This window comes from Ochlerotatus camptorhynchus, unplaced genomic scaffold, assembly GCF_037179485.1.
Source record: "Ochlerotatus camptorhynchus isolate MF236.1 unplaced genomic scaffold, CSIRO-AGI_Acam_v1.1 ptg000192l, whole genome shotgun sequence".
Lineage (NCBI taxonomy): Eukaryota > Metazoa > Arthropoda > Insecta > Diptera > Culicidae > Ochlerotatus > Ochlerotatus camptorhynchus.
In genome coordinates this window covers 1491777-1716617 of record NW_027040682.1, presented here as the reverse complement: position 1 = coordinate 1716617, position 224841 = coordinate 1491777, and the positions used below count along the sequence as shown (strand labels likewise).

The window sequence follows — 224841 nt, the reverse complement described above, 5'->3', positions numbered from 1 at the left end:
AATAATAAAAATTTATCTTATCAATGAAATAGAGGAATAATAGGAATAGTTTATCAAAAATAATTAAAATTTTGATGCAGAGGGGTTGACAAAATTGAAACATTACTGTAAATCATATATTTTAAAACATTTTATTATATACTGGGTTGGGGGGCAGCCTAAGGGAATCAAAGGATTTGTTGGCTGGACGAGGGTTCGTGGATTTGCCAGTCCCTTGTCACGTGATTACAGATGGCCATCTGGTCGTATTGTCTTCCAAAGGCCTTCAATGAAGCTGATTCACCCTGCTGCAACAAACCATCAGGTAGAACTTCACAACCGGTAAAGTATCTGCAGACATTGGTAATCCTTGCACTGATGGTGGGTTCCATTCACATAACATCACATCACATCACATCCCAACTAAAATTCATATCAAAAGGTTCTTTTCAGGGCAATCATAGTCATACTAAAGAGTGATCGAAGTGGGCCGCGCTCAAATTCCTATTCCTAAACAAAACACAAGCTTCTGCTGCTATTAACAATAACATTTATGCCACGGATACACTTGGATGACAAACTATGAGCATGAACATTATTTGTATAATAGTTATGAGCACTATACAAAAACTATGCAAGTGTGATCATGGATGTGCTCATAATTTATTATACAAATAATGGTCATGTTCATAGTTTGTCATACAAGTGAATTCGCGGCATTACTATATAAGACCACGTAGTCCTACGTCACCAATGCGTACAACCCCATAGGGCTGTCTCTTGTAGTTTTTAATGCTTAATTATCATGTTCTTGAATAGCTCATTCCATCAACATTGTTCAATTTTCGGTCAACCGGGGCATTATCGATCCAAGTCTACTGAAATATTCTGCCGCAATTATTACACCTCCATATAGCTAGAAACGCCCATTCAATTTGCAAGCTGAGCGAGCATTTCCTAATAGGTTTCAATGGAAAGAAGCTGCTACCCCCCCTCCCCCACGGCCCCACTGAGAATTGACACCATCTCGCAAGCGGGCATACGAATGGAAGGTAATTGAATTCGCCTAAGCGTGCAAAATGATTTATTTGCAATAGCATTAGCAAATCCATTGAAATTTCCTCAATTGACCGGTGGTCATCCGTTCATTCCATTAGACAGTAAGACCGACAACGCGCCGCTGTCGGTCGATCGATCGTCATCGCTGTTTCAATTTTCAATGGGTGTTTGACCTCCAAAAAACAAGAGCTGAGGTGTTTACCGGTTGTTCCTTCCATGAATGAATGGGGTAATTTCACTACTCGTCCGTCCCCCATGCCGGATGATGGTGAGATGCGGCGATGATGAATATCTTGACACTTTGTGTGCGATTGTGACCGTTCTATGTGCGGAGATGGGCTGATGATTAATGGGCTAGTCCAGCGTATAGAGTGAGCTGGACCGAAGCTGGAGCTGAGCGATGTGACCTGCGTGTCAAAGTGAAGTGGCCAGTGAGATGGAGTGAACATCCGGTATCGTATCCTATTGAAGTGTTTTAGTTGAAGGCTGGAGGATCTCCATTGAAACCTTCGAACATGTAATTCGAAATGACGGACGGAGCGTGTTCCTCTCTGTTCCTTATTGGCGTAAGGGTAACGATGTTAGGCTAGCTGTAATATTTTTCTCGTTTATTGCAACTGGTTGGTATATTGATATGAACAGTGTGGATCCAGCAAGGAGATGACCTTTTACACGCTAACTGACGGTTATTGGCGAGGATTAATACCTTTGCATGTTAGCATATTCAGAGCTTCAGAAATGTGCTTAGAAAGGAATGTACAAGTTACTTACTGTTTTGACCCTTATGTTTATTATTTAAATGAACAACTTTTATGAGTTTAATCCAGAGACGTATTGAGGCATGGGTGGCAAAGCACTTTGCGGTGAATGAGGAGTTGTTTTTTTATTTTTTTTATTTTTACAAGCCCGTCAGTTTCCCAAGTCAGTTTCCCGTTTTTGTCAGCATATAATTTGAGAAGGTTCTGACAAAATCGGGAAAGCACTGTAGCAGAGCCGAGCCAACGAAGCTGCATTACTGTTGCTGCATTTATTTGTACACGCAAAACAAATTTCGCGAAACTTTGTAAATTCTGCATACCTTTCATGCAAATCTGTAACAGACTCTTACTTCAATTTAGTTCATATTTGACCACTCACAAAATATATTTTTTTTACAAACCTGTTGCCAAACCGTCGTCGTCTGATAGACCTGTTCAAAACATCTCTCTGTGCCCTGTGCCATATGTAGATGTAGATGTTCAATTCTGTGTGCCAACAAGATCTACCATCACCATCATCTCTAAGAGGCTTTGCCCCGGTGCTGTTGATGCTGCTGCTGTTGCTGCTTAACCCTGTAGCGATGATTATTTCGGCATAAATTAGCATATTTTTCGGAATTTTTCGTATAACGAGATGATGAAAATGTCGCTGCAAACCAGATGGTCTCGATCGCTCCAGAAGTCCAGTCCGGGGAGCTGGTTTTTCCGGTCCTTTGGTCAGGTTCTTCGCTCCCAAACATACAACAGGTTTATGGAGTGTCTGTGTGCGTGTGTGAGTGTGACTTTTTTTTATCGATGCTTTATTCCCTGTGGATACTTCAAGAGCACACGGGTTTAAGATCATACTGCACTTGTTCTTTAGAGAAAATTATCCATTCGGTGGAATTTTGATTTCAATTCCGTGGTCGGTCGACCAAATGAACGTTTTTGCGTGCAAATCAAAGGAAAAGTACCGATCAATGTGCGAACTGTAATCCATTGTAAACAAATGGTCCCCAGTTCCAGGAATGTGTGCGAGGAGTTAATTGCTTTATTGGCCATATTGTCATGTCGGATGCTGGCAATAAAGCGCACACGGGGTGCGAAAGCGTTTGCGTCATTTCATTACCGTAGCTTACCTTTTCCGGGCAAATTTAATGCATGTGTCGTTTGTTTAGCGGAATTATGAATGGAAGTTGTGAATGGATTAAAATTCTTGGTAATTGTTTGGGTTATTGACAACTTTGCGCCATGCGTAATACATTAGATAGGAGGATTTGAAGGTGTCAAAAGCACGCACAGAGGAGTAGTTAGAGCAATAACCTGACCAAAATTCTAAATCATGTCATACTGATTACCTTGTACATCGTGGCAGATAACTTGACAGTTAATTCGATCTCGTTCGAACTCCAGCGGTAGACAGATTTAATATTTTCCACTCTGTGAGCTTGAATATAAACAGTTTATAATAACTTTTCGAAGACTAAAGAATTCATCTGGGTTGGCATTTCCGAGCCATTTGGAAACTGTATGTTTTTCATCATTTTTAAGCTAATTTAGCAAATTTATCTTAAACAACATTTGGTTTCTACTTGGCTCAGAATCAATCAATAATATCTTTTATCTCACATTAATGCAAAATATCACTCACACCAACAGTAAATAATTTTGTCAAGGTTTTTGACCTACTTACTCCACTGTGGCGCGATTCCAATTGAATATCACAACAGGTCAATAAACCAGCAGCAGTTGATTTGTTTTTAGATAGAAACACAGCAATATATCATTGAATACGGGAGCGCAACATGAGTCACGGGGTACTATGGGTCAAAATACAGGTTTTCAAAACTGTAGGGGGAATAACGGGGGTCTCCGATGGCCCAGTCAGTTCAGGCATGGTATTGCCAAGGTGTGGGATCATTTTCCAGTCCGATCTAGAAAACCGTTCGGAAACTTTTTCTACTTTCTTGGGCATAGGGTATCATTCCCAAATATCAATTTTGGTTTTTTTGACGTAGGACTACGTCTGTGATTTCTATATGAGAGTAAAGGGTGATACGGTCAAAATTTGGTCAATATCAACTTGACGTATTTCTTTCAATTTTGCATTTAAAAAACCTGAACACCCCTCATTTTGAAGGTGTGTGTGTGTAGAATGTTGCTCCTATTTTGATTTTGGAATTCACTCTTCAGTTGTCAAAATGCCGTCCAAGCAAGAAGAGCAGCGTATCAAAATTTTGCTCGCGCATCGCGAAAATCCGAGCTACTCGCACGCAAAGTTGGCAAAATCGCTAAAAGTTGCCAAATCAACCGTTACAAATGTAATTAAAGTGTTTGGGGAACGTTTTTCGACAGCCAGGAAGTCTGGATCGGGGGGAAATCGAAAACCGGAAGCCGCTGAGACGACAAAGAGAGTTGCCGGTAGTTTCAAGCGAAACCCTAACCTCTCTCTCCGAGATGCCGCAAATAAGCTGGGTGTATCGTCTACAACCGTGCATCGAGCCAAAAAACGAGCCGGACTATCGACTTACAAGAAGGTAGTGACTCCAAATCGCGATGATAAACAAAATACGACGGCCAAAGCGCGATCCTGGAGGCTGTACACAACGATGCTGACGAAGTTTGACTGCGTGGTAATGGACGACGAAACCTACGTCAAAGCCGACTACAAGCAGCTTCCGGGACAGGAGTTTTATACGGCAAAAGGAAGGGGAAAGGTAGCAGATGTTTTCAAGCACATGAAACTGTCAAAGTTCGCAAAGAAATATCTGGTTTGGCAAGCCATCTGTAGCTGTGGCTTGAAAAGCAGCATTTTCATAGCTTCCGGGACTGTCAACCAAGAAATTTACGTGAAAGAGTATTTGAATAAACGTCTGCTGCCTTTCCTGAAGAAACACGGTTGTTCCGTACTGTTTTGGCCGGATTTGGCATCTTGCCATTACGGTAAAAAGGCCATGAAGTGGTACGCCGCCAACAACGTGCAGGTGGTTCCCAAGGACAAGAACCCTCCCAACACGCCAGAGCTCCGCCCAATTGAGAAATACTGGGCTATTGTCAAGCGGAACCTAAAGAAGACCAAAAAAACTGCTAAGGGCGAGCAGCAGTTCAAGGCAAACTGGCTTTCTGCGGCGAAGAAGGGGGACAAGGTGGCTGTACAACATCTGATGGCAGGGGTCAAGCGAAAGGCCCGGCAATTCGGATTTGAAAAAGCGGAAGCCTAACTGAATATTTTTCCTGAATTTTATACTAATTGAACTTGAAAAAGAAATTTAATTTGATTTTTTAAATAAACGATTTCACCGATTTACACGCGTTTTCCCTTGACCAAATTTTGACCGTATCACCCTTTACACTGTACACCAACCCTGTGTGAAAGTAGAACCATTGCGACGATCAGCAAAAGGAACAAGCAAAATGGTGGCGACCAAGCTTCTTATCATGGAGCAACCGGGCCGAGACTGTTCTGAGTGCCCATTTCTCGTAGCGAAGTTGAGATATCCTTCGCTGCGCCTTTCCAACGGCCAACCCGTGTTCAGCAGTAGCCGGGCCGAGACTCTTCCAAGTGCCCATTCGTCGTTGAAGTTTCCCTCGCTGCGGCCTTCCAACCTATCGCAGACACCAGTTCAACCCCTGCCGAGCAGCAGACGGGTCGAGACTCTTGCGAGTGCCCAATCATTGAACCGAAGAATATGGGATTGTCCGGTCTGATTTGCTGATCCAGCTGTCTACACGTCATCATCATCTTCCAAAGGCTTTAAGCCTGTACTACCATCGGCCCTTATCAGGGCCACCAATAATTTCCAAAAGAGTTAAATTTCTGAACATATCCCAACTAAAATTCATATCTAAAGGTTCTTTTCAGGGCAATCATAGTCATACTAAAGAGGATTAACAGGGAGAACTTCGCTCAAATTCCTTTTCCTACACAAAACACAAGCTCCTGCTGCAGTTAACAAATAACATTTATGATATAAGACCACGTAGTCCTACGTCACCATTGCGTACAACCCCATAGGGCTGTCCCTTGTAGTTTTTTTTTTATGGTTCTGTAGACCATGATATAGACTTGTAGAATCCTTCAATAACTCTGATCTAATGTTGTGTTAGGTGGTAGAGACACTATGTTTCTAGATCATAATTCTAGCGTTTAGGATTTTTGTCAAGACTACTTTAAAACCAGTTTTGTTTAGCTAATCGATTTGACATGTTGTACAAAGTTTTTAAAATCACCAAAATGCATAACTTTTCCCAAAACAGCAAAATTGTAAATTGCTTCATTTGCTTTGTAAAACGATTTTAAGGCAAAATTCACCAATGAAACCAAAATGATTTTTTTTTCAACGATTGCTATTATTAATGAACACTTGAAATTTAAGCTGCTGAAAACACAAAAGTAACTACTGACATCACCGAATACACATTGTAAAATATTTGAGTAATTTTCGGTAATAGGGTGTGCTTCCGTCTATTAACGTCTCTTTAAATTGTTCCCTGGTAGAGGAGAATTAAGTTCATTCGAGACGAGGTAATAGGATGTGTGCTTGTGCTAGTGCACAGAAAAAAATCTGAATTTTAACTATCGTGTAAAATCTCTCCTCGTTAAATTTTGAGCTACAGTTGGCATAAACAACGAAATCGTTTACAAGCTTGCATACAATATTGCTAATTTATGCGATATTGAGCTAAATTTACACGAAATATCGTGTAAATTTATGCCAAATCAAGCGTTAACTTTATTTGCGCTATGTATCGCAGAAATTTACATGATTTTTTCAAACAGTGTGGAAGGAAAAATCGATGTTGCTGCTTTAAGGATGTATTGGTAAAATACTGGCAAATGTTGTGAATGGTTTTAATAACTGGTCACAGCTAACATTAAACAAAACTAAATTGAATTACTAATAAAAATGCAAAACTTAATAAAACTATTACCTAAACGACCGAAAAGACTATTAAAAACCTATGTACCCGAGCAGACCCAACAGTGATTTTTGCAACATTAGTACTTCACATCATGATTGATCAAAAAACGTTAATTTTAGTTGCCAGAAACTGCCATTTTAAGAGAAATTTTAACTGCAAAATTGGTGAAATTTTGCGTCAACATCGCCTTTCTCCAACATTGTTGTCTCGAGAAAAGTTGTGTATTTTAATGATATTGAAAATAAAGCAGAGCATGTCCAATCGATTGGTTAAGATTTATTATGCAAAAAACAAAAAACAAATTGTTCCAAGGTAGTCCTGACCAAAATCCATTTATATCTCACTAGAATTATGACGCAGAAACTTAGAGTGTTTTGCAAAGTTTCATGAAATGCATGGTTCTACAACTTTGCCGAAAGCATGAACATATTATCTTACGATTTAAAAAAGTTTGTTTTTCTAAGTGTAATACCACCTTAAATAAAACAGTTTATGGATATTTTACAAGATGCAGAATTACATTTAAACAATTTATTCGAAGACACCAAAACGCTAAAACACCTAAAAGCGAGAAAAGGGTTTTAACCATCTTTTTGACGTAGGACTACGTTTTTCGGGAAGGATGCCAATTCAGGGAAATGCAACGAAAATTGGTCAGACTTTAAATGCTAATAACTTGATCAATAATCAATGGATTTGAATGATTTGTATGTCGATCGATCCACCATTATTATAAGATTTGTGTGGTGTGTCACATATTATAATTGTTAAAAATTTATACAATCAAATTTCCCATACATTTTCTTCGACCGCAAGGTGCTCACCTCTAACACAGCCATCAAAAAGTGCAGAATCCCTAACGACACAAGCCGAAGCCGCACAATCATTCAACGTATCACGTTGGACGGTTCGACCTTGGACTTGTTCGCTGCAGCGTGGACATCGTAGAATTCCTAGCAGCTTAAGACATACACCTCACACCAATGAAAAACAACCAGACGCAGACGCTAATCGGTCCAGGGCAATGGAAAAGCTGAACTTACCGTCGTGAAATCCGCCACCATCGTTCATGAGTTATCTTTGCCAAACACGTACCTAAAATTCCGTCGAATATCCAGCTCATCGGAGTAACTGTGATCCGTCGATATCAGAAGAATTTAAACATTGTAATCAGTAGGATATGTTCAATTTATCAGTAGTAGTAGTAGTGAAAACAAACGGCCTTTTTCAAGCCCAGCAATAAATCTTTACATACGAGCTCTCAAAATGGCAAAACTTGTGTAATAGTGCGCGATTAGCTATTATCGTTTTGATGCGTTCGGCAAGCTTCGTGCGCCAAAGATACCGATAAACGATTTTGACAGAATTTACTACTACCAGAACGTGCTCCGGTAGGAATCCAATTTGTATTCGTGTGAGCGCACGTCCGGTCTTGAGTAAGTACTCCTCAAAAGCGCAGTTTTACAGCTCACCTCGCTGTGAGTTACCATGTCATCACACCCAACGGTTCTTCGGGGGACTTTTTTTTGCCGTAGGACTACGTCTGTGGTTTCTTTATGAGGATAAACTTTGTTAAAACCGAAAACTAAACATGTAACGAAATTATGAAAGATTTTGAACTTTAATAATTCAGCATCCCCTGAACCATAATAATTTTATCACCAATCGATCATAAATATTTCTACGATATTTCTACATTGCTTCCGACTGTTGATTTTCAACAAAAAGCTATTGAAAAAGTGGTAAATATCAAGCATTGTTCAAAAGCGTAAAAAAACAAATCCACAAATTACGTGCATGCATATTCTGCTTCCCCAACACTGTCATCAGAGAGTCGTTAGTGGACGAAACAAGTTGACGTGGCATTTTCCTCCGATGTTCTGGCGTGTGTGAATAGGGAGGATGCAATTGCGTAACATGCTCTCCAGAGTTGTAATCTTGTAACCAAACTTGGAAGCAGGGGTGCAAGTGATTTTGATCGATTCTGTTCATTGACTTCCTGTTTCGTTAATAACTCGACGATAAACATATTCATTGATACGTTTGTTGTTCTGGATGGTAGAAGAGCATAGCAGAATTAGTGCGAAATAAGTTAGTGAAGCCATGGTCATCAAAAGAGCAAATCGATGAAGAGAATTGACTTTAACCCATCTGCTTCTAAGCCCCCTTAATTCAGTCGTCGTCATAGCAATGAAAACTAGCATCGCACCGCTTTTGGTTCTTGGGTTACACTTGGTGGTCGCAATTCTGCTGTTCGACATTTTCGAAGGACCACCAAAAAACATGCAATTACACTATTTTCTAGGGATGCCTAAAAGTCCAATTATTTGATTCACGATTAATCGTAAAGATTTTTCCAGCTATTCGATTAAATAGTTATCGAATTTTCAATTATTCTAGCGCGTAACTGACATCCCTTCTTTTTTGTATTCGTTTTATTTAGCGCAGTTGTACTAATACTAATACAGTACTAATTTATCTGAACAGGCATAGAGAAGAATCATAATGTGAATCAGAATCATAAATTCGCATAAAAAAGTGTTAAGCATCTTTCTGCTATAGGTTAAGATTTACGTTGGTTGTTGAGAGAAGGATTTTAACGAAAAAAAAAACTAAAAAGGGAAGGAGGTTTAGCTGGGTCGACCCTGATATTCTGCGATCTTCCAACCTGTCGCAGACACCAGTGCAACCCCTGTCCAGCAGCCGACGGTCCGAGACTCTTGCGAGTGCTCAATCATTGAACTGAAGAATATGGGATTGTCCGGTCCGATTTGCTGATCCAGCTGTCTACACTTCATTATCTTCCAAAGGCTTTAAGCCTCTACTACCATCGGCCCTTTTCAGGGTCACCAAGATTTTCCAAAAGAGTTAAATTTCTGAACATGTCCCAACTAAAATTCATATCAAAAAGAACCAATCATAGTCATACTATAGAGGATAAACAGAGAGAACTTCGCTCAAATTCCTTTTCCTGCACAAAACACAAGCTCCTGCTGCAGTTAACAAATAACATTTATGATATAAGACCACGTAGTCCTACGTCACCATTGCTTACAATCCCATAGGGCTGTCCCTTGTAGATTTTTGTCTGCTTTTTTTTCTATTCTTCATCTACATCAGCAAAATACAGAAAAAAGGAGGTGTTGATGTTGAGAAGTGTACTACGGCGATCGCGCATTGATGTTCCCCCCGATGTTGCTGCAAGGGCTTGTGGATCAAAACCAACAATCTACCGTATGTCAACGAAGCTTACCAATACAAGCATGAAGGAAAATCAACAACTGACCGAAGATGCAATCGTTGCAACTGCATATGAGGGTCATGACCGGCAAATCACCAGCAGTAATCGGCACCATCCCGAAATGAGGCCATAGCAATTTAAGGAATCGGCAATAGCGGTCACACTTTGTGTTCTTTTAATGAAGAATAAGTATAATAAATGTTTAGTTAGAAGGCTCGAAGGTAAGGACCAGATTACCAAACAGGACGAGCATAGAATGCTAATCTTAATAACTGAGTTAGTTTCGTTTTCAGTGTACAACGCAACGAAGACCCCTGTTTATCACTCGACAGTCAAACGATTACTGCAGTCAAACTTGCTACGTTTCCCATGCTCCCTACATCATGTAGGTGAATAAATAGAAAAGTTAAATTGTTTGTCGAAATAGTGTCAAGTTTTGAACGCTTATAAATGGTCATTTATGAATGAAATTCTATTTTAATTACATCATTTTATTCAGGTTATAAGATTTGTCTGGTATAAATGAGATAGTTGTTTATGGGGCAACTTCACTGCTGCAGTCATCGTTTGACCAACAATCAATACGAAACTAACGATTTTAAATTGGCTCACTACTTGACTAGCCTATTGGTCCCAAGCAAATCGACTAACGTACCCCATTCTAGTATAAATTCCAGTACTACACTAAGTTTGTTTTGATTCACTATGAAAGTTTGACAGATAAAATGAGGGGTTAGTGGATTTTCCTATGTTTCGAGGGGTGAATTGATTAGCTTGGGACCGACGATAGTACCAGAGCTGAGCCAAAAAGTTAAGTTCGTTTCTTCGGGACCTTCTGGTCTTAGAGTTACCTCTATGGTTTGACTGCCGAGTGATAAACAGGGGTGTTCGTTCCATTGTACATTGAAAACGAATCTAACTCAGAGTGATTAACTTTTACTCAGTGATAGAAAAGTTCGTGAAAACTCACTATGACTCGCGAACTTTTCCAACATTGTTTATGCGTAACTTTTTACATACGTATGTAAAATTTTCTTAAAGCTTAGGTTACTCAGCGCATGAGTGACCTACGTTTTTAAAAATGTCTTCATTCGAATGAGTAAAAGTGACTCACTCTCTGAGTTAAATTCGGCAGTCAAACGATGACTGCAGTCAAACTTTCTACGTTTCCCTTACTTAAACAATTAGATTAGCATTCTATGCTTCTCCTTTTTTCTGTATTTTGCTGATGTAGGTGAATGAATAGAAAAAAACAAAGACAAAAAAAAAATTTATTGAGTGGTACCGTTTGGTTGATTGCGGCTTAACACTATGACCATTTTTCAATAGTTAATAATTGATGAACAACTATCTGATTTATACCAAACAAATTTCATAATCAATCTGAATAAAATGGTGTAATTAAAATAGAACTTCATTCATAAATGACCATGATATAAGTGTTCAAAACTTGACACTATTTCGTCAAACTTTTTTTTTCTATTCATTCACCTACATCAGCAAAATACAGAAAAAAAGAGGGGCATTGCTTCAGTAGGGGAAACTGTTTGACTGCAGTCATCGTTTGACTGCCTCGACATCTTCATCAGCAACATGGGAGACAAAAACTCGGAACCTATGACCCACCAGGAGCTGAATTCGGACCACTATCCGGTGGTGGCCGATGTGGGCTCATGCGTCAACCGATTTCAAGCTTCCCGACGCAACTACCATCGCGTCAGCTGGGATCAGTTCCAACACTGTGTCGACTCCACTGTCGACTACGGTGTCCTTTCGGAAACGCCCGAAGACGTTGACCGGTGTCTGCGTTCCATCGAGGATGCGATATCCCGGGCCAGGCAACAACACGTGCCAGTATCCAGACAGGTGAGCAATACTCTGAACCTTGATAGAATTACCAAAAATCTCATTAGACTCCGTAACTCCATTCGAAGGCAATACTAGCGTTCTGGCTTGCCTGTCTTGAAGACCCACTGTAATCGCCCAACAAAAACCATCCAAGCTAGGATGGTGGACCTCAGAAATCAGAACTTTGCTAACAGGATCCGCTCTCTTCCAGATTGTGCAAAACCCTTTTGACCAAGACCCACTGACTCCACTGGATAATCCCGGCGACCCAGTGCTTCATCTGATAACTCCTGAAGAGAAGGCTGCCGCGATAGGTAAACACTTCGTCAGCTCCCATAATCTCGGACAAAACATCGTCAGCCCTCACGAAGCTGAGGTTGCTGTAAACGCAACCAACCTTCATTAGATTCTCAAAAATTTTCTCGAGGATTCCGAGATTACGGCCGACGAACTGTTGGCCTATATCAAATAATCTAAAAACAAGAAGGCCCCATGTTTCAACAACATCCTGAATCTGGATCTCAAACACTTGAGCTCCAGATTCTACAACCATCTAACACTGATTTTCAATCTGTGCCTACCGACTTGGCTACTTCCCCCTCGTGCTGGAAGTCAGCTAAAGTCATACCCATCTTGAAACCTGGGAAGGATCCGTCCTCTCCTTCAAGTTATCGAGCAATCAGCCTTCTCTCAGGGTTATCAAAACTGTTCAAAAGAGCAGTCTACCACCGGCTCCTAACATCTGCCGAAGAAAACAACTGGTTACTCAAGGAACAGTTTGGTTTTCGGAAAGGTCGTTCGACCGTCCACCAGCTGACTCGAGTAACAAACATTTTCGGACGGAACAAGTCTGTTTCGAAAACATCTGCCATGGCGTTGTTGGACGTTGAAAAAGCGATCGACAATGTCTGGCATTTGATAACCTGGTGTTCAAATTGCAGCAGTACGATCTTCCAATCTTCCTAGTGAAGATAATTAACAACTATCTATCGAACAGGACGTTCCGAGTCTCTCTGAATGGCAGCACATCGGATGCTTTCAACACCGGTGCTGGGGTTCCACAAGGAAGCATCCTTGGCCCCATTCTATTCAACCTGTTCAACTCCGATATGCCGGCTCTCCCTGATGGAGGATCGTTGTCTCTGTTCGCAGATGACACATCCATCGTCTACAAGGGTAGGGTCATCGGAGGCCTGGACGTTCTGTCTGAATATTTCAACAGCTGGAAGATCCGTATCAACGCGGCAAAGACCCAGGTCATCATATTTCCACACTCAAAATCTCCCAGACTTGTTCCGTCGGTGAATAATAAGATCTGCCTGAACGGCACAGTGGTGAAATGGTCAAAAAAGGTAGTCTACCTCGGCTTAACACTAGACAGCAAGCTGATTTCCAGGGAGCACGTTCAAAGCATCAAAACCAAGTGTAACATCTTGATTAGATCACTGTATCCACTGATCAACAGGAGGTCTACTCTATCCCTGAAAAATAAACTTGCTGTTTACAAACAAATCATCCTTCCCGTAATAGAATACGGTATGCCAATCTGGGAGAGTTGCGCTAAATGCCATCACCTCAAACTCCAAAGGATCCAGAACAAGATCTTTAAGATGGTCCTAAACAGTCCCCCACGGACTAGAAATTCTGAGATCCACCTCCTGGCTGGAATTCAGACATTAGAAGAACGGAGAGTATTCATCCTGGAAAGGTTCAGAGACACCTGTCTGAGATCAAATCATCAGATCATACGTGAACCTAACGTGCTAGGTTAAGTTATACTCGTAGTTAGGTAGGTTTTCATTTGTTTCAATTCAAACAATACACAACCGAAAAGGTGTATTCTGTAAACTAGTTGAAAAACGCAAATATTAAATTAGAAAGTTCAACAAAGATGAAGAGCCAGGTAGGCCAATCAATTAATATGTTAAATCAATTTACTATCATAATCAACAGAAGTAATTCACGTGTGTTGGTGAATTTTGTAGTCCTACGTCAACAATGCGGTCGTGTCTTGTAAACCACCCTACAACTTTTTCCGAATGGCTCCACTGTGCGACGGGCCAGTGAATAGAGGACGGGACCGGGTGAAATATGACCGATATTTATAGTGCAATTTTCAATCTTGTTGGAAATCATAGTTGAGCATTCCGAGAACAATATTCTATATCTTAGTTTCCACGAATTTTTGACGTAGGACTACGTCTTTGATTTCTATATGGGGGTACACTTTGTGAAAACCGAAAATGGAACATGTAACAAATTAAGAAAGATTTTGAACGTTAATAACTCAGCTGCCCCTGGTCCAATTTCAATAATTTTATAACCAATCGATAACAATGCTTCCGAATGTTGATTTTCAACAAGAAACTATTGAAAAACTGGTAAATGTCCAGCATTGTCCAAAAGCGTCAAATTAACTAACAAATCCACCAATTACCTACATGCATAGCCTGCTTCCCCAGCACAGTCGACAGAGAGTAGTAAGTAGACGAAACTAGTCGAAGTGGCATTCGCCTTCGATCCTCGGGCGCGTGCGAATAGGTAGGATGGAATTGCGTAATATTTTGCTCATCGTCATATTCAGAACCAAAATTCTTCAAGATAACCACCATCCGTCGTCTGGCTGGCCGTGGCGGTGTCTGACGTATCTCCGGTCTGATTTACGAAGTGTGCTGAAGGTGTTCCTGAAAAATGAGATCCACGATGCTGTCACCTACACTAAACACGCTAAGCGTAAGCGGGCATGGATGTCATCTACGTTTTGAAGTGACAGAGACGAACTTTGTTTGGTTTCGGAGGTTAAATCATCACCAACTTTGGCAACAAAACGGCTCTTTTCAGGGCCACCAAGCTTATTACAGTAAAGAGTAGGAATAGAATTCATCTGCCTGTTTGTCCATATTCAGAACCAACGACCACACAAAATGATCATGTAATCAAACTGGAAGCAGGGGTACAAATTATTTTGATCAACCTTGATCAACTTTGAATCGCCACGGCCGGATATTTTCGATGGAAGAAGCAACAATCTAGCATCTAATTCGACGAAGACGGCAGGAAACATTTGTGAAGCCAAGTTATTTACGAAAGAGAGTGTCGTGTGCACTAGAGTGAAGAGAATCGATCAATGTAGATAGAATCTATTGAAAAATGGCGCGAGATTTGTTTTCCGTACTGAGCTCCAATACCGACGCCAGGGAGGCAGCTCCCACACCTGGACCCTACCAATCGACCCATCTACTCAACCGGGGGCCGATATATTTTAAGATGATATTACGGCGAATGAGAACGACCCACATTTGACTTTAGTTATCTTAGAAATAAGAAATAAAGTCAGGAGCTCAGCGATGAGTAAATTTGCCTCATGTTTTCCCAGGTTTTCCAAGATTTTCCAGGGAAAAACTCCCGAATTTGAGAAAAGTAAAGATTGGATTCACTCAGTCTATTGGTACTACTCCGAGACTGAATAAAATTTTCGTCAATTTCCTCATTTTCTGGCAGACTTTTTAGGGTTTCCACAGGAAACTATGAGACAAATTTACTCATCGCTGAGTTCCTGCACTTTTGGCGATTATGAGTGAACTGAACTCAAATTTGGGTCGTTCTCGTTCGCCGTTTACGCAAAAGGAAAAGAGCCAGTGTCGCTACTTGATAGCAAACTACTCATAATGGGAGGAGTCTTTGTAGCTTTTATACCACTTGGTTGTACATCATTCTGCTTTAACCTGAAAAGATATAAAAGAGCGCTGCTGTATGGCATTAGCTCATTTTCGCTTCGGACGGCGTGGTGAACAGTAATAGCAGCAGTAGGAAGGTGGTGGCTAGTCCACTCCTTCACACCTAACAAGCAACTGGTCGTGGCAAAGGAGAAAAAGGTCTGGTAAAGGAGGCGCCAAGCGTCATCGCAAAGTTCTACAAGATAACCGCCATTGGTCGTCTGGCTCGCCGTGGTGGTGTCAAACGTATCTCCGGTCTGATCTACGAGGTGTGCTGAAGGTGTTCCTGGAAAATGAGGTCCGTGATGCTGTCACCTACACTAAACACGCCAAGCGTAAGTGGCCATGGATGTCCTCTTCAATAAAACGGCCCTTTTCAGGGCCATCAAGCTAACATCAGTAAAGAGTTGGAATAGAATTTATCTGTGCTTGTTTGTCCATATTCAGAACCACAAGCCCCCAACGATCACACAAAATGCTCTCCAGAGTTGTAATCTTGTAACCAAACTTGGAAGCAGAGGTGCAAGGGATTTTGATTGATTCTCTTAATCAACTTGCTCTTTGAAAAAGATTACTACAAATTTGGTACGCCTACAATTCAAAAACGGAACGAGTTGAGATAATAAACAATTGATCAATTAAAAGAACTAAATGCTCTTCACATTTATTCCGTCCACTAGTGGTCCTACGTCAAGCTTCCGTTCGTGCCCCTAGGCACAGACCCTTCTACTTTTCATTTTGTATGTCGTCGACATCACTGGTGCGGTTGAAGTAGTTTGTAGTCATATGAGGGGCGCGATGGCTTAGTGGTGACTGTTTTTGCTTACTGATCAGATGACCATGGATTCATTACCAATATTGGTAATTACAGAGTTGTTAGTGTCCCGATGCAAACAAACGATCGCATCACTTACCATGGTTAATCCTGAAATCATTGTCCTTCCTGTGGGGATGCAGAGGTGTTCTAAATCTCTAGTAGTGACGTCGCGTCAATTGCGGAGTACGAATTATACGGTCCCCTAATTTCACATATCGATAGATAATAAAATAAAAAATATTCTTATGAAGATAGTCTTCTTATTCACATCTCAAGCTTATTTCTTATCGGATTTAAACTTAATTCGTGCTCTCATCTTAGAGTGCACTTCTACAGTTATTAATTGAGAGCTTTCGATGCCTGTACCATTTTTGCATTAGTATAATTGTGTGGCAAGTTTAATCATACTTTATTCCCAGAGAAGTCGAGAAATTTTTCAGCCCGAAAAATTCCTAGAGCGGACCAGGAATCGAACCCAGCCACCTCCAACATGGTCTTGCTTTGTAGCTACGCCTTCACCGCCTGAGCTTAGAAATGCCCCAACATAGTTTGTATGATCAAAACTTAACATGATTTTTGAACAAGGATTAACTGTTTAACCCATTAACGCCCAATAGACTGGCCCACATATGGGGGAAATTCTTTCTCATTTTTTCAACAGGTCAATCCCTAGGTTTCTGAAAATTTCAGCTCCTTTGGATGTAACACAAGCTGACGATTTTGATTTTTAAGTTTATATGGGGATTTTGGACGAACCGCATATTGAAATATCATTAGGCAACCAAATAGTAGAAAAAAGCAAAATTGTAAGAGATCTAGGTGTAATCCTAGACTCCAAACTAACTTTTATAGAACATTATAATACTATCATTAGTAAAGCAAACAGAATGCTAGGCTTCATCAAAAGGTTCAGTCATAATTTCGAAGACCCATACACTATTAAGCTATTATATACCACATATGTAAGGCCAATTCTGGAATACTGCCACCTAGTATGGAATCCATACATTTCCATACACGAAGAACGCATAGAATCTGTCCAAAAACAATTCCTTTTATATGCTTTACGTAAATTGAATTGGACTGCATTTCCATTACCATCTTATGAAGCGCGCTGCATGCTCATCAATATACAAACACTTAAGGAGCGCCGCCAATTTGCAATGCTTTTCTTCATCAACGACATTATTTCAATGCGCATAGATTCGGCAGAAATTCTCGCACAATTAAATTTTTACACACCTTGTCGATATCTTAGAACACGGAATTTATTTTCAGAAACATCGTACAGAACAAACTATGCAAAAAATAGCCCAATCAATCGAATGATGCGCCTATATAATTTGCATTGCGGAACTATTGACATCACTATGTCCAAGCAGCAAATACAAACTAAGCTAAAACAGAATAGAATTAATGCATAGTATGTAAGTAAACATTGTAATAATCATTGTATGTAGTCTACACTGGCTTGACGAAATGGAAAGAAATTACCGAAATGTATGAAGAAATAATATTCCGTCACTCTTCTGTGCATAGAACTGGTTCAGCAAACTCGATTAAGCTCAGAACACACACGTATTTTAAACGATAAGGAACAACTTTGCTGAAAGCAGCATCACGATTCAAGATAGTATTATGGGGATATTAATTAATTATATGCATTCTGCTCGTATTTTGCAACAAAATACAGGCAGCTTATGCAACGTATCAACTAGATTACCACTAAAAATAAAAGTTCACATTTTCCACAGACCAACATCCAAACTCGTATCTTTTGGTGCGATAATCACTATCTGAATGTTTCAGCTCATTTTGACGTTGCACACGCTGGCGCTTGTGGTCTTAGTTAGGATATTTGGTTGATATTTTCATATACAAAATGCTCATAGAGCATTTCTAGCTCAAATCGTTAAAAAAAATGTCAATTTTGTCTCGACCCCTTCTGATTTGAATGAAACATTGCTCACGTGTTCGCTGCTACTAATGGTTGCATTTTTCATTTAAATATGATTTTTTCCTCCAGAGTAACTTTTGAAAAGGGCGTATAAAAAAATTGATTATTTTTTTTTCAAAAAATCATAACTTGAAAACTATTGATCTGATCAAGACGGCATATGAAAAGAAGTTTTAGTCCAGCCGTTCTCAAGTTAATGCAAATTTTTAAAATATAATTTTAACAATTTTCATCACTTTAGGCCATTTTCAAATGTTCGTCGAGATGTCCAGCAACGAGATTTTATTTCATGATTGTATATTAAAAAACAAACAATTCATTCTCAGATATGGTAGCTGTTAGACTTACCCGTTTCTATCTAGAGGCAGCGGAAGAGAAGCACGTTGATGTGGTCAAATGAAAGATTTGTTGAGATAAGAAACAGTATATATTTATTATTTTATTTTACAACAATATTATTTGAATACATTGAATAATTTGGGTGTATCGTTTGAATTAGAGAATATTTTTACTGCAATTTGGTTGTTTGAAACTGGAATATAGCAATGATATTTTCGAGTTCCAGGAATTGGTTTCACTTTCTTAAAAATTGGATCAAATTCCGTGTCAGCCTTTTTGTATTCTTCCGTAGAAACATAACAAAATGACATTTTTGTTTGAAGATCTTCTTTACGACTGTTTGCCCAGTCATACAGTTGTTTAGGGTTCGTTATAGGGTGCTCGTGTTGCTTAGCTAAACTTGCTCTGGTTGCCATTCTCTTAAGGGTACCGCCAATCGCATCACAATGACCTTTGCCGTGTGAAGTTGCAAAAAAATGCCATTCAATTTCTACATTATGCTTATCTTTAAATCCACAAATGCTAGCAAATTTTTTTATGTTTTTGTATTGTGATGCTTCTCCATCTGACATAAAAATACACTTTTGGACTGTTATTTGCAACTTTAAAAATTCTAATAGTTTTGAGATAAGCAACTGAACTGCTATTGTGTCATGCTTTGAAATTGATTTAGGTAGAGGTTTACAACACTTGAAATTGTTATCCATCGTAAAAAACTACTTGCTTTTTAACTTGAAACGCTAAGAGAAATGAACTGAATGGAACAGGTGAAGATCGTCCCAATATATATATATATATATATATATGTATATATATATATATGTAGCAGAATAATTACAATGTTGACATTATACCTATCTTCATTAGGTACAATTGATAATAGCAAACTTTTTTAAGTGTGAGTGTAAGAAGCCTCCACGGGGTGCCTTTTTATGTAGTTGTGATATCGCGGGATGAGCTCTTAAGGCACAATATGGTATACGTCAGAGAAGTACCTAGAGAATTTATCTCAATTACAGGTTTAATAACATATTTGTTTACATGTTAATGTTTTGAGCCTCTGTTATGACATACACAATTCTATCCAGGTATACAACTAATAGAGGACAGAAAAAAGGCACATGAGTGGGTTTGTTGATTATTTGGGTATATTTGAGAGTATTTACTTATAAACTTGTTTCTTTTCCGCTGCGTCTAAATAGAAACGGGTAAGTCTGACAGCTACCATATTTGAGAATGAATTGTCTGTTTTTTAATATATATTCATGGAAAAACATCTCGTTGCTGGACATCACGACTAACATTTGAAAATGGCCCAAAATGTAGAAAATTATTATAATTATTTTTTTTTAAATTGCATTAACTTGAGAACGGCTGGACTTAGGAAAAAAGTTTTGTATGCAATGTTTTTGAAAATTATGCGTAAAATCCAAATAAATTACTATTTTACTAAAAAATATGCAATTTCACCAACTTGTAAAAACCTACAAAAATTTCAAAAATTATTAAAAAAAATTTAAGAAAGTTACCAGCATACACTTTTTACCAAATATTAGGGCATTTTTTCAGTTTTCTTGAAAAAAAAAAACTATAAAGATCGAAGGGGGGGTGTTTTGAGATAATCATCGTTTTACGTTTTTTAAATACTAATTTACTAAGTTTTTCTTTCAGTGTATTTTTTTCCGCAAAGATAATTTAACTACCTAAAACTTCTTCTCTATGCCATTTTGATCAGATCAATAGTTTTCAAGTTATGATTTTTTGAAAAAAAAATAATCAATTTTTTTTATACGCCCTTTTCAAAAGTTACTCTGGAGGAAAAAATCATATTTAAATGAAAAATGCAACCATTAGTAGCAGCGAACACGTGAGAAATGTTTCATTCAAATCGGAAACACTCATGACCAACCGGTTTGCGTTTTGGGCTGGAAATGCTCCATATACATTCAGAAGATAGCAGGCTGTGCTTGTTAACGAACGCCACGTTTATTTTTGCTGTTCTTAGCTCGAGTGATGTGTTTTTTTTTTTTTTTTTTTTTTTTTTGAGGATGTCAAGACTTTGGCTCTACGACTAGAAGTCAAGCAAATAGAGACCTGAAGTTTGTGAAGTGTAAATCTGAACCATGAAGTTTGAGCAGTGATACTCAAATTTGATGGATCTGTTGTGATTTTTCTCCAGGAATTTTGAACCGGAATGATATATTTTGGTTCCTGTCAAAAAGTGGATCATCTACAATTGGGATTGCTACGATGAAAAGTGGCATAGCGTCTTGTTGCAGACTTGGCGAGATTGTTCTTTTTTTTATCGTTTTTTGTCAGTTTGTACTTTGTTTCCGTGAATCCATGTTTGAGGTTGATCATGTGCCCACGGAGATGGACTAGACTGTGTGTGTGATCGAACGTGACGTTTGTTTTTTTTTTCGTGGAGTTTTTTTTTATCTATAATCGGTTGCTGATCTGGCCAAAACCAGTCCCAGGAGACAATTTCTAGTTTGTCAGCGAGTTCATTAAGACAGAAGAAGTCCTGCGAGAGCTGCATCTTATTGTATCTAGTGCTACCTCCCTGCTATTTCCCGCTGAGAATCTGTTCCGAAGACAAGTAGAACCTCCATGAGGCGTCCCATCATTAGTTCCATCATTCGCCTCAGCGTTGAGTCGCAGCGCTGAACCTGACACTTGGCCTCAAAAAGGCTTGCCAATGCACATACACTTTTAAAATTAATGTAAATCCGAGCGACATATAGAGATCTCCAAGCGCAATCTCACGAACACTAAAATCCAACATCCATATATAAAAATTAATAAGAAGAAGAACCAAAAAGGTATCGCGATATCACAACTACTTAAAAAGGTAGCGCGCGGTCTCACGCACACTTGTGTGCATCTGGAGAACTCTATACGAGCGTCAATTTTGACATAAATTTGAGTCATAACAGACGCGAAATATAGCTCAATCAAACGTACTTTTCGTCGAGCATCGAAGTTTTCAGTCTCAGGGTACGTTTTACATAACATGTTTGTTTACGTCTCATCTTTTATGTCAAAGATGGATTCCATTGCGTGTAAAATTAGTTATTTGAGAGTGTGAATCAATAATCGACTACATACATCCGATCATTCTTTATCTCAAATCGAAGGAAGACATTCCGCGCAACTATCATAAACCGGACTAGTTCATGTTGATATTCGTCAAGCTTCGTCTACAATTTGGACTTCTACATCAACACATGTCAAGCTGCCTTCAGGTTCAATTGGCTAAACTTGGTGAGTTCGTTCCATTTTGTAAATTTTTATCTTTTCAAACCAGTAACGTTGGGAGATCACCTTTTTGTGGTGCGTTACTGGTATAAGATCTACCACCGAACCCTAGTCGTGACAACTTCAAACTGGAGAATCAGGATTTTCTAGTTCTTGTTACTTTCCATGACTTGATAATAGTGACAAGACTCGGGTAGTGACCACCGCCGTTATGCATTTCTATATTGTATATTTCAATTCAAAAATATTGATTATGTTCGTAGAGTTTACATAATCCTTTTCCCTTTGTCCTCCTCCTTTTCCTTTCCTCTTCTCTTTTCAGAAAGCGAGTAATGGCGCTATAGCCATAAGCCATAAAAGGCTAGGACAAGAGTTAGCGCTCATGTCCCAACCGTCAGAAGAAAATGAAGCATCACTTAACCTTTCAAGCTTTGTTGCTTCCAACGACCAACCAATCATAAAATTACTAAAATCGGAACGTACTGTACGAGATGTCGAAGCATCGTGTTCAAATCTTTTATTTAAACAGGCCCGATGTTTGCTCAATCATCTTGCCCCTTAAATGCTGCACAGTAGGCCTGGCCGTTTTGATATGTGTGACGCATCTTCGATGTGAAACATATGTCAAATAGACAAGAAAAATGATGAAGGTATATCCATCATTTTCCAGGATGCTTTCAAGAACTGGCTGTGTTGGTGTTAGATTAGATTAGAAAATGCTCATATACATTCAAAAGCGAATATCTCTGAGGGCGACCCCGGCATAGCGGTTAACATCCATGCCTCTCACGCCAAAGTCACGAGTTCTCAAATCTCACCCCGGACAAGTCACAACTGACCCAAGAATGTTAAAGTGACTATAATAAAAAAATAATATCTCAATAATACCAATTGGATTCATGATGCAATCTTCAGCAAAGTTGTTACTCATTAAATGAACTACAAGTTTTGAAAATCTGAATCAAATCGAGAATAAGGAAACTTTTTTATGATCGAAAGAGTGTATGAGTATAATTTTTTCATTTATTTTATCCAAATTTTCCATAAAAAAATTCAAACTAAAAGCGCTTAATCCTCCCAAAAATGAGCTAAAACTTTCAGAGAATTGTTTTTACACCTTAAGGCACAAGTCTATAGGTTGGCCCGTGGGAGATTATAACTTTTTTGTTCTAACGCCCAGTGATCTAGTTTATAGATTAGATTTTTTTCTTCTATCGTGTCTTAACATAAATTGGGAACGTTAATTGTGTTTTAAATATCACTATAATGACTCTTGGAATATCCTTAACATTAACATCAAATAATGTGAGAATAATTCTCGGGCTACTCCTGGAAAAATCGCTCATTGCCGCTGCTTTCCGTTTACTGCCATATTAGCTAGTTGCTGGGGATTGTGTTGATGCTTTTATATATTTTTTCTTGTCGTCAACGACATTGACAATGACATCTAAGGTTAATCTCCTTAAAAATAACCTTTATGTTCCACCTTAGAAACATCTCACCCATCTACAACCAATCATCCCGGTACGAGTTGTCTTCCTGTTCCGCCGAAGGAGATAAATCATTCAAATTTAATGGCTGTAATCAGTTGTCCAACCCCACCGCCACCGGCCGAGACAGGACTCTTTGTTTTACGTTTTCCAGTGCAATCAATATGCAAATCGATTGCATCTTCCCCCATTGCTGCTAGTATACTTACCTAGGTATCATGCGACACGCGAAGGTGAGTGAAATTCAAGTTCAAAAGTGTGCCCCTGACGGTTGCTGCGGCATCGCAATTGATGGCACTGTCGATTAGCCCCAGGGTTTACAGGATTTTCGATCCGCGCTGCCCGGCCGTAATGGGCGATAATTCTACACCGCTCTGCCCCGTGATGATGATTTACCGACCGTTGACGTGCTGACGATGGCTGGCGTGAACTATTGTGTAAAATTGTCATTTTACAAATGGAGCTTCGGGTGCTGCCATTTTCCAAGAAATACCAGCGTAACTGAATGAATTCTGATTCAACTTGAATCCTACGCCATCGGCGTCGAGCAGCATCCGATAGCATCCGATTCCAGTTTTGTATTTTACGATTATTATTTTTTTTTCGTCTAATTTAAATTCGTGAAGGCTTGGCTGGCTGCCAAATTTGGAACTCCTTTCACTTTGCGGCAAGAACCAGGCCACCTCTTTGATTGGGTTGACAAATGGCTTCCTATATTTCGGGAGTTTTGCGTGTGCTGGTGTTAAATCCGTCCACTTTTTTTGATTTTCTAGAGCCCGACATTTTTACACTTGTGCGACATAGTTTTGTCGGTCACTAGAAAAGATCAACGAACTTAGATTGGGAATCTGCATAATAAAAGGAGGTAACGATGTCTTTTCTTTTCTTTTTCTCTAGACGACGAGAAGTTTGGTTTTGGTGGATGGATTTTTCTTGGAATTAAAGAGTCGTTCAATAATAATAAAAATAAACATGAAAATATGACCTTCCAATGATAATCCTAAAGCAACTGTTCCTTGCTTCCTTATATTAGATTGCTTATTTCAAGGAACAACCGTTTGACCCACACCGTTTAAAACGCCATTATCATCCAGCACCAACAATAGGGAAGAGAAGCATCATGGCTCACCCGAAAGTTCATTCCGATCACGAATTCTCCTCTACTTAAAGGTTCATGTGCAGCGCTCGCACACACGATCAACGGAAAAGTCAACCCGCTGCCAAGGCAGAACCAAAAGATGCCATCCTCGATCATCTTTATTACTATTATTATGAGAAGGAAATGACAGCCACTCCGAGACATTCTTTCATTATTGCTGCTCACGATATGGGCACGCGAAGTATGTGTGGCGGAATTTTAAATCGACGATAAAGATGTCGTATAGTGTGCAAACCTTGCGGCACTCATCGATCACCGTCGTCGTCTTCTTTTTGCGTACTTCAACACCCGACCCTTTCGAGAGACGATCGACGTTGACGTTGGGAGGATTGCACAGCATAAGCGTTCAGTCTTAAATTGCGATGCAAAGGATTCCCCTTTTTCGTGACCAAGAAGGTGGTGTTGATGGAGGTGCGGAGTGTTGGGTGTGAAACATTGTCAGATCGATTACGCGGTTCGCGTTTCCGATCGTAGTGGGTCGACCCGACGACGACGAGGCTCTCCAAAAAGGTATGATGGCAAGATCAAAAGCATTTCAATGAAAGTCGTGAATGAGACGACAAATTTCCTTGATCCTTGTCAGACTGAGGTCTCAATGGGTCGTGAAGCGTTCTCGGATGTGTCTATAAGCTTGACATTGCAGGATTTATGATGGATTACGTAATTTTTACCACTCGAACGATTCAGGGCTCACGTGGGATTGCGAAATTATGCTCGAATATTGCCTGCAATAACAATTAATACCAATCAAGACTTCGTCACTAGTAAAACAAATCTGATGAGCCATCATGCGGAAATCCATCCAATGGCAATAAATCTCCCACGTTATCAGTATTGATTAATCTGGCTAAACTCCACCAAGAAATGATGCAATCAATCAGAGTTCTGGCGTCAATGATGAATCGGTAGTGTGTAACCGAAGATTTTGCTGGATGTCACCTACAGCCACATGAATAAAAAATTTGGCAATCGATGCTGCGCAGTGCACACGCGTTCCGAAAGTGTTAATTAATCAAACGTGATCTTGCATGGAAACGACATCGTTTGTGCAAGAAACAACTCTCTTGGAATAACAGAAGCTTCATTAACAAAATAGGCAACACGTTGGAGAACAACACTCGCAGCACCAGGCATCCGGAAAATGGATAACGATCATTTTGATAATAATAGAGGATTTTAATCCGTTGAAACAATATCCTTCACAGGTAGAAAGCAAATCTGCTGCAGCTAGAGACGAGTTCCCCATCCAGTCCAATCGAATAACTGTTATTATTATTATTATTATCTTTATTTAGGAGATTTTCAGCCGCAGGCTGGTTCATCTCCGGCGATCGAATAACTGATCATTTTCTCGGAGTTAAAGGCCTTCTTCTTTTTCTTATTCATTCTTTTATTTAACGTCGGTCTCTGTTCCGCAATCTAGTGCCAATCACCGACGGACATTGATTGCCATCCTTTGACGGCAATCGAATGTGCAGGAAGGCAGCTTCCATACCTGCGCAGGATATCGTACCCATTCAACACACATGGGCCGGAACCAACGGCTTTACCTCCCTTCTGAAGGAAGACGTGACCAGAGATTTTTATGCCTCAAAAAAATCCCTCCGACCTCGGCTGGAATTGAACCCAGACCCATTGGGGTGAGAAAACAAGGCTCTGAGATTGCTTCCTTAAAGCGATCTGAGGGAAACTCAATGGATTTAGTACCAAATCTGAATTCCTTGACAGCGTATTTTACTTTATTTTGTTTGGTTATGAGGGTCTGTGGAATAACTGAGAGGGTCTTGTATCGAAAGTACGATTTGTTTTAAATTTTAGTCACAATTTAGATCAATCGTAACTTGTTCGGATGCAATTTGAACTCGTTACCTTTAACGTGAAAGACATTAATGCTTACAGAGAATCAATAAATAATACATGAGACTAGTTATCATCCTCAATGTGTAGAAAATAGTGATCTCAAACTTTATGATAGGCAATACCAGTGCAGGCCACGTTCGAATACAGGTCAATTAAGGAATGGGTAGAAATGTGTTGACGTGATACTTGTCGTATTGGAAGCCGAGAAATCCTCTACCCTTCCACGATAAATCACTGGGATGTTGGATAATGAATGGAATATGCCAGAGATTAAACCCACGATGTTCTGCTCAGTAAGCAGAAACGGTCGCTCTAAGGCCACCGAGCCCCGCATAACACATAAAACATCTTTTTGAAAAAGAATTAGAACGGCTTGTTGTATAAATGTATAATAAGTGATGCAGAAAACATCCCACGTTATAAATGAGGTTTAAAGATGTTTTCTTCATACTTCCTAGATTCAACATTTTCCAAAACAAAAATTATTTTGCTTTTATCTTTAAATGTTATTTACACGTGCATTTTACTGATTTAATACCACTATAAAACTTGTCTTATAAGGAGTTGAAAATACTTTTAAACAACACGGATCGAAGGTGTGTTGAACGAGAATATAATTTTCATGCTATTGACAAGAATATGATAAATACTTATAACAAACCTCTCATCAAGCGGAGTTGGTCTAGTTATGAAACTAATAAGTCTACCACGCCAAGGACCAGTGATCGAATCTCATGCTCTAGTTTTTTTTTTGTCACTGGTTTTTATGATGTTTCCAAAACATGTTATTAGACCAGTATTTAGTTGTATAAGCTCCGCGTCTTGCGCTTTTAAAGTTATATAAATGCATTAAATAATGTATTTTAAAGCATTATTGAGTCTTAACATAAGTCATTAAAAAGTATTTTCGATTTCTTTATGACAAGCCGTGTGCTTGGGATATCACACACCACTTATGATTGAGTTGTTTCTGCAGCCATTTAGAACGGGCACCGACGATGAGTTTCATACATGATAAGCATGTGACGATGGAACACTAAAACTCCTTAATATGAAGGAGCCTGGGATCGATTTCACGATTTTCGACTCAGTAAGCAAAAACGGCTGTCTAAGCAGGGTGGCCAGCGAACCGAAAATACCGGGAAATATCCGGAAATTTGAAAAGTAACCGGGAAAACCGGGAAAAACCCGGGAATTCGACAAGAGAACCGGGAAAAATAAATTCTCCATACCATAGGAACAAATTTTAATACCAGAATTTTAGAATAAACCATTAAAACAGAGTGATTCTTTACCAAATGAATGTCTAACTCTATTTCCTGCATAATTTTTTTTAGTTTCCAGTCTTATTTTTTTAAGAATTTAATCACTCAGCAATAATTCAAATTGATTTTTGTCGTTTCAAATTCAGATTTAAAGTGCATATGCATTAAAAGAAAATATTGAAGATGCTAGACTTTGGAATAAATATTTGTAAAAACTGAATATGTACTATTCTTTTTTAATTTATCGTTTTTAATTCGAAATCAACCATGCAATTTTATTTTAAAAATCTCATGATATGAATTCCAGAATTAACTTGGAATTCTGTTCTGAAATATCATTAAAAAAAATTGAAATCAACCAGAAAACACTCCGCTTAATAAGTACCGTTAAATTCATGGGCCTCCCTTAGCTCAGTTGGTGAAGGCGCAGCTACAAAGCAAGACCATGCTGAAGGTGGCTGGGTTCGATTCCCGGTCCGGTTTAGGAATTTTTCGGGTTGGAAAATTTCTCGACTTCCCTGGGCATAGAGTATGATTGTACTTGCCACACAATTATACTAATACAAAAATGGTACAGGCATCGGAAGCGCTCAATTAATAACTGTGGAAGAGCATATAGAACACTACTTGGGAAAAAAAGAGTTCCCATATTCGTGAACCACAGCCGTCTGGATAGCTGGCCGTGATTTTTAGTTCACGGTCCGTTTACCGTTTTCGGGAACGGATTTTTTTCCAAGTAAGATGAGAGCACGCAATAAGCTAATATGCGATATGAAGCTTGAAATGCAAAGAAGAAGAAGAAGTGAATTCATTTTTAAATTTTCTTGAAACCCCTTGCAAGAATTTGATTAGAATTCTTCATAGAATTCCCTTGAGCCTATTCGGAGACTTTGATTGCTTTGAAATTATTTTCAAAATTTAACTCTTTTCATAACAGCAGCAATCTTTCGAAATTTTATTCAGAAACCCCTTGGAGTATTTTAAAGAATTTCTTTCAAATTATCAGCATTTTTTGCAATCAATTTTGTAAGAGCTCTGTGATGAATCTTTCGCACTAGGGTTGAAATTATCACCAGAACACCCTTAGAGCTCTGTTTCTTGTTGAATTCTCATCATAATTCTATTGAATTTTTTCTTAAAATTCATCTGTCATTTTCCTCGCAATCCCCATAAAAATCAATTCAGAATAACGTAGGAATTTTCCTTAAAGTTTTCTGATCACAACTTCTTTTGAAATCTTCCAAAATTATCTAAGAATTCAATTTAGAATTTTTTAGAGTATCCTTCTCCACAGAAATCTCTCCAAATTCATCTAACAATTTCTAAGGACTTCATGTTCATTGTCAAAATCGTTAAATATTTTTTGACGTAGGACTACGTCTTTGATTTCTATATGGGGGTACACTTTGTGAAAACTGAAAATGGAACGTGTAACAAATTAAAAAAGATTTTGAACGTTAATAACTCAGCTGCCCCTCGTCCAATTTCAATAATTTTATCACCAATCGATCAGAAATATGGCTACGCATCGATAGCAATGCTTCCGAATGTTGATTTTTAACAAAAAACTATTGAAAACTGGTAAATGTCCAGCATTGTCCAAAAGCGTCGAATTAACTAACAAATCCACCAATTACCTACATGCATATGCTGCTTCCCCAGCACAGTCGTCAGAGAGTAGTAAGTAGACGAAACAAGTCGAAGTGGCATTCGCCTCCGATCCTCGGGCGCGTGCGAATAGGGAGGATGGAATTGCGTAATATTTGGCACACTCATCGCCATACTCAGAACCACACGCTCCCAACGAACACACCACTGTGTGGTGGTGTTCGGTCGTCGAAATTAGTAGCAGCAGTAGCAGTGCTTTCGGCGTGTGGCGTTGAAAATTGTTCTCCAGTAACAACGAAAGGCTGCCTGCAAGCAGCGAGCTGCAGAGCCCACATAAGCAACCATCAAAGGAGGAAGAAGCTGCACTGCTATGCTATGGATCGGAATCAGTAGCTCTTCGTGAGTCGCTGCGGGTCAGTCATCTATGCCAAGCGTGTCACCCTCGCTGCAAACGACATACAGCTCGACAGCCTCATCCGTGTTGAACAAACAGGGCAGAATTACTCAACCATCACTACAAAACGGTCCTTTTCAGGGCCACCAAAAATTTGTTACAGAGTATTATTTGGACATTGGTCAGTTCCCGCAAGCAGCTAGCTATCAAGGCGCAACCTGTCTATAGAAGGTGTGGAATTGTAGGCCTGAATATATTGGTGCAACTAGTTTCTCATCGGCTTTCATTCCGCACGATTCGTTTCTTACGTTTAATCAATCACCTTTGTAGTGACGCCAAAAAGATTGTTTCAATCGGCGCTTACATATGAAATTTAATGTGGATTATAGAATTTTTTGTATGTTACAAAAAATTATGAATGGTTTGCCACTAAATGTTGAGATAATTTATTGATTATTGAATTATCACACTGTATACCATGAAAAATCAGCATGTTTTCAAGTAAGGAGTTATCATAAAAAATAAATCGCCAGCTGGGATTTCCAGGTGACTTTACAAAAAAATAAAATCAAACAAAATCATCATGCAGAACTAGCTAGGATTTGTTTTACTTCATATTTCACAAAATTGCTTTCGAGTGTTAAGACATCGTCTCCCGCAAAGTTTAAATTTTTCCCTCTACCAACACATACATCAGGGCTAGATAGATCTCCACAGGATCTATAGAATCGACGCAATTTCAAAAAACCAAAATGCACAGCATTACGAACAGAGGTCAGGTTTCGACCAATAGCAGATAGATTTTAATTCTAAACAAGCCAAACGATTGGAAATGTATCGATCAATCTGCTAAAATGAACACCTAGTTAATTTCAATAGGTCACTATTAAAAAATATCAAATGTCCAACTGTTGCAATTGTGATCAAAATTATCACCGAATGTCTGAAAACAGCGCATTCCCTAACACAGACTTAAAAATCAAATTCGATGCGGTCCCACTGAACTGTGCTTATCCAATCACCGTAAGTGGTGGAGTCCAGTCCAGCAGCAGCAGCAGGAGTGCTTTCAACAACAACAACAACAACGAAAGGCTACCTGCAAGCAGCGAGAAGGAGGAAGAAGTCCCACCGCTAGGCTAGGATCGGAATCAGTAGCTCGTCGTGCTCAGCTCAGCATTACTCAACCATCACTACAAAACGATCCTTTTCAGGACCACCATCAATTGGTTAAGAGTATTATTTGGACATTTGTCAAGTTCATCAGATCCCGCAAGCAGCTAGCTATCAAGGCTCAACCTGGTCTCTATAGAATGTGTGGAATTGTAGGCCCGAATGTATTGGTGAGATTAATCATCGTTCGACCATTTTCCAGAACAAAAAAGAGTTAAAAATCCAATAGAATTTGAGAGAAGTGGGAATAATTTGCTCAGAAAGCAAATAAAATCATATATGTGAGAAAATTAGCTCTCACGAGTTCAATCTCTCGGAGTCCCTCCTTTTTTACATATTCTGCACAAAAGATACATTCATATAATTCGGAAGGAAATCCTGTGAGGGGTGAATTGAATACACTTTAATACCAAAATGCACAAAACTTAAAAATTCATAAATGACAAAAAAAATCAAAATACACCTTTTAAAGTCGAGTAGATGGATCGAAAATACTCACGTTGACAGTCCCTACGATTCTCTTCATCAACTTTCTCTTTGAAATAAATATTACAAATTTGATACGCTTACAAATAAAAAACGGAAAGCGTTAAGATAATTGAAGATTGATCAGTTAAAAGAACTAAATGTTCACATTTGTTCCATCCACTAGCGGTCCTACGTCAAGCTTCCGTTCGTGCCCCTAGGCACAGACCCTTCTACTTTTTTTAATCTCTTACAAGATTTGCGGGATTCTACGTATATCCGAATGACATCTTCTTCAAATAGGGGAAATGACGGCTTCGGCATGATAGACTATTTCAGCAACCCAAATTGAAACGCTAATTGCACAGGATTTTCTTACGATTCTTTAGGCTTTCAGCTTCAATTAAATTATATTTTACCACTGAGAAAAAGCAATCTAGCAGGATTTTCTTGAAATGAAACACACCCACTTCAAAATGCTGCTGATTTCGAGTTGCCGATGTAAGCACAGCTGTTTAACACGCAGCTCAAATAGAAAGGTTTCCGAATAAAAAGATATTGCCCACAATAGTCAACGACCTGAGTTCGGACCACCAACCGGTGCTGACCGAGCTGGGCTGCAACGTGGCCCCTGCACCGTGCCTGCGGAAGGACTACCATCGAGTCAACTGGGTCCAGTTTCGGCGCGTGGTCGACCGCCACATCGTCGACAACCCACCGGTCGACACAGTGGAGGACATCGACCGGGCCCTGGAGGATCTCCATCAAGCCAATATCCGTGGCTGACGAAGAGTGCGTTCGACGAGTTCCTGTGAGGGGTAAGTTTCGAGCAATTGATTCCCAAACCAAACTCTTGATTCGGCTCAGAAATGTTCGTAGACGACAGTTCCAGCGGACTGGGGATCTGCAGCGTAAATACGAAATGGTCGATCTGAATCGGCAGATCGCTTCCAGAATGGTCTCAATCCGGAACGAGAGTTTCGGGCGGCTCGTTCAGAACCTGGACGACCGTTCCAGACCATTCTGGAAGGTTGCCAAGGTGCTGAAGTCTCACCCCAAACCCATTCCACCACTTAGAGTCAATGACGAACGGCTTATCACCAACGAAGAGAAAGCCAATGCGATTGGGGGGCACATTGCCCAGTCGCATTTGCTTGGCTCCAAAATCCCAAGTCCACTCGAGAACCAGGTTGCGCAGTGCGTCCAGACGTTAGATGCCTCCCCTTGTGCCGTCCCTCCAGAAGAACGGATTACAGAGGAACAAATTTGCTCAGCGCTGAAATATAGTAAAAACATGAAGGCTCCCGGGTTTGACAGAATATTCAACCTAGAGTTGAAAAATCTCAGCGCGAGGGTGCACTCGCTGCTGGCTGCCATCCTCAACAGATGCTTGGAGCTGCACTACTTTCCAAGCATCTGGAAGGTGGCAAAAATCATCCCGATCCGCAAACCTGGGAAAGACCCTTCACTACCGTCAAGCTACAGACCGATTAGCCTGCTCTCAGCGCTGAGCAAGCTGTTCGAAAAATTGATCCTCAGCCGACTAAACAAGTTTGTGGAGGAACATGACATTCTTCTTCCGGAACAGTTCGGGTTCCGCAAGGGGCATTCCACCAATCATCAGCTAGTGCGGGTGATGAATAACATCCGAAGTAACAAAGCTGTATCCAAGTCCACAGCCATGGCTTTGTTAGACGTCGAAAAGGCGTTTGACAATGTCTGGCACGACGGACTTATATACAAGCTTTGTAACTCTAACTTTCCACCATACCTTGTGAAAATCACCCGTAACTACCTCCAGCAAAGGTCGTTCAGGGTGTCGTTGAATAGTTCGCTTTCGGGACAATTTTCGATCCCAGCAGGTGTTCCGCAAGGGAGTCTGCTGGGACCACTGCTTTACAGCATCTATACGTCGGACATCCCTGCTCTAGGAGACGGTTGCGTGTTATTCCTGTTCGCAGATGACACCGCGATAGCCGTCAAGGGTAGGATGCCTCGTGAAATTACGAACAAGCTCCAACGATGCCTTGACACCTTTACTGATTATGCCACCACGTGGAAAATCAAAATCAACGCCTCGAAAACCCAAGTGATCATGTTCCTTCACAGACAATCGCCAAAACTTAAACCGTCTCCCTCCTGTACCGTAATAATGGATGGTACAAGGGTCGAGTGGTCCACTGATGTTACTTATCTCGGGATGTTGTTCGATGAGAAACTCCTGTTCCGCTCGCACATAGAGAAAACCCTAGTTAAGTGCTCCGCCTTGGTTAGGTGTTTGTATCCGCCCATTTGCCGCAGATCCCGCCTCTCAAGGCAAAACAAACTGGCTGTCTACAAACAGATCATAGCCCCCGCGATCTTCTATGCCGCCCCGGTGTGGGAATCGTGCGCTCAGACCCACAGGAACAAAATCCAGGTTGCACAGAACAGAGTGTTGAGGATGATCCTAAATCGTCCATTCGACACAAGAATAGCAGACCTCCATAAAGAGGCAGAAATTCCCAAAGTAGATTCCAAAATTGATGATATGACAACCAAATTTATCCAAAAATGCAATCTTTCTGAACATGCTTTAATAAGCAATTTGTACATAGTAGGTTAAGTGTATATAGTAGAGTAGGTTAGTTTTAAGCTGTAAATAGTAGTATTAAGTAGTTTCTCTTCAAATTCTAAAAACAAAACAAACCAATCCCACCAAGGTGGTCGACCGTGTACTAAGTCTAGGACTAATTCTGTAAAACAAATTTTGAATTTTGCCCATACCTAAAGATGAAGAAAGCAATTAAATCACCTAGTAAAATGTATATGGTAATCATCCAAGTTAAACTGAAATAAAGATCATTTAAACATTTAAACTAATAGTCGCTCTAACTAGAGAAGATTGGAGCTTTGTAAAAGCGTTTCAAAACAGTTTATAACCATTCTTTCGACTGAAATTGTTAGAGCAGCTGACAGCAAAAGATTGTAAACAAACCAATACTGCATATGTGTGCGTTCCTTAGAGTAAAAGGCTATTGAAAGATGGTCGCTGCTTGGGTTGCCGAGAATACGTAAATTCCCCCACATAAACAAAAAGTTATATGACTACAATGCGTGTAGATTCAAATATGTATCAGAGTAAGAAAAGCATATAATTAATCGCTATCAACACATTAATAACAATAATGCAACATATTGCTTTTAAATACTATCCACCCCTACATAACTTATACTTAATAAAAGGGTTGTAACACTTAGCTATACGACTCCACCCCCTGTAATTTTAACAAGCACTTTTAAAATACTTGTACAAACAAATGCCGCATGCACGGCCAATGAAATCGACTCAAAATAGAGAAAGAGTTACTCATATTTGAGTTCAGGTTACTCAAATTCGCGAAATCGTAGGTCACTCATATAATGAGTACATTTTCCGACGCTTTCCTAGTATCGTAAAACAGAGGGAGATATTGCAACAAATTCTTAATATTCTACCTGTTATCTCTGACATGAAGTGGAAGTTATTCAGCGTCTGCTTGCTAATTGCATTTCATCTCTTGTCAATGAAAAATTAAAAAGTTACAGACAATTTTGTTGTTCGTTTTATAACTTTTATTTTTTTTTTTTTTGTTTATTTTTTTAATCCTTAGAAGTGCAGTGAACATTATAAAAATTCCGAGGACTTAACAAAAATCAAGTGAATTGCGATATTGTTTTAAAGTTCATGGATCATCGTAGAAAGTCAGAAAAACAATTGAAGCTCAGCGAACTTCGTTGAAATTCAAGGAATTCTGTAGAAGCTCAGAGAGTATTGTAAAAGTTCACCATACTTTTTTGAAAAATCAGGGTTTGATTTGGGAACTTTCTGGATGTTATGAGAACTTTGTTTCACTCAGATGTTTTCAAAAAATCATGTAAAAAAAAATGAAATGAGAAAATATTAAAGCAGTTTATGCAACTTCGTAAAAGTTTAGAATTTTGTGAGTAATGCGCCTCTGCTGCGTATGGTTCTGACGGCATTATTGAAAAACTTCAATTGCGCCATTTAGATTTTTTGTGGGATTCAAAATGGTTGAATATCAGCACAAGTGTGAATGATTGCCCCTCACATAAAATTATGGAAGGTTTCTCATACATCGGGGAAGGTCACTTCTGATTGATTGGTCAATTGGCGTGGCACTGCTGAATAACAAAAATTGATAATTAAAAGCTAAGCTAAAATATTACCGACGACTTCCTAACAATGAACCAAATATTCATCAATTCAAAAATGCAGGGAATTAAAAAAAAACCCGAAGCACGTCACACTGCTATAATGATTCGTGCCAACCCTGTACGCTTACCCTGTACCTCGTAGGGACTGACCCAATCAATAAACATTTCCTTTCCGTATTTCGTCTACCACGGCCAGGGTCAACCGACCAGCAGGGGGCGTTTCCGAAATTCCATTCATCGATCTACCGCCTGCCGTGCCGTTGAATCGTGGCCAAAATCAATCAACCAAGTTTTAAACTCGCCACTTTTGACAACCAAAACAATTGATTTTCATCGAGCGTAAACAAAGCCTCCAAACAGAAGGATTGCCACACGCACTTGGTCAGTCACAACCCGCATCGTCATAGGCAAAATACCATGTGTGTAATTGTATCGTTTTACACTTCGGAGCGCCGGTTCGGTTTGCCCGATGGCATTGCACCAGAGGCCCACCGAAAACAATTATCCTCTTACGCTTCGATCCCCAGCTCGGGCAGCACACTTTGAGTGTTCATGAAATGAGACATTTTGGCCTTGTAGCACAGACCTACTGACCAGCAGTGCTCTGCCACCAATAACCTAGTACAACAATCCGCCCATGAAGCGTTTGCGGTTTGCGATCCACCGTTCATATAAGCCCATCATAATGGGTTTCAGGCGTTTGTTAGCGATTACCCACTTAACTCAAGCCACATGCTCCGATCTGGACTGGTTGCATGGTGGCTCAACCACAATTCTTATACCTTATATGACGCCGTACCGTGGGTGACGAAGACTGCGAAAAGGGGTGCTCCAATTGAACCTTGACCATTGACTACGTTGTGATCGAGCTGCGAAAAGTCACCGGCAGGTCGTCTATTTTCACGCTCATCACGGAATGACGTCTAGGTCATGTCTTTATGGTGTCCACAAAGTCGATGTGAATCTTCCCGAGAAAGCCCCCAGGGGATAACTATTCAATGCAATTTTCGGAACATGAGATCACAGCCATATCAGCTCAACCGAACATGCGAAGATCTACCAATCTGATCGGACGTGTTTAAGTTTAAGGATGAAGACGTGAAAAGGTTGATCAAATTATAAACACTTCAACATGGTCAAGTGGAATCGCACGCGGCATAAAATAGATGATTTAGCGCAGGATGACTATCTCAAAAAGGTGCCGAACAGTTGGTCGGAGCGTGCGGGCGCTCATCAGTCGTGTTAGCACAAATTGCGAGATAATTTGATATATGAGGTCACACACGTCAGCGATTAATCTTTGAGCCTATTGTCTCGTTCCACATACCTATTTACAAATGAGAAGAGGATCCGATCAAGGTTCGGACGACCCAAGCCCTAGGGGCATCTCCTTCCCGATCGGAACAACTTCCGTATCGCAGGTGTGGATCGTGTGAACGTTTCTCGACTATGCTGAAGATGTTTCTGCCCCCAATATAATTGCAGACCAGTTCCGATGGCATGATAATACGTAATTTGCCGAAGGTTCCGAACGGAAGGTGATCTCACAGAGAGATGATTATAGTGATTCTAACGGCCGTCTCTCCAGGATATTTCGACTAATTATGATTGATAGGATGTTGATTTGATTGATTCACTGTCCAAAATTGGAAGTCCGAATGGGGTGGTAAATTAGTGTACAAACATGTCAGCACGACGGGTCACAAATAACAGAGCAATCAATATCGTAAAAGGAATAAACACAATTCAATTATCTATGATTTGGTCAACAGCAGGCGCTGTGACGACTTATTATGTTAATATTGTTGGTACCCGTTGATCATAAACAACATTTTAGTCATTAAACCATTGTTTCAATCTATTGAATTCCTGAAACAAATGTCGCATTAGAAATATTATTTAAAATCACTGTATTCCAAAGCGTCATTCGCACCGTCTATGATTCTAGCATAACAGTTTCTTTCGTCATGAAGGAGTGATGTCAGTTTGTGGCTGATTTGCTTTCCTTTACGTTCAATGGACCACAATCTATAAGTGATGAAAAACCCATCAGACAGAAGGTATCAAGGACGTTAGGTTTAGGCACATTATGCCAATGCTGAAGAATGACAGGCCAAAATAAAAAAAAAATTATCATACGCAATTCAATTTATGTCACAACAAGGATTCGTCAACCGCTTTCCGCCAGAAAGTTCCGTTGTTCAAAGTCACACATATGCAAGACTCTAAGTAAGGAGGGAATAGTGTGTAGAAAGAAACCCAGATCCCCAGAGTACACTGACGAGCAAATTCAAACCGTGAGATCTCAATGTCGCTGGATTACCCGGAAGTACGGCGGAAAGCCAAAATATAACATATGGAAAAGACCGTAATCTGGCAAATCTGCCGCAGTGCTGTCCGAGGATATTTTCGGTCTATTGAGTTCCACGGTATACAAGGATAATTGGAAAGCCAAGGACACCAAGCAACTCACCAACAGGATCAAAAGCTGTATCCTGTTCCAATATCATGACAGAGATGCGCCGCACGACGGACTACGGACCGTATTCCCATATTCACTAAGCTCAGTTTAAAGACTTAAGTTAACCCTTTGTATGAAACAAATCACTTTGAACTAGCTTTTCATTCTAATTTTTTGGTGAACACCCGTTATATTAATCCTGAATTCGATGATAAACAATGTGGGGCATATTACCCGTGGGTGAACCGAAGCAAGAAATCAATCATTTTTCAGCAAATTTTACATTTCATGTAACACTTTTTGTTGTGATGGCCCATACTGTTGGAGACGGTGTGCGTGCTGGCGGAAGTGTGCGATCATTTGGCAATTCCATGAATGTTCCGGCCATTGATAAGCTGAAGGGACGGCAGAATTACACATCGTGGGCGTTTCTCATGAAGATGACGCTGATTAGAGAAGGCACCTGGAAAGTAGTCAAACCTGTGGAGGGACAGGAACCTGATCGTGCGCTGGCTACAATTTGCCTGAGTGTCGAGAGGAACATTTTAAGTATCGTACAAAAGGCTACACTACAGCATCGGATGCGTGGTGCAAGCTGCAGAAATCGTTTCAAGACAACGGGCTGATCCGAAGATTCGGTTTGCTGGACAAGCTGACCGGAGTGAAATTGGAAAATTGTAGCTGTGTTGAGGACTACGTTGACGAGCTTGTGTCCATCACGAATGATTTGAGCGAGATCGGATTCGAGGAGAACGACCAATGGTTGGCGTCACTGTTGCTAAAAGGACTGCCGAAATACTACAACCCAATGATCATGGCTTTGCAATCATCGGGAATCGAGTTGACGGCGGATCTCGTTATGGCAGAGGTACTTCAAGATGTCGCTGAACTGTTCAGGCGAAGGAGCATTCTATTCGAAGCAGAAGTCGCAGCGTCCGAAGAGTGGAGCAGATAAGAAGGAAGGTACGTGCTTCAATTGTAACAAACCTGGGCATTAAGCGGCCAAGTGTCCCCAGAAACAAAGTTCATCAAAGTCAAGAGGGAAAGCTCTGTGCGCTACGCTGGCGGTTGGTCGTGGAGAAGAAGAAGACTGGTACTCCAGAGCCACTTCGCATATGACGAGGACGATGAAGAATTTAGTGAAGCAGGAATCTTTTGTACACTCTATCGAAACGGCAAACAACCAAAGCGTAAAATCAACATCGAAAGGTCTGGTGAAGCTAGAGTTGCAAGAAGGTTCAATCGAAGTTCAGGATGTATTCCAAGTTCCGGATTTGGCAACCAACCTTTTATCGGTGAGCCGAATATGTAAGAAAGGGCTGAGTGTAATTTTCACGGCTGAAACTTGCGAGATTCGTGACGAGGATGGTGATGTTATCGCTTCTGGAATGGAGACCGGAGGCTTATACCGACTGAACACAAAGAGACCGGAATCCTCTTACTTGATAACTGAGTCCAATATCTGGCACAAAGAGGCTTGGGCATTTGAATCAAGGCAGTTTGCGGAAACTTGTCACGATGGTTGATGGCATGGATTTGAAGAATGAACTGAAAGTGGACTGCGTGGCATGCGCAAATGGTAAGCATGCTCGAGACTCTTTTCATTCTAGTTCATCCCGTTCAGAAGGTCTGCTAGACCTTGTATACTCCGATATGTGTGGTCCAATGGAAGAAGCCTCGTTTGGAGGGAACCGTTTCTTCGTTACTTTCGTCGATGATGCGAGTCAAAAGGTTTTCGTTTACTTCCTGGAATCAAAGAGCCAAGTAAAAGATGTTTTCAAAAGGTTCACGGCCATGACGGAACGGAAAACTGGAAGAAAGTTAAAAACATTGCGTTCTGAAAACGGTATGGAATACATGGTGATGAAGAAAACATTGGAGCGAGACGGTATTATTCATCAGATGTCCTGCCCCTATACCCCGGAGCAGAATGGTATCGCTGAGCGCATGAACCGTACGCTCGTGGAGAAGGCGCGGAGTATGATCAATGATGCGGGACTGCCGAAGAAGTTCTGGGTGGAAGCAATCTCAACCGCCACGTATTTGGTCAACAAAAGTCCATCACAAACGCTGCAGATGATAACACCAGAAGAAGCGTGGTCCAGAAGGAAGTCGAATCTAAACCATCTGAAGATATTCGGTTCCAAGGCGATGGTCCATGTGCCGAATCGAAGAGAAAGAAGTTTGATTCAAAATCCGTGTAAGGCAAAAATGTCGGGTACGCGGAGAATTCGAAAGGATACCGGATTTATCTTTCGGAGAACGATGACGTAGTAACCAGTCGAGATGTGATCATTATCAACGAAGGTCGAGCAGTGATGTCAACCGAGAAGCAGAAACCGGTGGAGTTCATGGAAATTGTCACCTGGATTGATGAAGTTTTCGATGAACCGGAGCAAGCAAACGTCGAGAATACTATCTCAGAGGAGAAAGATACGGAAGGACCGACTGAGCCTGATGATCTGATGGAAGGTCCGTCTAACGCTTGTACGGTTTCTGAGATTGAGCATACTGATTCATTGAATGGTCCGTCCAACGCCGACTGGAGAGATGTGCCTGCATCAGCGCTCCCAGCGCAACAAGATATATAGACCAGCTCTGGTAATGAGCAGCGTGTGTTAAGGCGCAGCGGTCGGGAGCGCCAAACCCCAGGCAAGTATTTGGATTTTGTATGTTTTAGTCTTGTTGGCGAACCTGGATGCAGCGGCGGTGGACACGGCGAACAGGGCAGCAGCAAAGCAGGAACGACACCAGTGGTCAGCGCAGTGATGGAAAAGTTCATCAAAATTCCCTATGACTCGCGAACTTTTCCCTTGGTGAACTTCGTGAAATATCGCGAACTTTTCCAACACTGGGTCAGCGAAGCAGGAACAAACGGGGCAACTAGTGGCACAATTCGTGGAGTACTTTTCTTCCATGCAGTGAGGAACACGAGAAAGGTGGTTTTTGTGTGTGTTTTTGATAAAGACCAATTTTATACTGATTTAAAGAGGGCCAACCGATCATTATATTCCCTAGCTGATTGAGTTCGGGGCTTATAAGGCAAGATCGTGAAGCGATCGGATCGAAAGGCGATAATGATATAGAGTGATAAGCTAGTCTACCTACTCTCGTATCTTATCGTTTGGCTCATTATGGATTGGAGGTATAACAATTCACTTTTTAATGGGGTTCTAATTACGGGATACAAATTTCAACAGTGTTCACCTACTTATTAAGTTTTTCAACATGCCGGGCCACGTTGAAAGGCCACTTTCAACTAATCACAAAGCATGTCCAGGCTCAGTGGGTGGTGGGTGGTGACGGTGAGGCTGATGGATGTGCATCACGGTTATCTCGCTCGATGGGAAGTGGGCAAACCTCGGTTATTGCCCGTCGATAGGTACCATGTGCGGTTCGAACCTGAACCACACGGACGTGTCCATCCTTACCGGGGAATACCTGCGCGATCCGGCCAAGATTCCAGCGCATCGGTGGAGCGTTGTCTTCTTTGAGAACCACCAGCGTCTCAGTCTCGATGTCCGGATGGACAACCGGCCATTTCTTGCGATCCTATAGTTGGGCGACATAATCACGTAACCAGGCTCTCCAGAAATGCTGAAGACGTTGTTGCATCTTCTGGAAGGAATAATCGGTTAATGGGAATGTTGCAAATATTCGGCTCGGGAAGAGAGTGAACGGGTTCTCCCATGATCAAATGGCCAGGAGTTAAGGCGATAACGTCCGCTGGGTCCGATGAAAGAGGAGTGAGCGGACAGGAGTTCATTACCCCCTTGATCTGAATGATCAGCGTGTTGAAGTCGTCTATGTTGAGCAGTGTATCGTTCATCACACGGTATAGATGGTACTTCAAGGTCTTCACGGAGGCCTCCCAAAGGCCACCGAAGTGAGGCGAGCGAGCAGGGTTGAAATGGAATGTGATTCCATTGTCTGCACAGAACACGAGCAGTCCACTCGAATTGTGCATGTCGTTGAATTTTTGGCGATTCTCCTCCAGAAGACGATTTGCTCCGACAAACGTCCGTGCGTTATCGCAGTAGATGTCGGCTACGCGTCCGCGACGCCCGCGAGGGGCTTGAGTACGTTCACGAACGCGTCGTACGTCAGACTATACACCATGTCGATGTGTACTGCTTTAGACGCCCATGCACACGAAAATTGCGACGAATACCTATACCGACGGACCGCGACTATTCGGAATTTTCACGAAGAACGGGCCACAATAATCAACACCGCAGTTGATAAACGCACGCAACGCCGTTACTCGGGACAGTGGTAGTGGTCCCATGATCGGCAAATGCTCCGTCGTTTGCAGCGGAAGCAGATGATGCACTCCCTGACTATCTTTTTTGCGAGGTCTTGTCCCCGGATTGGGCAATAACGCTGACGCAAAGTCGCAAGAAGTAGTTGTGACCCTGCATGAAGGATTCGGAGATGAGTCTGCCTGAAGATGAGGTAGGTCAGGTGAGCCTTTTGAGGCAGAACCAGAGGATGCATGGTGTCATACGGGATGTCGAGATTCTGCAGTCGTCCGGTGATTCGAAGCAAGCCTTCAGCGTCAACGAATGGATTGAGGGTTTTCAGCTGAGACTTGAAGGTGAACTCTTTACGAGTCGGTCCATTGTGTTTTTTTAGAAACTCGATTTCCGCCGAAAAGTATACGAGCTGGGTTTGCTTGATTAAATGCTTTAATGCTTTCTCTAGCTCTGATTGCAAGAGTGGACCGAATTTACAATTTCCAGGGTCCATTTGGCGACAGTTTCGAGCAAATCTTAGCAGCCAGGCAACTTTGCGTCCAAGGGGACAGAGAGTGGAGTGTTGTTCGATGAATTCGGTCAAAGCGTGAGAGCCGAGATGTCAACTCCCTGTTGACAACATTTCGTGGATAAAGGGTGGGCTGTTCTCCCTATTCATTGGAGCATCTTCCTGTTGGGTGGCTTGTTTTCTGACCAATTGACTGATCACATTACTGGAAGGAGATTTTTAACTGTCCTAAGGAAAATAATAGGCGATTTGCCTATCAATCCATCCATTCGTTTTTGGCCCTTTATACAGCGATTTGCTGATGACAATCAGAGGTTAATAAGCTTGATCAAGTTCAACAGTGAGGAGAGCCCATAGCTATCGGACTAGTTTCCGTGCTACAATGAATGGTAGACCACTATAATCATCATCATCACTGAGCAGAAGACTGTAAGTTGGAACCCAAGATCGCAAGTCTTATTTGCATTAATTTCAGAAATCAATACATCAAAGGGCGAACACGAAATTATTGCAAAACATTTAATTTGCACTCAAATTTCACATATTTATCAGATAAAACCACATTTGTGGGGTGGTTCTATACATGTATTTAGCTCAGTATACATATATTGGATCAATTTTTGGGGGTTGTTTGGTAAAATGCCCGACACTTTTGCTTCAAGCCATCCATAAGAGCTTGTACAGTCGTATCCGGTACCATTTTCTCATTTTTTATCCATTTTCTCCGCATGTCACTTGCATTTTGATGCAAATTTCAACATTTTCTTTTTCTTGAAACGATCATCCTCTTAGAACTTACCTTTTCTGGTGTAAAACTCCTGTCTTGGTATTTGTTGGATGTCAGCTTTGACGTATGTTTCGTCATCTATCACACAGCAACTGGTCAACATTCCCTTGTAGAGCTTCCTTGAGCGGGTCTTGGCAACAGTTTGCTAGCGTTTATCGCAGTTTGGGAAGTGTTGAACCTTGAATGCATGTAATCCAGCTCTTGTCTTGACCTTCTGCACGAAACTTTGCAAAATACCGACCATTTTGGCATTTTGTTGAAATGTTGGGATTTCGGGTGAAATTACCCTTCACCTTTCCCTCCGTCTACATGCTGCTCCCGGTTTCCTTCCTGCTCCGTGATTGTGATCCAATGTCAACTGGCCCTCGAATTTGTTTATAACTCTTGATACGTTTGAATTATATATATTCAGTATTTTTCCTAAAGCACGATAGGCGAGCTCCGAATTTTTCATGTGAGCGTACAATATTTTTTCACTTGACTCACTTCCATCTTAGCCGCATCGAAACAGACAATAACGCAATTTACAGGATGTAAACAATACACTTCAAAGAGAAACTATGAAAGTTTTGTTTAATTTCCGCCTAGTAGGAATAAAGATACAGCCAGTTGTAAGTATTGCAATAATGTTGTGTTCGCCCTTTATATCAAAACTACGATCGCATCACTTATCAAGGTGAATCCTGATTCAACGAACCCAACCTATTAAAAAAAATGTCCTTCCTGTGACCTTTGTGAGACGCAGAGTTAAACAGGGTCGGCAAAACAACAAAGGTTGCTCAAATATTCCTTCACTACTCCCACCTGATGCAAGGGCGTGGCTGGCACCGTTATTGATCTTTAAAATTTTGAGTCACTGATAATTTTACAACGAGAATGGAAGGTCACTCCCAACACCATTCAGTTGATTAATAGTGCAATTTCACTGGTTCGGATCAATCACAAAGTAGAAACCATTTGATATGTGCTAAGCTAAGCTAAGCACCAGGTTCATGATTCAAGCTTAGACGTTTATTATAAGTTTTAATCATATTTTAAACAGCATATGCGATCATTAAGTTATCTTCCGAAGACACGGTCTGATAAATTGGGATTTTCACTGAAAGTTTGAAGTTTGTTGTGTGGCCAGCATCTTGATGAGACACCTTGACAAATATTCTTCAGAATAACCCTAAAAACTCAATTCCTGCAATTTTTAACTATCTATAAAGAGAGGTTCCAAAGTTATATCGATTTGTGTGTGTACAAATAGACGCATTTCGCGCCAAATCGAATCGAAGCTGGCAGCACCCTCTCAGATTTCAATAAAATTTTCTGGATGTGTAGACCTTGACAAAATAAGCACTTTTGCATACTCAGTTTTTCCAAAATTTATCTAGACTAACATTTGAGAAGGGCCAAACTTTTTCTGCCGATTTTTTTCAAAAAAATATTAAGGAAAAATGACAACTCCAACAAAAATATGTTGTATGGATGACTTTTAGGAAATTGACCAAATTATCAAAAAAAACAATACTGGAAAAAATTCCATTTGAGACCTACACTGAAAAAAATTGATTTTTAAAATTTAAAGTCGATTTAAAAAAAATGGCCAAGTTTGATTTGGATAAAACTTTGCCTCAAGATAGGTAATTATGTTTACTACCATCCGTCTATACATTGCGAGATGGGCACTTTTAAGGAAAAAAAGTTTTTCTTACAAAAACTTTTTCATGTCTGAACTGATTTTTTAACGTACCATTTTTGCACAAAACTAAACCGGTGAAGCTCAAAATCATCTCAGAACCCAATGAAGCTCCATTTGTGATTCAATTTTGTCTAATCAGCAACTAATCACTTGGATTAATCGAGAATTCCATATGAAAAGGGCTTATATCATTAGAAAATAATATAATTGATTATATTGTCTACTACTGAGGCAAAATCCGATACTCCTATAGCAACTTAGAATTCTTAGCTCAAATTATCCATTAAGAATTAGGTATGAATAAAATTTAAATTGAGATCTTCTTTCGAATCAACAACGATTCGGGAAGTCAACGTATCGCATCATAATTCTATATGCCCTTCTGTTATTTATACCTATGTAAACCCTTAACATTATATACCTACCACTTCATTCTACCTATGAGCACTATAAAACTAAGGTTGATTTCATACAAGCAACAGTCAATCTGATAACGAAAGTTGTGAAGACAAGTTGTAGTAAAATTATTATCATGGACCAAAGTAGTAAATTAAGGCTCAAAGGATTGAAATGTTGTGCAAATATAAATAATCCGAGATGCAACCGAAATAAGTTACGGGCCATATCGTCAACGATGGTAGAAAAAATACATTCTATGGGATATAACCACGAAATTGATGAAACGATGAGCATTAGAGAGTCATGCCGTAGCGTGATATCTCATAATAGAAGTCCAGTTATGAAAAAACGCCGATCGGTTGGAAATGAAGTAAATATCCAACCGTCAACTAGTGGGCAGCAGCATAGTGATGATCCAGGTCCATCAATGAGTGGCCATCAATCCGTAGATGAGCTAGGTAAGAACAGTCTTCCTGATGTTTCTATCATCTTTTAACTGCAACCTCCTAATTGCACTAAATATTTATTTTTGCTTCTTCTTTCCTTCAGATACGGTACCATCGGTTCCATCATTGGAGTCAGTTCCATCAGCAGATGATCTGCAACGCCCATACAATGTTGAGAAGTTTAATGGCTTTGTGGAATCGTTGAATTTATCTCCAATTTCATCGAGGAACATGATGAGCATGGATTATCGTTCAAGAAAATCTCTAGAAATTACACAAGCAGTGCGAAAAAATATATTTGGCCTAGATACAGCAGACATTAGCAAAGTAGAGGCATACCTAGAAATGATTGTGCAGCTAAAAGAGAAGTTCAATTCCCCTACAGCTGACAGAAAAGATCAGATAACAGTATTATCAGTATTGCCAAAGTCTTGGTCCGTGAATAAAGTTGTAGCAGAATTCAACGCACCATGATGAGGCAGGTGAAGAGCCTTGTTAATGAGCAGGGTATTCCAAGCACACCCAACAAAATAAGTGGGAATGGGATCAACGATGATACAAAAAACTAATTTTTTGATGACAACGATATTAGTAGACCTATGCCCGGAACAAATGATTTTGTTTCCGAGTTTAGAAATGGACGAAAATAACACGTTCAAAAACACCTGTTAATGGTGTCCCTCAAAGAAGCGTACATGATTTTTGTTGATAAATATAAAGATTTTAATATTGGTTTCACTGTATTTACACAATTGCGACCAAAACATTGCATTTTGCTTGATTCTACTGGTATACATAATGTATGTAACGGCGCCGTTGGTGTAGTGGTAAGCGTGATTACCTCTCACCCCAGCAGGCCTGGGTTCAATCCCAGTCGGCGCCGCCGGGATGTTCTGAGGCATAACATCTCTGATCACGCCTTCCTTCGGATGGGAAGTAAAGCCGTTGGTCCCCGGTTCATGAGTTGATGGGTCGATGGAGGTAGGGTCCAGGAGTGGGAACTGTCTTCGTGGCACGTCGCACTATGGGCAAAAATGGGTCCAAAATTACCCAAAATTCAATATCTCAACAGCACGCTGAATTCCGGCCATGAAAAACAACTTTTCCGAAGGGAAATCGTCCGCGGAATCGATTGCACGTAATCTCATGGACCGGAGAGCCTTGTAGGTATGTGTTTTGGACCATTTTACCCCATTTCCCCCTACTTTTTCGAGGAAATGTTTTTTTACAGCTCTATTTTTCGTAAAACATAAGCACTTTATGCATGGTTTTAGAATACTATGTCTTCAAACAACAGTTCATGAGATATTAGGGGAATACGGGGTACACTTTATAGGGGAGTAAGGTATAAAAGTGAAAATACAATCAATGTTTTTTAATGCAAAATCCATTTTTTTAATATCATAATATTTTTTTCTGAAAAATTCTTTTAATTAACTTTCATTTGGTATTTTGAGTTTCGTCATCGACCAAACAGTTCAAAAGTTATAATTTTTTGAAAAAAAATCGAATTTTTTTTTTTTTTACCGCCTTAATATGTAAATAGTCACCCTAATAACAAAATAAAAAAATACGGGTCTAACATGTTGCGATAAGGAACAAAACTACCAATTTTTACAAAATTGTGAAAACCACTATATCGTTTTGCTGTATACAGACAAAAAAAGTAAAAACTCTTTTAGAACAGATAGCAGTAAATTAAAACTTATTTAACCCCAATTAACCTTAAAATTTCGAAAAAAAAATCTTATTATTGCAGGCAACCTTTGAGGTCATTCAAACAATCCCATCGTTCAACATTTTTATGAATTAAAATAAATTTAGCGAGGATTCACTTTTACCCCTTACTCCCCTATAAAGTGTACCCCGTATTCCTCTAATATCTCATGAACTGTGGTTTGAAGACATAGTATTCTAAAACCATGCATAAAGTGCTTATGTTTTACGAAAAATAGAGCTGTGAAAAAACATTTCCTCCAAAAAGTAGGGGAAAATGGGGTTAAATCGCCCAAAACACATACCTGCAAGGCTCTCCGGTCTATGGGACTACGTGCAATCGATTCCCCGGACGATTTCTCTTCGGAAAAGTCGTTTTTCATGGCCGCAATTCAGCGTGCTGTTGAGATATTGAATTTTGGGTAATTTTGGACCCATTTTTGCCCATAGTGCGTCGGTAGCATTGGTGCTCAGCACGGAAAACAAGATCGACGGAAAAACAAACCAAAGGAAAAAAAAACATAATGTATGTATTTGTACAATTCATGAAAATGTAAAATTAATGATCAATAATGTTTAAGAATTATGTCACAAGATGCAATAATAGAAAAAAATGCTTTGTAATATTTCTACTAGAACAACTGATTACTTTTTCCGTGCTTGCGAAAAGTGTGCTTCCAATGAACATATTGAAGAGGAACTTACTTTGCTATTAGAATCAACTTTTTTTTATTATTGTTGTCACTTTAACGCTCTAGGGTCATTCGTGTTTTGTCCGGGGGTGAGATTTGAACTCGTGACTTTGGCGTGAGAGAATCAAATGACAAACAAGATGTTGTGTTTCAACAGTGGCTGAATACTGATCGTTGTAATTTGGAAACGATTATCAAGCCTGTTGATGAATTTGTTCCGTATCTCATTGATAACATTAACAAACTTATAACTCATGACTTTATTTACAAACAACAGTCATCTTTTCTAAGAAATAAAAAAGAATCATGGAAAGAATGCAAAATTCTAGCAATTTGTGATTTTTCAGAAAATTATTCATTCATTATCCAAAATGCTGCTCAAGGATATCGCTGGAATAATTCTCAAGCAACAATACATCCATTTGAAGTTTATTATAAGAAAGACAATAAACTTGAAAATGTTAGCTTCATTATCATATCAGAAGTAATGACTCACGATACAGTTGCAGTTCAGTTGTTCATCTCAAAAATGATAGATTTTCTTAAACAAGCGATAGATTTTTTCTAAAATTACTTTTATGTCAGATGGGGCAGCATCACAATACAATAATAAAAAAAAAACTTTGCTAGTCTGTGTAGATTTCAGTCAAAGCATGGATTAGAAGCAGAATGGCATTTTTCTCACGGAAAAGGTCCCTGTGATGCCATTGGTGGCACTCTCGAGCGAATGGCAAAGAGAGCTAGTCTTGCTCGAGATTATGGAAACACCATAACAACTCCACGAGAATTATATAACTGGGCAGTTGAACAAACAGATTAAAATATCACAAAACTACATTTTCGAGTACATATCAACTGAACAGTACATCGAAATGTCAGAAGCCCTCGAAGAACTATATAACAGCACAAACACAATATCTGGCACACAGAAATTCCACAGTTTTGTGCCTATAACTGATGACAAAGTAGGGTCAAAAAGGTATTCTAATTCAGAAGATGAACCAAAAATATTTAACTTGATTGGAAAAAGGAAAAAATAGCATGTATGAAAATAGGTTTAAAACATTGAAAATATATTAATAAATGATATATGAAAAATCTTAACTTTAAGGGAATGATATTTTTTTTTTGACAAGGTCTACATGTCCAAATAGTTTTATTGAACTCTGAGAGGGTGCTGCCAATTCCAAATACGATTTGGCGAGAAATGCATCATGAGCCCTTTTGATATGAAATTCTCGATTAATCAAAGTGAACTCAAGTGCTGATTAGACAAAATTGAATTGCAAATTGAGCTTCATTGCATTCTGAGATGATTTTGAGCTTCACTGGTTTAGTTTTGTATGAAAATGGCAAATCAAAAAAAAAAATCAATTCAGACATGAAAAAGTTTTTGTAAGAAATTTTTTTTTCCTTAAAAGTGTCTATCTCGCAATGTATGGACGGTTGGTAGTAAACAAAATTACCTATCTTGAAGCAAAGTTTCATCCAAATCAAACATAGCCATTTCATTTAAATCGACTTTAAATTTTAAAGAACGATTTTTTTCAGTGTAGGTCTCAAATGAAATTTGGACATTTTTGTAGAAGTTGTCAATTTTCCATAATATTTTTTGAAAAAAATCGGCAGAAAAAGTTTGGCCCTTCTCAACTGTTAGTCTAGATCAATTTAGGAAAAACTAAGTATGCAAAGTGCCATATTTAGTCAAGGTCCACACATCCAGAAAGTTTCATTGAAATCTGAGAGGGTGCTGCCAGCTCCGAATACGATTTGGCGCGAAATGCGTCAATAATATCATGCACAACCTTTAAGAGGACCTTTGGACTTGCTTTTGATCTATTTTCATAATTTGACTAACCCCCATCACCCTTCCATCATCATTATATAGCTCGGTCACCCCATTCCCTGTACAGAGAGGAACCGTTTGTTGTGAATGGAGTTTTAGCCTGAATTATTTTTCTGAAATGCTTGATACCTGATCTCAGGTAATAAAGATACCATTTGTGGTCAGTAATCTTACAAGTAAACACCAAGCAGCTAGGAATTGGGAAAAAGCAATGCCAGCTAAAACTCAATCCGCAAACAACGGTACCTCTCTGTAAGTTTGTTTAACTAAAGACTTACCCAATCAACGTTTACATGCACCCGGCCCTGCACGCAACCACCCCTGCGCGGTGCAAGCTCCCATAGTATCGACCGTACGCATTCACCACTCCCAGCTCAATTAAGACACACATAATCGATTAAACAAATAAATTGGGAAATACCTCTTGTGTTTCAAGCAAATTGCTATACTATGAGCTTTTTTTTTGCCACCCGCCCTCCAACAATCTCCCAATCTCTGCTGTGAAAATAAGACTGAAAGAAAGCCAACCGCACAAGGAGCACCTGCTGATGCTGTCATGAGTCGTTTTGTGTAGAGTGACTGTTGACCAGCCAGCGAAAGGAGTCTCTTTAGGATCATTTTTCTTGTTTTAGGATTTTTTTTTGTGTGTCACTTGACTGATCGACATAACCGGAGGGTGCGTATTTTGCAGCCCGTCACGGATTTGATTGGGTTTCGACATACACACACAAAGTTTAGCAATCGTTTCTTCGAGTCCATGGGAATTTTCAAGAGACACCAGAAACGCGTGGTGTCACTACACGGTGAAGTGTCATAAGCGTAGGTCGTTAGCTAACCGGGAGGTGTGATCGTGGGTTGTAACACTTCTGTCAGGAAAGTGATTGGGTTATTTATGGGATGTGCATGTCGGAAAAAAATGTTGTTACCATTTTCAGGGGGATATTCGGGTATACGGTTCTCGGATCTATTACAAGATGAACTGAATCGATTGGTGTCAGTGTGTGCGTTACAAAGCGCAGTACCTTTTTGATTAATGTCAGCGATTGGAAGAAAGCCCATTCAAGTCAATTCCTCGTCAGGGCAAAGGCGACGAATAAATCGTGCTGGCCTAATAATGGGAGAAGAATGGGTCTTGGAAATTGCTTTTGGTGTGTGTATGGCCCCCAAATGTAAAAATTGCCCTATAAACCCGGAAAAATAAATATCACACGAACGTTACGTTGGACTGAAACCTAAGTAACTGCCAGAGAATGGTTAAGTAACGAATTTAAATAATGCACGCGCGCAGTAGCCGTTTTCAGTTGACGGTGTATAGTAACAATGGTCGCGTTCCTTTTGGTTTACGGTCAGATCGCGTTTGGAGGTGGATACGAGTAAGTCACATGGAAGAAAGTCTTGAGGTTTTGCTCGCGAAGCTCGATGCCACTGCTGAAGGAACAAACTGCGCATGTCTATTCTTTGGTTCGACTGGGGACCATACAGCGGGCAATGTTAACTGGCGTTGAAATAAACGCGCTTTAATGTTTAGGTTATGTGATTTGTAGAAGTGCCAGCTTTGTATGCATTGGAAAATTGTTGGTATCCATTAAGTTTGTTTTCATTTTAGGGTAACTTTAGCTATCTTGTAATGAACACCTCACGTCAAGCCCATTTGGTGTGACCCCCTGATTGCTTTCAATCATCCAACTGACAGCCACTAATTGTTGCATTGTTCAACCACGTCACATTTTCTCGCTATGCTAACTCTGATTCATTATTATCATTAAATCAATCAGGCAAATCCAGGAAAGAAACTAAGGGAGCGAGTGTCCGATTGAATAGTGGGTTGCTAGAGGAAAGCATTGATGTGTGTTTTTACAACGTAACGTGTCAGAGAAGGTAATTCAGAAAAGTGAAGAAAAATCTCTTGGAACCGACAGCGGGGTGGATGGTGGAGACCGTCCGCAAATCCAGCCTGTCAAGTTCCAGTAAATCACGAGCCTATTTATACGACCACGGCGAAGCTTAAGGAACCAAATTCCATGGGTTGTGCTTGCCGGTTGTGCTTATGTAGGATTTTGGATTGAACCGGACCTAAGAAATGATTCTGTTTTCGTATGGAATTCGTTACTTTCACTGGTCGTACTCCCTAGGGCAGTCTCGGTGCTTAACATGTACGGATACTTTTCACATTTGGTACCAGCGCTTGGCAATAACATTAGCCAAATTATTGATTCGATTAAGATAGCAGCTTCAGAGATCTGTAAGCGACTGGTCTTACAAGCGTAATACTTAGTTGCAAATACGAAAAGTGCATGTGGCTTCAGAAGAATTAAGTAGCAAGTATTATCTGCCACTTAAGCTGATAACAATCCGGCGGATGCATAGTGCCGACGCAAAACACTTTCAATGACGACGATTCTCATCTTGCGAGGAGGGCAAATTTCTGTCGACTAGCTTAATTTCTTTGTTGAGGTTCCGATACCATGAGCTACTTGGTTTGCCTCTTTGGATCACCTGACGAATTTCTATCCAGCGCATGATTGCAGATTTAATTTCCATGTCATCGACGGTGATGATAAGCACAAAATATCTGACATAGACGCAAGGGTGTAGCCAGGTTTCTATAATTCGATTTTAAGGGTAAGCTTAACGCATGAAAAAATATTAGGAAAAGATATCGAAAATCTAAAACAATCAGTTTATTCTATTCTAAGGAAAATTTACGTGTGAAAACCACTGTTCTATGCAGGGCTGTCATCTGATCACTCAATGCGCGCAATGTACTAATTTTCTAAAATAAAAAGGAGAAGGGTCTGTACCTAGGGGCACGAACGGAAGCTTGACGTAGGACCGCTAGTGGACGGAACAAATGTGAAAATTAAGTTTTTTTAATTGATCAATCATCAATTATCTTAACTATTTCCCTTTTTTATTTGTAAGCGTATCAAATTTCTAGTATATATTTCAAAGAGAAAGTTGATGAAGAGAATCCAAGGGACTGTCAACTTGAGTATTTTCGATTCATCTACCCCTGGGTACTGCAGACTCACTCAATGTGCTTGTCACTTGGGAGCCAGTCAGAACTGTCAAACGGGAGCTAAACATTCAAAAGCAACATACTCAGTTATTGTTCTTACCTCTCGTCAAGCATTGCAATCTCATAAAAATGATTCATACTTTTTCATAACACATTCTTAATTGTAAGCTCAAAGACAAAAACCAACAGGCTCAATGTTGAAAGTATAAAGACCAGCATAGTTTTTATGACTCAGCTGAGTTTTCAATAGCAGTAAACCATACTTTGGCGAAACATGTATGTAAACAAACTTTGATAGAGTCATGGGGGCCCGAGCACTCCTGGTTCAGAGCTTTTGGCGGGAATCAACTGAGAATGAACAAAACAATTTTAAACTTGAACAAATTTTCAAGCAGTTTTCCATTGGCTTGTAAAATGAAATCGATTTACTCCGCAGTACTCAGATCTACCTGAGATGTATATTGATTGTTTTGTTATTTATGAATTTTTAAGTTTTGTGCATTTTGGTATTAAAGTGTATTCAATTCACCCCTCACAGGATTTCCTTCCGAATTATAGGAATGGGGCGGGGCTGAAAGTATCGTTTGTGCAGAATATGTAAAAAAGGAGGGACTACAAGAGATTGAACTCGTGAGAGCTAATTTACTCACAAATTTGATTTTATTGGCTTTCTGGGGACTGAATATACACCCAAAGTGAATTATTCCCACTTCTCTCATATTCTAAATGGATTTTTAACACTTCCTACCAGCGTGTTCTGTCAAAATGGTCGGACGATTTTTTTTTTTTTTTTTTTTTTTTTACTTTATTATAGAGATTTTTAGCCATAGGCTAGTTCATCTCTTAAGGTCGGACGATGATTAATCTCACCAATACATTCGGGCCTACAATTCCACACCTTCTCTAGAGACCAGGTTGAGCCTTGATAGCTAGCTGCTTGCGGGAACTGATGACCTTGACAAATGTCCAAATAATACTCTTAACAAATTTATGGTGGTCCTGAAAAGGACCATTTTGTAGTGATGGTTGAGTAATGCTGAGCTGAGCACGACGAGCTACTGATTCCGATCCTAGCCTAGCGGTGGGACTTCTTCCTCCTTCTCTATGGTTGCTCATATGAGCTCTGTTGTTGTTGTTGTTGTTGTTGTTGTTGTTGTTGTTGTTGTTGTTGTTGTTGTTGTTGTTGTTGTTGTTGTTGTTGTTGTTGTTGTTGTTGTTGTTGTTGTTGTTGTTGTTGTTGTTGTTGTTGTTGTTGTTGTTGTTGTTGTTGTTGTTGTTGTTGTTGTTGTTGTTGTTGTTGTTGTTGTTGTTGTTGTTGTTGTTGTTGTTGTTGTTGTTGTTGTTGTTGTTGTTGTTGTTGTTGTTGTTGTTGTTGTTGTTGTTGTTGTTGTTGTTGTTGTTGTTGTTGTTGTTGTTGTTGTTGTTGTTGTTGTTGTTGTTGTTGTTGTTGTTGTTGTTGTTGTTGTTGTTGTTGTTGTTGTTGTTGTTGTTGTTGTTGTTGTTGTTGTTGTTGTTGTTGTTGTTGTTGTTGTTGTTGTTGTTGTTGTTGTTGTTGTTGTTGTTGTTGTTGTTGTTGTTGTTGTTGTTGTTGTTGTTGTTGTTGTTGTTGTTGTTGTTGTTGTTGTTGTTGTTGTTGTTGTTGTTGTTGTTGTTGTTGTTGTTGTTGTTGTTGTTGTTGTTGTTGTTGTTGTTGTTGTTGTTGTTGTTGTTGTTGTTGTTGTTGTTGTTGTTGTTGTTGTTGTTGTTGTTGTTGTTGTTGTTGTTGTTGTTGTTGTTGTTGTTGTTGTTGTTGTTGTTGTTGTTGTTGTTGTTGTTGTTGTTGTTGTTGTTGTTGTTGTTGTTGTTGTTGTTGTTGTTGTTGTTGTTGTTGTTGTTGTTGTTGTTGTTGTTGTTGTTGTTGTTGTTGTTGTTGTTGTTGTTGTTGTTGTTGTTGTTGTTGTTGTTGTTGTTGTTGTTGTTGTTGTTGTTGTTGTTGTTGTTGTTGTTGTTGTTGTTGTTGTTGTTGTTGTTGTTGTTGTTGTTGTTGTTGTTGTTGTTGTTGTTGTTGTTGTTGTTGTTGTTGTTGTTGTTGTTGTTGTTGTTGTTGTTGTTGTTGTTGTTGTTGTTGTTGTTGTTGTTGTTGTTGTTGTTGTTGTTGTTGTTGTTGTTGTTGTTGTTGTTGTTGTTGTTGTTGTTGTTGTTGTTGTTGTTGTTGTTGTTGTTGTTGTTGTTGTTGTTGTTGTTGTTGTTGTTGTTGTTGTTGTTGTTGTTGTTGTTGTTGTTGTTGTTGTTGTTGTTGTTGTTGTTGTTGTTGTTTTTGTTGTTTGGTATTTTTCAATAGTGACCTATTGAAAATTAACTAAGTGTTCATTTTAGCAGATTGGTAGATAAATTTCCAATCATTTGGCTTGTTTAGAATAAAAATCTTTCTGCTATGGGTCGAAACCTGGCCTCTTTTCGTAATGCTGTGCATTTTGGTTTTTTGAAATTGCGTGGATTCTATAGATCCTGTGGAGATCTCTCTAGCCCTGATGTATGTGTTGGTAGAGGGAAAAATGTAAACTTTGCGGGAAACGATGTCTTAACACTCGAAAGCAATTTTGTGAAATATGAAGTAAAACAAATGCTAGCTAGTTCTGCATGATGATTTTGTTTGATTTTATTTATTTGTTAAGTCTTTGGGAAATACCAGCTGGCGATTTGTTTTTATGATAACTCCTTACTTGAAAACAGGCAAAAACTCACAAACAGGCTGCTTTTTCATGGTATACAGATAATTCAATAATCAATAAATTATCTCAACATTTAGTGGCAAACCATTCATATTTTTTTGTAACATACAAAAAATTCTATAATCCACATTAAATTTCATATGTAAGCGCCGATTGAAACAATCTTTTCAACGTCACTACAAGGGTGATTGATTAAACGAAAGAAACGAATCGTGCGAAATGAAAGCCGAGGAAAAACTAATTGCACCAATATATTCAGACCTACAATTCCACACCTTCTATAGACAGGTTGAGCCTTGATAGCTAGCTGCTTGCGGGAACTGATGACCTTGACCAATGTCCAAATAATACTCTTTAACAAATTTTTGGTGGCCCTGAAAAGGACCGTTTTGTTGTGATGGTTGAGTAATTCTGAGCTGGGTGTTCAACACGGATGAGGCTGTCGAGCTGTATGTCGTGACACGCTTGGCATAGATGACCGACCCGCAGCTCTTCGTGAGTCTACTGATTTCGATCCATAGCATAGTGGTGCAGCTTCTTCCTTCTTTGATGGTTGCTTATGTGGGCTCTGCAGCTCGCTGCTTGCAGGCAGCCTTTCGTTGTTACTGGAGAAGAATTTTCAACGCCACACGCCAAAAGCACTGCTACTGCTGCTACTAATTTCGACGGCTGAATACCGCCACACAGTGGTGTGTTCGTTGGTAGCGTGTGGTTCTGAGTATGGCGATGAGTGTGCAAAATATTACGCAATTCCACCCTCCCTATTCGCACGCGCCCGAGGATCGGAGGCGAATGCCACTTCGACTTGTTTCGTCTACTTACTACTCTCTGACGACTGTGCTGGGGAAGCAGCATATGCATGTAGGTAATTGGCGGATTTGTTAGTTAATTCGACGCTTTTGAGCAATGTTTGCTATTCCAGTTTTTCAAAAGTTTCTTGTTGAAAATCAACATTCGGAAGCATTGCTATCGATGCGTAGCCATATTTCTGATCGATTGGTGATAAAATTATTGAAATTGGACCAGGGGCAACTGAGTTATTAACGTTCAAAATCTTTCTTAATTTGTTACATGTTCCATTTTCGGTTTTCACAAAGTGTACCCCCATATAGAAATGCTACGTCAAAAGAATAATGAGCAGTTCATTTGGTTAGACTGTTAGACTGGCTAAATAACTTTTTCCTCAAGCGTTGGATCGTTTTGCGGTCTTCGGAGAAAAGTTTGCTTGTAAAATTTCCTAGGGAGCAGTTGGGTTGATTTATTTTTAGAGGATAATGGGTGACCTCAACAGATTTTTATTTGAAAAAGTAAGTTTTCCCATAGAAAAACCTATGTAAAATTAAAACCGCTGGCGCTAAAATAAAGTTCCACCGAATGACCTGAAATTTTACACTGTTATTCTAGGAATTCAATATTTTCCAGTTTTTCTTAGTTGTGTGGGAATCAACAGTTTTTCCCGGTTCAGTGGTCACCTTGCTATACCTTTCTCCCACTTCTGCTCAAGTGCGTCGGTTTGTATCAAATATTTCGTTTTTTTTTTCTGTATTAACAATAAAAGCAATGCATCAAAAATTCCGCAAAATATTTGTAAAAAAATCGTTTGATTTCGTAGAGTTCTGCAAGTTACGTTCCGTTTTCGTTTTGCATATTTTTGGAAATTTCAAGTCGTGCATTTCAGGGAATATTTGCTGAAAAAATTCCTTTTCGTTTCATATCTACCTTAAAAAAATCTCATATCGCATACCCTTAATGAGATTTGACGCAAGTTAGAAACTTGACACTTCCCGGGGGCATGCTTGCCATACACAGTTTTGTTCACGAACTGCTCATTTGCTAATAACTTTGCACACAGTTGACGAAACATAGTTCGTTTTTAAGCAGTAGATAGAATAGAGCTTAAGCTTGTTATAGATACCTAAAAAATAGTAGATTTTAATTCTAGTAATATACTGAATTTTTTTTTTGCGTTGTAAAAATGATGTGAGAAATGTTCGCTGCACATCTCGGACTTCGAGTGTAAACATTCATTGGTGTTGATTCAAATGTTAAAATGTACTTACTCTTTGCAAATCTATAGTAAACGATGATCCTAATCTATAAATTACTTTAAAGAAACACAATTTTCACCAACTGAGTGAAAAGTTATTAACAAATGAGCAGTTGGTGTGTACAACTGTGCATGCCAAGCATGTCCGGGGGTACTCGGAACGTGTCCGGAAGTGACTAATTTGATCCTGGAATCTTTATCACGACCTGTACTCTCGGGAACCTATCTCTGGAACCAGGTTTACCTATTCAAATAATATTCAAATGCGTTCTATGGGCCCACAATACCTTTCATTATGTGGTTGTTACGTCCAATTTAGTTTATGTATTTTTGTATCAAAATTTATTTACCGTGCATCAGTGATCAATTTCTATTAAAACTGGCTGACAAATTATCGAAATACTATTAAAAATTATCATAAATTAAAGCAGTGCCAAAACGTATCCTATTTTGTTTCGATTCCCACCCTACTACCAAGCTACCTTACCTAAAGAGTGCAGCGAGCTTTGTTAATTAGCACCCGTTTTCTGCAGCGCCATCGGAACAGGTTTTCAATTTTACGATCAATAATAGGGAAATTGTCAATATCCTAGCTCCAACCATAAAAATAAAATCTGCTCAGATTTATGACTATTGACCAATTGTGTGCGGTTGAATACCGAGTATCAGCTCATCATCTCTAGCTCTTCCTCCTTCTGCTGACCGGAGAATGGGTTCTTTGTAAAGCGATCTTCCATCTCCAACCGACACGAATGTGATTATCGCGATTCGGCGAAGGGCACTGGCAAATGACGCTCAACCCCACGTCGAGAGGGTGATCATATCTCACAAGACGCGCTATACGATTGAATGCTACGAGCTGCAATAACACCATTGTCCGGCAACAGCGGGCGATATAAGGTATGAAGTAGGCAGCACCTCTGCTGGTTTCTATACGTGATCGCATGAATGGAACTGACCAGTGAATTGAGATTTAATGAATGAAAGATAATTTCTTATAAAGGAGGAGATAAGCATCGAACTCTACCAATCGTAGTAATAGTATTCGGCCGGCGTCTGTTGGCGTGGAACGCAGAGGGTTTTAATTAAGGAAGCATTACGGCCAAGTCAAGCGAGATCGTGTCGAGTTGATCGTCGAATGGGCGCAATGGTTCTCTATAGCAGTTACTGTAGTGATCAATGCTACGAGATTGATGGTATTCGATAAGAAATCTTGCGAAAGACTAGATGAAATTCAATCAAGAATTTATTGATTCCAGAAAAATGAATTATCATTTGTTCCAACAGGTATAGCTTGCTCTGAATATGTAATAAGATAATTATCAAAACTAATAGCTTTAGAGATCTTAGGCAAACAGCAGTAAGTAATAAACATGCAATTTCCGCCATTAGGATCAATTACTGCGAGCTGAGATAATTTTTCAAAATTCTACTAATCCAGTTCTTCATGCGGTGGTGGCGCACGCGTCCACTATCGACAGCAATTGCACGCCCCTGCCATAGCCGCGGTTCAATAGTTATCTACCGCCGGTGAATGAAAGCGTTTTCATCCTCGAGCATGATTTGATAGGTCGGGCGACGTGGACGCGTATGTGTCGGCGGAGATTTTCCCTACTTACCCATATGTACCCGCAACGCGTGTGAGAGCACGAACTGTAATGATTAGAATCAGAGTGTCGGTCTATTAGGCACTTAATACTGATTGATTTGAGCCGAGGCAAATTATGTTTGCGAAATATTATAACAGGCGTACCCTTTGCTTTACATAACGCTCCTCGCTAGCTCTAGACCACCACTGCAGGTTTCGACGGGTACCAATAACGCAGGTCGACGGTGGTAGGTAGGTTCCTAATGCATACAACTTCTATCTTTCTATGGGACACGCCAATTGGCAATGATCGATCAATCGGTGAAAATTAAAGCGAAAAAAGTATTAATGCTCGTTCAATCATTAAACCACGCGAGATGTGAAAGCACGCACTTCGTACCTTCATAAGGGATAATTGCCGGGGCTTGGGTTTAATCATGTCTAAGGGCAATATGCAGCTGGTGATGGTTAGAGGAGGCTAGTGTTTGAATTGGAATTAGTTCAACAGTGATTAAACGTGAAAAGACAGTTAAATGGCTTGACTTCCATCCACGCACCTTCTTGGTATCTTATGATTTCGATTCATTGTGTAATTTGACTCGTTGCATTTAGTAATTGTGTACCATTAAACCTTAATGGAACTGGTTTACCCTACGAAAAAAAAAACTACATATGAATATATTTAACGGAGACCCTGCTGTTCTCGTACACGGTAGATAGGAAATATCAGAGAAATTTCACTCTTTGCGTTAGATCTCTGGAATCAAAATATCATTCTTTTTATAAACACTAAAGGCTTTTAATAAGATTGTGTTGTTCATGGTCGGAATCAACATGGTTTTCAAACATCACCTGGTTTAGGAATTGGTGCAGTTTTTAACACGATTATATTGTGTATATATCGGTGTATATTAAACATAGTAAAGTGATCGTTTGATATTTAGAGGACTTAAATTTAATGTACATTTTGATGACATTTTGCGATCAATTGCACAAAATTTAATCGGAAAATCATGCACCACCCATTAAAGCATGGAAGCTAAGTACAACAGCTGCGGGCTCTCCGCAGTGTTCGACTTGATCAAGCTTAATAACCTCACAGATAACCGATAATATTTAAGTCAACTTTTGATACTAGGGAGAAAATTCAAAAAAAAGTTTGGATTTTCCTTTAGACCGGTGTGAAGGGTGTGATCTTTTGAATATTATTTTTTATTAAAATGAGGAGCGGTGGTTGAACAACCGTTAGTGCTGATTGGTAAACGCGGTAAGAGGAAAACAAAAGAGAACGAAGATCCGTGCACGGCGTTCGTTGCGAGCTGTGTGATGAAGACGAGGCATCTGGCGGAGAACAATGGACAGCAGCCAAAGGGCTACTGAAGAAAATCAAATAGTCAAGCAGACCAGTATTGATGAAATCATTCCATTTTTATCTTTAAATTAGGAATTTTGGGGACATAGGGAGGCATTTGGTTAGATTCTTCAAATATACAAGCGGGATATATTAGATTATACTTGTTCTGTGATGCCATCTTTCGAACATGTCATCTATCGTACACGTCATGTATCATCTTGAATATGTTAACTTTATTGATTCCATTTGAATAATGATTTAGTGTTGAAATTTGTAATTTATTATGATTTAAGTTGAAAAGACATAGAGGTTTTGTGCCTACGGGAGAAGAGGTAGTAAAATTATTTTCACTCCCGCGGGTTTTCCCCTCAATCAATTAAAAAAAAAATTAAATACAACATAATTCCTTCCTTTTAATTAGCTACGGGTATGACAACGATGGTGAGTTCACCATGCTATATTTTCATTTTATTTCAGCAACCTTATCTTCCAACAGACGCTCTGGACAGGAATTTCAACATTTATAAAAAAAAAATCTACATTTGCCAGCAACACTGACTGGGTGTATCCTATGGCACACACTTCTGGCAACCCTGGTATACCTTGCAAGTGGTTTTTAGATTTTCGCTACGTATATTCGCGAGTGGTTGCTTAACGGTGACTGTTTTATTCCCTTTGATTACGTATTGCGATGGAGACTAATAGAGAATTGATGGAAGTTGAGGATCAGCTGCGAGATAATTCGTTGGAGGAAGTAAATTCATGTTCCTCTTCGATCCTTAACTCCTCCGGACATGGAGAGGACGATGACATCTACGATGATGACGACGATTATGAGGACGGCATAAATGTGACTCTGTTGTCGACAGCTGCTACTACTGAATCCAACGAGGAAAATGTTGGAATCAAGAAGACGGAAAAGGAGGTAAATGCTCCTCTTATGCTTGCTGCTAGCGGTAACTCTGCTGAAGTTGATACCGAATCACCGATTGAGGCTACAGTCCCAAAAAAGGCCAAGCGTCTGAATGGAGCTGCTAAAAAGAGGCTCAAATACTTGGTAGCTCATGGTCATTTCTATGATGCTCGTGTATTGGCTGAGAAGCCTTTCAAAGTACCGTATTCGGATCCAAACAATTGTCGCAGAAATGCAGAGCTAAGCGAATCCAATTGTAGCGATACCAATCCACCTAAAAGGATTGCTCTAAACGCTGATAGAGGAAATGCAAAGTCCTCGGTTCAGTTTCGGCTGGAGAAAGCCAGACAACAAGGCAATGGAGCATCGTCAAACATAAAGGAGCCAACAAGTAGCAATGGCTCCCCAAAACCGTCTTACAGTGAGGCATTAAACTTTGTTAGGATTGGAATTCTGCCCGATGGCTATCCAAGCATTGAGTTAACCACGCAACAATTAGTTGCCAACCAAAAGGCAATCTTAACAAAAGTAGCTGGACAAAGGAAGGAAAGAATAAAACCAAAGTTCGGAAGCTGCCTGTTCCGGTCGGGTCACATGATTATCATCTGTAAGAATCACGACACCGCCAAGTGGTTAAAGGCTACAATTCACAGTATTAAGCCATGGGAAGAAGCTCGTCTCATTGCAGTCGATGAAAAAGATATTCCTCGGCCTGAAATACTACTTGGCTTCTTTCCAGGCAGTGTTGAGGACACAAATGAGGACATCCTTGCATATGTAGTCCTGTTCAAGTTCTACAATCTGTGTAAATACTGAGGACGCTGAGATGCGTGATACTAACCAACAAAGAACAGAAGCTAGCGGTGAAAGCTGCAATGCTTCTGCAGATGTTGAGTTTAGTTTGCACAACGCTGATCAGTGCCCTCCGGGAACTAGTGGAGCAACAAATAATGGAAATTCTGTGTTGCCCACCTCTTCCTTCAAGTTCACGGATCCTCTGGGTAATCGACCTGATTTTGTAATAAAGGCAGACAATAATGCCAGTTTTGGTAAAAATAGTAACTCACAGAAATAGAAATGACTGGAACAAGTATCAAATTTATACAAGAAAACCTTCATCATGCAAAGGCAGCTTCCGCAATTCTACGTAAGACATTCATCAAAGGCAAACTGGACGTAGCGCTTCTTCAAGAGCCTTGGACATATAACAGTAGGATTTTAGGAATGCCTACACAATCGTGTAAGTTAATCTATGACAATACTCAGCTTGTACCAAGAGCTGCAATTCTTGTGAACAGTAATGCTAAAATTACACCTATCACAGAATTTATCAACAGAGATATTGCTGCAATTTCGTTAGAGGTGCCAACTACGAAAGGAAAAACGGAGATTTTCATTGCATCCGCTTATTTTCCTGGCGACGTTGATGATGTACCTCCTCTTGATATTGCAGCCTTTGTCTCATACTGCATAAAGCCTTTATCATCGGATGTGATGCCAACGCCCATCATACGATATGGAGTAGTTCGGGGATCAACAAAAGGGGTGAGTCACTTTTTGATTTCATTTCTCAGCGAAATATTGATATATGTAATAAGGGTAATTCGCCAACATTCATTAATTCAATAAGGGAAGAGGTGTTGGATCTAACACTTTGCAGTCCAACAATCTCAGATCGTATAGTAAATTGGTATGTATCGGATGAAATATCTTTATCTGATCATATGCAAATTATGTTTGAATTCACGGTTAATGATGTATTAAAGGAAACTTACAGAGATCCTCGTAAAACAAATTGGAAGCTATACAGCTTCAGTCTTCAGAGTCAAAATGAGCCTATTTTACAGGATTTTGATTCAATTTCTTAGCTAGAAAAAGCTGCTAATTGCTTAATAAGCAATATAAATCAGGCTTATTATTAATTTTAATGCATGACTGGATGTTCAAACCAAGCCCAACGCTTTGCACACACAAAAACTGCTGACCTTATCGAAACACGATTTGAGTACATATACTGGTTTGATTACAGGACACTGTCCTAGTAAATATCACCTTAAATTTATCGGAAAAGTTTATGAAGACAGATGCCGTTTTTGTAAACTAGAGAGTGAGAGCTCTAAACATCTGCTGTGTGACTGCGTTGCACTATTTCACAAACGACGTATATATCTAGATAAGGGGCTTATGGAACTCTGGGAAATCTGGGCTGCTTCTCCCAATCAAGTTATACATTTCATAAGGAATGCATTACCTGTTTGGGATAAGTGCCAACAACAGTAGTGGTGGTTGCTCATATAAATAGCATCTTTCCATTGCGTTACAGCAAAATCAAAAGAGGATACACCACAATAGATCAAAGTTATGGTCGCGGTGGTATTATGTCCCCAACACAGGAAAAAAAATGGCTAACCTTCCCTACTAACATAATTCCTAAATTCCCGAGACATATATGAGGGGTCGTAGAGTTCTCTGCATCTCTCTTAAGTAAATGTTGGACTAAAATACCTTTCCTATCCCTACCAGTTGTAAGGACGTGGCCAGGATAATTCTTAACTGGGAGATAGTAATTATTTCGTACTTACTATATGTTCAGTAATAGATATCCGTCTTGCTCTTAATAGTTTTGAATTCGTACCACCTACGATATGGTGCAACTTGTTCGATGCTAATGCATGAACAGATTCTGTAATGTGGTCGCCGGCAAGCATGGGAAAATTTATTCACTCGCGCGAGCACCACAGAAACAAAATAGCCATCCTCACCTACAGGGAATACTCAAAATAACTAGCATAGGCAAATTTTTGGTCAACTTTGGAGTGTGTAACTTCGACAAATATGGTCCGATTTAGATTTTTCCAGAAACTAATATAATTTTTGGTAGAAGCACGAAAATAACCATAGTCACCGGATGCCGGAGATATTCCGGGTTTTGGAGAGCTTGTCTAAATTGTTAAATTTGTGGTGTGATTTTCTATAGGATGCTGGCTAAAATATACGATAAAACGATATTTTTAGTAAATATACAAAAACCATTTCCAAAGCGAATGATATGTGAAAAACTAAAAGCGGCTTATAATCAATCGAGATAAGGCCATTTCCCTGGAATCGGTTCTGATGGAGGATTTTGAATACGGTTAGATCTTTTAATGACTCAAAACATGCCCTGCGACCATGCTTGGCATACACAGTTGTACACACCAACTGCTCATTTGTTAATAACTTTTCACTCACTTGTTGAAATTTGATTTTTCTTTTAAAGAAATTGATAGATTAAGATCTTAGTTTACTATAGATATGCAAAGAGTAGGTGAATCTTAACATTTGAATCAACACCAATGAATTTTTGCACTTAAAGTCCGAGATGTGCAGCGAGCATTTCTCACTTCATTTTTACAACGCAAAATCAAATACAGTTAATTACAGGAATAAAAATATACTTTTTTTACGTATCTATAGCGAGTTTAAACTCTATTCTATATGCCTGTGACAGCTCTTTCTTCATATTTTTTAATCAAAATGCTTTCGATAGACTTAAAATGCATCATTGACCACATTATCCGCTCTTGAAACTTCCGGGATGCACCCTAGGGAACCTGTGCTGAAGCAGGGTATAATTGCTTTTTTACTCCAAAACATGCTAAGTGACAGCTCAAGTGCATTCGGAGGTCTGAGAGTGTTCTTATCGCTCGTTTTTTTTTTACGTAGGATTACGTCTTTGATTTCTGTATGGGGGTACACTTTGTGAAAACCGAAAATGGAACATGTAACAAATTAAGAAAGATTTTGAACGTTAATAACTCAGCTGCCCCTGGTCCAATTTCAATAATTTTATCACCAACCGATCAGAAATATGACTGCGCATCGATAACAATGCTTCCGAATGTTGATTTTCAACAAGAAACTATTGAAAAACTGGTAAATGTCCAGTATTGTCCAAAAGCGTCGAATTAACTAACAAATCCACCAATTACCTACATGCATATGCTGCTTCCCCAGCACAGTCGACAGAGAGTAGTAAGTAGACGAAATAAGTCGAAGTGGCATTCGCCTTCGATCCTCAGGCGCGTGCGAATAGGGAGGATGGAATTGCGTAATATTTTGCACACTCATCGTCATATTCAGAACCAAACGCAAATTCTTCAAGATAACCACCATCCGTCGTCTGGCTCGCCGTGGCGGTGTCGGACGTATCTCCGGTCTGATTTACGAAGTGTGCTGAAGGTGTTCCTGAAAAATGAGATCCACGATGCTGTCACCTACACTAAACATGCCAAGCGTAAGCGGCCATGGATGTCATCTACGTTTTGAAGTGACAGAGACGAACTTTGTTTGGTTTCGGAGGTTAAATCATCACCAACTTTGGCAACAAAACGGCTCTTTTCAGGGCCACAAAGCTTATTACAGTAAAGAGTAGGAATAGAATTCATCTGCCTGTTTGTCCATATTCAGAACCAACGACCACTCAAAATGATCATGTACTCAAACTGGAAACAGGGGTACAAATTATTTTGATCAACCTTGATCAACTTTGAATCGCCACGGCCGAATATTTTCGATGGAAGAAGCAACAATCTAGCATCTAATTCGACGAAGACGGCAGGAAACATTTGTGAAGCCAAGTTATTTACGAAAGAGAGTGTCGATGAAGAGAATCAATAAATGTAGATAGAATCTATTGAAAAGTGACGCGAGATTTGTTTTCCGTACTGAGCTCCAATGCTACCGACGCCAGGGAGGCAGCTCCCACGCCTGGACCCTACCAATCGACCCATCTACTCAACCGGGGGCCAACGGCTTTACTTCCCGAAGGAAGGTGAGATCAGAGATGTTATGCCTTAGAACATGCCGGTGGCGCCGACTGAGATTGGACCCAGGCCTGCTGGGATGAGAGGTAATCACGCTAACCACCGGTGCCGATATATTTTAAGATGATATCACGGCGAATGAGAACGACCCACATTTGAGTTTAGCTATCTCAGAAATAAGAAATAAAGTCAGGAACTCAGCGATGAGTAAATTTGCCTCATGTTTTCCCAGGTTTTTCCAAGATTTTCCAGGGAAAAATTCCCGAATTTGAGAAAAGTAAAGATTGGATTCACTCAGTCTATTGGTACTACTCCGAGACTGTATAAAATTTTCGTCAATTTCCTCATTTTCTGGCAGACTTTTTAGGTTTTCCACAGGAAACTATGAGACAAGTTTACTCATCGCTGAGTTCCTGCACTTTTGGCGATTATGAGTGAACTGAACTCAAATTTGGGTCGTTCTCATTCGCCGTTTACGCAAAAGGAAAAGAGCCAGTGTCGCTACTTGATAGCAAACTACTCATAATAGGAGGAGTCTTTATAGCTTTTATACCACTTGGTTGTACATTCTGCTTTAACCTAAAAAGATATAAAAGAGCGCTGCTGTATGGCATTAGCTTTTTTTTTTTTTTTTAACTCTTTATTTGTTCCAAATTCAAAATAAATTACATTTCCTTTTTAACCTAGGTGCTCCAGTTACTACAGTAACTTACCAGCCTTAATTGTTATGATATATATCTAAGTGTTTTTACATTGTTCCTGTCTTGGCAATTCAGTATTTTAAACAGGTTTTTTTTTAAACCTGCATGTCAGTATAACAATTGATATCTTAAAACTAAAAACTAAAACTAAATATTATCTAAGTATAAAGAGAATTAATCGTTGCAATTGAGGATTGCAACGATTTTTGCCTGAAATTATTAATTATTTTGTTGGACATTTGTTCTAAAGTCTCAACATTCGAAATTCTATGTATTTCGGTAGTACTGTACCAGGGAGGTAACTTTAAAATCATTTTCAGAACTTTGTTCTGAATCCTTTGAAGTGCTTTTTTCCTGGTAGTGCAACAACAAGACCATATTGGCACAGCGTAAAGCATGGCCGGTCTAAAAACTTGTTTAAATATTAGAAGTTTATTCGACAGGTAAAGTTTGGATTTCCTGTTTATAAGAGGATACAAACATTTAATATCTTTGTTACATTTGGCTTGAATGCCCTCAATGTGATCTTTAAAAGTTAATTTTTGGTCAAGTACTAATCCAAGATATTTCACTTGGTTTGACCAGGAAATTGGAACTCCGTTCATACCCAAGCAACACGGCTTGTCATAAAGAAGTCATAAAGAAGTGGCAACCCTGAGGCAAATCAGGGAGGTCCTCAGTGAAAATGTTATACAATATAGGCCCAAGAATGCTACCCTGAGGAACTCCTGCTCTAACAGGTAGTAGATTAGATTTGGAATTTTGATAATTTACCTGCAGAGTTCTGTCAGTTAAATAATTTTGAACTAATTTCATAATGTAAAGTGGAAAATTAAACTTTTTCAATTTAGCAATCAAACCTTCATGCCAAACACTGTCGAATGCTTTTTCTATGTCTTGAAGAGCAACTCCAGTTGAGTGGCCTTCAGATTTGTTGGAACGAATTAAATTGGTAACTCTTAAGAGTTGATGAGTAGTTGAATGCCCATGGCGAAATCCAAACTGCTCATCTGCAAAAATTGAGTTCGTATTGATGTGAAGCATCATTCTATTTAAAATTATCTTTTCAAAAAGTTTACTTATTGAAGAAAGCAAACTTATTGGACGGTAGCTAGAAGCTTCAGCTGGATTTTTATCCGGCTTCAAAATTGGAACAACTTTTGCATTTTTCCATTTATCAGGAAAGTATGCCAAATGGAAACATCTGTTAAATAATTTTACCAAGAAAGACAAGGTACTCTCTGGGAGTTTTTTGATGAGGATATAGAAAATTCCATCATCACCTGGAGCTTTCATATTTTGAAACTTTTTAGTTATAGACCTTACTTCGTCCAAATCAGTCCCCCAGGAATCATCAAAAATATTTTCCCGAGAGAAAATATTCAGAAAATCCCGAGCAACCTGATTCTCAACTAGACTAGGACTAGTAAGACCCAAACTGAAATTATGGGAACTCTCGAATTGCTTAGCAAGTTTCTGAGCTTTTTCCAAATTTGTGATCAAAATTTTACCACCTTCTTTAAGCGCTGGAATAGGCTTTTGAGGTTTTTTCAAAAATTTTGTGAGTTTCCAAAAGGGTTTGGAACTCGGGTCTAATTAAGAAATATTATTTTTAAAAGTTTTGTTCCTCAGGGCAGAGAATCGCTTTTTAATTTGTTTTTGCAAATCCCGCCAGATAACTTTCATGGCAGGATCGCGTGTTCTTTGATATTGTCTCCTACGGACATTTTTAAGACGGATCAAGAGCTGAAGATCATCGTCTATTATAATTGAATCGAATTTAACCTCGCATTTTTGTACTGAGGCAGCTCTTGCTTCAACTATAGAAGTAGTCAGGGATTCAAGAGCATAATTAATTTCATCTTTGGTTTGCAAAGGAATGTTTGAATCGAAGTTATATTCCATAAATGTTCGATACTGCTCCCAATCAGCTCTATGGTAATTGAAAGTAGAGCTGTTGGGATTAGAAATTATTTCTTGGGATATTTCAAAAGTTACTGGAAGGTGATCAGAACCGAAGTCAGCATGGGTAACCAATTGGCTACAAAGTTGACATGAATCAGTTAAGACCAAATCAATAGTTGAGGGATTTCTTGCAGAAGAAAAGCATGTTGGGCTGTTTGGATATTGAATAGTGTAATAACCTGCAGAACAATCATCAAACAGAATATTACCATTGGAATTGCTTTGAGCATTATTCCATGAGCGGTGTTTTGCATTAAAATCACCAATAATGAAAAATTTAGACCTATGACGGGTAAGTTTCTGGAGGTCACCCTTGAGAAAATTCTTTTGCTGGCCTACGCATTGGAATGGCAAATAGGCAGCTATAAACGTAAGTTGTCCAAATTTTGTTTCAACAGAAACTCCCAAAGTTTCAAAAACTTTGGTTTCAAATGAAGAAAGAATTTTATGTTTGATTCGTCTATGAAGAATGATGGCAACGCCACCACAGGGTCCATCAAGACGATCATTTCTATAAATCAAATAATTTGCGTGCTTTTTAACCTTATGGTCAGGTTTAAGGAACGTTTCAGTTATAACGGCAATATGCACGTTATGAACTCTCAAAAAGTTAAATAGCTCGTCTTCATTATCTTTAAGAGATCGAGCATTCCAATTTAAAATGTTTAATGCTTTAAAATCAATTACTGAATTTTAAAGCCATGACAATATTATTTGCAAATTTTACTCCAGTTTGAATAGCATCAAACATGGAGTTAGATTTAAGCATATCAGAAATCATGTCAATTAATGATTTCTATAAAAATTCCATTTTAGGGGCAGTAATGCTTCCTAAGTCAAAATTGTCAAAATTTCCGTTAGAATTACTTTGGTTAGTATTTTGATTTCTACCCGCTGCAATAGCAGCATAGGTAGCTCCATTAACTTGCTGAACATTGTTAGCAGCGAGGGGAGTAGGTACAGATGAAAAATTTGAAGCAGGGTTGATATTTGTACCTACGGGTACGGATGTAGAATTTGTTCCTCGCTGACCGTTGTTAACAGCAGAGGAATTTGTACCTGGTCGGAAACGTGGAGCATTTCCTACCTGTCGGTTAGAACGAGATTGTAGGATCGCTTTGCGAGTCTTACATTCCCAAAAATTGGATTTGTGGTTTTCACCACAATTTGAACATTTAAATTTCTTAGGATCTTCCTTCACAGGACAGTCGTCCTTTGCGTAAGAGGAATCACCACAATTCATGCATTTAGCTGGCATGTAGCAATTTTTAGTTCCGTGATCCCATCCCTGGCACTTACGGCACTGAGTGAGGTTTTGGAAATTTCCTCCAGTCTTCCTGAAGTGTTCCCACTTCACTCGGACATGGAGCATAAGGCTAGCTTTTTCTAAGGCCTTAAGGTTGTTTAATTCACTAGACTTGAAGTGAACTAAATAAAAATCAATCAAAATCCCGTTGCGCGAATCGCCAGGACGGGATTTCATTTTCATTTTGATTACTTGGAGTGGCACAACTCCAAGTAATTTTGCCAGTTCATCTTTGATCTGATCCAGGGATTCACCACTGGGCAGTCCTTTCATGACAACCTTGAACACACGTTCAGTTTTGGTGTCGTAAGTAAAAAATTTGTGCTTCTTCTCAGTAAGATACTTGAGAAGGCAATTGAATCCGTCCAAGGTTTCAGTCAATACACGGCATTCACCCCGATGTCCAATTTATAGTGAAAACTTAACTTTCACGAAATTCAAAAGTTCCATGCGAAGAGCATGGAAATCGGAAGTGGTTATCACAATAGGGGGAATCTTTTCCTTCTTGGCATTAAGCCGGAAAAGTTTACTAGAATTTTTCTTGGATGATGGATCATTCTCATCATCCGTGAGCAAATCAAATTGATTACTCAAATTAATTTCATCAGAAGGGGAGTCAAGAGTTTGCCCCTTTCTTTTGCGTTTAGGCGCCATGGCGGCAGTAAATTTTTATCCAAATCGACTTCCAAGCAGATTACTAAAGGGTGATACGGTCAAAATTTGGTCAAGGGAAAACGCGTGTAAATCGGTGAAATCGTTTATTTAAAAAATCAAATTAAATTTCTTTTTCAAGTTCAATTAGTATAAAATTCAGGAAAAATATTCGGTTAGGCTTCCGCTTTTCCAAATCCGAATTGCCGGGCCTTACGCTTGACCCCTGCCATCAGATGTTGTACAGCCACCTTGTCCACCTTCTTCGCCGCAGAAAGCCAGTTTGCCTTGAACTGCTGCTCGCCCTTAGCAGTTTTTTGGTCTTCTTTAGGTTCCGCTTGACAATAGCCCAGTATTTCTCAATTGGGCGGAGCTCTGGCGTGTTGGGAGGGTTCTTGTCCTTGGGAACCACCTGCACGTTGTTGGCGGCGTACCACTCCATGGCCTTTTTACCGTAATGGCAAGATGCCAAATCCGGCCAAAACAGTACGGAACAACCGTGTTTCTTCAGGAAAGGCAGCAGACGCTTATTCAAACATTCTTTCGCGTAAATTTCTTGGTTGACAGTCCCGGAAGCTATGAAAATGCTGCTTTTCAAGCCACAGGTACAGATGGCTTGCCAAACCAGATATTTCTTTGCGAACTTTGACAGTTTTATGTGCTTGAAAACATCTGCTACCTTTCCCCTTCCTTTTGCCGTATAAAACTCCTGTCCCGGAAGCTGCTTGTAGTCGGCTTTGACGTAGGTTTCGTCGTCCATTACCACGCAGTCAAACTTCGTCAGCATCATCGTGTACAGCCTCCGGGATCGCGATTTGGCCGTCGTATTTTGTTTATCATCGCGATTTGGAGTCACTACCTTCTTGTAAGTCGATAGTCCGGCTCGTTTTTTGGCTCGATGCACGGTTGTAGACGATACACCCAGCTTATTTGCGGCATCTCGGAGAGAGAGGTTAGGGTTTCGCTTGAAACTACCGGCAACTCTCTTTGTCGTCTCAGTGGCTTCCGGTTTTCGATTTCCCCCCGATCCAGACTTCCTGGCTGTCGACAAACGTTCCCCAAACACTTTAATTACATTTGTAACGGTTGATTTGGCAACTTTTAGCGATTTTGCCAACTTTGCGTGCGAGTAGCTCGGATTTTCGCGATGCGCGAGCAAAATTTTGATACGCTGCTCTTCTTGCTTGGACGGCATTTTGACAACTGAAGAGTGAATTCCAAAATCAAAATAGGAGCAACATTCTACACACACACACCTTCAAAATGAGGGGTGTTCAGGTTTTTTAAATGCAAAATTGAAAGAAATACGTCAAGTTGATATTGACCAAATTTTGACCGTATCACCCTTTATAAGAATCTGAAGGATCGAAGAGGAATTTTCCAAATCGATATCCAAGAAGGATTACCTCGGGTAGGGTCCAAACAAGGATCGAAGAGGAATAAGAGTTGAACAAGGTAGAAATTTTTTTACAGGTTGTTTAAATTTGTTGTAGCTTTAGGTAGTAGTAACACTTCCTTCAGCAAAAAGCAAATAGATCCGCACGGCAAGAGAGCACGATGCGGACTTTTATCATGCATCATCATTATGTAGCTTACAGCGTGTTCGTAGAATGATGCAAAATAGAGTATTGTGACTTTTCTCAAATCAAACGTTTGGTTTAATAAGTAGGTGCATAGTACAACATTAATTGAAAATTAGGGGGATTCAGTTATTAAATTTCAAAGTCAGAGCAAAACTCGAAAACAGTTTCTCTACCTGCTCAATGTTTTGATAGTAAGCATCATAGTTAAGGTACTCCGGGGTAAGTTGAAATGGTACGTGTATCATGCGGAAGTGAATATTCACTGTAATTATTTTTGAGATGCATTGTGCAGTACCGCAAACTACTATATTAGAAATAATCTCAAGAGATACATCTACTGTTTCAACTTTCCCACGCGTTTCAACTTGCCCCGGTGTAGGGTAATGGATTTTGTTGGACCTATTGATGTCATTTTCACACTGCGTCTAAATGTGGCATACTATGAATATAACATATGGACATGAAAAATGTGTGTTTGGTGAAGAAGTCTACCTTTCTAGTTTCTAATAATACTAAAGACTGAATGCCAATAATCGTTTATTTTACTTCCAACGAGTCGTTATAGGGTGGGACCGCCGATTTATCCCAGGAATATAATTCTTTCTGTATAAATGTGTGGTACTGAGAAGGACCGATTGTTTGATCTCCACTACGTTGTACGATGTAAAAATGAGCTTCGGTACGACATCCTTAATCCCAAACCTGCCCGATTTCATCCGGTCACGACGGTAGAGAGAGAGGGAGAAAATTCACCTCTTATTCTTGTTTGCTGCTCTCCACGCCGTCCAACGCAGCTTTCTGCCTTTTCAGGTTTAAGCTGAACGATGTGTGGTACTCGATTATGATGACTGGGTTTGGGGAAAACGTTTATTTCATAAAAACAGTAATAAATTTATCATTTGTGCATTTTTCGAAAGATTTTTAATGAAATTGACAAAGTTTTTATTCCAACAGATCCGTAAAGTGATATCCTATCGATAGGCGTATTTGGATTTTATTTTCATCTATAAATGACAAAGTTACAAGCGTTCAAAACCTAACAATATTTCACCACACATATTTTTTGATTTGCACCCCAGTATAGTCGACAAGTTACGTTAAAAATTTAAATACCTTTTAACATGGATAAAAGTATTATACTATTATATTAGACAAAAACGTCACGCAAATACTGTTAAATACATAGGGTCTCCCGTAGCTCAGTCTGGTTTAGAAATTTTTCAGGTTGGAAAATTTATCAACTTCTCTGGGCATAGAGTTTAGAAGAAGAAGAAGAAAAAAGGGCAAGCAGGTATTTAAATGGGTACATTTATGTTGTAGGGTCAATGGCTCTAATGTTGGCCTAAATGCCTCTAATTTGGGCCCATACATAAATTCAGTAATCGACTAAATTTTCAATAGCGACTAAAAATATTTATTTGTACCGTCCCAATGACGCGTTCCTCTTGATAAAAAGCCGATTTTTAGCGATGGGCCCAATCTTAGATCCATAGACCAACATTAGAGCCATTTCCCCTATTTATGAAAATAAAAAGTAATTCTTTCTGGAAAATTCTCACTCATCTCACTCAGCAGAATGCAATTGTAAAAGACCTGCATACCGAGCGAGTAAGTGAAGAATCATGCACACTACTACACTCAAAATCATTCATGTTACGCTCAGCTGTCTGTTTTTTCTTTATTCTGCGTTCATCGAAAAAAATAGATGCAATAAGAATGCGAACGAAATCATGCCTTTTACGATTGCATTTAGTAAAAGCTACTGCTCGTTTCTGATGTTGAATGCGTGTGAGTGAGTAATAAATGCAAAATGAAACGATTCTGTAATTTATATGTTAGCTATATTTTCGTACAAAAGTTGTTTTCCCACATGCATTGCGTCTAGAAAATCATGTCGTGAAGGTTTTATACGAAAATATTTATTCTAGAAAAACAAGCTTGTACGCTGCAGTGCATTGCCAGAACTGCCATTACATTTGTTGTATGAAACATATGCAGAGGATGTCATAAATCCAACCTAGCTTTGGATGTAAGAGAATTTTGTTGTGTGTGTAACATTATGGGTCTAGCATACATTATTATCTGGTCACTTCACGCCACAGTGCATAGTGTGCACATTGGGACTATTTTACAAAAAAAGACATGAAGTAATGAAATTAGGTTGTTAGCTGACTGCTTAAATAAATCAGCAAAGACGGTTTTCTTCAATTTAATTCCACTTAATTAATTTTGGTATCCGTATTACGAGTACAATGGGCAGTCTTCGTCAGTGTCCACCAAAATGAACTAAGTGGAATTAAATGGATGATAACCTTTTTTGCTAATTTATTAAAGTATTCCGCCAACAACCCAATTTCATTACTTCATTATGATGGGTACCAAGCCTTTGGGGATTTTCCTTTTTAAAGAGTTGTAAAGATTTTTCTCCTTTACTTTACTTACTGCACGTTGCAGTTTCATTTTCATACCTGTGATCTTGACACTTTTACTTAAGGGGGTTAGATTTTTATTTTAGCGGGAATGACACTAATGAAGACTGCACATTGTAGTCAAAATACGTACCTATCATGGATATCAAAATTAACTATGTAAATGGAATTAAATTGAAGAAAACCTTTTTAGCTGTTTTACAAAATAAGTAATTTAATTCACTATCTCTAAATGCCGCTGGATATTGTGGGATATTTACACATAAAAATAACTTTTTTTGCCAGGAATATTTAAAATGCATTGGTAGTTATTTACCACACGGATCATCTCTGGAGAGTTTGGGAAGAAAATAAGGATTTTTGGTGCCTATAAATGTGCAAAGATCAAATTTACATGTTATATGTCAATAATTTTTAACAATACCAACATAATTTGTTCAAATCTTAAAATTTCAGGAAAAATTAGATTTCATTTTATCTCATCATTTACTAATACAAAACTCCTCCCAAGACATAAATCTTGGCTGCGTCACTGATTCGGAATAAAAAAAAAACTGAACAATCGTGATTGATGAAGCCACGCCAAAACAAATGTCGTCATCAGGTCTGTGGGGCTAGATAAAAACTTTCATTCTCTGACAAAAGTTGACCAACAGTCAGTCAGCTGTGTGTCCTACTCTTGCCTCGAAGCGACACCTTTCGAACCAGGCCATTGGATTCATCACTCGTAAAGTTTGCACAAACACAAAAGGATCCGCGCGGTGTCAGAGGTCTCTGCGCTCGAGGGCGGTCGTGTCCCAAATCCATAAATATATTCCAGTTTGGGCACCCACCAAGACCCGCTGGACCACTTTTCCAGTCCCCAATAAACCAAAAACCAGATCGAGCCGAGCAAGTTCACGAGTTGTGGGGGAGAGCTTGTTCCATTGATGAACATCGATGATGATGATGTTATTGTTGGTGGTGTTTCCTTTTCTCCCACTCTCGTTGAGTAGTTTCGATTAACTAATTTGCTTTGAACGTCTCGTTGCGGTGGCGGAGGCGGTGTACTCGCGGGTGCATTATGTAAGATGAATTGTAGTTTCATTCAAACTTTATTGATTGACTGATTGAGGCTATTTGCTCGCTGCAGTTCACCTTCCTTGTTTGAGCTGTGTGTGTCTGATTGAACCATAATGCACCCGGGTCATTGAGATCCGGTAATTACAGGATTGTTGGAGAACGAGAAGCGGGATCGTGATTTATTGGTCGATGTCTATTGATTGCGATTCGCCTTCGTTGGAGCAAAAGTTACAATGTATGAGTCGTGGACCACACAAATGGAAAGCAATGGTAATTGCATAATTTTTCTCCACATGTCAAAATTAAATCAGTTCAGTTGACCTGTTTCTGCTGGCACAACAGCAATGCACCTTGTACGTAATGTATGCAAAATGTATGTTCAAAACGTAACAGTTGAAGGGAAACATTGATCTTAGATCGCTAACATTCGTCCCACCAGGTATCCAACGTCAGGGCTCCTAGAGACGCTAGAGAGGTCAACATCGAAAGGATACCAAAGATCAGATAAAGTCAACACGAAACATTTTCATTACACTAGTAAGCTGAAATTACTTTCTCGATAGACCGACTAAACCAACCGACAGCCAACGAGGGGGACAAAAACGAAAGTAAACGCCAACGCTTAGCCACCCGACGAACGAATCACACAGGACTTTGGATCTAATTGATCAATTCGCTCAGCATCTACGGTGCCTCCGGTGTTGAGGCCTGCGCATATACCAGGATGACGTATCCGTGTGGTATCGAATAAGTACATGTTTGCGGGCAGAATTAAGATCGAATCAAGCTCTTGGTGCTGCTGAGCTCACATGTGATACCGAGTTTTCATAAAATTTAATATTCCCCTACACTACATATCCCGCAAGTCTTCGATGCGCGATCCGATAGAAGTCTATCATGGAACTGACTTTTACATAACTTACACTCGGCCTCTCAATTGCGCTGTTTCTTTTGCGGCCGTGTCTGGTTTGGTGTTTTGATTTTGGACTTACATTAATCGCCCGGTAGAGAACCATGACGAAGGAGACGCTGCTGCACAGCCACCATATGTGCTTTGGCAAGAAGATTAGGAGAGGGGGTGTTTTGGCGTAACGCAGGCGGTTCACCAGACAGTCGGTTATTGGATCACCGGGGCGCTTTGGCGATGCATAATAATCAAACCGGGCAGGCGAAACTATCAATTTCTCACGTTTTGTAAACAGATTTCAATTTACGCTCCCCGATCGAATATGTGTTAGCTGACACGGTGGTAAAAGGGGTCCATTCGGGGTACCTACCTAAACATTGGGGATCGCTTGACTGGTGCTTGCACGCGCGCTCGACATGCGAAGGCACGTTTTTCCCCTCACATCAACCTCTCGCGCAGTGTGGGTCGGATCGGCGGATTATACAAGGAACAGTCGCTTTTATTAATGGTAATTATAGTAATTCAATCAAAAGCGCTACATCGTCGTCGATCGTATCGCAAATGGTGGATGGGTAATCATGCCACTTGGCTGGACAAATCGAGACGAAAGTTGTGACTTGTGAAATGAAAACATTTATTAGTAATATAGGAAAAAAAATAGGATAAGATTCAAATTCATCTATGCGGGAGCGGGAGACCTGAGTGAGATAAAGATTTCAACAATAACTAGCACATTGATGCTGTTTACTTGCTATTATGTGTATTACATACAATGCAAAAATTATACTTTTTATGTCGCAATTATTCTTTGCTCGCCTTCTACTTTGTGTATGCAATTTTCACACTACCCTACTATAACGGATCTATCAACTGTATACTTTCATCTCATCATCTATTGTAAAAAATGTTCATTTTAAGTCTGATATTTGACGTTAAGCATATTCAGCTATATATATATATTAGTTAAAATTCATAGTGATCAAGAAAATCCAATGATAGGGTAGGGAACTGCTTTGGCCTAAGCGCCCATTTTGGGCCTATCAAGCAGAAAACATCAAATAAATCGATTAAAAGGTAGAGAACTCCTTCGACCTAATCACCCATTTTGGGCCTATCGTGCAGAAAACACAAAATAATTCCATGATTTCAGAGTTAACAAGCCAATTATGAGTTTGGTACGATACTTTAGCTAATAAGCTACCGAACGAAATCAATGAGAACGCATGATATTATTGCACCCATAATTCACAAAAACAAAAGAAGCGCTCCGACCGAATCAATTTTTATCTTCATCCGATAGGCCGAAGTGAATTCATTTGCGTTTCAATGGCGTTTCAATGCGTTAGACCGAGTTTAGAATCTGTAGGCCGAGTTTGGCGTCAAGAAGCAGTGTTAGACTTTTAACAATATCTCAACAATTTGTTTCTCTTTATCAAATCTTACGATACGTACGGAAAGGTAGATAAATTTCGAAGCCAAAACATGCAAAACTACGCTAGATTGAGAAAAACTAAGTGCCGGTTGCGCTTAATATGACGGAAATGGGGTAGGTAACCCTAACATTCACTACAGAATACGCTGAAAAAAAGTAAATGCAATCAAATTACTGTTTAACTCTACCAATATTCCAGTTTACCATAGCGACAAAGAAGATTCAAGTTTAAATTGCGTTGTTAAATTGCGTGCAATAGTTATTGCAAAAAAGGCAATCTTCCATTTAATTCCACTTAATTAATGTTGGTATCCATGACAGATACGTATTTCAACTACAATGTGCAGTCTTCATCAGTGTCATTCCCACTAAAGGCTTATCAAAATCTAACCTACTTAAATACTCTTCAACACTCACGTATTACTTCTGTGTCGTTTAAGTAACCGTAAGTTCAGTAGCGCACACAGCAAAAAATTTTGAATTTTAATTGTGATGTAAATATTCATACACGTAAACTTGTGTTTCATTAAACGCAAACGAGCAATTTGTATGCAATGTTGTTTACAAAGATGGGCTCAAACCATGTGGCTTACTTGAGCGAGTTTTCATTCTCAAGAAATTCGTGGAAAAGTCAGTGTTTACGTTTGTGACATTGACACTTATGAAAGAAAATCGGATATTTGGTTGCATGCTCAGTACACGCTATTTGAAAACTACCCATATTTGAGTAAAATCCACCTTGTTCGGTCAAAACTGAATCTAGAAACATAGAGAGGGTTAAATCCTTGGGTATTACAGGTATCGATGAGCGCTCGATTTCATTTGTCTTCCTTCTTGCAAAATTCTTGTGAAATGGAGAGATGCAAGGTCAGCTAAAAAAAACTGCATATTTTCCACAAAATCAAGGGATTTTTACGAATTAATTCCAAGAAGTAGAAGTTCCGCTACAGCTATCAAATGAACAAAGCTTCAAATAATCGCCAGCAAATATACTTCAGTTTCTCAATGCACACAATGTTTTTTTTTCAGTATTCAGCTCTATTTTATACTGGCGGTAGAACTTTTACAGCTTTGCAATACTTATATATAAACAAGGATACTTGTTGCAAAATATTGCTGCTTTGAACTGTATGCATCTAACTCCAATTTTGTGTGGTCGTATTTTTACAACTTCCTGGCACGGGTTTTGGCGGACTTGTTCTGCTTCTCGTCGCGATTAGGGGCCTTTTGTACCTTGAACGTTCGAAGCCCAGCCTTAGTTTTAGCCTTCTGGACAAAACTTTGGCTTAGGTGCAGCTTCTTAGCCACATCCCTAACGGAGGCGTTCGGATTTCGGTTGAAGGCCCCAACTACGCGGTTGTGATTTTTGGTGTTGTACGGAATACTTTTTCCTTCACTTCTGGGCTTTCGATCGGTGGTCAACCGTTCCTCGAACCGCTTAATCACTCGCGACACCGTGAAATTCGCGATTCCCAACGTTTTAGCGATGGAACGATGCGAGAGATCCTTGTTCTCGTGATGAATGCGCAAGATTTTATCACGCACGAGCTGTTCTTTCGACTCCATTTCCGCGAGTTTTGATCACAGGACTTTAAAACTTGCAGGATGTAAATAATGCACTATGAACTAAATCCACCCAAATTTTCATTAAATTCTACCCAACGGTTAAAAAGTTAGAGCAATTTCATAGTGTGGCAATTTCATCGTGGACACCCTTTACGTTATGAAATGAAATCAAAGTTTGATGCAATTGGTTCCAAACAAAAATATGAATGGAAAAAAATGGTGCATATATTTGTTATCTAAGTTTATAATAGAGAAAGAAAATTTAAAAAAATTACCCTCGCCAATTTAAAGAAATAAACAAGTATTCGCTAGGAGTTTCTCCAATTTTTGGTCATAATTGGGTTGTTTAGAGATATTGAGGTAAATACATATTCGTTATCTGCATTAAAAATGGAACCGAAATCCAAAATTTCATCAATTTTGGTACACTGGAACTATTTTAAATAAGTACGATTACATTAGCAAAAATCACCATCTTAGCGCCCCTTGGTGGGACTTTGTATCGAAGCAAGCTGTCAACAAATAGATTTTGTGTCAACGATCAAAAAATTAAATTTTGATTTAAAAATCGAGATGAATGTTAACGGGATCGATAAAAATATCGTTGTGCTCAGAAAACAAAGCTCTATCAGATGGTGTATAAAAATTGGTATATTTTTCAAAGATAAACAACACAATTACAAAAAAGCAATAAGTATTGTTTTCATAATTTATTTGCAAACAGTCAACCCATGGCAGCTTAAAATTATGTTTTTTAGGTGGCAGGTTATCGATTAAAACGCCTTCAAAAATTGTCTCCTTTTTTATGCAAACGATAATTTATAATATAAACAGCGGCGCCGGTGGTGTAGTGGTAAGCGTGTTTATCTCTCACCCCAGCAGGCCTGGGTTCAATCCCAGTCGGCGCCGCCAGGATGTTCTGAGGCATAACATCTCTGATCACGCCTTCCTTCGGGAAGTAAAGCCGTTGGACCCCGGTTCATGAGTTGATGGGTCGATAGGTAGGGTCCAGGTGTGGGAGCTGCCTTGCTGGCGTCGGTAGCATTGGTGCTCAGCACGGAAAACAAACCAAAGAAAACAAAAAAGATAATTTATTGTCGCGCTTATGTTAAATTCTCATTTGGTGACGGTCGAAGCACGCCGCTTGTAAGTGCGATGCTACTGCGCCCATAAGGATTCTACATAGGTGTGTACCTTAGATAGTATTTTATAGCAGCGGCTTGAGGAGCGAATTCTGGATAATGAGCCGCCGTGTGTTAAATCAATGGGTGCAGTCGTATGGCTATAAACAAAGAACAGATGGTATAATCAACAATCAATACGAAACTAACGATTTTAAACTGGCTCACTACTTGACTAGCCTATTGGTCCCAAGCAAACGATTAACGTACCCCATTCTAGTCGAAATTCTAGTACTACGCAATGTTTGTTTTGATTCGCTATGAAAGTTTGACAGATAAAATGAGGGGTTATTGGTTTTTCTTATGTTTCGAGGGGTGAATCGATTGGCTTGGGACCGAATAGAGTACCAGAGCTGAGCCAAAAAGTTGAGCACGTTATTTCGGGACCTTCTGGTCTTACAGTTATCTCTATGGTATAATCGCATTTTGAGAAATTATCCTGCCACACACAGTATATAATTATAAATAAAGAACGATATCTTTATAATTAAAAATAATGACAATACAAAGACATGAGTTCAAGAGCGCTAAGAAGACATAGAATTATAAACCACGTTAGAAATATTTTAATAGAATTCACTACCCCCTTGATCTCCTTTCTCATTTACGGCTGGTATAATCAGTTTGACAGATCAATGTCCTACTATACCACTTGAAATCACTGAAATGGGGTTGATTTTTTATGACCGAGTTCCACATATGTTATGTGGTATTAGATACATGTTCCTCTAGTTTGAAGAAGTCAGAACTAGGATTCGGTCGTTGATCTCTCGCCGTAATGGATCACGAAAAAGTAATCTACCCCGTTACTGTGTGGGTACAAAGAGCGCCCAATGCTTCTCAGTGCAGTGTGCTGAACATTCAGTACTATCGTAGGGACTCGCAGTCAGCCATGATAAGCGTTGTGAGGACAACGAACTGGACACTGCATTCTCGCCCTTCTCAATCACCAACCACCTTGGAGGTAAGACGCAATGAGCTGGATTACCGAGGTGAAGCAATCACTCACACAACCACTGTACGATACACGCAAGTACACGCAAGTAGTGACGTCACGATCTGCGCCACCTCTCTCTATACCTCATTGGGTAAGACGTGCGGCGATATCGGGCAGATTCTTTTCCGGCTGATGGTCAGTTATTCACAGTTACCATCTTCGACACCAGAGAGTGTCATCCTGAGATCCCTACTAGGATCACTGTGGATATCAGCATCGTGAGGGAGACAAAAGTCATTAACCAAATTTAATCGACGACCGACAACCTTACATGAACATAAACGAGCCACGACAGCTACGACACAGAAACACACTCTCAAACCTTGAATTGATTCTATTTAAAAATATCATGCCATCGTAAATGAATGGTTTAATTTTAATGTTGATGCCTCAAAATAATCTATCAATGTTTGTTAAAACACAAACACTCTCTTAGAATTTTGTTCCTTCATTCGAATTGACAAACAAACGAAAATTTGACTGAGATCTCCGCAAAGATGACTTCCGAGCTAATAGGCTGCAAGTGTTTTTGAGTGTGCTTGCTAATTACTCTGCCGCGCCATAGCCACGATCATGAAACTTATCGATTGTATTTTATCATATAAGTTAGGAATGTGTACATAGAGTTCAGCTCTCTCGCATCAATTTGAATAGCACAAAAAAGAAAGTAGGGGAAATGGCCCTAATGTTGGCCTATGGATCTAAGATTGGGCCCATTGCTAAAAATCTGCTATTTATCAATTTTATCTAGATGAACGCGTCATTGGGACGGTACTAATGGATATTTATGGTCACTATTGAAAATTTAGTCGATTGCTGAATTTATGTATGGGCCCAAATTTGGGGCATTTAGGCCGATATTACATTCATTTCCCCTATAATCCAAAATAGTGAAAATAATGTATGTTTGCTCCTTGTGATCACAATTTTCAATAAAAAGTTAATTACTAACAAAGTCTATATCATAAAGATGACTCACGGTGGTCAAAATTCAACGAATTCATAAATTAAATATAAAAATAAAACCGTTGATTTTGGCACGGTTCGATTTTGGCAACACTAAATTTTCGGGCTTGTAACCATAAACGAACGGGTACTGTACACACTTTAATCACAGATCATCAATGGAATTTCGGATCCAAAACTGGCTCCATTTATTGTTGTGAACACTAGCGCACCTAGCGGTAGAAGGCAAGTTTTACCTGCAGTTTACATGGGCAGCATGCTTTGATGATGTGTGTGTCCATAGAAAACCCGTGTGTAGCGCATCCACAAGCATCGCTTGGTGATCAAAAATGTTGTCCCACTTTTTGATATACTCATTCCAGCACACTTCTGTTCTGTGCTTTAATGTTAATATGGAATATCAAGACATACGGCGATAGGGTATTTCCAACCGGGAAATGTAAGATTCTATTACAGATGTCCACTGAAAGTACTGCAATTACATTTGTTGTATGAAACATATGCAGAGGATGTAAGAAATCCAAACTTACATCGGGTGTAGGAGAAATTTGTTCCCCGTGTTTATGCACTTCAATGGGTGGCCACATGACACATTTAAGCAAACTGTCATAAAGATCAAACGTATATCACTGAACGACCAAAGTTTTTGTTTTAGTAAATTCAGACTTCCCACAATGCGACCAAATGAGAAACCCGATACGCTGCAAAATTGAAAGTAACATTTGTATGCTGATGGTCTCTGGTTCCCACCATCGCATCGCACCGGATGATCTGGATCTGCTCCGTCACCCATGGTGCAAAACCGGAACATTCGCAGCAGGTAAATTATAAGGGACGAAGAATTACAGAATTATTCCTGTTTCAACTGACCGCCACCACGGTTGTCCGAACATCGATGAAGCTGCTTTATTCAGTTTTCTCTAGAAAATTTATCTTCCCCAGGTGATGTCATAGTTTGGTCAAGAGGCATCAACAGGTTCTTCGCTTTCACTCCAGCTGGCATTCGCCGTCTCGTTCTACATACATGGATGTTTGTGGAGTGTCGATTCGTTTCCCCCCTCAGCGAAGACCAGGTCGCCTGTGACCTGTTGTTGTGCTAACGATATGGGAATATTAAACTATAAAGGAGTTTATCAGCATAATTTGCATAAGTCTTCTATATTTTCTCGGGTTCGTTTGGAGCAGTCTTTTTTGGAGGTTTGCCAAACACAGACAATACGATCAGACGGACACATTGAAACACGGTGATAAATGTGTATTGTATCGATACGGGTTGTTCGCCTGTCCAAAATATTGATGAGACTGAAACCTGCTTCGGTGGTATTTACATGTGTCGCAAATCAGCTGAAAAAAACGATGATATTAAATGTTCTGCAGGTTGCAGGTTCTTTCGATTTTATTTATATTTAGAAATTGGCAAATGGAGATTATGAAACTTTTAGATAGCAGAAATAACCTTCACAGTCCACTGAGAATAGAATAAGTTCAATATAAATCAACCATGTCTTACAGTTAATAAAAAGAACAAACACTTTTAGTTAAAACAAAATTTGATGTCTACTTAACTTGATACTTTCTTCAGCAAGCATGAAACTCTACTTATAATCAACATATAAATAATAATAACCAATATATTTTTGAAGCAACATAACTAGAACACCTCAATAATTGTTGCAATGGTGCAAAGCAGTTTTTTTTATTTATTTTGGCGCTTCTAAATGATGTTACATATGCCAACTAAAAAAAAAATTCAGCTTCTAATTCTGATACTTGGTAATCCTGAAATTTTCAGCTATTCAATGGCAGTTTTTTTTTAATTTCAATTGAAAATAGACATTTGTAACATGTAAAACATATTTCGTATATTAACTCGGTTAACACACAACTTAACACATTTTGTTCCAATAAATTTATAATTAATTTTTAGGAATTTTCCGGGAAATTTCTTATGATCTTCCATCACAGGGCAGGCCTGCGTTGGGTGAGAGGAATCACCACATTTCATGCATTTAGCTGGAATGTAGCAATTGTTTGTTCCTTGACCCCATCCCTGGCACCTACGGCACTGGGTGAGGTTTTGGAAATATCCTCCAGTCTTCTTTAAGTGTTCCCACTTCACTCAGACATGGAGCATAAGGCTAGGTTTTAATTAGATCTTAAGGTTGTTTAGTTCACTAGACTTGAAGCGAACTAAAAAATCATTATACATCCCGTTGCGCGAATCGCCAGGACGGGATTTCATTTACATTTTGATTGCTTGAACTGGTTCAACTTCAAGTAATATCCAGGGATCCATAGATTCACCACTGGGCAGGCCTTTCAAGACGGTCAGTTTTGGTGTCGTAAGTGAAAAATTGGTGTTGCTTCACAGTAAGATACTTCAGATGACGTTTGAATCCGTCCAAGGTTTCAGCAATACACGGAATTCACCCCGACGGCCAATTTTAAGTGAAAACTTGAATTTAACGAAGCTCAAAAGTTTCGTGCGAATAGCATGGAAATCGGAAGTGGTTATCACAATAAGGGGGACCTTTTCCTTCTTGGAACTAAGCCGGGAATGTTTAATGGCCCAGTAACGCTAGTAGTTCATCTTTTCGTGGTGCGTACTGATATAAGCCTAGCTACTCCAAACTAGGGGAACAAGATTTTTTTTTTGTAATCAAAGGAACACATCTTAGTCCTTGTAACTTGTTATGCCTTCTTAATTAGTGACAAGACTCGGGTTTTTCCACCGGCGATGAAATAAATAGTTAATTATTTTTCATCCATGTGATTCATAATATTTTATTTCTTATTCTTTAGTTTGAAGTTGATAAGACTAGTATTCTGATCCGAGGTCAACATCGCTGTCAATGCTAGATTTTGTTGTTAAGGAATCCGATTTAAACTGACAAAGTGGCGTGCCTTTGGAGGGTGTTTAAATTCTTCGAAGGGTAAAAATAGCAGGACCTATCAATTAGAATGTTCCTTGCCATTCTGAAATCCAAGATGACGACTTCCAGTTCTCTAAAATTCAAGATGACGATTCAAGATGGTGCCTTCCAGTTTTTTTAACTGTAATAATATGGATATTTTTGGAACTGAGTCGACGCGTAGAGGCCAGAAATTGATTTGTTGTTTACTAATTTATTTGATAAGGCTCAAACGAATTAACTTTACAGAGCCGAGAATTCTTGGTCACTATACAATACATCTTAAAACTATAGTCAAAAGGTACAACACAATAAACATTTTATGTTCCGCTATCCACTAAGCTTCCCCCACCAGAGCGGGAGCCGCTTCCAGTGGTTTCATTGTATGGCAGATTCGCCAACGCGAAGCAGAGAGCTTCCATTGCAGCAATGGACGCAAAACGTGATCAGCACTCACACACTCATCACTAAACGGTTGCTTTTCAAAGTCGACGACGCATCGACCGAAAGAACTGCTGACGAATAACAATGAGGAGGACCACACAATTGTTGCTGCCGAGAAAACAGACGATCGCGTGGAACACATCGAGAGAGGCCTGCTTTTGTCGACAGCCGAGTGAAACAGCGGCCAGAAATTGATGTTTCACTCCATTTTGGAAACCAAAATGGCAACTTCCGGCTCCACAAAACTGTTAAGTACTTTACAATATGGGTATTTTGGAACTGGGAGGACGTATAGAGTTCAGAAATCATTGTATGACTTCATTTTTAAATCCAATATGGCGGTTGTAGTAAAACTGGATTTGATTGAAGCTTTGGAATTGATCAGATAATATTTTTTTCATTCATTAAAACTTGTGGACTAAGAAGACTAAGAAGTCAAAATGAATGTTTTGATAAAAACGGAACCATACATACATAGTTATTGTGCATATCAGCTATCTTTCTTAGGATGAGATAAAACGTAATGGTATTAGGATGAAACAAGTACGTAAAATAATAAATATTCAAGTTATAATAAAAGTGTTTTGATCGGAAATACAAATCAAACCCTTTTTTCAAGGGCAATAATTGTTGTCACCGTCGGGATTGAAAAATAGTAACAGCGAGATCGCGAGGCGATGGAAAATCTACGCATGTTCTACGAGAAGCTAAATAGTTCGTGCAAAGGCTACGTGCCTCAAGCCGATATGTGCAAGGACTTGGCCGGTAACCTTCTCACGAACTAGTGTGAGGTGATTGAGAGGTGGAAGCAGTACTATCAACAATCAATACGAAACTAACGATTTTAAATTGGCTCACTGCTTGACTAGCCTATTGGTCCCAAGCAAACGATTAACGTATCCCATTCAAGTCGAAACTCTAGTACTACGCAATGTTTGTTTTGATTCGCTATGAAAGTTTAACAGATAAAATGAGGGGTTATTGGTTTTTCCTATGTTTCGAGGGGTGAATCGATTAGCTTGGGACCGAAGAGATTAGCAGAGCTGAGCCAAAAAGTTGAGCACGTTATTTCGGGACCTTCTAGTCTTAGAGTTACCTCTATGGTACTATGGCGAGCACCTCAACGGTGATGCAGCAGAAAACGAAGGTGTTCAAGAAGTTGAGGAGGAGATCGGTCGGCTGAAGAACAACAAAGAAAGTGGTGTAGATCAACTACCAAGAGAGCTTTTAAAATACGGTGGTGAAGCACCATCTAGAGCGCTGCACTGGGTAATTGCCAAGATTTGGGAGGAGGTGTCGTATGCCCAATCTACAAAAAAAGGCGACAAGTTGGATTACTGCAACTACCGCGCGATCACACTGCTGAGCGCCACCTACAAGGTACTCTCCCAAATTCTATGCCGCCGCCTGTTATCATTTGCAAGAGAGTTCGTGGGGCAATACCAGGTGGGATTCATGGGTGCCCGCGCTGCAACGGACCAAATTTCCGCGATTCGGCAGTTCTGCAGAAATGCCGCGAATACAACGTGCCCACACATCATTTGTTCATCGATTTCAAATCCGCATACAACACAATCGATCGAGATCAGCTATGGCAGATTATGCACGAGTACGGATTTCCAGATAAACTGACGCGATTGGTCAAGGCGACGATGGATCGAGTGATGTGCGTTGTTCGAGTATCGGGGACACTCTCGAGTCCCTTTGAATCTCGAAGGGGGCTACGGCAAGGTGATGGACTTTCATGTCTGCTATTCAACATCGCATTAAAAGGAGTGATCAGAAGAGTAGGGATAGACACAAATGGCACGATCTTCAGGAAGTCCATCCAACTTCTTGGCTTCGCCGATGACATCGACATCATGGCACGGAACTTTGAGATGATGGCGGAAACGTACATCAAACTGAAGGCTGAAGCTAGACGGATTGGACTTGCCATCAACGCATCAAAGACAAAATACATTAAAGGAAGAGTTTCTAGGGAAGACAATGTTAGCCTCCCACCCCGAGTTCAGATCGGTGACGAAATCGAGGTGGTCGATGAATTCGTGTATTTGGGCTCACTGGTGACCGCCAAAAATGATACCAGCAGAGAAATTCAAAGACGCATTATGGCAGAGAATCGTGCCTACTTTGGACTCCGGAGGAAGCTCCGGTTGAATAAAATACGCCGCCGCACAAAGTTGACTATCTACAAGACGCTGATTATACCGGTGGTCCTCTACGGCCACGAGACCTGGACTATGCTCGTGAAGGACCAACGCGCCCTTGGTGTTTTCGAACGGAAGGTGTTGCGTACCATCTACGGTGGAGTGCAGATGGATGACGGAACGTGGAGGAGGCGAATGAATCACGAATTGCACCAGCTGCTGCGAGAACCATCCATCGTCCACATTGCAAAAATTGGGCGACTACGGTGGGCTGGACACGTTGTTAAAATGCCGCACGACGACCCAGTGAAAATGGTTCTCGAAAGCGACCCAACAGGAACAAGAAGAAGAGGCACGTAGCGAGCAAGGTGGATCGACTAAGTAGAAGGTGACCTGCGGACCCTTCGCAGGCTACGAGGCTGGCGAAGTGTGGCCATGGATCAAGTAGAGTAGAGACGACTTCTTCAGACAGCAGAGATCAACAAGGCCTTAACCTGATTGGTATGGTAAGTAAGGTTTCGCGGGAGCTTGATCGTAATTATTACTTTCGGAAATCGGATTTTATCTTAATATGAGATAAAGCGTATTGAAATTCGGTTGGAGGAACGTGCGTACTCGAACAATATTCGAGTTTTTCGAAAAGCGTGGTAATCGGAAATCCTTCTCAAGAGCAGTAGTTGTTGTTTTCGTCGGTGAGGTCACCGTCAAGATCGCAATCTAATAACAGAATGCTGAACGGGAGCCTTGTGGCGACCGATTTTGCATACTGAGCAGAAAATCATGGGTTCACTCTCAAGTTTCTTCACATTATAGAGTTATAGAGTAAATCGGTTTTTTCATTAATATGAGATAAAGCGTATTGAAATCAAGCTTGGAAATGCTCATTACTGCTAAAATGCTATTTTTCGGATTTATGAGGTAATGAGATATTTTGATGATAATTGTTGTTTACAAGATGCAAGAAAAGAAGGTAAAGTGTTTGTATTACACATAAAACCTGTCAATTTAGCTTTTAGAGGGTCACTATAGCGATTAGCTGTAACGATAAGCAACGCGATGAGCGACCTTCTGAAAGCAAAATTGACAAATTTTATATGTCATACACAAACTTTTCCACTTCTTCTTGCTTCTTGCAAATTAAAATTATCATCATAGTATCTCAAAGGTTCATAATTACGAAAAATAGCATTTTAGCTGTAATGAGTTATTACAAGCCTGATTGAAATTCGGTTGGATGGACGAGTACGTAAAATAAATAATAATCGAATTTTAGGAAAAACATGTAGATCGAAAATCTATAACAAATCCTTGTCATGAGTAGTTGTTATCGTGGTTGGTGAGGTTGCCGCAACCAGTTGATAGGAAACTTGATCGTAATTGTTTTGTAATATAAGGAGCTTGGTGGCCTAGTGGTAGCCGTTTTTGCTTACAGAGCAGAAGACCGTGGGTCCAAACCCAAGCTCCTTCGTGCTGTTGAATCTTTAGGACATCCCAATCCTTTTATCCAACGTCCCAGTGATTTAACGTGAAAGTGCAGAGATGTTATCGGCTTTCATTCAAGCGAGTATTACGTCAACATATTCCTACCCATTCCTTCGTTTACCAGCATTCTGACGTAGCTGGCGCTGGCATTGCCTAGTTTTAGATCAGTATTTACACATTGAGCATGATTGCTAATTCCAAGCAACGTCTTTTGGTTCTCTGTGCAATTACAGCTGATCTGCCAATAACGAAGTTGCATCCTCGGGTGGTCAATCATGTTCATGCTCATTAGGCCGGGAATGTTTAATGGATTTGGATCATGGATCATTCTCATCATCCGTGAGCATATCAAATTTATTGCTCAAATAAATTTCATTAGAAGGGGGATCAAGAGATTGCCATTTTCTTTTACACTTAGGCGTCATGGCGGCAGACGAAAGTTTCTCCAAATCGACTTCCAAACAGATTACTATAATAATCGGAAGGATCGAAGAGGAATTTTCCAAATAGATATCCAGACAGGATTAACTCGGTAGGATCGAAACGAGGATCGACGAGGAATAAAAATCGATCAAGTTAGAAAACGTGCAGGTAATATTTAGCTCTGAGAGGTGCTGTTGAAATTTGTTGTAGCTTCAGGTAGCAGTAACACTTTCTTCAGCAATAAGCAAATAGATCCGCATGGTAAGAGAGTACGATGCGGATTAAAGGCTAGAACATTGATTTTGCCATATATCTACGCAAATAAAACTAGACAAATTATTTCAAATTGGAACTTATGGCTAGGGCCAAAAACTGGAGCACTAGCGCCATATCTGACACACTTTCCCTAATGATAATTTCCCGGAAATATTGCGCTTGGGCTCAGTTAGTTCTTAGAACTTACCCTCTGAATCCGATCACTAACTTAACATTCACAGTCATATTACCGAACCTGCAAAATGCGTGACGATCCTGTGAACAAGCTTGCTTATTGGCAACGAGACAGTCGTGCTGTGTCCTAGAATCTACACGCATTTTGTAAAACAAAGTGGGAAATGAAAAAGAATATATGTAAATGAAAACGAGTGCAGGGGTCAAGTATCGCTTGGAGAGCGACTTCCAACGTTACACGATTCAGCCTTCGGAAACACCGAAGGCAACCTACTATGCAAATCAACTGCAACATGGCAACAACGGATCCTTTGGAGGAACTACTATCCCGATCTTGGTTCATAGAGGATGCTGAGTCAATCAACAACTTTTCTCCTGAAGAATCCCGCTGTGAAGCAATGTTGGAGAGTACGGTGCAGCGTGGAGTAGACGGCCGCTATTCTGTTTTCCCTCCCAAGGACGAAAACGTAATTTCTCGGTTGGACGAATCTATGGAGATCGCATTCCGACGTTTTCAAGGTACCGAGCATAGACTATCCAACGACGCTAACATGCGTGAACAGTTTGTTACATTGGTGGAGGAGTACGTGCAATTAGGTTCTATGCGAATGGTCGAAGAAAAATAAGGATTTTTATATTTCGTTACGGTTAAAAATAAAATCAACAAAGTTTGTTTCGTAAATTCCGCGGAATTTGTTTTCTATCGGAATGAAAAAAAAAATTATATCGCATACTATTATACTTATTATAATCAAAGCTTTGACTAGACATTGCTGACTAAACAATAAAACGGCGATCATTCAACAAGTAGAATCATTCTTCTTATCATAATCTTGTAATTTCCCTCAGTAAAGGATCATAAGAAAAAAAATCATCTGAGTCTGGGATCCAAAAAAAGTCCCCCTGTATGCCAATTCAATTGAAGCTCATAACTTCCAAATCAATGTTGAAGCTCAACGATGTCTCACTTTCCAACAATCGGCCCAAAATCATTCAGTGTCAGTCAGATTGAGAGTCCAATTATTTAGCGATTTTCCAAATATTCCCGATTTAAATTTTCTTAAAAAAGCATCAGAAAAAGTTTGATTCAACAAAGTATGGTTTATAGTAATATTCCAAACGGTAAAAATGATATTATCTGTACTTCCATTCATATTTTGCAACTCAGGCCATTGAGAAATGAGGTACCAAAGGGCGCTGGATGACTTATGTGATGCCAGAGTCATCAGTATTGAACAAGAATCGAAACGCGAAAAAAAAACACTTCTGCCACCAGGAATCGTGACCAATGAACTGATGTTTTCGCTGCTCTCTTTTGTTTATGACCATTATTGGCCTGTTTCAGTCATCATCTCGTAGCGCCAGGATCAGGTTACCCTCTCGCTTCGCGGCTAAATGGTGCACGGCTGAAACATGAACCCATCTAACCATTAACCTCACGTGGCCAAGTCAGAAGAAATGATCCACTTACGTAATCCTTAGCCTGCGATGGGCTTCTAAAGGTAATGCAATACCGGCTGAATGGTGAAGCATCATCATCGGGGTCGTCGCGAAGCGTTGACGACCGACATGATTTGTTCGTTACCTATAATGGAAACCCAAGCATCTCGCCGATTGGAAATGTTAAAAGCATTACTAGCAGGGCATCTCAGTGGGTCCCGCCTTGTCTGGCGGGTGGCAAATTAGCTACGGAAAATCTCCAAAAGCCAATATTGCTCGGGATTGGAGCCGTAAATCCGATCGCAAATCTTGCTTCCCCAAGCGCACAGAGATTACCGGCAGATTAATGATTATTTATTTAGCTGCTCTTTTTTGCTGTTGTGCCGCCGCGCTGCTGCCATTGCTACTTCTGTCATTATATTGGATACGCCCGTCGTCGCCATCGTCTTCGTCGTCGCCGCCGCCGCCGTGGAAGACCAAATGTTGTAGCGCACTAAAGTCTGAGGTACAACTCGTTGGCAGCTGTTCTGGCACACTACTGGAGCTAATTGAATTCGCAGATCTAACGGTCCTAAAAGGTCTTATCAACGATGGCGATCTCGATTTATGTGCGCTATTAGTTTGATTCATTCTAAGTTTGTGGCGCTAAATAACGGTGGCAGTAATCAGAGAGCAGACAAAGCCGATTTTTTTTTGTAGGTTCGTTTCGACAGTTTGCCTCTTTTGTTGGTTTGTTTGGAGTTCTTCATCTAAATTTCGTCATTTGCATTTCTTTAGGAATCCTGTTTCAGGTGTTTTCCCGATGCAGTGCTAATTTTAAAAGATTTTAGGTGTACTGATTAGTCAAACACAAAGTTCACATTTGTCACCTCCTTATACAGAGATCAAATCTGTTATCACTCGCGATCTCCAACTTCACCAAGCCATAGCAAACTCTTTCGGTCGGACTAGGTCAAATCCAAATGAAATTCCATATCGCTAGTCACGATCGTACACCCAAATGATAACGAGAACGAGACACTCTGTCAATTTCTCGCCGAAACCACGGGCTGCTAGCGGCCCGATTGGTCACGTGCCACCACTGACTATTTCCACACGTTCCTTGTCCTACGCGGTTCGATGCTCATATAGATAGGCATACGAGTCCTATCCACTTCAGATCAGGCCGATACCGTGTCCAATTGATTTGTAATACATTTTGACAGGAGTTTTGTTGCCGGTCACACTTTCAATTATGGACTTAGCCTAATTTGCACCGCATTAGGAACGTCATTGTCCCCTCGGACGTGCGAGTGGCGAAGGTGGGGTACGACTAACTGAGTAGTTACGTAACTCACGTGACATGGACATGGATTTTAGGACACAATTGTCATTTGTGGCTAAATACTACTGTTGGGTAGCTACCATTTCTGATGTGGGCAAGTGGAATGAACATTCTCTCCATAGGACAGATATGTGGGCCAAACTAGCGTTCCACCAGACTTGCCAAATCGAAACGCTATCGCATTAATCGTGTCTTCTTAAGGGGATGCGTGGGCAATATGTAAGCTAATAGAGCATAGCCACGTTTTTCGTCACTGAAGCGATCTCATTGTCAGTATATGGTTATAATACCAGATTGTTGGAGTTTTCCATTGCTGTCCCATATGACAAACTTGAGTTCAAAGAAGATAAGCGAGCATTCCGAATCCGGCACACGTCGTACGGGAGACGGATCTCGTTTCGAAAATGGATTACTTTGATAACCTTGACATCCACAACAGTTATTCGATGGTCTTGAATAGTTAGAACGGCAATGTCAAGTAAATCTACGGTTGACGAGCAAAGTAGCGACAGCAAAGTAGCGTATAAGCCACTATGGCAAATTTTGACTTTTCTGCATTTTCATATTCATTGCATCAAACAACACCTATTGACGTCAAAAAACTAGAATTTAAATCATGTTTAATCATAGGGAAGTTTGTTCTACGAACGTCACTATGTTGCAAAATATCGATTTGAAATCTCGTTTTTGCTGTAAAGAGACGTTCTTAGAACAGAATTAAAAAAAAATCGTTATATTTGTGCTGACATCTTCTTGCATGAGGCTTATATTTTTCACGTTGTCAAAAGGCGTTTCAAGATTGTTTTCAAGCTTATTGCATTAGTTTCTGAATGATTGCATTAGCTTCTGAAATTAGCCAGAGAAAGAAGACAGTAGCTCTTCTGGAGGAAGTTAGAAGAAATTTAAGTTTTATAATAACTTTTTAGCTGTCTTCTTGGAAAACATCATAAAACCTTATTTAAAACTAGTTGTATTATCAGTGCTTCCTGCCAGCACTCATAAAACTTCATTGCATTCAGGAGGGCCCACACTATAGAAAGCTACCAGAACCTGAGATTAAACCCATTATAAGAGCAATTGATTTTTAATATTTGCTTTCTTCAATGTCATCCAAACCCTTTTAAACAGTATTAAAACAATGTTTTTCCTATTTAAAGTTTGCAAAAGTGCTTTATGATTTAATTCAATAAAATGAATCAAAATGGCTTTTTTAAACGTTCTATACGCCTAAATTTAACTGCGAATCTCTGAGTTTGGGTAAAAAAAATATAAGTGGATAGATCTACAAAATGATGAACTTTGGAACATTTGTAGATAAGAAAAATCAAAAATAATTTTGATTTCACCAACCATTGCGAGGGTTAATTGCCCGTATATAAGTCTAAAAGAGCGTTGATTGTCGTATTTATTACTTTTATATAGGGAAGAGTGCTACTTTGTTGTAATTGCTCATTTCCGTTCTATCGAGCAGAAATCATCAATAATATTAATGATTTCCCGTGCACAAATCAATAATACGAATGTTCCTATCCGTTAGTTTATAAACCACAATATGAAGCCTATTACAACGCATTGTATGAATATTTACACTCATTGTTCTCAAAACAAAAGAATCACTCCTAGCGAATCCACTTTTTCTACCATCGTCCGTAGGACGACGAAAATCTAATGGCGTTTCAATGCGCTACGACGGAATTGAAACTCGTAGGAAGAATTTACAATCAAGAAGCAGTGTTAGATTTTTCATAATATCTCAACCAGCGTTGCTTAATTAAAGCTTATCAGTATCAAATGTTAAAAAAAAATCGGTATTTATCGGTATTTACTATTTTAATTAATATATTTTTTGCCGTTTTTGAAAGCGAAAATTTTAACTTTTTTAAATTCCGGAAGAAAACTCCGGGGAATGTTTGAATTAGCTTCTAGAGGAAGCTGAAAACAACATCCAGAGAAAGAAGAAAGAAGGAGGAAATTTTAAGAAAGTTCTGAGAGAAGTCGGAAAAACATCCGCGGAACTTCCAAGACATTAATTGAGAAACTTCTGGCGAAAATTAAAAAAAAAACCTTTCACATTCAACGGAAGCCAGAAAGTTTCGAAAATCGGAAGTAAATTCCAGAATTATCCATTTCCAGGGGAAGCCAGTAGAAGTTCGGAAAAACCTCCCAATTTAAGTAAAAAAAAAACAGCTAGACAAAATTCCAGAACTAGACGAAAGAAATTTTTGGGAGAAGTTTAATTGAACTTCCTGTAGTTGAGTTCAATCATACCATGCAATTAAAATATTCATATATAGCTTGAGTGTAAAGAATTTGAGTGACTAAAATCGAGGTTTTCTGTATTTTCCAGTGGCGTTTCCTTAACCTCGATCTACCTGTGCACCAACTCTCAAAACGTAAATAATAATCAATATATTGCTTGCAATAGATAGATATCGAGTAAACTAGAAGATTGAGTGTATTTTCAACAGATTCGAATATGAATATGGCATTAAATCTGGTTTTGAAAGTTGGTGCACAGGTAAATAGTGAGGTTACGGGACGCCACTGGTATTTTGTTATATTTTCTGTGTTTTAAGGAAATACCTGCATACATACATACATTTTGCATTTCACTACATATATTATATAAATTATACATTGCATGATATACTATTACCTTTAGCTTACTATTTCAGTTTACCCAAGCAAGTCATCGAAATTAATATGAAGCTGATGAAGCAGAAACATTAAATAATATTATATGTTTATAATTATTAAGCAGGTTATTTCTCGTCATGTTAGTTATTCATGACAATTTTTAGCATTATTGTTAGTATCATTCGAGCAAAATATATTTATCCTATACATTTCAGTGTTGCATCCACCTGTTGTGAGCTGAGGAGGTGTAGAGCTGCATCTTATTATATGTAAAATACTTCTTCATTGCAGTAGCAACTATATTATCCATATAAATGTATTTCATTATGTCATATTTTAATGTTCTGATATATTTCATTTCTCCATTGCATATATTTTCATTATATAAATAAATACTGGGTTGAGAGGGAGCATCAGGGTATTATTCAAACTGAAGCTGGACGATGGTATGATTGACAGCCGAAGTCTAGGAGGGAATAAACACTATCATTTTCTTTATCCTACCGATTCGATTATGGTGGTGTGAATTCTACTCCATCAGTTTCAGGGCGATTGACGCGCCCTTCCTAACAAACCATCCAGTAGGAAGCTTAATAAGTATTGCGAATTGTGTTATTCGATTTGTTGGAGCGTATCGTTGGAAGGAGATTCTTAAATTCCCGTGGATTTCGCGTAAGTGTCTCTGCTTACGGGTCCACCCCTCCGTTTTTGGCCCTTCATACAGCGATATAGTGAATTCAGATCGGTAGCTCAAATTGATCTTGCTATTAAGTGGAGCTGCATACAAGACAAGTCTTGAAAGGATGGTGGCTACCTTACATACATACATACAAGTTTAATTGAACTTCCTGGAGAAGACGAAAGAAACTTTCTGGAGACACTGGCAGAAACCTCCTAAGGTAGATTGAAAAAAAAATATGGAGGAAGTCGGAGGCCAGAGCACTAACGGAACAGTCAAAAGAAGCAAGGACATAATTCCGGAAGAAAGAGCTCTTGGGGGATGTTCCAATGATCCAGAAAATTTTCCAAGTGGTCATAAAACATCCCTAAAGACCCCGCAATGCCCCTGAAGTATTTCGAACATTCCTGAAATGTGCTTAGGAATATTCCATATTTCCTCGGAATTCTGTTTTGGAGAACTCTGATCATTTTTGAAATACTTGGAACTTCCTTGATTATAATGAGACTACCGGAATATCTCTAATCAACTTAGAAGGTCTAGAGACTTTCTTGAAGATTGCAAAATTTCTTAAGCGCTCTCACAATTTTGTTGAATTTATTGTAACATCAGCATTGAAGTTCTCTGATCTTCCCGATTTTTCTGATCTTCCCGATAAGCACGGAACTTCCCATAAAATGTTCTCACAATGTGCTAATGTTCATGTAACTTCCCTTACGTTTCTTAAATTTGCATGAGCCCCTCGGAATATTGCTGAAGTTTTCGAAAATTACCTGAGTTTCTCGGAACTCCTTTAAAATTGCAGCAATTTCTTTGAAATTTATTGATCTGTCCTGATGTTCTTGGAGCTTCCTAAAGTTCTCTCAATTCTCCTGAAACTAAACTGTACTGAAAACCATTAAATTTTCCGGAAGTTCTTTGGACTTGTGAAGTATCCAAAATATTTATGATGTTCCTTATGTTCAATGGAGTTCGTTGGACTTTTCTGAAATTTCCGGGTTTTAGAATTTTAACAGAAGTTATTCTTTTTTTCTTTATTTAACGTCGGTCTCTGTTCCGCAATCTAGAGCCAATCACCGACGGACATCGATTGCCAATGTGCAGCAAGGCAGCTTCCACACCTGCGTAGGATATCGCACCCATTCAACACACATGGGCCGGGACCAACGGCTTTACTTCCCTTCCGAAGGAAGACGTGACCAGAGATTTTTATGCCTCAGAAAAATCCCACCGACCTCGGCTGGAATTGAACTCAGACCCATTGGGGTGAGAAAGCAGTCACGCTTACCACTACACCACCGGCGCCGGCCTCACAGAAGTTATTGAAACATTCTTTAATTTATCGAAACTTACTCACAAGTCTGAACTTTTCTGAAGTTTCAGAACTTCTTAAAAGTTCCTGCAGCTAATGTGGATCCACAAACAAAATCTGAAAGCATCCCTGAAGTTCCGGGAAAGTTGAAAAAACTGGCGGGAGAAGATGAAAGAATCATTCGAGCGAAGGCTGAAGAAGCTTCCAAGGGAAGTCGAAATAAGTTTCTGAGAGGAATCGAAAAATAATTTACGATGTGAGGTGAAAGAAAATTCAGGAAGTTAAATAATGTTTAAAAAGATTTCCCGATTCTCCCGGAATTACCAGAAAGAGCCATCGACTGTTTATCGATTCATGGGTAACCAAAAACCGGTGAGGAAATTGAAACATTAATCGAAAGAGTATCCATAAGATATTTTTAACGATTTTTTTTTTTAGATATTTAAACGCTCCAAAAATTTGATGTATTCAAAAAATTACAAGTCTTTCACAATAGCTTTCTCCGAAATTCGAGCGCGGGCAGGCAATTATCATTTTTATTATTTAAAAAAAATCGGTATAAATCGGTATGAACCCTCAAAAATCGGTATTCTGAGGAACCTTATCTGTATATCGGTATTTAGTTCGGAAATCGGTATAAATCGGACCGCTGATCTTAACATTGTTTGACTCTTTATCAAATCCAACGGTACGTACGGAAAGATGAATACATTTAGAAGTTATCTTTGATGAAAACATTCCAGGTTTTTTTTTTAAACCCTTTCAAAAAAGAGAGGTAAAGTGCGGGATGTGCTTAGTAGGACGGAAATAAGATTAAAGACCCTAATCTGATATGCAAATCAGGCAAATAAATTTCACCAAAAAATAACCATTCAACATGGCTGCAGAAATTGCGGCATCATTTCATGGAGAATCGTATCGTAAAGTTGTTTACGCTTCATCGAATCCTTCAATAAGACCGTATGCTCCTACCGCACCAATACAGTATTCAATTCTAGGCTAAAAGCCTTATGCTTTATGTAGCCATTTTGTTTTATAGATGATCTACTGGTTTTACAATAGCTCGTTTAAAAGCAAAATGGTTTTATCAATTTTAAAACAGTTCCGAACGGTTTCAAAACAACAGTTCTGAACAGATTTAATGGGCTGTGAGAGTCTCTCAGTGGAAATTTATAATTTTCGTTAGATTAGTGGACATTTTGACTATTTAAAGGATGCCGTAAGTACAGTGAGTAAGCAGCGCCGGTCATGTAGTGGTAAGCGTGATTGCCTTTCACCCACAAGGGTCTGGGATCAATCCCAGTCGGCACCTTCTGGATTTTCTAAGGCATAGAACCTCTGATCACGCCTTCCTTCGGAAGGAAAGGAAATACGGTGGTCCCCGGTTCATGAGTTGATGGGTCGATAGGTAGTGTCCAGTTGAAAACAAGATCGACGGAAAACAAATCAAGGATTAATAAATAAGTACAAACTATTTCAAACAGTCAAATCTTGCCTTAAAATTGTACCTGAGCAATGGGAGCAAAATAAGTTTTTATTGTGGCCAAAACAAGTTTCGTGACGAAAATTGGCTCAGGAAATGAAATCGGCTCCAAGCTAGCTACGGGAAGCAAATTGATTGCACTAAGGAATTCCCTTATCCGTGTATAACCGGAACAAGAACTTAAAAGAATGTAAGCATTAGCAGAAACAGAAGCGGACGAGTAGCTCTTCCTCCTCCTCCTCCTCCTCCTCCTCAACCTCCTACTTATGTTAATAAACTTATTTAAACCATCTATTTTGACAAAACATAGAGTAGCTTTTTAATGGTTTTGTCATTGTTTTATTAGACACATTAGGTCACTAAATGAAACAATTTAGTTTTAATTCAAACGTCACTGTTTTAAAATAAACCTAATGAAAATTATTTAGTTTATTTGGGGCTCTCTCAAAACCACATAAAAACATTATTGATTGTTTTATAATGGTTTTATCAAACAGCCGTTCAAAAGGTAATACAATAATAATAAAACATTAGCTTAGAGAGTGATGTATTCTTTAAACCATAAAGTGACGAATGACCAATCGGCTTTTGTTGACTATTTGGTTAAACTAAATGGAATAATGCTTGCTCAAGTAAAACTTTAATAAAACTTTAAAAAAAAGCAGTAAGGCATTGAAAATGTTACTCGGGAAAGTTCAAGGAAAATTTGGTAAAACATCCGGAGAAGTTAAAAATAAATATTGAGAAACTTCTGGAAAAATTTCGACACATCCAGAGGAAGCCAAAAAGGTTTAAAAATCGGAAGAAAGTTCCAGGAGTATCAATTTTTATTTGAAGCCAGGAAAATCCTTCCAGTCGGAAAAAAAACCACTGAAGGAAGATTATGGAGAAATTTCCAGAGGAAGATGAAAGGAGTTTCTGAGAAAATTTAATACATGCTTCCTGTAGAAGATTAACGAAACTTCTTGGAGACTCTAGAAGAAACATCCTTTGGAAGTTTGGAATCTTGGAACAAGATATTCCTGGAGGATGTCAAAAGAAATTTCCGGAGAAAATTTGAAGAATCTTCTAAGGAAAGTTAGCAAAATATTGCAGAATCCTGATGAATGTGGGCGTCTTAGTGGAATACCTGTATAATGAGAGAGAGAGAAGAATTAGTATTTTCCATTTAATTCCACTACTTTATTTGCTTATCCTTGACAGATACGCGTATTTCGTCTACAATGTGCAGACTTCTTCAGTGTCTTGTACTAATACTCGACTATTCGAGTATCGAGTATCGAGTCGAGTATTAGTACAAGACACTGAAGAAGTCTGCACATTGTAGACGAAATACGCGTATCTGTCAAGGATAAGCAAATAAAGTAGTGGAATTAAATGGAAAATACTAATCCTTCTCTCTCTCTCATTATACAATATTGCAGGCGAATTTGAAAAAAAAAACAGGCAGAAGAAGATGGAAGAACCTTTCGAGCAAAGCCAGAATAAGTTTCCCAGGAAAGTCAAAATAACCTTACGGAGTAAAATATCTTACGAAGTAAGCTGGAAGAAGAAAATTTCAGGAAACAATTCGAAAAAACTTCCATGGGAATATAACAGGGTTTGTAGTGTAAGTTAAGTAAAGTTCCATTAACTTAACGACAATTGTAGGAAATTTACATAAGTTCTGAGGAATGAACCTCCTCAAATAAACTGCGGGAACATAAGGAAAGTTAACATCTTAAAAAATATGGGGTACTTACTGGAAGATTTTAGAACCTCAAAGCGGTTCTATTACCTTCAAAAAAAACTGCAGGAACTGTTAGGAAGTTCCTAGAGTTTCAGAAAACATCAACGGTGTCAAGAGAACTTCAGAAATATAGAGACCTCGAGGAAAATTGCGGAAACTTTTAAGAAGTTCTAAGCACGTCTAGAGATCTTTGGGGAATTTCAGAGATCTTAAGGGCAGTTCCGTAACTTTAGTCCAGACTTTTGGAGCAGTTCCGTCCCGTGGGTTTTGAGCATCTACAACCCAATTTCATTACTTCATAAATTTTTAATACTTTAGAGAAGATCCATGTTCGTTAGTAAAATTAAGGAAACTTTAGGAAGTGCAAAAAAGTTCAGGGATATTAAAAAATTGATGAGAAGTATTGTGAGCATCAGGCTAATTCCTCAAAATACAAAAGAACTTCAAGGCAGTTTCATTAGCATCAGGAAAATTTTAGGAACTTTCAAGTAATTATGAAGACCCTAAAATAGTCAACGATGAAAATTCACTTGAAGTTCTCCTCATCATTTGCTTTGTTATCCCCCGAAAATCTCGTGGAATTAATCTAGAAATTCACTTGGAACATTCCTCTAATTTTCTTTAAAAACAGCAGAGTAAACTAAAAATACAATTGAAATATTCATCAAAATTTTGTTGGAACTATCCTACGAATTAAATTTTCTTTGAATTTTCCTTAGAATTGTCTTGAAATTCTCCTCAGTAAGAAACCCTTTGGAAAGATTCTCAGAATGTTAATAGAACTCAATTTAGATTTCCTTTTAAATCTCACTCCTTTTCTTTGGAATTCTACTAACAACAAAAGTCTCATAAGAATTCATTTGCATGTCTCCTCACAATTTTCTTACGATTCTCCTCATAATTTGTCTTGTGGAATAATTTTCCAAATTTCTTTGAAGATCTCCTGGAGTTATACTCAGATTTAATTGTTATCCTTTTTAAAATTTTACTCATTTTGAGCACCTACCACTCAATTTCATTACTTCATAAATTTTTAATACTTTAGAGAAGATCCATGTTCGTAAGTAAAATTAAAGAATCTTTAGTAAGTGCAAAGAAAGTTCAGGGAAATTAAAAAAATATATGAGAAGTATTGTAAGCATCAGACTAATTTCTCAAAATACAAATGAACTTCACGGCAGCTTCATTACTTTCAAGAAATTATAAAGACCTCAAAATAGTAAATTTCATATTCAACGATGAAAAATAACTTGAAGTTCTCCTTATCATTTGCTTTGTTATCTCCCGAAAATCTCGTGAAATTATTGTAAAAATTCGCTTGGAACATTCCTCTAATATTTTTTTTAATAACAGCGGAGTTAACTAAAATACTCCTCGCAATTCTATTGAAATATTCCTCAAATTTTTGTTGGAACTATCCTTCGAATTTAATTTTCTTTGAATTTGGAAAGATTCTCAGAATTTTAATAGAATTCAATTCAGATTTCCTTTTGCATCTCACTCCTTCCCTTGGAATTCTACTCACAACAAAAGTCTCATAAGAATTCATTTGCATGTCTCCTCAAAATTTTCTTAAATTTCTCCTCATAATTTGTCTTGTGGAATAAATTTCCGAAATCCTTTGAAGATCTCCTGGAGTTATTCCCAGATTTAATTGTTATCCTCTTTAAAATTTTATTCATCCCCACTAATCTAACTTTTTGAAATTTTGAGTCAAATTCGATTCTATTCTAAATTACTCTCCGTATGGTGTGAATTCAACCGGGGAACAGTCCTGGCCAGACGCCGCCTACGAGCAGTTCGAAACAGATCGAATAAGCTGCTGGTTAACAACCGCTAAGATATCGTTCTGGAAAACGGCGATGAACCGATGGTAGTAAAGACAAAGAAAGTGCTGCAGTGAAAGGATTCCCAACCGAATTGTGGGGAAAATCTATTTTCACATCGGTAAAGGTCGCCAATGCACCATGCACTTGTGGGCAGAATTAGGCAGGATTAGACAGGCTATTAGCTGATAGTCCCATCGATGCCCCATTACAAAGGCGGTCCAAAAACTACTGAACCAAATGGAGGTGGAAGACTTCTCCCAAGACATCGAGGCTGCTAGCCGATCTAAAGATGGTCTTACGCAGGGATGCCAGCTGCATTTAGAAAAAGTCTTCGACGAGACCGACATTTTTTTCCTTGATTTGTTTTCCATAGATCTTGTTTCCCGTACTGAGTGCCAATGCTATCAGGAAGGCAGTTCCGACACCTGGACCTTACCTATCGACCCATCAACTCATGAATCGGGTACCAACGGCCTTATTCCTCTTCCAAAGGAAGGCGTGAAAAGAGATTTTAGGCCTCAGAAAATCCCGACGGCACCGACTGGGATTGAACAAAGTCCCTTTGGAGTGAGAGACAGTCACGCTTACCACTACACCGCTGACGCTACAAGAACGACGAAATTTCTTCATGTGTCTGCAACGCTACTTTTTAAATTTGCTGACTGGGAAAGATGTTCAATATTTCAAATTTAGCGAACTTCTTAGAAGTCAAGTCAATTCGTAAAAGTTCAGAGTACACAGCAAAAAAAATATTACATCTAAGGGGATGCACTTCAATAGCATAGCATAGCATAGCATATGCGATTGTACAAATCGTGGGTGGCTATATAATGGTCAACTAATACGTTTTGCAGAAAATATCGAGTGTTGACGCAGAAAATATCACTTGGGATTAGTGATTTTCCCCACACGAAAATAAAATCTACCATAGAAGCATCGCATTGCACTTCAATCATGCCGAAAATCTCATTTAATTGTTATGGCCAAACAAATAACCAAAAAAGCAGTAAAAGCAGCGTAATGTCAGTTCATGCACTGTATTAATAATAATTGTGTCGTTTTTTGGCAAGTTTAAGTGCATCCACTTTGATGCGAACTCAAAATTTCGGAGAACTTCAAAGTAGTTCGAGTACCTTCTTTCAGGGAACGTTATAGAGCTCCAAAGAAGTTCATATAGGGTTAACTACCCCATTTCTGGCCTATTAAGCACAATTCGCACTTAGTCTTCCTTAATCTAACACAGTTTAGCACCAAACGGAATGTTATTATAACTGATGGCTTCCAAATTTATTTACCTTTCCGTACGTACCATAAAATTTGATAAAGAGAAACCAATCGTTGAGATATTGTCAAAAGTCTAACACTGCTTCTTGACTCCAAACTCGGCCTACGGATTCAAAACTCGGCCTAACGCATTGAAACGCCATTGAAACGCCAATGAATTCACTTCGGCCTATCGGATGAAGATAAAAATTGATTCGGTCGGAGCGCTTCTTCTGTTTTTGAGAATAATTGGCTCAAACCTTCATATCACGCGTTCTCATTGACTTCGTTCGGAAGCTTATTAACTAAAGTATCGTACCAAACGCATAATTAACTTGTTTACTCTGAAATCATGGATTTATTTGAAGTTTTCTGCTCGATAGGCCCAAAATGGGCGATTAGGCCGAAGTAGTTTTCTACCCTATCTTAAGGATATGTTCTTCGTAATACTTTTGAAATAATTATAGAAGTTCATGAACCTGCGTAGGAGTTCAGGGAAGTGCGTAGAAGTGCATCAAATGGGAGCTTTGTAAAATCTCAGAAGTTTAGAGAACTTTGTAGAATTCCATCAAACTTTGCTCGGGGAACGTCGTCGAAGTTCAGGAATTTTTCAGGACATCGTAGAAATTCTGGAAATTCAATAGAAAACCGGGGAACTGCGCGTTCGCAGAGCTTCAGAGAATTCCGTAGAAATTCAGAGAACTTTGTAAAAATTTGGGATGTTGGACCTTCAGATCAGCGTTGAGAACTTCGTTGAAGTTTAGAGAACCTTGACTAATTCAAGGACTCTTCATAAAAGTTCCGGGACCCTCTTTTAATTACAGGGCAGGTTAGCGGAATGCTTAAATACGTATCTGTCATGGATACCAAAATTTATTAAATGGAATTAAATGGAAGATAACCCTTTTTTGCGGTTTTATTTAAGCATTCCGCTAACAACCCAATTTCATTAATTCATTATGATGGCTACCAAGCAGTGCTGAGATTTGTCAATGAACAGACTTTTGCAATATTGACAAAATTGTTTTCACATAGTCAATGATAGACTTGATCCTCAAAAAAAATCTTTGTCAAAATCTCATTCATTTTTTCGTGAATGACAAAGATTCACCTGGTAACAGAAAGTGTAATTTCTTGCATTCTGAGACACATTATTGTTATCCAAGCGGTTCAGGACGTAGATGCTTATTCACTTTAATGGCTCCATGTAATTGTTTTGCTCAAGCCATTTAATTTCATTTCAAATTTAGCTAATAAACAAATCAGCACATGTTAGTCACTGACAAAAATGGTACTGACAATTGACATGGTTTGCCTTGACGATGACTGTTAGCTCAAACGAGTGACCAAAGCAGAATTTTGAGTATCACCGTGTATTGTCGAAATTTTGCAGCACTGCTACCAAGCCTTTGGGATTTTCCTTATTAGAGAGTTGTACAGATTTTTCTCCTTTAATTTAATTTAATCTTTGGTTTTTATTAGTTAGGTAGGTTCCGATTCAACACATTGTAGTTTCATTTTTATACCTGTGATCTTGGCTTTTTTACCTAGGAGATGAGTACTTAAGGGGGTTTGATTTTGATAAGTTCTTTAGTGGGAATGACACTGATAAAGACTGCACATTGTAGTGGAAGATAACCATTTTTTGCTGTTTTATATAGCAGAATTAATGCCAGAAATTGAAAATTTCGTTTCGTTTCGTATCGCTTGTTAAAAAATGGCCAGAGCTAAATTTATTAAGTGACTTACAGAACCACCCTTTTCTGGGTCGATGTCAAGGTATGTTGTAATATCGATACAAATTATTAGCGCAAGACAAAATCGATTCCTATGGTGGCTTCTAAAAATAACCGAAAATTCTAACATCAAGAAAATAATAAATTTGAACACAGAAGCATAAACTTGAACAAATAATTCGAATGCTCTTGAAAACCTCTTTCTGACAGTATAAACAATATTGACGCCATTGGGCGCTCTTTAGTTATAGATGTCTTAACATGAATTTCAATGTAAAATAATGATTAATAATATAAAAAATTGCTAAACAACGGATATTAGGAAATTTTATTGTATGAAGCTTTAGTTTTCATCAATAGAGATGGAAAACTATAGTTCCATTGAAATTACCTATTCATATTTATTTAATTTCTTAGAAGGTCCATGTGTCATGTCTTGGTAATTCATAGATGACGATTTTGAACAAACTGGTGGAACTGGTCGATAGTTTAACACAAGAACTGGGAGTCAAAAGGTCAAAAGGTCTGAATGACCGTTATGTTTGAAATGGACGGGTGGTACCAATAGTGTCCTTCAATCAGAGTTACATTTTCCTCGTGTGTGCAAAAATGTGCTGCCGAGACTCTCAACAAACCGTCTCCCGTCGCAACGAAAACAACATGTGACGAGTGAGAAAGAGACACGCGAGAATAAGATACGAGCGAGAAACAAATGCGACACCCAAAAATCCTGGCGTGCGCGAGGCTCGCGCTGATCTCATGTGCTATGATTAATACTAGAACTACAGAGCTCGAAGTTCTGGAAGGTGTAGGTAAGCGAAATACAGGCTGTTGAAACATGGTTGCTTTGACCGACATTTCATTTGCGTTTGCACAAACCATTCCTATTTTAGAGGAAAGGTAGCATATATTTGCAGTGCTTGAAATCCTCTAATAGCAAAAGCCATTAATTTGCCGGTCAATTAGAATATTCTTTGTTTATTTTTTCCGGTTCAACACCTAACTGCACTTGCATGACTAACATCTTTTGACACGTTATTTTCAAAATATATAATGGACAAAAATTCTACAAAAAAGTGTATCGGTATTGTTTAGTACGGGGATTTGACCGTTGCAAGACGTTCACACATTTTCAACGTAATTTAACCATTCATTGGCAATACAACTGGTATACATTGTTAGATTTGATGTTACGTATTTTGAATAGATTATATTGGAATGCTACGAATGCATCAATGTTATGATAATTCAATGGGTGGAAGAATTTATTGCAGAACATTTTTTTCTTGGCGTATTACGTTTACGCTTTCACTTGTACTTTGTTATCATTACTTTAAAAATGTTCAGATTTGTTTTAATGTGCCTCATGTGATCGAGCATTCAGATAAATTCTATAACAGAAGCGGTGACCCACTGGGTGATGGCGCGGTCTATGCTAAATAGCTGCAGCAAAATAGTGATATGAGCGGGCATCGTTGGCTTTAACTCAGATGAGCGTGTAGATCAGTGCAGTGATATATTTACCATTCCAATTATTAATATCACCAAGTCTACCGACCTTCTGTTCCGTTCCTTCAAATCGCTTTCTGGTTGGCACGGTACGATCTAGGTGTCTTCTGCTGACCATTGCTCTGCGGGTTTCGATGGCCTCGTTTTCGCGTCGATGTCCGTAATTGCTAAGAAGAAATAACCTTTTCGGTTAGATAATGGGCGACCTTGCCTTTGTATACCAACAGTGTCAGAAGGAAGCGCCTGAGTATCGGCACCAATTCCACAAAGTGACCACCAAGCACCACCATCTCGCTACAACAAACCAGAAAGTGTTACAGCCATTGCTACAACCTGCAACAGATCAACCAATCAAATCACCATGTTGCCACCATGTTGCCAGAGTGTGTGGTTTAAATTTGGAAAATACCGTGTTGAAAGTTGGTCTATCAATTTGAAAAATTATGATATTCAAAAACTTAAGCACATTCTTAAATCATCCTTTTTTAAGCAACTCGCTAATTCAGATCAGAAGAACATCAGCAAATGCTGATCTTTTAAAACTTCCTGGCTGTCTAGGAAGCATATCTGAAAGAATATCCTGTTACTTATGCAACGTTTCCAGAACATGTACAAAATTTCCTTACGTTTTAGAAAATTTACTCAAATTTCAAAGTACCTTGAAACTAAACGATGGTCCAAAATCTTCATCTTCAGGAAGTTCATTGAGATTTTTAAAATCTCTGACAAACTTCTATGAAGTTCCCTTAATGAAACGAAGATCCCTGAAGTCTTCTATCATTACGAAATTCCGTGAACTTTTTCAAAATGCCCTGTACTTCTATGAAGTTATACGCAGTTCCTCGAATTTTTACGCAGTCCACAAAACTCCATCAAAGCTTGCTTCAAGTCTACGTTTCTCGTTGATTTTCCGCAAAGTTCGACGCACGAAATTTCCTGAATTTGTGCGGAATTCTCTGAACTATTTCAAGAACTAAAGAGGTTCCCTGCCATTAAACAATAAACTTCTACGAAGATACCTAAACTTGTATAAAGTTCCCACTTCTACGAAGTTTTCTGAACTTTTCCATGATCTCAGAACTACAAATAATTTCACTAAATTTTGCTCATGATTCATCTGACATATGTTGGTCTTAATGCATAAAACAAAATATAATAATAATACCAAAGAAACTTTCAAAATCAGGATAGTGTTCTAGTGAATACAGTTAACGGAACATTAGAGTCAAACGAAACATAAGTGTTACTAATCACATTAGCGACAGTATGAATAGCCTCATTCAGCGCTTACTGTCAATTACGAGCTGCGAGGTGTATGAAGTGTCGTTGTCTTATAACTTTTTCAGGTACGTAGAAGAAGAGTTACCGAAGCAGTTCGATGAAACTCTACGAAGATCACTAAAGTTCGGTAAGCTTCAACAAAGTTAGCTGAACTTTAAAAAAAAATCTGCACTTCAAGAAAGTTTCCTGAAATTTTAAAAAGTTCCCTGAATTACCACGAAGTTTCTTGAAGAACTACAAAATTCCTTGCAACTCGGATAGCACTTCGTACCTTGGTGTAGTGGCTGTAGGTGCATTGTCAGACAGCACGAGCAAATCAACAGAGGAAGTGGTAGAGGTGCTGCATGAAGAGGTGGTGATAATGGACGTGCCCTCAGGAGGCCGATGAAGCATGCAAAAACGAACATCAGCATCCTCGGCAGAAAGGGTTTGCGGATCTGTCGAGATTCGATGCGTTGCAAGCACACAAAAAATATAGGAAATCGATTTAGATCTCCATTGTAATATTTGTTAAGTCCTTCGGCTCCGCAGAGCTTTCAAAGATATTGAGCCTACTAAATAAACATTTTGGAAAACATGGTTATCGATTCAGATATTGACCGTTGAGTTTGACAAATATGTACACTACTACTTGGGACGAACACACCATGCTTTTTGTCTAAATATATTTGAACAGTTCTCAAATTTAAGTACCGTAAAACGGGGTATCTTTGATAATGCGGGTAACTATGATAGTATAATATAAAAATTAAATTTACTCGCTACGCTTTTTCTTAATTAGAAATATTGGTTCCATATTGTAGCTTAGGGTATTTCCTTTGATATCGTATATATTTTTTATATAGTATGTGTAACATATTTTACAAACATATTAAAAAACCATTTTCGTATTTTTCGCCTGTTTGAAAAAGCATTGAAACCATCACTGATGAAATGTATTTCCGATATAGCCATCACAAATTCAATGTTGTATTCTTATTGCCTATGATGTTTTCTGATTATATACTCATTGAAAGTTTCATATTTAAAGATCTAAAATGTTTGAGTTTCACGCATTTTTTTCTACATTCATCGAGCATTATCAAAGTAACCCCAAATCAAAATACTGATGTTCGGTAACAAAACAAACAAAAAATGTGCAAATGCTTTAATTTCCGTAAAACAAATTACTAACGAATTAACTCTTGGATCCTCAGTACTTGTTTTAAAAATATGAAATTTGAAAAATATTCATTGCTGCAAAAAATATTTAGAATATACTTTCAAATATGATCAATGTTACCCCGTTTTACGGTACATGTTTGAATTAACTAGTGATGTCAGCTACAGCTAGAAAAGCTGAAAATACTGATGGATGAAGTCACACGAATCAATTTCAGCATCGAAGTTTTTAAAGGGTCCTCCGAACTATTGGTTCTCTGCCAGCTGCAAAATACCTATCAATTTGATCCACCAAGATCAATCGGATCCAAATCAGGCTGATCAATATCCCAAAATTTCTGCACTGGCTCTTTGAAGTTTATATGGGAATTACTATAAGAAAAGTGTATTTTTTGTCCTCATCGTTCTAGCCCTGCACCATAATGATTTACGAAAAAAGTTGTCCGTCAGTGACACCCCCACTTCCCTCTTACGTGAAAATTTCCCAGCTACAACTTTGTTGAAAACCACTTTTTAATTGAATGTCAAGAAAATTTGTTATTAATTAATTTCCAAGTTGATAACTTGCTGGTAGGATTAATCGGCTGTTTTCAGGGCAACACTGCATCTTGCCCTTATGACATAATAGCCTCGATTTTTTGTCCTATTATTGAAATGTTGTCTGCTGAGTAGTAAATGAACCATGTCAGAAGAACATCATCTTCCTAATCAATTGATAACTAATTATCCTAACTTTCAATTTTACAATTCCCACAAATTCACTTCAAAGGGCCAAGTGCAGTATGAGTTCGCATCCTAATAAGAAAAAAAATAATTGTGAGAATGATCAGGAGTTGATTTGAAATCGTTTGAGCTTGGTGGAGCTAAATTAATATTTTGAACCATGAAAATTCCATGCGCATGGATCGGTAACAAATAACCCCGCCGGTAATTGGTTCGTAATCGTTTAACTCATCTTCCGCTTGAAATACTCCTATAAAACTACAATCTCTCAAGCCTCAAAAGCTGAATAACAACTGATTGAAATCAATCAGTTGTACCAGCAACACGAGAATGTGACAGGACAACAACAGTTCCCTGTTGTTTTTTTTATCACCAACTAGCCACTTTTAGCATGCACGCAGGACGTAGGTACGCTGCCGATCTCCCTGGAGCTCGCCGAGCTTAGTTCATGAGACACAGCACATGTGACACGAATGAGGCACGTAGGAACAAAAAAGAAACGCGAAATAATTCGTCTCGAAATGTACCAGGCACCTACGATCTTATAGAAAGCGTGTCTCTATCACGCGGGATGGATGCACGTGTACATTAACTCTGCCTTCAATAAACTGCTAAAAAAAACAACGCTTACTTTGGCTTATTCATCCAAGCGGAGATAGACTACCCGAGCAGAGAATGAAAACCAAATGAAAACAACATTTGATATTTTGATAGGGGAAATGGCTCTAATGTTGGCCTATGGATCTAAGATTGGGCTCATCGCTAAAAATCTGTTATTTATCAATTTTATCCAGATGAACGCGTCATTGGAACGGTACTAATGGATATTTTTGGTCGCCATTGAAAATTTAGTCGATTGCTGAATTTATGTATGAACCCAAATTAGGGGCATTTAGGCCGACATTACATCCATTTTCCCTATAAACGATCATGATAACATATGTTGCCAACCGTGGGATCGAGTTAACAGTTATTAAAAAGATAACAAATATAGCTTTCATGATACTCACTCTAAAGGACCTGGGTTCAATCCCAGGCGGCGCCGTCGGGATTTTCTGAGGAATAAAATCTCTGATCACGCCAGGAAGTAACGCCGTTAGTCCCCGGTCCATGATCTGATGAGTCTTTAGGTAGGGTCCAGGTGTAGGACCTGCCTCCCTGGCGTCAGTAGCATTGCCCGGAAAAAAATAACCATACAATTACCATAAAATAAAATACAATTACGAGCAAATCTATTGCCAACAATCGATCTTATTGTGCGTATATAGTACACGATATTTTAACATATTATAACAATAGATGTACAATACGTCCAATTTAGTAAGAGTTTTCAACAATAGAACAACAGTACAATTAATGGAAAATGGTTCAAGTTTGTTCGGGAAAAAGTGATTTTTCGTATGGTTAAGATACATAACGACCCCCTTGTTCTATGGTATATTCCCCCATTTACTATAGATTATATTGTGGAAACAATACATTCTATTGTAATTTTATCATTGTGGAAAATACGATTTATTGTAAATACAATAAACTCTATTGTATGGTTACAATACATTTAATTGTACCTTTACGGTTATTTTTTTACGGGTGACACTCAGTACGAAAAGCATGATCGACGGGATAAAATTAAGAACAATAATACAAATCATTATATGGGTTTTGATATTGTTACAATCGTTAATTTAAACAAAATAAGTAATGAATTGATATGTTATTATTACTAAGGCTGAAAATAAGAATAAAATTATACACAACAAAATTAATTACTATTTTAAAATTTGTAGTAAACCACCATATTAATTTTTTTTATGTCAAATTTAGCAATCGGAGGTATTCAATTAGCAAGTAGTTTAATATTAACAATAAAAATTGTTGCAATCCTGCTTCATATCCTCATAAATATTCTATTAAAATTTACTGCATTACCTCTAAAATATTGGAATTCATTAGATAACTAGTTTATATTGGGCCTCCCTTAGCTCATTCGGTAAAGGCGCAGCTACAAAGCAAGACCATGCTGGAGGTGGCTGGGTTCAATTCCCGGTTCAGTCTAGGAATTTTTCGGGTTGGAAAATTTCTCGACTTCCCTGGGCATAGAAGTATGATTGGACTTGCCACACAATTATACCAATGCAAAAAAATGGTACAGGCATCGAAAGCTCTCAATTAATAACTGTGGAAATGCATCTAGAACACTAAGTTGAGAGCACGCAATAAGCTAATATGCGATATGCAATAAGCTTGAAATGCGAAGAAGAAGAAGAAGTTATTTTGACTTTAATTAAAATAAAGATTGAAAAAGTAGCTTTCCGTGATAAATGTGCATGTTTTTTTCAATTTGTATTCATTCCAAAAGAATATCAAAATATGTTATCATTATGAATTCAACAATATAATTTGATATTGTTTTGATAATATTTGTATATGCGGCTTTGCTAGGATTATTTTTTTTAATCCCCGCAATAATTCACTATTGACCTAATTTCCCCGCATTCTCATTTCCAGTTGCAGTTAGCACTGTTGGAGTCAGCATAGATATTCCACTATTGGACGGAGCTAAGGCGCCAACTATCCAACAAAGCTATTGAAGCCATCCTAATTATATTAAACCACCTTCAGCAGTAGTAAGGTACAGCACCAAAGTTCAACGTTCTGCATTAGGTCATCCATTTACATTAACTTCCTGATCACGATACGATCTGATCAGTAAAATGAGATATTTCAAATCGAGATGATATCGCCCCTTGACAGCCAGAGGCTACAACTATGCTGTATTCTTTACGTCACGCAAAAGGTTAATCTCTCGCACCTTCACACCTACTTATCGAATTATATTCGTTGACCCTGATTGCTGTACTATGACGGTTGCTGTGGTGGCGGATAGCAGCAGCACGTGATAATCGAGTACTCTTACCGATGATGCTCTGACTGTACAACCTCCGCCGATGTTGACTTGATTGTGCTGGTCAGGTGTAATGCGCAAATGCTTCCTTATTCGTGACCTAGACCAAATACCGAACCAAACCTGCCACCGCCGCTGGCGATAGACACATTCTTTGAAGCCGCCGTCGTCGTCTATTTTTACATCCAAACTTGACCCTTTTAATTGGGGTGTCTGCGTGAGTAGGGCTTTAAGCTACGAGCGTGAGCCGATCGCATGGAGCTCATGAGAAAAATCGGCGTTACTAAAATAAGTTCGAGTTTGTAGCTATCATTGTTTGTTGTAAAGCGGTACAGCATACCGGACACAAACGTGATTACTACAAAGATAACAATCAATCCATAAAAAGGCATCCACCGTATCCGTACTAGCGATCCCCCCTTAATCAATTCCTTTCACCCACTGATTGCCCTTTTATCTCCTTATTGCTCCTTCATAATTGACCGCACGAGTTGGCACCATCTATCCCAGTAGTCAATGCGCTAACATTGGCTAGGCAAGTCACCCACCATAAATAAAATCAAACAGCTCGCAATCACAACTGAATCTCAGTGCTCTGATTCTGACGCCTACTACAGCCACGATCCAGCGCGACCAATGAATGGGCAAAAATGAACTGCAATTTATTGAATTTTCCCGTCGACCGTTTCGTTCCGGAAGTGATCATCTGGTTTATGGCTCGGAGCGATAAACCTAGTGCAATATACGCGCGTTCCGTGTTAAAGCCGTGTTTTCCGAACCACTTTCTTCTATTGCTGGTTCATTTTTTTTTCTCCCCCTCTCTCTTTTCTAATGGTCAACAATGGAGTGTGCCCATAATGAGAAGCCATCGATCGTAGGGAGCGGAACTATTGCAGTTCAAATCTGATGGAATTTGCTACCCAGCTGCTTGAATCGGTAGTGGCTTATCCAGTTCAAATCGGGAGCAAGCTGTTGCGTAATTTGCGCAAATTGCACATTGTAAGGTTTTTATTGTGTTAAATGATAGAAGTGATTCAAGCGTCTGTAATGGAAAATTCTACTAATGCTTCCAAATAAGACAAGACACATAAATTAGAGGTTAGGGTGCCTATGAAAATGGTCATTTTGTATTTTCAAAGCAATGCGTGTTATCGCTTCGAAAAAAAATTCCTTTGAGATGGTGTCTGAAAATTGCACCACAAAGGTGCGTGAATGGACAAACTTCAATGAAATTTTTTGGTCAAAAAATTGCATCACAGTGGTGCATACAAAAAAATTCTGGTGTAATTTATTTTTTCAAAGTGGTTCATCGAGGGTTAAAAGAAGAGCGTATATTTAAGGTTGAAAAAATTCACCTTCGTGGTGGTAAATTGTAGAAAAAGCTTTTTATTGAATAATTCTAGTGTAAAAATATCATCAATGAATAATTCTGGTGGAAAAATTGAATCATGCAAAAAATTTGAATGTGCATATTTAACTGAAAATTTCTGGTGGAACGTTCGCAACACTTGTAGAAGCAAGGTTTATTCATGTGCATAATTTGCATCGTTCTGATGAATGCAAGCTTCATTGAAAATTTAGGGTGGAAAATTTGCACCATTCTGGTGCATGAAGAGGCAAAGCCTGAAAATTGCACCACAAAGGTGCATGGTGAAACAAACTTCACTGACAATTTTTGGTGCACCGTTCTGGTGAATGGAGGAACATTCTTTATTGAAAATTTCTGGTGTAAAATTTGTATCGCTCTGATAAATGAAATGAACAGTAAATTTCTGGTGGAAAACTTGCACTGGTCTGGTAAATGAAGGCACAAGCTTAATTTAAATTCGCTATATTGAAAACAACTGGAGGAAAATCTGCAACGTTCTGGTGAACGGATGGGCAAGCTTTTCGGAAAAATTTTGGTATCAAATTTGCATCCTTTTGCTCAATAGAGGAACTAACTTTAATAATAATTTCTGGTGTAAAATTTGCACTATTCGGATGATTGGAGGGAAGCTGCTTTACTGAAAATTTATGCTGAAAAATCTGAAAACAGGGGCAAGCTTTATTTGGTGGAAAACCTGCAACATTCTGATCATAGGAGAAGCAAGCTATATTGAAAATGTCTGGTGGAAAATGGAAAAAGGATATCTGCACCAATCAGAAGATTGAAGAACAATTTTTATTGAACATTAACGGAGGAAAATTTGCATCGTTCTGGTCAATTGAAATTTTCTGGTGTAAAATTTTCTGGGGCAAGTTGTATTGAAAATTTCTGGTGCAAGATTTGCAACAATCTGCTGCATGGAGGCGATAGCTGAATTGAAAATTCCTGATGTAAACATTGCACAGTTCTGGTGAATGGAGGGGCAAGCTTTATTGAACATTTCTGGTAGAAAAAAATATAACGTTTTGGTGAATGGACGGACAACTTAAACTTGACTTACGAGAAAAATTCTGAAGACAAGTTCCAAAAGAAATGATTTTTGGAGATGATTCCATGAAAATTCTGCGAATAATTTCTAGTGAATCCTGCAGATAGTTCAAAGATAATTTAGAAAAAAATATAGAGAGAATCAAATTTTGAATGAAATTCCAAAGTGATGTTGTGGAAAATTTCAAGGAAATTCCGAGAATAATTTCATTTTGGGAAGAATTTCTGGCGAATACAGAGGAAATTCTTCTAAAAATTTAGGGGAATTTCAATTCCTAGGTGTTCTGAAAAAAAAACTTCTAAAATATTCCTAGGACAGTTCCAAAATATTTCTGGAGAGAATTCAAAGAAAATTCTGTGGATAATTTCTAGTACATCCTGCAGATAGTTCCAAGATAATTTCGAAAAGAATACAAATAAAATCAAATTTTGAGTGAAATTCCAAAGGGATTTTAAACAAAATTTCAAGCGAATTCCGAGGAAAATTTCTAGCGCATTCAGTTCCAAGGTGTTCTGAGAAAAAATTATGAAGAGTTCTAAATATAATTCCAGTGGACTTCTGAGAAGAATTTCAAAAGAGCTCTTAGGAGAGCTCTAAAAAAATCCGAGAAGATCCTCAAGGATATTGAATTCTGAGGACAGTCCCAAAGAATTTCTGGGGAGTATTTCAAGAAAATTCTGCGAATAATTTCTAGTGAATCCTGTTATAGTTCCAAGATAATTCCGAAAAGAATACCGAGAAAATTAAATTTTGAGTGAAATTTCAAAGGGATTTTGAGGAAAATTTCAAGGGAGTACCGATAATTTGTAGCTTCTTCTGGGAATAATTTCTGGATAATACTGGAGAAATTCTTCTGAAATCTAAGGGAATTTCAGTTCTAAGGTGTTCTGAGCCCAAGGAGAGTTCTAAAAATAATTCCAGAGGACTTCTGAGAAGAATGTCAAAATAGCTCATAGAGTTCTAAAAAAAATCTTTTGGATTCCCTAATTGAAAAGTGGGTATTAGTTTGCCATTGATGGTCGATTGTTGTCTTACTAAAAAATCCTCGAAGAATCTAAAAATGTCAATGAACAGCTTTGAGTATGTTGGTTTGTTTCCTTTTAATTCCGTTATAATTCCTCATTTTTTAACAGATACGCATATTTCGTCTGCTACTTGCAGACTTCATCAGTGCCAAGCACTCAATATCACTGATCAATATTGGATTGATCAAGAGCAATATACTGTTTGTTCACTGCTATATGCACTGTTTGAGCCTTGTACTTGTCGACGCAGTGTGCATGCGAAAGGAAAATGCGATTCTTATTGGTCATTCATCTCCGTTTGTCGATGCTATCACCACCAACTGACGTGACTTCAGCTGAATTCAACCACCAAGGCAACAACATTGCAGCAAATGTATTATTTCGGATAAAGCCCTACTATCGCAACCATATGACGAACCGATCATCATCGACATCGTCGATGGGATAAAATTGCCAATTTCTATTGGCTGTCTGAAAGCAGTTTGCATTGAAGAAGATAAACCACCACCGGAGCAAAAAATAAGTAAAATGAGCAAAATTGAACAGTAGGGAAAAAGTGGGAAGAGAACAGCACCATCTGCGACGTACTTTGGAGTACTCCCCATCCCCAGATTAAATGCATCAAAGAAAAAAAATTGCCCCTCCTTAACAAGATTCCTGTGCACGCTAGTGTTTCCAATATTCTTTCTCCATAAGAGTAATATGGATACGTTCTGTTCATTCAGATCTAGAAAACGTTTTGAAATGTTTCCATAGGGTGAATCATTTATTTTTAAATGGGTAATTAGCCAAGGTTGCAAATACTCAATTCAGCTAAAACAATGGTTTTCTGAATTATGAAATAACTAGATGATATGATCATATTTTGTATTCGTAAGATACAAGAAGAGATAGCAAAGAATGTGTTTGACAGATTAAAGCTGTTTATTTCACTTCATGAGAGTCACAATCAGCAATTTTTCACTCACTCACGCACTCAGCAAATCGCTGATTGTGACTCATAGAAAGCAAAATTGACAGTTCAGTAGAACTCACCACTCTAACACCTATAACACCTTGATGCCGATCACTCAGCGTTGGAAACATCCATCAGCCTTCATGCTCCCATCAGCTTTGAACCCACCGAAGATGTGCTAGGTCTTGATTTCCGCAAAGCAGACTTTCTTGCACTGACTCATGCGCTTGAACAAGTCGATTGGCAAATGCTTGAGCAATCACCCAGCGTCGACGAGGCTGTCGAAAATTTCATTGAGATTGTCAACCGCTAAATCACTACTTGTGTACCATTACGAAGACCTTCTTTACAACCCGCTTGGTCAAACGCTCGACTCCGTCACCTCAAGCGACTGCGATCAGCAGCCCTTCGAAAATACTGTCAAACACGCACCGCTCTCACAAAACGATGGTTTTCTCGAGCTAGCAACAACTATCGGAAGTATAATCGGTTTCTCTACAAACGGTATACTAGGCGAATGCAGCACAACCTTCGCACCAACCCTAAATTGTTTTGGTCGTTTGTCAACACTAAGAGAAATGAAGTTGGCCTTCCTACGGAAATCTCTCTTGGAGATAGACATGCGCGCACTCCATTCGAGAAATGTAACCTTCTGGCAGAACACTTCAGACACGCCTTCCAACCAGAGATACGCCAAATGATGTGTTTCGTTTCGACATCTTTGAGATATCCGAGGAGCTAGTGGAGTCTGCCATTAACAAGATGAAACATTCGATTGCTGCTGGTCCTGATGGGATCCCCGCATGTATCCTGAAGAAATGTTCCTCCGCACTTACTAAGCCATTAACGAAGTTGTTCAACCTTTCACTGCAGCAAGGTGAATTCCCTAGGAGTTGGAAATCCTCTTTTATGTTCCCAGTATTCAAGAAAGGAGAAAAGCGCAAAATTGAAAACTATGACGGAATCACTTCAATCTGTGCCTGCTCTAAAGTGTTTGAAATAATCATTAATGACGCTCTATTTGCAAGCTGCTGTAGCTATATTTCTCTGGACCAGTATGGGTTCTACTCTAAGAGATCTGTCTCTACAAATCTAGCACCATTCGTATCCTCCTGCCTTCGGAACATGGAAGCAGGAGCACAAACAGATGTCGTCTATACGGATTTGAAGGCTGCTTTTGATCGAGTTGATCATGCTATCCTGCTAGCTAAACTGGATAAGCTTGGTGTGTCACATGGCTTCATTCGTTGGTTCAAGTCTTACTTGACAAATCGAGAGCTCTGCGTGAAAATCGGAGCAGCACAATCAAACTCTTTCACCAATACATCCGGTGTCTCTCAAGGCGGCACTTGGAAAAAAATCCGTTCCCGAAAACGGGAACGGACCGTGAACTAAAAATCACGGCCACCTATCCAGAACAAAATTTTCTCAAATATACACCGTGAACTATGGTTCACGGCTGTGGTTCACGAATATGGGAACTCTTTTTTTCCCGTGCAACTTAGGACCGTTGCTATTTTCAATCTTCATTAACGGGTTGGGTTGATTATTCCGGCTGACTGTCTCTCTTTCTATGCAGATGATGTTAAGATTTATGTTGTAGTTCGAAGCCTTACTGACTGTTTACAGTTACAGCATAAGATCAAAGACTTTGAGGATTGGTGTTCCAGGAACTTCGTCACGCTGAGTATTCAAAAATGCAGCATCATCTCTTTTCATCGCAAGCAGAAGTTCAACTATACAATGAACCTTTGCAACGTACTAGAATTACATTCAAGCTGCATAATTCTGAGATCATCGCTAAAGCTAATAGACAACTCGGGTTTATCTTCAAGATTGCTGATGAATTCCGTGATCCAACATGCCTGAAAGCATTGTACTGTTCTCTCGTGCGTTCAATATTGGAATTTGGAGATGTCATCTGGTGCCCATACCAAGCGATTTGGATAGCGAGAATCGAATCCGTTCAGAAAAAAAATTCGTACGTTATGCATTACGCCACCTCCCATGGAACGATCCTGTCAATCTCCCACCATACGAACATCGCTGCCAACTTTTGGGCCTTGATACATTAGAACGTAGACGCACTTTCGCTCAGGCAGTGTTCGTTGCTAAGGTATTTTTGGGCGGTATCGACTCTCCAAGTATGCTAGGAGAATTAGAAATTTATGCTCCTGAACGACCATTGTGGACAAGGAATTTCTTACATCTTAGGGCGCGCGCAACAAATTATGGCCTGCATGATCCAATAAGATTCATGTCTGCTAGTTTTAACAGCTTCTACGAATACTTCAATTTCAACATTTCTGCGGTTGCGTTTCGTAACCGAATTCAACGAAGTCTGCACGAGGGATGAAATCTACTGAAAAATGGAATAACTCGACGTGCAATGATGGTTGAAAGTCGACAAAGAGAATCGTTCAATGTTACTTAGGGGTCGTCCATTAATTATGTCACACATTTAGGGGGGAGGGGGGTTTTGAAAACTATGACGAGCATACAAAAAAAAATTAAGGTTCCTACAAAAAATGTGACAAAGGAGGGAGGGGGGGTGAAAATGGGCCAAATTTGCGTGACATAATTAATGGACCATCCCTTAGGACCTAATGCAATGTTCAGCTGGATATGATATACAGGGTGCGTGACGAATTTTTGCAGTAAATTTCAAATAGTAATTTCTCATGCTTGTGCATCATGATTTAGATATATTTGGCAGCACTGGATAGCTTATACTGTTAGGTGTAAGATTTAAACAAACAATGTTGAGTAAACGTAAAGATGTCGAAACAAGAGAGCAATCTGTCAGCCATTGTCACTTTGTTGCGCGCCGGAGTATGCATGAAAGAAGTAATTCGGTCGGTAAATGTGTCTGAAAGAACAGTGTATAATATTAAAAAAGGCTTGGGAAAGTGATAAGACGGAGCACCTGCTCATACTGCTAATAAAGCACAGAATTGGCTTACGGAAAATATTTCGTAAATTTGGGAGGAAGAAATTTGGCCCCCAAGCAGTCCCGATATCAATCCGTTGGATTATTTTGTATAGGGCTTCGTCCAACGGGATACCAATAGAACCCCTCACACCACACTTAAGTCGCTAAAAGCTAAAATCAAGGCAGTGATGACATCTATGGATCGAAAAATTTTAAAACGTGCATACTGCAGTTTCCGGAAGCGTCTAACTACAGTCGTCGAAAGGGAAGGCAATTTTTTTGAATAAATTTACTTACAACTTCCATATGTTGCGAAAGAAAATAAATCGCACAAAATTCATTGCTAGAATAACTAACTGGTGTATTTTTTCTCAAATATGCCATTTACTGCAAAAAATCGTCACGCACCCTGTATCACAATCTGTGCTACAAAATCTCGACAAAACACGGTGATATTCACAATTCTGCTTTGGTCACTCATTTGAGCTAACAATCAAGGCCAACCATGTCAATTGTCAGTGGAAATATTGTCAGTGACGAACATGTTTAGATTTTTTTTATTAACTAAATTTGTAACGACATTAAATTACTTGAGCAAAACAATTACATGAAGCCATTAAAGTGAACAAGCATCTACTACGGCTAACAATAATGTGACACATAATGCACGAAATAACATTTTGACGAAGGATTTTTTGAGGATCAAGTGTGTCAGTGACTATGTGAAAAAAAATTTAGTCAATATCGCGCGAAAGTCTGTTAATGACAATGACAAATCTCAGCACTGATCACAATTGGGGTCTTTAATTTTGAAAAATATGTCTGGTTTTATACATCATCTGAAAGAGCTTTGTTTTCTGAGCACAACGATATTTGTTCGATCCCATTTTCTTCCACCTCGATTTTTAAATCAAGATTTAAAGCATAATAACCATTTCACTGTTTGTGGGATACACCCTAAGCACAGTGAAATGCTCACACACAGCAACACACCCCTCGGTTAGCTGTCAATTGACGCTGGCAGGGTCAAGAGAAATGCCACATCTGGTAGCACTGCTCTCGTCGCCTCACCGTCATTCCTGGATCAACAATAGAAAATGGCCCATCAGCATTTGTAAAAAAAACCGTTCTAAAGCCCTTTCCTCACAAAACAAAGGCCGCCCACGCAAACCAACACCATCATCGGGTAGGGGAAACTTTTCCCTATCCGATGATAGAGTTGATTTGTGTGGGCGGCCTTCGTTTTGTGAGGAAAGGCCTTTAGAACGGATTGTTTACAGATGCTGATGGGCCCTTTTCTATTGTGCATCAGAACCCTAGTCTTAACCACTTCAAACTAGGGAACTAGGGAGACTAACTAACTCATTTTTTCCTTGTTTCAAGATCATCCTCGGTCCAGGCAACCCGAGGACTTATCACTATCAACAAGATGTGTTCCTTTGATTACTGAAAAATCCTGTACCCCTGGTTTGAAGTAGTCAAGACTAGGAATCGGTGGTAGCCCAATAAACAATTGCCTTTTGAAGAAACGACTTCTTGACGATTTTATTCAACTGCATGCTTAATAATACTTGTACTATTTTTAATAATAACTTCTTGTTCAGGCATTGTTCACACCAATCTGGAGAATTTATTCAACCACAACATCGAAATATTTGGTGTTGAATAAGGTATGTCGAGGAGCTTTTATTCGACTTACAAGAGTTGTAATAGAGCTTATTCGATCAAATTTTTGATTATTCAGCGATTATTAGACGTCATTACTTCCTTAAATAGCGATGTTATAAAGGTGTATATAGACGCTTGGATACTCATGTGAAATAATGTTTAATTAGACACCATTATACAGTTATTAAACGATTATTCAACAATAGCATACAGGATAATTAAACCGAAAATAAGAACGGCACAGAGCAGGATTGTTCTCGCTAGTGATGATTGTTCTGTCATTATTTCTGTTGAAGCACACACCACCCACCACACACAAATACTAGAAAATTTATTACATACAAACGTACAACATGTCGTTAGATGGGACTCGAACCATTACCTTCCGATCACCAGCCGCTTGCCTTGCCATTTGAGCTATCCTAAAATACATCATAGTAGTAGGGTAGCTAAATAATCAATAAAAGCTTGAATCTGAATACCTATCAGCACTCCCAGCCATAACTCTAGCTAATTCAAGGAGATGTGAGAATGTTTAATTCATTCATAGTTGTTTTACATGAGACCAATGTAACCTCTCCATCTCTCTAATTTCGATGGAAAGGATGCTGGGCTATTCTTTTCGATGGATTGATGTATTGGTTGTTGTGAGTGATAGATCTATGTTTACGATTTAAATTAATTAGGCGTAGAAAATAAATAAAAAAAAGGGTTGAGGCTGGGATTGAACACGCGACCTTCTACTTGGGGCAAGCGGAAACGGCAATCACTATGCTACCAATTTCGTTTTTTGGTTAGCCTGAAACAGGGTGTGGAATAATTAATAAATACGCCGTTTGTAAAGCATTTACAAAGCATGCAATTGAAACATGGACGCATAGTGGTATAAGAGCTATTATACTGACTGTATTCACCTTTATTCAACAATATTGTTAAGCAATGCAATGGAATCTAATAATGGAGCTAGAAAACAATTATTAGACGTAAAATAAAGCATGTTATTAAAACAATTAAATACAGTCGAATTAAAGCGTAAATGTATGTGCAAATTACACATATTCAGTATGTTATTAGATCAAACTTCTGGTGTTTAATCAGGAAGGCAATCATCGTTTGTATAGTTTTTAATAAGTATATTAATCAAATCAGAGCAAACAGCGGAATAAAGGCGCATCTATAGATCTCAATGAGTTTTTTTTTTCAGTACATAATTTGACAACCCGTTTTATTCAGCATTGTACCCTATTATAACGTATTTATTCACTATAGGGTAAATGGCTCTAATGTTGGCCTATGGATCTAACATTGGGCCCATCGCTAAAAATCTGCTATTGATCAATTTTATCTAGATGAACGCGTCATTGGACGGTACTAATGGATATTTTTGGTCACTATTGAAAATTTTGTTCGATTACTGAATTTATGTATGGGCCCAAATTAGGGACACTTAGGCCGACATTACACTGAAAATGTATTTTCGTTATTTCTCTGAAAACCGTTTCGTAAAAATGAATATCGTACAGACAACACATCTTTCATAAATGGTACGAAACATTCGTTTTTCCTGTCATCTGGCGCAATGTCAATATTACGCCTTATTCGTATAATATTCAAATACATCTTCGTACAATTAAACCAACAACTGCGCTTATTGTCTCCTAAAGTGCTGATTGTGTGTTGAAGATGGGACATTTTTTTAGAAATATTTGCCATATTTATTCCTTCCAATGATGAAGTTATTTTTACCCATCCTCACTAACACACTCCACATTTTTTGGTTTCCACAACTAACACTTGTGGCCCGCTGGTTGGGTGTAGCGATAGCGAGTGTGGCAGTTCTAACGAAACTAGGTTCATACAATGTACAAATCCATTTCGTTGCAGAAAACAACGCATAAATTCGTAGAACAAACGAGCGGTTTCGTTGTATTAATGAAATTTTATTTTCAGTGTACATACATTTCCCCTATATGCTTATTTGTGACTCTGAATTGTTTGTTGGGAGATCTTACATTCCGTAACGTACCACGAAAAGGTGATCTACCCACGTTGCGGGGCAAGTTCAAAACCTTCAAAACATTTCTATTTCAGTTCTTTTGCTTTCTTATAGACAAATAGGGTGAAGCACTACTTCGTCATACGGGACCCATTTCCGCCATTCGGCTTAATAGCAATGAAGACAATCAGCTACATCCAACATGTATGCATCAAATTCTTTGCTCACTGTAGTAGGTATAAGTCTCATGTTAAATAAATAACTTAACAATATCAAAACATCTAAAATTCTCAGTGTATAACTTTCAGCTACAGTCTTTATTTCACTGGTAGCGAAATGCCGGATGATTGCTTTTCGGTTCCGTCGAAAAAGAGCGTAAAAGAAAAGAAAGATCGGGTGCATGATTGGAAAAGAATTGAGAAGCGGGACTCGTCGTTGCAACCATAGGGTAAACTCAGCGAAATCAAATACGAGAGAGGGAGAGAATTGGTTCGGATTACTGGTGTACCAAAGATGAAGGATGACACTTGCCTCTACTCAGCTGGCTATCCGATCGTGCCAGGTATAGGTATAAGTCTCATGTTAAATTAAGACTAATGTAAAATAAATTCTCCGGGGGAGTCAAATAACCTATTTAAAGGGGGTGTTCCGAAGCGAAGTGTAGAATGACGAAGTAGTGCCACACCCTATTTACACCCATTTTTCTCAATAACAAAAGCAGCGCTCCAAGCGAATCCATTTTCCATTCCATTTTTGCCTTCATCTGTTTGAAGAAGTAAATCCAATTTTCAATACGTTTGTACAAAATTGAAATAACTGTACGAAATTTAAGCTGCATTGTAATCAATAAATTTTTAACAAAACATCAACAACTTTTGACTCTTTATATAATCCAACGGTACATACGGAAAGTTTGATAAATTTGGAAGCCATCTTTAGTAGAAATATTCAACTTTTATGTTTAAATAGTAGACTGGAAATAAGATCTTAATCCTAAGGATAAGGTCAAAATAACCTAATTGTAAAGTGCATTAGATTGGCTAAACCGTTCAAAGCAATCGCCTACCTCAAGGATACGGCACCATTGCTCCTAACTGTACAAGCTGCATCTGTTAGCCTTGCCGCCAAATTTTCACGCAAATACTCACACAAAGCAAATTGCGTCCCAAATTGAGTCCATTCACCAATAAATCTTGCTTGTGACCACCATTACCAGCTGTTGCTCCACAAACAATCACTTTTAATTGCTCCCATAATAAACAAATTGTTCCATCAAAACTGACATTAGCGACACACTTCACCGATGATGATGGCCAAGATCACGCGTTTCACAGCTCTCAAAACATAACAAGCAAAAAAAGGCCCCGTCCAGTTTATTTGGAAAGGAACTGGCTCAATGTCACACGTCTTCGTCGTCATCTCATTGCCTGATGGCTAAGAAGCAAATTCTACACGGCCAATCAGGTGGTAACATTTTTCAATTTTCTCCCCAAGTAGCGCATGTACTCAAAACGAACAACAAACGCTTGATTTGATAATGATCTTTCAGTTTCTTTATAGGTAAGCGATGTCTGATGATAAATGAGTTCCGGTCATTAAGCGATTGGGAAACCTACAAGCATTATGCCTATTTCCAATCACTTTCCACACAGCACGGTTTGTTTGCACGTGAGGGTAAAAGTTGAAATCACTCCAAGTAATGAACTTTTTTTGTTATTGGCTTGTTGATGATGGTAACAATGCGGATTTGACATCCGTGCACGTTCGAAAGCCATCTGGGGTGGGGGGGTATGTTGGTGAAAATTATTAATTACGGGGTCGGTTGCATGGGACACCCAGAGCTCCAATTTCGTTGCCTCTGAAAGTCGAGCACAGTCAACGAGCTGTGAAGTGTCTGTTTTAGGAAGGGAATTTCGATCTCATTAGCTCGGAAAATAAATTTCCCATAGTTCCTTATGCGCACTGCACTGTGCGGTAAATACCTGGCGCAGAAACACTGCGAGAAGGAAAGCTTTTCACGACGGTTGTGATTTGGACGTAGCACGGCGATGTTCGTCTCGTACGACACCGTCTCGTAGGACACCGCAGGCTTTCGTTTTCGTTACCTACGGATTGCATAAGTTCGACGCGCAAAGGGAACAAGACGGCAAAAGCTATGCATAAATTTCTTAATGATCTTAAGGCTGAAAAGTAATTTCAATAAAGGTTTTCCCATGATCGCTTCGGAGATCGGAGGCGTGCGGGTGGTGGACGAAGAAATGTGTTGCTGTTGTTTTTTTATTTAAGTAAAGCATATTACTACCAATAATGTGCCGACAGTACAGGAATCAGCGCAATGTGGCAAATATGCATGACGAAGGCGCATGAGGACTTGTGAAGTAAATTGACGCTGACAAATAGCAATAGGAATGTGTGGCGCATGCTTTTTATGGAATTGTCTGTGCATAAAGAAATTATGCTTGGGAAAGCAATATGGAAAATGTAACAGGAAATATGAAACTGTCTGCATGACTTTAAAAAGACAGAAGGATAGTCCACACATTTTAAATCTTTAATTAGTTTCGAAAATAATGCGTCATTTTCTTCAAAAGTTATAAGAAGATTAAAATGATTTTGTTAACTAGAAAATATTCTCAATAATTGTGCTATGCGGCAACTTGGACTTTGCACCTGTCCTCAATTTAGTGTTCTTTGAGCCTACTTCCATAATTGTTAATTGAAAACTACCTAAGAATTTTCCATTCTTATATTCGTAATTGGCAAGGGCAGAGATTTACTATCCTCTAAGAAGTCGAGGAAATTTTTATTTCAAGATTTCCAAGACTGAACTGAGAGTAAAATGAACCGCGCCAAGATCGCTCAGAGCCGTACCTACCCAAAAAAGCAGGCCTTCCGAACAGTGATAATGCTTTTAAAGACAGAACTATGTATTCTTAGATTTATAGCCAGCGCCGGTGATGTAGTGGTAAGCGTGACACCTTTTTCACCTCAATGAGCCTGGGTTCAATCCCAGCCGAGGTCGGTGGGATTTTTCTGAGGCATGAAAATCTCTGGTCACGTCTTCCTTCGGAAGGGAAATAAAGCCGTTGGTCCCGGTCCATGTGTGTTTGAATGGGTGCGATATCTACGCAGGTGCGGAAGAAGCTGCCTTCCTGCACATTCGATTGCCGTCAATGGATGGCAATCGATGTCTGTCGGTGATTGGCACTAGATTGCAGAGCAGGGACCGACGTTAAATAAAGGACTGAAGTATTGTTAGTTTTCGGAAGACACGGAAGTAAGCAGCGTCCTGTAATTTTGGCTCCAGTTTTGAAATTTTCCGAAGCTCACAATATCAACATCTTGGGTACCTTCGGAATGAAACGGGTAAGGCAATTGAATATCAATATGACTCATATCAGAAGAAGGTGTAGACTTCGCAAAACCTAGCCGAAATAAATCGTACAGGATCATGAAGGCCGAACAGGGAGTTCGAGTCGAGGGCTCAAGCAGCAAAAGATCGTTCTGGAGCATAAATATTGAGTTGGACCAGTAGTTCCGATGAGTCAGTTTCTCCAGCTATTGCTACAAACACAGCTTGGGTAATATGCCTTCTCTGTTCCAGCGTCTGTATTCCCAACAATCTGCATCGATCTCCGTATTGTGGTAGGTTCAACGAATCACACCACAGGAGTCACCGTACGGCAGGTCTCACGAATTTTCTCTGAATTGCTTCGATCCTAGCTAACCAAGTTGACTGGTATGTAACTGTTCGTTTTTTTCCGGCAAGTTCAGTAGCAAGAGACCCCTCGAGCTGGGTCTCAGGATCGGTTTACCACTTGGTAATCACGAGGAACTTCGCGGACAAAATGTGCAGCGTACGGTCATCCGACTAGAGATACTGTGTAGTGTGAATTTATTGATTTAAAGATTTACTTTGACTTTAAGGGTTTTTATTTAACAAATTGGTGTGTTGGTGGGATTGGGTTAGATTTCTGTAGTCTATTTTTCTGTTTGTGGGTGTGGGTAAAATTAACTGTGTTCTTCGGTACGTACCACTGCTTATGCTGACGATATGGCGACATCCTGCGAGCGCTCGCTGCTGCTGTTACTGCTGCTGACGACGAGCTGGCAAGCTTATTCCAAAAACCGTGGGTAAAGGGTGATACGGTCAAAATTTGGTCAAGGGAAAACGCGTGTAAATCGGTGAAATCGTTTATTTAAAAAATCAAATTAAATTTCTTTTTCAAGTTCAAATAGTATAAAATTCAGGAAAAATATTCAGTTAGGCTTCCGCTTTTCCAAATCCGAATTGCCGGGCCTTACGCTTGACCCCTGCCATCAGATTTTGTACAGCCACCTTGTCCACCTTCTTCGCCGCAGAAAGCCAGTTTGCCTTGAACTGCTGCTCGCCCTTAGCAGTTTTTTGGTCTTCTTTAGGTTCCGCTTGACAATAGCCCAGTATTTCTCAATTGGGCGGAGCTCTGGCGTGTTGGGAGGGTTCTTGTCCTTGGGAACCACCTGCACGTTGTTGGCGGCGTACCACTCCATGGCCTTTTTACCGTAATGGCAAGATGCCAAATCCGGCCAAAACAGTACGGAACAACCGTGTTTCTTCAGGAAAGGCAGCAGACGTTTATTCAAACACTCTTTCACGTAAATTTCTTGGTTGACAGTCCCGGAAGCTATGAAAATGCTGCTTTTCAAGCCACAGGTACAGATGGCTTGCCAAACCAGATATTTCTTTGCGAACTTTGACAGTTTCATGTGCTTGAAAACATCTGCTACCTTTCCCCTTCCTTTTGCCGTATAAAACTCCTGTCTCGGAAGCTGCTTGTAGTCGGCTTTGACGTAGGTTTCGTCGTCCATTACCACGCAGTCAAACTTCGTCAGCATCGTCGTGTACAGCCTCCGGGATCGCGCTTTGGCCGTCGTATTTTGTTTATCATCGCGATTTGGAGTCACTACCTTCTTGTAAGTCGATAGTCCGGCTCGTTTTTTGGCTCGATGCACGGTTGTAGACGATACACCCAGCTTATTTGCGGCATCTCGGAGAGAGAGGTTAGGGTTTCGCTTGAAACTACCGGCAACTCTCTTTGTCGTCTCAGCGGCTTCCGGTTTTCGATTTCCCCCCGATCCAGACTTCCTGGCTGTCGACAAACGTTCCCCAAACACTTTAATTACATTTGTAACGGTTGATTTGGCAACTTTTAGCGATTTTGCCAACTTTGCGTGCGAGTAGCTCGGATTTTCGCGATGCGCGAGCAAAATTTTGATACGCTGCTCTTCTTGCTTGGACGGCATTTTGACAACTGAAGAGTGAATTCTAAAATCTACACACACACACCTTCAAAATGAGGGGTGTTCAGGTTTTTTAAATGCAAAATTGAAAGAAATACGTCAAGTTGATATTGACCAAATTTTGACCGTATCACCCTTTAATTACCGTTTAACCGCACGATGGTTTGGCGGAGTTTTTCGATGGTTTGTGGCTGTGTAAGCCTTTCAGGCGTCCTCCCTCGTTGACGGAGATTGACACGGCCCAGGACGATACCAGAGTGACCGTGTCAAGAGCGGGAATGCTCCTTTACATTTAGGGGTTTCGCCCCCGAGCTTGAAAAGCTTCCTTACGGGCGGCTGACCCAGAGGTTGGAATTGGTCCTTTGCGGTTAGACGTAGCAAACCAAGGTATACTACGCCGAATCGTGTGCACCTGGTCGAGTTTCTGACCAGACAAAATGGCGACTTTCAGTCGAACTAACAGAATACAAAAGATCCTGACGAATCCGCCGTCCTCTCCCTTTTCACTGGATACCACTCACTTAGAAATGTGAAGGACACTTAATAATATGGCTCTTGTGCACACGAACGCCTGTAGCTTTATGAGCGCCCTCCTTATTCTCTTCAACCCCGTTGTAGCTTCTTTGTTGCTGCCTGTGAGGTTGTAGATTTTGGCCGACTTCGTCTTCTGGTCTACTCTTCTATCATTTAGTTGTTGTACCCACTGGCTTGCATGCGATTCACCCCACTTATTTTGTACAAAATTCAAATTCTACTAACCTATAATATTTTTAATAGATACTAGGTACATTTTTACTAACATTTACTAACCCTACTATTAATTCTAAATTTTATCCAAAACCACTTAACTCTAGAGACGTGACTGTACACAAAATAAAAGCACAAATTAAAAAACACTAACAATTTGTAACAGTCGGTTACAGGTATGGGCACCAAACTACACAGTTGGATTACAAAATCGATCGTAACAGAGCGCAGCACAGAGACCGGAGGTATAGATGATCGTTAAATTCGCTGGATATTTTGAACATTAATCATTGAACTGGATGACGCCAAGATCACGAACTTAATGAACGTGCTCAAGAGGCATATTAGCAATTAGATAATCGTGCGTAATCGGCTTGAGCTTACGATGAAACGATATGATGCTGCATTTGTGAATTCTCAACGTAAGCATGTACCGGATACACCATTCAGAAAACCGATTTAACAACAGTTGTAGAGCATAGCAGTCCTGGATACTTTTAATGACCATGAACACACGGCAGTCAAATGGTAGTACAGTAACGAGGTCATCGTTGAAGATGGAAAATAATAAAGGGCCCAGGTTACATATATGCATACCAAAATGGCCTAACCAAAATTACATAGGAAGGGTGACTTGTGAAATTTGCACAGCAGGGTTGTCTCATTAAATATTTGGATTGCTCATCAGTATTGCGAGAAGAGATGAACTAGCCTATGGCTAAAAATCTCTATAATAAAGTACAAAAAAAAAAAAAAAAAAAATCAGTATTGCGTTTATGTTAAGCCTGAATTCCTAGAAATGCAAATGGGGCGTATTGCCGAGGGTGGGCGGGGGGCTTTGTATACCATCCAACCCTACGACATGGACTAAAATAAGGACACGGGATATAGCACAATACATCAATAGATCACTAGTCGCAGTGGATTTACTGTTGCAGGGGATTACTGTTTACACCAATGTTTGAAGTCAAAATAAATACTTAGGCTGTTCGCAATGCTGTTGTATTTAATATGGACTGTAACAATTTGAAACTAGAACAGAAACACACCCCCGCAATGTTGAATTGACCAGTTTGGCGTGACTTTCTACCAGCGATTCCACAAAACTGGACCAACTAATTTCTTTGATGGCTACTTTTCTCGTGGTTCTAGAAGAAAAACTCTCAAAATAATGTTTTATTTCAAAGTTCGAATGATAGTAAACGTCATTTTAACTGCTCGAATGAAGTGGTTAATTGCAGTTTCATTATTCGAGCACTGTTTTGCACTAGATTTGCAACTGCTCGACTATCCTGTTTTATTTCTGAACGGTTTTGGAACACGAATGGTACTATGTTTTAAATTTATTTTGATGTATTTGTGGAGCTTCTAATATGACAGATGGCAGATGGCCAGGGGAAAACGAGCTGACGAAATGAAATCTCATTCTGTTATTGTTTTATAGAACTCATGTAAATGCATGGATCCTCAGAATTTCATGATAGCGCTTGTGTCTTTTACAACAAACAGATAGTATTTCATATGAAACCAGGCAGCTAAGAATTTATTCCAAGACTTTTTCAAGACTGAGATGCTCTTATATGATATTAGGTCTCAGAAATTATTGCAAGGACCCTCTGGTGCTCATAGGTGTGTGTGTGTGTGTCATCCTCTATCCCTCACCCAGCCGGGGGTGTTGGATAAGTAGATCTGCGAATAATTTGATCAAATCTCATGCTCCGTAGTGGTTCCCTTTATGTTGTGAAGACTAGTACTTCAAAAAGGGTAACTTTTGAGGCAAGACAGGGTGTCCTCAACAAGTTAAGGGAACAGGTTGCACTAGATGTCCATAACAGGTACAGCAAAACATCACATAGACGGCCTTATTCACACTAACTACTCAGGGGGTAGATGGTCAAGAAGAGCCACCGCCGCCAACTAAAGCTTTAACCGGGTACCTGGGACTCCCACAATTTAGCCGCGGCAATAGTCAGCAGACGATGCCCTGTGCGTATTTAGTATGTAATATGTTTTATTTGGATACTCAAAATGATTGAAGCCATGCGTCATCTAAACCATAATTTGCATCACCACAAATACACTTTTCAACAATCTTCAACTGGAACGTACTCACCAAATCACTACACCCGGGAGTGCATTCCCGATGCTTCCACGCATATTTTTCTCTAGTCATCCCTAAACATTTCCTCCTCCAGCGACTCCAACCACACAACAACCAAATATCACTTTTCTTCGCTTTTCTTTTTCATGTCACTCCGTGCACAAAAGCAATGCACATCGCAAAACCCTAACAATAGATCAGCGCCGTTCTCATCACCACGTACATAAACTGAAATTAAAATTTTCACTCGCGATGTCGCGATGCCACAACTTTCTGGTCCGGGAGAAAAAATCAAACCACGCAGATAGCACCAAATCTTCTGATGCTTGCAATTTTGCAAACATGATGAATCATGTTTTCTTTCTCGATTCTAAAACTTCTCGGAAAGCGAGAAAACCACCAATCACACACGTATAACCGTCCGGGAGGCAGAGTGCCAGCGCTAATCCGGCAAATGCAGCCGAAAACTATGAATGCGAACGCACGCACAAAACAGAGAACAAACTTAAAACACAACCGTATACAAAGGAATTCGAAACTGCACTCAGGACACTCTGGTGCTCATAGGTCCCCAAAACTGGATTTTTTTTTTTTGAGACTTCTGGTAGATTAGGTATGATACCTGAAGATCTTTATCTACACACTAATCGAGTCAGCACGGTTTTACCGAGTTTTTGAATTGCGGAACTGTTCGGTAAAAGTTTAAAAATCTGTGGAAAATTTATTAATGAGAATATTTGTTCTGAACTTGTACATACTTAGTTCTGTTAACCCCATTTAATGATAGAAAATAAAATTGGTCGATTTCATTGATTCCTTACGGATAACGGTCATTTGAATTTTTACCGACTTTTTCAGCAATTCAAAAACCCAGTAAAAAAATACTGACTCCTGTAAAAAAATCTTAGTGTGTATCTAACAATTCAAATAACATCTCTCAGATCAGATAGAAATTATTCCAAAATCTTCATGTGTTTGAAAATTTCCATAAAGTTCTTTGGCTATTTTTTCTAGGCATCAGGTTGATCAGCTACTTAATATTCTAAAGATCTTCAGGTGATCAGAGGTCTCCAAAAACTTCTCATGATATTTTTTTCAAGTCTTCAGGTTGATCAAGTATTACTCAGAAGATCTTAAACTGTCTAACAATTTAAATCACGTTGCTCAGAAATTTTGCCCAAGATACCAGGTTGCTCCGAAATTTTTACAAATCTATTAGGTGATCAGAAATAATCAACGATCCAAATCATTTCCCAAGTGATATTCCGCAATCGTCGAATCAAAGATCTCCCTCTGATACAACCTTTTTGGTTGTATAGAGAATTGAATTTGTTGCCAATATGTGGATGAAACGTTTGTAGGAGAAGCTTGTAGGTTGTCGGTATAGATCATCCAAATCAAAAGTTCTTCACCAAACCGAAAGCTTCAAGTTCAAGAGTATTCAGACACAGCATTTTCCCATAGTCATGGCTGCACCGAACCCTCCACGTCTTCTTAAACGGTGAGTTCACCCTGGAACTGGAACGCTGGGATGTAGGTTGCTTACAACTGCGAAGACAATTTACATAAGCGATTCACGAGTTGCTTACCGCCTGCAAATCTTTCGCCTAGGCAGCCGTTATCTTAAACTTGGTGCCGTCGTAAGCCGCATCACAAGCAGCTTCAATGGCTCATTCTCCAGAACCCGCAGAATCGTCCGGAACCTCTTCTCGTGGTTCGAACTCATTACCTGACACTGGATTACTCTATTGTAACCATCTTGTTCCAGGAGACATGTTCTTGAATCAGAATCACCTTCTCCGTTCAACCAGCAAACAAACTTTGCACACGCACGCATTTCTAGAGATAAATTCCGAACACTTTTTTTTTAAATTGAGCGATAATCAGGGTAGTTGATCGATAGCTCGATGACGTCATTTCGTTGGCGTCTGCAATGGGAAATTCTCATAGCAAATGACGATGGGACGTTGTCGAGTTGTTGAATAGCAACTATCGTGGTAACTCACCGATTACCTGTCGATCTGCCAAATTTGGAAAGACATCTGCATTGAATTGTCTCATATAATAATATTCCGCCCACTATATCACAAGAAATTGCAAGTAGTTGAGTGGAATGGAGATAAGTTAAGCATTGGGTACAGGACCAAGTCTCCCCTGGGTGGTGCCAAAAGATGAGCGCAATAGAATCATCAAGTTGCCATAAGGCACGGAATGAGACTATTGCATGGCTGGGTAGTCAAAGTCTTCCATTCGTTAGTCATTTCAGGTGGATTAGAACAGGTTTAGGTTTAGGGTGGGCGTTGGCCAGATTTGGATTTTTCAGATGTAATCCTGGATAGGACCCTGTCATTGAACGTCGCGTGAAAGTGGAACTTAATGAAGGCCTAAGTACTTTTTCGTAGTTTTTAGTTTTCGGATTTGAAAGATCGTCGGTTACAGTGGCCTGCTTACTGAGCAAAAAAAACGTGGTCCCAGGTCCTTACACATCAAAGAGATGGTAAAATCGCTTGTGTATCGTGTATTTTGCGAAACTCGTTGTTGTCGTTGGTTCCGGGTTTGAATGGATACACAAATTTGAGCAACGGTATTATGTGATATGAGGGGCTCGGTGGCCTTAGAGCAACCGTTTTTGCTTACTGAGCAGAACATCATGAGTCTAATCTCAGGCCCATCCACATTCAAGATTCGTCAATCGTTTTATTTGTTAATATGACTACATGTTTGCTTAATAACAGCAACTCGGTGAATAAAAAGGTGCTCGTCTGCCTAGTGGCAAACGTTTTTGCTTACTGAGCAGAAGACCGTGGGTTTAGTCTCAAGCTCCTTCGCGTTATATGATCGTTAGGACATCAATTCAGCTTATCGTTTACCAAAACGAACCCTGCTGCAAACCCAACCCTCTTATCCAACATCCCAGTGATTCCTCGTGGAAGTGCAGAGGTGTTCTCGGCTTCCATCAAAGCGAGTGTCATGTCAACACAATCCTTCCCATTCCTTTCTTGACCTGTGTTCGGGCGCGGCCGGCGCTGGTATTGCCTAATTTAAGATCACCAGTTTTTACACATTGAGGATGATTGCTAGTCCCAAGCATCGTCTATTGGTTCTCTGTGTAATTACAGCTGGTCTGGCAATAACAGAGTAGCAACCGTGGGCGGTCAATCAAGCTCAAGCTCATTTCGTCAGCACATCCTTCTGTATTCATGTTTACGAAAAACGACAGCGAGGCACAAACATAATGCCGGGTTCTTTTCCGTTCAACAACGGAAACAACAAATATTCGCGTTTGAAATATTTAAAATACACCAAACGTCATAATAACAAAATTGGAAACAAGGTGCACTACATTGCGCATGATGGTTAATCAAGACATCAATCGAAAGGTGAGCTCTGTGTTGCTTGAAATATTAAATACATTTACCGAGACATTTACATGTACATATTGCGAAGTTTTTCTTCATTTAGACTCGAGTGATTTTCTCATATTTTGCTATCGATTTTGCTCTCACCAATTCCATCTTGGAACATATATGACACTTGGTTTCCATGACATTTCTTCTGATGTTTACTTTTGACTCCTTTGTTCCAAACCAGTTTCCGTGCGACAAGGACAAAGCCACAGAAGATTTTGGCAGCTTCCACATTTCGCCGAGAAAGTCTAAACATTCATAGAAACCACAATTGGAAGATTGCCGCAAAAGAACAACGCAGATGTCGCCACTGCATGATGATGATAATGTTGACAAACTGCATATAAAATTCGTGAAAAATAGCATTAAATCATAATTTTCATCAAGCCTGTGGGGGGCAACTTAGCTCCCTTAGCTCAGTCGGTAAAGGCGCAGCTACAAAGCAAGACCATGCTGGAGGTGGCTGGGTTCGATTCCCGGTCTGGTCTAGGAATTTTTCGGGTTGGAAAATTTCTCGACTTCCCTGGGCATAGAAGTATGATTGGACTTGCCACACAATTATACCAATACAAAAATGGTACAGGCATCGAAAGCTCTCAATTAATAACTGTAAAAGTGCATCTAGAACACTAAGTTGAGAGCACGCAATAAGCTAATATGCGATATGCAATAAGCTTGAAATGCGAAGAAGAAGAAGAAGAAGAAGGGGGGCAACCCCGGCATAGTGGTTAACAACCAAACCTCTCACGCCAAAGTCACGAGTTCAAATCTCACTCCCGGACAAGTCAGGAATGACCCAAGAGTGTTAAAATGACTATAATAAAAAAAACAAACCTTCCAATATAACATTCGAATTGAAGAAGAAAACATTTTTACGATGTGCATCTTTGATTTTTCCAGATGAACTTTCATAAGATATATTAATTTCATTTCACTGCTCCATCAATGCTGCATCGTAAATATGATGTAAACAGAAGTAAATTGCTCAATTACTCAAAACAAAGATGATTTGTCATCTTGTTATCACTTTGAAGACCATCTAGCACCATTTTATAGTATGGTGCGTGTTGAGTAAATTAAGTTCCGGTGCGTTTTCCGTCGAAAATTGTGAGTAAAGGGTGTCCACGATTAAATTGCCACACTATGAAATTGCTCTATTTTTTTAACCGTTGGGTAGAATTTAATGAAAATTTGGGTGGATTTAGTTCATAGTGCATTATTTACATCCTGCAAGTTTTAAAGTCCTGTGATCAAAACTCGCGGAAATGGAGTCGAAAGAACAGCTCGTGCGTGATAAAATCTTGCGCATTCATCACGAGAACAAGGATCTCTCGCATCGTTCCATCGCTAAAACGTTGGGAATCGTGAATTCCACGGTGTCGCGAGTGATTAAGCGGTTCGAGGAACGGTTGACCACCGATCGGAAGCCCAGAAGTGAAGGAAAAAGTATTCCGTACAACACCAAAAATCACAACCGCGTAGTTGGGGCCTTCAACCGAAATCCGAACGCCTCCGTTAGGGATGTGGCTAAGAAGCTGCACCTAAGCCGAAGTTTTGTCCAGAAGGCCAAAACTAAGGCTGGGCTTCGAACGTTCAAGGTACAAAAGGCCCCTAATCGCGACGAGAAGCAGAACAAGTCCGCCAAAACCTGTGCCAGGAAGTTGTACCTCAACATGCTGACGAAAGTTGAATGCTGCATCATGGACGACGAAACATATGTGAAGGCCGACTTCAAACAGATCCCCGGCAACCTGTTTTTCACGGCCAAGGATAAGTTCAGCGTTCCGGAGCATGTCCGCACTCAGAAGATGTCCAAATTTGCGAAGAAATTCCTGGTTTGGCAAGCCATCAGCACGTGCGGGAAGCGGAGTGCACCTTTCGTGACCCAGGACACGATGAACGGACAGGTGTACATAAAAGAGTGCCTCCAGAAGCGGCTGCTTCCTCTCCTGAAGGCCCACAACGTCCCAACAATCTTCTGGCCGGATTTGGCCTCATGCCACTACTCCAAGGACGTGCTGAAGTGGTATGCGGACAATAAGGTCAATTTCGTGCCGAAAATGTTCAACCCTCCCAACACTCCGGAGCTCCGCCCCATCGAGAAGTACTGGGCGATTATGAAGCAGCACCTTCTTAAACGACCTAAGGTAGTGAAGACAGTCGAGGAACTGAAGAAAGTATGGGTTTACATGCAAAAAACGGTTGATTCACAGGTTGTGCAGAATCTTATGGCCGGGGTTAAGGCCAAGGTGCGGGCATTTGCGTATGGACTGTAAATAAAATACAAGTAAAATGGTAAAATGAAGTTTAATAGTTATTTCTCAATCCCTGAAAATTTGATGGCAATCGGATGAAAACTCGAATTTTGCGAATCAATTTTGTGTGTGGCAATTTCATCGTGGACACCCTTTACCAATATGTTTACTTGAACAAGGCCAAAATGAACATTTATTGAATATTGGCGTCCTATACAACCAATTCTCTATTACCACCAACATGATACAACCTTTCCTAAGTAAATTCACTTAATTTCCACTTTCATCTTAGTGGAAATCGCACATATTCACCATTTTCCGAAAAATGCAGCTGCGCCGGAGGTAACCTCTCCCTGTGGGTGCAAACCATGGGGTAAGTCACACAGCACATTTGCCGGAATTATATTCTACACAGCTTGGGCACATCCATCGGCACATTTTCGACATACCTTCGACACAATCTCGTAGGCATTAGATTGGTGTAAATAAAATGGGAGCACTGCTGGATAACTGTCATTGAAGTTGTTAAGAACATTACGTGCTGTTTGACTGTATGTTCAGGGTCATCTTCTAATTGAATATACCAGAGAAACTCAGACCAGCAGTTCACTTATAGATCTAAATACGAAATGTAGGTTCTAGAGTAGACTCAAGAGAAAGAGGCAGTTAATCAGACCTCATCAGTACCCTTAATTCAAATACTGCTGCAACTCACACAAAACAAACTAAAGAAGTCTATTACCCTCTATAGTCGGTCTTCAACAATACTCCCCAGCGGTTCCAACTCTTTCCGGCCGAAAGGCTAGGTTTCTGGTTTGCCTTTGAGGGCATTATAAAACACTAAAACACAGAACTTTTATTACCCTATGGATCACAAAACACCGAAATTTCGCACACCCGCCACATCCCGCGTCATCCTCAATCCGATTTATTCTTGCTATTTCAAACCAAAACATTCAAGGTGTCAGAAATACCGGGTTGCCGGGATGGGTATTTTACAAACAATCGCAGCTTGCTCTATGACCGGCACAATCAGCATACTTGCGGCACACTGACAAAAAAGATGACCCAAAATTGGTGTGCGGAGTGACCTACCTCTTGGTGCAAACTTGTTATGCATAATTTGCCATGAAAACATCTCCGATCCATACCGAAATAATAACAAATAGTTTTCAAACACGTTTTCTTACACAATTCAAGCAAAAGTTTCCACGGGAAATTATTAGTTTTTCTTTATGACCGATTTGCCCCAAAAAGCATCTGTTTTACTTGGAAAATTAGGAAACTATCCTCCTTCTAGTAGTTCTCACTTCGAAATGTAGCTGGTGAAAGCTTGGAAAAGTTTCACTGCAAGACGCCAATATGAAGTCTCGTATTAAATGAGTTTATAGTTTGTTCTGTTCGTTCTGTCATACCTCCCGTCAGTTGTACCGTTGTACCGCTGATAGTTTGCCCAAAAATGTCAAAGCTACGAGCTACGGTACACCCATAGAGACATCTATATGTGGTTGACAGGGATAGAGTTCCTCTGTTGACTTCAAACATGAAGTATTGGGATATTTTCCCAGAATGTCACGCTTCCTTTGCTCTATCAAACGATGCGTTGCACTTACTCGCAGTTTATACCCCGTTCACATTACAGCCTATATCACGTAATATAGGCTGTCTTGCAATGAGCACTCATACATAGGATTTCCAGTGAAAACTACACAGCAAAAAAATAATTTTGATATCACGTCAAAGTGGATGCACTACAATCATGTCGAAAATATGGTGTAATATTACTTGCTAAAAAGGACAAAATTATCATTAATACAATGCATGAACTGACATTGCGTTGCTTTTACTGCATTTCTTTATTTATGTGGTCATAAAAATTACATGAAATTTTCGACATGATTGTAGTGCATCCACTTTGATGTGATATCAAAATTATTTTTTTGCTGTGTAGATGTATGAGTGCTCATTGCAAGACAGCGTATATCACGTGATATACGCTGTAATGTGAACGGAGTATTACTCGATCCTTATTGGGAATAACATTGTGGCCTTTCATTAGGTGCGGTTTTTCATTTCGAAAAGCAAAGGCCGCGTGAAACATTGTGCAAAGGCTCTTTTGAGAAAATCCAAAAAGCCGTGCGGTGTATCAAATACGCTGAATTTTACAATACACACGTAGAAATACCTAATCTTACACGTGACTGAATCCATCTTTGGCATAAAGGATAAGACGTAAACAAACATGTCATGTAAAATTAAGTGCTCCGAGACTGAAAAATTCGAAAGCACGTTTGATTGAACTGAATTTCACATCTATTATGACTAAATTTTATGTCAAAATTGACGCTCGTATATGTCAGTCTCAGAGCACCTTAATTTACATTAATTTTTCTAAGTGTGCATCACACAGATCTAAGGAACCTGCTTCCAGTGAACAACACATGTAAAGCACACAAAAAAAAACAAACCAACAATGAGCACCTCCAGCCTGGTGCGTCCCGGCCTCACAACCGCCATCGTAGGACACCTACCGGCCATCAAGCTTCGCCTTCGGCGCAAAGTGCCCCAGCTGACCTTTCAAGACGTCCGACGGGTGCGGGCACGCTTCTATGAAGCTCTGGCCAGTGAACTCTACGAATCCGGTTGCCCCAATGCAGCCTTTCTCCTGTTGCAATTGATCGAGTTCGAACACGATCACGTCCCGCAAACATCGGACTCGACAATCGAAGAGAAACGTTTGAAAAATTCTAAAAATTTGCTCAACTTCCTGACTGAATCACTGCGAGTGGCCGAGGGTCATAAAAACGAACAGCGCTACGCAGACGAGGTAGAACACCTGCTGATGATTGGACGATCCCTGCAAGATGACCGGCACAAGCGGTGGATCGCTCGGCAATTTTTCCTCATCAGCTTGGATCGGTGCACCGATTGTCAGCTGGAGGGGAGCTGGATTGGGACGAAGACAAAATATTATTATGGGATGTTTTTGAATACGGATAAGAATCTGGATGAGGCTGTAGAAATGCTTGAAACAGCTGAGAATTGGGCACGCGGTCAGAATTGGGCTGTGGAAAAAGAAAAGGGAGCTTTGGGGTCTCAATTGTTGACCACTGAAATTTATCACCAACTGTATTTGGCATATTCGGGAATGTGCGATCGATTTAAGAGAACGGATGCGGAAAAGTTTGATTTGTATATGCAATTGAGCCACGAAGCAGCGATAAAATGTAAGTTTCGCAATCATTTTACTTTCTCATGTTGATGGCTCATTTTTTGTTGTTAACAGGCAATTTGAAACACGTTCTTTGTGACTCATATCTAAATTATGGTGATTTTCAACTCGATCAAGGAAGCTATCATCAAGCTCTCGACAGCTATAGACAAGCTTTAAGAATGGCGAAAAGCATTAAAGCTACCGATAAGGATTGTAAGATCCATATACGAATGGCTGCAGTTTATCGAAGCCTGCATGATCCGAAGGAATGTGAATATTGGATGAATATCGTAGACAAGATGACGGCCGACGATCGCACTTCAGAATGCTACGCTGAGCTGCGGATGTTCAATGGCGAGATCCATTTCGCAAACGGCAAGCAAGCTGAAGCTTTGGACGCCTTCAACGACGCTCGAGACGTCTACAAGAATCTGAAGAAGGAGATCAAAATGATTCAAGCAAGCTGCTTCGGAGCTCTTATCGCTGGGGATACGCATTTCGGTCAGTATGCAAAGTTAGTCAGGAAAGCGGAATCTCGAGGACCAATATCAGAGAACGATAGTCTCTTCAAGCTGCTCCGCTGGAACGTGGATAATGAACCGTTCTGGTAAACTGGTTCCGTTGATGGTGAGAATGGCGATAGAGATCTGTTTCGGTAATAAAACTGTGTTTGGTTCATAAAATCCCATTGGCATGCATTAGAATCAAATCAATTTGATTTTTTTTTAAGAATGTATTCAGTCGTCGCGCTTTAACAAACTTAATCACTAACGATATCACAATCAAGTAATCTGACGGAGACTCTACAAAAATGGGTAATCTGTGTGAAATTGTGGCATTTGACATTCAAAAATTTAAATCGATTCATTAGGTTCAACGTTCGGTGCTGCTTGTCTGCGATCGTTGCCTTGTTATTATCGGTAGTGTTCAACCCACGGAAGAATACTTGCTTTACGATCCACTCTTCCTGACCTGGCCACCGAGCATCATTGAGTGACAAGATCACATTCACCTATAAATTCATGAAGTGATAAGCTGAAACCGATCAATACGAGAGAGCAAATTTTTACGACACCTCTGTGGTCCGAAAGAGAATATTTGGAGAACCATAAAATTCTGTGATCTACAGTGTAGTGTTTCAAGGCTAGTCACCGCCACCGCTGAAAGTGGCAGTTAAACAATCGTAAAATTGGTCCATTTTTAACCGACTGTCCGTCCTATCGCGGACGAGTAAAACGCCTATAAATTGTGATTTGCATTCCAAACTGCTTCCTTTTCCAATTCATATCAATCCATAACGACCGACCGTTGTTCACTGCTATCAATAATACGGTGACCGAGGATTGCTGAAAATTTTGACAGATGAAATTGTTTCACCTTTTGGTTGCCGCCCATCATGGTGAGGATAGGTCGTAAAAGCTGCTATCTTTATAACTTAATATGGGAGCAGCAGAAGTAACATGAACCATTGATAATCTAATAAATATGCACTGTGGCTGACGACTGAGTAGGAGAAAATATCCCCGGGTTAGGAAATATGACTGACCATATGTGTGGGAAATTAATATGCAGTCGATACGTTTCTGTCATCCAGTTTGAATTCGGACCTGCTCGGATCTCTGAAAGGATCTGACGTGACTATTTGATGGAACTGAGTGCATCAATATCCGTTTCCACTTCCAGAGGATATTCTCGCCAAGTTGACACATTGTTTGGCTAAATAGTTCTCTCCGATGAGTTCCTGTAAGTGGAAATTGATGAAGCACGTCGTCGTGGTCTGTAGTCGGTAGCGAAAACCACCAGTAGCATGATCGCAATCAGAAAGCGCATCGAGGATTTCGAATTCACGCACCTGGGGAATATTATCGATCAACAAGGGTTACAGCCAGACCCACCGAAAACCGAGGCAATCACAAAGCAATTCAATTATTGGGTTGTTTAATTTCGAAAAACATATCGGTTGATGTACATCATCTGAAAGAGCTTCGTTTTCTGAACACAACGATATTTTTATCGATCCTATAGACATTCATCTCGATTTTAAGTCAAGATTTAAAGCTTTAATTTTTGAAACTAAATCTATTAAATCTATTATTATTAACAGTTCGCTCCCATACAAAGTCCCAGCAAGGGGCGCTAAGTTGATGATTTTTGCTAATATAACCGTACTTATTTAAAATAGTTCTAGTCTAATCTATTCTAATCTAATACAATCGCAGCCAGTACGAGCAAGCATCCTGGAAAATAATTAGGTTAGATTATGAAATTTTTTTTTCTTGTCAATATTGAGGTCTGCAGCATATCAGAGATATGATACAAACGTCAAATCGGCCAGGCCTACTGCGTTATCTTTGTCGCAAAGATTTTTCTTTGAAATGCTTCGAGTTCGAATTAGTATATTCCAACAGCGATGCAATTCATTAATCTACAGGGGTGCAAGGATGCGTGGACATACCGTACCAAACGCTCGAGTTACTATGTGTTATTATGTGTAATGTGTAAATATATGTAAAAAATTGAGAAAAAAATAAAATGGAAGCATCTTACAAAATTGATCATCATGGGGTTTTGGGATGCAATTCTTCGTCACTGCTCGTTTTTATGTTTAGTTATGTGATGAAGTTCACCTTTTTTCACTATAAGATACAACAACGTAGCGGCGCCGGTGGTGTGATTGCCTCTCACTTCAAAAGGCCTGTGTTCAATCCTAGTCGGCACCGCCGAGATTTTCTGAGGCATTAAATCTCTGATCACGCCAAGGGGTAAGTCACTCATCACATTGTGCCGAAATTATATTCGGCACAGCTTGGGCACATCCACCGGCACACCTTCGGTACAATCTCGTAGGCATTGGATTGTTGTAAATAAAATGGGAACACTGCTGGACAACTGTAATTAAAGTTGTTTACAGCTTTACGTGCCTTTTGATTGTATATTCAGGAACATCCTCTAATTGAGTATACCAGAGCAGCTCAGACCAGCAGTTCATTTCTCGGTTCACTTAGAGATCTAAATACGAAATGTAGGTTTTAGAGTGGGCTCAAGAAAAAGAGGCAGTTAATCAGATCCCATATTCATCACCATCTATAGCCGGTCTCCAACAATGTTCCCCACGGGTTCCAACTTTTTCCGGCCGCTGATAGACCGTTGTTTTTTTCCATAAAAAAAGGCTAGGTTTCTGGTCTGCCTTTGAGGGTGTCGATATCAAAGTAGAGAGCAGTAGAGGTTTCAATTTACTTCGGGCACTTTCTTCACAGATCACTCAATCTTCTGTTTAGTTCAGTTCATTTATTAAATTTTACTTCGTTTCACTTCATTCACTTTATTTGCAGTTCAATTCATTTTACTTTTAGTTCAAACTAAGACAATCCACTTTTATTTTACTTAATTTCACTTAATTTCAATATTTTACAAACTATGGACTTGGTTCACTTTGGTTCTTCACAATCGGTTTCGTCCTCGTTGTCGTAGTCGAGAAAAAGAGAGTTTTTCCCATGCGGGATGGTCCTTTTATACAACGGGGCTATTCATCGGCGGCGGAAAAAGGAAGTAAACAAACGACAACACTATGCTGCATGAGTTACTCTGCTCCGTTGGGACGACAGCGGGGATGACATCTTGTTGGGACGACAAGTCGTAGAAACTCGACGAACGAGGGATCTTTATTAAGGGTGATGATCATTTTCGACAACTAGGCGGCTCTAGTATATTCGTACGCGAACATCCTGGCCCCTTCAGAAATCACTATTTCTGATGGCATGTTGTTGTTGTTGCTCCCGTGCTGGTGATGATTGACGTTGGCGGATGACGTTTACTCTTCCTCGATGTTTACTCTCGTCAGGCGATAGAAGATGATCCAGTCCGGCAGCGAATTGATATTATGGAAAATAGAAGACCCGGTAGAGGGGTTTTACGGATATAATTTGTTGGACAGGGGCTTACCTTGTCCCTAATTAATTAGGGCCTTGTATTTTTATAATTTCAGGTGACTCCGGATGGAAACCAGTGCAACATCGGTGACGGAATTGGTTGAAACGATGACTTATTGTTGGTGTTTTGATTCTGCTTCTGGACGAATGGTTTGTTTTGTTGATTTCTCGTTGGATGATGGAATCGGTAGTAAGCAAATCTTGCTAACGGGGCGAGTGTAGGTGCCGTGGGCGGTGCGGAGAGTGACCACCCGTGTGTTTCCGTCTGCTCCAGGATGTATTTCTACGATTCTCGCTGTTGGCCAGGCCATAGGCGGAGTTTTTTCGGCCATAAGAAGGACTAGTTGACCCTTCTCCAATACGATTGGCGGATTGCACCACTTCGTTCTCGGTTGCAAGGTGGCTAAGTACTCCAAGTGCCACCTCTTCCAGATGATTTGGAAGTTCTTCTGGATTTGCTGCCACTTGGCTAATCGGTTGCTTGGGATTTCGGAGACATCAACGTCTGGAACAGATTTGAGCGCAGACCCGATCAAAAAGTGTCCAGGAGTAAGCACGTCGAAATCTGTCGGATCGTCGCTCAGAGGGATAATCGGGCGTGAGTTTAAGCAGCATTCTATCTGCGACAACAGCGTCTCCATGTCGTCGTGAGCGAGTGTGCTAGTGCCAAGAACCCGCACAAAATGCTTCTGCGCGGATTGGATTGCTGCCTCCCACAGACCACCAAAGTGTGATGCCTTGGGAGGGTTGAAGCGCCATCGGATGCCGTGGGATGCACATTCGTCTGCGATAGCTCTATGGTGTTCCTTGCTTTGGATTATTTTGCGTAGCTCGTTAGCTGCACCGATGAAATTCCGCCCGTTGTCGGAATAGATTTCGTTGCAAAGTCCTCGTCGTGCTACGAAACGTCTGAGAGCCTGCAAGAACTTGGCGGTAGTCAAATCGGCAACCAGTTCCAAATGTACCGCCCGAGTCGAGAAACAAACAAACACCGCGACGTAAGCCTTTCTGGGAGCGGCGCGACGGTGTGGGGGTTGGAGTGAAATTGGACCCCAGTAATCGATGCCGGTGATGGAAAATGGTCTGCTTGCTGTAACTCGTGAGGCAGGTAGCTCTGACATAAACTGCTGCAGCAGTTTTGGACGGGCTCTTACACAGGTGACGCAATTGTGGACGATAGTTTTTGCCAGGTTTCTGGCCCCTGTGATCCAGTATCGCAGGCGGAGGATATTGACCAGAAGCTGAGGGGCGGCGTGCAGATGCTTTTCATGCAGCGAACGAAGTAGAAGAGTGGACAAGCCGTGCTTTGCTGGCAGGATAATTTGGTGCTTACTATCGAAAGGTTGAGGGGCTTGATTTAGGCGGCCGCCGATTCTCATTAGTTGATCGCTGGCGATAAAGGGTTGAAACCAACGGAGCTTGGATTTGAGCGAAACTGGTTGTAATATTTGTAGAGTTTTCCATTCTTCGTTGTAGGACTGTTGCTGGACCAATCGGATGATGGTAGCTTCAGCTTCTCCAAGTTCTTCTGAGCTGAGGAAGGATTGTGTTGTTTGTGCAGATGGCTTGCAGTTCCGTATGAACCGGCGACAATATGCGACGACGCGTAGAAGACGGAAGTAGTTCGAAAACTTGCTCACTAGTACATCGACGAACGAAGGCTCGGTGGTTATTGCAGTCGCTGCCAGTGGTAGTTTGCGTGCTTCGGGAAGCGCAATTTCGTTTGTAATGTTGCTCGTCAGCTGGTTGGGCCATGAAGAGGGTTCGAGATGCAGCCATGGTGGTCCGCGCCACCACAGGTCGTTGTGCAGGATGGTTTCCGCCTCTGTTCCTCGAGAAATGCAGTCCGCTGGGTTGAGTTGACCAACGACATGATTCCAAGCACAGTGCTGAGTAGCTTGTTGTATTTTTGAGACGCGGTTGGCGACGAATGTGACCCAAGTTGTGGGTGGTGCTTTCAGCCAGCTGAGTACAATTGTTGAGTCCACCCAAAAGTAGACTTCGCCGGTGTGGTTTAGTGATGCCCTGACCTTCTGGAACAGTTCCGTTGCGAGGAGGGCTCCGCACAACTCCAAGCGGGGGATGCTTTGCTGCTTAAGAGGTGCAACTCTAGATCGTGCTGTTAGTAGTGCGACCTTTATGGTGCCGGAAGAGTTTGCTGAACGAATATAACAGCATGCACCATATGCATTCTTTGAAGAGTCTGAAAAGAAATGCAGTTGGATCGACGTCGGTGTAGAACAGATGACCCATCGCTCGATTCGCAGGTCATTAAGCCGAGGTAGTTGTTCACAGTAGGCCAGCCAACGCTCCTTGATCGCTGCTGGTAATTCCTCGTCCCAGCCCCAGGCTTCACCGTTGTTGTTTTTCAGCGTCCACAGCTCTTGCATAAAGAGTTTTGCCGATGTTACCACAGGTCCGACTAATCCAATCGGATCGAAAAGTCGTGCAATTTTAGAGAGAACTGTTCGTTTGGTGATGGTAGCTTCTACAGGGTCGGGGGAGAGACAAATACGATAGCGGAGGCAATCGGTAGAGGGTTCCCAATGCAGTCCCAGCGTCTTTATGCATTGGTCACGATCGAAATCTACAGATGGTTGTAGTGCTCGATTATCGGGAGAGACATCATGGAGAACTGCAGGAATGTTGGAGGCCCATTTGCGTAGAGTAAATCCTCCCTTGGAAAGAAGAGTGTCGAGCTGTTCACGAAGTTCGATGGCTTCTTCTTCGCTGTCTGCTCCGGAGAAAAGGTCGTCTACATAGAAATCCTTTCGCAGTACTTCGGCAGCTCGGGGAAAGTTGTCTTGCTCGTCGTCAGCCAACTGTTGTAGAACTCTTGTGGCTAGAAAAGGTGCGCATGCTGTCCCATAGGTTACCGTTTTCAATTCGTACGTGTCCAAGGGTAAGTCGGGAGAAATTTGCCATACAATGCGCAGCAACGGGGTGTCGCGTTCATCAACCAGAATCTGACGAAACATCTGTTTTGCATCAGCAACCAACATGATGCGGCGGGTTCTCGATCGCATAATGATGGACCTCATTTCCTCCTGGACGATGGGTCCCACCATGAGTGCATCGTTTAGCGAACGTCCTTGGCTAGTTTTACACGACGCATCAAAAACGACGCGTACTTTGGTGGTCGTACTTTCCTCTCGGACAACGGCGTGGTGCGGAAGATGGTAGCAAGGTTTGGGAGGTGTTTCGTAGTCGTCGACCTTTTGCATGTGTCCCAAGGCGTGGTATTCATTCATGAAGTCGACGTACTGTATACGAAGTTGTGGATCGGTTCCCATTCGCTGTTGTATCATGCGAAATCTTCGTACGGCAGTGCGACGGTTGTCGCCTAGTGAAGTTAAGACGTCAGGTTTCACCGGTAGGCGAACGATGTATCGACCTTGCTGATTTCGAGAAACGGTTTGCTGGAAGTGTGCTTCACATGCGGCTTCCTCGACGGAATAGGATGGTGACGAAGTTTCTTCTTCGATTGTCCAAAAACGTTCCATTATCTGAGACAGATCGGCGATGGAGGCAACGTTTGCGACGAGTGGTCTTTTCGGTTGTGGACTGGAGGCTTTTCCAGAAACCACCCAACCGAGCGTGGAATTGATGAGAGGTGGAAGTGCATCGCCAATTCGAATTCGACCCGAGACATGGAAGATGTCGTAGAAGACCTCTCCGCCTAGTACAAGATCGATTGATTTGCGGCTGTGGAAGGTTGGGTCAGCAAGCTGGATTCCGGGTGGAATGCTCCAAGTAGAAGCATCGACGGAGGTGGATGGTAAGTCCATAGTCAAACGTGGAAGAACCAAGCATTCAACGGTGGTAGAGTAGTTACAGACTCTTGATCGGATGTGGGAGAGAACTGTGAACTTAGCGTTGACCGTCGATTCGCCGATACCAGAGATCGGAACGGAAACCCTTTTTCGTTGGACTGTGACGGTTTGGAGGAATCGCTCTGAAACAAAACAACATTCGCTTCCCGAGTCTAGAAGAGCTCTCACTGCATGCTCCCTTCCATTATCATCGACGAAGAGGACGACAGCGGTAGCGAGGAGGACAGTGGTTTGTTTACATTCGGTTGCGGCGTAGTTAGGTAGCTCGGTGACGGTCACAGAGGCTGATGTTCGTGGCTGTTCCTCCGTAGTGTGAGTTGTTGTTGTTTTCGATGTTGTAGGATGATGGTTCGCGCCTGTTGACGTTTCTCCATGGCAAAGTTGAGTGTGATGACGGTTTTTGCATTTTCGACAGGAACTGGACGACGGGCATTCTCGTACCAAGTGACCCTTGCGTAGACAGTTTCTACAGAGCTGCAGTCGACGGATTTCTTTTTCCTTGTCCTCGATGGCCAAATTCGAGAACGTGGGGCACATATAGAGTGGGTGATGTTCAGAGCAAATAGAGCATTTTCGATCGGTGCTGACGTGGCTGACGGTGTGACATGCCGCCGGGCGTTGGGTGAACTTCTTCGGCTGACTGTACGACGATGACGACGGCGGAGTTTCTACGCCTTTTCCGTGAAGCGTTTGGAGGACGGATACTCTCCTCTGAATGAAGCTGGTGAGGTCCTTGAACGAGACATCGTCCTTTGCTGATGAAAATTCCTCCCAATCACGACGAGTTGTGGCATCGAGACGAACGCTGAGCATACGAATGAGAATAAGATCCCAGAATTCCGTTTTCTCTCCTAACTGCTGAAGCACCTTCACGTTGGACTCGAATCTCTCTACGAGTGCATGTAAGTCTGCCGCTGACTCACGTTTGAGGGTGGAAAACTCGAACAAAGCGTTGAGATACGACTGCTTCAATCGGGGTTTGTTCTGGAAATGCTCCTCAAGCAAATTCCAGGCTACGGAGTAGTTCGCTGCAGTAATAGGGATCGTCTGTACAAGTTTGAGGGCGTCGCCAGAGAGGGAAGAACGCAGGTAATAAAATTTTTGAATGTTCGAGAGTTCCGCTGAAGAGTGAACCAAGGACATGTACAGGTCGTGAAAGTTCATCCAATAATCCAAATTCCCACTGAAGACAGGCAGTTTGATATCCGGTAGGCGCACATGGGATGACGTAGGACCTTGGAAGTTCGAATGAGAAGTCGAAGCGTTAGGTGTCGGGGAAGGAGGTGTCAGTTTATTGACGGACAGGAGGAAACCCTTAACCTTATAGTACGACGATTCGTAGCTGGCTCGATCCTTCAGAAGTTGTTCGATGCCGGCCTCGTCGATAGTTTCCAGCTCAGACTGGACGGCGCAGAAATCAGTCCACAGCTTCGTAAGGCTCTCCAAGCGTACTGGGACTTCTAAGGAATGTTGTTCGTCGACATATTTATCCACAAAAGTTTTAGTAAGCATGAAGGACGTCTGCAGGCTCTTCATGCGAAGCTTGAGCGTTTTCAAGCGGCGATCCGTGGACATGGCGACGGGGAATAGTACGGGGTTTGGTCTGTGGAATCGAAAGCACCGCGGAGCACAAACGGGACAGGGTGTAGAGAAGTGGAAATATAATTACCTCCTCGAGGCAGTCTATGTGCCTTGTATTAAATGTTTCAGCAGCAACTCGAAGGTTCTCGGGACTTCCAGGCGTGGCCAGGCAGTAGCTCCAAAGATGGTGGTTTCACGGGCGTGAAAGATTCCAGATGACCGGAGTTCGTCGGCCGATCCGGCTCGAAGGACCAGATGTCGATATCAAAGTAGAGAGCAGTAGAGGTTTCAATTTACTTCGGGCACTTTCTTCACAGATCACTCAATCTTCTGTTTAGTTCAGTTCATTTATTAAATTTTACTTCGTTTCACTTCATTCACTTTATTTGCAGTTCAATTCATTTTACTTTTAGTTCAAACTAAGACAATCCACTTTTATTTTACTTAATTTCACTTAATTTCAATATTTTACAAACTATGGACTTGGTTCACTTTGGTTCTTCACAATCGGTTTCGGCCTCGTTGTCGTAGTCGAGAAAAAGAGAGTTTTTCCCATGCGGGATGGTCCTTTTATACAACGGGGCTATTCATCGGCGGCGGAAAAAGGAAGTAAACAAACGACAACACTATGCTGCATGAGTTACTCTGCTCCGTTGGGACGACAGCGGGGATGACATCTTGTTGGGACGACAAGTCGTAGAAACTCGACGAACGAGGGATCTTTATTAAGGGTGATGATCATTTTCGACAACTAGGCGGCTCTAGTATATTCGTACGCGAACAGAGGGCATTATAAAACCCTAAAACACAGGACTTTTATTATCCTATGAACACAACACACCAAAATTTTGAACACTCGTCAATTCCCGCGTCATCATAAATACGATTTATCATTGCAATTTCAAACTAAAACATTCAAGGTGTCAGAAATACCGGGTTGCCGGGATGGGTATTTTACAAACAATCGCAGCTTGCTCTATGACTGGCACAATCGGCACACCTGCGGCAAACTTGTGACATACTGGCAAAAAATATGACCCAAGATTGGTGTGCGGAGTGACCTACCCCTTGGATCACGTCTTCTTTCGAGGGAAGTACGGAAATCAAGTACTACGGAAAAACAAATCAAGGAAAAAAAGACAACCACGCAAATAAAGAGAAGCAAAAATAAAAACAAAACAATCGCAACCACTAACACAAAAAAGTAGTCGCCAGAAAAATAAATCAGTTAGCATGTGTGGATGAGAAGATGATACTTTATAAAGAACCAATTCTATGTTGAGTAGACGGACTCTTCGCTATCTAATCAATCTTCAACTGCGTAGAGTAGGTAGGGTCCAGGCGTGGGAGCGCCTCCCTGGCGTCGGTAGCATTGGTGCTGAGCACGGAAAACAAGATCGACGGAAAACAAATCAAGGGAAAAAAAGGTTTGATTCCATATGTCGCATGGACGGCATTTCCTTTCCGGGCCTTCTAGGTTGAAATTGTATGCAGCTTGTAGCTAATGTTTTGTAATAGCCTACGTGTTACACCCCTCTCGCTTTGTACCATTCTTGGACAGTCTTCCTTTTGAAGAGACGCAATGATCTTCGATTTCGGGCCGTCAACGACATTGCGTTTAGACCAAATGTTACCATGAGATATATCAACCGGTGGAAACAAACGATTTTAAATTGGCTCACTATTTGACTAGCCTATTGGTCCCAAGTACATCTATAAGCGTACCCCATTCTAGTCGAAATTCTAGTACTAAACTATGTTTGTTTTGATTTGCTATGAAAGTTTGAAAGATACAATGAGGGGTTCGTGGATTTTCCTATGTTTTAAGGGGTACATCGATTAGCTTGCAAAGTACCAACAAAGTAGATAATTAATTTGAACGTCGTAAACGATCGACCATGTTGAAAAAGACATCAGGATTATTGGAAATGACGATTGTAGCGTTAATAGGAACAAGGATAATTTCCAGAACCTAGCTATAATGTATATTACTATATACAAAACCTTCCTAACTTGATGAAAAAAGGATTGTCGATATGTATTCGTGATACTTTACGTTGAAATCAGATCACATTTTAAATACAGTCAACTCTCCTTCTCACCAATAAGATTCTATACATGGAGTTATACATAGAGGTACACTCCCGATCATAAGTTTAAGGACACCCAAAAAAAAATGTTTTTTTTTTCCTTTGGTTTGTTTTTTCCGTCGATCTTGTTTTCCGTGCTGAGCACCAATGCTACCGACGTGCCAGGAAGGCAGCTCTCACACCTGAACCCTACCTATCGACCCATCAACTCATGAACCGGGGACCAACGGCTTTACTTCCCATCCGAAGGAAGGCGTGATCAGAGATGTTATGCCTCAGAACATCCCGGCGGTGCCGACTGGGATTGAACCCAGGCCTGCTGGGGTGAGAGGTAATCACGCTTACCACTACACCACCGGCGCCGTTAAAAAAAATGTTGTCATGACAAATTTGTTATGTTCATATCTCTGTCATGTTACATCCAATTTTCGTTCTCTTTAGACCATTTGAAAGGTTTTGAATGGAACTTTCCTCGTAGTCAATATAATTTTCAAATTTTGAGTGCTAAAAGTTCACCTAACGTTACAATATTTTTCAAAATTTACTCTGAAAAATCGTCACTGATTTTCTCAGAATTGGGTAGGCCAAATTTTGAAATAAAAGTAGTAGTAGAACACTTATGCTTTACCATTCATGCCATTCAAATAACCTTTGGAGATCGAAAATTGAACGTAAAATGAGAGATCATTGAACAAAACATATTTGCATGGTTTTTTGGGGGTGTCCTTAAACTTATGATCGGTAGTGGAACTCTAAGACCAGAAGATTCCAAAGAAACATGCTCAACTTTTTGACTCAGCTCTGGTACTCTCTTGGATTCCAAGCTAATCGATGCACCCCTCGAAGCATAGGAAAATTCACGAACCCCTCATTTTAACTGTAAAACTTTCAAAGCGAATTAAACAAACATAGTGTAGTACTAGAATTTTGACTAGAATGGGGTACGCTTATAGATGTACTTGGGACCAATAGGCTAGTCAAGTAGTGAGCCAATTTAAAATCTTTAGTGTCCACCGGTTGATAAGTCGGCGGAAATCCAGGCTATTTTGACCACATTTCCATTTTTTCTATAGCTGCAATTTCCAAACCGACGACTGGATGCCTTCGTTCATATAACAACTGGAGTGCGGTAAAAATCGGTAGAACTGTTTCAAACACATCGTCGGTATTTGAGCGTGTCGGTGATCATCTCTTTTTGCCAGTGGTGGTCTCTATATGCAATTTTCACACTGCCGTACTCTAAACGGAACTATCAATTCTATACTTTCATCTACTCATCTATCGTATAAAAATTACCACTTTAGTCTGTTATTTGAAATAAGCATCTTCAACTATCTACACATTTCCATACAAATTACCACTCGATATTCTCCCTAACTTGATGATCCGCTTAATGCATATTGAGAAAGAGTTTACTGTAATAAGATTTATCTTTTCCCCTCTTTCCTTATCTCTGATTCTCTTTCTTTCTTCTTTATCTATTATTCTCTCTAATTTTCATACACACACTGCATCTAGCATCCACAAGGATGCTGATTGTGATAGAAAACTAGATCAATATGTAAGAATAAAGACTGGAACGCGCAAAAATTGGTCGACAAAAAAATCTTTTCTTTCAGTCAAAATTCAGATCAGAAAAATCTTCTTATTTTTCTTTTGGTAGTTCAATTCATATATTTAAAGGAAAAAAATGTTCTTCTATTCTTTTGGTTTGCCAAATCCGAACTGCCATGCCTTCCGCTTAATCCCTTCCATTAAATTTGGTAAAAAGGTAAATGAATCATTAAACAATGACGATGTTCCTTAATAAGTAAAAAAATCTCCTTAAAATAGATCAGGTTGCTCCTTAAATGATTGATCAAAATACGTTAAAAATCTTAAAATGCTCAGTAAATATTTAAAGTACGCTCCCTAAAATAGAGAAATCTGTACATTAAGCATTTGAAAAAGCTCCTTAGTATGCACCGCTTTGCACAATTTTGAAGTGTAATTGTACCATATATCATCGGAAAAGCTGCTGTAGAAAGGTTAATAACCCAGACAACCAGAATGCACGTATATTCAAAGTTGTTTTCGTGATATACAAACATATATACAAGCCGACAAATCGTATAGAATGCAAAGAAATGGCTTATACGTACAAAAGTGGAGGCCATATACGTGCAAATTTAAATTTAATTTTAAACGAGTTGATTTAACATCATATACGATTTAATCTGTAATAACAAATTTACTTTGAAAAGTCTTACGATGTAACCCGATTTGATTTATGATACAGTACGAGGGAAAAATGAATCATCGCATATAGGTCGGAAATTTGCATTCTATACGATTTAACTTAAACATAATGCGATGTATGCCATTCTTATATGCGATTTTGACTTAAACTGTAGCAATTTACGATACTGTCTGTACATTGTTATACGACTACTGGTTGTCTGGGAAGTACCATGAAATTAGCTGAAATGTTCAGTAAATCATTGTGTGCATTTGTGCATTTTTACTGAACATTTTGCACAGTGGTCTCATCGACCTTATTCGCCGCCGAACGCCAGTTTGATTTAAATTGCTGCTCGTTTCCATTGATTTATTAGTTTTTTTTTTAGATTCCGTTTGACCAAGGCCCAATACCGTTCGATAGGGTGGAGTTCTGGGCTGTTGGGAGAGTTGTGGTCTTTGGGTACCACAACCACGTTGTTCGCATCGTACCATTCGATTGCCTTTTTCCCATAGGGGCAGCTCGTCAAGTCCGGCCAGAACACCACAGGTCTATTATTTTGCTTTAGAAATGGTAGCAGCCGCTTTTCCAGGCACTCCTGGACGTAGATCTCTCGATTGATGGTTCCCGTAGTAATGAAAATGCCACTTTTTAGACCACACGTGCATATGGCCTGCTAGACGAGATATTTTTTCGGGAACTTCGATAGTGTGATGCTTTTGAAAATTTCAGCCGCTTTCCCTTTTCCTGATGCGGTATAAAACTCCAGTCCCGGAAGCTGCTTGAAATCCGCCTTCACATAAGTTTTGTCGTCCATGACTACACATGCGAACTTTGTTAGCAGATTTGTATACAGCTTTCGGGACCACTGCTTTGCCGACGTGTTTTGTTTGTAATCTCGGTTCGCTACCTTCACCTTCTTAAACGTCGACAACCCTTCGACAGCTCATTTCTTGGCTCGCTGCACAGTAGTATGGGAGACATTGAGCTTGCCAGTGACGTTCCGGATGAAGAGGTTAGGATTCCTCTTATATTTCACCGCCACCATCTTCGTCGTCGCTGCCACGTCCGGATTACGATTGCCGCCACTTCCAGGCTTCCTGGTGGCCGACAGACGCTCCCCGAACACTTTTAAAAGGTTTGTCACGGTCTATTTGGCCACATCCAGCAATTTTGCCAACATGGCGTGTGAGAACGTCGGATTCTCTTGCTGCGCGAGCAAAATTTTGACACGCTGCTCCTCTTGCTTGGACGTCATGTTGAAAACTGGAGAGCAAACGGTGAAAGCTCATCATAGCAACCATTGTATATACACTCAACTTCCAAATGCAGCATTTCAGATTTTTTTTATGCATTTTTTAACAGAAATACGCCAGTTTGAAGTTGACCAATTTTTGCGCGTTCCAGACTTTAAATCCATATGTGCGTTTATCGTTATGCCTTATATCTAAAAAAACGCTCAAAAATGTCACCACAAAATCACGTGTTTACTAATAGCCCAGACAACCAGAAGTCGTATAACAATGTACAGACAGTATCGTAAATTGCTACAGTTTAAGTCAAAATCGCATATTAGAATGGCATACCTCGCATTATGTTTAAGTTAAATCGTATAGAATGCAAATTTCCGACTTATATGCGATGACTCATTTTTCCGTCGTACTGTATCGCAAATTTAATCGGATTACATCGTAAGACTTTTCAAAATGGATTTGTTATTACAGATCAAATTGCATATGATGTTAAATCAACTTGTTTAAAATTAAACGAAAATATGCACGTATATGGCCTGCACTTTTGTACGTATAAGCCATTTCTTTGCATTCTATACGACTTGTTTGTATATCACGAAAACAACTTTGAATATACGTGCATTCTGGTTGTCTGGGAGATGCACATGGTTCATTTGAAAAAGTTCATCGTTTGATATTCTGGTCCCAGTGATCATTTTCTACATGGGAAAACATGTCCCCGAACGATTTTGAAAAATTGGCCGCACCCTAGTATACCGTGCATGAGACCGGATTGTTAAGCGATCCCATCTATTCATCATTATAGCTAGATGAACAGATGAGATCGCTGGACATTTTGAACAAGCCCTGGAAGCCCTCGTAGCATGCAAACTGTATCAAATTGCAGCAATGTTACAATTCCAATCCAACCCATTCTCATGTAACCCGATCCTCAAAATCCGCAATCCGATTAAGTGCTACCGCTCTCCAGCAAACATCCCACATAGACCGCGACGTCTTTTGTATGTTTATGGGATTAATTACCGAGTCAGGAAAAGCTGTTTACCGATGGAATTTATCTCATTTCTACTTGGCAGTAGAGCAGCGCCACAAAGCCAGCATATTCGTTCCAGTGTGAACCATATGTTCCATATGAACCGAGTGCGGTTATTATGCTTGTGTACACTACTTGAAGTCGGTTCGTTTAAAACGATCCAAGCTGCACACCGTACAAACGACCACAACAACGGACGGAGAAATGGCTCGTGGGCGTCTTTCGTTAAATAACTGTTTTAATCGGGCTTATTTATTGCCACGAAATTTCGTTACACATATAATTTTCTTATTTCAGTTTGCACCTCCCGCCAAGCCATGAGTTAAGCGGCTGGAGTGCGGCTTCAGGTATGTAAACCTGACCGAGCATTTTATGCGAGGGGCAAGTGCACCTCTAGATCTGAGATGGAATTCTGCAGAGCCGACCGGCAGATTAAGTGTAACCGTTTTTACGAGTCTATTTGTGATGTTGATAGTTCACGATTTTCTGCAGGTTTATCGCACCTCGTCGTGCTTTACGGATATGTAGGTATACCTAACTGCTGTCATGGCTTTGAATATGAATAAAGGACTTAGCAGTAATAAATAAGTAGCCGCAGGTTTGGCACTCAGAGTGTAATTTCTCTCGGTATCCGGTTGCGGAATGACGATTAGCCGTATTGCATCACACTAATCACAGTTTTTCGGGGATATGAGATTGACACTGCTGGCGAAAGTAAAGGGTGAAGTTGAAGCTGTTACGTCGAAATGTCGTATTAACCTGGATTGGTAAGTGTTTGTACGAATACATATTTTGCTGTACGTACACATAAGGTCAACTCGATGTGGTCTTAAATGCTCAACAATTTGCTTGAAATGAACTTGTGTAACGAAACTAGTCTGATTGTGACCATGTAGGGTGGTGATTGTCTTAACCCGTATAATAGCGGGTAACGCTTTGTACACTTACATCAGATATACAGATATAGTCAAGTTTTTTTTTTTTTTCTGGCTACTATGCTAAACTTACGCCGGTCGTTACCTACGTCAAACAGGGTACAAATAGGTCAACTGTGATTTACAACTTTTATATACTTGCAAATAATTAAGTTAGCATATTGTTATAAGAATAAGATTTCCACATAACGGATTCGTTCTTACAGGATTCCTACGATCATCCGGGAAACCCGTAACATCCGTTAAAGTGAACAATTCATGATTTTTTTATTATCAGAATGAATTCTTAGTTGCAGCCGAACTAAAAATCCTGGAGGCCACGAAGTGATCCTTACAGAAAAAGATTCTGAATTTAAACCATCGTGTAAAATCTCGAGAGCAGCGTCATCTGTCGTTCAGGCGTATTATAAGTGCCACGAAGTCATGGTTCGATGTCCGCTCCAGCCGGTTGAAATTTCCCTACTGGGTTCAGTGTTTAGTCTGTGCAACCTCTGGTTGAAGACAGTGTAAATTGCAGGCTTTCTATTGCTCATTACAGCTAAAATGTTATTGTTCGAAATTATGAAACTATGAGACATTATAACGATATTTTGTATTTATAAAATGCAGGAAGAGGAGGTAAAGTTTGTGACGGACACATAAAACCTGTCAATTTCGCTTCCAGAGTGGCACAATTAGCGATTAGCTGTAACGATAAGCGCTCACTCATCCCGATTGCTCATAACAGCTAAAATCGTTACCCTCTGAAAGTAAAATTAACTGGTTTTATGTTCCATACACAAACTTTACCTATTCTTCTTGCGTCTTCCATACACAAATTATTATCAAGCTTGGTCTTTGAAAAAAGGTACATGAAATTTCGCGTAGATTTATGCCAAATCTAGCGTTAAAAAACGGGTGCGCTAAATTTCGCATAAATTTACATAAATTTTTCAAACAGTGCCTAACAACCGTAAAAGTGGAGCAAATCCACGCCAAATAGTGAATCGAGCTAATCGTATTTTACCTCCATAAATTCTATGAAACTTCGCTTAATTGTTCACTAGGGTCAATCTGGGAGGGAGAAGCAGATAGCACACAGGGAATTCATTGTATACTTGTTCTTCTTGTCATGAAATTTGTGCCATTCAAATCAAATCAAAACAGGCGTAGCAAAATAGCGTGTTTTGTTTTGAGCGTGAAGTGATTATTTGAGATTACTCAGTGTGCAGTGAGAAACTGTACTTTTCTGTTTGGTATTTTACTATGCCACTAGATGTTTTGACAAATCATAGTTTTGACCTTGATTAATAATATCTTTAAATATTGATTTGTGTGTATTTCGAATGAATTAAAAAAAAACGGTGTTCCATTGAATAAAAAATCTGAAAACGACAGTTTGTCATAAATTAATTTGCGCAAGAATTCAATACCGCCTTGTGTATTCCTCTTCAACTGTAAGAAAAGCATCATAAAATTCCTTGGCTTCCAATGACAGTTCGTGACAGCAGCCGTCTGGCTGCATTTGACGTTCCATTTTTCTCTCTTCGCGACTCTCCCTCAGGGGTAGGGTTACTATATGGTATCCTAAAGGAGGACATGTCTTCCTTTTTCAATATTTTTTCTACATCCTCCAGTTGTCCGAAAATGTCCTCCTTTTAGATCCTTGCATTTTTCCAGTAACAATTAAAATTGTTTTCAAAGAGCGTTGTTTGCGGAGCTTATTTGTTTAATCATCTCGCAACCTCATTTTATCTAGCAAATGCTATTTGATGGTGAGACTAGGAGTATACTACAGCTGTCAATCCCCCTACATTTAGGCTGTGTTTCATTTGGTAAATTTTCACTAAAATTTGACAGATGGAAAATTTTCAAATAAACCTGACAGCGGACAAAAAACCCTCTGTTGTTGATCGGCCAACTTTCGAGAAGTTTTCTGTCAAAATTGATTCATTGTCGGTCATAAATTAGTCTGCTGGAATAGCAGGTTTATTTGAAAATTTTCCATATGTCAAATTTAAGTGAAAATTCACCAAATGGAACACAGTCTTAGAGTCCTATGCTGAATCAATGGTAAAATTAACAGGTTGCTTTGATATTGGTTTCAATCAGCGATGACATGTATCCTGATTTTTGTAAATGATAAAAGTTGGGATGGTAACGAGAAGATGAATTGAACTGGTAACGACTACAAGATACGAATAATTTCAAATGAACCTTTGCAAATTATGAGTTTTGTGATAGCTCACATTTTATTAAAACGTTTGATAAAAACTCATTGTCCTCCTTTAATGATAAGAAAAGGAATCATTGTCCTCCTTAATCTCCAAACCCCAAATGAAATGTCCGCCTTTTCAAGTTTCTGATATGGTAACCCTACTCAGGGGTTAATGCCCTAATTTTGTGCTGGATTTCAGCCATTCACGCTATTTTGAGGCTACTCAGTGACTGGGTGGATCGCACTCATTTTTGCATGCTGTATGGAGTTGTCAAAAAATGAGTAAACTGGTTTTGCTCTGATGAGTGAGATCTACCCAGATTCTGGGTAAATGGTTCTGATATAAATCATTTCGGTTAGTAGTGCCGGCAAGAAACGAAGACGAGGCAAGGTATCGGGACGTATTACTCCCAAGGATTTGAACAAAGGACAGGTGCCTGGTTTCGATAAGGCCAACATTGTATGGTCAGGATTGTCAGCACCGATTATTCGAGGTTGTCCAACAGCAGCAGCTTCCGGAAGATAAGGAGCGGGAAGCCAAGCTCAAGAAGATTCGCGATGAGATGGTGAACTTCAAACGGATGAAGCTCAGTCCCCTTGAGCGAGGTTGGCCTGGATCAAGGAATCAAAAATATCTCCAAATGACAAAATAACAAGCGATCAACGAACCGAATAATAACGCTATGTCAGAAGTGGAAAACAATAATGATATAATCTTCACCGTTCTTTTTCATGACAAGCAGCTCGTGCGACCCAACTCATTCGGGGCGGTAGAAGGAAACGAGCAAATTGTTGGCAAGCTGCTTCACGAAGTAAAGCCGAAGATGATACACGTGTGTTAATGGGAATTTTTTTGTTATGTCTTTTCCCGATTCATATCAAGCTATGTCCTCATCCGTGTATATTGCAACAAAGCAGGCAAGCAATATATCATTATCCTTCTACCACTCGGATCGAGCTTTGTTACAGAGCGAGTTTGTCATGGTAGTCGTAGCAACCGTTTTGTTTGTATCGTTGGTTGCTTTATATATTTGGATTCGCTGGCCTGGATATAAAATGCATAGCCGTAGTATAAGACCGCCGAAGGATTCGACACCAAATTTAATTTTCTTCCCGGACGAAAAAATGTGTATGCAAAGCATTCATTAGGGCGTTTATTCGTTTATATCGAAATGGGTAAGGTTTACTGAGTTGACAAATGTCATAATCTGAGTAACCGTTACCCAGTTTCATCCATTAGCACGTTTACTCAAATTTGAGTAAAAGCATGTTTACTCATTTTTGAGTAACTTCCCTTTTGGCTGAACTGAGTGATTTTCGACACAAAAATAAGTAGCATCGAAATAGCGTGTTGACATTGATATTTTTCAATAAATTATAGCACGAAAATTGTTCATCTAATCGAACTGGCATCTGAGACAAAGCTGTATGAAACTGGATTGCCTTCTCATAGCACAAATACACATGAAAGAGAATCAAAAATGACAACAAGAAAACTATTGAAAACTTCAATAACAAAAACAATGAATATTTTTATGATTTTTTAACTCATGCTTATTTGAAAGCTTATCATGAAGTTCGCTTTGAGAATTTGTTGAGAACGGTTGTGTTTTTGCTCCACTGCATGCTTTTACTTAATTTATTTTTTTTTAATTCAGGCTGTTGTTGTGCAGAAGTGGAGTTTTCCGGTGCTCGCATTTTATTTGTTTTGTGTCCCATGCGAGATAACCACGTTGATCTATTGTTCTGTTTTTATGATGAGGATTGCTTCTGTGCGCAGAGTGATTCGAAAATAAAAAAAAAATAGAATGCCCTTGTTTGAGCTTGACCTTTAGCGAACCCCACACGTACTATTGACAATAGTATTGATGATTTGAATACAGAAATATTGTCAATATCAATGCATTGACGTCAATATAGAATGTATTGACAATACGATTATTGTCATAAAATCAATCGTGTAGGGTCCACTTTTCGCTGATCGAAGTAAATTATGGTGATAAGCGCCCATTACACATGTCAATGTATTGACAAACATCGCATTTTCAATTTTCCTTACAATATTATCAATTCATAAATATTGACAACATGAATTACAACACGCTTGGGCGCTCGTTACACGGATCAATATATATACAATAAATTGACATACTGACAATATTATTGAAAAGGCAATATTGATGACGATGGATTGATGACGAGTATTCTTGAAAAACTGATTTTCATTTCACTTCGTCAATATTCTTCCCCTATCCATTTAGACCGACTGACTCACAAAACACCTTCGCTCATGCAGTGTTGCCATTTTGTTTGTATTTTCGTATGTGATATAAAATAGATTTCAAACTGAATAAAAATGTATCTTTATACAGTCACCAATTCGTTTATATGGATGTACATTTTCTACGAAATCAAAAGCATAATCATGTAGTTTTTTTACTTTAAAATAAAATAAATACTGTCAGCGTTTCACATACCTACACGTATCGTAAATTTATAATTATATGCACGATTTTCATTTATAAATGTTTTCCGAAACATCAGCATAATAGTTTATATTTGGGAAACTGCATACCGTGAACTTCGGTTATTCTACACGGGTGGTAAGTCCGCACAATTGACAATCGATTTGATTAAATTCGATCATTTTGTAAGCATATGTATCTGCATGTGTTATCATGTTGTCCTGTGTATTTTCTATATCTTGTCAAAAAGTAACAACATTCGGTATACCAATTTGGTATTTGAATGACAAGTTCACGGAATTACAGCTCACGCGGAATAACCCACGTTCACGGTACATCCTATGCTAATTAATAAAATATATGCGTGACCATTAATACAGTCTATATGGCGTGACCATAAATCCAGTTTATATAGAGGAATTTACGTATTCTCGTCAATCTAAGCAGTGTCCGCACTTCTATTAACATTTTCTCAGCATCACGCACATATATGACGTGTCTGTTGGTTTACATTCATCTGCTGCTTGCTTCTCTATCTATTCCAATCGACAGAATTCTTCAAAACTATTTGAAAGCGTTTTTACAACGCTCCAAACTTCTCAGGTGAGTGTGACTATTATCGGCAGCCTCTTTTTCTTGGGCAACCTTCCCATTAGAACTGCGTGTTAACCAGCTGTTCTATTATCGGCAACTTGAAATCAACCCCATTTTAGAGTACGTATGCTTCATTTGAATAAAAATCTGGCATAACAGGACTGCTCAGACGTACAAATACAATCAGATTGAAGCTGAAAGACTAAAAAATCGTTTGGATGCATTCAGGGAAGTGTGTTGATGGGAAAACATAGTGAAATTAACGTTTAAATTTTGGTTGCCGAAAACAGTTAATGGGTGCCGAAGCCGACATTTACCCTATCTTACATCATTCCTAAACAACATTTTTTACATTTATATGAGAACTTAAGAATAGACCTGAAATATGTGGATCATTATTGAACACGATTTATTCTAAAAATCATGAAAATTAATTTAAAATGTGCAAGGACTCCGCTATTTGGTATTTTTTAAGCTACAGTTCGGTAAAAGTTTAAAAATTAATGAAAATTTTAGAACTTTATTCCGAAAATGCTGAATGAAGCTAACACCATTTAATGATAAAAATAAAGGTGATTTTATTGATTTGTTACGAGTAACGGCCTCATAGCTTAATCAGTAAAGGCATGGTATTACAAAGCTGGAGGCGGCGGGTTCGAATCCCGGTCCGGTCGAACGAATCTTTCGGGCTGGAAATTTTCTCGACTACCCTGCACATAGAGTATCGTATTGGCATCGAAAGCTCTCAATTACTAACTGTGGAAGTGCATTTAGAACACTAGGTTGAGAGCACGCAATAAGCTAATATGCGATCAGCAATAAGGTCCAGCAACGACGTTTCTGTTTGGACCAGAGTGCAAACATTGATGCTAAACACATTTTCTTTCACTGATCCATGCTTTTTGTGTGGGGAAAGTAATATTGACTTTAATAAATTGAGTTAAAAAGGTTTCTAAAGTATTACCATGCTTGCTGTCAATATTCGGATATTGATGATATTGATGGAGAATATATTCTGAGTATTGACAAAGTGCAGTTAAAATCAGCTTTTCATCAATACTTGCCATCAATCATCATTCAATTTCTCCTTTTCAATAATATTGTCAGTATGTCAATTTATTGTCAATATATTCATAAGTGTAATCGGCGTTATAAAAGGATCAGCCAAGATAAATGAAATGATATGCAAGGGAAATTTATCATATACAATTGTGCGACTATAATAGAGCGGAAGAAAATATGCGCAGAGTGGTGGTTTTCATCTGGGAGGGAGAAGCAGACTCGAAAAATATGAACGTCAAAAGGAACCAAGCATTTTAGTGATGCTTTTCTTACAGTTGAACAAGAATAGACAAGGCGGTATTGAAATCTTGCGTAAAGTAATTTATGAAAAACTGTCGTATCCAGCAATATTATTCAATGAGACATCGTTTTTTTTTAATTCATTCATTGAATATACTCGAATCCGTATTGAAAAACAAAGTTTTTTGTCAAAATATTCAGCGGTATAATAAAATACAAAACAGTACAGTACATTTTCTCACTGCATACTGGACAATTTCAAACACTCACAACACGCTGAAAGCAAAACAGGGTATTTCCCAAGTAGCACACATCGGTCATAAATAGTTGCAGCAACTTGATTGTGACTAAAATTAGTCACATAGAAGTTTCTTCATCCGATTTGAGACAAGTGTGCTGCTAGGGTTTTGCTACGCCTATTTTGATTTGATTTCAATGGCACAAATTTCCATGACAAGAAAAACAAGCTCTAAAATAAATTACGTGTGTGCTATCTGCTTCTACCTCCCAGGTTTTCATGTTGGTTTGCCGGTGATTTACATTAAGGGTAAACACGAAATTATTGCAACACTTACAACTGGCTGTATCTTTATTCCTACTAGGCGGAATTCAACCAAAACTGGCATAGTTTCTCTTTGAAGTGTATTGTTTACACCCTTTAAATTGCGTTATTGTCTATTTCGATGCGGCTAAGATGGAAGTGAGCCAAGTGAAAAAAATTTGTACGCTCACATGACAAATTCGGAGCTGGCCTATCGTGCTTTAGAAAAAATACTGAATATATATAGTTCAACCGTATCAAGAGTTATAAACAAATTCGAGGGCCAGTTCACATTGGATCACAAGCACGGAGCATGAAGGAAACCGGGAGCAGCATGTAGGAAGGTGTAGTGAAAGGTGAAGGGTAATTTCACCCGAAATCCTAACATTTCAACACGTGATGTTGCCAAAAAGGTCGGCGTTTCGCAAAGTTACGTGCAGAAGGTCAAGGCAAGAGCTAGGTTACATGCGTTCAAGGTTCAAAGCTTCCCAAACTGCGATAAACGCCAACAAACTGTTGCCAAAACCCACGCAAGGAAGCTGCGTGATTGATGATGAAACATACGTCAAAGCTGACTTCCAACAAATACCAGGACAGGAGTTTTACACACACAAAAAGATAAGTTCCAAGTGGATGATCGTTTCAAGAAAAAGAAAATGTCGAAATTTGCATCAAAATACCTTATTTGGCAGCCTTTCTGCACCTGTGGAAAAGAAGTAAAATATTCGTCACAAAGGGCACCATCAATGGTGGAATTTACAAAAATTAAAGGCTTCAAAAACGTCTGCTGCCATTTTTGAGGCAGCACAGTGAAAACCCATTGTTTTGACCGGACTTAGCTTCATTTTGTCCTCAAGGTCATGAATCCACCGGACTGTTCAGAACTACGCCCAATCGAAACCTATTGGACCATGATGAAGTGGAAACTCAGTAATACCAACAATCAATACGAAACTAACGATTTTAAATTGGCTCACTTCTTGACTAGCCATTGGTTCCAAGCAAATCGATTAACGTACCCCATTCTTGTCGAAATTATAGTACTACACTATATTTGTTTTGATTCGCTATGAAAGTTTGACAGATAAAATGAGGGGTTCGTGGATTTTCCTATGTTTCGAGGGGTGTATAGATTAGCTGGGGACCGAAGATAGTACCAGAGCTGAGCCAAAAAGTTGAGCACGTTTCTTCGGGACCTTCTTGTCTTAGAGTTACCTCTATGGTAATACTCAGGAGAAAGTAAAGGATGTAAATGACATGCGGAGGAAATGGATAAAAAATGAGAAAAAGGTACCGGATACGACTGTACACGCTCTCATGGATGGTTTGAAGCAAAAGTGTCGGGCATTTTACCAAACAACCTCCAAAAATTGTTCCAGTATATGTATACTGAGCTAAATACATGTATAGAACCACCCCACAAATATGGTTTTTACCTGATAAATACGTAAAATTTCCATTGTAATTAGGCAGTACCCTCCGAGGAATGGACATCGAAGACCTCTTTTATCTTCCTCCAAAGATAAAAGCCATGAACCAGAAGCTCAAGGAACTCTTTAATGTTACGCATCTTCTATTCGATTTTAAGCAGAATAGAAAGGGGTCTCCTCCAAAAGTCATGATGAAACCAGACATATATTGTAACGTCGTGAAGGGTCTAATCGAGTATGTTCAACATGAAAGATTCGTATCTAAGACTGATGTATTGTAAAAGATAGGAGCAGATGGGGGGAGGCTCTTTTAAGATTACGTTATCTATCGTAGAAAAGGAACGATAAACTGGTTTCAAAGGTAAACTGGGAAAGGAGCAAAAGATACAGGAGTGAAGCAGTTGTTTCTTCTTGCAGTAGTACCCAGCATCCCGGAAAAGAACACCAATATTGTACAAGTTTGGTCAACACTTCTCGCGTGGGACAAATTGGAAGCGGTTGTAGCAGGTGACCTAAAGATCATCAATCTTTTGCTCGGTATCATAGTCCACAGCTCCAGTTACCCTTGTCCATATTGCTGCACAAGTACGTCAATGCTCTCTGAAGAGTGCTAGGTACCAAAAACGTAGGGCTTAATAAACACAAGTTATGTTAAATGGAAAGCTGGTGGTGCTGACGATAGACGAGCTAAGGATTTTTATAATTGCATTCAAAAACCATAGTTGTGTTGAGCTCCTAATCAAAGAACTATGCTGCTTTGTCCACCACCCGTATCCATATCGTACTTGGGATCATAAATGCCATCCCAACTAACATTTTCAGCTTTATAAGCTAACTTTTCCAGCATTGTGCTGTTAAGTAGCTGAAGAAAAGCTGCAGAAACAGCTACAAGCAGAATGGTTTTGGAAAGCATTTACTCACCTTTTTTTAACAACCATTATTGAATTTGTCAGTCACACTGAATAACACCAGCCAATAAACGCTAATGTCACTTCTATGCAAATATTAATCAACTTTCAACTTGTAACTGCAAAACAAAGCCAATAAAGTGAATATATTACTCATTCGATGGCTTCTACACAACCTGTATTCAGCTAATAAACTGTATTAGCGCTACTTAGGAAGCATTTTTACAGTCAACTAGGTTTATTTTTAGACGTGTGCAGTTTGACAGCTTTTACACTATTATAAAGCCGCTACTCAGCTATCTTGTTGTAGAAGGTCATGCAGATTTGTTTACGTCAATTCAAAGTGTTGGCGTAGCGAAGTTGGTAGTGTCAAGGTTTGCCAATGCGGTCGTCTTAAGTTCAAGTCCAGGTTCCGGTGCAGGGTAAGAATTTGGTGGTGTTCTTATAACTAATTTTGATTCATTTGGTTCACAGTAAAATAAACTTAATAAAATCCTCCTACAAAAAAAGTATTAAACAATATTAAACCCGGCTTCCAGAGAAATCTGTGTAGTGATTAATTGTATAACCGGGAAAAGGTTGAATAAGCACCTTTTCAAGTTCACACACAACTTAACAGCAGGAATAACAGATGTATAGAATAAGAGCTTGTCCCAACAGCCATAAGTAGCTGACTATGTTCGCCGGATTTGCTTGTAAAGAGGTTGAGTAGAGGTTTCCTTCCTCATATCGTATAACTTTGAATACAGCTTGAGGCTGTATAAATGAAATGAGTAAAGCGTTTACATTGCAAAAATTGTTAGTTGGGATCTACAAAGGTGTTGAAGCTGTTGATCCAAAATCTGCAGAGCAGTGGGTGTATATTGCTTTACTACCAGTAGAAACTGCCATAAGTTACTGGACAAAAGAAAGCCATGTTGAAATATGATGATCCGCTCAGTATATTCAGAAAGGTAATAATTTAATTTAGAGCTTCTCTTATGACTGATTTCTTGACCTCCGCTTAAATCTTAAACCAGGTTTACCCATATAGATAAACCAGGTTTAAGGCTTACGCGCAGGTGAAAAAATCGACCCTTTTTGTCATTAAATTAATTAAGTGGTTTTCTATAGGTACTTGGCAGTTTTGTTGAGGTGTTCAAAGCATGCCTTCAAGAAAAATTGGTTTCTGAATATCTTCAGAGAATTGAAGAATTTACAGAAAGCTGGATTCAAGCAGGACTAACAAACAGCTTCAAGTTCCATATCTTACGCTACCATGTTCCAGAATTCTACAAATCCGTAGGCAGGCCAGTAAAACCGTCCATTTTGATTTTGTACTAACAGTGAATACACACACAAACACAAGAGATAATGGCTATACCACGATTGTTAAGTATGTCACACTTAAAAATAGGCACTAGAAATGAGCTGGGAAGTCTCTGGATGCCAATGACATATTAAAACCAAAATAATGGAGCAGTAAGCTCAGTGCAAAAGTTTTCATAAACACCGGAGGAACTCAATCGGGTCCAAAGCCTTTGGATACATCTAAACGATTTAATGTGCTGAAGGGCTAAGCTAAGCTAAGGTGTGCTTATTTAAAGACTTTCTGATATTGGACACAATGGACACTTAAAAATTGATCAACATCGTAGAACATCAACTTTAACTTTTAACTAATCATGTTTGTATTGCTTCATACGTGAAGTTAACGATTTACATAGTTGGAGATATTCAAGGTCAAATATCAGCCTTAAAGTGGTAATTTTATACGATAGATGAGGAGATGAAAGTATCGAGTTGATAGTTCCGTTAGAGTGCGGCAGTGTGAAAAATGTATATAGAGAGTAGAAAGCGAGCAAAGGTCAATTTTGAGGAAGGTTGATCATCTCCTTTACCAAACTCCCCTGTTGGCGAGGGATGGTGAGGAAGTGGACCTGGATCCTGGTTAAGGCAAAAACGAACAACCGCCCAAGATGGAAATCTTTTACGTTGGCCCTATGTACCACTAGGGGTGTGCAGGATACATGGTTGACTGACTGATTCACGTCATATTAGCACTTTTGTAGGAATTTATATTAGTGCTCATGATTATAATTTGTCAAACAAGTGTATCCGTGGCATAAAAACGGTCAGATAGGTGGATTAGTTAATTTCTTTAATGTTACATTGCCAAACTTAAATCTGCATCTCTTTTGCACAATATACCAGAGCGAACAGAACCCACCATTGTATTTCAGTGAATGTCACTGAAAAACAATAACAAGTTATGTCCGCTCTAGTTTTTCATGCATAAGAGATACAGATTAATGTTACTGCCAAACTTGTAGTTTATATTAAAACCTAAAAATGCATCATCCATCTTTTTACGGAATTCTGTTGATGAAAAAAGTTAGAGGCAAATGAAGTAAATTAATGCACGAAATGATTTCTATGCCTGATGCCATGTAAAAAAACGTTAGAAAACTCCTTACACCCCCTACCCTCCTAAGTGCTTACGTAATTATTGAATGACCCCTTGACACTTTTTGAAGATTTTTTAGCTGTCAAACCGGTCAATCTATAGCTTGTCTATTTTTAAAACTAATCCATTCAAAGGACATCGTGTTCACATCACGTGCTAAACTTCACGCTTGTCTAAGCCCGAGACTTCTACACTCGATCAAGCGACGAACTCCCTCTTGCCATTTTCCATTAATTATACTCTCGAGGTCCAGTGCGTAGCCAGATAAAACCATCCCACAACAGCAACAGCAGTGTTCAAATATTGCTAAAATCATAAACTTACCACACACGTCCCCACTGCCGGACCAAGTGAGAGCCACACAGCTGTCAAGTTCAATGCCATTCTTCTCCTCCACTCGTGCAAAAAAAAGCTAAAACTAAATAATAGCACATTTGAGCAATCGATTGAATTGTCATGACGCAAAAATTGAATTAGCCGCTACATTATTATGTAAGGTCCACGTCAACTCTCGTGAGCTGAATGAAACGTGGAAAAAAACGAGATGGAGATCGCCCGCAGCTGTAGACAAGTCATGCGTGTCCTAGGCCTTCCGATCGTTTGACCTCTTCGTGGAATTGATTCTAGGTTCTTAGCGCTAATAAGGCAGTGGACCAAATTTGGAGGCTAGAACAAATATTTGGCCCGTCAGGTGCTAATACGGTTCGTGAAGGATAATCCAATCAACTTCATGAGAACATTTTCCATCGTGAAGAAGTACAAGTTGAATATACATTTGGTCCTTGCTTAATCATGCAGGGGTAGGGAAAGTGAGCTAGTTGTTGGCCTTAGTGGTGCTTTAATTGGCCCTTTGTTAATTTTCAATTTTATTCATTCTTTACCAAATTTATCCCAATGCGAGGTTAACACATAGATTATAGATTTTACCATAAACTGAAGCACTAGTGCCATAACTGGCAAACTTACCCTACTGTGGTTGGTTGATTAATGATGTAATTTTCTTAACATGACATGGATTGAAATTAAATAGATTCTGATCACAATTGTGCATCATCTGAAACCGGGAAGGGCTAAAGCGCCTTGTCCTCCTTTCACCAAGATCGTTCTGAACTTTTCCAGAGGTAAATGGAACTGCATTCAGATGTGTAATAGAGCAACCTTTGACCGACGGAATCGTGTAGATCAAGCAAATCGATAGCTCATTTATTTGAATACTCTCCATTAGCAGTGATCGCGTGGTGGACCCGCTTGGCAAAGACAATCTGTCTCCACGAACCCGTCACGGCCAGGGTCAAGTGCCACTTCGGCGATGATGAATGGTTACGCAACTGGAGAGTACCCGGCACGGCTGTCCATTCATCGAGTGCGGATCCTTTCATGCATAGTTGATCGAGTTTCACATGCGTTATTGGTGACGGTGTCTGGCGCATTCCTGAACTTGATCTTAGACACCACTCTGCGTGTCATTTTGATTGGATGGAGAGGTGTTTATTACCCCGAGGAAAGAAACGAAACATGCCGCCTTCTTGCTTGTTCGCTCCCCTTCCGTCATTCGCCGGACATGCATGCAAGATCACTTCATCTAATCAAACAGTTACCGTATCTGGGTGCTCGCTTGTACCTGTGTTTAAGGCTACACCTACATTAAGTTCCACTGCCTAACACAGTGCCTAGTTTGCCCGGTAAACAAATTCGATCGATCAGCTGTTCGTGTCTCATTTTGAAACGCCTTCCAATTTTTCAGCACTTGTATTTCTCTGTCAAGGGCATCGCTGGTGCGCCGTGGCGGTCCAGAAGTGTATGACTACCAGCATCCAACCTGCCAGAGGGAACAAATCACCGACAGCAACGATTTTGAAGTTCAAGTTGAAAGGTCTCTCCCTCCAAATAGGTAGTAAAAGTGGATGCAAACCAAATACAGGAAAGATCACGCTAAGGTGATACTGGAGACTGACCAAGGTCTAGGTCTTGGTGTGCGCGAACCTAAGCATTGATCATTTTTATTGAACGAACATTTCTTGTGCGGATCTTTCAGTTCACTTATGGATAGGTACCTACACGCAGCTTTCGAGTGTGTGTGGTCATAAATCAGTCGGTCGGTCTGTTGCTGAGGGTTCGACCTGATGTGACGTCTATTGTATTCACGATCCGACATGATACTTGGAGCTTTTAGTTAAGTGAGCCTTACGGATGACCATATTTAAACGATTCATTGGATTGTGAGTCACATTATTGGATTATCCGAATTAAGTACACGGTCTTGGGCCATGAGGTTTGGGTATGATCGATCTTGAGGATATTTGGAGTCGTCTATGGGGTTTGTTTCTTTCAGCATGTGAAATGGAGACATTTCATGGATATTGGATATTCTTTGTACGATTCTTCACTTAGTGCTAAAATGAGCTATTGAATATTTGGTTTATAAACGTAATCCATAAATTTGATAAACATCTTAGAAGTAATTGAATACATTCAAGCCATGTTTTAGCAATATAATAATTCAACTGATGGAAATTTTGGGTCTTGATCATCCTGTCAAAATTTAAACTTAGCAAAAGCACAGCTCATAAGATTCCAACAAGTTCCTACCTGCAGCCGTAAGCCTAGTCAGTAAAGACACTGTAGAAAATCATGCGGGTTGGAAATTTTTTCGACTTCTCTGAACATAAGGCATAATTCTCTAGGTAGAGCCGAAATTACGGCGTAACAGCTTTTGTAAACAATGACTTCTCTCGATGATTTCTCAGAAGTCATGGCTCTCCCTGGCAAATCGACATCACCATCGAGTAGAGGAAGACTTCTCCTACCCGATGGATATGTTGGTTTGTGTGGGCATGCCTTGAATTCCGAGAAATCAACTAGAGAAGTCATTGTTTAAATGGATGTTCCGCCCTAATTCTAGCTCTATCCAGAATTGTGCTTATCACACAATATTCAATTTCATGCATTAGTTGAATTGATAATATTTTTGATCGTGGGAAAAGCGCTTTATTTATTTTTTCGCTTTTCAAGTTTCACTGAAACTCGTGTAGTTTTCGAAGTCAATTTTGAGCGTTGTGCAGTTTATAACCGGGACGGGACTTGACAATCGAACTTCTCCCTTTTCTTAATCTTTTTGATGAATGCCCTTTCAAAATGTGTGCGTGGTGTTTTATTCGATTCGCATCATTTTTGCTCAACACAATAAAAACATTCAGCGGCGCCGGTGATGTAGTGGTAAGCGTGATTACCTCTCACCCCAGCAGGCCTGGGTTCAATCCCAGTCGGCGCCACCGGGATGTTCTGAGGCATAACATCTCTGATCACGCCTTCCTTCGGAAGGGAAGTAAAGCCGTTGGTCCCTGGTTCATGAGCTGATGGGTCAATAGGTAGGGTCCAGGTGTGGGAGCTGCCTCCCTGGCGTCGATAGCATTGGTGCTCAGCAGGGAAAACAAGATCGACGGAAAACAAATCAAGGAAAAAACAACCAACAATATATAAAAATTAAAATACATAGTGCACCAAGGTGTAATCAACTCCGCATACTGTGCCGAAACACATCACGGTAAACTGATCGCCACGTTAGGGCACACATTGACAAGTATAACACAGAATATTATATAAAACGGCAACACTGTTTTTTGCTGATGATTTTCCAATAGATGCTAAGGTTTCGCTCTTTGTTGATAGTCACTGATCTTTGCTTCAGGATGAAATTGATAAATCCATCGGACTAGACGATCAGATTCTGGATTAGAAGTCAAACCTATAGGACTTTGCTCGGATCTCTCCTGCAGCCAGTCCACCGTCCAATTCCCTGCAAGAGTTGTTAAGGTGTGGTGATAAATATCAGCACCGAGATCATAACCAGCAACAGCAATAACTAGGTCATCCACTTTTGCAACCAACGTGATTACAACAGTTGCTTGGCGTGTCCGGTAACGACAATATCGGTAATCACAGTTTAAATTGATCAATTCCATAGGCACGGCGGCCAGATACATAGAGTCATACAAATCAGGCACCCCGGATGTGCATTCTTCATAGTCACCGGTGGCTCACCCTGTTTAAGTAATCTGGATTCTTTTAATAAATATTATTATACCCTATTGTGCATTCTTCAACATATCAGATAGGCTTTCTTCAAACATTTTTTTATGTTTTATTCATCTAGCAATACGGGTATTCCACCGACGAAGGATTTTTTTAATTATAGTCACTTCAACGCTCTTGGGTCATTCGTGACTTGTCCAGGGGTGAGATTTGAACTCGTGACTTTGGCGTGAGAGGTATGGATGCTAAACACTACGCCGGGGTCACCCCCTCCGACGAAGGTATACTTTGATATAACCAAATATCTTATATTAACAATATGATCCACTTTGTCGCCTAGCTGACGAACCGAATTTTTCGCAATGAAAGCGCCTCTGTGGCCAAAAAGGCTACCAAGGTATTTGTTTATCTTCACAAGGGGTAAACCAAATGAAAATTTGTATAATTTTTGAAATGTATGTATTTCAGCATATTATTTTATTTGATGACAACAGTGACACACCAGACAAATTTTCATGTAATATACACAATGTAATTAATGATTGACGTTTATTTTTTTAATAAGTGCTATATCCGCGTCGCAGTCTCGGTTCGGAGTGTGTAATCATCTTTGCATTGTTTCTGTTCACTGTAACACCAAGTGCATCAGATATTGGGTCCATGAGTTGTTTCATCCCTCTACGAAGTAAAGAGGGAGTTGATGGTAGGTCACTAATTTGACAATACAGTCCATGTACAGCGGCGTATCAATGGCTATGGATCGTTTGGACACCAGTCTTGGCTTCTTGGCGCTAGCATCAGTTTCTTCAGCAAGCCCCATTTATTCGCAGCATCTGTATCCTTTGTACGGAAATGACGGATAAAATTACCGACATCCATAGTCATTTGGACGTAGGTACATCAGGTACGCTGCTCTCTTCAATACGGCAGATACCTTTGTTCCCTTCCCGATGAATAAACGATAATGCAATTTCCTGGAGAGGGCGCTTGTTGTCATCCCGTCGTTGTTGTCCTTTTTTAGATGATGGACCTGCTTCCCAACAAACAATTTGAGTTGATCAACAGCTGAATAAGCCATTTTTTAGCTGAAGAAGCTTATTTTTGCCTGAATAAGCTCTTATTAAACATTCAATGTTGTCGTGAACTGGTCGAGGTTTCAAGCCTCTTCCATTGTTCACTGTCAAAGGCGACGCCAGCCAAACTTTTCCGCGATCCACACTAGCGACTGTCCGCTTTAAAAATCGTTAACAGAATGGCGAGCTAGTCTGAACGGGCTCGATTGACTAGTTCACACATCGTGTCGCACTCTTCCAACCCAAAGGCTTATTCTAATTCTTTATTTCATCTCCCTCACTTCGCATCTTATGCATTCGTCGTTTCGAAGCCGATCTTCGATGGCCACTTCATAGGCACGGATCATATTCGTGTATTCAGAGCTTTCCGAAGCTCAAGTTCAATCCAATCTCGGTGCGTATCTGCCAATGAGCTATTCGTGTACGTCGACGCTCAGTGCTGCCAAATTCAATTAGCTGACTTCACACCAAATGAAGGTTAATTGATTTTTCTTTAATTACTACCATGTCACATATACTACAAATGTTTGTTGGGTTCTTCCTTTATTTCGGATGCAGAATTCTCAATTATAAAATTTCACCACCAGAGATGAATATCAACTTTGCTTGTCTGATTATCACTTCAAACCATTGACAGTAAGAAATATCAATAATTGTAGGCTTTTGAAATTCATTAAATGAATTATTCATTCAATAAGGTAAACAAAATTCATGTATCATTGACATGACAGAAATCATGTTGTGTTTCAGCAGAAGAAGAGTCATCCCACACTGAGAAAAGAATAATTTCTCCTTTCGTGAATAAATAACGATAATCTAAGGCACGCCCCTCAATTGAAATTGGATGATTGTTGAGAACCTTTTTTAACACTAGATGGTGCGTGAAGCAATATTTTTCGGGTCGCCATTGCAATGTATGGAAAAACCATGAATGGATCATATTGTTAATATGATATATTTGATATAGCGTAACTGTCACTTTTGACTTCCATCGCCGATATCTCACAAATAACAATTCAATCATACAAATTGGCATGACTAATAGATGGGGGATTGTCTCATATCACCGATAGTGTTATTACTTTGCTTGATTTAATGATTGCTAGCTACACAATACGAAGAAGTCATGTAAATTTCGGTTCCCTGACACCAACACATGTAAGCGGCCCTCTTGACATAATAATCAGTTGAAAGAAATGAGAAAAACAATTAAATCAAACGTTCTTTTCGTCGACTTGCTGCATATGTTTTGGTTTGAAAACCCTTAATTTTACAAGAAATGTTTGTTGACGTTCCATGATTTACGTACAATATGGATTACGTCTAGTGTAAAATTAGTTATTTCTAGGTGTGTATAAATCAGCGATGGAAGCCAAAAGTAACGAATGCGTTTATTTTTCAAGGCTCATTTGTCCAAAAGTAACAGTTACGTTATATCGAGGCATACCTGTTTACATTTCACCAACCTAAACCCGATTCTTAAGGCCGGCACACAATAGATACGTTTTCGGGTTTTTTGACAGATAATGCATGGGCTAACTGTCAAAAAACCTGAAAACGTATCTATTGTGCGCCGGCCTTTAAACCCTTAAACCCTTCCTCTTAAAACATCTCCCCTTGGCATACAACATAACCGTATTGAGCACCTCAAAGTTGTTCACCTCGAGTAAATCTATACAACTCTCTAATAAGGAAAAACTGTGGAAAAATGGAAGATAACCTTTTTTGCTGTTGTATTTAGCATTCCGCTAACAACCCAATTTCATTACTTCATTATGATGGCTACCAAGCCTTTGGGGATTTTCCTTATTAGAGAGTTGTATAGATTTCTCACCTTAATCTCACTTAAATCTTTGGTTTTTATTAGTTAGGTAGGTTCCGATTCAACATTGTAGTTTCATTTTTATACCTATGATCTTGACTTTTTTATCTAGAGGATGAGTACTTAAGGGGGTTAGATTTTGATAAGTTCTTTAGTGGGAATGACACTGATGAAGACTGCACATTGTAGTCGAAATACGTATCTGTCATGGATACCAAAATTAATTAAGTGGAATTAAATGGAAGATAACCTTTTTTTGCTGTTGTGGATACATCAATTTATATTTATCACGCTTCGTTTTCTTGCACAATCACAAAAAAAAGCCATTAAAATTTCAGGGTTGCCAAACTCAGGGTATACTTGATTGTCGAGTATTAGTACAAGACACTGAAGAAGTCTGCACATTGTAGACGAAATACGCGTATCTGTGAAGGATAAGCAAATAAAGTAGTGGAATTAAATGGAAAATACTAATCCTTCTCTCTCTCTCATAATATTGATTGGCACGCTTCCACACAGCGTTTGGCACAGCTTTCGGCACAGATTGAGGTGTGCAGCGTTGATTACCCCTTGTAGTGCACTCAATTTTTCAACTTTCGTTTCGCAAATATAAACATTTAACAAAGACATTGACGTCAACATTGTATCCGACAATACTAACAGTCAGATTGGTGTAATCAGGGCTGGCAAGTATGATTTTCAATGAAACGTCTCACGCAATATTTACACAGATTCGCTATCACTATCGGATGAGAAAACTATGATGGAGATTTTCTTCAAAATCTCATAGATTGTGTTGTCGCTGAAAAAGAGACAATGTTGTGAACATCGATATTACTACCTCATATATTGATATTATTGTTACTTGTACCACGAAAATCCTACAAATATATTCAGTCCACCGATTACATACTGTTACTTGCCTTAATTCATCTAAATTAGTAAAAAAATGTGGATGTCAATAACGTGTGAGATTTTTTTTTTCATGCGTGCTTGATCATGGGAAAATGACAAGAAAACTCATTAAAGGTAGTTTCGGCTTGTGGTAACTAGTGGGAGGGCCTGTTTTCTCATTGTCACATCCCTGATCCCTAATCCCTCTGTCCTTTTTATTCCACGATTGCTACTATCAAATCGACTAATCAGCAATATAGTCGCTATATTTTGCGACTATAATAAGCAACTAAATTTAACTGCAAATTGACTCAAAACCACTACCCGATTGTCAGGTCCCATCCCAGCAAAAACGACTTCGAATAGAAGGAACTCCCTCTACCCAGGCATCCCAGGTGTATTTTGAAAAAAAAATCTGCGACATGATTGACGAAATGTCTTCACATATCTTCACCCCTTTCACTAGATCTTCAGGAAACATCGTAGAATTTAAAAAAAACGTCGTAGAAATTCGGGGAACAGCGAAGAAGTTCAGGAAACTGTCGAAAAGTGCAGATCAGTTCCAGGGCAAGAAGCGAAAACATAAACAAAATTATAGATTTTACCTCTCAGAGTTCCATGAAACTTCGCATAATTTTTAGCTAGGAGCAATGAACCAATTTTGTGCTGGAATTCAACCATTTTGACTCTCTCGTAATCTTTCAAAATGGCGCATTCGATATTTTTCAATAAATCATAGCACAAACACGACTCTTCTAAACAAAATTACGTCTGAGACCAAATTGTACAAAACTGAACTGCCTTTCCAGAAAAAAATACACGCTTAAAAAAACACAAATTTTCGTCAAAAAATAGAAAACAAATGGCTAGAAACTTCAATGAAAAAAAATTGCATTTTTCAGATGTTTAGACTTATTTGTAGTTGTAAGCGTATCAAAATTGTTAACTTTTATGAAATGTGGACACCAAAATCGCTCTACATAAAGATGTAGTAAAAATCATGAACTTTTTTTTAAGCAATATTTATGTGAATTGAGCATAGGAAACGATTGTTTGATTAAATGGTATGCTTTCTGCATAAAACTCAATAGCAATTATTTTTGGAAAAAATTCGAATTTGTTGTTACCTTTACGTTTATTTCATAAAAGTAACCATTTTTGATAATGAAGTAATGCAATTAGTTTGTTAGGGGAATGCTCAAAAACAGCAAAACAAAAGGTTATCTTCCATTTAATTCCACTTAAGGAATTTTTTGTTTTGTACGAAATAATAAAAGGAAAACAAGGCCTAAATCGCTAATTAAGGGGTATTATGGTGTTCAAAATCATTAATCACGATTATCTCCGTAAATTAGGCCTAAATCACGATTACTGTAATGCTTAGGGAAGTTTGAGTTAATCAAATGCGTTTATCTCCTTAAATAAGGCCTTAATCGCGATTTAAGGGGTGTTCAAAATATGTAATTTCGTAAATAAGACCTAAATCACAATTTAATTAATATGTTGGGGTTTAAGTTCTTTAGATACGTTTATCACCATAAATAAAGCATGGTCCAGTTAGAATCTAGACGCACTATATCAGCTCTATCTTGGGATTGGTTTGACGTAAGAAACAATTGAAGCTTTGCACATCATAAAAAAAGCTTGACCAAATTAGGCCCCCTACACAACATTACAAAATATTGAAAGGGCATAACAATAATTTACCCTTTTTTAAATCGACTTTTGCTCTATTTCTTCTTCTTCGTTTTCTTCTCCACGTATTGCTTATCCCATATTAGCTTATTGCGTGTTCTATATGCACTTCCACAGTTATTAATTGAGAACTTTCTATGCCTGTACCATTATATGTCCAGGGAGAACGAGAAATTTTCCAACCCGAAATGTTAGCGGCAAATCACAGTCAGTATAGCAGCATGACGTACAGCCAGTGTCCCTTTGGGGATGGGATGCAGTTCTTGCAGGGCTTCTTCTGTATAAAAGGTTTGATTCCTTTTGAAACGGATAATCACGTCCTTGGCCATCTTCGAAAATGTTAACCGGATTAATAATCGAATAAGCATAAAAATCTCTGAGGAAAAAAAAAACGAACGTCACGTTTGTTCAAGCGCGCAGCCTACTCTGCTGTGTAGACAATCCTTATTTTTAGTGGTAGTAGTAGTAGTAATAGTAGTAGTAGTAGTAGTAGTAGTAGTAGTAGTAGTAGTAGTAGTAGTAGTAGTAGTAGTAGTAGTAGTAGTAGTAGTAGTAGTAGTAGTAGTAGTAGTAGTAGTAGTAGTAGTAGTAGTAGTAGTAGTAGTAGTAGTAGTAGTAGTAGTAGTAGTAGTAGTAGTAGTAGTAGTAGTATTTGTTAAATAATGTTATTATTAACATGCTAGCCTACAACCGGTTTCAGGATGAGCGATGACAGAATTTATCAAGCAACCAAATCAATCTTTTCAATTTGTCGAACCTCTTAACGGAATCCCTTTATGAAGAGGTTTGAGAGTGTTGGTATATTTCCTTTTAATTCCGTTATAATTGCTTATCTTTTGACAGATACGCGTATTTCGTCTACTACTTGCAGACTTCATCAGTGCCTAGAGGTGTCGAGTACTTGGCACTGATGAAGTCTGCAAGTAGTAGACGAAATACGCGTATCTGTCAAAAGATAAGCAATTATAACGGAATTAAAAGAAAATAAACCAACACACTCAAAGCTAACCAAATCAAATTAATCTCTGTAAAAGTGGATCGAAGACACCCAAAAGGGTAAACGTTAAACAGTTAAATATCTCCCTAAACTCATCAATTTTGGAATGCCATTGTATCACAGTATGTTAAGTGCCGAATGCAACAAAGTATAAACGACCCTAATAGAGGTATGTCAAACATTGCTAGCCACAACGAATCGTGTCCCCGCAGAAGATCGTGTCGAAAAGATGACATAACCATTAGCACGCTTTGGTACCATCAGATTAAAACCATCCGTAGAAAGGCCGATTATGCTTGCACCTCAACCATCGTCAACCGTATCCATATTTAGCATAGCCAGTGTAACATCATCACCCGACTGCAGCGCGGCACGCGATCAATGTCGCCAAGCCAGAATCATAACTTTATGGTTTTTATTTAGCACCGGCATCATAATTGGCATTACATGTCTCATTGTAATTTGTTTTGTTTTTCCTCGCTGTCACTGCCGCCCGACTGAGCATAGGTACCCTACTGACTTACATTTTCCCTTAATGGAATAACCATACTCGGTTTTAATAAATACTTCGGAAGGTCTGTTCGCTGTGGTCATCATTATGTGAAAAGTTATCGAACAAGGAAAATCTATGTCTGATAAATGAGCGAGGTCCGGCGGTTTAGTTTTATATTATAATGATAAATATGTTTACCGGGTAATTTGAAACGCGAACCGACCGAGCATGAAAACCCCGTCACAACCTGCGCGGTTTGTTGGGCAAAGTTTGGATCCAACCAAAAAGATCGTGAGTAATTTATAATGGCAGCTTATTTTACACTGGTTACTCGGGCATCATGTTTGGGTGCTTCACACCACTGACTCGCGCGACTACTTACCGACTGTTGTTATGCGCTTACATCGGCGAGTAGCTTAAATCATTTGCATTCCAAACCGACATTATGGCGGAGATATTCCACTTTTGCTGCTAAATTGCTTCAGCCTGTGTCGGTTTCAACTGCGGTGGAGTAAATTTCTCACTTTTCTCATCTGGTTAAGTGATATGGAAATGGCCGTTAATTGAAATTGTATAATAACTTATTTAATTTACGACCACCGTTTATCTGATTGTATGCCGAATCTGCCAGCCCCAGCTGGTCGAGCTATCAGTAGAGGAAATCGTTAGGCTGTGAGAATTATTATTCAAATTCGAATCTATAGATTGGAAATTTGAATAATACAATCAGCATAGAATGCTAAATCCTACGCAGGAAGCAAATCTCGCTGTGCTGATAAATTTGTGATGCAATTTTAAGCATCATGGCAATTTTGACATTGAATTTGAAAGGTTCTTGGGGGTAACAGGTAGTTTTATAATTAAAGGAAATGTTGCGTACATTTTGAAAAACGTACGGCTGTTTGTGAATCTGAAGAGATTTTTTATAGTAAATCTGAATTCTGAATAGAATTTCACGAGAATTGTGAGAATAATTCAAAAATAATTTTAAGGTGATCTATGAAAGATTTTGTTTTCCTTTATTAGCGAGACTTTCAGTCTCTCAGAGAATTCCCTATAAATCACAACGCGAACTCTGATAACGACTTCAAGGAAATCAAGATCAAAGGATAATTCCCAGAAGATTTTGATGATGAATATGATGTTATTTGGAACAGAATTGCAAGGAAATCGATTACTGAAAGGAATTATAAGGAAACTCTAAAGCGAGTATAAAATGGATACCGATGATAGATCTATGAGAATTGAGAAGAAAATTACAATTAATTATTGAGAGCATTCACTGTAAGTTTTGAGAGCATTCCATGGGAATTCTAAGAAAAATGTTTAGGAAATTTTCTGAAAAATTCTTAGCGGCTGCCACGTAGACAGTAGCGAGCCAATGGGAATCGAATTAGATATACAAAAACGAATAAAAGAATACGTGCAAGAAAGGATCGACCACAGGTTCCATTGAGTGAACAAGGTATCAACCGTCAAGGATCTGATGCATTCCATACCAGTCAAGGACACCTTGACTTTGGTCTTCAGTAATGCTGCAGCTAGAGAAATGGAACTGCAGGAAGAACATTCTGATGATGGAAGCATCCCAAGTAACATTTTAAGTTTTATTAGGTAATACAAAGCTACTATAAAACAACATTCATAAAACCCTGGTCAAAGCTACTTTGCCATTCATTCATCCACCAAAACCTCATTAAGACTTGAATCTGTCTAGTTGGCCCATCCTGGAGAAGGTTCTGAAATGTATATTTTCGAACCTCTTCAAGATTGATTTACTGCAAAAAGGTTGTATGACGAACGTATTGAGAACCATTTGAAACCCATATTTAAGCTACAATAAAAGCTATTTGGTTACAATAAAAACCTTTTTCAAGCCATTTTACCTAGCCTCTTACTGAATCCACTACAAAAATCATCAATCAAGATAGAAAAGGATTCATAAATACCATCCGATCTTAACAAAATAATTAAAATATAAACTGATCATTTAAAAATTCTATTAAATTTCCAAAATTATTAAAATTGTTCTCATAAAGTTGAAGGTGCCATATTAAATCTTATGTGAAATGTGCTTGAAAACATCGAAAAATAAAAGTCTGACCTCCGAAAACGTCGATTTTACTTATTATTTTTAATTGAGAAAAAAAATTCTTTAGATTGATCATTAAGCTCAGCCGAGATATTTTTATGATTATAGTATTTCAAATATCTGCTCATTGCTAAATTGACCAAAATAAAGTTATATCCAAGGAAATACATATTGAAAACGAAGATTGTAAAAATCAAACAAAAAAATTGTAATATGGCGATGTCTGAAAAGTTGGTTTTCATCGGCCATTTGTGAAAAAATTGTTTTGCTTTAATAAAATCCCTAAAAAATTCATAAGGCTTTTATGAAGAAAACTTTCTGACTGAATTGCATTTATCTTAAGCCATTTTGCTTGATCCTAACCCGTTCGTATTTATGGTAGTATTTATGGAGGCAAAGTTGCCTGCAAAAAAAAAATAAACGTCAAAGTTTGTTTATCTTCCGATAGTTGCGTTGTGCGAGCATTGCAACTAGGTTTTACTCCAGCGTTCTTCCAGGCGATTTCCTCCTGCTGGTTTGGAAGCAGTCAACTCAGGAAGTGTGCAGTACTGTCTGCTGGAAGCTCAATCGTTTTCGTAAAAGATCCCCTTCTTCCCGAAGTGCACCATCAAACGATGCAGTTTTAATTAAGTACACTTGAATGAAATTTTGACCCTTTCGCTGAATAAAATCACTGCTATGAATCGGAATCAGTGGTTTGCTGTCGGTACAAATGCATCGTTCGATCTGGATAAAGCTGGTCTGTTTTTAGACTGTTTCGTATAGGAGACGGTCAACACCGGTCAGAACGTAAGGCAACCTGCGCCAGATGCTCAATCGTTGCTGAAATTGACTTCCCTTCGGTCGTTAAGATCGCTTGAATTTTTCATCCTACTTCGTGTACCCTTTGAGATTTCCTTGTCATAAATTTTGCATTTATTCACTATGAAGATCCAATCCAATCAATTTGTAATCAGAGTAATTGGAGATTTTAAAATACACTTCAACAAGTTTAAATAACAACAATATATGCTTTTTGTTCTCATTTAAAACCGATTGGTTTTATTGTTGCTTTATAATGACAGACAACATAATGGAGTATTTCATCAAGGCATTAATAAACAATTGCTAATGAAGTTCATGATTTATTTACAGAACAGTTTTCTGGAGGGATTGACAGCTGCTTTAAATTTATTTTTAAAACAAGGCATTTTTTTTTTGGCTTTCTCGACAGACTATATGTACAAGGTTTTCAAAACAGCAATAAGCTGAATGTTTTACACTTTGAAATGCTGTATTTAAACTAAATTGATTGTGCATTGTCGTTATAAAACCATCATAGATCAGAGTGGATGCCAAGTAGCTGCTGAATTGTTACTTGGGATGCGTGTGTGTGTGTGTGTTTTTTTTTTTTTAATAAAATTTATTTATTTATTTCGTCAAGCGAGTAGACTACATACAATGGTCACATTGTTTTACTTATATCCTATGCATTATTTATATTATGTTTTAGTCTGATTTTAATTTCTTTTTTTTGATAAAGTGATGCTAATGACTTCACAGTGTAGATTATACTGTCACATCATTCGATTGAAGGGGCCATTTTTTGCGTTATGTGTTCTGTGTGATTTTTCTGAGAATAATTTTCGTGTTCTTAGATGGCGACAGGGTGAGTAGAAGTTTAATTGTGAAAGTTTTTCTGATGAATCTTTGCGATGTGAAATGATGCCATTGATGAAGAAAAGCATTGCAAATTCGCGGCGTTCTTTGAGTGTTTGTAAGTTGATGAGCATGCAGCGTGCTTCATATGATGAAAAAGGAAATGCAGTCCAATTCAATTTGTGAAGGGCATATAAAAGGAATTGTTTTGGACGGATTCTATGCGTTCCTCGTGTATGGCAAGGTACGGATTCCATACTACGTTACAGTATTCCAGAATAGGTCTTACGTATGCATATCATAACGACAGCAAAATACTATTTGCTTTCGTTATGATTGTGTTATAATGTTCTACAAAAGTGAGTTTGGAGTTTAGGATCACACCTAGGTCCCTTACAATTTTACATTTTTCAACTCGCCTAAAAATATTTCAAAAAGAGGGGTTCCTATTTTTCTGCTAAATACAGTTGCGTTGCATATTTTTTACATTGAGTATGAGTAGACTTTTACTACACCAAGTATTGAATAAGTTGATTTCATTATGGAATTCCAAAATAACTTATTTCCATGAAGAGCTTCATGTTGTCTGCATATATAAGAACTTTTATTTTTTAAGTGTGTAGGAAATGTCGTTTACGTACTAAATAAAAAGATTTGGGCCTAAATTAGAACCCTGGGCACCCCAGAGGTTCGAAATGTGTTCTGAAAGTTTATTTTGAAAACGAACTAATTGTTTGCGTTGCGTTAAGTATGATTGGAGTAGGGTTGCCATATGGTATCCTAAAGGAGGACATGTCCTCCTTTTTCAACAATTTTTCTACGTCCTCCTTTTGCCCGAAAATGTCCTCCTTTTTAATCCTTACATTTTTCCAATGACATATTCATAAATTTCTTTTCGAAGAGCGTTGTTTGCAGAGCTTATTTGTTTAATTATGTCGCAACTTCATCTTATCTAGCAAATGCTATTTGATGGTGGGACTAGGAGTATACTACAGCTGCCAACCCCGCTACATTTAGGCTGTGGTCAAGGCTGCCGTCCATTTCGTAAATTTTAACTTAAATTTGACACATGGAAATTTTTCAAATAAGCCCCTACCAGACTTATTTCAAACAAACCAGGAATTAATTTTGACAAACAAATTCTAGAAAATTGAACGATAAACAACAGAGGGATTTTCAAACATTTTGTATTATTTTCGAAGAGTCAGTGAAAATCCATTAAGGCTCTGAACCATTTGGTGAATTATTTCAACTTTTGGTTAAAATTTGACAGATGGAAAGCTATCGATTAACCCTGCTATCCGAGCGTGGTTATTTTTGACAGACAAGAAGTTAAATTTTGACAACCGTGGCTGAGTTCTACTCGAAAACCGATCGATCGGTAACACAGGGATTTTCGAACATAAGAAATAACTTTCGAAATGTCACTTTTAACCACGAGTTAAATTTAACTCGGCAAACGGTTCACAGCCTAAATGGAACACAACCTTAGACTGTGTTCAATTTTTCTGAATTTTTACTTAAATTTTACATTTCGAAAATAAATTATAATGTTCGAAAATCTCTCTGTTGTTGATCATGTGATTTTTGAGAAGAAATTTGTCAAAATTGATTCCTGGTGTGGCAGAAATAAGTCTGGTACAATAACAGATTTATTTGAAAATTTTATATTTGTCAAATTTAACTTAAAAAATCACCAAATGAAATACAGCCACACAGATTGAATCCAACATGCGTTCGATTTTGACGTTCTGGTTCTATGGGTATTTCAAGCAGAACCATACAAATCGACGTATCTGATTTTGTAAATAATCACTTCAATCGTCGATTTGTGGCAACTGCAAGCTCACTCACAGAAACTAACAACACCAGCTAGTAGGGGAAAGATTTCTCTACCTGATGATGGTCTTTGTTTGCGTGGGTGAGTTAGCAGTTAAGAAAAATCGTCGATTGAAGAGATTGTTTACAAAAGAATTTTTCGTCGATTTGAATAGTTATGCTTGATTTGGCCACTGCCATACTGAGAGCGAAGAAGCAAGTGAAGCGTGAAGTCGAATGTAAGGAATGATATCAATAAATAATAGGAATTATTTTGTATATAACGCTAAGCTATAGCTATAGGCTGTCTTGCAATGAGCACTCATACATTTAGTTTTCACTGGAAATCCTATGTATGAGTGATCATTGCAAGACAGCCTATATTACATGATATAATCCATAGTCTGTACGGGGTATTAGAGTCCTATGCTGAATCAATGGTAAAATTAACAGGTTGCTTAGATGTTCCATGTTGGTTTCAATCAGCGATGACATGTATACTGATTTTTGTACATGATAAAAGTTGAAATGGTTTTCTTGCAAATCAGCTGGACTAGATCATTTCCAAGTATCAAACATGAATTGTGAAGGCTAGTTTGATGCATTTTTCAGAAGTACAAAGAGAAGATTAATTGAATTGATAACGACCACAAGTTATGAACAATATCAATTGAACCTTCGCAAATCATGAATTTTGTGATAGCGCACATATTATTAAAACGTATGATAAAAACTCATTGTCCTCCTTTAATGTTAAGAAAAGTAATCATTGTCCTCCTTAATCACCAAACCTGAAATGAAATGTCCTCCTTTTCAAGTTTTTGATATGGTAACCCTAGATTGGAGCCAATTCATAAGTCTAGATTTCATTTCTATTTTTTGTTTCAAAGATGGGACTCTCTTTACAACAATGTTTTATTATCCAAATAAAAAAATATTTGTTTGATGATTTTCAGTTGATAGTAATACATTACTATGAACTTAAAATCATCAAATAAATCATTTTTTTATTCGGATAATAAAGAATGTTTTTTTTTTTTCTAAAAAAAATGTTACTTATAACCCATTACCGAACACGATGAGTAAAAAATACCCATTTTATGAAGTACTTGCAAATACTCATTAATGAGTAAAGTTTGTTTTTTCTTATTTCATGAGTTAAGCCACTTTTTTCGAAATGGGTTCTTTTTACTCATTAATGGGTACTTGGGGATTAGCGTACAGGGGAATACCGTGGACCTCCGGTAATCTGACCGTTCTTCATGTGAACACTGAAGATTGAACCGCGCTAATCTGCACGATGTACAAACGAAACATTGTTCAAACGTCATCTAGCACATGGAATAGAGTAAAACGAAATGGAACGATGCGGAACGAAACGTAGAATGAAAACAAAACAACAAATAATGCTAACAGATATTCGCTTTTCTGATGGTCATAGAATGGACTAGACGAACTAGAAGTTCAAATTTAAAATTTTCTGAATAAAAATAGTGCCAAACTGGGACTGCGGCAAGCTACCGGCAGGAAACTACAGAAACTGTCAGTCAGCTGGAAAATGGCTGCCATCCGAACCATAGCAGCGCTTTCATTCATGAAAGGCTTATTTCCAAAAATTCCAAGCAAGCGCACATATCATCGCATCATCCGGGAGAATGGAAACTTTTCGATAACTACTTTATGTATAAAGAGAGATAGAAGGGCTAGTAGCCTAGATATTTTGTAGAAACCTGCTTTACCTAGAACATTAACTGGGTCTTTAGTGGATCCTAACAATGATTTTAACTGGTTATGTCTACTAGTGAAAACTAAATCTAATCCGATTTTTTTTAACTGTGATCTTAGCAGACAAGTCATATTTTGATCAATTGGAACGGATACTCGTTTGAGTGCAGTTGCGAACCCCTTTAGGTACGGTTGTGTTTTAAGTTTGCTCTCTGTTTTGTGCGTGCGTTCGCTTTCATAGTTTTTGGCTGCATTTGCCGGATTAGCGCTGGCACTCTGCCTCCCGGACGGTTATACGTGTGTTGTTATCTCACTTTCCGGGAAGTTTTAGAATCGAGAAAGAATACGTGATTCATCATGTTTGCAAGCATCATAAGAGATGCCGCTATCTGTGTTGTTTGATTTTTTCTCCCGGACCAGAAATTTGTGGCAACATGAGTGATAATTTTTAATTTCAGTTTATTTACGCACTGTAAGATGCCATAAACGGTATTTCGCTCATTGGACCTGTGACTCAGTTTTCCGTTGCTTTTGATTCCATCGGAAGTTAAGTATTTTCTCCGGAGAATATTCTTGTTGTGCAGCAGATGCTGTTCTGTGTATGGTATGAAGTAAAAGTGGTATATCCGAAATACATTGGTGCGAGCCTTGAGATGATTCGTCACCTGGTCAAAGGAGTATTTAGTTGCCACGATCGTTCCAACACCACTAGCTTGCAACCAACTGGACGGGTTTACTGGAAACATTGGATTTATATGGTGAGACCTTTCCATTATTAACATTTTATGTACCATTTAATAGATGACATATTATAATCTGTTAACTTTATTGCTTCCATTTGAATAATTATTTATTGTTGAAATTTGTAAATGATTATGATTCAAATTGAAAAGACATAGAGGTTTTGTGCCTATGAGAGAAGAGGTAGTAAAATGATTTTCACTCCCGCGGGTTTTCCCCTCAATCAATGATAAAACATAGCATAATTCCTTCCTTTAAATTAGCTACGGTTGTGACAATGATGGTGAGTTTACCATGTTATATCTTCATTGTATTTTAGCAACCTTATCTTCCAGCAGACGCTCTGGACAGCAATTTCAACATTTATAAAAAAAAATCTACATTTGCCAGCAACACTGACTGGGTGTATCCTATGGCTTACCTTCCCTACTAACATAATTCCTAAATTCCCGAGACATATATGAGGGGTCGTAGAGTTCTCTGCATCTCTCTTAAGTAAATGTTGGACTAAAATACCTTTCCTATCCCTACCAGTTGTAAGGACGTGGCCAGGACAATCCTTAACTGTTAGATCTGGGAGATAGTAAATATTTCCTACTTACTATCTGTCCAGTAATAGATATCTGTCTTGCTCTTAATAGTTTTGAATTCGTACCACCTATGATATTGTCCAACTTGTTCGATGCTAATTCTAATGCTAAATGGAACGGACATTCGTTCCAAGGGTTCAGAGCCTCCGGTGAGGGTTGTAAATCTCCTTTGTATAATTTCCACTTTTGTATCGATGATTGCCTGGATTGTGGTGTCCTTGTATCCATCGAGGAGGACGACTCTATCTATGATGCAAAAAAGATTGTGTTTTGCTGTGACTAGCTGCGCGCACGCTGAGTAGATAGAAAGAAGATTGATGACGATTCTGAAGATTTCCTGCAAAAAGATGATGAGCGATGCAAGTAGATGCGACAAATGAAAGAAGATTTTTCGAAGATTGATTCGCTAGTGTGAGATTTGTTGAGCATCTAAACTTGAGATTTAGATGTGTCGCCCCCCTTGGTATCCATTGAGTCTCGCTATTTTGAAGATGCACTTTAATTCCTTCACATTTCCTGTTTCGCTGAATCATGTGATGGAAGGTGGCCATTTTTTGCTGGAACGAATGGTTGGAAGCAGTGTTGGAAAAAGATCAAAAAATCAAATCGCACCACAGAAGACAAAATAAACAAGCAAAAAACTGCGGTTGACAAATATTGCAAGCTGTGATATCGCAGCACGGAATATCAAGCTAACAAAACTCACCAGGTGCAAATCTCACCAAACTGTGGTGAGATTGAGTTTCATGATTTTTGTTTTACACCCGAACGCAACCGAAACTGCCATAAAGGGCCACCCACATTAAATCCGTTTGCGTTGCGTTGACGTAAATTTGACAGTTAGACAATACATTTGGCTGTCACTTTGCCGCAACGCGTCCGATCCGGATCTAATGTGCGTGGGCCTTAACGGGTTGCAGTAGTAGCTTCGTGTCTGTCATCGTTTTATAGATTAAAGAGATAGCATTATTAAACTTTCTCTTTCTAAGAATGCGAGGTGCAATTGAATCATTTTGCGTCGATTCAACTCGGAGCTTGAAAAATCAAAATCAAGCACGATATTTTGCTCCAATATCACGCGTGATATTGGGAGCGTATGAGAGCGGAAAAATATCAATTTGCTAATGATTATGCCATCACTGGTTGGTTAACTCGTTTGGTGCTTGTTGGTTTCCTGTAAACTTCTTATTGAAACGAAGAAGATCAAGAAATGCGAGTTTTCCGTCTTTTTAAACCTCGTGAGTGAATTTTATATCCTTATTATGTTGATCTCATCTAATATTTGTGAAAGGGCTTCCCGTTTAACTAGATATCGTCGACAAACCTCCACCAACGGTTTGGTAATAGTCCTTTCTCCTTCAGAATTGTCTCCAAGTTAGCCATGAAAAGTTCACAGGATGGGAGACAGGGGATCTCCTATTGGAACTCCTTTGGTCTGCTTGTAGAAGTTACCTCGGAACGTGAAGTAGTTCTCTTCCATAAAAGGCGGGTCAGCTTAAGGTACGTCCGAACCTTGTTTCTAAATGCTGCATCCTCTCGTTGTGTTGATGATGATGATGATGATGATGATGATGATGATGGTCCCACCTCTTACCCCTACAAAGGTTTGAGCTGGATGAGTTATCTTTAAGATAATTAAATATAAACATTTTAACCAGGTTTGCAAACAAAATCGAGCTGGTTACAATTACAGATATAAATGTCCTGTTAAATATGCTATAGGCATCAACCAAAAACATTCAAAGGTGTAACTAGTTATCAAAAGTCCAAGTATAGTCCTCGACAATACTTCCATTTACACGTGACCTGGGATTTACACGTTTAAGCTTCCGCAGTGCCAGGACTATATCCAAGGAAACGACTTCCAGCCAACCCTTTACTAATTCAAGGCTTTTGCCACAATTTCCACGTATTAGTCATTTATACCTGTATTCCGCGCGCGAGGCTCAAACCATCGTAGACTACTCAAAGCTATTTTTACTATTACTACTACAAAATCAAAAAACCATCATCACCATCGAGGCAAACAATGTAGTTTTTTGTATATGCTACACCAATTACTAAAATGTCTATATGACAGTCTCCATACAAAATAATCCGTTAGAGATAACTTTGTCAAGATACATGATTTATCCATTCATAAAAATTTAACTGCTCAATAAACAGCTTTTACATGTGAAATGCAGCGTCTCTTGAATTCTGTAAGTGTAGTTGCACGCTTGATGTGTCTAGGCATCGAATTGAAAACATTTATACCTTTGAAAAATAATGAATTTTGTGAAGCATTATTCAAAAGATGTGGTGTTCTTACTTCATCCGCGTTTCTAGTGTTATATCTATGAAAATCACTTCCTCTTTCAATCCGATCACACAAATATCGAGGCAGCAAACCGTTAACTACTTTAAAAATGAACACCATAGTCAAAAACACAATTCTTTGCTTCACCGACAACCATTGTAAGGCGTCCAGCATAAAAGTTGAGGAAGTGAATCTATTACATCTTAAAATCAAACGCATTACTTTATTCTGCAAACGCTGTAATCTCGATATTTGTGTTTCATTGGCCAAAAATAAAATGGAAGGGCAAAAGTCTAGATGAGGGGAGATGATTGATTTGTATAACTGTATTTTACTACCAATAGTTAAATTGTTTTTCAAGCGACATAGGATTCCATACTTCTTGGCAATTTTCTTGATGACATTGTCAATATGAGAATTGAACTTGAGTTTGTCATCAATAATCACGCCAAGATATTTAATTTCCTGAACGCGATCAAGTGTCTCATCATCAATAACAACAGAGACATCATCATCTACACGATTCCGCGAAATTACCATGAATTTAGTTTTACTTATATTCAATTTCAATTGTTTATACTTCAACCATCTACTTAGAAGAACGCAAATCTTCATTCAAGCGTGAAACGGCTTCTTCTAAATCTTTAGCTGCAATGAATAGCACAGTATCGTCAGCAAAAAGATTAATATCACAAAACCATAAAACTCGTCGCATGTCATTAATATACATAATAAATAAAAGGGGCCCTAATACACTTCCCTGAGGCACTCCAAGGTCATTGTCAACGGGACAAGATACAAAATCATTAAAAACAGTCCTTTGTGTTCTGTCAGATAAATAGCTTTCAAACCATTTGTATGCAGAACCCGAAATTCCAAAGCGCTTGATTGTTCTCAACAATAAGGGCCTAGAAATTGTCTCAAAAGCGCGTTTTAGATCCAAAAACACAGCAACAATCGTATCTTTATGCTCCAAATTTTCTTTCCATTTAGCTAACACTAAGTTTAACGCGGTTTCACAAGAATGGCCTTCCCGGTATCCCGATTGTTCCGGTATCAACAAACAGTTACTATTTAAATATTCTAACAGCTGGCCTTTTACAACAAGTTCCAAAATTTTCTCTAATGTGTGCAACATGTTGATGGGACGAAACTCTTCGGCTTTAATCGTCCCAGCAACTTTTTGTATAGGAACAACTAAAGATTCTTTCCAAATATGCGGCACGTGCCCAGGTTAATACCCGAGCAAAGTTGGTTAACAAAATGAAAGCAAATCGATATTAAAGTTTGTAGTTCCTATCATAATGAAAACTCATTTTGCTTTCAATTGTCACGACATTAGTCTGATATCATATTGTGTTTTCGTTATGCAGTCAAAACTTTTTAAATGAAAGCGACTAAACTTGAAGTTCTTGCTGTTAACGTCTTATTTAAAATTTAATGTAATCTCATCTGTCGTTGAACTAACTATTATTGTTTATTTGTTTTGTTTAACACATTTCAGATCATGCGTCACTTGCCCGGGGTGAGATTTGAGCTCAATTCTTTCAGCGTGAAAAGCATTGATGCTAACGATTTACGCCAGGCTCGTATTCAGTTAAACATTATGAAATCAAAATCAGAAATCAAATTGATTTCATTGAAAGTAAGATTAGTTTTCCGTTTGATTCAACAGTGTATAAGTTTGCTGTCATTTTTGCTGTGTTAACCGTTAAGTCAACCAAAATGAGATCAACTGGAGTATTCAAAATAAGTTACATCATAAGAGCAAATTTTGATTTCAATGTGATCTCCAGCTTTGTCGGTTAACAAAATGAAAGCAAATCGATATTAAAGTGTGCAGTTCCTATCATAATGAAAACTCATTTCGATTTCAAATGTTGCGACATAAGTCTGATATCATATTGTGCTTTCATTATGCAGTCAAGACGTTTTAATGAAAGCAACTTAACTTGAAGTTCTGCTGTTTACGTCTTGTTTAAAATTTAATTGAAATTCATCTGCCGTTGAACTAATGATTATCGTTTATCCGATTTGTTTAACACATTTTAGGTCATTCGTGACTTGCCCGCGGTGAGATTGGAGCCTAAGTCTTTCAGCTTGAGAAACATGAATGGTAACCATTTACTCTAGGCCCGTATTCAGTTAAACATTATGAATGCAAAATCAGTAATCAAATTGATTTCATTGAAAGCAGGATTAGTTTTCCGTTTGCTTCAACAGTGTAAAATTTTGCTCTCATTTTTGCTGTGTTAACCGTTAAGTCAACCAAAATGAGATCAACTGGAGTATTCAAAATAAGTTACATCATAACAGCAAATTTTGATTTCAATTTGATCTTCAGCTTTGCTCGGGTAGCCAGTCCTCCACTCAAAATAATCCACACGTCAATGCTACGTGAAAAATCACGTAGATTCCAAAAAATGCTTTTTTACTCCAGTTTACCTGACAAAGGTAGCTATCATCGGACTTTGGTTGTATATCAAATGAAGCGCCAGTTACTTTTACTGCAGTTGCCCCATCTCTCTTACGTGAAAATAACGTACTTTTTTAAATTCATTTTGCCAGCTGCATTCCGCGTTCATTCTGTGTGCAAAGAATAAGCAAAATGGCGTCTGTTGAAAACAAACTGCAAGAGCTGCTAGTCGATTTAAACATCACGCAACATTTGTTAGAAATATTTGATGGTAAGAACAGTTTAATGTAAGCTTGAATCTTATATTGATGTGTCATATTTTCATTTGAATAGAATGTGGAGTCGATTTTGTCGATTTGCTCAGGATTACGACTGATCAACTTCGCCAGTCTTTGGAGCCAACAAAAATACCTTGGAAATACTCAGTGTTGCATGAATTGATTTCCTCTTGGCGAACACGAAATGTAAGAGAATTTAAATATTGTAAAAATGAAAAATTCATCCGTTAACTTTTTTCTTCTTTTCTACAGGAGTCCAAAATCATTAGTTTACTAACGTCGCTGAAACCAGGGTACCGCCTGCGACTTACCGGAGCAATTAATATTGCTACTTCCTCGGTTGCATCTACCGAGATCACATGCGAGAGTAATCAGTGCGATCAAAATTTCTCTCAGTTCTCATCTAACGAGGCTACCAAAAGAAGCGATTCGGATTATGGACATGGTTCAACCTCAACATCAACAACTCCGGAATATGCCTTAACATCGTTGCCTGTTGTTGCAGTAGTTTTCCAGGCCACATCGTCAGCCGTTCACAGTAAAACGAATGCGCTTGATGAACCCTCATCGGATGTTACCTGTAGGTCTGTGGAAACCGAGGTGAAAACCAATGAAAGCAAACACGAAAAGCAAAAGCAAAACGTAAGTATATAAATCCCTATTTTGCATGTAAATAAAAATTCATCAGTTTTTTTGTTTACTTTTCTGTAGGAGTCCCAAATTGAATGTTTAATAACGTCACTGGAGCCAGGATACCGTCTGCGACTTACCGGTGAAGCAAATGTTGTTCGGTCCCCGGTTGTGTCCACTGAGTTCACAAGAGGAAGTAATCTGGTCAATCAACGGATCTACCAGGTTTCCTCTAACGAGGCTGCAAACCTAAACGAACCTAACCATCAACTTCCTTCAACTTCCACGAATGATAGCTCCGGTTACTTTGCCCAGGGCATTGTCATAGTAACGTCGTCTGCTCATGTAAATCAACCAGGAACTGATTACTCTGATGCCGTCGCAACCACATCGTCAGCCACTGACAGTAATACGGATGCGCTCATTGCATCGTTAGCAGACGATACAATTGAGTCTTCAGAATCTGGAGACAGTTTGAACGAAGCAGAGCAAAATCAGCAGAAAAGTGTTCTTCCATCATTTAAACAGACCAATCCCGACAAATTCGCCGAGTCCTCTTCGACCGCTTTAGCAATAACGGTTTCACATCTTGAGAGCAATGTTTTTACAACAAAATCCTTAGAAGAGTTGCTGAGATACTCCGAAGAAGGAAAGGAAATTCTACAGTACGCCGCCAACAAGATAGGTAACCTGAAACAAAGGAAACGGAAGCGTGAAACAAGAGAGAACCAATACCAAGCATCCAAGCAATCAACAGTCGATTCCCAGTCTAATCGAAACGTAGTTGCCAAAGAAGCGGCTGAATGGTTAACGCTAAATAGTGAACCATGGTCAGTTGTGCTTGATAGGTGGAAAATTAGCTACGAAGCACGCAAAGTCGAGTTGCTATCCAGAAAACGCATTCCCCAAATTTTTACGACATATCCGCAATACAAGTGTCAGCATGGTTTTCAACTGGTGAGTTTTGAAAATGAAGTTAATAATCTATTTAGGAAAAATAGCACACTGTAGTCACTGTTGAAACATCTTTTGATTGCTCCTTATAAGGATTTAAAGCAAAAAAGATCTATGGGATTTGACAGTTATATAATCTGGCAAGTTTTCACACCAGAGCACCAGCGCTGTTCTTCCTCTATAGGTTATTATCTTTATTGCTTTGATGTAATAGCACACATAAACAGACGTAACACCCGACACATTTTGCAACTAAATATATCCTTATCGTCAAGTGAAATCAAATCGTTTATAACAGAAGTTTATTGAAGTTAGAACACTACAGTAATGCCATCTAGTCCTTGCATGACCTAGTGTGTTCATTAGATAGAATTTTCGTGATGATGGTTTTGATCGTTTAATGTTTGAAGTATGCGGCTGTTTATCTGTGGTGTTAATTTACTGAAAATAGCTTGTAAAGTATTTGTTTCAAATTAAATTTTAGATCGATATTGATTTTCACGAAGCTTTTCCCAATGCTGAAAACGGATTGAAGAAATTATCACACTTGGTACCGCAGATTACAGAATACATTTCCAAGAAGGCAGGGGACCCATCAGCTGTATCATTAATCGAGCGATTGACTGATGAACGAGCAAGTAATGGTAAAATATCCCAGCTGTTGATGTAAATAAGTATTACATATTCATTTTATTGTCCTTATTTTTTTACAGATACGAAAATCTGTAGACTTTTGCTAGCGCTAAGTACAGTTTTGCCACCAATTGCGGTTGCATCTGGTTTCAAACCTACCATCTTGGTTGGACAAGAGGATACGCTGATTTTCGTAGATTCTTTGGAGAAAGCCCCATCAAAAATTCAAGAAACCTACCGGAGCTACACAGAGCTGAATCTTCCAATCGTACCAAAATTAGTTGCAGTGGGAGAAAACTTGGACCAGTTGCAAGGAACCTTTTTTGTCTGGTACGGCGATGTGTGCTATGAGCTTCAATCGGCATCAAGAGCAGTTGACGTATTAATTAAACAGAATGTCGTCCTTGGACTTCCGTTTTCAAAAATTTCTAAATTGGTTTGGCACTTTCTCAGCGCTTATATTTACGGCATAAAACAACGAGAATCCTACGCTTCCATAAACAAACTGCAGGCTTATCTCGAGACGAAAAAAGCGGACAGTGAATTAAGAGGATGACTCGGATCACATGCATGATACCTGGATGTACAATCCTTTCTGCAACTCCAACTGAATACCTTACACATCTTAAAGACTACCATCATGTTCCGTCTGTATATAAATATAGATGTACGATATCCGGATGCCGCCAAATTTTCTCTAAGGTATATCCATTCAAAAAACATGTTATTCATCATTCTGGAATTCAAAACGACAGCAAAACCGAACTTACAAACAGCAGTATAAGTCAGAATGATCAGTCTTACCTGCATCTAGATATTCCGACAAATATAACAGGTTCTTCATCATACCATTCCGAAGGTAGTTCGTCGAAAATGAGGTGTATTGAAAGCGGTGATAATCGAACAGTCCATGTGAACCAAGATCCAATCAATATAATCGATCAAATGGCGCTAAAACTTACTCTTTTTATGCATAAACATAAAAATTTCACGCGAAAGGATGTCTATCAAATTCAAAATGAAATAAGCCTCATGTTTTCAGAAATAGCAGATAAGTTAGAAAAATTCAAACAACACATAACTGATTCAGAAAATAGTTTTAACTTTCAGAAACAAATTGATAAGATGAAAACCATATTTGACTTAATAAGTACAGATCATAAGTTTTTTAAGTATTTGAAAAATAGTGTAGGATTTGAACTACCAACGATAGTCACAATAGAGGAAAGTGACAATACTGCTTCAAAATTGTTAGATATCGAAAACGACGGGGAAAGAGTACATGCAAGTAATTATTTGATTGTTATGCCTATTGAATTCCAAATCAAAGCTTTTTTTGAATGCAATGATATATTAAAAACCACGTTACAGAATACAAAAAAGCTACAAAAATCGACTGAAATCTCAAATTACATAAATGGAAGTACATGGAAAGCTATTGAACAAAAATATGAAAATGAATACGTGCTGCCTGTATGGTTATATGCCGATGAATATGAAATCAACGATTCACAAAGTTCACACAGTAATAGGCACAGTGTTTAATTCCCTACAATACCCAAGGAATTCAAATCCAGGTTATGCAACATATTTGTGGCTGGAATGGTTAAGAAATCAGATATCAAGGTAGTAGGTATGAATATGCTTATGCATGTTTTAGTCGATAGATTCAAACGAATTGAGAGTAAAGGAATTAATATTGTTATTGATGGAAAAACAAAACTAGTTAGATTTGTGCTATGTTTGATACAAGGCGATAATTTGGGTGTTCACTCGATGCTGCTTTTCGCGAATGGATTTAATGCTACATTTTATTGCCGCTTTTGCAGACGGCCTAAAGTGCTTTTAAAGTCGGATTGTCAAGAACATGCTGATTGCCTCCGTCGACGACAAGATTATGCTTTGGATTTAGAACTAGGACAGCCTAGTGAAACAGGAATACACGGTAATACGGTTTTCAACGAGCTTCCATCTTTCCATGTTCCGGAAAATTTAAGTGTTGATGCGATGCACGACTTGTACAGTTCGGGTATTTGCAAATACGGGTTAGTTGAAGTCTTAGACTATTGTATCTACAGCAAAAAGTACTTCACGCTTAATGACTTCAATATGCACAGAAAAAGTTTTGGTAAAATTTGTATAGATAGCGAACTTTCTCGAATGCCAGATATAGTTGAAGGTTATAACAGTAAGGAAAAGCGCAAAACTGTTCATATACGGCTAACTTCTAGTGAAACGCGTGTACTGACACATTACATTACTTTAATTATTGGCAAGTTTGTACCAAACGATGACATGGTGTGGAAGTACTGCATAACGCTAGTAAAATTAACTGAGTTCTGCCTAAGAAGTACATTTTCATTAAATATGATTGATCAATTGCGACGATTAATTAACATGCATCATAATATGTACGTTGACCTGTTTAAGAGAGAACTTAAGCCTAAACACCACTTTCTCGTGCATTATCCTTCGGTTATCACTGCATCAGGACCAGTGGAAGATATGATGTGTTTCAGATATGAAGCTAAGCACAGAGCTTTTAAGCAGTATGCTCATATCATGTCTTCGAGGAAAAATGTGTGTTATACTCTTTGTATAAAAGCTTCATTACAATTCGCGTACGATTTGTTCAATCGAAGTTTTTTGAAAGTTCCTCTCACAGGAGATTTCAAAATGTTTAATTTGGGCCTACGTAATTATTTTAATAAGCTACTACAACCATTGAATATAGATTCAGATTTAAATATGCAGCGTGCGAACGCTGCATGAATAAGCATTGTAGTCTATGAATTCATATATCTCATATATATAAGATTATATGTCCGACAAACATTCACCTTTGATTGATGATAAATGGTACATTTCAGAAAGTAAATGACTTTTTGCTAATACTTGCTACTTTTCGGGAAACCGGATTATGAAAATCATGGTAATTTTCACTATTTTGGCTAATATTTCGCTTGTATCGACCCAAAACATTGGGAACTCTTCCTTAAAACTTGCAAATTATCCGACTTAAAAGATACACGGCGTTAAAAATGAAAAAATTGTCGTTTGTATGGAAAATAGTACAAAAAACATAAATTTCGGTTAAATTTTACAATATTCACTATATTTTTGTTATTTGAAGACCTACAACTTTGAGTCCTGTGGCATTTTTTTTTAAATATTTTTTTAATGTTCTACAACTTTGCCGAAGACATAAAACCTCTGTCATGTGAAATAAGAAAGTTAGTATCGCAGCACCATCTATGCGGAGGAAATTTGAACTTATTTCCATTACCAGATGAAGGCGCATGTTAAACCGAGAAATTTTGCGAAAGACACCATTTCAACATAATGCAAACCCAATGCGCTAGAGGTTTTGTCTTGCTAATTTCGGTTCCTGGCCCAGTGTGCAGTGTGCGTTATCCACACGGACAGAAAACCTTATCCGAGTCCAGGCCCACTATCCTCATCAAACATTCTTGGAAGAATCAGCGTGGAATAGAAGATCCGCCATTGCTCTCGGCGATCAAAAGGCCTCTCCTCGAGAATGGACGAACGACCGTTATCTTGTAAACACGTTCCTATGTTTCGAGGGGTGCATCGATTAGCTTGGGACCGAAGATAGTACCAGAGCTGAGCCAAAAAGTTGAGCACGTTTCTTCGGGACCTTCTGGTCTTAGAGTTACCTATATGGTAGAAGCCGTTGGCATTCGGTCTAATCCTTCGAATTAAAAAAAAATCACACCCTTTAGTTCGAAACCTGGCAACGCCCTTGGGTGAATTTGAAATCTTGAGCGTGTCCAACTTCCCAATATATATATATCCCCAATAATGGGGATGTCTTAAATTTGTCAAAAATATGCTACCTCATTTATGAATGGTCCCTAAGTTCTGCAGTCAGGTTATTTAAACATCGTAATTTTAAATTATGCGTAAATTTAAAATGAAACATCCCCCAGCTAGAAAAGGCTTATCTGATATCTCGAATATTTCAAATTACGTTTTGAGACTTCCCTTACCGCATTCTTTACGAAATACGATATTTATTTCAAGAGCACCATAAAAGTTATCATTCCATGTGGGACGTACGGTATTGAACTTGTTACCAAATTCATGACTGGCTTATTGCGGACACATGATTGTATGTTTTTTAATCATAATCGTACAAAGATTGATGATCACAAAGCAAAAATCAACAATTGCGTTACCCGAGCAAAGCTGAAGATCAAATTGAAATCAAAATTTGCTGTTATGATGTAACTTATTTTGAATACTCCAGTTGATCTCATTTTGGTTGACTTAACGGTTAACACAGCAAAAATGAGAGCAAAATTTTACACTGTTGAAGCAAACGGAAAACTAATCCTGCTTTCAATGAAATCAATTTGATTACTGATTTTGCATTCATAATGTTTAACTGAATACGGGCCTAGAGTAAATGGTTACCATTCATGTTTCTCAAGCTGAAAGACTTGGGCTCCAATCTCACCGCGGGCAAGTCACGAATGACCTAAAATGTGTTAAACAAATCAGATAAACGATAATCATTAGTTCAACGACAGATGAATTTCAATTAAATTTTAAACAAGACGTAAACAGCAGAACTTCAAGTTAAGTTGCTTTCATTTAAAACGTCTTGACTGCATAATGAAAGCACAATATGATATCAGACTTATCTCGCAACATTTGAAATCAAAATGAGTTTTCATTATGATAGGAACTGCACACTTTAATATCGATTTGCTTTCATTTTGTTAACCGACTTTGCTCGGGTAGCTGGCTACAAAAAAATACGAACAACCTGGTTAACATTACTTTTATAATGCACTTATCTCGATTCATTATCGATAACGTCCCACAAAATGTGCGTTTCTTCATTATAACCGACAATTTGCGAACGTTTGATAAATAACGAAGTGAATTGTTTGTACGAGACGCTGCTCGATCATGTAATTAATCTACATTTTCATCGTATGCCATGCCCGCCTACCTGACGCATGTCTGTGACGTTACTACACGGCGAATGAGATCAACTCGAGTTTAGTTTAGATTACTCACAAATCGAAAAAAGTGCAGGAGCTCCACGATGAGTAAGTTTGCCTCATGGTTTCCTGTGGAAAACCTAACAAATCTGCCGGAAAATGAGGAAAATTTTACGAAAATTTTACTCAGTCTAGGAGTAGTACCAATAGACTGAGTGAATCCAATCTTGACTTTTCTCATATTCGGGATTTTTTTTCCTGGAAAAACCTGGAAAAATTCAGAAAAATTTACTCTGCGCTGAGTTCCTGCACTTTTTGCGATTTATGAGTAAACTAAACTCAAATTTGGGTCGATCTCATTGACCGTACAGCAACGTCGCAGCATGCGTGTGTAGTGTGTATGTTGGAGCATGGATTCTTTTTGGTGGATTCACATGATGGGGAGGGGAATGCTGATGAAAAGTAAATACAATTTGTTTCAATATGTGCGGTACAGTGGTTTACATTATAATCGACAAGTGGGTAATCAATGTTGATGATTTTTTTGAAATGTTTATCAGCAATCAATTCAAGATCAACAATTTAAAAGGCCTCATCAGCTTTTGGTAAACAAAACTTCTTGTGACCTTTTCTCGTGAATCGGAGATTGTCTACGCATAACACTTTCGGATAGGGGAAGCTTGATGGTGTACTGGGCTTGCAAAATTGCAAGGCTAATGAGGTATTTTCAATGGTTGATCTTAAATTGTCTGTTTCTTTTAGCGAATTTGTTTATTATTCAGTTCCAACCTGGATCGGGTATCAAGATCGGGTCTGCTTGTTTTCTGACAAACGTCAGTTTGATCGTTTGTTTTTAAAACCTAACTCAGGTTGAGGTTCGCACTGACAAAAAGTTTGGTTTCGCACTGGGTTGGAACTGGTTCCAACCCCGATAATAAACAAATTCGCTATTTGGGTGTCGATGCTTTCATGATGAGACAATCCTAGTAAGCCTCGAATGGACATCAGTCAAAATCATCCACACATGGCCCAGCAAGCGATAGCCCAATTTTGGCTCGCAACTAAAACCGAGCTTCAAGATGTGCTTCTGCAGGAGCAGCTCGTCCAGCACTTCGAACCCACCAAAGACACGCGCGTCGTCCACGAAATCATATCCGAACTGTTCTGCCGGTATGTTCACCTCTGTCGCATGCTCGATCGTTGCTACGATCAAACGCTGCAGGTTCAGAAACGAGCGGTCATCCAATCCCTGGCGCAAACGGCCAGTCAACGAAAGCTGGAGCTACAGCAAAAACTCAAGCAGATTGAGCTCAGTGAGTTCACCTACATTGACGGTGCCCTGCGAGAGCTGCATCTGATCCCCGAGGATGTTCAAGCTCTACGACCCTGCTACTTTCCGCTGGGAAGAACAGAGCAACATGCTGCGCTGACTTCCAGCTTAACCCTGGAGCCACTGACAAGCAGTTCGAGCGAAGAGCTTAGCAGCAGTTCCGAAAGCGATGATGAACCTCCACCGGATCCACGACGTCCCATCAAGCAACGCGATCGCGCCAAGGAGAAGCGAGTCGCAGCTCTAAATCTTATACTTGCCCACGAAAAGGCCCGTCTTGCGAGGATCGTGCATCTGAACTTTCGACTGCATCCGAAGGTCTTCTATCCCAAGACGCGGGAGGGCTCCATCCAGGAATATTCGTACGAGTTCTACCACAAACCGGACCAATACATGTTGTTCCCCGTCAAGCGGACCGTGTACACGTGGGATTACTACATAAAGAAGAAGGATGTGGTGGCATTTCCGTACTATAGACCAGCCGGATGGATTGAAGAAATTGATCAGGAGCTGCCACCGAAGGTTGTGAAAAATCCAGATCCGATTGTTGAAGAAGACGAATTAGAAGCTGACAATACGGAAGAGTTAATCGAGAGAATGATCAAGAATCGAGCTGCAAAGAAGATCCAACGGTACTGGAGATGTTACCATGAGAGAAAGCGGTCTATACAAGAGCGCTACCACAGGTATGTGGTTTTGGGAATGATCGACGAGATGGAACGTGGTCCGGATCTAAGTTCAAGGATCGAACGAGCTGAATCAGAAAGGAGAAAGCGAAGACTAGAATTCGATGAAGCGTTTTTGAAGGCAGTCGAAGACGAGAAAACGCGGATTCTGCAACAGCGTGGGCCATGGATCATGGAGGACATATCCGATCACATTCGGGCGTGGTTCAGAGAGTTTTATGATCGAGCGCATGCCTTCGATCGGTATCCGGAAGTTTGGGAAGGGGGAACGTTACTGGTGATCAAGGGAGAATCGTTGACACCGGATGAATACCTAGAGGTTCAGAGAAAGAAAGCATTGGATAAATTAAAATCTGTCGAACAGAAGAAGAAAGAAGCCGAAGCCAAGAAAAAGACAAAAGCTCAAGAGAAGGAAAAGAAGAAAGCGGTAAAACAACAACTGAAAGAGCTGAAGCGCGAAGAAAAGGAACGGGAAAAGAAGGAAGGCAAAACGTACGATTTCAGGAAACCGGAATTTGCTACTAATGCGTACAGTAAGTGTTCTTGAACTACATCCAGCCATTAACGGAATTTAAAATTTTCTTATTCTCAGTAACAATCGAAGAGACAATCGAGCGCTACGAAAAGGATTGGTTCTTTATCGACGAACTGGAAAATGCAGATGAGCTACCGATCATGGATTGGATAACGCTGGATAAATTTGCCGAACTTCACCAAGAGCTGCGCCCGATCGTGGATGAAGTGCTTCGTGGCGAAAGAGAGCTGCTTCAAAAAGCCTTATGTAAGGATAGTAAGAAGAAGTACAAGCCAGCAAAACCGAAGAAGGAAAAGAAGAAACGCAAGGGTAAAGGGAAAGGCAAGAAAAAGAAGGATGCACCGGATTTGACGGCTGACAGGACAATCGATTCACTCTACGAAGAGTTAGTTGAGAAGAACGTGATCCGAAAGTACAAAAGAAGGAAATTGGAAGACTTCATAGGTGATTACAACTATGCGGCGTTTGAGAAGCGAAACTATCTGCAGCAGGATCCTCCTGCTGCTATGGGTGAAGTTCGAGACATCATCAGAACTTGGTTATTCGGCATGGGTCCACTGGTTATATCGAAACCGAAATCATTCTGCCTTTTGGGACCACGTGGCTACGGGAAAACCATGCTAGTGGAATCCATTTGCAGCGAAACGGATGCGGTCCTGTTCGACCTCAGTGTCGAGACCGTAGCCCCGGTTGCAGCAGCACAGATTCCTCTACTATTGCACACGGTACTGAAGATGGCCCGTATTCTACAACCCACCGTTATCTGCATCGACGAAGCACACAAGCTATTCTACAAGAAGGTCCCACCGGATGAGAAATCACTGGATCCAACCAAGCTCGGAATGTACCTGTTCAAGCAACTGGTCAAACAGATCAAAAAGGACGAGAAGATCCTACTGGTTGGCACGTCCAGCCAACCGTGGACGGCCAAGATGGGAAAGTTCAAGAAGTGCTTCGAAAAGTTCTTGCTGATTCCGAAAACCGACTACGGATCGACGCAGATGCTTTGGAGACACGCGATGAACAGGAAGGTCGGAATCGGGAAGGACTTTAACCTTTCGTCGCTGTCGATGGTTTCCAGGGGATACTCTCCGGCGCAGATACTCGGATGCGTGAGTCAGGTGCTGAGCATTAGACGGCGAATGAGGTAAGTGAGCGACTGAGCATCCACTAAAACTGCACTTCCGTTAAATGCTTTCTGGTTCTTGAAAAAAAAAATTTCCCCTAAGGCTCTGAACCATTTGACGGATTTTTTAACTTTTGGTTAAAATTTGACAGATGGAGAGTTATCGATTAACCCTGCTATCCGATCGTGGTTATTTCTAACAGACAAGAAGTTAAATTTTGACAACCGTGGCCGAGTTCTGCTCGAACGATTGGTAACACAGGGATTTTCGAGCATAAGAAATAACTATCGAAATGTCACTTTTAACCACGAGTTAAATTTAACTCGGCAAATGGTTCACAGCCTAAGGATTGGGTAAAATAATCGAGACTAGTAAAAAAAATTCCAACTTTAAAACACCGACAAACCGTCAATTACTGAAATTACTGCTCAAAGCTGATATCTGTCTCATAACATATGTGGAACTGCATGTAAAATAACTAAAATAAAATAAAGATTGTGTTTTGCTGTGGCTAGCTGCACGCACGCTGAGTAGATAGATGGAAGATGTCGATTTTGAAGATTTCCTGCAAAAAGATGAAGCACGATGCAAGTAGATGCGAGAAATGGAAGATGATTTTTCGAAGATTGATTCGCTAGTGTGAGATTTTTTGAGCATCTAGAATTGAGATTTAGATGTGTCGCCCCCCTCGCACCAACCATACATCAGTACACACTTATCCAGTCAGTAATTTTGACCGAGTTTTTGAATTGCGGAACTCTTCGGTAAAATTTAAAAAATCTGTGAAAAATTCAAAGTTGAGAAAATGTGTTACGAACATTTACAGACTAACTATTGTTAACCCCGTGTAATGATGAAAAATAAAAAAAATCGATTTATCCAAACCTTACGAAAAACAGTCATTTGAATTTTAACCGAGTTTTTCAGTAATCCAAAAATCCAGTAAAAAATACTGACTCCTGCAAAAAAACTAATTGTGTATACAGAAGCAGCGGAGATACACACTCCTCCATCAAAACAGCAACGCAGCTGAGCTGCGAGTGCTATGAAATAAAAAGGACATCGACTTATTACCACTACCTACTTCTCTCCTTTCCGCTCTCAGAATTCGCAGATTCGGTGTCTCTCGTTGTGTTTTCTGCTGAGACTGAGCAATATTCGATACCGCGAAACATCTCCGCAGTAATGTTTTCTTTCGGCGCAGGAGATGTGCGGTAATCAAAAGTTAAGAATGTAGCTAAAAATTTACAATAACATTCTAACAAATTTTCATGTGCGTAGTCCACTGCAACAGCCGAACGTACGAACGAATAGGGTGACTATAGCGCATTTTATGAAAACGTCACAAGTTTTTATGGCTGTTTTAAATCAATAATTACGAAGAAACCATAAAGCCTACAAGGTTACTACCAAAGGCACAAATCTAGGGAACTGCATGGAAAATCTTTTGTAGAACAACTAAATAAACAGAAATGAAAATTTTCAACTTAAAAACACTAAAATGTATGAAATTTCACCAATTTTTTTGGTACTTTCAACATACTTTTCAATTTTAATGTATGATAATTAACTTGAATCGAGTTCTTTTTCAAAGAGCATTGATAGCTAAGACTTTAATCTTTCATTTGGTATGTTGAAATCAGAAAACCACATTAAGATTAAAAAAATATAGCTAACCAAAGTTGGCAATACAAAAAAAAACATAAAATGTTGAATAACTCACTTAGCAGTCATTTCCGACCCTATGTTTCATGGGGATTTTTTTATAACTTTAGAAGCCCTATCTACCCTGAAAAATGTAAAACCCGGAACCAAACACCCTGTACACACTTAAATTTTTTCGCCGAGATTCCAACAGCCGAGTAATTCTGCAATTTACTTTGCTGAGATTCAGTCAAACAATTGCCGAGACTCAGCTAACAAATAACATTTTGCTGAGGTATCAGCTAACAAACAGATATTTTGCAGAGATATCAGCAAAAATGAATGCCGAAGTAATCGACTGTTGGAGATTTACCGAGCTAGATTAAGTGTGTATATTATAGCACCCGTCATAAGTAACATAAAAGTGAAGCGCCTCTAGCGGCGTAGTTCCCAATTTAACCTTAATCCAATGGCACAGGCTTGTTGGTCTAACCCAGTACAGCAACTTTGTCGAAGACAGTATAGCGTTATGTATTGAAACAAATGAGATAATCCACTACAGCCCCCATTAGTGAAAATCCCATAAGCTATGGGTATCCTTATTCGCGGTTCCTTATTCACGCCCCCGTTACCCCGGCAATAAGGATTCCTGACTGTAGTTATAAATAAGGATATTTATTTATTTATTTAATTTGTTTTTCTTCATCGGACTTAACGTGTCAAATAAATGAAGCCTGATGGGGAAAAGCCTAGAAAAGGCGTAAAAACCCCATATCTTTTCGAAATACATGAATCACAATAATAAAATACAAAAGCAGGCCCTTCCGACGAAGTTATTGTTCTTGGCGATTTTAACCTACCGGACATTGCATGGACTCCAACCCATAGTGGTTTCTTTTGTCCTGATCACGAGCGTTCATCTTTCCACGTAGGAACCATCCAGCTCCTGGACAGTTATAGTACCGCAATTCTGTCACAAATCAATGGCCTGTTGAATGAAAACAACCGCACCCTGGATCTCTGCTTTGTGAGTGCTCGTGATACAGCTCCTTTCCTCTCCACGGCACCCGAACCTTTAGTCAAGGTAGTGCATCATCACCCTGCTTTAGTTATCGTGATCGAAAATAATATTGTCCATGATTTCACCAGCACTCCAAACGCTGTGTCATATGACTTCCGTAGAGCTGACCATTGCAGTATCGTCCATGTGCTGTCTAACCTAGATTGGGAGCATATTCTAGATCCTGTAGACGTCAACATTGCTGCACAAACCTTTTCACACGTCTTGGCATATGTCATTGACAGACACGTTTCCAAAAAGATCATCCATATCGACTCTCGCGTCCCGTGGATGACGAAAGATCTTCGCTCGTTGAAAAGAACTAAGAAGGCTACTCTCAGAAGATTTACTAAACTCCGCACACTGCCACTGACATGCTACTATGACAGACTCAACCACGAGTATAAGCCGAGGGGGACGACTCTATCTACGATGCAGAAAAGATTGTGTTTTGCTGTGGTTAGCTGCGCGCACGCTGAGTAGATAAAAAGAAGATTGATGACGATTCTGAAGATTTCCTGCAAAAAGATGATGCGCGATGCAAGTAGATGCGACAAATGAAAGAAGATTTTTCGAAGATTGATTCGATAGTGTGAGATTTGTTGAGCATCTAAACTTGAGATTTAGATGTGTCGCCCCCCTCGGTATAAGCGGTTAAGTCGTCTCTGTTTTCAACGCTATCAAAGGAGGATTCAACGGCGGCTAAAATCACACCCGAAATCCTTCTGGAACTTCGTAAATGAGCAACACAGGGAAGTCGGCTTACCCTCTTCCATGATTTTTATTTGTGAAACTGCTGGAAATCAACAAGACATTTGCAACCTGTTCTCAGCCAAATTTGCTAGTGTGTTTGAAGCCGAGCAACTCTCCGCTAATATCATTACTTCCGCGGCCAGTAATGTTCCTTTGATCAACCAAACGCTCAGCATGGTCGAAGCCACTACAGATAAGGCTCCAACTAAGGCTGGACCCGATGGTGTTCCGTCGATTATTCTTAAAAAGAATATCACTTGTCTTTTAGATCCACTGCGCCGCATATTCCAGCTCTCTCTTTCCAGCGGCATCTTTCCGTTCATAAAAAGGGAAGCAAACGCGACGTAAACAACTACCGGGGAATCACGTCGCTGAGTGCTGTATCAAAACTTTTTGAATTGGTTGTCATAGAGTCCCTAAATGCGCATTGCAAGCGATATCTAAGTACAGATCAACACGGATTCATAACTGGGCGTTCCACAACTACGAACCTGCTGTGCCTAACGTCTTACATCACAGACAGTTTGATTGCTCGGACCCAAACGGACGTTATCTACACAGATCTTACGGCAGCCTTCGATAAGCTGAACCACGAAATTGCGATCGCTAAGCTTGATAGGCTAGGGATCGGTGGAAATCTTTTGAGATGGTTTCGTTCATACCTCACGGAGCGCCAATTGACAGTAACTTTGGGTACTTGTCGCTCAGCAAGCTTCTACGCAAAGTCCGGTATACCTCAGGGCAGCCTTCTGGGACCATTGGTATTTCTACTCTACTTCGACGACGTTCACCATGTTATCACAGAGCCACGATTATCGTTTGCAGACGACCTGAAAGTTCTTCTGCGCATCCGCTCACTCGCCGACTGCCGTTCTCTCCAAAATCAGATTGACATCTTTGCTGACTGGTGTAGTCTAAACCGACTGGTGGTCAACCCAGCAAAGTGTACAGTTATTACTTTCTCACGCAAGAAACAACCGATTATTTTCAACTACAAACTACGAACGGGTGCATTGCGTGAAAGACTAGGCGTTTTTCTAGACTCAAAGCTGACATACTCACACCATATATCGTATGTCGTCGACAAAGCGTCCAGAACGCTTGGCTTTGTCTTCAAGATTACTAAGAACTTCACGGACATTTACTGCTTGAAATCGCTCTATTGCTCTCTCGTACGATCTACGTTGGAATACTGCTCTGCTGTCTGGAGCCCGAACTACAATAATGGGGCCGAGCGAATTGAATCTGTTCAACGACGTTTTCTTCGCTTCGCGCTCCGTAAGCTGCCTTGGAGATACCCACTTCGTCTTCCAAGCTACGAGAATCGCTGCCAATTGATCAATATCGAGCCCTTACGTATCCGAAGAGATGTTTTCAGACCCTTAACCGTCGCCGATACTCTGCAAGGAAGAATTGACTGCGAAGCAATTCTGCAACAAGTGAACATTAATGTTCAACCTCGATCACTACGCAACAGTCTTATGCTGAGACTTCCACTTCTTCGAACTAATTATAGCATAGGGAGCGCTATTTACGGCTTGCAGCTAGTGTTCAACCGAGTAGCGTCGATGTTCGATTTCCACTTGACACGGAATATGCTTCGCCGAAGATTCTCTGCCTTTTTTGCTGACCGAAGGCGCTTGATGCCCAACAGCTAAGTCTAAAATTTAAGACTTATAAATTTTTAGTAACTTGACAATGCTTTCCTAGTTATTTTCGTTTGTAACTGTAGTAACTGTAGTATATGTATGTCGTCTGTATAATCTGTACTTTTTTTACAACACATCATTGGGACTATTTCTAGTCTGTTGATGCAATCATAACAAATAAACAAATAAACAAATAAATAAACAATTACAACGAACATTAATCAAGTCTATAGCATTAAAAAAGTTATCCTCCCATGGCATAGAGTTGTCCGTGAATCAGGTAGAAGTCCTCGTCATGCAGTTGAACCGGAAACAAAAAATAAACAGGTAGGTAGCACCATCCTTCACGTGTACATTGAATGAACAGCTACTCACCTTCTCAGGAGTCTGCGTTGAATACTCGGTTGAATACGGTTACGAAAGGTTTCCGCTGCACAATTAAAGTCGAAAAACTCGTTGAAACGCCCAGACATGAACCGTATTGGGTCATGCAAGCTGTAGTTCGCAGCACGAGGTCCAAGATGCAGGAAACTCCTCGACCGAAGAACTCGTTCGGGTGCGTAGATTTCGAATTCGGCCAAGATTCCTGGAGAGTCGATATCACCAATAAGTACTTTCGCTGCGAACACGACCTGACTAATCGTCCGCCTATGTTCTACACAGCAAAAAAAATGTAATATCGATCAATGTAATTCAAGCTGATGTATGAAATAATGATGTAATAGCAAAAAGCAGATACAATATTACATCAATGGATGTAATTTTGTTCGCAAAATCGATGTACATCGTACAACGTTATATTACACAACCGATGGATTGACCTGGGTTGCAGCAGTTTGGGTGTAATATTCAACAACTTTTTTTTCTGTGTACGGCTCTTTTCAGGGCCATCAGTAAAGAGTTGGAAAATAATTTATCTGTGCCTGTTTGTCCATATTCAGAACCACAAGCCACCAACGACCACACAAAATGCTCTCCAGAGTTGTAATCTTGTAACCAAACTTGGAAGCAGCGGTGCAAGGGATTTTGATTGATCCTCTTAATCAACTTTCTCTTTGAAAAAAATTACTACAGATTTGGTACGCCTACAATTAAAAAACGGAAAGTGTTGAGATAATAGATAATTGATCAATTAAAAGAAATAAATGCTCTTCACATTTATTCCGTGCACTAGCGGTTCTACGTGAAGCTTCCGTTCGTGCCCCTCGGCACAGAGTCTACCATATACTCGCAGGTTGCCGTTTTCAACGATTCGAGGATTAAACCAACAATCAATACGAAACTAACGATTTTAAATTGGTTCACTACTTGACTAGCATATTGCTCCCAAACAAATCGATTAACGTACCCCATTCTAGTCGAAATTCTAGTACTACGCAATGTTTGTTTTGATTCGCTATGAAAGTTTGACAGATAAAATAAGGGGTTAGTGGATTTTCCTATGTTTCGAGGGGTGAATCGATTAGCTTGGGACCGAAGAGAGTACCAGAGCTGAGCCAAAAAGTTGAGCACGTTTCTTAGGGATTTTCTAGTCTTAGAGTTACCTCTATGATTAAACCATCGCAAGGGCGAATTTCGACGAACGGGAGAGCCTGATGACAGATGCTTGATCTCCTCCGAGAATGATTCCGCTTACTCCTTCCGGATGATCGCCTATTCGGCTAAGTTCAGCTCGCTAGCGGAAAGAAAACCTGTCCGTCTTTGTTCTTTTGGACACCGTAAGTTGTCCATGAAGCGTAGCCAGTAAGCTGTTGTGCGAATTACCCTAGTAAACGATGAGAACTTCACTAAGTGATCCGACGAAGCGCAAACCACCTTTCGTCGATCGAGGCGTGGCTTTATCCGAGGCCTGCTAGGAGTTGCTTTGGTTGCAGAATCTGATGAAGGACGTTGATGAGAATGATGAGTGAGCAACGACGTCATCAAGGTTCTATACTGCCCTACTGAGTCAATGATCGCTGACGCTTTGACAAAACCGTTGTCGATGGTGAAGCTGGAGACCTGCCGGAAGAAGACGGGACTTCCATCGTTGCAGCTTAAGGAGGAGTGAAGGAGGTTGTTTATAAATATATAGTCAATAAATTAGTAATTGTCTTACGTTTGAAGAGATCGGTCCGTGTTTTACTTTAATCCTGCTGATAGTCCAGAGCACTTGGCAGCCATGTCCAGAGAACTTGAAGGCCATATCCAGAGGACTTGAAGCCCATTTCCAGAGGACGAGGACTTGAAGGCCACGTCCAGAGGACTTAAGGCCATTTCAAGAGGACTTGAAGGCCATTTCAAGAGGACTTCAAGGCCTTGTGGATTTAAAGGCTTATATCATCTAATAGAAATGCGATTGTCAGCTGATGTATCCAAACGGTCAAATCGTATGGAAATGCTCGTATGGATAAAAAATTGGGGTACATATCCACACATCTATTACATGAGTATCTACACTTGAAGGCCATGTCCAGAGTACTTGTGTAATCAGTTCAATGTACTTGAGGGATAACTCCAGAGAACATGTCAAGACCAACAATTGAAATGGCCTTAACTACATTTTGTAAACAATCCTTGTAAGACCATTTCCTCGCAAACCGAAACCTTCATTCGCAAACCTAAACCACAATCGGGTAGAAGATAATTTACCCTACCTGTTCTTTATGTTGGTTTGCCTTTGCGGACTTCGGTTCGCGAGAAAACGGCCTTACAAGGTTTGTTTACAAAATGGAGTTAAGGCCATTTCAATTGTTGGTCTTGATGTCAAACCTCTAGATCAAGCCCAGCAGACTCAAAGGTCAAGTCTAGACGACTTAAGGATCAAGTTCAGAGGAGTTGAGGAAGAAGTCTAGAAGACTAGAGGGACAAATTCAAAAGTCTTGTGGTACAAATCCAGAGGACTTGCAAGACATTTTCAAACGATAAAGGCCAGAAGACTTGAGCGACTTATTCAGAGGATTTTAAAAACGATTCCAAAGGACTTGAGATAAAAGTTCGGAGGACTAGAGGAACAATTCCGTGGAAAATCGCTCTATACCATTGGCCCGAATTTCACTAACTTAACTGACACTTGCCCGAACGTTACTAGCCCGAATGTTTGAAAAGCCCGAAAAGTTAGCAAATAGTCTGATATTGATTTTAAGTATTTGTAGCTGTAAAAAACTCACAAAATTGCTGACATGTCTGAATTACATTCTTATGTCTCATCAAATACTTTTTTTATCTAGTTCGTTTATTTGTAAGGCTCAATCGCGTTAGCTTTACGGAGCCGATAGTTCATTGTTCTTTGTTTGTAACAAAATTCACTTAATTCTATGTCTAGTAGGAGTTGGGCCGGATACTCGCGGCTTACTCGAGGTTAGAGGGGTACATTGTCGAAGGATAGGAAAAGGGGAGGAGCTTGGGAGTAGGGTATCGTTGCCTCATCAGAGCGTTGTCGCCAGTGTGAACGGTAGTGTGGTTCTAGATTCGTCCGAGGGGGACGACTCTATCTACGATGCAGGAAATATTGTGTTTTGCTGTGGCTAGCTGCGCGTACGCTGAGTAGAAAAAAAGAAGATTTATCACGATTTTGAAGATTTCCTGCAAAAAGATGATGCGCGATGCAAGTAGATGCGAGAAATGAAAGAAGATTTTTCGAAGATTTATTCGCTAGTGTGAGATTTATAGAGCATCTAAAATTGAGATTTAGATGTGTCGCCCCCCTCGGATTCGTCTGGAGTTCGACCGGCTATGGTGACCAGTGGGCAACGATGAGGCTCATCGAGACGAGGGACAAGACAAACAAAAACTAATAAAGAGATACAAAAGACAAACGAATTAAATTCTTATACTGGACATTTGCAGAAACACATAAATCGACTGCGTATAGCAGAGATCGCGGGTACCCAACACGTCTCTGATAGGATATAGGGTTGTCTTCCTTGGGCCTCGAGGGTATTCAAAAGTCGCTCTCTGGCGGCGTCATTATCCGTACATTGCCAAACTGCGTGATCGATGTCGTCGTAACCGTTTCCACACCGACATATGTTGCTGTCCACGAAGTTTATTCTATTGAGATGCGCATCTAGCGAGTAGTGGTTGGACATAAGTCTACTCATCACGCGAATGAAGTCACGACTTAAGCCCAAGCCTTTAAACCACGCTGTCGATGAAACATTAGGAATAATTGAATGTAACCACCGTCCAAGATTTCCATTGTCGTCATCATCAAATACTTGAATTCAGAAATATTTAAAAGTTATCGAAAAAGCTTATTTAAACAAGAAGGAAGAATCTTCTATATGTATTAGATTTTGAATAACTGACTCCCTAATGGTAGAACTCACAAATTTTTCCAAAGACCAGTTTTAAATCTCAAATTAAAACTTCATTCGTAGGTCAATACAATCCGAAAGAACTGCTCATGTCAATGTCTGAGATTTATAACCAGATCAGAGTAGACATTTAATGTAACTTTATGTTTCAGACTAGCACGGGAACCACTCACCGCTCAGGAACTGCTGGAACACTTCATCCAGAAGCAACCACCGGAATATCCCATCACAGATAAGGTAACGATTTCCATTTCACTTTTTTTTTATATATATCTTTATTAAGGAGACTTTCAGCCGTTGGCTGGCTCGTCTCCGAATATTTCACTTTGATACCCACCTTCTCACCACCCCTCCGGGTTCTACTTTCACAGGAATACATGAAATTCCTCAAATTCCACCGAAAAGCTGACAAACTGGCCAAACAGCGCACCAAAATGATCAAGGCACGCGAAGCAGAGTTGGCCAAACTGAAGGCCAAGCAAGCAAAGAAGAAGAAGTAGATCTGCATGGATGCTGTGATATTTCGGTAGGCATAGCTCCTACTAATCGGCCTCGGGTGTAAAAATAACGATCAAATTTATTAGTTTTGTACATTTGTTCATCAATGTATGGCCTCCTGCAAGTTAGAAAAATGGCTCCGAAAAGAACGTGTTAAATTATAGATATAAAGAAATACAGCTTGAAATTCGAGTAATTGTCATGGTTGAAGGAAAAATATAGTTTTAACTACCTACGCAATAACAGATAGAAACATAGAGTAACACAGATAGGTACGTTTAGAATAGAGGGTGCTCCATGGGGTGAGGGGACTTCACATGTAGATGAGGAAGTCCTTTCGCCCGGTGACGGCTTCGGCCAACCGTTTGCCCGCTTCCGTCGGAGCGCTAAAGGCAACCTCGTCGTAGCTCATTTGATAGCCGAAAATAAAGTGCGACTTCATGACGGTGAGCAGGGTCCGGGCAATTCCGTGGCCACGGAAGCCAGGCGAAACCCATACCCGAGAGATTCCGCATCTGCGGAAAAACGAAATTACGCTAAGTATTACGGTCTACGTTAGAATCTAGAAGAGTAACATACTTCGCTGGATAGGTCTCCATCGTACAGCAATCGATCGACCCTTCAGTCCCTTCGATCGTCAGCAGTCGGTTGGCGTTCTGCAGCGGTTGTACAACACAAATTCCGAGAATCGTACCGCGTGCAACGGCCAAATAGACAACCGAACCCATGACCAACCGGCAGGGTTCCACGAAGCCAAGCTCTCGATCTACAACTGCCAACACTTCCTGCACCTTTTGCAGCTTGTGCTTTCCGGCAGTCATTCCAATGACCAACACCCTTCCGGTGATGTCCCATTCCGGGATGTGGCCTGCCACTACTTCGCTGCTCCAACCTGCGAATCTAAGAACATGCAAAGAACTGTGATAGTTTTCATGAATCAACTCTTCCTCCGGTTCGTGAACACTGTAGACCAAACCACATTCCGGGCACTGTTGGGCACCGTACTCCTTCTGACCGGCATCGATCTGGTACTGATTGGAGCCGACGCCCCTGGCCGTTCGCAGTCGCTTCGGTTTCCTCCGAATTACATCGAATAGAGTGTTGCAGTAAGCATCCTGGGTAGCGTGGAATTGCGCTTGAAGCGTTCTCTGGTGATCTTTGCAGAAGATTGGAAACAGCCTGTGGTTCGACTGTGATTCTTCCCTTAACTGATCTGAAACTGGGAAATCGGAAATGTCGGTTAGTTTGACTACTTTTTAGACGAGTGCACACGATTTTTACTATTGAAGCTTTTCGTTATGGTCAGCGACGAGGTCATGGTCCGGATCTGCGTCGTGGGAGATTCCTGGTATTCTGTTTGCATGCAATTATCCTCGTGAAATGGGATTTCACGGGAACTGCTGCAACTATCTTCGGAAGTAGAGCTGGCTCCGTTCAGCAGCGGTGACAATCGATCCACGTAGATAACGTTGGGCTGCACTGCAATTGGTTCGTCGTTGCTGATTTCGCTTTGCAATGCGTCGATGATTTCGATTTGTACAGTTGCTTCGGGTTTATCGGGGAGAGGCGGTTCGGTGACGGAGGTCCCGCAGGGAGCGGATTGACCGGTACAAACAGGATCCAATTCCACCTGGGAACCGGTCAGTTTGTTGATGATGTCGTCCACTTCCAGCTGCTCGGAGGCAAAGTCGAATTCTGCAAATGAATGATCAAGAATGAAACAAGCGTTGGAAATGATTTCTGTTCTGTTGACTCCTGTTTCCAGATCATCCACCAAGTGTTATTGAAAGCTGATAATTTTCAAACACAAACTTCTCCTAATAAATCAAATCAGAAAGCCATATTCAAACCCATTGAACAAACTTACCCTCCTCAAACAACGACCGGTACTTCCGCTTCTTCTGTTTGGTCGGTTTTAACGAAATTTGGCCGCCCTTGCGCACCGTGGCCAACACATTGTTGACCACCTTGTACTCCCGCTTGATCCGCCGGCTGGAGCTGGACTTGAAGAACTTTCTCCCTCCAACTTCCGGCTTGGCTTCGTCGTCATGGCTGTCGTTTGCCTCCTCGAAACTGCCACCCGGCTCTTCCTCGCTGGCAGACTCTTCCGATTCTCGGTCATCTTCGTACCGCGTGCCATTCGCCAGGTCCACCAGCGACTTGGACAACGACAGCGGTCTTGCCAGTTCGATCGGATTCCGACTCCTTGTCAGGATCTTCTTGATACGCTCAATATGCTGCTTCATCGGTTCAAGTTTCTGCGGACTACTGGGTGCAGATTTACTCTGAACTGGTTTCTTGGCTGGTGGTGGAGGTTGCTTCGCCAACAGAGAAGCAGTCGATTCTAGGATTTGACTGGTGGAGAGCTTTTTGACCGTTGCCTTGGTCGTTTTGACGGTAGGCTTTTTGATTTTGTGAAAAACGCCACGGTTAAAGTTTCCTAGTCGGATTGAATTGTTACGCTTCTTGGCGGGTTGACGCTTTCGAGGGTTGCTCGTCGCTCGCCTTTGGGGTAATCTGCCGTACGAAATCGACGAATATGTTTGAATGGGTTTCGTAACTGGCTTCTGAATAGCGTCTGGGCTTGCATTTGAAGAATAGAACGACTTGGTGGAGATTGGCCGAATGTCGTTGAAGGAAAGCGAAGTTCTAGCTCGACTCTCGCTGGATAATTCTAAAGAAGAATTAGCCTTACGGCCATCAGTGGGAGTGGAAGTATTCTCCAGAAAACTCATCTTCCTAAAGGAAGTTCTTGGCTCTTTCTTTTGACCAGCTGCATCGCTTAGGCCAGGCGTCTTTAGAATGGGGTTCTTCTTGTCTACGATATTTAGATCCGAACTCATCAGCATGGACAAGCTATTCGAGTTGGTTTCATCCAGTAGAGCAGATTCCGCTTGAGCTTGCATAATTGGCGTGCCATTAGGAAAAGACAGACGGGTTTCTTCATCCATAATTTGATTCTCCTTGTCGTAAGTAGCCGGGATGATTTCGTATCGATCCGAGTGTGAGAAACGACGTTCGAAATCTGGGGATAGCGATCGATCGCTGTCCGGTGAATCGTTCCCCAAGATGTTCCGGAATGAAGTGATGTTTAGCACTGCAAAAAAAAGAAACTTTATAACCATCTCCTATCGACTATAGTCGCTATATTTATAGTCTGGCGGATAGTATTTATATATTGTAGACCAACAATTGAAAAGGTACCATCTACTTTTATAAACAAAACCAAACGCAAATTAACAGCATCATCGGATAGGGGAAACTTTCCCCAAGCCGAAGATGATGTTGGTTTGCGTAGCCGAGCCTTGGTTCCCGAAGTTTTTTTCCACAAAAGCTGATGTGCTCTTTTCTGTTGTTGATCGTGAAATGCTCGATTGGTTCCGGTATTTGACAGCTCAATTTGTTCCCGAGATTCTATCCGCCAGACTATAAATATAGCGACTATACTATCGACCGGTAGCGGAAGTGAAACTCACCTTTCATCGGACCCCTCTTCGGACTGTTGCTGAACTTGAGCGGACTCATCGGTCCCAGATCCGAGTCCTCTTCTGGATTCCGACCCAAATCACGGGATTCCGTCACAAACAACGATTTCTTTCGATCGGACATTTTCGGAGTTGGCACATACCTCGACCGAGTCAATGCCCGATTTTCACTCCGCGGAGTTTCCATCCCTTCAGCTGACCGGAATGGCATCTTTTACCTAACATCGATCAAATAAAACGCTGTTTTCCTCTACCTAGTTTTCCAACGACAAACAACACCAATTTATTGCCTCATTTCAATCACTTTTACAAACAAAAATTTTTAACGAGCAACTGAAACAGCACCAAAAAGCAGATTGTAAATAAAAAGACAATCCTTTTGGCGGAATTTTTTGACATTACAAACGCGCAAATGACAAACACGCTATTGCAAAACTCCCCAAATTTGAGTAGGATTAACTCATTCTGCTAAAGTGGAGCTACTCAAAAAGGAGTAAATTAAAAAATAATTGACAAGTTGACATATGAACAACATCGATCGTATTAAGGTCGATGTTGTTCATATGTCAACTTGCCACTCACAACTTTTAGACACATTTTTAAGTAGCTTCACTTTTGTCCAATGAGTAAATCCTACTCAATTTTGAGCTGTTTTGAAATAGCGTGGACCCACAAACGCGAGAGCTCGCCGCTTGGATGCGATACTAGCGGTTTGTTTACCATAACAATCATCAGCCATCATCATTATTGGTCGAATCGAATCGAGATTATCAGTAATATCCTTCAGCACCGCCCCCCGAGCCGTATCATCTTTCCATGGCATTCACCTGCTCTTCCACGTATTCCAGCTTCTCCGCTGCCTGCTGGATTGCCTCGTACTGGTAGTTCAAGTGCTGGAAGATGATTTCCATCTTTTTCAGATTCTGAATACTGTTGTCTACGGTGCTCTCGTGATAGGCAAAGTTCTTGGCCGCCTGCATGAGGATTTCATTCGACTTGGAACCACGAACGATTTGCCGGGCCACCGAGGAGGCATTGTTAACGTTGACGGCAACCCGGTCGGCCAGGCGGCGCTTGGAATCGCTGAACAGATTCTTGGCGCTGCTACTGGAAGCGGAAGTCATCCTCTGCTTTATCACCAGTGTGCACTGAAATCGAGATTAGGGAGAACAATTCGAAAATAATAACATAAAATAAGGTAATTAATTAGGTAAGCTAGTAATAAACTATATAATTTACCTGTTCTAATACACAATCTTAAACCTCAACAAAGATCTTTAGCAAGAACTTTCAGCACTAAATCGAAGCTGATGGTAAATTTTTTTCTTCAAAACATTAATGATGGTTTCATCATCATAATACATAATGTCAAAAGGGGTCTCACGACGATCCGTGATGATGGCTCTCACTGTAACTGGCAAGGTTGAAAATGGGTGAAAATGTACCCATTTTGAATTGGGTTGTTAAGGGGTATTGAGGTAAATATTACGCTTTTCCCACCAAACTGGACAAAATTAAGCGCGATTTCACTTTTTAAAAAGTGTGATAAAAGTGCACGTTTATGTCAAATCGTTTTGTTGTCTTCGGTGCACTTATTCCTTCTGGAGCAAGAATAAGTGCTCCGAAGATAACAAAACGATATGCCGTAAACGTGCATTTGTATCAAACTTTTTGCACTTTGGAGCAGTCCAGTTTCAGTTGCAACCCTCGTTGCAACCAACAATACATATTCGTTATCTGCATTAGAAATGGAACCGAACTCCAAAATTTTATCAATTTAGGTACACTGGAACTATTTTAAATAAGAGCGATTACATTAGCAAAAATCATTATCTAAGCACCCCTTGGTGGGACGTTGTATGTGAGCGAGCTGTCAACGAATAGATTTAGCAACCGGTGAACACTCGTGTTTATTTCAGTTACCATGGAGACGTAATTTGTGATTAGCCCCGGTCCCTTTCAAATTGTATCATTATTTATGAACGGCCTTATATATGAAATGACGTTTCACATTAGTGATGTCCGATTTTCATTCGAATAATCGTTTAATCGATTAACGAACCGAAAAGTAAACTATTTATAATCGGTTAGATCATGCCGATATAAGCATTAACATCTCCACAGGATTATCACCGATCGTTTCAAACATGTGCTGCACTCTCATTGGTGGAAAAATGGCAGCACAGATGGGATACGTTTGGTAACGATCAGTAATGAGAATTTCTACTATTTTTTGTTAAGATGATTGGACAAAATCACTGATAGAATGATTTACAACAGCCGCTATTCTTTTTTGCTCGTTAGAAGTCATTTGAAGTTGATGTAGCAGTTCTCTGTTGCCAAGTGAAAAGAAAGGGAATCTTTCGAAAACCGTGATGCGAGTTCAACTGTTTTTCTCTTGGCGTGACTCATTATACACCGACTCTAATAAAAATGAGCGCAAAATTTCATCTCTTCCGAGGGGGCAGCAAAACCACAAAATTACCTTGAATACGGGGGTTCTCATTGGATGAAAGGGAACCGTGAAAGAAGACACTAATAGCGAATTCGTTTATCATGCAGTTCCAACCTGGATCGGGTATAAAGATTGGGTCTGCTTGTTTTCTGACAAACGTCAGTTTGCTCGTTTGTTTTTAAAACCTAGCTCAGGTTGAGGTTCGCATTGACAAAAAGTTCGGTTTCGCACTGGGTTGGAACTGGTTCCAACCCCGATAATAAACGAATTCGCTATAAAATAGACAGTTTTTCTTCCGACAGTTTCATCTTACACACTTAAATGTTTTCGCCGAGATTCCAACAGCCGAGTAATTCTGCAATTTACTTTGCTGAGATTCAGTCAAACAATTGCCGAGACTCAGCTAACAAATAACATTTTGCTGAGATATCGGCTAACAAACAGATATTTTGCAGAGATATCAGCAAAAGTGAATGCCGAAGTAATCGACTGTTGGAGATTTTACCGAGCTAGATTAAGTGTGTAGTATTCATCTTTGGATCGAGCTTTGGATTTAGTGTCAACGATCAAAAATTGAAATCTTGATTTAAAAATCGAGATGAATGTCTACGGGATCGTAGCAACAATCAATACGAAACTAACGATTTTAAATTGGCTCACCACTTTAGTAGCCTATTGGTCCCAAGCAAACGATTAACGTACCCTATTCTAGTTGAAATTCTATTACTAAACTATGTTTGTTTTGATTCGCTATGAAAGTTTGACAGATAACACCAGGGGTGTGTGGATTCATGCAGAACATGCAGAGGTGAGTGAAATAGCTTGGGACTGCTTGGGACCGTTGTTCTGGTACTGAGTGAGCCAAAAATAATAATGATTTTCTTCGGGACCCAGTGGTCTTAGAGTTACCTCTATGATCGTAGTACTCAGAAAACGAAAGTAAAGTAAAAAACCCAATTGGGTTCTTTAATGGTATTGAGGTAAATGCATATTCGTAATCTGCATTAAAAATGGAAGCCAAACCCAAAATTTCATAAATTTTGGTACACTCGAACTATTTTAAATAAGTACGATTACATTTGCAAAAATCACCTTATTCGCGCCCCTCGGTGTTACTTTGTATGTGAGCGAGCTGCCAGTTTGTCAGTTTAGTGTCAAACAGTGAAGTAATTATTTTGCTTTGAATCTTGATTTAAAAATCGAGATGAAAGAGTGTGGGTTCGAAAAAAATATCGCTGTGCTCAGAAAACGAAGCTCTTTCAGATGATATATAAAAACAGATATATTTTCCAAAATTAAAGAACCCAATTAAAGCATACTTTAAGCCGGGACGGGACTTGACAATCGAGTTGCTCAAGGCCCCAGTGCAGTGACAGCGGAAGCGGAACGGCAGTGGTAAAGACCGATCTGAGTATGCCTACTTCATCTTCTCTTCATCTTGTTCGCATTTCAAGCTTATTGCATATCGCATATTAGCTTATTGCGTGCTCTCAACTTAGTGTTCTAGATGCACTTCCACAGTTATTAATTGAGAGCTTTCGATGCCTGTACCATTTTTGCATTGGTATAATTGTGTGGCAAGTCCAATCATACTTCTATGCCCAGGGAAGTCGAGAAATTTTCCAACCCGAAAAATTCCTAGACCGAACTGAGAATCGAACCCATGGTCTTGCTTTGTAGCTGCGCCTTTACCGACTGAGCTAAGGGAAGCCCCAGTATGCCTACTTGTCGGATTGAAAACTAGTTAGAACCAAATCGACTGTCAAACTTTCCGTTTCCGTTCCGCTTCCGCCCACATTGCGCTTGGGCATTCACTCTTCTTAATTTTTTTTTTTTTTACGTTGGATAACGTCTTTCGGCAACATACGGGGGTACAAAATTGAAAACAGTCATTTTGGATGCGTTACGAAAAATTAAAAGATATTGAACGATAATAACTCAATCGTCTCTCGATAGATTTACGAGATAATGGCATCAATCGATTGGAAATATTTCTAGCAATTTGTGAATGTTTCAAAACTATTGATTTCATTCTGTAAACTATTGAAAAATGGTTAAAAGTAAACCATTGTCTAAAGATGGTGAAAATTGATTGATTTTTTGTATATTCTTATACTTTCTCCAACCATCAGATGCGCGTATCTGACACCTCTGATATTTTCTGTTCTACTATATAAGCGTCCAACAAGGTCGCCCGTTCCAGCTGCTGCAGTTCTCAGTCGGTCGTATTCACCGTCTGCTCCGCAAGGGCAACTACGCCGAGCGCGTTGGAAAAATGGCCCTTTTCAGGGCCACAACATTATCAAAAAAGTTGGAAGGGTTGTATACTAGATACGACCGCAGGGTTGGCGTTGGATAATGTCTGTTATGTGTTGTATTTAATTGTGTATATTAGATTTTAGGAATATTCCTTAATAACTCTTTTGCGAAAGTTTGGTGGC

At 39.5% G+C, this 224841-nt stretch overlaps 4 protein-coding genes across 4 annotated transcripts; 2 read left to right on the top strand and 2 right to left on the bottom strand.

Moving 5' to 3' along the window:
• Positions 1-79125: 79125 nt before the first annotated feature.
• BORCS7 (BLOC-1 related complex subunit 7) lies at positions 79126-221090 on the bottom strand. The gene is made up of 2 exons (XM_065223440.1): positions 220672-221090; positions 79126-79139 (listed from the first exon to the last, which is right to left on the bottom strand). Exon 1 carries the CDS (start codon positions 221067-221069, stop codon positions 220752-220754), a length of 318 nt encoding a protein of 105 aa, XP_065079512.1. The 5' UTR covers positions 221070-221090; the 3' UTR covers positions 79126-79139; positions 220672-220751.
• Positions 141579-142971, top strand: LOC135702333 (uncharacterized). The gene is made up of 2 exons (XM_065223359.1): positions 141579-142345; positions 142405-142971. The coding sequence occupies exons 1-2, from the start codon at positions 141592-141594 to the stop codon at positions 142941-142943; spliced, it is 1293 nt and encodes a 430-aa protein (XP_065079431.1). The 5' UTR covers positions 141579-141591; the 3' UTR covers positions 142944-142971.
• LOC135702375 (dynein regulatory complex protein 11) lies at positions 203905-216480 on the top strand. The gene is made up of 4 exons (XM_065223404.1): positions 203905-205429; positions 205489-206578; positions 216115-216199; positions 216334-216480. The coding sequence occupies exons 1-4, from the start codon at positions 203905-203907 to the stop codon at positions 216460-216462; spliced, it is 2829 nt and encodes a 942-aa protein (XP_065079476.1). The 3' UTR covers positions 216463-216480.
• On the bottom strand, positions 216515-220457 carry eco (Establishment of cohesion). The gene is made up of 5 exons (XM_065223405.1): positions 219937-220457; positions 218328-219557; positions 217742-218155; positions 217040-217679; positions 216515-216975 (listed from the first exon to the last, which is right to left on the bottom strand). Exons 1-5 carry the CDS (start codon positions 220154-220156, stop codon positions 216774-216776), a joined length of 2706 nt encoding a protein of 901 aa, XP_065079477.1. The 5' UTR covers positions 220157-220457; the 3' UTR covers positions 216515-216773.
• Positions 221091-224841: the final 3751 nt, after the last annotated feature.

Excerpts from the sequence above, each read along its gene's own strand:
- LOC135702333 (XM_065223359.1), top strand. The coding sequence starts at position 141,592 with ATGAGCACCTCCAGCCTGGTGCGTCCCGGCCTCACAACCGCCATCGTA. Across the intron at positions 142,346-142,404 it reads CCACGAAGCAGCGATAAAAT|GCAATTTGAAACACGTTCTT; the intron begins GTAAGTTTCGCA and ends TGTTGTTAACAG.
- LOC135702375 (XM_065223404.1), top strand. The coding sequence starts at position 203,905 with ATGGCCCAGCAAGCGATAGCCCAATTTTGGCTCGCAACTAAAACCGAG. Across the intron at positions 205,430-205,488 it reads ATTTGCTACTAATGCGTACA|TAACAATCGAAGAGACAATC; the intron begins GTAAGTGTTCTT and ends TCTTATTCTCAG. Across the intron at positions 206,579-216,114 it reads AGCATTAGACGGCGAATGAG|ACTAGCACGGGAACCACTCA; the intron begins GTAAGTGAGCGA and ends TTTATGTTTCAG.
- eco (XM_065223405.1), bottom strand. The coding sequence starts at position 220,156 with ATGCCATTCCGGTCAGCTGAAGGGATGGAAACTCCGCGGAGTGAAAAT. Across the intron at positions 218,156-218,327 it reads CCGGTCGTTGTTTGAGGAGG|AATTCGACTTTGCCTCCGAG; the intron begins GTAAGTTTGTTC and ends ATTCATTTGCAG. Across the intron at positions 217,680-217,741 it reads CATAACGAAAAGCTTCAATA|TTTCAGATCAGTTAAGGGAA; the intron begins GTAAAAATCGTG and ends CCGATTTCCCAG.
- BORCS7 (XM_065223440.1), bottom strand. The coding sequence starts at position 221,069 with ATGACTTCCGCTTCCAGTAGCAGCGCCAAGAATCTGTTCAGCGATTCC.